The 246,509-nt window shown below is 41.0% G+C and overlaps 1 protein-coding gene across 3 annotated transcripts; it reads left to right on the top strand.

Moving 5' to 3' along the window:
* Positions 1-19,770: 19,770 nt before the first annotated feature.
* On the top strand, positions 19,771-237,588 carry LOC147361933 (ATP-binding cassette sub-family C member 4-like). Of its 3 annotated transcripts, XM_086330250.1 has the most exons (31): positions 19,771-20,652; positions 30,660-30,770; positions 31,318-31,438; positions 44,018-44,242; positions 49,288-49,377; positions 50,393-50,556; positions 62,858-62,983; positions 67,154-67,403; positions 76,221-76,322; positions 80,001-80,090; positions 81,492-81,683; positions 91,580-91,674; positions 91,899-91,985; positions 99,051-99,147; positions 103,590-103,790; positions 105,120-105,260; positions 106,078-106,115; positions 106,493-106,587; positions 128,074-128,220; positions 155,737-155,816; positions 165,329-165,479; positions 187,103-187,222; positions 188,392-188,502; positions 194,706-194,806; positions 197,180-197,371; positions 209,369-209,524; positions 214,716-214,805; positions 221,346-221,518; positions 221,960-222,065; positions 228,247-228,381; positions 237,186-237,588. In XM_086330250.1, exons 2-30 carry the CDS (start codon positions 30,715-30,717, stop codon positions 228,379-228,381), a joined length of 3,732 nt encoding a protein of 1,243 aa, XP_086186376.1. In that variant the 5' UTR covers positions 19,771-20,652; positions 30,660-30,714; the 3' UTR covers positions 237,186-237,588. The 3 variants fall into 3 exon arrangements, with proteins under 3 accessions (XP_086186376.1, XP_086186377.1, XP_086186378.1); XM_086330251.1 differs by lacking the exon at positions 214,716-214,805; XM_086330252.1 differs by lacking the exons at positions 155,737-155,816; positions 165,329-165,479 and having other exon boundaries at positions 19,772-20,652.
* Positions 237,589-246,509: the final 8,921 nt, after the last annotated feature.

Genomic DNA, 246,509 nt, shown 5'->3' with positions numbered 1-246,509 from the left:
TTTCACGCCAGTCAGAATGGCTGCGATCCAAAAGTCTACAAGCAATAAATGCTGGAGAGGGTGTGGAGAAAAGGGATCTCTCTTACACTGTTGGTGGGAATGCAAACTAGTACAGCCACTATGGAGAACAGTGTGGAGATTCCTTAAAAAACTGGAAATAGAACTGCCTTATGACCCAGCAATCCCACTGCTGGGCATACACACTGAGGAAACCAGAAGGGAAAGAGACACGTGTACCCCAATGTTCATCGCAGCACTGTTTATAATAGCCAGGACATGGAAGCAACCTAGATGCCCATCAGCAGATGAATGGATAAGAAAGCAGTGGTACATATACACAATGGAGTATTACTCAGCCATTAAAAAGAATACATTTGAATCAGTTCTAATGAGATGGATAAAACTGGAACCTATTATACAGAGTGAAGTAAGCCAGAAAGAAAAACACCAATACAGTGTACTAACACATATATATGGAATTTAGAAAGATGGTAACAATAACCCTGTGTACGAGACAGCAAAAGAGACACCGATGTATAGATCAGTCTTATGGACTCTGTGGGAGAGGGAGAGGGTGGGGAGATTTGGGAGAATAGCATTGAAACATGTATAATATCATGTATGAAATGAGTCGCCAGTCCAGGTTCGATGCACGGTACTGGATGCTTGGGGCTGGTGCACTGGGACGACCCAGAGGTAGGGTAGGGGAGGGAGGAGGGAGGAGGGTTCAGGATGGGGAACGCGGGTATACCTGTGGCAGATTCATTTCGATATTTGGCAAAACTAATACAATATTGTAAAGTTTAAAAATAAAATAAAAAAATATGTAAAGATAATATTTGATTCTATGTTCTAAAACAGAAGGAAGAGAAAATATGCTTTCTCAAAATAGGAGCCTTTCTAGGTGATCACTGTCTTCTAGATGGAGAATTGTATTGTATTCTATATTTTACACTTTTTAAATTTATAACATAAAATTTTCTATGATAACCATTTTAACATACAATTCACTGCATTAGCCAGAGAAGGCAATGGCACCCCACTCCAGTACTCTTCCCTGGAAAATCCCATGGACGGAGGAGCCTGGTGGGCTGCAGTCCATGGGGGTCACTGGGAGTCGGATAGGACTGAGCGACTTCACTTCCACTTTTCACTTTCATGCACTGGAGAAAGAAATGGCAACCCACTCCAGTGTTCTTGCCTGGAGAATCCCAGGGACGGGGGAGCCTGCTGGGCTGCCGTCTGTCGGGTCGCACAGAGTCGGACACAACTGAAGTGACTTAGCAGCAGCAGTAGCAGCACTGCATTAGCCACATTCACAGTGTCATGAAACCATCACCATCTAGTTTATTTTTAGTGATTATTTTAGACTGCTCAGTATTACACCACTATTATTTTTACAGTCATTTTTGGTAAGTTTCATTCTTTATGAATTAATTATTTCATGTGAGTTTTCAGCTTGATTGACTTAAAATTATTCACAAAATCTTATATGTTTAATATCTAAGTAGCTATAATTGGGTTCTATTTTGCTTTTTAATTTTCTTTGAGCCTTGTTTTTTTTTCTTGAATAATCTTGCTTGATTTTTTCCTATTAATTTTCAAAGAATCAAATTCTGTGCTTGATTGATTCTTTCTGATTTTATGTTTTCTAGCTCATCATATTCTTCCATTCCTTCAACTTTTCTTCATTTGAGTGTTTTTCTCTAAATTATTCAATTGGAAACATATTAATTTTTAAACTTTTTTTTCCCCTATGCAAGTACATAAAACCTACTTTTTTATTTCACCTAAAGGCCCACTTTACCTGTAGCCTACAAGTTTGGTACTGAGCACTGATCAATAATCATAGTGTTATGTATTTTCCAATTATTAATTTGATTCACTATTATATATTTCACTCATGAGTTATTCATCAGTGTAGTGTTCTCTAAACTCCAAATACTAATAGCTATTTTTCTCTTATATTAGCCATGTAAATTGCTAACAGTCAACCTTTATTAGCTCATAAAAATAGCAGTTTCTTATGATTTGATGTAATAGTTTTCTTTTGATATTAATATATAACTTAACTTCATTTTGGTCAGAGAACATTAGAGTGAGGATTTTAAATGAAAGGTTTAAAATATTGACACACAAAGTCCTTGTTTCCACCATTTTTATTTTCTGTTTGTGGGATTTTAAAATGTTATGTGTATAACCAGAAATTTTCAAATAAAAATCCTTCTCAAATTCTGGAATGTTTTTGATGTATGTTACAGATTGGTTCTTTGGGATATAGACTCAGATGGAGTTTAGTGTTGGGATGTTTATTAGGGGTGTTGTTGGAATTAGCACTCATGGAATTAAGAGTGAAGAAACTGGATAGAGGAGAGAGAAAAAACCAAGCTGGATCATGGGCCAGATGACCTTAGCTGACCCTTGAGGGCTCTGGAGTGAAGATGGCCCTTCAGGGTTGTCCTGACATGTCCACTGGCCAGGCCTTTATGCCTCCACCTGGATGGGTCATTGCACACAGGCTGCCCCCCAGAAGCTCTGGAGGCTGAAGATTGCCCATTGGCAGCACTTCCAGCAACTAGGGGAGAGTCCTTGAAGGGAGGTCAGAACAGCACATCTCCAGGTCTTCACGGCCTGTGTCACAGGTTCAGAGGTAGGTGATGAGGATGTACTGTGGGCAAAACTCTTGATGACTGACATGTAAGTCAGAATGATGACTTGGTGATTCTCCTCAGTGCCCTGTAGTGTGAAAAAGAGCAGGAGCCCCATGTAGGGGAGATACTTCATTCTTTAGGATCAAACCAGTTGTTATTTCTCTGGAAAGATCAGTACTCATCCTAGGTAACTCGTATTTCTCTAATACCCTCTCATAGGTGGTCTGTTTTCATAGTAAATCATGAGCTTCTCACGACTTGCAACTTGATCTTATTCACTTTTTAGTTATATCCTCCAGCATGGTGTCTGTCACATAGAGATGCTCAGTAAATGTTTTCTGAATGAATGATGGCAAAGAAGAAACCTTCTTTCTAAACATTATAATTCTGAAATGTTAAGAGGTAGCCTAGGATAACACAAAACCCCGCTTTTGGAGTCAGTCACACTGATCTGCATGCCAGTTCTTTCTGTGCCACGTGCTAGAAATGTGAGTGCCCAAAGAATGTACTGTCCAGAGTGGGATACTTGAGAGTGAAAGGAAAGCAGTAACCAGCAAGATGCCAGAACAAAACACTGGTATCGTCCTTGACAAAATGGGCTACAGTCCCCTTAGTCACTTGCCTTTGTGTCTCAACCTCTGAATCTTAGCTTCTTCATCTGGAAAATGAATATAATTCCTACCCTTGAACCATTGCTTTGGTTGGGGATGATGGATGGATTTTGAGTGTCTTTCCACCCAAAGACCCAGGGTGGAATCATTGATCTTGGTGATTCTTAAAACACCAGGAAAGGAAAGCAGGATAGGCATGGATAAACATAGGTTGGCCACCTGACACGAAGAGCTGACTCATTAGAAAAGACTCTGATGCTGGGAAAAATTGAAGGCAGGAGGAGAAGAGGACAACAGATGAGGAGATGGTTGGATGGCATCACTGACTCAGTGGACATGACTTTGAGCAAACTCCAGGAAATGGTGAAGAACAGGGAAGCCTGTAGTTTTTAAGTCCATGGTGTCACTTTAAGTCCGTGGTGTCACAAAGAGTTGGACACAACTGAGCAACTGAACAACAACAGCAACAACAACAAAGGTAGGTTGGAGACTGTAGAAGGTGTATTTGAGAAGGTCCTCATCCAATGGCCTAAACTGTTCTTCCTTCACATGTAGTAAAAATGACACAAGCACAGAGGGAGGAGTTCAAGCTCTAGAAAACCAAGCTGAAGACTGATACACATAGAATGTTTTACAGAAAGCTTACATAGGACAGTTCTAACTAAAATCACTCTTTCACTCAGCAACAATGCTCATAAACCAACTCAGAATTATCTACCCCAATAGGTAGAAGCTTCGGGTACTCCAAAACACTGCTTGATCCCAAAACTAATTTTGGAAGATGCTACATGAAAAACATTTTTAAAATTAAATTTTGCGAATAGACAAAAAAAAAAGACTTAATGAAACAGATTTTATGTCTTAGCTTCCACCTATTGAGGTAGATAATTATGAGCATGGTTGCTTATCTAAGTTAAATCAGAATCTTGGGGAAGGGGAGGCAAGAGTCAACACTTTTTAAGAACCCTGCAGCCAAGTGAGAACCACTCTTGGAGGCAAAAGATCTCATTTCTTCCTAAGTTTCAGCTTCTTTCATTGCTAGAGGCTTCCTCCAAGAAGCCTTCCTAACTAATTACATATTCTTCTCTTCCATCTGTCCATAGGTGCTGGGGTCAGCACTTTCCATATTTGATCATGCCTACAGGTCACCTGCTGCTGCTAAATTGCTTCAGTCGTGTCCGACTCTGTGCGACCACATAGACGGCAGCCCACCAGGCTCCCCAGACCCTGGGATTCTCCAGGCAAGAACACTGGAGTGGGTTGCCATTTCCTTCTCCAATGTGTCCAAGTGAAAAGTGAAAGTGAAGTCGTTCAGTCGTCTCTGATTCTTAGCGACCCCATGGACTGCAGCCTACCAGGTTCCTCCGTCCAGGGATTTTCTAGGCAAGAGTACTCAGTGGCTTGCCATTGCTTTCTCCTCAGGTCACCTGGGGACACTGTTAACCTGCAGATTCAGACTAAGGAGGTCCATGTGGGCGGAAGTCCCACATCACTAGGACGCTCCCAGGTGCTGCCCCCTGCTGGTGGGGGCCCCACGTGCAGGGTTTACAGGAGAGGCTCATCTGTTTGCGCAGGCGCATTTGTGATCGTTCTGGGGCTGTTGTCTCCTTTCTGCCTTTGCTGCACAAGGCGGGAAGGCGGCTGGTCCTGGCTCTCATCCCACTCGTTCCTCACCACACTGCGCACGGTGTGGACACAGACCTATACACGCAGAAAGCTCCCCAATGAGTAAATGAACAACTGTGGTGAGAACCTCTATGGTGTTGTTAACATACATGAAGGTCTTAGGAAGGTCGGGAGGAGAAACTCAATGTCCAGGGAGCCCTGGGTTCCAAGCACCATGTGCGGTCAGGCTCCACACTGTGGTTGTGGTACCCAAGTCTAAAGATTAAAACATTTTATTGAAAACAAACAAACGAAAAACCTCAGCAAAACCGAATTCATAGATACAAAGAACAGATTGGTGGTTCCAGAGGCAGGGGGTGGGTGGTGGGTGAAATTGAAGAGGGTGGTGGAAAGGTACAAACTTCCTGTTAATAAGGTCTGAGGCCAAGAGAAGCCCTAGGACTTCCCCTCACCTCTATTCAGGACTCCCCAGAGTTCTGTCTCAGAACTGAAATCTTTCTCCAGCTAACTTCTCAGCTGTTTAAAAGCTTATCTCTTGATATTTGAGTGGCTTCACTCAGAAGGACAAAGCGGGAGGGTGAGGGTAGAAAAGGCCAGAGGGTCTGAGGTGTTGATTGGTTTCTTCTCTTGGCTTTTAAACTAGGGTATGGGCATGTAAAAGGCAGCCAAGGCAAACATCACAGCATTTTCACCAAAACCAGGTACCTTAACAACTGTGACAGGGAGGAAAAGTTATCTTTGTCAGCCGTGACCTCTATGTGGCAGTGCCTCCTGCCACTCCAGGCCTTTGGTAAGTTCCTACCTCTCTTCAAAATAAATTTTAATTTCTGACTCCAGTTCTTGGGTGGAAAATTATCTCATTAGGTTAATACACAATAATGATGAAAGAGAAGGAGTGGTATCAAGATAAGATTGAATCTTCTTATCCAAATATTTCAAAGGGAAGAAATGAATCATGCTTCCATGTAAAATTCCAAAGTGCAGTATTAAACTGATGGTTTGTAATGATTTAGAAAAGGAAACAGTGGTCACTGGGACAGCCTCTTGGATTGTTAAGTAAAGAAATGTAATGCCGAATTAAATGCATATACTTATAATGACTGAAGGAACAGAAGAAAACTCTAGTGAAATCCTAATATTAAAATTTTAGCAGGCATCTGACAAAGTTTCTCAAGATGCCCTTGAGACGTAGTACTGAACGTGAGCATATATATATATATACACACACACACACATAAATGTAGACACACACACACATATATATTAATGTTAAGGTGATTATTAAATGGAAATGGACTGTGTTTATCTTTCTTAAGTCTTTATCTCTCAGAGGTGTGTGCTGGAGTATCTATGGGTGAAATTGTATTTATTTAGGAGTTGTGTTAAATGCTGGAAGCACCCCAGCTTAAGCAAGATGTACAACATGTTAATAATTGTGCGGATCACCCCACCAACAAAGAATTATCTAGTCCTAGATGTCAGGCCTAAGGTTGAGAAAGCCTCCTTCCAGTCCCCCTGAAGCTCCTTAAATACATATCCATGCTTAAACTAGTCTCCAAGTCTCAAGTCTAAATCATTCTGTTGAACAAGGACCTATGGTATAGCACAGGGAACTCTGCTCAATGTTATGTGGCAGCCTGGATGGGAGAGGAATTTGGAGGAGAATGGATACCTGTATATGTATGGCTACATCCCTTTGCCATGCACCTCAACTATCACAACATTGTTGATTGGCTATACTCAAATATAGAATAAAAAGATAAATAAATCACTCACTTGATTTATAGGGGTGTTTCTTGGGGCTCTGGTCAGAAGGTTGGGTGTGACTAAAGGAGAAAATGCTCAGTATTGTTGGCTTCTGGCTCTAGTGTGAGCCTGGGTCTCCCAGATAATGGATTTCCTTCAAGAATCCCACTCTGAGAGGTTATGTCTTTGACCTGATAGGACAAGAAGGTCTACAGACCTCACCTGGGTGGGGTGAGGGGTGGGAGGGACAATGAATTTCCTAGGCTAAACATCACTTTTCAAAGTAGTGATGCAGATCACACTAGTATTTAAGAATCAAATAGTTTCCTAGGCTAGTCCAGTGCTTCTCCCTTCTCTAGGTTTCTAGGAGAATCATACTCCATTATTGGGCAGAAGAGTGTTTGATTTCTTCCTGTTCTGTTACCTAGAATCCCGAGTCAGACTCCAGCAAGGGTCCTTCTGCCAGGTATCCCTTGCACCCATAGAAGGAGAAATTTAATTCAGAATGAGCGGAGAGCTTTATTCCCATTAAAACATGAGAAGTAGAAGCTTGTGGTCTAGAGCACATGCTCTCCCCCACACCAGCAGGACTGTTTTATATGATTTATATGATATAAATTTATGTGATTTATATGACAGTAGGGCTGTCGTCTGGGAGGCGGGAGATTCTCATGGGAGGGCTTAGCTGTGCTGCTTGTAGCTCCAGATCACAGTGCTGGGTGCCGTGTCTCTGCACACAGCCCTTTGAACTGAAGTGTGGCCATTTTGCACCAGGGACTCTGGTCTGAAGGGCTGAATGCCAGACCTCTGCACAACAAACACTGAGCAAATGAAACGCAACCCAACACAAAGGATAAAAAAGCTTAGACTTTATGAGAAGACTCGATGTTTCCTCCCCGGGAACTGTTGATGGGCTTTGTGGGTGACACACTCCTCCCCTGTCCCCATCCTGCTCCTCATCTTGAGGGTGCTGAGGGCATAGGCTCAGCTCCTGGAGCTGCTTCCTGCTGAGTGTGGGGTCCTCAGGCCTTGGGGAGGAGCAGGACTTCTCCTGCTGCCTGTGGACGTGTCTGGTGCTCCAGGGCCTCAGCCCTAACTGCTCTGCCTCTGAGCCACCACTGTCTGGAATTTTCCAGATTCTGAAGGTCATGAAGGGGCCCAGGAAAGCAAAAATTCAGGGGTGCTCCAGTGGCCCCATCACCCCGGCCTCAAATTGTTTCCTGGATCAAGTGGCCTGGTGTATGCAGCCCAGAGGCTCTCTCAGTGGTCTGCCTACACCTTCTTCTATGAGGCCACATGCATCCACGTGAAAACATCTCCACATGCCACCAGATGCATAGACCCCTCCTTGGGCCTGAAGGGGTATTCAAGGTTAACTTGGTGCCCCAGGATCGTCCTGGTCTGGGAGGCAGTGGGCTTGCATCACAGTTGGAAGCCCCGGCTATTCTGGTTGGTCACTGTTGCAAGGGTGACTGTTCCCTTTTTTATGGTGACAGGGTTGTATTTGTTCCCCCAACCAAGGTCACTAGCTCTCTGAACACAGTGATTCCCAAAATTAGTCATTTGCTCTTCGGGGGCACACTTTTGTTGTTCTTTGGAAGAGAAACTTCAGGTCAGAGAGAGGTTCACATGAGTACTCAAGGGGATCTGTTGACCTAGGTTGTTTTTCCAAAGGATGGGGCTCAAGGCCCCCTTTACTTGAGTGTGATGTCCCCACGGAGTGAACCCCTGCAACTTCGGGGCAGATGGGTGGTTGGCATCACCAAGTGGGGTCCATTCCTCTCAGGAGTGACTGGGATTGAGGGCTGCTGTTTTCCAGGTTTTCAGAGCCACCTGGGCCTCTGTCTGGAAGGAGTGGCAGGCAAGTCAGTAGGTACAGGCGTCAACTGGCTACCTTGGTTTCTCCTACAGGGAGGGCACACTTGAGTTGTCCCACTTCAAGGAAACTAAAGGGTCCCTTCTCTTGGCTTAGGGAGTGGGTCTACCATGAGCTCAAACACACTTGACTCTAAGGACACACTGTTACCCTTGGGGCTAACAGCATGCAGATCAGGGCAAGTGGGAGTAACGTAACATTTTCTCCTGGCATAGCTTGGCTAAGGTGTCTTTGAAGGTGTGATTGGATCTCTCTTCTTTCCCTCATGATTGGGTCTCCAGGCTTAGTGAAAAGTCCACTTTATGCCCAGGGCGCTTGTTATCCCCTTTGTCACTTGAGATGCTAATGCTATGCCATTATCACTTTATAAGGATCCTGGGAGCCCAAACCTAGGAATTATGTCTCTTTAGCGACTTTGTTTGCCATTTTAGTTTTAATGGGGAGCCTTTCTACCCACCTTTAAAATATGTCCACTAGTACCTAGAAATACTTGAAGTTGCCCTGTGCTGTTGGCATGATAGTAAAGTCTATCTACCAGTCTTCTCCAGGATATATCCCTCTGGTCTGAATGGGTTTTGTCTGGAGGACCTGGGGTTCTGGTGTTGGGGGTGTTCACTGTGTAGATGGTACATGTCTCTACTATTGGACTGGCTATACTTTTCATGCCACAGGTTATTCTGAGCTCAACTAACCAATTATACAGAGCTTCCCTCCTGTAGTGAGTTCCTATGAGTCTGCCGAGTGGCTTGACAAGCTGAAGTTTGGAGAAAAAACTATTGCTCATGTTCATTAACTAGCCTTCCATGGCCTCCTTGGAGTAGGAAATGGCAACCCACTGCAATATTCTTGCCTGTAGAATTCCAAGGACAGAGGAGCCTGATGGATTACTGTCCATGGAGTTGCAAAGAGTTACAACTATTGTCCATGGGGTCACTCAGTTACAACTGGTAACTGAGCATTCATGCACCCACACATGGCCTCCTACGTGTCTGTCTGTTACCAAACTGACTTAGGGTCAGCTTACCCTCTCATGTTGGGCTTCCCTGTTAGCTCAGCTGGTAAAGAATCCACCTGCAATGCAGGAAACCCTGGTTCAATTCCTGGGTCAGGAAGATCCACTGGAGAAGGGACAGGCTACCTACTCCAGTATTCTTGGGCTTCCTTTGTGGCTGAGCTGGTAAAGAATCTGCCTGCAATGCAGGAGACTTGGGTTCAATCCCTAGGTTGGGAAGATCCCCTGGAGAAGGGAAAGGCTACCCACTCCGGTATTCTTGCCTGGAGAATCCCATGGACAGAGGAGCCTGGCAGGCTACAGTCCATGGGGTTACAAAGAGTTGGACATAACTGAGTAATCTTGGCATAAACAGATTGCCAAAGAAACCCAGGACAGCAGCTCCTTACCTGTGTGCCTGCTCTTCCTCTGGGAGGGTATTCTTGCTTAAATAAACTCTGTAGGAATTACAGGTAGGGTGTAGGAATTAGGGACAACTGGATGTGTGTCCTTGGCTTTGTTGACTGCCCTGAGGTCCTGGACCATTTGGGTTTCTCTCTCTCTCTCTAAAATGCTGCATTTACTAAGTCATCAAAAACCTCTGCTTTGCCAGATCCAATCATTGCTGTTTTGTCTTCATCTTACCTGCCTCTCAGAAGCATGGTCTCCAGCTTCTCCTTCTAGAGACACTCTCTTTACTTCTGTGACTGCTCATTCTCTCCCACCTCAGTCTCCTTGGGTGAGTCTTTACCTGTGAATGTTGGAGGGCTTCAGGGCTCAGTCTGACTTCTCTCACTCTTGATGGTACTTCCTCTTTTTCATTTCCATAAGTCTTATTTCTTTAACAAAAATTCTTAAATAAGTAGGCAAATATCAGTATTTTATGTAATCTGCTTGGGATGTATATACTGCTGAAATATAAAAATTTGTATTTTTAGAAATCTTTAAATATTTCATATTAAAGAAAATAGAAATTTACTAACCATTTGGGGACACCATAAAACCATTAGCAAACCAGAGCTTCCGATAACAGTCACTTCTCCAGCTGTCATTCTCTGGACAGTTTCAGTCTCATAGAAGAGAACTGAGACCAAGAGGCATCTTCATTTGTGAATGAAGTTGACAAAATTATATGTCCAATGTCATCTTTATTATTCCTAGTGGAGACCCTTAGATGCTTATTTTAAAGCCTTTTAAATCTTACTTTACAAACAAGTTTAAAAGTAGTAAAAGTAAAATATTATTAGAAACATGAGGAGAAGAAAATATATTTTAAAAACAGACATGAAAATTTAAAAGTTAAATCATAGCTATTAAAAGTGTGTTAGTAAATCCATAAATCCCTATATCCATGTTTTGTTAGCCTCTAAGACTATTGAAAGTGAAAGTCGCTCAGTAGTGTCTGAGTCTTTGCTACCCCATGGACTATGAAGTCCATGGAATTCTCCAGGCCAGAATATGGAGTGGATAGTCTTTCCCTTCTCTGGGATCTTTCCAACCCAGAGATTGAACTCAGGTCTCCTACAATGCAGGCAGATTCTTTACCAGCTGAGCCACAAGGGAAACCTTTTGTACTAAAGGGAAGACTATTGTACTAAATGGCACAACACTGCATGTTGGCAATGATACCAAATAATATTTGTCATTATGTTCTGCAAACTCTTAAGAATGGAGGGACATCAGCAACACTTTTTAGGAAAATGCCCATCAAATGCGTTAACATTTTTTGTTTTAGTATTGAAACATAATGGACTTCATTTCTGTTGTCCACATTATAATAAAAGCCTTCATGAGAAGATGTGACTCTAAGGATGGGAATTGCATATTCAGTATCTGTTGTAAGTTCTGAGAGGGTAGGAAACATGCATTTCATTTAGATTCAGTTTGCAACTTTTATACCTGCAGCTTCCCTGAGAGTGCAATTGAAAGGAGACCATCTAAAAGGAATGAAGGGAAGCCTCTTCTCAGAAAACAAAAAACAAAAAAATGCCTGAAGTTCTTTATGTTCAGGAATAGCACTTCAGTTTTAACCCTGAATATCATATAACATACCTATGAATATTCAAAACAGAGATTAAATGTGAAAAATATGCAATGCAAATTAATTTTATAAATGTATTTCTTAAATTCTGCTTCTCTTAATTAAGTGGAAGCCATTTAATAAACACAAAAATATTTTAATGAAGAAAAACTGGATTCTCTTGATGGTGATTTGCACAGGATGGAAAGAAGGTTATGATGATAACTCTGGTAGTGTTTTATAAATTACTTTAAAAAAAAATGACAACAGAAAGGCCAAGTCTGGCCTTCTAAGTTTCTTGATTGAGTTGAAGAAAGCTGTATCTGTATCAGATAATGAGTAAGCCTGTGAAATCTTCTATGATATCAGCCGGGAGCCGGTGAGAGGCACTCCACTCATGACAAAGGTCATGAGGAAGGAGGCTCGGCATACCCAAAGGCGGGATCGAGCCTCAGGAGTCCCCCTGGATATTCTCGAGCGTCTACCCCCAAAAACCAGAGTCTGCCTACGTTATTGCTTTGTGCTCTCACCTCTGACTTTACTGGGGGCTGTCCCCCACCACCATCTCACTCTGTCTGACAAAGAGTTAACTTACAGCTCCAATTAATAAAGTTCCTGGGCAATTAGGAGTGTTTAAGTCCAAACTCCTTAGATAGCTGTCTAACTCGCCTGACAAGTTTACTGGGACTCCTACAGCTATGCATACGATTGTTTACAGTCTCCCAGCCTCGAGAGGCACCGGAAGCTTAAGATATTCAAATAGCTTAGAGCCTCTCTGAGAGTTAGAAACTGTCAGAATAAAACTAGTAGATTTCATTGATGAGCCAATGCTTGCTGCCAAGTTTCCACATCCCCTGTATTGTATCCTTGAATGTGTATTAATTAATATAGTTGGTATGTAGGAAAAATAAGTAGTGGCCTTGGTGTTAGCAACTTTAGACCCTTAAGGTAATAAATTCTTTCCTTTGTTGTAAACCCACTGCACATCTGCCCTATAGGAATGCAATTTTGTCTAACACCTTTGGAGGATGGCGCCAAACCTTAAAATAATTACTCTTACAGAAAATAAGTCTTACGGTTGACAAACCTTTGTCAAGAGTCATAAAATGTTAATAGGCCTTCTGGCCAGAAGATGATGTAAATCACCTAAACCATTTGTATACGATAAATTTGCAGGAAAGAAACTCTGGTTTTCGATAAGGATCAAAGACTGCTGACTTTGCATGATTTCACATCCCCTATTATCCTCTATGTGTAACTTAGGGTATAAAAGCCCCTGTTGAAAATAAAGCTACGGGCCTTGCTCACCAAAGCTTGGTCTCCCCACGTCATTTTTTCTTTTCACGTTCCAGCTGAAGTCTCCATCTGGAGTGCGGAGGTCCTCTGCGACCATTTATTTGCCTGGGCTTCTAAGACCCACTCGAGAAAGTGCCTAAGGTGGGGCACCTTCCGCTATTCGAGAGGGCGCCTGCAGCCTCTGTGGTCAGAGCTAACCTGGTGTCACAGGTTATATTGATTTTCCACATAAACCAAGCTACTCAGCCTCTTTACTCCACTAAATTTTCCTACTGAGCTATCCTCATTCTATTACTCTTTATATCTCTAATTAATATTTAAATAAGTTGCTGACGCCGTCTCTCCTTCGAATACCCTGGATCAGCTGGGGCTGGACCTCGGCAGATATCAATGGGATATACTAGTACTACTATTAGGTCTATAACTTAGAAGAAAACCTCTATATTTCTTCTATTCTAACATTTCACCATTTGGATATATAAGTAAGTAAAGTCGCTCTGTCACGTCTGACTCTTTGCGACCCCATGGACGGTAGCCTACCAGGGTCCTCTGTCCATGGGATTTTCCAGGTAAGGGTACTAGAGTAGGTTGCCATTTCCTTCTCCAGGGGATCTTCCCAATCCAGGGATCGAACCTGGGTCTCCATCATTTTCATCAATATTTTGTCACTATTTCATTGACTTTTTTCTTTTATGGGGGGTTGCAATGGCAGAGGTGTCTTATATACCCCCTGCCCTCACACTCCAGAGCCTCCCCACGACCAACATCCCTTCCTTTGCTACAACTGACGAATCTAGACTGACACATCATAGTCACCCACAGTCCATGGTTTATATTAGGATTCACTCCTGGTGTGCATTCTATGAGTTTAGACAAATGTATGACATTTTCATTATCATGTATCATACAGAGTATTTCCATTGTCCTAAAAATCATCTATGCTCCACCTATTCATCCCTTACTCCCATCTCCACTCTCTGGCAAACACTGATCATTCTACTGTCTCCATAGTTTGCCTTTTTGTCATACAGTTAGCATTATACATCATGTAACCTTTTCAGACTGACTACTTTCACTTAGTAATGAACATTTATGATTCTTCCATGTTGTTTCATGGGTTGGTAGCACATTTTGTGTGTGTGTGTGTGTGTGTGTGTGTGTGCTGAATAATTCTCCATAGTCTGGATGAACTAGGTTAATTATCCATTCACCTATTGAAGGACATCTTGGTTGCTTCCAAGTTTTGATAATTATGAATAAACCTGCTATATGTATTTTACAGATTTAAAATTTGTGTTTCTGTTCCTTCAAAGTTAAACATATAATGAACCATTGCTAATATGCATGCAAACCAGACTAAATAGGTACCTCCTTTCATTTACTTCATGCTTTCTCTATATTTACATTAGTTACATTATTTTTTAATATTAACATATTCATTTTTTCCATCTTCCATTTACTTTGAACAATTCAGGGAAGTGTAATAAAACACACAAACAGATCTACAAAGAAGTGCCATCACAATACAGAGATGGTTGTTCTATGGAAACTGAACAAGTTGACTGATAGGCAGAGATGGATGGCAATGCTTGATAGTCAGTTGCTGGATGAAAGTCTAAATTTGAAATAAGAATAGTGACTTGATGGTAACCGAGGAAAAGTTGCAGTCCTATAGGACACACAGATGTGTACTAGAAATAGTCTGGCTATTTGTTTAAACAGTAAAGACTTGTCACCTGGACATTGAAAAATGATAACTGACACACACATACTCACCACTTGGTAAAAGGGAGAAAACGTTTGGCCCAGAATTTGGTCTTTGTTTACAGAGGGGCATTTCTCACTGGATACAAGCAAGTTGTACCGTATAGTTTAATTCTGAACTTTGCATGGATACATGACATGGGGTTAAATGTACCCTTGCAGACCAGCTCATTTAAAGAGGAGGAACCTCAGGCTTCCTGACCAAAACTCCCAGCTTTGGGCCAAAGGCCAGCTGCCCTTTCTCATTTGCTTCTTATCCAAAGCTACTGCCTTATCTTGCAGCCACAGAAATATGACATGAACTATAACTTAAAATTTTTGTAATAGTCATGTTAGAAAGTAAAAAGGAACAGGTGAAATGGATATTTTTAAACCAGTATGTTCACAATAATATCGTTTCAACATGTAACCAATGTGACAAATCATTAATGAGAGAAAAATATTTTTACACTGTCTTTGACATCTATTCTGTTTTGTATGCATATAGCACACCTCAGTTTTGACCAGATGCATTTGAAGTCCTCAAATGTGTTGGACAACCCAAGGTTTACAGTATTATTAGTTAGGACTTCTATGGATGCAAGGGAGTGAATACATTTCTCAGTAATTAGAAGGACAGTTTTCGTAGGTGTCTTGGTTTGGGTTCCCCAGTAGCAGACCCTGAGACAAGGATTTGAGTGGAAGTAGTTTATTTTGGAAGTGATCCCAGGAAAACACATTTAGGGAGTGGAAAAGTGATATACAGAAGGAAGGAAGTCAATAAAAAGTGTGTTAGCAAACAAGTTACAGCTTGGGCTACTGGATTCCTTCTTGCTGGGTCACCATGGGAGAGAGAATTGCTTCAACTGATGGGCAATGCACTGGGGCATTTATCTACCAACTCCCCATTGATCGGTGGCTGAGGATTGAATCCAGGGGTTTTGGCTTGTCTTGCATGTGGCCCCAGTGTGCTCTACAAGCATAGAGCTCCCAAAACAGTGAGCTGCCTTAATTCTGGAGGAATGTCAGAGGATAGGAGCGGGAACGTGACAGTTTCTGCTCCAGCAGGTCACACCATCTAAGGAGGGATCCTGCTAGTCTCAGGAGCTCTGGAGGCCTGATGCCAAGCCTCTTCTTTACATCACTCATCTTACTTACGTATCCTATCCCTGGCTTCTGGATCAGTCTTGCCACACAGTAGGTGTTTAATAAATAGCTGTTCACTTTCCTTTGGGTACCAGCTTTATTTTTTTAGGCATGTGTGACCATGCTAAGTCACTTCAGTCATATCCAACTCTTTGCGACCCTATGGACAGTTGCCTGCCAGGCTCCTCTGTCCATGGGATTCTCCAAGCAAGAATACTGAAGTGGGTTGCCATACCCTTCTCCATGGGATCTGTTCAACCCAGGGACAGAACTTGCATCTCTTATGTCTCCTGCATTGGCAGGTGGTTTGTTTAACACCAGCACCATTGGGAAGCTTCTTTATTCTTTCTGGCCTCTCCATGTAAATGGGGCACATAGCTACCAACAATCATGGGTCATGTCCTTATAACTCCCTCACTAGAAAGGAAAGTGAAGTTTTCCCCTTTCTAACTCCAGGAAAAACAAAAACAAAGACAAAAAAGAACAGCAACAAAAATATCCTCAAGGAAGAAAGCCAATTGGCCTAACATGGGCCTTCACTTTATCTCTGGGCCAAACCCTTTGAACAGAGACATAGCATACTATTATTGGCTAGATTTGAATGAGATGTCCATTCCTGAGGTTACGGAGGTGGATATATTATGGGACGGTGGAGTGACAATGAAATTTTAACCATATTCAGACTATGGCTACTCACTGGAGTGTGTTTATATTGTGAATCCCTTTTGTCTTGATAGAAAAATGCTTGAAGACCAGCACTGTCTCAGCTGAACCATTTTAGTACTGCTCTTATATCTGCTGCAGATTTAATGCTTGATGCTTTGACTATTTGACAGAGATACCATAGATCATTTAATAATTTATAGTTCTGTTCAGTTCAGTCGCTCAGTCATGTTCAACTCTTTGCAACCCCATGAATCACAGCACACCAGGCCTGCCTGTCGATCACCAACTCCTGGAGTCTACCCAAACCCATGTCCATTGAGTCAGTGATGCCATCCAGCCATCTCATCCTCTGTTGTCCCCTTCTCCTCCTGCCCCCAATCCTTCCCAGCATTAGGGTCTTTTCCAATTAGTCAACTCTTCGCATGAGGTGGCCAACATATTGGAGTTTCAGCTTCAACATCAGTTTTCACACAGTTATAAATTTGCATCATATATTCCTGAGGTTTGTCTGGGAATGAATCAAGTCCGACAAGATTGAATCCCTTATTAGATGCTGTCTCATCATTTCCACTAGAATCAATGGCTGGCTGCATTAACTCAGCATAATGTATTCAGTGTTCATCCATGTTATAGCATGCATCAGTATTTTATAAAATGCCAAATAATATTCTACAGCCCGTAATACCATGTTTTATTTGTCCATTTATCAGTTTATATACCCTTGGATTGCCCTGCCTCCAATACATTTTTTCTTTTTATGAATAGTGCCACTATGACATTCATATATATGTTTTCATGTGTACATGGGCTTCATTTATCTGCCTAGGAGTAGAACTGCTGGATTATGTGGTAACTTTGTGGCTGTACCCCCTTATATTCCCACTAGCAATGTATGAGAGTTCCAATTTCTCGACATCCTTTACAACACTTGTTATTATTGCCTTTAATTATAGTACTGAACATTTAAGATCAGAAAACACATGCAGATATAGATCTTAATACATCTTCTCTGTTTGTAAGCTCCACGCCTGGCTTTGTGGTCATGTAGCTAAATATGAATGGAATGGATGCAATTTTCATTCCAGTGAATGGAAACCTTTTTGTTTGTATGTTGCTTTAGGTTTTAAAAAGTGCATTTACACATTATGAGATTCACAATAAACCTACAGGGAGTACAAAGAGTGGCAATTTCCCATTTTAGACCTTAGATGGGCTAGGTCAGAAAGGTTAAGTAATAAGTGAAGCATCTAAAGCTCTGGTCCCCTGGCTTCATGTTGAGTCTTCTCTATAAGTTCAATGCTGGATTTTTAACATCTAAGTATCATATTAATGTTCAGAAAAGAATGCTGAGAAGTTTCAAAAGATCTTAGTTAAAAGCAAAAAGGACAGCAGAAGCTGAAGGGACAGAGTGTATTTGAAAGTTTGGAGATGCTAATTATGGTTCTAAGATAGTTGTGGGGACTGGAGAGAATAGTCTGGGGAAGCCTGATAAGGGAACTCACTAGGCTTCCAGCTTCAGCAAGAGATTTAAGAGGACTGTAAATCAGGTGAAGTTGGGTTATGTAAACTGTAGATTGCATTATCTCAGAAAGAGCTAACACCAGAAAGTAGGTAATTGTTATAAATTTCAGCTCTGTTTTCATTTTTTTGCAACAGAAGATTTTAAACATGCATAGAATATCAAAAAATAGTATAATAAATCCTCACAATGCCCATTGATAGAACATAATCAACATTCTGTCATTCTTACAAGTTGACTTATAAAAATATTTGAATACATTAAGGCTTTCCTTAAAATCATTTTCCCTCCAGCTTTATTGAGGTATAAATGACAATTAAAAATGTAAATATTGAAGATTCAACCTAATGACTTGATACACATATATGCTCAGTTGCTAAGTCACGTCCGACTCTTTGCAACCTATGGACTATAGAAAATACTCACCACAGCCAAGGCAATCAACATAGCAGTCAATTCACACCTTAACCATTTTCCTTTTTTGTTTTTAATGTTGACAACTTCCAAGATCTCTTCTCGTAGAAAATTGAAATTTCACAGTACATAATTGTTGACTGGAGCCACATTTCTGTATACCAGTTCTCTAGAATTTACTTGTATTTTGTAATTGAAGCCAAAAGTCATTATTAAAAAGGGAAATTATCAAAGAATAGCAACATGATCTTGTGATAAGCTCCACAAATTTTGATCTTTCTTCATTTAGGGTGGAAGGGAAGAAAACTGCTGAGCTGGTAAGATGGCCACACAAATAGCTACATACTTATGGGTGGGAACCCAACGTTTTGTTCATTCAGTCCTGCAGTCATTCGTTCATTCAAATAACACAGCCTAGGCAGTTTTGATGCACACTGTCCATCCACCAGTGAGACTGTCATGCTGGACTTGGGCTTGAGTCCAAATCAGGAGTCATCATTTAATACATCTTTGAAGACTGTGGATAAGTGCTGTCCTTGAGCCTCATCTTTCTCATCCATAAAATAGGGATAATACGTTGCTGAATAGTATGTTGTTAGAGTTAAAAGTAAGGGAAGTTCCACAGAAATGTGCATGACCTATGTTCTGTAACATATGCCACTGTTACTTGTCTAGGCCCTGAGTTCATGATGAAAGAAATCACGAGACAGCCTCTCTCTCCTCAGATTTCCCTTTCCCAGTCTAAGAGGGCAGCAACAAGCTCACAGAGGTTCCCTGCACAATGCAGCATGTAAGATGCCAGAAGGCTGCCCCCATTAACACCATGCATTCATCTTCCAAAATCATCTGAGTTCTTCTAACTTTGTTACTTTTCATTAGGTCTTGCAGCTCTACAAACATAATCTGTGCTAAACCCTGTTGTTGTCCGAGGTCAAAAAATCTGTTGGAGTTTGGAGCAAAGAAAGGTTTATTGCAAGAGTCAAGCCAGGAGTTCATGCTCAAAAAAATCCAAACTCCCTGATGGATTTCACGGGAGAGTTTTTACAGGGAAGGTGAGGGAGAAAGTGCAGTGTAGGTTTCCCTCATTAGTCTCTGATTGGTTGATGATGAGGTAACAGGGTCGTGTCACGGGGTTTAACATCTTCAGTCCTCAGGCTCCAGCTGGTGTGGGGGGCTTCCTGCTCGTGGTCATCATGCAGTTAACTTCTTCCATCTGGTGAGGGTTTTAGTATCTGCAGAACAACTCAGGAATGTGCATCAGACACTGTCATCTATATGATCTAAATCCTTCAGGGAAGGACTAAAGATTTTGTAATTGCTATATGGCTGAGCTATTATTTAATATTTTGTTGTTGTTGTTACTACACATTCACATTCTTTCAATCATTAATTCTTGAGCCAGCCTCCTGTGGCTCAGAGGAGGCCTGGGAGATTAAAGCTTTTCTCCAAGCAAGAGGGGCTTCCCAGGTGGTTCAGTGGTAAAGAATCCACCTGCCAATGCAAAGAGAGGCAGATTGCAGGCTAGATTCATGGTTCAGGAAGATCCCCTGGAGGAGGAAATGGCAACCCACTCCAGTGTTCTCGGGTAGATAATCCCACGGACAGAGGAGTCTGGTGGGCTACAGTCCATGGGGTCGCAAACAGTTTGACAGGACTGAGTGAGCACTGCATTCACAAACAAGAGGCAGGTAGAGGGCATGGGGTGGGATCTAGCCCAGGAAGGTCCCTGCTCCATTACAGCTGGACACCCTCCTGTAGCACCCTTATTTGGTCTTGATGAGGGCAGAGTGCCCAGAGCGCAGGCTGCTATCTCCTTGTGCCAGCTTTCTCCCGGTCTTCACCACAGCTGAGGGAGCACTTCTGATGCAGCCCGCCCCTCCCTCTCCGTCTTCTGGGTGGGGGCCCGGGCTCAGAGCGCGCCCTTTGGTAGAATTTGCAGCCCGGTGCCCAAACGTAGGCGCCCCTGTCCGGTGCCTTGGGTGCCGCAGTTTCCCTAACTGGCTCCATCAAGCGCGCCTGCAGCCTCGCCTCACACCTGCGCGGCCCCCGGCAGAGCCCGGCTGGCTGCCCCTTGGTCCTGCTGCCCCTACCGCTCCCGACTCCAGGCCCCAGGGGCAGAGGCACTGAGCTGGCGGCCCCCGCTGTGCTCCATTTCCTGAAGCAGGTGGTTCTGTCTCCCTAAGAGAGGACCGCGCTGTGTCTGAGCCTCCAGCCTCCCCGCCGGCGCCTCCAGGAGCAGCTCCATCACCAGAGCAGCGCGACCCCGGCCCGCGGCCGCCTCTACCGGCAAGATGCGGAAGCCCAACCCGCTGCAGGACGCGAACTTCTGCTCGCGCCTGTTCTTCTGGTGAGAGCCCGCCTGGGCTGTGGCACCTCCGCCGTCGTGGGGCGGGTGCTTGACGCCGCCGCTGCTGCGCTTTTGGGGACCGAGGAGGGGGGTGGTCGGGGCGAGGGAGCGCTTTCCGCTGGCGCCCTGGGCACCTGGGAGCTTGTAGCCCCTGGGGCCACGTGGTCCCTGGCATCTGGCGAGCCCGGGAGAGGGAACTCGTGGTGGGGCTCCCTGACTTGTAGTTCGCTGCCCCACCAGCAAACTCTTTAGGCCCTAGTAGGACGGGGAAGCGGGTGAAGTAGGACGGGCGGCGAGTGAAGCAGGAGGCAGGGAAGCTGAGAACCCAGGCTGTCCAAGGGGAGTCTCCCGCCAAGCGGCAGAAGGACTGGACCACCTCCTCTACCACCCCCCAGTGTACCCAATACCACACACCCACACTCCATCCTTAGCCGGCTCCCCCAGTACTGCTCAGGAATTCGCAGTTCTGAACTAAAGCGGCATCCTTATTTTTCCCCTAAGCAAGCAGTTTATGAACAGCTTCCTTTATCCAGTTAGTGCCCTGCACTGTTATCATCGTCCAAGAACGTCCCCATTTCCCCCATATTCCTTGGGTGACAGCTGAGTTCCGCCTGCACCAGGCTCCCTCCTCACTGTGCCTATGACAATGTCTCCCTTCCTCCCTCCCTCTCTCCCTGTACATCTCTCAATGCATTTCCTGGTATCTATTTGTGACAAGTTTCATGTGTGTAAAAACACTTGTTTTTAATGTAATGAATGGGGATACTATTCTTGAACACGTTTTGCTTTTGCCTGGGACACACAGCCAGGACTGGAATATGTATTTGAACAGCCCCTTTCTCTATTGTGAATATCTCCACTTCCACATTTGAGGACTAAACCTTGGGGATGTGGTCCCTGAAACCTGTGGGGTCTTATGCAGATCTTTAGCCTTCAGAGAAGCAGTGCATGGTCTTGATGCAAGTGGTCCTGCCCGGGAGTCATTTGGTCCTGAAACCGCTGAAGGGTCCTTGAACTGTGAGGAAACACCAATGAAAAATGCTGCAGAGAGCTGAAACCCTTACCTGAAGTCTTCATCTAATAGCTGGGACCTTTATTTTTTTGGGCTCCAAAATCACTGAAGATGGTGATTGCAGCCATGAAATTAAAAGACGCTTACTCCTTGGAAGGAAAGTTATGACCAACCTAGATAGCATATTCAAAAGCAGAGACATTACTTTGCCAACAAAGGTCCGTCTAGTCAAGGCTATGGTTTTTCCAGTGGTCATGTATGGATGTGAGAGTTGGACTGTGAAGAAAGCTGAGCGCCAAAGAATTGATGCTTTTGAACTGTGGTGTTGGAGAAGACTCTTGAGAGTCCCTTGGACTGCAAGGAGATCTAACCAGTCCATCCTAAAGGAGATCAGTCCTGGGTGTTCATTGGAAGGACTGATGCTAAAGCTGAAACTCCAGTACTTTACTTTGGCCACCTCATGAGAAGAGTTGACTCATTGGAAAAGACCCTGATGCTGGGAGGGATTGGGGGCAAGAGGAGAAGGGGACGACAGAGGATGAGATGGCTGGATGGCATCACCAACTCGATGGGCATGAGTTTGAGTAAACTATGGGAGTTGGTGATGGACAGGGAGGCCTGGCGTGCTGCGATTCATGGGGTCGCAAAGAGTCGGACACGACTGAGCAACTGAACTAACTAGGCAGGCCTGAACCTCTGGATTTTAATCACTCTTTGGTGATTATTAGGTCTTTTGTTTCTGGAATCTAACCCATTCATCTTTTCCACAAAGTCTGATACTTCTTTTATGGGACAGCCTAAGGGATCCCCAGGGAATGGGAGCTCCTATGCTTGTTCTGATGGTGGTGTATTCAGTGTGTAGTTATGTCTCTTGGTCATTTGGTGGCCCTTAAGGAAAGAGGGGCTTAGAAGAAGGAATGTGGGTGTGGTTACTCTAAATAATACTGAAACCAGTCAAACATCTGCTTAAGGCAGGGCAAGCAACTCTCCAGGCACCTTCTGTCTGTGGATTTTCAAAATGTGTGTGTGGAAATGGGAAGATAAAGACTTCTCATTGATCTTGGTAGACACCCATTTCCAGTTTTCCTGCTGGGAGGAGAGAAGCTATTACCTCTTATTTCACACTTGAAGTTGCTGAAGCAGAGAGGTTGAGTGAGTTGTCTACCAGCACACAGCTAGAAAGTGAAAGAGCTGGACCCCAAATCAGGCAGTCTGGCTCCCTGTGTATGTAACTGCTGTATCGAGTAGGTTCTATTTGTGTACTTGTTTGTAAATGCACAGAGAAGCCAATTCCAAACACACCTTTGGTCTTATTGGCAGGAGTCTCTCAAGGCAAGTTCTTAAAGTTCTTGTTGTTGGAGATGATGCATGTGAAACATCTCTATAATCAAGCTTTAGGGTGGCTCTTCTCAGAGCTTTCAGACCCACTCATCCTCATTACCTGGGAGTTTGTTAGAAATGCAACCCCCGCCCCCCGCCCCCCGCAGTCTTTCTAGACCAGTTGTGTAAAGTTAGAAATTCTGGGGGTGGGGGTTAAATAAGCTCCAGGTGATTCTGATGGAAGCAGAGACTGGCTTCTGCTTTCAGCCACCCCTCCCACTGGCATCACTACTTCAATGTTAACTTTTAAAAGGGGTCCAGACTTTGTGAAGTTAGTTGTTGAACACAATTTCCAGCCTGTACGTAAAGTCTGAGGTACCCTCGTGATTTCCTTGTGTTCCCCACTCGCTGCCCTGGGGAAAGCTGACATGAGCCCAGGCAGGAAGTACTGCCCAGAGACAGAGTCCGCCTTGTAGAGAAAAACTGAGTTTTCATCTTCTCATTGGGTGTTTGCTTTTCTTCTCATATTTCACCTGCTTTCTAAACTTGGAAATGATGCCAGTAACTAGCTTACTGTCTTTATACAAATGACCTCACTGGAGTTTTAGTGTTTTCACAGCACAGGTGGGACTTAGGGTCAAAGAGAAGGCATATGTTATGGCTATAGGTAATTATTGTGGATTTTAGAAATTTCTGCAATAAAATGAAAACTATAGAAGAAGAAGTGAATAAAAGTTTATTTCTATTAGCCACGTACACTCACTGATAATTTGGCTGTTTCTTAGAAGTAGAATAACTGGTGAAAGCCGAATTTTGTTCCATCAGGTTTGCCCTCTTAAAAACTGCTTGTGTATTTATTTCACTGCTGTTTGTGAGTACCTGAATTACATTTCTAATGGGACTGAGGTTAAAAATGTCAAACAGTTACTTATTTATTGTTGTCCATGCTGGGTCATCATTGCTGCTCTCGTGCTTTTCTCTAGTTGTGTGGTGACGGGGGCTACTCCCTTGTTGTGGTGCACGGGCTTCTCTTCTTATGGAGCACAGGCTCCAGGGCGAGTGGGCATCAGTAGTTGTGGCTCATGGGCTTAGTTGCTCCATGCCATGTGGAATCTTCCTGGACCAGGAATCAAACCTGTATTCCCTGCATTAGCAGATGGATTCTTAACTACTGGACCATCAGGGAAATCCAATATCAGTTTTAATAAGAATTTATTTGATTTTTAGAGTTGGAACTTTATTGACTATTTGTCTTTCTTTGAATTGTCTATTTCTTTGAATTGTCTCTTCATAGACATTTTTTCCTATGAGGCATTTTTATACTTGAATAATTTGCAATAGTGCATATAATACTTTTTCAGATTTTCCTTTGTTCTTTAAAGGTTTTAAATTAGATATGATTAATTATATTGAACTTTTCTTTTTAGCTTCTCCTATTGCTTTTGTAATATGTCTTTTTTAAAATCCTAGCATCCTCTATATCTCTGTAAGCATTCTATTTTGGCTCTCTTTTCTTATTTAATTTCTAACAATAAAGACAACTATATATATATATATATATATATATATATATATATATATTAGTATTTGGTATAAGATAGACCTCATTTTCCCAAACAGCCCATATTCCTATCATGGTTTGCTGAATGACTCTTCCTTTTTCCCATTATTGAAAATCAGTGGCACAATTTTTGAACCATGCCCAGTCTGTTGAGACTCTCCCTGGCAATGTCCCCACTGTCCTGCACTGCAGCCTTGGGGTTGTGCTCTGCATTTCTCCCACCACCACCCCCATCCCAGAAGCAGCAGGTTGGGGGTTAGTGCAGGACCTATCCCCAGAGATGAGGGTGGAGCGGGGTCTTGGACCAGATGCATTTGGCCATCAGGGAATGGTTACATCCTTACTCCACTGACACTGGCCACATCTCAGTCAGTAAACGTCCCCTTGCAAAGGGAGTGTGGGTGTGGAAACTGCCACTAGCGTCAAGTCAGACTCTCCAGAGACTCTTGTCAGAGAAGCTGACATGAAGGGGGATATGAACTGGCCTAGTGCTGAGATGGTTTAGGGAGGTTGGTGCTGTTAGGCTGTCAGTAACTAATGATTGTGAATACATAGAAATGTTTAATTTCAAGCTAGGATTCTTTGCACCATTTCCAGAATACCACTTGTTCCTCATTAACAGTGAGAGATCCACATGTTGTAGATGGAGGCTGGGTGAGCTCTGCCAAGTGCTTTTTCTGGTCTTGACCTGTTTCCTGTAAGCATTTAGTTTGTTGAGTTTTGGTAATTTTATACAATAACTACAGTCTCAAGCAAGGTGTAGAACATCCCAGAGGTATGGTGTGTCCTTGTGGAAAACTAATCTGCCTAAAAATTTTATCTCTTGTAGTTTTTTCTTGATTTTTTGGGATCTTGATCGTCCTACCTCATCATCCTACCTCATCATCCTGAGAGGTGTCAATTAGAGTCCATTCAGATGTGTCAAGGGAATAAGTTGCCTGAGTCTTCCAGGGGTCCCCCATACATGTTGACCCCCTTTCTCTCTGTTGACATGAAACAAGGAGGGATCAGATATTTCTCTGCAAAAGATAGGCTTATGGGTTCAGCAGAGAATTATAGTTTGAGGTTTACAACTATGGAGAGCTACATGCAAGTCTTCAAAGGGCCAGGGAAAGAGATCACTATTATAGAGGGGAAAGAAAGTTGGCAGGTCTGTTAAACAAAGATTCCATGGCGTTTCACTGACTGACTGCCAGGAAAGAAGCAGAGTCTTTGTTCTTCCTGTTGGGCTCTGTCATTGTAACTGCATCTGTCAAAGTTATCAGAGATTTTCTACTGGGGCCCAGTGGGATTACTCAGGATCTCTGTCATGGTGACAGCTGCTCTTTTTCTGGTGAGATGTTTTCCTGTTTAGAGCAACACTGTCTTCTCAGGTGATCCCCTCAGCAGCCTTGGGAGGTGTTATCTCCACATGTTCTCCTCAGTTTCCAGAGGCCAATACTGAGATGTTATGTGGCTAGTTTGTGGTCATTCAACCAGAAAGTGACAAAGTCTAGACTCTAACACAGGAAGATTTCTAACTGAGGTACATCATGTACAATTTTTTTCTCATTACATTTTTTTAAATTGTGGAAAAATGCACAAAACATAAAATTTACCATCTTGACCATATTTAAGCATATGGTTTAGCACTGTTAAGGACATTCATGTAATTTTGCAAACAATTTCCAGAACTCTTTTCTTCCTGCACTAGTGTAGGGGGAAGTGTCATCATCTGGGCACATCCCAGTGCTAATTCTGAGTGTTTTCTGTGGGGAATGACTGTAGGGTAAATGGCCTAACATGTTTCAAACCTGTTTAGTGGTAAAGCTCACTGACTTATATACTTTTGTTTTGGAAGGAAATTGAGACATAGTAAGACATAGTAATGGTCACTGAGATGCTGACCTGGAGTGGAGAAGTGGAGGAGGGGGCACAGTTGAGGCCCTGGGTCCTCAGGGCCACTGTTGGGATTAGGATCCAGTCTTCTGTCTCCTGGATTGAGGTTCTTTGGAGGTGCCAACCTACCAGAGTTTGTAAAAGCTGAAGCCCAGTTTCTCTTATTGCTTCTTTAATGATTCATGGACATTCATGCATTCAATAAATAAATCTTGAGAATCAATTCTGTATACATACTGTCCTTGGAATAATGGAATAAAAGAAGTTTGATCTCTGCTTTCACTGGTTATTATTGTCTTACCTTGAAATTTTCCTTACCCTGGCAAGGTCAGGAAAATGGTGTTAATCTTTGGGCTATCTCTACATTTTATTATCATTTAAATAATGCCTAATGGATTTGAACAGGGTTTGAGGGGTATCCTGTGTATAGTTAACTGTTTTTTTCCTGTTTATAATAAGTAATTTGCAGAGAGAGAATTTGAGATTATATGGATACCGTCTTCCACATCAAACTTTCACCCACTGGTTTTAACTTCCATTGATAATTTTCTGACTCCATCACTCCTTTTGTGTTTGTTTGCCTCTGTTTGCAAGAGCATTCCTTTCTTTCCTGTTAATGTAACAACATGGATTCAGAGATCCTTTCTTTATTTAATTTGTTGTTATTCATTGCCACTTATTTGTTTTGATTCTCAATGTATCCTCGATTTGTCTAGCAAAAGTCATTCAAGCTGGCTTATCTGTCCTTTCTATACAATCTCATGACTCTTTCAGGGCTTCCTTATTTTATGGTGCAAGTTGTTCCTTGGACATTCTCTGCCTGTAGGTCTTAGGCTGTAGACAGTGAGGCTTTTGCTGGGATTGCCTGGGGCTCTGCTTACCAGGGCTTGTACTAGTTATGAGCAGCCCCCACAGAAATTCTCCTTTTGGAGCCAGTGTTGTGGCTTGACTGGCTCTTGTGGTTCTTACGATTGTGGGACATGTGTCAGCAACAACCATCAGGGGACTTTGAAATGATGAGGTGTATCACTCATTCACGTGTCGTGGAGGGTACCAGACACACCTGGGGTGACACTGGCAGGTCCTGAATAGAGAGAGGGCATGTGAGTAAGTCTGGACTTGAGATTCTGCCTTTTGGGGGTTGATGGTGGGGTGTCTAGGATTTTGATGGTTCACTCTTTATTGCTAAGTATGCTAAGTCACTTCAGTCGTGTCCAACTCTGTGTGACCCCATAGATGGCAGCCCACCAGGCTTCCTCGTCCCTGGGATTCTCCAGGCAAGAACACTGGGGTGGGTTGCCATTTCCTTCTCCAATGCATGAAAGTGAAAAGTGAAAGTGAAAAGTGAAAGTGAAGTCGCTCAGTCATGTCCGACCCTCAGCGACCCCATGGACTGCAGCCTTCCTGGCTCCTCCATCCATGGGATTTTCCAGGCAAGAGTACTGGAGTGGGGTGCCATTGCCTTCTCTGTCACTCTTTATTGGTGAATTTAAAACACAAGAGCAGGAAATAAAGTGTGAGAAGGGAGAACCAAGCAGTCAGCAAGATAGTCTGTTATCAAGTCAACCAGAGCTTTTTCCAAGCGGGAACTTCATGGGTGGGGTGGCCTGGCTCTTTATCTAGTTGTGTAGGTGGCACATGTTCATTGGAGGTGGCTGTCTTCGACAAGGATGTCTCCAAAGTTTAATGTCTGGCTTTTATATTATAATCAAAAAAGCTAATTATCAGGTGCTTACATAAACTGCCCCAACCTTGGAACCAGCTATTTCTTCAAGGAGCCTTGGCTCCTTTTAGAGAAGAAGGGTATCAGAAAGTTAAGATCTGGGTGAAGGGTCCTAAAAGGCACAGACTTCCAGTTATAAAATAAATAAGCTATGGAGATGTAATGTCTGGTGTGGTGACTATAGTTAGTAATACTCTATGCATATTTGAAAGCTGCTAAGAAATTAGACCTTAAAAATTCTCACCACAAGAAAGGAAATGTAATTGTGTATGTTAAAAAAACAGAACCCCAAGATCTAAGGACTGGAATGCTCTTTGCTACCAATATGTAATTACTCCAGGGCTTCTCATTGTATAGAATTAGGGTGTATACATATGCGTGTGTATGTGTGTGTGTGTAAACACATATGTAATTATTTTTTAAATTTATTTTATGATAATTACTTTACAATATTATAATGGTTTTTTTTGCCATACATCAACATGAATTGGCCACAGGTATACATGTGTCCCCCTGATCCACCCACCTCCCAATTTTTTTCCCCACCCTGTCCCTCTGGGTTGTCCCAGAGCACTGGCTTTGGGTGCCCTGTTTCATACATCGAATTTGCACTGGCCATCTGTTTTACATATGATAGTATACATGTTTCAATGCTATTCTCTCAAGTCATCCCATCCTTGCCTTTTCCCTCTGAGTCCAAAAGTCTGTTCTTTACATCTGTGTTTCCCTTGCTGTCCAACATGTAGGATCATTGGTACCATCTTTCTAAATTCCATATATATGTGTTAATACACAGGATTTGGCTTTCTGTTTCTGACTTACTTCATTCTGTATAATAGGCTCCAGCTTCATCTACCTCATTAGAACTGACTTAAATGTGTTCCTTTTTATAGCTGAGTAATATTTCACTGTATATATGTACCATAACTTCCTTATCCATTCATCTGCTGATGGAGATCTAGGTTGCTTCCATGTCCTAGCTATTGTAAACAGTGTTGCAATGAACATTGGGGTACATGTGTCTCTTTCAATTCTGGTTTCCTTGAGGTGTATGCCCAGCAGTAGGATTTTCTGGGTCGTATGGCAGTTTGCTCGGCTTCCCTGGTGGCTCAGAGTTTAAAGTGTCTGCCTGCAATGCGGGAGACCTGGGTTTGATCCCTGGGTCAGGAAGATCCCCTGGAGAAGGAAATGGCAACCCACTCCAGTATTCTTGCCTGGAGAATCCCATGGATGGAGGAGCCTGGTGGGCTACAGTCCATGGGGTCGCAAAGAGTTGGACATGACTGAGAGACTTCACTCAATTTAACTCACTCAAAATGGCAGTTCTATTTCCAGTTTTTAAAGGAATCTCCACACTGTTCTCCAAAATTATTGGCTGTACCAGTTTGCATTCCCACCAACAGTGTAAGAAGGTTCCCTTTTCTCCACACCCTCTCCAGCATTTATTGTTTGTAGAATTTTTTGATGATGGCCATTCTGACCAGTGTGAGATGATACCTCATTGTGGTTTTGATTTGCCTTTTTCTAACAGTGAGTAATGTTGAACATATTTTCATGTGTTTATTAACCATCTGTATGTCTTCTTTTGAGAAAAGTCTGTTTAGGTCTTTTGCTCACTTTTTGATTGGGTTAGTTTTTCTGATATTGAGCTGCATGAGCTGCTTGTATACGGTGAAGATTAATTCTTTGTCAGTTGTTTTGTTTGCTGTTCTCCTATTGTGAAGGCTGTCATTTCACCTTGCTTATAGTTTACTTTGTTGTGCAAAATTTTTAAAGTTTAATTAGGTCCTTTTTGTTTATTGTTGTTACTCTGGGAGGTGGGTCATAGAGGATATTGCTGTAATTTGTCAAAGAGAGTCTGTCTATGTTTTCCTCTAAGAATTTTATACTTTCTGGTCTTGCATTTAGGTCTTTAATTCATTTTGATTTTATTTTTGTGTATGGTGTTTGATAGTGTTCTGGTTTCATTCTTTTACATGTAGTTTACCAGTTTTGCTAGCACCACTTCTTGAAGAGACTGTCTTTTCTCTATTGTATAATTTTGCCTCATTTATCAAAGATAAAGTGTCCATAGATGCATGGATTTATCTCTGGGCTTTCTATTTTGTTCCATTGATCTATATTTCTGCCTTTGTGCCAGTACCATACTGTCTTGATGACTGTAGCTTTGTAGTGTAATATGAAGTCAGGCAGGTTGTTTCCTCCAGTTGCATTCTTCTTTCTCAAGATTGATTTGGCTATTTGAGGTCTTTTGTGTTTCCATACATATTCTGAAATGATTTGTCCTAGTTCTGTGAAAAATACCATTGGTAGTTTAATAGGGATTGTGCTGAATCTGTGGATTGCTTTGGGTAGTATACTCATTTTCACTATATCGATTCTTCCTTTTCCATTTCTCTCTTTCTTCTTCTCCTTCTTCTTTTCTTTTTTTTACAAAGCTCAAGAGTTAGAACTTAATTAGATATGTGTGATTTGTATATCTGTGACTCTCTATTTCTCTTAATTTTTAACAGTTGGCTAAACCCCTTGTTTAAAATTGGTTACAAATGAAGATTAGAAGAAGATGACATGTACTCCGTACTTCCGGAAGATCACTCCCAGCACCTTGGAGAAGAACTACAAGGGTGAGCACAGGCAGCAGGGAGAAGGGGAGAAAGACTGAGAATTTCCACGTGTGGCTAAAGTTGTGTTGTGGGGAGCTTTGCTTTCCTCTGGGTTCTCCTGAGCCTCCTTCCCCTGACACATCACACTTACCCCCCTCAGGCTGACCCTGGGCTTAACACACTTTGGAAGCTGGGGAGCCTATATTCTCTGTGCATGTGTGGAAGTGGAGAGAACCTGCAGCCAAGACCCTGGAGGCTGAACTCTGTCCCTCGAGGTGGGGTCCCTGGAGGAGGGTGTCTGCTCTCCTGAGCTGCTCACGACCCTGTGAATCCAGCAAAGGCTTGGCAGGAACTTGTTTCCTGAGACTGAGACTTTTCCCTCAAGGCCTGTTTTCCCGGTCCTGCAGGGTCTGCACGCTCATCTTTCAGGCATCCAGTGAGCAATTAGCCAGCATTTATGGGGCATCCACAGAGTGCCCTGTAGTAAAGTCTTTTCCTCCAGTCTGCCACCTCCCTGTTTTGTCTGGTGGACACATTGTTCTTTACTGTACTTTGTTTCTCATCACAGGTACTGGGATCAAGAAGTTTTGAGAGCTGAGAAAGATGCGCGGGAGCCTTCTTTAATGAAAGCAATCTTTAAGCGTCACTGGAAATCCTATTTAGTTTTTGGAATTTTTATACTTCTTGAGGTAAAAGCTTTTATATACTGTGCATTGCTTTTTATTATATGCAGGTCAGTACTGAGATGGATGGGACCTGTGTGGAGAGAGGCCAGTATTTTAAGATTAGAGGATAAAATGTCTAGAAATCATGATGTAGCCCAGCAGTTGTGTTTATCTTTAGAATGGACAGATGCTTAAAGGATTGGACCTCCAGGGATTAACTATTTCCTTTTAACAGGTTAAAACATAGTGTTGTGGAAGGAGAAGACATTTTATACCACATTATGATATTATTGATGGTCAGTAAATAACATAAATGCTGAAAGTGATCCTTGACCAAAAGAATATACTACAAGCTCAAGAAATGTGGTTTGGAGGACGTAAACTTGGACCAGAGCCCAGATAACATAAGACGTTTTACAGGTGCTCAGCAAGTAATTGTTAAGTTGCCCAGTTCACATCTGATAAATGCTTTCCTAAGAAGGGATCGTCATCTCTCCCCTCCTGTGATACCGAACCCATGGCCCTGCATTTGGGCTGGAGCTCCCAGAGCTCCCAAGAGTACACCCTTCCCTGGGCTGCCTCCTTCCCTGTAGGCTGGGTCACCCAGGCCAGAGCTCCCTGTGATGAGGAGCTCCAGCTTCATCATTGAATTGCAGAGACTCCATGCACCATCCATGCTGGTTTCTGTCCCTGGATGTGGGGTGGTTTCCTGCATGAAAGGGGATCCTGGTAGCCTGGCATTAGCAGAAGGTGTAGGAGAGGATGTGGAGTAGACAACCAGAGACAGAAAGCAGTGAGGTCAGTGACCTTCATGACCCTGAAGATCCTGGGTCAAGATCCCTCAGAGAGACAGTTCCAACCTGGGGACACAGTGCCATCAGCCCATCTATTCTGGCTGAGCCTACTCAAGGTCTACTGCAGACCCACTTGGGTGGCTTGTGCTCTCAGTGGTCCCTTAGTTCTGCCATAGGGACATGGGTGGCCTGTGAGTGTGTGACAGCAGAAGGGATGGAAGATGCAGGTGCTGTGAAAGGGGTGGAGAAGGTGGTGAGTTGTCATAAGTCCATTGTGTTGAGGATAAAGTGGGTGGGCCAGGTGGTTTAGAGTTGGGGGGTGTGGCTCTTGTTTAAAAGTTGTGTTGTACCAAAGGACACTGTGGGTAGCAGGCAGCAGAGTAGGTGAAGTCTGCCCCACACAATTGGAGAGACCAGAGAATCTGTCAGCTCACAGGTGACTTAGTGGTCCTGGGAGATGGAGTCTTTGATGACAAATGTGGGTTGACCATTGTGTCAGAGAGTGGGGACAGGTATGTGGGGTGAAGTGCCACCTTTGAGAGGGCATTGATGACTGAGATACTGCAGTGCCTTGTGAGGGCAGGGTGGAGTGTTGATTTCAAAGTTGTCCAGCCCAAGTAATACTGCCTGCTGGGGATCTAGGAGGGTGAGACCTCTTTCAGGAGGTTGGTTGTTGGTCAATCATGGCAGAGAAGTGGGAAGTTGAGGACCTGGTAAATGTGGGGGCTCATTTTCTGTAGTATTAGAAGTACTAGTAGCAGATAACAAGAAGGTGGAGGAGTAGGTGGACCTGGAGTACATCTCTCTCCATGATACATCAGGAATACACTTTCAGGAATACATCAGGAAGACACAGAAGTGCATGCAGAACACCAGCTGAGAGTGGACAGGAGTACCTGGCCAGTGGAAAAGAATATATAGAGCCACACAAAACTTGAGATCAAGCCCCGAGGCTTTGGAGTGGGTGCACTGACTCCACGACCCTAGTCTACCAGAAAACTAACCCTAGGGAGTATCAAATAGTGAGAACTCACAACAAAGGAAATCACTTGAATACAAGGCCCAGCATCACCCAACCACCAGTAGCACTGTGTGGAGGATGCCTCATTTAAACAACAAACAAAACAAACATACAAACCCAATCATCAGCAGACAGGATTACCACCTCACTCATCCTTGCCCATAAGAGGAAAAACAAACAAAAAAACTCAGCACAGATCTCCCCTATATGAAGCTCACACAAACCACTGGACCAACCTTAGGAGGGCAGAAAACAAAAAGAAGAAAGAATTCAACCTTGAAGCCTGGGAAAAGGAAACCTCAAACACAATAAGTTAAAAAAAAAAAATGAAAAGGCAGAGAAATGCTACACAAATGAAGGAACAAACTAGAAAAAACAGAAGTCCAAATAAATGAAGAGGAAATAGGCAAGCTACCTGAAAAAGATTTCAGAATAATGATAGTAAAGATGATCAAAAACCTTGAAAACAAAATGGAGAAACTGCAAGAATAAATTAACAAAGACCCAGAAGAATTGAAGAATAAACATTCAGAGACAAACAACACAAATACTGAAATTAAAAAATACTCTAGAAGGAATCAATATCTGAAGCAGAAGAATGAATCTGTGAGCTGGAAGATAAAATGGTGGAAATAACTTCTGAAGAGCAGAATAAAGTAAAAAGAATGAAAAGAACTGAGGATAGCCTCAGAGACCTCTGGTACAATATCAAACCCACCAACATTCGAATTATAGGGGTCCCAGAAGAAGAAGAGAAAAATAAAGGGTATGAGAATATTTTTGAAGAGATTATAGTTGAAAATTTCCCAAACATGGAAAAGGAAACAGTCAAGTCCAAGAGGCACAAAGAGTCCCATACAGGATAAATCCAAGGAGAAACATGCCAAGGCACATGTTAATCAAACTAACAAAGACTAAACACAAATAAAGACTATTAAAAGCAACAAGGGAGAAGCAGCAAGTAACGTACAAGGGAAACCCCATACACTTAACAGCTGATCTTTCAGCAGAAACCCTGCAGACCAGAAGGGAATGGCAGGATATATTTAAAGTACTGAAAGGGAAAAATCTACAGGCAAGATTACTGTATCTATCAAGAATCTCATTCAAAACTGATGGAGAAGTCAAATGCTTTTCAGAGAAGCAAAAGTTAAGAGAATTCAGTACCACAAAACCAGCTTTACAACAAATGTTAAAGGGACTTATATAGTCAAGAAATACAAGAGAAGAAAGAAGATCTACAAACTCATTCCCAAACAGTTAAGAAAATGGCAATAAGACATACATATCAATAATTATTTTAAATGTAAATGGATTAAATGTTCCAACCAAAAGACACAGACTGGCTGAATGGATACAAAAACAAGACCCATATATATGCTGTCTACAAGAAACCCACTTCAGCCCTAAAGACACATATAGACTGAAAGTGAGAGGATGGAAAAATATGTTCCATGCAAATGAGAAGCAAAATAAAGCTGGAGTAGCAATCCTCATATCAGACAAAATAGACCTTAAAAGGAAGATTACAAGAGATAAGGAAGGTTACTACATAATGATCAAGGGATCAATCCATGAGGAAGACATAACAATTGTGAATATCTGTGTAACCCAACATGGGAGTACCTCAATACATAAGACAAATGCTAACAGACATAACAGGAGAAATTGACAGTAACACAATCATAGTATGAGACTTTAACCCCCTACTCACATCAATGGACAGGTAATCAAAACAAAATTAAGGAAGTACAAGTCTTAAATGATAAATTAGATGAGATGGATGTCATGGATATCTTCAGGACATGCCATCTGAATGCAGAAGAATACACCTTCTTCTTAAGTGCACACAGAATATTCTCCAGGATAGACCACATCTTGTGTCACAAATCAAACAGTAAATTTAAGAAAATTGAAATCATATCAAGCATTTTCTCTGAACACAATGCTATGAGGCTAGATATCAATTACAAGAGAAAAAAAAAAAACTCTCTAAGAAACACAAGCACATGGAGATTAAACAATACGTTTCTAAATAACCAACAGGTTACTGAAGAAATCAAAAGGGAAATCAAAAATTTCTAGAAACAAATAACAATGAAAACAACAACCCAAAACCTATGGGATGCAGCAAAAGCAGTTCTAAGAGGGAAGTTTATAGCAATATAATCCCACCTCGAGAAACATTGAATAGATAACCTAATTTTACACCTAACACAACTGGACAAAGAAGAACAAGAAAATGCCCAAATTAGTAGAAGGAAAGAAATCATAAAGATCCGAGCAGAAATACATGAAAAAGAAATGAAAGAAACAATAGTAAAGATTAATAAAACTAAAAGCTGGTTGTTTGAGAAGATAAACAAAATTGACAAGCCTTTAGCTAGACTCATCAAGAAAAAAAGAATCAAATCAACAAAATTAGAAATGAAAAAGAGGTAACAGCAGAGGATGCAGAGATACAAAGGATTATAAGAGACTATTATGAATAACTATATGGCAATAAGATGGATAACTTAGAAGAAATGGACAGATCCTTAGAAAAGTTCAATCTTCCAAGACTGAACCAGGAAGAAATAGAAATTATGAACAACCCACTTATAAGTACTGAAATTACTGAAATTGAAGCTGTGATCAAAAATCTCTCAGAAAACAAAAGCCCAGGACCAGATGACTCCATGGAAGAATTCTATTAACATTTACAGAAGAGCTAATGCCTATCCTTCTAAAACGCTTTAAAAAAATTACAGAGGAAGGAACACTTCCAAACTCATTCTATGAGGCCACCATCGCCCTGATACCAAAACCAGACAAAAACAACACAGAAAAGAAAACTACAGGCCAATATCACTGATAAACATAGATGCAAAAATCCTCAACAAAATTCCAGCAAACAGAATTCAGCAACACATTAAAAAGCTCATACACCATGATCAAGTTGAGTTTATTTCAGGAATGCAAGGATTCTTCAATTATGCAAATCAGTCAATGTGATACACCATATAAACAAATTGAAAAATAAAAACCATATGATCATCTCAATAGATGCAGAAAAAGCCTTTGACAAAATTCAGCACCTATTTATGATTAAAACTCTTCAAAAAATGGGCATAGAAGGAATCTACCTAAACATAGTAAAGGCCATATATGATAAACCTACAGCAAACATTATTCTCAATGGTGAAAAACTGAAAGTATTCTCCCTAAGATCAGGAACAAGACAAGGGTGTCTTGTTATTATTATTATTCAACATATTATTATTGTCATGCGAATGTATGTTCCTCGGTTCTTTGTCTCATCACAACAAAGATTTGGAGCAACGGACATTAAAGCCCTCAGCGTGTCAAAGCTCTCAGGTCTTGGACAAACCGTGTTATAGCTCTTAGGCAAATCAGTGTTACAGCTCTATTTTATTTAGAAGATAGCAGGAGAATCCATCTGCGAAGTGTGAGGGCATGCTAACCCAAAGACTCAAAGAGAAGAGAGTGGAGGAGCATGCGGGGGAGGGAGAGAGAGAGAAAGCGCTTTGGCTCCTCCTTTTATATGTTTTTTCCTCCACCTGGGCCTGCCCTATGCAAATTGGGCTTAGCCAGGAGTGCTGTTTGTTCTACCTGAAGTCTTCACTCTGGTCCTCGGACCTTCCTTTGACCTTCCTTTGTTCTATTTTAGTGGGCTTTTCCCTTCCTTTTCTTTTAGCCACCGCCATTTTGGACTCCTTTTCCCTATTCTACCTACCTAACATTATTATTCAACATAGTTCTGGAAGTCCTAGCTACAGCAATCAGAGAAGAAAAAGAAATAAAAATAATTCAGATCAGAAAAGAAAAAGTAAAGCTCTCACTGTTTGCAGATGACATGACACTGTATAGAAAACCCTAAAGATAGTATCAGAAAATTACTAGAGCTAGTCAGTGAATTTAGCAAAGTTGCAGGATACAAAATTGATACACAGAAATCACTTGCATTTCTATATAATAACAATGAAAAATCAGAGAAATTACAGAATCAATCCAATTTACCATTGCAAAAAAAAAAAAAGAAGACCTATCTAGAAATAAATTTACCTAAGGAGATGAAAGAACTGTATACAGAAAAATTATAGGACACTAATGAAAGAAATCAAAGATGACTTAAACAGCTGGAGAGATATTCCATGTTTCTGGGTAGGAAGAATCAATATTGTGAAAATGACTATACTACCAAATGCAATCTACAGATTCAATGTGATCCCTATCAAATTACCAATGACATTTTTCACAGAACTAGAACAGAAATTTTCACAATTAATATGGAAACACAAAAGACCCTGAATAGCCAAAGCAGTCTTGAGAAAGAAGAAATGGAGCTGGAGGAATCCACCTTCCTCACTTAATATTATCCTGGTTTTAGAATAGAGGACACTGAGTGCCAAGTACTTCCATAGTGTGCCATGGTCTCACAAAGGACAGAGGGACATTATGTCTCAGGTGCTCTGACTTACCGTCCTGACCATCTCAATGACTTATAGCTTGCCCAGTGTCAGAAATGCTCATTAAAAAAATTATTTAAAAATGCTTTTTGACTATGTGCATTATGGGATCTTAGTTCTGCAACCAGGGATTTAACTTCGGCCATGGAATGAAAGCAAAGCATCTTAACCACTGGACCATCAGGGAATTCCCAGGAAGACACATCTTGAGAGCTTTGTCTACAGGTCTCAAGACACATGCATCCTGAACTTGGCCTGAAGTTAATAAATAGGATGCTAAGAACTTCCTAGAGCAGGAAGTCAGATTGGGGATTGTAATTGAGGGTAGATTCCAGGTGACCATGCACCCTGGGTGCCAGAAGTGACTAGGATGTTGACACTAGCAGTAGCATCATGCTAAGTTCAGATGGACCCAGGAGCCCTTTAACAAACCACCTTTCCCGTCATTACCATCCCTAAGTGGCCTTTTATTTTATATGGCGGAGGATCTAAACTCAGCTCAGGATTCTCTAATTCCTCTGGTGCACAGGATGACTCATGGATTATCTGTGGTTCCCAGACAGTGCTCTGACCAACCACAACGCAGGTATTCCTGGCAGCACCAGTGGGAAGAGGCAGGGCCATGCCAGTCCAGGGTGAGGATTTTGGGGTTAGAATTTCAAGGTATGTGAACCTCTGTCCCATGAGAATTGAGTGACTGTAATGCTTGGGGAACCAAGTACCAGGCTGATATTGAACCTGGGGCATTTACAGGTCACCCCTAATTAGAACAGAACAGGCAGCGAGTTCTCAGCATGTCTGGCCCCTCCGCTTTGTACACCTCCAAGGGGAATGTGGGTGGGGAGGACAGGTTTCTGCCTGTCCAGGGCCCTCAGGGTGGGGAGGAGGAGCCTGAAGTCTCTGCCTGGACCAGAGACACAGAGAACACCTCCCTAGGTCATCGGGGCTTCTCTCTGAGAGGTGAGGTCTCCACCTCTCAGAGGTGTGTAAGTGGGGTGACCTCAGAGAACCAGAGTGGGTTCACCTAGTCCCTTGCCCGGAGAGGGGGGGGAGTGACCAGGGTTTATGTCCTGTTGCCAGGAACATTAGAAAGGGCCTGGCCTTGTCAAGTCACTTGTTTGTCCAAGGCCACTTTTGCTGATGGTCTCTGGTCTAGGTGGAGGCTGTAGGAGGCACATGTTTGTGTAAATATTCACTTTGGAGCTCAGTTTATGGGCAGGAGGTAAACAAAATCCTGAGTCCCACAGTGGGTTTTGTGCCTTGACTCAGGTCTGGTTCCCCAAGAGCTGTACTGGGCTTTTGCCTTTACTTCCCAACCCTTTCTTCCAAGTGTCCCTTGAGTTTGCTCAACACAGGAGGCTGAAAAGTGGTGAAGTGGCAAAGTGGAGGCTTTGGTGGCAAAGTTACTGTGGGCTGAGAGCAACCACCGAAGTCCACACAGCAAGGGAGAGGAGGAGGGGGCACTGAGCCAAGCAGAAGGGGACCTGCAGAGCAGACCTGCTGTGTGCACCCTGCTGGATATTGAGAGCATAGCATTAGCCATTAGTTGTTAGTGATACCCACAGTGATGACCTTGAGTCATAAATGATGGGAATGCTTTTTAATTCATTTTTTAAAAAGCATAAAAAAGGTTTTATTCCCATTAAAAATAAAAAATGAAGTATAATTGACTTATTATATTAGTTTTAGGTATATAGCATACTGATTCAATATTTGTATACATTATAAAATGATCACTGCAAGTCTAGTTGCCCTCTGTCACCATACAAAGTTATTCCAATATTATTGACTGTATTTCCTATGTTGTACATCACATCTCACTATTTATTTTTTTAACTAAAAGATTGTACCTTCTAATCTCCATCACCTATTTCACTCATTCTCCCCACTCCTTCCTTATTCTGTTTTCTTTTAGAAGTCAGGGAAGTAGGTGCCTCTTTTTTAAAGGTTCATAATGGTTAAAAATTAAAAAAAAAATATGCTTAGAAGTGAAACTTTTAATTGCTATCCAGAAATGTTGGCTTTTATAAATGACTTTTCTCAAGAGTTGCTCTGCATGGTGGCCTGTGAGCAGCACTGAGTTTTCCAAACCCTTTGTGAAACCAGCCTCTGCCATTAATAGAGCACGTCTCTTCCCAGGACTTCTGTATCATAAAAATGATCATAGCTTACACTTGTTTTTTAGTGTTGGTTTTAGAGTACTTAGAGCTGTTGTGGCTCTTAGTTGTCCCACAATTCCTCGAGGTAAACAAAGACCTGGAGGGCAGGTGGGCACATGATGGGCTTAGGGTCATGTGACTCGCAGGTGGCCGACCTGGTTTCTGAAGCCCAGTGTTTGGACTCCCAGGCCAGTGTTCTCTGCATTCTCTTCTCTCCTCCCACAGCCTCCATGAGACTCAGAGTCAAGAGATGTTTTTCTGACAACAGCTCTGTCACCTGCTTCCTACAGAGTTTTTTTATTTTTTCCTGTAGGTGTTACAAATATTTCAAAACTACAAACATTGAATATGCTTGAAGGGTAGTAGAAAGTGTCACCTGAGAATGTGCATTTTTAACACAAAGATTATTTTTAGCTGATTTTTTTTTTTTTTTTGAGAAATAGACACAGGAGAAACTGTAAAGACAGAGCAGAAGTTACCCTTCTGTGAGGGACATTTACATTGATGAAGGAAATTTCCATTTGTAAAGGTGTCTTCCTCCCAGTACCAAAAAGAGAAGGATGTCTCTAAATCACAGAAGAATCTTGTCAATGGAGAATACTTAAACCTCTGTGAAAAACCCAGCCATTTTAATTTTAGCTGCTTTTCCTATTAACTTCTCATTGTGTCCCTACCAATCTTTCTTTAGCTGGAGATAGTATTTAAGGTGGTGGCTTGGGCCATCTCAGGGAGTTACTCAGTTTTTCTTGAAGATGGTAGAATTGGGCCAGAAACACTTCAAGTAGTGTGGAAATGTAGCGGAGAAACTGTAAGTTCCCCTAAGAAGCAAGAGGTGAGCCGGAATGTCAAGTGCTTGCAGGAGATTAACTAACAAGGACTCCACCACGAGATGTCTGCCTCAGAGACTCTCATAGAACTTTGAAATGATTGTTGTGGTATTATATTGGACTGTTTTAAATATCTTTTACAGTTTCACAGTTATGCAGAATTCTTGTGAAGCAAGAAGAACTATGTTCCCAGTTGTTTTGTGGGAAGGCTATTCACTGGGTTATAGGTTGGTGTCAAAGATGAAGGCTTTATGGGAACAATTTTTGATCTTGTTCTTGCTATCCAGAAGGTTTTCATTTGGTTAGTTTCAAGTTTGCTAATGAACATTTTCTCAATTGTTTTATTTCTTACTCGTTGAGGATTAGGATCAAGAACAGACAGAGGAGGGACTTCCCTAGTGGTCGGTGGTTAAGAATTTTCTTGCCAGTGCAGTGGACATGGGTTCCTGGTCCAGGAACTCAGATCCCACATGCCTTGGGGCCCATCAACTGCAACTACGGAGCCCACTTGGTGCACCTACCGAAGCCTGTGTGCTCTAGAGCCTCTGCTCTGCAAAAAGAGGAGCCAGCAAAACCAGAAGCATGGCCGCTACAACTAGAGAGTAGCCCTCACTCACGGCAACAAGAGAAGGCCCACACAGCAAGGAAGAGCCCGTGTGTGTCAACGAAGACCCAGCAGAGTCAAAGATAAATAAACAAACAAGATTTTAAAAAAGAGCAGACAGAGGAGCGGAAGCTCTGAGCCAGGACTGGCATTTGTTGTTCAGTCGCTCAGTTGTGTCGGTGTCTGCTACCCCAGGGACTGCAGCATGCCAGGCTTCCCTGTCTTTCACCACTGGCCTTACTGTTTTTTAAAAAAATAAATCAATTTTGATTGCACTGGGTCTTCACTGCTGAGCAAGGACTTTTCTGTAGTTACAGTGTGCGGGCTTCTCACTGCAGTGGCTTCTCTTGTTGCGGAGCACAGGCTCTAGGTGTGATGGCTCCAGTAGTCAGCGTGCATGGGCTCAGTAGTTGTGGTGCACAGGCTTGGTTGCTCCACAGCATGTGGGATCTTCCCTGACCAGAGATGGAACCTGTGTCCCCTGCATTTGCAGGCAGATTCTTAACGACTGGACCACCAGGAAAGTCCATGGCATTACTCCTTAATGAGGCTATCTGCTCAACTCGCTTATTAAATACTATGTCTCAGCAGAAAAAATCCAATCAGATAGTAATGAGGTGCCTTTATTTTATACTAATTTTTGGTGAATTTGTTGCATCTATCAGTATTCTCTTTGGTGGGTGACATTACACTTACTGTAATTAGAACAGTATCAGGGTCAAAAGGAGAGCTGAGTAACAGGCAACAATGATTTCCTAAGCAAATCATAAGTTTTAGGACCGTTTGGGATGGCAGGTGTTAGTGCTGGGCTTCTGATGGAGAGCCCCAGGTTTGCAGGCTGCAGCACTGGACTGCCCTCGGCCTTACCTGGGCTGACGTTCTTGTTTCTCTGTGTGAGCCTACATATTTCTATCTCAGTGCGGTCTATACAAAGTCTGTTTTACAGTGTACAGTCTGAGGGGCTCTTCCATAAGCTCTTAGAACTTCTAGGGGTGAATGATAGGGCTTGCTGGAAATGTAACAGTGAAACTTTGTGTTCTTGAGAACAGATCCTCTTACTCTGATCTGATCATCCTATGCATAATTCTTTAGCTTAACAGTGATTTCTTCTCTGTAATAGATGAAGCTTTCTATTACCTTGTGGAAGGTGAGGCAGTTGGTGTAGCCTGTGAACCTGTGGGTGCAGAACAAGACAGGAGTGTCGGGGTTTAATGTTACATCCATTTGAGGAATGGGGACAACTTTCTCTATATATCCTCATCAGGCACTAGTTTGTTGAGCAGAAAATGCTTGTTAGTTTTGTTTGTGTTGGGGATTCAGCTTCTCTTCCTCTTGCATATCTTTTCCACAACTTCAGACAGACAGAAGAGTGCTATCAAGGAAAGCCTGGCAGTTGCTTATCCTGTCTATATTAATAAGGAAGGATTGCTTAAAAGGAAAAGCTTGCTCCAACGTCAAGTTCCTGAAAGATTTCCAAAGTTTTGACATTTTGACTTTTGAGAAGTCTGTGGAGGAAATGATGCTAGGGTCATGGCGTTTACTTTTGATGACTTGGATTTGTGTTGAGTGTTTGGTTTTCTTTGATGGGAGAGAAGGGGACCTTCAAGGGGTGACTAGAGGGAAGAAGTAGGTTGTGGGGTGGAGTGGCCATTTGGCAGGGTGAGCAAGTGTTGCAGTTTTCTACCTTTAGTTTTGGGAAAGAAAATTGCTTTCCTTAAGGCTTACTCAAGGGAGAAGGCTCAGTGTCCTCCACCTCACTTGTTTAGGATTTTAACTTTTGCCTTAGGGAAGAGATGATTGGTAACATTTCTTCCAAACCAGCAATAAGTGGCTGATGACAAACTGTGGACAAAAATTGTTTTTTAGCTTGATTTCAAGGGACAGCCCAGCTTCCAGAGGGTAGGGACATATTGACACAGTGTCCCTCGGGGCTGAGACCCTGAGAACCTCCCAGCCTGATTTCTCGGTGATGTTCCAACAGAGTCTGGGCTCTGTTTTCTTATTGTACTGATGTGTGAAGTTTGGGGTGGGTACAAGTGAATGCGTTTGTCTCAGTGTCTCAATTCATAAAGATTCTTAAGAAGGTGATAAGAGTGTGTCTCCCATACATGAACCATTTTGACTTTCTGTTAGGCTGAGATGTTGAAAGAACACGGGGACAGGGATAGACTGCCAGCAGAGCTTGTTCGTATGGAAGCAAATTTCTTACCCTTTTTCTGGTGCTAGTGATAAAGAACCCGCCTGCCTATGCAGGAGTCATAAAGAGACACAATTTCGATCCCTGGGTGAGGAAGATTCCCTGAAGAAGGAAATGGCAACCCACTCCAGTATTCTTGCCTGGGAAATCCCATGGACAGAGGAGCCTGGTGGGCTACAGTCCACAGGGTCACAAAGAGTTGGACGTGTCTGAAGCAACTTAGCACCAGCACCCTAAGAATAACTTGGTATTTTGCCAAATGCATTCTAAAGCACTGGTTGTAGTATTTATTGAACTTATAGAGTGTAGTGAGTACGAAGTACTAAGGCTTCATTTTCTTTGAATGTAAAATTTTGGCTTAAGGTTAAAATTATTGTCTGCTTGTCTAACAGGAGATAGATATTTTCAGGTGAATCATAAATGTAGTGTTTTGCCAAAAATGCCCTTTTAATATGCTAATGGTAAAAGTAAAACTTGTGTTAAGAAAACTGGTAGAGCTTGCATTTCTAATTAAGCCTTTTTTTCCTTTTAGGAAGGCACCAGAGTCGTTCAGCCCATATTCTTGGGGAAAATGATTAGTTATGTTGAAAACTATGATCCCACCGATTCTGCCGCTTTGCATGAAGCCTACGGCTACGCTGCAGGGCTGAGCGCCAGCGTGCTGGTGTGGGCCGTTCTGCACCACTTATACTTCTATCACATTCAGCGTTTGGGGATGAGGCTGAGAGTAGCCCTGTGCCATATGATCTACTGCAAGGTGAGTGTCACTCAGTTTCACAGTGTATACCTCCCCTGAAGCATCAGGAACATTTAGGGAAAGTTCTCTGTAAACTAAACTTTTGTAACTGGGATCATTTGTACTTTACTGGAGAAGCTTGGTGTTTGCACCAAGTCAAGTTTTTTTTTGTTGCTTTTCCAATATATAATAAGTTTTCTACTGAGATTGGATCAGGGCTACCTTTTATGACTTTTAGCCACATAATATCCACTGTTGCATAATATCCACTAAATCTGTAATAAAATCTAATTAAAAATTAAAGTATTAAAGGTATCCCATTGATTTTCAATGTTTTTATGCCTAATTCTCATAGTGGTATTTCTGGAAATTTTGTTGTTGTTGTTCATTAAAAGCTTCAAAGCTGTATTTAAAAGTGAACTTCAGGATTGGATCCATAAAATTAAATCTTGGAGAACAGAATGGATTTGAGAAAGGGAATGATTATATTTTTCAATGGCCCATTTAATCACATTCAATACAATTGTGTTAACTAAAGAAAAATAGAGTTTCTGGTCTTATGTTTAGATCTTTAATCCATTTTGAGTTTATTTTTGTGTATGGTGTTAGAAAGTGCTCTAATTTCATTTTTTTACAAGTGGTTGACCAGTTTTCCCAGCACCACTTGTTAAAGAAATTGTCTTTAATCCATTGTATATTCTTGCCTACTTTGTCAAAGATAAGGTGTCCATATGTGCGTGGATTTATCTCAGGGCTTTCTATTTTGTTCTATTGATCTATATTTCTGTCTTCGTGCCAGTACCATACTGTCTTGATGACTGTGGCTTTGTAGTAGAGCCTGAAGTCAGGCACGTTGATTCCTCCAGTTCCATTCTTCTTTCTCAAGATAGCTTTGGCTATTTGAGGTTTTTTGTATTTCCATACAAATTGTGAAATTATTTGTTCTAGCTCTGTGAAGAATACTGTTAGTAGCTTGATAGGGATTGCATTGAATCTATAAATTGCTTTGGTTAGTATACTCATTTTCACTATATTGATGCTTCCAATCCATGAACATGGTATATTTCTCCATCTATTAGTGTCCTCTTTGATTTCTTTCACCAGTGTTTTATAGTTTTCTATATATAGGTCTTTTGGAGAAGGAAATGGCAACCCACTCCAGTGTTCTTGCCTGGAGAATCCCATGGACGGAGAAGCCTGGTAGGCTGCAGTCCATGGGGTCGCACAGAGTCGGACACAACTGAAGTGACTTGGCAGCATATATAGGTCTTTAGTTTCTTTAGGTAGATATATTCCTATGTATTTTATTCTTTTCATTACAATGGTGAATGGAATTGTTTCCTTAAATTCTCTTTCTATTTTCTCATTATTAATGTATAGGAATGCAAGGGATTTCTATCAGCAGATGAATGGATAAGAAAGCTGTGGTACATATACACAATGGAGTATTACTCAGCCATTAAAAAGAATACATTTGAATCAGTTCTAATGAGGTGGATGAAACTGGAGCCTATTATACAGAGTGAAGTAAGCCAGAAAGAAAAACACCAATACAGTATACTAATGCATATATATGGAATTTAGAAAGATGGTAACAATAACCCTGTATACGAGACAGCAAAAGATACACTGATGTATAGAACAGGATTTTGGACTCTGTGGGAGAGGGAGAGGGTGGGATGATTTGGGAGAATGACATTGAAATATGTATAATATCATATATGAAACGAGTCACCAGTCCAGGTTCGATGCAGGATACAGAATGCTTGGGGCTGGTGCACTGGGATGACCCAGAGGGATGGTATGGGGAGGGAGGAGGGAGGAGGGTTCAGGATGGGGAACACATGTATACCTGTGGCAGATTCATTTTGATATATGGCAAAAACCAATACAATATTGTAAAGTTAAATAAAATAAAAGGTATTAAAAAAAGAAAAATATAATTATAACTCAGGCTAAATACAAACTCGCTATATGCTATATGCTATAGTTACAATTGTTTTATTGGCATTAAAGACAATAATTGGATATTTTGGATAAAACTTGAAAATATCCATTGTCTTTAGTAATTTGGGGGAGAATTTGTTGCTGTTCTTTCAAGTTATCTTCATAATACTATATTTCCTTTTTCTTTTTAGTATGCATTATAGAAGTTTTAATAAGACCTGATTTGATGTGTTCAGTGATTTTTATATTGAGAAATGCCACACAACTACTTCATAGCTTACCCTGATCTTAGCTAGTATAAAAGGAATTAGGATTTCAGGTGTCTTTACAAAGAAATTGCCACAGATACACCATGTCAACTGCTGAAAGTCTCTGTGTAAAGTTGTTTCTCAGTATTGTTTTGCCCTGGGTTATTTGCTTTAAAAAATCCTTATTTAATTGTATTATATACTTGAATTTTTATGCGAGAGTAGATCTGAAGTGTTCTCAAGTGAAAGTGTGAAAGTGAAAATCGCTCAGTCATGTCCGACTCTTTCCGACCCCATGGACTATGTAGTTCATGGAATTTTCCAGGCGAGAATACTAGAGTGGGTAGCCTTTCCTTTTCCAGGGGATCTTCCCAACCCAGGGATCGAACCCAGGTGTCTCGCATTGCAGGCATATTCTTTATCAGCTGAGCCAAAAGGGAAGACCTAAGTGTTCTCAGGAGGCACACAAAATGGTAACTACATAAAGTGTGAATATGTTAATTGGTTTTACTACAGAAATCATTCCCCAATGTATATTTTTAACAATAATCATGTTGTCCACCTTAATACATATAATTTTTATTAAAAGATAAAATCCTAATCAAAAGCTAAAACCAAAAAATTTAAATTGAAATTGTCACTTCTTTTACCTAGTTGCTACTTATGCTGCTTATCTAGAGCTTCTGTTTCTTGGGAATGTTTTTCTTGGCAAAATGTAAAGTGTCTTCTCCTCATCTTTCTTTGAGCATACTCTTGTTAATCTCAGCGCTGTATGAACCCAGGGCCCCTGGCATCTTACTGTGTGTGTTTGGCACAAGAGCTGGTTTCCTCCTGGGTGACATGGAAATGGCAGTGGTGACTGTACACTCTAGCCAGGGTTCTTCATTGTCCCTCATCATATATTTGTTATTCTCTTGCACCTTTCACTGTTTAAGAGATGAGTACTCAGATTTCTCCACAAGTTAGCTAGATGTTTGTCTTTCTAGATTGTGCTTAGCTCCCATAAGTATGTGTGAAATTTCACCAGAACTGCACTGTGAAAACCTTGTTAGGTGTGAGGTCATGGTTCAGTCAAAGCTCACTCTTTGCTGCACAGGTGAGTCATTGTCCACCTGTTTTTCCTTCCTCTTCACACTAACACTTTGGAATGTCACCTTTGGGAAATTTTTGGGCTCTTTTTAGCTGAACTTTGGATGATCTTGTGGGATGTGTCATAAATAAAATGATTTGTCATTTCTGCAAATTTGGTAAAGTTACTTTTGGCTTTTGGTCATTGATTTAAAAATTATTATAAAATATGCACAATATAAAATTTACAGTTTTAACTAAATTGGGGAACATTGTTTCCCAACTAGATTAGTGACATTAGTGACATGAAGAGCTGACTCATTGGAAGAGACCCTGATGTTGGGAAAGACTGAAGGCAAAAGAGACAGGGGTGGCAGATGATGAGATGTTTAGATACCTTCACTGACTCAATGGACATGAATTTGAGCAAACTTCAGGAGACAGTGGAGGACTGAGGAGACTGCTGTGCTGCAGTCCATGGCATTGCAAAGAGTTGGGCATGACTTAGTGACTGAACAACAACAATTTAGTGACATTAGGAATATTTACATTGTTGAGGAAACAACACTGCTCTTCATCTCCAGAATTTCATCTTCGCAAAGTGATCCTCTCCATCCAATAAACACTAATTCTCCAGCCGCCCCAGCCCACCCCTACCAGCCATCACCATTATACTTCAATCTTTGAATTTGACTTGGTGTCCCATGTAAGTGGAATCATAAAATATTTGTCATTCTGTGTCTCGTTTATGTCATATAGCATAATGTCTTAAGGGTTCATTGATGGTGGAGCAGGTGTCAAATTTAATTCCATTTTACAACTGAATAATATTCCATTATAGGTATATACAGCATTCTCTGTATCCATTCATCTGTTAGTGAACATTTGGGTTGTTTCTACCTTTTGGCTATTGTGATCATTGCTGCTCTGAACACAAGTGTATCAATATCTGTTCAAGTTCATACACTCAGTTCTTTTGAGTATATTCCCAGAAGTGGAACTGCTGTATTATATGCTAATTTTGTGTTTATTTTTTTGAGGAACAGCCATACTCTCTTCTATGGCAGCTATGTTGTTTTACATCCCCACTTTATCACTGATTTTTCTGTTTAACCTGAGGACTAAATGAAACAGTTTTATGAGCCATGAGACTCTGTTTGGATCTGACTGGCGGTCTTTGAAGCAGCTCATGGTGTCTGTTCAGGTTCCTCAGATCTCTAGGGCATTTTTCTTAACAAATAAAGGAATTGTGCAGCAGAGGCTGTGTTTTTTGTAAAGTCAGCAGACTGGCATTAAGAACAGAGGTTCCTCACAGGAACAGTGTTTTGAACATTATACTCACTCATTTCAGAATGAATAAACTAAGCCCAAAGTGTTTAAATGAGGTCTCGCTCAGAATTAATAATCAATTCCAGATTTATAGTCTGTCCAAGTCCTCTAATTTCTTTCTTTAAGGTAGCCTTTCCACTTTCATGTAGTTTGGCTTAAATTTATTTTGGTTTGTTCTTAAGTCTAAATCAACATCCCTTTTTCCTTCAGGCAGGTTCAAGTTCATTGAGAAGCAGGATGGGGGATTTTGCTTCTACCTCCTGCTCCTCCCTTTGTTGTTCTTATGGGCAGGGCTGCCGCCACATTGAGGAGATGAAGGATGAATGTAGGTCCCTAGAGCCCTGCTGTTCAGGGTCACTCTCTTTATCCTAGCACTGCTCAAGACCCCACAAAAACACACTCCATTTTGCTATGTTGTAAGATTGACTTGGTATCACCTTAGCAATCCAATTCTCTGTATCTTTCTCTCACTAGGTACTTCGTCTGAGTAGCTCGGCCGTGGGGAAGACCACCACAGGCCAGATAGTCAACCTGCTGTCCAACGATGTAAATAGGTTTGATCAGGTAAGCTGCTCCTGAGGGATTCTCTTCCATTTCCCATCCTTCTTACTGAATGTAGCTTATTGGGATGCCAGGTGCCAGGGTTTGGTGTCAGCCAGGGTTCTGTTGAGGACCTAAGACAAGGGTTCTTTTTATCCAACTCTCATTTCTTCTGTGTGCAACTCAGATGTAACAATGTGTGTTGTCCTGTGGATGAGAATTTTGTCTTTCTAATAATAGACAGGCATCAGGATTCTTTCCCAGCTTGGTTAGTGTCCCTAGGGGTCCCCCTGGTGTGGCCCTTCTTGGCACATGGTGTTGGTGTTGCTGGGCTGTCTTCCTCCTCCTCTGAATGATGAAGGCCTGGTGGGCAGGGGTTGTTCTTTCCCTGTTCAGTGCCTGCTGTATAGGGAGCCTGTGAGGAATAATGCTAAGTGGGTGGTCCTCAGCCAGACACAACCTATTCTCTGCCATCCCCTCACACTCTTTTTTCCTGCTTACTTTATGAATAAATCATATTACCCATTGTAGCTGTTGGTCAGATCTGTACTGCACTAGACTGATTCTCCTTCAAGTATTCATTCATCAAACATGAAGTAAGACTTCTACTCAGTTTCAGGGATAAATTAGGCTTAGTTTTTGTCCCCCAAAAGCCACAGCCTGTCAGGGAGGTAAATACTTAAGTAATTACTGGAGACAGTAGTAGGTACCATAATATAGGCTCTCCTGGGGAGATGGTGGCTGAATTTTGGAGCAAAGAGAGTTTGGGGAAACCCTGAGCTCATCTGTATTGTGGATAAAATTCAGATCTTCCTCCCAGTGCTGCTGGTTGGGTTCTCCGTGGCTGGTCCTGTGCTGCCTCAGAACAGTGTCATTTGGGGTGGATGTGTGGATTTCTGCTTTAGCAGGTTTAAAATCCACTGTGATCATTTCTGTTTTGGATCCTGTATCTTCTTCACAAGCATATTATTTCTATACTGTGTCCTTACTTGTGTTGTTTTTTAATAATATCCTAAGAAGGCTTATCTTTGTCTTTAAGGTAACGATGTTCTTGCACTATCTGTGGGTAGGGCCACTGCAGGCAATTGCAGTGACTGCCCTGCTCTGGATGGAAACAGGAATATCGTGTCTTGCTGGGATGGCAGTTCTCATTTTCCTTCTGCTGTTGCAAAGCTGCTTTGGGATGTGGTTTTCATCACTCCGGTAAGTCAAACACTGGTTTTAAAAATAGGTAACATATATTTTGGAGAAGGCAATGGCAACCCACTCCAGTACTCTTGCCTGGCAAATCCCATGGATGGAGGAGCCTGGTAGGCTGCAGTCCATGGGGTCGCTAGGAGTCAGACACGACTGAGCAATTTCATTTTCACTTTTCACTTTCATGCACTGGAGAAGGAAATGGCAACCCACTCCCAAGTTCTTGCCTGGAGAATCCCAGGGCCGGGGGAACCTGGTGGGCTGCTGTCTCTAGGGTCGCACAGAGTCAGACACAACTGAAGCAACTTAGCAGCAGCAGCAGCAGCAGCAACATATTTTTGGTGACAACTACAATCTGTTGGATGCTTTTGTTTAAAAAATAAAATGCCTTCTCTGATCTCTTCTTTGTGTGTGTTGTAGACCCTTCAGGCTTAGTTTAGCCAGTGGTGGCTCCAGCTATAAGCTGAAGGATAATCTTGAAGCAGGAAAAGTTATAGGATTTTCCAGACCCTCCCAGCACTGTATCTGAATATGTAGAGTGTCCTTGAGCCCAATGTACCTATATTGAAGTTATTTAAACATTATTAAATAGTAATAATCCTATAGGCTCAAACTTAGCTGTGTGTATTTTTGTTATGCTTGGGTTAGAGTGATTTTTCTAATATGTATATTCATGTCTTATTTTTAATTCAATGTTTCCATTAATTTATGAGTGTCCAAGGACAAAGTCAGTTTTGATTAATTTTCTAAATCAATCTATTTAATCGGAGGCTAATTACTTTACAATATTGTGGTGATTTTTGCCATACATTGACATGAATCAGCCAAGTGTATATATGTGCCCCCCATCCTGAACACCCCTCTCACCTCCCTCCCCATCCGGTCCCTCTGGGTTGTCCCAGTGCAGCAGCTTTGAGTGCCCTGTTTCATGCATCAAACTTGAACTGGTCAGATATTTCACATATGGCAATATACATGTTTCAATGCTGTTCTCTCAAATTATCCCACCCTCACCTTCTCCCATAGAGTCAAAAAGTCTGTTCTTTACATCTGTGTCTGTTTTGCTGTGTCACATATAGGGTCATTGTACTATCTTTCTAAATTCCATATATATGCATTAATAAACTGTATTGATGTTTTTCTTTCTGACTTACTTCACTCTGTATAATAGGCTCCAGTTTCATCCACATCATTAGAACTGATTCAAATGTGTTCTTTTTAATAGCTAAGTGATATTCCATTGTGTATATGTACCACAGCTTTTTTATCCATTCATCTGCTGATGGATATCTAGGTTGCTTCTATGTCCTAGCTATTGTAAACAGTGCTGTGATAAACACTGGGCTACACATGTCTCTTTCAATTCTGGTTTCCTCAGTGTATATGCCCAGCAGTGGGATTGGAGGGTCATATGGCAGTTCTATTTCCAGTTTTTTAAGGAATCTCCACACTGTTCTCCAGAGTGGTTGTACTAGTTTGCATTCCCACCAACAGTGTAAGAGGGTTCCCTTTTCTCCAGCATTTATTGTTTGTAGACTTTTTGATAGCAGCCATTCTGACCATCATGAGATGGTACCTTGTTGTGGTTTTGATTTGCATTTCTCTGATAATTAGTGATGTTGAGGATCTTTTCATGTGTTAGCCCTCTTTATGTCTTATTTGGAAAAATGTCTGTTTGGTTCTTTGGCCCATTTTTGGATTGGGTCATTTATTTTTTCAGTATTGAGCTGAATGAGCAGGTTGTATATTTTTAAGCTTAATTCTTTGTCAGTTGCTTTGTTTGCTACTATCTCTCCCATTCTGAAGGCTGTCTTTTCACCTTGTTTATAGTTTTCTTCATTGTAAAAGAGCTTTTAAATTTAACTAGTTCCCATTTGTTTATTTTTGCTTTTATTTCCATTACTTTGGGAGGTGGGTCATAGAGGATCTTTCTGTGATTTATGTCAGAGTGTTTTGCCTATGTTTTCCTCTAGGAGTTTTATAGTTTCTGGTCTTACATTTAGATCTTTCCTCCATTTTGAGTTTATTTTTGTGTATGGTATTAGAAAGTGTTCTAATTTCATTCTTTTACAGGCAGTTGACCAGTTTCCCCAGCAAAACTTGTTAAGGAGATTGTCTTTTCTCCATTGCATATTTTTGCCTCCTTTGTCAAAGATAAGGTATCCATAGATAGGTGTGTGGATTTATCTCTGGACTTTCTGTTTTGTTCCATTGATCTATATTTCTGTCTTTGTGCCAGTACCATACTGTCTTGATGACTGTAGCTTTGTAGTAGAGCCTGAAGTCAGGCAGGTTGATTCCTCCAGTTCCATTCTTCTTTCTCAAGATTGCTTTGGGTAGTCAAGGTTTGTTATATTTCCATACAAATTGTGAAATTATTTGTTCTAGTTCTCTGAAAAATACTGATGGTAGCTTGATAGGGATTGCATTGAATCTATAGATTGCTTTGGTTAGTATACTCATTTTCACTATATTGAGTCTTCCAATCCATGAACATGGTATATTTCTCCTTCTATTTATGTCATCTTTGATGTCTTTCATCAGTGTTTTATAGTTTTCTATATACAGGTCCTTTGTTTCTTTATGTAGATTTATTTCTAAGTATTTTATTCTTTTCATTACAGTGGTGAATGAAATTGTTTTCTTAATTTCTGTTTTCTCATTGTTAGTGTATAGGAATGCAAGTGATTTCTGTGTATTAATTTTATATCCTGCAACTTTACTATAATCATTGATTAACTCTTGTAATTTTCTGGTGGTGTCCTTAGGGTTTTCTATGTAGAGGATCATGTCATCTGCAAACAGTGAGAGTTTTACTTCTTTTCCAATCTGGATTCCTTGTATTTCTTTTTCTTTTCTGATTGCTGTGGCCCAAACTTCCAAAACTATATTGAATAGTAGTGGTGAGAGTGGGCACCCTTGTCTTGTTCCTGACTTTAGGGGAAATGCTTTCAATTTTTCACCATTGAGGATAATGTTTGCTGTGGGTTTATCATATATGGCTTTTATTATGTTGAGATATATTCCTTCTATGCCTGCTTTCTGAAGGGTTTTTTTTTTTTTATCATAAATGGATGTTGAATTTTGTCAAAGGCTTTCTGTACATCTATTGAGATAATCATATGGTTTTTATCTTTCAATTTGTTAATGTGGTGTATCACATTGATTGATCTGCAAATATCAATGAATCCTTGCATCCCTGGGATAAAGCCCACTTTGTCATGATGTATGATCTTTTTAATATGCTGTTGGATTCTCTTTGCTAGAATTTTGAGAATTTTTACATCTATGTTCATCAGTGATATTGGCCTGTAGTTTTCTTTTTTTGTGGCATCTTTGTCTGGTTTTGGTATTAGGGTGATGGTGGCCTCATAGAATGAGTTTGGGAGTTTCCCTTCCTTTGCAATTTCCTGGAAGAGTTTGAGTAGGATAGGTGTTAGCTCTTTAAATTTTTGGTAGAATTCACCTGTGAAGCCATCAGGTCCTGGGCTTTTGTTTATTGGAAGATTTTTGATTACAGTTCTGATTTTCATGTTTGTGATTGGTCTGTTAAGATTTTCTATTTCTTCCTTGTTCAGTTTTGGAAGGTTGTACTTTCCTAAGAATTCATCCATTTCTTCCAAGTTGGCCATTTTATTCACATATATTTGCTGATACTAGTCTCTTATGATCTTTTGTATTTATGTGTTGTCTGTTGTGATTTCTCCATTTTCATTTCTAATTTTGTTGACTTGATTCTTCTCCATTTTTTCCCTTGATGAGTCTGGCTAATGATTTGCCTATTTTATTTACCTTCTCAAGGAACCATCTTTTTTAGTTCTGTTGATTTTTGCTATAGTCTCCTTTGTTTCTTTTTCATTAATTTCTGCTCTAATTTTTATGATTTCTTTCCTTCAACTAACCTGAGGTTCTTCATTTGTTTTTTTTTCCTAGTTGGTTTAGGTGTAAAGATAGGTTATTTATTTGATTTTTCTCTTGTTTCTTGATTTTTCTCTTGTATTGCTATGAACATTTGTCTTAGCCCTGCTTTTACTGAATCCCATAGGTTTTGGATTGTTGGGTTTTCATTTTCATTTGTTTCTATGCATATTTTGATTTCCTTTTTGATTTTTTTCCATTATTTGCTGGTTATTCAGAAGTGTGTTGTTTAGCCTCCATATGTTTGTATTTTTAATAGTTTTTTTTTTTCCTCTAGTTGACATCTAATCTTACCACGTTGTGATCCAAAAAGATCTTTGAAATGATTTCTTTTTTTTTTGAATTTACTAAGGCTAGATTTATGGTCCAGGATGTGGTCTATCCTGGTGAATATTCCATGTGCACTTGAGAAAAAGGTGAAATTCATTGTTTTGGGTGAAATGTCCTATAGATATCAATTAGGTTTAACTGGTCCAGTGTATCATTTGAAGTTTGAGTTTACTTGCCAATTTTCTGTTTGGTTGATCTATCCATAGATGTGAGTGGGGTACTAAATTTTCCCACTATTATTGTGTTACTGTTAGTTTCCCCTTTCAAACTTGTTAGCATTTGCCTTGTGTATTGAGGTGCTCCAATGTTGGGTGTATGAAAGTGAAAGTGAAAGTCGCTCAGACGTGTTTGACTCTTTGCAACCCCATAGACTTTATAGTCCATGGAATTCTCCAGGCCAGAATACTGGAGTGGATAACCTTTCCCTTCTCCAGGGGATCTTCCCATCCCAGGGATTGAACCCAGGTCTCCCATGTTGCAGGCAGATTCTTTACCAGCTGAGCCACAAGGGAAGCCCAAGAATACTGGAGTGGGTCTCCTGTCCCTTCTCCAGTGGATCTTCCCAACCCAGGAATCGAACTGGGGTCTCCCATATTGCAGTTGGATTCTTTACCAGCTGAACCACAAGGGAAGGCCAAGAATACTGGAGTGGGTAGCCTATCCCTTCTCTAGAGGATCTTCCTGCTTCAGGAATCAAATCAGGGTCTCCTCCATTGCAGGCAGATTCTTTACAAACTGAGCTATGAGGGAAGCCCTTGTTTGGTGCATATATATTTATAATTGTTATATCTTCTTGGATTGGTCCTTTGACCATTATGTAGTGTCCTTCTTTGTCTCTTTTCACAGCCTTTCTTTCAAAGTCTATTTTATCTGATATGAGTATTGCTACTTCTGCTTTCTTTTGGTCTCCATTTGCATGAAATACCTTTTCCAGCCCTTTACTTTCAGTCTGTATGTGTCCCTTGGTTTGAGGTGGGTCTCTTGCAGACAGCATATATAGGGGTTTGTTTTGAATTCTTTCAGCCAGTCTTTGTCTTTTTATTGGGACGTTCAACCCATTTACATTTAAGGTAATTATTGATAATTGTGATCCTATTGCCATTTATTTTGTTATTTTGGGTTTGAGTTTATAAACCTTTTCTGTGTTTCCTGTCTAGAGAAGATCCTTTAGCGTTTGTTGAAGATCTGGTTTGGTGGTGCTGAATTCTCTCAGCTTTTGCTTGTCTGTAAAGCTTTTGATTTCTCCTTCATATTTGAATAAGATGCTTGCTGGGTATAGTAATCTGGGTTGTAGGTTTTTTCTCTTTCATCACTTTAAGCATGTCCTGCCATTCCTTTCTGGCCTGAAGAGTTTCTATTGAAAGGTCAGCTGTTATCCTTATGGGGATCTCCTTGTGGATTATTTGTTGCTTTTCCCTTGCTGCTTTAAATATTTTCTCTTTGTGTTTGATCTTTGTTAGTTTGATTAATATGTGTCTTGGGGTGTTTCACCTTGGGTTTATCCTGTTTGGCACTCTCTGGGTTTCTTGGACTTTGGTGGCTATTTCCTTCTCCACTTTAGGGAAGTTTTCAACTATTGTCTCCTCAAATTTTCTCATGCCCTTTCTTTTCATCTTCTTCTTCTGGGATTCCTATGATTTGAATGTTGGGACATTTTACATTGTCCCAGAGGTCTCTGAGGTTGTCCTCAGTTCTTTTAATTCTTTTTTCTTTTTTCCTCTCTGCTTCATTTATTTTCACCATTCTATCTTCCATCTCACTTATCCTATCTTCTGCCTCAATTATTCTACTGTTGGTTTCCTCCAGAGGGCTTTTGATCTCAGTTATTGCATTATTCATTATTGATTGACTCTTCTTTGTCTCTTCTAGGTCCTTGTTAAACATTTCTTGCATCTTCTCAATCCTTGTCTCTATCTATTTATCTGTAATTCCATTTTGTTTTCAAGATTTTGGATCATCTTTACTATAATTATTCTGAATTCTTTTTCAGGTAGACTCCCTATCTCCTCCTCTTTTGTTTGATTTTGTGGGCATTTATCACGTTGCTTTACCTGCTGAATATTTCTCTGCCTTTTCATTTTGTTTGGATTGCTGGGTTTGGGGTGCCCTTTTTGTTTACTGGCAGTTCATGGTTCCTCTGTATTGTGGCACCTTCTCCCTGTGGGTGGAGTTGGACTAGTGGTTTATCAAGGTTTCCTGGTTAGGGGAGCTTGTGTCTATGTTCTGGTGGGTGGAAATGGATCTCTTCTCTCTGAAGTACCATGAAGTGTCTGGTAGTGAGTTTTGGGGTATCTATGGGTTTGGCATGGCTTTGAGCAGCCTGTCTTTTAATGCTCAGGGCTGTGTTCCTGCTTTACTGGAGAATTAGCATGGTATAGCTTGCTCTGGAACTTGTTAACTCTTGGGTGGAGCTGGTTTAAGTGTAGGAATGTATCCTTTTGGGTGAGCTCTTGTCTATTAATATTCCATGGATCGGGAGTTCCCTGATGTTCTCAAGTTTTGAAGTTAAACCTTCTCCCTCTGGCTTTCAGTCTTATTCTTACAGTAGCCTCAAGACTTCTCCATCCATATAACACAGATGATAAAACATCTAGGTTAGTGGTGAAACAATTCTCCACAGTGAGGGACACCCAGAGAGGTTCACAGACTTACATAGAGAAGAGGGAGAAGGGAGATAGAGGTGACCAGGGGACTCAAAAAGGGAGAGAGCAATCTAGCCAGTAATAAATTCTCTAAGTGTTCTCCACAGCTCAGAACACCCAGAGGCATTCACAGAGTTAAGTAGAGAAGAGAAAGGGGAGGGAGGAGATATAGGTGATCTGCGGGAGAAAAAGGGAGACAGCAATAAAGCCAGCCAGCAATTTCACACACCTAAGTGAAAATGGGTACTGAAGATTATATTCCTAAAGGTACAAAATTGAAAACAAATACCAAAAAGAAAAGATTAAAAATCTAGAGTGGAGGTTAGATGCTCAGAAATACAATATTAAAATTATAAAACAAAATCAATCACAAAATTATGAAAAATGTATATGTGAAGTTGCTTTAAAAATGGGGTCTTTTTTGCAAGATAATAGGTTATAAAAATGAAAAAGGAGTAATAAGGAACTTAAATTAAAAAATTAAAAAGTGATAATAGTAAAAATATATCTAGGAATTTCTCTGAAGCTGTTGTGGGCAGTGTGGGGTCAGTTCAGTTTCAGATAGTTCCTTGTTCCAGCTTGTACTTCTTCTCAAGGTCTATCAGCTCCCTCCAATGCTTAGTCAATGTTAACTACATGGTTTTAATCTGTTGCACCTGTCACTTCCAGAGCGGTTCCCTCTTTGCTAATTTTGGCTTCCTCTGTTTGCAAGTCTCTTCAGTGTCTAATTTCCATCCTGACACAAGGGGGCAAAGGTGGTCACTTGTTTAGGCTCACTTGTTCAGTTGTGTTGTGGGGAGGGAGGGACAATGCAAACAGATTTCTCTGGCATGTGTGGGGAATGTTCACAGTGTAAGGACCACACTGGGTTTGCCAAAGCTCAAGGTGACATGTGCTTCCTGGGTCTACACGGCTCAGGCTCCAGGGTGCTCTGCAGGGGTACTGTCCAAAGTGGGTCTTCCTTTTCGGGAACTTCCCAGGTCTAAGCTGCTCAGGTTCTTGGGTGCTCCACAAGGGCACAGAGTCGGTTGGGTGTGCATTTTGTGCCCTTCCCAGGTCCAAGCAGCTCAGGTGACCAGGTGCTTGGCGAGTGCACTGTCCCAGGTGGTCTGTGTGTCTTAATCAGCTCCCTGGTTCTGGCCGGTTGGTGCCCCGGTGTGCCGCAGGAGCACCATCTCAGGTGTGCCATGTGGGAGGTGTGTCTCCTCTGGAGAGCTGATCTCAGGCTGTGACACTCCTGGCAGATGTCAACCATCCAGGATACCAGGAGAACGTGGTTAGCAACTGGGAGCCTGCTCGCAGTTTGGTGGAGGATGCCGGTCCCTGGGGCGGAGATTGCAGCAGCCCCTTGCCCTGCAGCTCTGGCTGCACACCTGCCTCTCTGCCTCTGGGGAGTGGGGGAGGGCTGGGGGGTGGCTAGCTCTTCTTTGGTGTTAGCTCAATCCTTTGTTCTGTGTGCAGGCCAGGCTGTGCGTTAGAGCCTTTTGCGGGAAAGTTCTCTCTTTTTTGTTCTCTCTGGCAATCCCACAGTTTGGGTTTCTATCTCATGTTAACTCCCTCAGATTGTCCTCAGGGCATTAAGGCCCAGTCCTTATCCTAAGCACTGATTATGCAGCCTGTGCCTCCCTGTCCAGTCCACACTTGTTGGTAGTGGATGCTAGTGTCTGGGCTACTTCTCCACAGGCAGCTGCGGTTAGGTGCATATTGTGTGTGTGTGTGTGTGTGTGTGTGTTTCCTTCTGGTTATGTTGCCCTCTGAGATTCCAAAACACCCCACAGACCTGCCTGTGAAAGGATTTCCTACTGTGTGGAAACTTCTCCTCCTGCACAACTCCCTCCTCAGGACAGGTCTTTGTCCCTAACTCTTTTTGTCTCTCTTTTTGGCTTTTATATTTCGTCCTCCCCCTTTTCAAAGAGAATAGTATACCTTTATGGGTGCCTGGTTTCCTCCGCCAGCGTTTAGAAGTTGTTTTGTGGAAGTTGCTCGGCATGCAAATGATCTTTTGATGAATTTGTGGGTGGAAAGTGGTCTCCGAATCCTTTTCCTCTGTCATCTTAGGACTGTCGCTGGTCTTGATTAATTATGTCTTTATTTTTCTTTAATTAATATATTTATTTTACTTTACAATATTGTATTGGTTTTTCCATACATTGACTTGAATCCACCATGAGTGTACATATGTTCCTTTGAACCCCTCTCCCACCTCCCTCCCCATCCCGTCCTTCAGGGTCATCCCAGTGCACCAGCCCCAAGTACCCTGTATCATGCGTTGAACCTGGACTGGCGATTTGTTTCACACATGACAATTTACATGTTTCAATGCCATTCTCCCATATCATCCCACCCTTGCCCTCTCCCACAGAATCCAAAAGACTGTTATACACATCTGTGTCTCTCTTGCTGTCTCACATACAGGGTTATCATTACGTTCTTTCTAAATTCCATATATATACGTTAATATACTGTATTGGTGTTTTTCTTTCTGGCTTACTTCACTCTGTATAATGGGCTCCAGTTTCATCCACCTCATTAGAACTGATTCAAGTGTATTCTTTTTAATGGCTGAGTAATATTCCATTGTGTATCTGTGTACACAGCTTTCTTATCCATTCATCTGCTGATGAACATCTAGGTTGGTTCCATGTCCTGGCTATTATAAACAGTGCTGCGATGAACATTGGGGTACACATGTCTCTTTCAATTCTGGTTTCCTCAGTGTGTATGTCCAGCAGTGGGATTGCTGGGTCATATGGCAGTTCTATTTCCAGTTTTTAAAGGAATCTCCACACTGTTCTCCATAGTGGCTGTACTAGTTTGCATTCCCACCAACAGTGCAAGAGGGTTCCCTTTTCTCCACACCCTCTCCAGCATTTATTGCTTGTAGACTTTTGGATCGCAGCCATTCTGACTGGCATGAAATCCTACCTCATTGTGGTTTTGATTTACATTTCTCTGATAATGAGTGATGTTGAGCATCTTTTCATCTGTTAGCCATCTGTATGTCTTCTTTGGAGAAATGTCTATTTAGTTCTTTGGCCCACTTTTTGATTGGGTCTTCTATTTTTCTGGAATTGAGCTGCAGGAGTTACTTGTATATTTTTGAGATTAATTCTTTAATTGCTTCGTTTGCTATTATTTTCTCCCATTCTGAAGGCTGTCTTTTCACCTTGCTTATAGTTTCCTTTGTTGTGCAGAAGTTTTTAAGTTTAATTAGGTCCCATTTGTTTATTTTTGCTTTTATTTCCAATATTCTGGGAGGTGAGTCATAGAGGATCCTGCTGTGGTTTATGTCAGAGAGTGGTTTTTTTATTATTATTACTTTTTTTAAATTTTACAATATTGTATTGGTTTTGCCATATATCAACATGAATCTGCCTATGTTTTTCTCTAGGAGTTTAATAGTTTCTGGTCTTACATTTAGATCTTTCTTCCATTTTGAGTTTATTTTTGTGTATGATTCTAGTTTCATTCTTTTACAAGTAGTTGACCAGTTTTCCAAGCACCACTTGTTAAAGAGATTGTCTTTTCTCCATTGTATATTCTTGCCTCCTTTGTCAAAGATAAGTGTCCATAGGTGCGTGGATTTATCTCTGGGCTTTCTATTTTGTTCCATTGATCTATATTTCTGTCTTTGTGCCAGTACCATACTGTCTTGATGACTGTGGCTTTGTAGTAGAGCCTGAAGTCAGGCGGGTTGATTCCTCCAGTTCTATTCTTCTTTCTCAAGATTGCTTTGCTTATTCGAGGCTTTTTGTATTTCCATACAAATTGTGAAATTATTTGTTCTAGTTCTCTGAAAAATACCATTGGTAGCTTGATAGGGATTGCATTGAATCTAGGTTGTTTTGGGTAGTATACTCAGTTTCAATATATTGATTTTTCTGATCCATGAACACAGTATATTTCTCCATGTATTAGTGTCCTCTTTGATTTCCTTTACCAGTGTTTTATAGTTTTCTATATATAGGTCTTTTGTTTCTTTAAGTAGATATATTCCTAAGTATTTTATTCTTTTCATTGCAATGGTGAATGGAATTGTTTCCTTAATTTCTCTTTCTGTTTTCTCATTGTTAGTATGTAGGAATGTAAGGGATTTCTGTGTGTTAATTTTATATCCTTCAACTTTACTATATTCATTGATTAGCTCTAGTAATTTTCTGTGGAGTCTTTAGGGTTTTCTCTGTAGAGGATCATGTCATCTGCAAACAGAGTTTTACTTCTTCTTTTCCAGTCTGAATTCCTTTTATTTATTTTTCTGCTCTGATTGCTGTGGCTAAAACTTCCAAAACTATGTTGAATAGTAGTGGTGCAAGTGCGCACCCGTGTCTTGTTCCTGACTTTAGGGGAAATGCTTTCAATTTTTCACCATTGAGGGTAATGTTTGCTGCGGGTTTTTCATATATAGTTTTTATTATGTTGAGGTATGTTCCTTCTATTCCTGCTTTCTGGAGGGTTTTTATCTTAAATGGATGCTGAATTTTGCCAAATTATGTCTTTATTAGGACTTCTCTGGTGGCTTAGTTGGTAAAGCATCTGCCTACAATGCGAGAGACCCAGGTTCGATCCCTGGGTCAGGAAGATCCTCTGGAGAAGGAAATGGCAACCGACTCCAGTAGTTTCGCCTCAAAAATCCCATGGACAGAGGAGTGTGATAGGCTACAGTCCATGGGGTGGAAAAGAGTTGGACATGACTGAGCGACTTCACTTTCACTTTCATAAAGTCCCACAGTCTCAGCAGCATATGTGATAGAAAAGTAACTGGTGATGAAGGGCCTAACGGTGATGAGTGAGAGCTGAGGAAGGTTCCAGAGGGTTGGAAGTGGGTCATGTCCAGATTGTCAGGTGGTGAAAGCATGTTGTTTGAAGCTAGGTGAGTTCTTTTGTGTCTGTGTGTACCTTTATGTGAGGTATTTTTCTTTACTTGAAATTCCCTTTCCTCTATTTGCTGTGGATAGATGTTCCTTATCCTTTGAGGCCCTGTTCCAGTACTACAAGGTCTCTGAAGTTTTTCTTGTTCTCCTTTCCTGATGTTATTAGCAGCCTCATCTTTTCTGTTCCCCAGAATTTTACTCCTATTTTATTACAGCACAGACACTGTTTTCCTGTTAGATTCCTTTCTGCCTTTCCTGTTCAACTTCCATCTTCTTGGGCAGATGGTTTGTATCTGACTCACTTCAGGTCTTCCTTGGCTGTTACTGCAAGTTCTCTGAGTTAGTCTTTGAATTAGGCTGAGTTGTTGACTTCCTAGAAGTCTTTTTCTCCATTTGTACTTTGAGTAGTACCTTCTTGTGATGTCAGCACAGAAGAGCTATAGAGAATCATTTGATCTCTGGTCCCTCCCTGTGCCCCCTGCTGCTGCTGCCACAGAAAGTTAGTACATGATCACTATGGCTCATCTCTCATGTCTTTCCCCTTAGGAGTAAGACTGCAGCTCTCACAGATGACAGGATCAGGACCATGAGTGAATTTATAAGTGGCATCAAATCAGTAAAAATGAATGCTTGGGAAAAGTCACTTATAGACCTTATTACCAGATTGAGAAGGTAAGTTTTTGTATATGTCACACCATATTTTTGTACTCCCCTCCACATTTTTAACTGAATTTACTTATTATTTTTGGAGGATAATTACTTTATAATGTTGTGGTGGTCTCTGCTATACGTCAAGGTGAATCAGCCATAATTGTGTGGGTGTATGTGTGTGTGTGTGTGTATGTATATATATATATATATATGTATGTATGTATGTATGTATATGTATGTATGTATGTATGTATATATATATATATATCTCCCCATCTTCCTGAATCTCCGCCTTCCACCCCCCCATTCCACCTCTCTAGGTCATCACAAAGCACCAGGCTAGCCTCCCTGTGTTAAATAGCAGCTTCCTGCTAGTTATCTATTTTACACATGACAGCATATACATGCCAATGCTACTTTCTCAATTTGTCCTACCTTCTCCCTCCCACTTTGTGTCTCTGAAATTCTTCTCTGCATCTGTGTCTCCATTTATTCTCTGTGAATAGGTTCATCAGTGCTATTTTTCTAGATTCCATATATATGCATTAATATTTGCTTTTCTCTTTCTGACTTACCTCACTCTGTATAACAGGTTCTAGGTTCACCCTATGTTACTACAGTTGACTTTTCTGAATTAATTTTGAAGTCTTACCAAGTTTTTCACATTACAATGAACTTAAATACTATGCACTCCACCCCCAACCTGTGGCAGAAAGTTTAAGTAGAATAGGGGAGACATCATTTTAACCTGCTCTTCCACTTACTGTCTTCTTAAAGGAAAATTTTGTATAATGCTTCTTCAGTACAGTTCAGTCACTCAGTTGTGTTCGACTCTTTGCGACCCCATGAATTGCAGCACGCCGGGCCTCTCTGTCCATCACCAAATCCCAGAGTTTACCCAAACTAATGTCCATTGAGCCGGTGATGTCATCCAGCCATCTTATCCTCAGTCATTCCCTTCTTCTCCTGCCCCCAATCCCTCCCAGCATCAGAGTTTTTTTCCAATGAGTCAACTCTTCGCATGAGGTGGCCAAAGTATTGGAGTTTCAGCTTTAGCATCAGTCCTTCCAATGAACACCCAGGACTGATCTCCTTAAGGACAGACTGGTTGGATCTCCTTGCAGTCCAAGGGACTCTCAAGAGTCTTCTCCAACACCACAGTTCAAAAGCATCAATTCTTCGGCGCTCAGCTTTCTTCACAGTCCAACTCACATCCATACATGATCACTGGAAAAAACATAGCCTTGACTAGATGGACCTTTGTTGGCAAAGTAATGTCTCTGCTTTTCAATATGCTATCTAGGTTGGTCATAACTTTCCTTCCAAGAAGTAAGTATCTTTTAATTTCATGGCTGCAATCACCATCTGCAGTGATTTTGGAGCCCCCCAAAATAAAGTCTGACACTGTTTCCACTTTTTCCCCATCTACTTCCCATGAAGTGATGGGACCAGATGCCATGATGTTAATTTTCTGAGTGTTGAGCTTAAAGCCAACCTTTTCACTCTCCTCTTTCACTTTCATCAAGAGGCTCTTTAGCTCCTCTTCACTTTCTGCCATAAGAGTGGTGTCATCTGCATATCCGAGGTTATTGATATTTCTCTCAGCAATCTTGATTCCAGCTTGTGTTTCTTCCAGTCCAGGGTTTCTCATGATGTACTCTGCATAGAAGTTAAATAAGCAGGGTGACAGTATACAGCCTTGAAGTACTCCTTCTCCTATTTGGAACCAGTCTGTTGTTCCATGTCCAGTTCTAACTGTTGCTTCCTGACCTACATATAGGTTTCTCAAGAGGCAGGTCAGGTGGTCTGGTATTCCCATCTTTTTCAGAATTTTCCACAGTTTATTGTGATCCACACAGTCAAAGGCTGTGGCATAGACAATAAGCAGAAATAGATGTTTTTCTGGAACTTTCTTCCTTCTTTGATGATCCAGCTGATGTTGGCAATTTGATCTCTGGTTCCTCTGCCTTTTCTAAAGCCATCTTGAACATCTGGAAGTTCATGGTTCACGTATTGCTGAAGCCTGACTTGGAGAATTTTGAGCATTACTTTACTAGTGTGTGAGATGAGTGCAATTGTGTGGTAATTTGAGCATTCTTTGGCATTGCCCTTCTTTGGGATTGAAATGAAAACTGACCTCTTCCAGTCCTGTGGCCAGTCCTGAGTTTTCCAAATTTGCTGGCATATTGAGTGCAGCACTTTCACAGCATCATCTTTCAGGATTTGAAATAGCTCAACTCGAATTCCATCACCTCCACTAGCCTTGTTTGTAGTCACGCTTCCTAAGGCCCACTTGACTTCATATTCCAGGATGTGTGGCTCTAGGTGAGTGATCACACCATCATGATTATCTTGATTGTGAAGGTCATTTTTGTACAGTTCTTCTGTGTATTCTTGCCACCTCTTCTTAATATCTTCTGCTTCTGTTAGGTCCATACCATTTCTGTCCTTTATCGAGTCCAGCTTTGCATGAAATGTTCCCTTGGTATCTCTAATTTTCTGAAGAGATCTCTAGTCTTTCCCGTTCTATTGTTTTCCTCTTTTTCTTTGCATTGATCACTGAGGAAGGCTTTCTTATCTCTCCTTGCTATTCTTTGGAACTCTGCATTCAGATGCTTATATCTTTCCTTTTCTCCTTTGCTTATGCTTCTTATACAGAAATGAATTTCCAAGTATTTCTTAGTACCACAAACACCCAAAAGCAGTAATTTCAAGGTGTTAGTAGTTTTTCCTGTCTTTTATGTTTATTTTTACCTAATGATACACCTTAGCTTTTTCATTGTCTGTAAAGGTCTTTCACATATGGAAATCAATTACAAAAGAACTCCACAAGGTAAGTTTTGTTTTCATATCCAATATAGAAACATGAACAGAGACATGGTGGTTAAATGTTTCAGATAGAAGAGTATCTAATTGCTGGAAATCAGTCTTTAGCTGAAAAGTCCAAAGCCTTTGCTTCTGATGATGATAGCAAGTGTATTTTCTGTCCGCCCATGACATCTGTCCTATATTGGAGTTTGTGTGTGAGGCAGTTTCCTCTCTCCACCCCAGCTAACGTCCTCTGCTTTGTACAACTTCAGTATCCTGGGCAGAACCTGTTTTTCTGTTTCTTCTCTTGAAGCAGGTGGCTTTTGCCTATTGTCAATGCAGGGTACAGGATGGGCTTGTTGTCGTTATTTAGTCTCTAAATTGTGTTCGTCTCTTTATGACCCCATGTAGTATAGCCTGCTAGGCCCCTCTGTCCATGGGATTTTCCAGGCAAGAGTACTGGAGTGGGCTGCCATTTCCTTCTCTACAGAAGATGCTAGTATTTGAGACAATGACATTCAAACTAAAACTATAGTTTGATGTAGGACAAATGGTGAGATTGTAGAGATTGGATGTAACTATATCAGGCAAAACTTTATGAATCATTATTATTCATTCCAAACAGAGACATGAAAACACTATGTTGTTTTCTTTGTAGAGTACTTTTCTACATTCTCTTGTCTATGGTATTTCTACATCTTTCATTTAAATATCTGATGAGTGTTTTACTCCAGTACAGGGTACTTAGAATTCTCTGGTATCTCCCTGTCACTTCTTACTTTGCACCTTTGTGGGGGCCCTCCCTCTGATGGGAATACACTCTCATCTTCCTTATTCTCTGGCCTCTGCCAACCCTGACTTCAGCTTATCTTCTTAAGATCCACATTCATGCAACTTGCTCTCACTCCACTGCTCCATGTTACACGACTCTGCTCTGGGCTCCTGTGGGGGCTGTATGGCTGCCTCTGTCTAATGTCTTGGTGTGTCACAGTCTTGGGGTGTCTTATTCTGTTCCTCCACAAGTTCATGAGCTCCTGGAGGTGATGGGCTGTGTCTTTCTGTCATCAGTGAGGAGCCTGGCACAGGACTTGTGGTTTTGAATGCATGTTGAATGAATGTTCAAACTCAGTCTCATTGGTCCAAAATGTTTAAAAAAGTGTGACTCTAAGTCCTCTTTTAGTTGTAAGAGTGAAGTGGTGCTGCAGAGTGTGGTCCTGGTTTGGGGGCAGACCTGTGGGTGTGCACTGTGTAGTGTCTCCATGATGTGAGGGATAGTTTATCTGTGCCCACTCCCTTGAAAGGGACCACTCACACAGGGCACTTGAATTCATGCCTTGGATGTTGATGATTGTTTTAAAATCTACTTTCTACTCTCTTTTCCAGGAAGGAAATTTCCAAGATTCTGCAAAGTTCCTATCTTAGAGGAATGAATTTGGCATCATTTTTTGCTGTAACCAAAATCATGATTTTTGTCACCTTCATCACCAATGTGGCTCTCAAAAAGGTGATTACAGCCAGCCAAGTGTTTGTGGTGGTGACGCTGTATGAGGCTCTGCGGTTTACGAGCACCCTCTACTTCCCCATGGCCATCGAGAAGGTGTCAGAGGCCATCATCAGTATCCGAAGAATCAAGGTTTGGGAACAAATAACTTTTTTAAGTTGTAGGTGTATTTTACATAAAATGCCTTCTTTTATTTGGTGTGACTGTGTGCCAGTTAGATGAGGTTTAGCTTTCTGTGCCAAAGCTGGTAGTCATTCCAAACTCTCTTATGTACCCCCCTCTCTTCTTTGATAGAGTATATTATAAATATCATAAGTTCCCTGCTCATTTATTGGCAGCAGTAGCAACAACACAGGACTCTCTACATACAAGTGATGATGTCAGGGTGATTAATATGTCTAAAAACAAGAGAAGTGAACAGGTTGCCTCTCTTGTGCTAACTCAAATGACTAGATAGGGACTGTACACCGTCCTGGTGTGAACAGGATTCCTCTCTGGGCTGGGAAGGAAAAAACTTGCTGAGAGCTCCTTGTTCCTTGGACAGGAAGATTTACTTAGTTCTCTGTTGGAAACGGGTTCTTTCCTGCATAGGTGGTTTGCTTGTTAATTTCTGAGCTTGCCTTTTGGATCTGCCTTTTCCTCTCTGCCTCTTTTCACTGCTTAATTCTGTCTCTAGCTGGACTCTTCCCTTCAAATTTGTGATTCCCACCATACCCACTATGTTTTTTTTTTCCCCTGGCTGTCCCTAAATTGCCTTGGGCAAATAATTTACATCACCAAGACAAGGGTCTGGCACACAGTAGGTGATCAGTTATTCATGTGTTTGTGAATAAATCTAAAATTAAAATAAAATGGTTCTGTGAGTCAGCCTGGGCATGAGCTTGAGTGTGATTTCAAGCATAAGTATGAATTTTAGGCTTTTGAAAAATCTGACTTGTTTCTACTTCTCCACAGTGATGGAAAACTAGTAATAGATCTCTAGTGAAGTTAGCTAGTTCTCCATGTGATTATATTTTATTTTTAGGTCTTGTCATAAAAGCCAGTCTTTTCTGTGATGACGTTTCTATGCTATAAAAAACCATTTCCCATAAAACACATCAGTCATATGGGGTCAGTTCTGGTCCCCTGAGTTTGCCATTCTTTCTGATGGGGGCTTCTAGAAATACTTATAAGGCTTGGTCCATGCAACTTGTTAAAACATTCCTTTTTAATGGCTTTCACATCTTGAAATAAGACATTTAGGAAAATCCCTGGACTGTAGTGATATTCTTAGTGACACATTAACCTATCCAGATGGAAGCTTCATATGTGTGTTGTGCTATTGTGGTTTTGTTATTACTGCTGCCACAGCTGCTGTCTTTGATCGTGGCTACCAGTGATCTACTTGTGGTCTGGGCCCTCTTGAACTCTTTATGCATCACGCCATCTCATTTAATCAGGAAAGCAATTGAGTGGATAAACATTAGTGTTGCTGTTTTACAGATAAGGAAACAGGTTCCTGTATCAGTTGAAATAGCTCACCCATCCTCACACAGCTTGCAGATGACAGAAGTAGGATTCTGACCAAAGCATGATTTCTTAACCACTGTTACATTGCTGTCTATGTACCTTCTGTCATGTGGACTATCTCATTAAGTATGGTTTTTATCATCTTTTCTTACTCTGAAGACCTTTGAAGTCCCTGTTTTTTGAAGACTCAAGTTTTAAACTCTGGGCTCCACTGGCCTCTCTGTCTGTTTCTCAGCACATGGGGACTGGGGTGGGGAGGAGGAAAGGGGCTTGCCTGTGACCTGCCTTATCCATCCCTACTTTGAGGTCTTTACTCACTCTGTTCAGCCTCTTGGATTGATTTCTCTTCTGGCCTTGATTTAAGTAAATGCTTCTGAGCCTCCAGCAGCCCCATGACCCTCTCCCAGCACTTTTGTTGACATTGATCTGGGGTTTCCGTCTATGTGCACAGCAGCCTCTTGTCAGGTGGGGTGATGCTGACTCCCTGGGAGTGTTCTGAGCCCCTTGACAGCAGACTGTCTCTAGTGGTTCTTTAGTGTAGTGCCTGGTCCATGCTGGACACATCATGGGTATCAAATAAGGGCTGGATTGACTGAGACAACAGTTACAGGACATGACTGGGCCCCTACAAAGGCCCAGGGTGGGTCAGTATGCACTAGAAGCTGGAGAAATGCAGAGGAGGGAGCAGATTGGAGATAGGCATCCCTGGAACATTGGGTCTTGATGGGAGTGTCAAATCAGGGGAACAAATCTTATCCAGAGTGGGGATAGGTCTGAATCTTCTGCTTGTTCTGTGCATCCATCTGTGTATCTGAACCCAGCCCAACTGGACTTGGTGGACCTACTCTCTAAAGAGAGGAGCTAGCTGTGCCCTGCACAGCCAGGTGTTCATGTAGCTCCTGCTGGCCTGGCTCCTGGGCTTTTTAGTAAACTAGAAACACTCTTACTTGTTTAACAAAAATAGTCTGTCTTGATGGCCATCATAAAAGAAGATTTATACCATGAGGCTTTATGCTAAAATTCATCTCTAGTCTGAAGGTGCTCTTGAGACAGAATTCCCTCCTCTTTGGAGTTGGTCAGTCTAGTTTCTCTTAAGACCTTTGACTAATTGGATGAGGCCTACCCATGTTATGGAGGATAATCTGATTTACTCAGACTCTACTGATTTAAATGTCGGTCTCATTTAAAAATGCTTTCACTGTAATATATGTTTGAGCGAGTGTCTGGGGGCTAGTCTACCAAGTGTCTGGTTAATAAAATTAACCATCACACCCTCCTGAATCCCCATATCTTCCTTTGAGCTCCTGCATATGACATTGTCCTCACTAAGCCATGTGTTTATGGATTTCTTTCTTTCCTGGAACTCCAGACTTCTTACAGACAGTGCCTTGTTCATTTTCGTAGTGCTCAGAAATAGCAGATGCTCAGAACATGTGCAACTGACGGGACCTTCTAGCTCCATCATGTCTGGGATCCTGCAAATACCTAACCGTTAAGCATGGTTGAAGTGGAGACAGTGATAACTCTGATTCTCTGATGGATGATGTGACACACCAGAGAGTGTAGTGGGAAAGGGGTCCTGTAGAAGGTTTTCAGAGAATTGTGCTCAAATACTTGGGTGGATTTTTTACTTCTTTTCTACTAAAATGAACTCAATGTCTAAGGCCTGAGACTTCTTCCTGTGTAGGTGTGTGCAGTAACATTAAAATTATGATCTGGGGAGAACTTTGAATTTTCCTTGTGCTGACTTTGTCAGGCTGCTTTGTGTCCTGATGAAGGACACACCTTTGATTTGGGAAAAACACCTAAATTTTCTCTTCGTGGCTGGAAGGTGGTCTTGGAATTTAGAGATCTGTTGATGGTAGTTTGCAGTAAAGGCAGGGCAAATAGCTGAGAATAAGAGTGGTGAGATTGTTTGCATTGGAAACTGCTCCATGGTGTGTTGAAGTAATCTTGGAAGTATTTTTTTTTTCTTTTAGATCCTATTAATAGAAACTTCTTCACCCATTTAGTTTTACAACCCTATAAAGAATGTAGGTCTCTAGTTCATGAGAATCACCTGGTGTGCTTATTAAAACTAAATTATCACATCTTGGAGTTTCTGATTCACTATTCCTTTGCTGGGGTCCAACTTACCTATGTCTTTAGTAAGTGTCCCTGTGTCCCTGAAAATAAATCACGTTTGGGAACATTGCCCTAGTTGTATAAAGAAATCTAAAATGTACCTTAGCAAATGCAAAAGATAACAGGACCTTTTTAAAACTAAAATCAGTTGAGAGGAAAAAGCTGTCTTGATTTATGCTTGACTTTTGCGGGTCAAATTTGAATTTACTCATCCAATCATTCCACAAAATAACAAGTCTAGTGCAGCCTTGAGTATGGTACAGATGAGCATATATAGGGACAGGTAAGCAACTGCAGAGAAGTCCTTCCTACTTACAATTTATGTTTCATCAAGTGGGAGGTTAATAAAGTATCAAACAGTGATACCTGATGTGCATCTCTGTGTCAATAGTCCTTGGGAGGAAAAGTCTGAGGGGTCATGAGTTGCTTTGGCAGAGTCACTGGTGTAGTTTTGGAGGTTGTGTTGAGACGTTTGAGCAGGGAAGGCTAAGCAGGTTACCTGGAGAATTCCATGTGTGGGGGTGTGGGAGATGGGAGGCTGATGCTTCACATTTCCCTGGGGATGGTCATGTGACAAAGGCCTTTTGTGGATAAGAAGGGGGATCCGTGCATTTGAGTAACCAGAAATGTCTGAGGCTGCAGAGTAGAGAGCTGGAGGCCTGAGGAGGGGCCCATACAGGATCCTACAGGAAACATTAAGATTTTTATCATCTCAAAACTCAGCCTGGCTGCAGCCTGGAGAACAGGGCAATGAGGTGTGTTAGGGACCCAGAGCAGAGTCAGGGAGATGAGTGTATCAGGAGTGTGTGCAGTACATGGTCCAGGGACGAGATGATGTGGTTTGGTTTAGGGTGAAATAGAGAGACTTGGCCATATTTGAGAGCCACTCAGGGGCACATTTTGAGTTGGGTATTAGGGGCGGGGAGGGGAGAGGTGGATGTCAGGCTGCTTTGGTTTTTCAGGCTGTAAAATGACCTGGATTCACTATGATAAGGAAGGCTAAGAGAGAACCAAATCTGAGGAGATGACTAGCCTGGACTTAGTTTTGGATTCTGAGAGCATTTTAAAATACTCAGTGTTTGCTGTAAGACCTGCCTCACTGAGCAGCCATTGGCTGGATTCAACCTCCTGTCCTGTTATCTAACAGGTAGCAGCAATTATCGGATAATCATTTTCTTCCTTTCTCTGCCTCTCACTTAGATGTGATGATGCCCAACTAGAACGTAAAAAGGGCCTCAGGAGTGGAAGAAAAGGTCAACTGAGTTTACTGACCAGGTGGTCAGAACTGGGCAAGATTTGACCACAGATGGGCTGGAGGTGTAGTGGGCATGCAGAGTTTAAAACACAGTGTGGTATTGAGCCCTGCTGCCCCACAGCCTCCTGAAGCCTGGGGCTCAGTAGACTAGGTGGTTCATCATCCAGTATTTCTGCTCAGGTCATGTCTGGCAGCCCCAGGAAGGAAACCCACTACCCCTGCCCACCTTGGATGTGGTGCGGTGGTCCATCCCCATGGGCAGACCTACACATGGTCTTCATGGTGTTGTGTCTTGTTTTCATGTGCTTTTCAATATCATTTTTCCCATGTACAAAATATGAATGATTTACTGTGACTTTATAGGCCCCAGAAACCCCTCTATTTTATCTTAATAAGGAAAATGAACTGAAGCTCTTGTCTTTGAATCACTCCAATAGGATTGTAAATATTTTGAAAGCACTATAAGTCTTCAGTGACTTTCATATCCAGTAAAATGTGTCTCTGAAGTTATATTATTCACAAAACTGCTTAGGTTTTCCCCCACCAGCCACTGGGAAGTCAATCTTTTTGGCTGAAGTTATGACTTTGATATTTTCCCACATGATCTGTTCTGGGTCTGCACATCATCTGTATTTTATTTTCGGCCTTTTTTTTTTTTTTATCAGCCTGAGTCCTAGAAAAAAATCCAGCCAGCACTTCTTACACCTTTACAAGCTGGTTATGTGTTGGAATCTCATTTAACCCCCGGAAGATTGTGATATCTTTCCTCACTCAAACCTATTATTTGTGGAGAAGTGTTGGGAATTTCTGTCCTACTATGTACACACTGATGGTGTCTGGTATCACTGACTCAATGGACATGAGTTTGAGCATGCTCCAGGAACTGGTGATGGACAGGGAAGCCTGGCGTGCTGTAGTCCATGGGGTCACAAAGAGTCGGACATGACTGGGTGACTGAACTGAACACATGCACCCACTGAATATTGAGTTTTTGTCTTGGTAACATATTTAAGCTGAAATTGGCATTTGATTCTGTCTAGACAAGATGTACAATATATGCATACAACTTTTTGCTTGTTGCTGTGTTAGCTCAGTCTATGTAAAGCTGTAGCAATGCAGGTTGGATGGATTTGAGGAGCCCTGTAATCTATTCCTTCCCTTACCCATGATTTGCTGACTCTGTACAAGGCTTGGTCTCTGTTGGAATTGAAACTAGTGTCTGTAAGTGTGTGAGTGATGTAGTGTCTATATCTTCTGTGTGACATATAGGAGAATCCCTCATGGGATTCAGGGGTAGGGAGGACAGTGCCAGCTGGTGATGTCCTGACAGGTTCCCAGGAGGATTAGCTTTTGAGATGGACTGGAAGGGTGGGTGGGTTAGTACTCAGGGTGTCCAGGCAGAGGCCACCTGGGTAGTGTGGACTTAGGTGCTTATGGATCACTGGGGGATATTAAGTATGGTGGACATTCTCAGAGGTGTTGTAAAGAGATCAGGAAGGAGTGTTGTTGGGGAGGGCCAGGGAAGGAACTAGGGAAAAAACCCAAGAACATTGTATCAGTATTTGAAATGATTAATAGTAAGTTAGACTCTGAAATTATGTTGCTTCAAGAGAAAAGGAAAATTGGGAGATGAATGAGCTGTGGCAGAACAGACAAGAGCTGCTACGTGACTGATGATGGGAGAGGTGATGTGGAGAGAGAACTCAGGCTGTGGTGATTGAGAGCCTGCAGAGGAGTCCTCAGACCACCGTCCATCCATCCTGCCCCTTGCTGGACACGGGCTCGGGGCAGGGAGGAGTAGCTGTGCCCCATGTTAGGTTCTCAGTGAGCCTGGATGAGAGGAGGAGGAAACGAGAGGATCTTATCTCCTGACCGCTGGTCTTTGAGAGAGATGCAAGGGTACTGCTTTCTTTTTCCTGCACAGAAGCAGGTTTTCATGATCAGTTTTTGCCAATTGTTCTTTGGAAGAGGAAGATTGCAGTCACATTTGTAGCTCTGTGGTGTGATAGATGAGAATGTCAAGGACTTGAAGTATGTTTATGATTTTAGGGGAGTAGGTTCCTATTCAAATGTTTTCTTTCTCAAACATCCCCAGAAGCTTTTATCAGTTGCCCCTGTGTTGGTAGGGATTTGGTTTGCCTCTGGGTCCTAGAATTGCCCATATTAAACCTGCTTACAAGGATAGTTTGCTTTTCTCTCATGCAAGAGTCCTTGTAAGGCTCTATATTCTCTCCCTGGGGCTGCCTTTACAAAGTAACACAAACCACAAGACCTAAAATCACAAGTCTGAAATCAAGGTGTCAGCAGGGCCACAATCTCTCGAAATCCTGTAAGGGGGACTCCTTTGTCAGCTCTGTTAACTTAAATGGTTTCAGACAAACCTTGTTTTTCCTAGGCTTGTAATTGCCAGCATTCCAGCCTCTGTCTCCATCATCATCTGCCTGTTTTCTGCCGGTGTGTCTGTCTTTGCATCTCTCTTCTTATAAGGGCACTAATCATGTTGGATTCAGGGCCCACCCTACTCCACTGTGATCTCACCTTAATGGATTACACCTATAACAACCCTATTTCCAAATACAGTCACATTTTGAGCTAACTGGCATTAGGACATATCTTTTTTGTGGTGATACAGCTCTCCCCATAACAAGTCCCATGGCTAGTGTGAACCTCCGTGGTGTTGGGACCCAGACCCTTTCTCTCTTATTATGTTACTCCACTGCATGTGACCTTGACCCTACTGGCAGCCTCCAAGGCCCAGGCCGTGGGGTGGAGGAAGGTCCTGGTTGCTGTCACTCTCCACTGACCTCGATTTAGCCACATGGCTGTGCATATCTGCTTGTGAGGCTGGAGAGAGAGGCCCTTCTTCCAAAAAGCCACTTGCAGCCAAATCCAGGGTTTGTTACCACAGAAGAATGAGAGCAGATTTTGCGGACAGTCAGCAGTCTCTGCCACACATTCATAGTTCTTAGGGGTGTGGGTAATGGAGGTGGTCTCAGCTGTTTACTCAATTTCTCTACCAATGTAGTTTCTTTCATTGAGTTATTAATACACCTAACATTTGCAGGGCAAGAGAGAGTTTTCTGGTATATGTTTATGTTAGCTTTGTGGTGGTTCAAAGGACTTGGTTTTATTCAGCTAAATCACATTGAATGACTGCTAAGTGCTGTGAAAATAGCAAGAAGTGGAAGATGCAGCCATTCCTGTCGAGCTGGAGAGAAGGCACTGACTAAAGAGAAGAGATAAGTGATAGTGAAAAGATGCTTGTGAAGTATTTTTAAGAGGTAGAAATTTAATAAGAACATTTTCTTTTTAGAATGATAACAAGTGGTAGTTAATGAAAAGCAGTGATATTGATTTAACACACATGAGAAAAGCAGAGTGGTCTTAAGTGCTCACATGAGGGTCATGACCCACAATAGAGCCAGAGTTTTAATTCAGCATCTCTGCTGTAGGTCTTGTGTTTCCAGACTGTTTTGTGCCACCTGATTGAAGAAGGCCTGGGAATGGTCTTCCTCTCTATGTTCCTAGCAGTGTCACATGGTGCTTGGTGCATAGTGGGATTCAGTAAATATGTATGGAATAATTTCCTGTCAGCTCCCATGTTTATTGCTGGTAACACAAGACTAAAGCAATATAAATATCCAGGTTCTAAATGTGTTGGATTTTAGAGCTATATTTTCTCCTTAGGGAAAAATTTGTACACTGAGAAACGTTGAGAAAGTTGCAGATAGACTCACGACCAGGCGCTCTATTTATGTCATATATACACATGCATATACACACATTATACACACACACACACACACACACACACTCCCTTATATAAAGAACTCTATGTATACTATATGTACTATTTTATGAATGTACATACTATATGCTGTAATAATAGTGTATATTATCTATATAGTAGTTTGTTCTGATGTGAACCAACACTTCAAACACAAATGGCAAAACAATTTATAGGTTATATAGATTTTTACTGCAAATTCCAGGGAAGCAATTATTTTTGTTTGTGTTTCATCCCACAGACTAAATTGTCTATGTTTTTCCTTTTTCTGTAGAACTTTTTGTTACTTGATGAGATATCACAGCTCACCACTCAACTGTTATCAGATGATAAAACAATCGTGCACATGAAAGATTTTACTGCTTTTTGGGATAAGGTAATAAGTCCTCCATTCCTAGATCATGACTGCTAATAGATAACTGTGACATAGATTTATTGGAGAATTTTGAGATTTTACTCCTGGTGTAAAATGTGACTTGCACATTTACTGAAAGTATGTTATAAAAGTTCTCAAAATCAGAGATAAAATTTGCAACTACAGAGATTATGTGTAAAATCAGCCTAATACATTTGATGCGTTCTCTACGTCATTTTCAAGAGAGCTTTCAACATATTAGCACATCTTGAACTTAAAGTACGTATGTTTGTAATGTTAGAATATACAGGACTGGAGAGACAAAATGGCAGAGCAATGCCAGATTCTGAAGCCTGAACAGGGAGGGAGCTCAGTGTCTGGCCCTGGGAAACTGTGAGGTGTGGGGACAGGAAGCTGAATGTATGTGGCTCATTGTTTTGTTGTCATAACTGAGTGAAAGTAGTAACATAGAACTCTCAGTATCAGACAAGAAAGGAGTTGAGAAGCTTAAAAAATTTCTCATGTTTAAAAATCCAGCTTCTTATCGATAGATTTGTATCCCTATAATATCCAAGACTCCTTTTTAGTGATGAAAAATAATTGTCATTTTTTTAGTATGTTAATGTTTTAGACATATTTTAGAATGTTTTTTAGTATGTTTATGTTCAAGACAACATAAACAGATGAAGAGATATTCCATGTTCCTGGGTAGGAAGAATCAATATTGTGAAAATGACTATACTACCAATAATTCAATGCTATCCCTATCAAGTTACTACTGGCATTTTTCATGGAGCTAGAACAAAAATTTCACAATTCTTATGGAAACACAAAAGAGCCCAAATAGCCAAAGCAGTCCTGAGAAAGAAGAATGGAGCTGAAGGAATCAACTTTCCTGATTTCAGATTATATTGCAAAGCTACAGTCATCAAGACAGTATGGTACTGGAACAAAAACAGAAATATAAAAAAGACAGAAAGCCCAGAAATAAACCCATGCACCTATGGGTACATTATTTTTGACAAAGGAGGCAAGAATATATAATGGGGCAAAGACAGCCTCTTCAATAAGTGGTGCTAGGAAAACTTGACCGCTACATTGTAAAAGAATGAAATTAGAACACTTCTTAACACCATACACAAACTCAAAATGGACTAAAGACCTAAATGTAAGACCAGAAACTATAAAACTCTTAGAGGAAAACATAGGCAGAACACTCAATGAGATAAATCAAAGCAAGATGCTCTATAACCACCTCCTAGAGTAACAGAAATAAAAACAAAAGTAAACAAGTGGGACCTGATTAAGCTTAAAAGCTTTTGTACTTCAAAGGAAACTATAAGCAAGATTTAAAGACAATCTTCAGAATGGGAGAAAATAATAGCAAATGAAACAACTGACAAGGGATTACTTTCAAAAATATTTGAACAGCTCATACAACTCAATGCCAGAAAAACAAACAACCCAATCAAAGAGTGGGAAAAAGACCTAAACAAACATTTCTCCAAAGAGGACATACAGATGGCTCGCAAATACATGAAAACATGCTCAACATCACTCATTTTTAGAGAAATGCAAATCAAAATGACAATGAGATATCACCTCACACTGATCAGAATGGCCATCATCAAAAAGTCTACAAACAATAAATGCTGGAGAGGATGTGTAGAAAAGGGAGCACTCTTGCACTGTTGGTGGGAATGTAAATTGATACAGCCACTATGGAAGACAGTATGGAGATTCCTTAAAAAGCTAGGAATAAAACCACCATGCTGCAGCTGCTGCTGCTAAGTCACTCTAGTCACTCTAGTCTGACTCTGTGTGACCCCATAGACGGCAGCCCACCAGGCTCCCCTGTCCCTGGGATTCTCCAGGAAAGAACACTGGAGTGGCTTGCCATTTCCTTCTCCAATGCATGAAAGTGAAAGTGAAGTTGCTCAGTTGTGTCTGATCGTCGCGACCCCATGGACTGCAGCCTACTAGGCTCCTCCATCCATGGGAGTTTCCAGGCAAGAGTACTGGCCATATGACCCAGCAATCTCACTCTGAGGCATATACCCTGAGGAAACCAAAATTGAAAATGATACATGTATCCCATTGTTCATTGCAGCACTGTTTACAATAGGCAGGACATGGAAGCAACCTAGATATGCATTGACAGATGAAGGGATAAAGAAGTTGTGGTACATATACACAATGGAATATTATTCATCTATTAAAAAGAACACATTTAAATCAGTTCTAATGAGGTAGATGAAACTGGAGCCTATTATACAGAGTGAAGTAAGTCAGAAGGAAAAATACCAATACAGTATATTAAAGCATATACATGGAATTTAGAAAGATGGTAATGACGACCTTATATGCAAGACAGCAAAAGAGACACAGATATAAAGAACAGACTTTTAGACTCTGTGGGAGAAGGTGAGGGTGGGATGATTTGAGAGAATAGTATTGAAACATATATATTACCATATGTGAAATAGATGACCAGTCAAAGTTCGATGCATGAAACAGAGCATTCACAGCAGGTGTACTGGGACAACCCAGAAGGATGGGATGGGGAGGGAGGTTGGAGGGGGTTTCAGGATGGGGGACACATGTACACCCGTGGCAAAAAATTTCTAAAAAAGAAAAAAAAGTTAATGTTTTATAATTCATTTCTTCCCAGAGAAATTTTTTCATTTTGAAGATTATTGCAATAGTTTGTCCACACTTTGTACTTTAAGTTTTTTGGGCATTTTACTGATAAACTGTAACCTCTCTTTAAAAACAAAAATTATCAGTTACTGACAATTTTCTTAACACTAAGAACATGTAAAGACATACACACACCCTTAAGTCTCTCAGGAATATGACCTGTAATTGGCATGACTTCTCCCTCACACTGGATTGTGTGCTGTTGCATGTACCTCCATATTTTTTTGCTTTCTTACAGCAGAAGTACTTTATGGCCCCTGTTTAGCCAGGACAGGTAACGCATTTAACACATATTAAAATTGAGGTCTCAACACTCTGACCCACAAAGTCATAATTAATTTCTTAATTCCCTATTTTTTTTGTTGTCATCGTTGGTGTTAAATTAGAGCTCTTGTGAAGTTAGAGCTTTGATGGGTATTTATAAGAGTTACTTTGCCAAGAAAGACTTCATCATGCAAAGTGACCTGCTCCCTTAGCATTACTGAGATTCATTCTTTATCAAATGAAAATGGAGAGATAGTGGAGGTTTCAATTTATTAGTAGAGGGCCAGGCTAATCATGTACTTAAGCTGCCACATCGTGGAGATTAATGAAATAGTTAAAACCAAGGGTCATAATGAAAACATAAATGATTAAAAACTTCCTATATTGACTATCCTATTAAGTGTATTATTTTAATAAATTAGTATACATCATAAAATTTGCATTTCAAATTTCAGCTTGTCATTTCAACTGCTAAATTCTGTGGCTATCTAATACTGTGTCCATATGGATAGCTAGTAAAAGGAGCCTTCTAAAGGCAACTGAAGTTGTTTCAGACCCTGGAAGAGAAAAGATTGGATGAAAAGTCCTGTAGAACACATTATCTTAAAATAGGAAGGAGAAAAATGTGGGCTATGTTTAGCATATCAATGACTATTTTGTTATTTTCTCCACTTTCTGAAGTAATGTGTGTTAATTTATTGAAAGGGGCACATTTTTATAAACTTTAATTTGCAGGAATCAGAAACCCCAACCCTACAAGGCCTTTCGTTTACTGTCAGACCTGGTGAACTGTTAGTTGTGGTTGGACCTGTGGGAGCAGGAAAGGTAAGCCATGATACCTTGCTTGGCTTGCTGCAACGCCACAGCCCCTGTTAAATTCTCAGAGTTGAGGGACTTCCCTGGTGGTCCAGTGGTTAAGAATCTGCCCTCCAATGCAGGAGACACGGGTTGGATCCCTGGTCGGGGAACTAAGATCCCACATGCCTCGGGGCAACTAAGCCTGTGTGCTGCAATGAAAGATCTTAAGTATTGCAACTATGACCCAACACAGCCAAAAATAAATGAATATTTTAAAAAATTCTTAAGAGTTGAGCCTAAAGCTGTGTATAACACAGTTTGAACTGGGCAAATCTAGAATTGCTTTCCTCTAGGTGTGTTCCATGGGACATTCGTTTTGCAAGAAGGTTTCATGGCCACATGAATCTGGGTAAATGCACACTGTGTTTTCCTTCTTGGTGCTTCATGTTGCACAGTTGGGAACTGCTTGTCGTATGTTTGGACATCTCAGTGAAGGACGTTATTTATGTGACATCTATTCAGGACAGAATGAGACAGTGGGGACTTCTTTTTGTGACGGTGGTCCCTCCGGGAAGTCTGGAGGTTGTGAAGGCTCTTCCAGGAAGCTTTGAGCGTTTTCTCACATGACTTGCCTTGATCCTCTCAGTGCACATGTAGTGAATGTGCAGCCATGTGCTGGAGCTAAAGAAACAGATGTGAGCGAGACCCTGACACCTCTGCCATCCAGAGACTACCAGGTTCTGGGGTGAGACAGATATGCAGGCAGATTATTTTAGCCCAGTGCGCTAGCACTGTGATGTGGGGACACAGACACACCGCATCTGTGTGGTGTACAAGATTTGAAGGACATATGTACATTCACTTAGTCTCTTGTGTTTTGTACAACAAAATACAGAAATCTAAACGTAAGTGTGTACATGAGAGGTTGATGATTTCTTCTGTGACGGACTTTTGCTCTTTGGACACAACTCACTTCAGAGTTCTTTTAATAATGATCTTTGGATATAGTTTTTACATGTAGCTTTTTAAGAACAAGTATTTGCCAAATGAAGGATACTCAGATGTAGGAACAGCTGCATAAACATCAGATGCAAGAAATACACATCCTGCTGGGCTGCTCTGCTAGTTAAGAATGTTAAACATTTTTATTTAGTCTTTGTTGAGTATAGCGCTTCATTTGGGGGAAATTCTTGGGCACAGTATATTGTTGTAGCATTTTATTAGTATTTCTTGTCAACTGTGGGTTTACATTGACAAACAGTGTTATTTTCAACTTTTTGGTTGCAACTATCAGAACTATACATTATCGTGTTCTAAACACAAGCTTTCTATCATGTATCAAGCGCCAGGGTGGGGTCGGCTGTGCTGCGGGGCATGTTCCGTCCTGAGTGCTGCCTGTTCATGTGTGTGTATTGCCGTCTGTTTCAGTCATCACTGTTATGTGCTCTGCTGGGGGAGCTGCCCCCGAGCCAGGGGCAGGCCAGCGTGCACGGGAGGATCGTGTATGTTTCTCAGCAGCCTTGGGTGTTCTCAGGAACTGTGAGGAGTAACATTTTATTTGGGAAGAAATACGAAGAAGAACGATATGAAAAAGTAATAAAGGCTTGTGCTTTGAAAGAGGTGGGTAATGACTCCTAAGTTGGATATACTTGAATTTTAAATAATAATAGTATCGGTTTAACCTACAAGATTTGTTGAGAGTTTTTATTTACTTTTTTAATTTGAAAAATCATTGTTGCTGATTATTTAAAACTGGTCTTCTGGGTAAATATGCAGGTATATACATTGCTGTTTTAATCCTGATGTGATAACACTCACAGAATGCTTTTTTTTTCTTTTTCCCCTTGAGGGGATCAGTCCATTCTATGAAGTTTCATTCACTTTTAACAATTATATAAATTTCTAAAATAGCAAGCACAGTGTAATGAATACTCATATACCACCCCCAGCTTCAGCCAGGATCAGCTGGTGGCCGGTCTTGCTGCATCTCTACCCCTGTGCTCTGCCTGCCCCACCCCCAACCTACATTATTCTGGAGCAGATCCTAGACATCATATTAGTTCATCTGTCTACATTTCATTAGTTTCATCTAAGAGAAAAAAAAATCTTTTCCCTTTGGAAAAAAATCACCACATTATTTCACCTGAAAAATAACCCAAATTGCTGAATGTCATCAACCTTCTAATCTGAGTTTACGTGTTGTTAGACATCCCACTGAGAAAACTTGTTCACTGTTGTTGGAATCAGATTCCACATAAGGTCTGTCTATTGTGCTTGGTTGTTGCCTCCTCGGTCCCTTTCAGTCTGTAGGTTTCCCGCGTTACTTCATTTTTTATTTATAATTTATTATTTAAAGAAAATAGAATGCTTATGTTTCTTCTTAATACTGTATCATTTTGTTGGAGAAGAGATTATTTTCAGAAAGGGCATTGATTTTCACAGAAAATGGCAAAGTGAAATGTTTAACTCTACATTAGGATTTAGATGAAATTAGTGAATGAATGAGGAAAACTAAACTTATCTGATAGAATATAATTTGGCAGAAACAAAGAAAAATGTAAATACCGATAAATAGTTTGTTATTCTCTTGGGTTATAAACATCAGTGAAAAACAGTTTTAAAGGGCTCCCCCTGGTCTCTTCAGGGCAGTTTGGACATCTGAATATTCTTTTATACAGTGAGGAAAAAGCTGGGACAAACTTTCAAAGGTTTGGTGTTAAAGGCTGCAAACTCTCTTTGTGAGGAAATAATAATTCTGCTTGAACAATGGCTTGAACACCATAGACAGTATTATGTGAGCAGCATTTTATGATAATGTGGACAGAACAGAATTATTCATTTAATGGCTGCTATTTCTTTCTCTTGGGCTCATGTTAACAGGAGATTGTGCTTTTGCAGAAATGATGTGAAGTTAGGGGGAATGAGCTAGATTTTTATTAAATGGTACATAGACTGGGTAAGAAGAGGGGAAACAAATGTGAAACAGTGAGACATGGCTCCTATTTATTCAGAGTTCATGTGCAAATCATTTTTGTATCTGTCTCTGACACGTGTGCATGCACACACATAAACAGGAAACAGTTCGGTTCAGTTCAGTCGCACAGCCGTGTCCAACTCTTTGCGACCCCATGAATTGCAGCATGCGAGGCCTCCCTGTCCATCACCAACTCCCGGAGTTCACTGAGACTCATGTCCATCGAGTCAGTGATGCCATCCAGCCATCTCATCCTCTGGCGTCCCCTTCTCCTCCTGCCCCCAATCCCTCCCAGCATCAGAGTCTTTTCCAATGAGTCAACTCTTCGCATGAGATGGCCAAAGTACTGGAGTTTCACCTTCAGCATCATTCCCTCCAAAGAAATCCGAGGGCTGATCTCCTTCAGAATGGACTGGTTGGATCTCCTTGCAGTCCAAGGAACTCTCAAGAATGTTCTTCAACACCACAGTTCAAAAACATCAATTCTTCAGCACTCAGCTTTCTTCACAGTCCAACTCTCACATCCATACATGACTACTGGAAAAACCATAGCCTTGACTAGACGGACCTTTGTTGGCAAAGTAATGTCTCTGCTTTTGAATATGCTATCTAGGTTGGTCATAACTTTCTTTCTAAGGAGTAAGTGTCTTTTAATTTCATGGCTGCAGTCACCATCTGCAGTGATTTTGGAGCCCCTCCAAAAATAAAGTCTGACACTGTTTCCACTGTTTCCCCATCTATTTGCCATGAGTGGTGGGACCAGATGCCATGATCTTAGTTTTCTGAATGTTGAGCTTTAGGCCAACTTTTCCACTCTCCTCTTTAACTTTTATCAAGAGGCTTTTTAATTCCTCTTCACTTCCTGCCATAAGGGTGGTGTTATCTGCATATCTGAGGTTATTGATATTTCTCCCGGCAATCTTGATTCCAGCTTGTGCTTCTTCCAGCCCAGCGTTTCTCATGATGTACTCTGCATATAAGTTAAATAATCAGGGTGACAATATACAACCTTGAGGTACTCCTTTTCCTATTTGGAACCAGTCTGTTGTTCCATGTCCAGTTCTGTTGCTTCCTGACCTGCATATAGGTTTCTCAAGAGGCAGGTCAGGTGGTCTGATATTCCCATCTCTTTCAGAATTTTCCACAGTTTATTGTGATCCATACAGTCAAAGGCTTTGTCAGTAAAGCAGAAATGGATGTTTTTCTGGAACTCTCTTGCTTTTTCAATGATCCAGCGGATGTTGGCAATTTGATCTCTGGTTCCTCTGCCTTTTCTAAAACCAGCTTAAACATCTGAAATTTCACGGTTCATGTATTGCTGAAGCCTGACTTGGAGAATTTTGAGCATTAATTTACTAGTGTGTGAGATGAGTGCAATTGTGTGGTAGTTTGAGCATTCTTTGGCATTGCCTTTCTTTGGAATTGGAATGAAAACTGACCTTTTCCAGTCCTGTGGCCACTGCTGAGTTTTCCAAATTTGCTGGCATATTGAGTGCAGCACTTTCACAGCACCATCTTTCAGGATTTGAAATAGCTCAACTGGAATTCCATCACCTCCACTAGCTTTGTTCATAGTGATGCTTTCTAAGGCCCACTTGACTTCACATTCCAGGATGTCTGGCTCTAGGTGAGTGATCACACCATTGTGATGATCTGGGTTGTGAAGATCTTTTTTTGTATAGTTCTTCTGTGTATTCTTGCCACCTCTTCTTAATTATCTTCTGCTTCTGTTAGGTCCATACCATTTCTGACCTTGATCGAGCCCATGTTTGCATGAAATGTTCCCTTGGTATCTCTAATTTTCTTGAAGAGATCTCTAGTCTTTCCCATTCTGTTGTTTTCCTCTATTTCTTTGCATTGATCACTGAGGAAGGCTTTTTATCTCTCCTTGCTATTCTTTGGAACTCTGCATTCAGATGCTTATATCTTACCTTTTCTCCTTTGCTTTTCACTTCTCTTCTTTTCACAGCTATTTGTAAGGCCTCCCCAGACAGCCATTTTGCTTTTTTGCATTTCTTTTCCATGGGGATGGTCTTGATCCCTGTCTCCTGTACAATGTCACAAACCTCCATCCATAGTTCATCAGGCACTCTTGTCTATCAGATCTAGTCCCTTAAGTCTATTTCTCACTTCCACCGTATAATCATAAGGGATTTGATTTAGGTCATACCTGAATGGTCTAGTGGTTTTCCCTACTTTCTTCAATTTCAGTCTGAATTTGGCAATAAGGAGTTCATGGTCTGAGCCACAGTCAGTTGCCAGTCTTGTTTTTGCTGACTGTGTAGAGCTTGTCCATCTTTGGCTGCAAAGAATATAATCAATCTGATTTCAGTGTTAACCATCTGGTGATGTCCATGTGTAAAGTCTTCTCTTGTGTTGTTGGAAAAGGGTGTTTGCTATGACCAGTGCATGCTCTTGGCAAAACTCTATTACTCCAAGGCCAAATTTGCCTGTTATTCCAGGTGTTTCTTGACTTCTTTCCCCTATAATGAAAAGGACATCTTTTTTGGGTGTTAGTTCTAAAAGGTCTTGGAGGTCTTCATAGAACTGTTCAACTTCAGCTTCTTCCACATTACAGGTTGGGGCATAGGCTTGGATTACCATGATATCAAATGGTTTGCCTTGGAAATGAACAGAGATCATTCTGTCGTTTTTGAGATTGCATCCAAGTATTGCATTTCGGATTCTTTGTTGACCATGATGGCTACTCCATTTTTTCTAAGGGATTCCTGCCCACAGTAGTAGATACAATGGTCATCTGAGTTAAATTCAGCCATTGCAGTCCATTTTAGTTTGCTGATTCCTAAAATGTTAATGTTCATTCTTGCCATCTCCTGTTTGACCACTTCCAATTTGCCTTGATTCATGGACCTAACATTCCAGGTTCCTATGCAATATTGCTCTTTACAGCATCGGACCTTGATTCTATCACCAGTCACATCCACAACAGGGTATTGTTTTTGCTCTGGCTCCATCCCTTCATTCTTTCTGTAGTTATTTCTCAACTGATCTCCTGTAGCATATTGGGCACTTAACAACCTGGGGAGTTCCTCTTTCAGTATCCTATCATTTTGCCTTTTCATACTGTTCATGGGGTTCTCAAGGCAAGAATATTGAAATGGTTTGCCATTCCCTTCTCCAGTGGACCACATTCTGTCAGACGTCTCCACCATGACCCGTCCGTCTTGGGTGGTCCCAGATGGCATGGCTTAGTTTCTTTGAGTTAAACAAGGCTGTGGTCTGTGTGATCAGATTGGCTAGTATTCTGTGATTATGGTTTCAGTGTGTCTGCCCTCTGATGCCCTCTCACAACCCTACTGTCTTACTTGGGTTTCTCTTACCTTTATCATGGGGTATCTCTTCACGGCTGCTCCAGCAAAGTGCAGCCGCTGTTTCTTACCTTGAATGAGGGGTATCTCTTTACGGCCGCCCGTCCTGACCTTGAACGTGGAATAGCTCCTCTCGGCCCTCCTGCGCCCATGCAGCTGCCGTTCCTTGGACGTGGGGTTGCTCGTCTCTGCTGCCGCCCCTGACCTTAGACATGGGGTAGCTCCTCTTGGCCGCTCTTGCGCTGTCGCGGTCTGGCACTCTCGGTTGTCGCCCTTTACCTTGGGCGAGGGGTAGCTCCTCTCGGCCACGCTTCTGCGTGGTCCTTCGCAGCTGGTGTGCTTATGCATGGTCACATGATTTATTAATTCTTTATGAGTATCCTTGATGTTCCTATCTTAATTTTATAGTAGGAGAAACTGATACTTGAGGGATCAAACAGCTCATCTCTGAGTTTACAGCTCAAGTTCAGATCTGTTTCTGCATAACCCTAGATTCCATGGAAGGTAGGGTGTGGAGTAAACAGATTTCAGGCATTTCCTCTTTGCCTTAATCACATCCAGCTCCTGACACCCAGATCAAATTCCAGAGACCCAGCCAGGGTGTGCCCCTTTCTTTGGTGACCTTGCTTTTCTGGTGAAGGAAGAGACACACCCTGGTTAGGGTCTCTGTTTACATGCCCCCTTACACCTTCATCCATTGCTCACTTTTTAAGAAGTTCTTAATTCTAAACTTCCTCAATTGAAAGGCAGCACAACACCATGGATAAGCATGGAAATTAGAGGCACTATGGTGTGAAAGAGCAGAAGTCTCTGAACTGACATGAGCTGGGTCAGATTCTAGTTCTTCTGTTCAATAGCCAAAAAGGAAACATATACCTATTTGAATGCAGAGTTGCGAAGAATAGCAAGGAGAGATAAGAAAGCTTTCCTCAGTGATCAATGCAAAGAAATAGAGGAAAACAACAGAATGGGAAAGACTAGAGATTGCTTCAAGAAAATTAGAGATACCAAAAGAATATTTCATGCAAAGATGGGCACAATAAAGGACAGAAATGGTATGGACCTAACAGAAGCAGAAGATATTAAGAAGAGATGGTAATAATACACAGAAGGACTATACAAAAAAGATCTCCACCACCCAGAAAATCACGATGGTGTGATCACTCACCTAGAGCCAGACATTCTGGAATGGAAAGTCAAGTGGGCCTTAGGAAGTATCACTATGAACAAAGCTAGTGAAGGTGATGGAATTCCAGTTGAACTATTTCAAATCCTGAAAGATGATGCTGTGAAAGTGCTGCACTCAATATGTCAGCAAATTTGGAAAACTCAGCAGTGGCCACAGGACTGGAAAATGTCAGTTTTCATTCCAATCCCAGAGAAAGGCAATGCCAAAGAATGCTCAAAACCACACAATTACACTCATTTCACATACTAGCAAAGTAATGCTCAACATTCTCCAAGCTTGGCTTCAACAGTACATGAACTGTAAACTTCCAGATGCTCAAGATGGATTTAGAAAATTCAGAGGAAGCAGAGATCAAATTGCCAACATATGCTGGATCATCAAAAAAGAAAGAGAGTTCCAGAAAAACATCTATTTCTGTTTTATTGACAATGCAAAACTTTGACCGTGTGGACCACAACAAACTCTGGAAAATTCTTCAAGAGGTGGGAATACCAGACCACCTGATCTGCCTCTTGAGAAATCTGTAAGCAAGTCAGAAAGCAACAGTTAGAACTGGACATGGAACAACAGACTAGTTCCAAATTAGGAAAGGAGTACATCAAGGCTGTATATTGTCACCGTGCTTATTTAACTTATATGAAGAATACATCATGAGAAATGCTGGGCTGGATGAAGCACAAGCTAAAATAAAGATTGCCGTGAGAAATATAAAAAACCTCAGATATGCAGATGACACCACTTTTATGGCAGAAAATGAAGAAGAACTAAAGAGCCTCTTGATGAAAGTGAAAGAGGAGAGTGAAAAAGGTGGCTTAAAGCTCAACATTCAGAAAACTAAGCTCATGGTATCCGGTCCCATCACTTCATGGGAAATAGATGGGGAAACAGTAGAAACAGTGACAGACTTTATTTTTTGGGGCTCCAAAATCACTGCAGTTGGTGATTGCAGCCATGAAATTTAAAGACAGTTACTCCTTGGTAGGAAAGTTATGACCAACCTAGACAGCATATCCAAAAGCAGAGACATTACTTGCCAACAAAGGTCCCCCTAGTGAAATCTATGGTTTTCTCCATAGTCATGTATGGATGTGAGTTGGACTATAAAGAAAGGTGAGCACCGAAGAATTGATGCTTTTGAACTGTGGTGTTGGGAAGACTCTTGAGGGTCCCTTGGACTACAAGGAGATCCAAACAGTCCATCCTAAAGGAAATCAGTCCTGAGTGTTCCTTGGATGGACTGATGCTGAAGCTGAAACTCCAATACTTTGGCTACCTGATACAAAGAACTGACTCATTAGAAAAGACCCTGATGCTGGGAAAGATTGAAGACAGGAGGAAAAGAGGACGACAGAGGATGAGATGGTTGGATGTCATCACCGACTCAATGGACATGAGTTTGATTAAACTCCGGGAATGGGCGATGGACAGGAAGGCCTGACCTGCTGCAGTCAATGGGGTCACAAAGAGTCAGACACGGCTGAGCAACTGAACTGAACTGACCCTCAGAACAGTGATGTGACCTCACTTAGTCTCAGTTTCCTCATCTGGGAAATGGGGTCAGTACTTACCATGTAGCTTGTTGCAAAGATTAGAGATAATCAGTATTAGGGTGCAGCACAGTGCTTGGTTCACAGATCTTACCCACCAGGAGCTGAGAGAAGCTATGTGCACGCATACAAATTATTGAGCAGAATAGGACAGGTCCTTCAGAAGAAATATACGCAAAGCCTTAGGAACCCAGCAGGAAGAGAGTGAGTCCAGGATGGTTTCCTGGGAGAGTGTGTTTGGGCTGAGCCTGGAAGGATGGGCAGGATATTGACAGGCCATGAGAGGAGGGGCAGTTCCAAACGGAAGACAAGCAGTAAATGAAGGTGTGGGGTTCCATTGTTTGACTCCAGAATCCAGCTCTCGTCTGCCAGGGCACTCATCAACTGTTTCAACAGTCTGCTCCATAGCATTTCTACTGTTAAGTCTCCACCATTGCTGAAGGGTCCTTGGTATGTTTTTGGTAGATGGTATCAAACCAGCTTCTTCATTTCCTAGTTCACCTCTAGTTTGTGTATCTGCTGTTCAGTGAAAATTGGTTAAATTTAACTTAGAGGAAAATAACATGAATAAGAACACTTTCCTGTCAGTGGGAAGAATTGTAATATATGCTCAAGTCAGGCTTTTCCCTTTAACCTAATCAGAAAATCCTGGCTGGGAAATTAGCCTGACTTGGATTTTACCTCAAATCCTTTAAAATGTTCTTCCCATCTGGGACTTGTCCATTAATAATTTGCAAAGTCAACAACAGACTCAAAGTCCTACCACCAGAGTTGAAGAGACCCTGTTTCTTATGCTCGAACTGAGCTAAGTGAAAGAGTGAACTTTTCTAGAGCATGTTGCGATTGCTGTACTATAATGCAATGCTATTTGGGGAAGGAAACCAGAAAAATACATTAATAAAATTAAAGGATAAAAAGTAATAACAGTTTGCAAGGACTGTCAACAGTGAAACGGAGGTCCAGAAAACAGTGTGTGTGTATGTATGGCTGGAGCCTATCTTAAAATGGTATGAAAACCAGGAGGGAGAGATGGTATTAACTTCTGAGCTTGATGAAGAAATAAGATGAAATAATGAATTTACATGACAGAACAATTGCTGCTTTTCATTTGATCCTCCCTTGTTAAGCTTTGAGTGAGCAGGGAACCTGTGTCTGTCTATGTGTCTTTGTGGCTGTCAGGGAGGGTTATGATGGAGACACCCTCTCTCTTGTCCTCATGGTCACAAGCTTTGAATGTTGTGATTCACACTGTGAATGGGGTCCCCCTGTTGGATTAATGAGAAAACAGGCATCAATCATCAGTAGCAGAGCTTCCCTGATAGCTCGGTTGATAAAGAATCCGCCTGCAGTGTGGGAGACCTGGGTTTGATTCCTGGGTTGGGAAGATCACCTGGATAAGGGAACGCCTACCCACTCCAGTATTCTGGCCTGGAGAATTCCATGGAGTCACAAAGAGTCAGACATGACTAAGCGACTTTCACTTTGACTTTCATCAGTAACAACTCAGTAAACGGTGACCCTCATGCTCCAAACACCATGGTGCTCTTCTTACAACCCACACCCATCCCATTAGTAGGTCTTGCAGACTCTGCCTTCAGAATGTGTCTGGAGTGTGTTCCATCTCTCCATCCCTGCTGCTCCCACTGTGGTCCTGGCCACCGTCGTCTCTTACTTAGATTATTCCAGTAGCCTCCATACTTGTATCTATCCTCACTCATTCTCCCATATTGCTTGTTTTCTGCAAAGCACAGAAGTGATTCTGTAGAAATCTCAGACCAGGTCAGTCCTCCCTTCTCCCACTCCTCCTGTTACTGGAGTGACCCCAGGCTCCTCCTGCTCTGTCTCTGCCCTCACTTCCCTCATTCTTACTCAGGTCTGCTCTCCTGCCTCCTTGCTTGTCCTGAATACCTTGGACACCTCCCCGTGGCCCCTGCACTCGCCCATCCCTCTGTGTGGAGCAGCCTCTCCAGGTCTGCCTGAGCCCCTCCCCCTCTCCCGGATCTGCTCACCCCCGCTCTGAGCAGAGCCCTCACATCCCAGTGTGGACTCACTTCCCTCCTTTACTCTCTGCCCCCTCTGAGCCCACTTCCTTTTCCTTCTCATCCTCAGTACTTGCACTCAGGTTAATTTTCCTTATTGTTCATCCTCCACTGTGGAGAGAAACTCTAGGGGCTTTGTTTCCTCATGGCTGAATTCATTGTGCCCAGAACAATGTCTGGTGTATATTGATACACAATAAATATCTGTTAGAATGGTCAGATGCATAAATGTTGTGAAAAACTACAGAATGAAAACAAACAAACAAAAAGAAAACCTGAGGATTTTTTAAATTGTTCAGTGTTATGGTTTAGCCACTATGAAATATACTCGTTGTTGTTGATCAAACACTGTGGGGAGAACTGATGCTAAAAAGTTAGGATGGCAGGAGAACATATTTTAGATCTTTTTTTTTCTTCTCCTTTTCTATCTCCATGTAGGATTTACAGCTTTTGAAGGAAAATGATCTAACTGAGATAGGAGACCGGGGAACCCCACTGAGTGAAGGACAGAAAGCCCGGGTCAGCCTTGCCAGGTAAGTGGGGTTTCAGTTGCCATCCTGCCCCTCCTCCTCTGCACCTCCCAGTGGACGTGAGCATGCAGACCCCGCTCACCGGGTTGGCCTGTGTGAAGCAGGGTCTTGGCCCTTTCCCTGGGCTCCTGGAATGAACCTGGAGTTGTTGGACGCCGTCATGAATTCAGAGGTGGGACCCAGGGAGTGTGTAGTATCCTCTCCTGACGTCTCTCTACGTTTTCTAGAGCCGTGTATCAGGATGCAGACATCTACCTCCTGGACGATCCGCTCAGCGCAGTGGATGTAGGAATCAGCAGGCACTTGTTCAAACAGTGAGTTAGCTCCTGTTTTCTATCATCTCTGCTTTCCAGGAACCCTGTAGAGATTGGGGAAGAGAGCTCAGGAAAGCCTTTGTGCTTCAGGAGACTCAGCTCGCTCTGCCCTGGTGTCCCTCTCTCCCCTCCCTTCCCTCCACAGAAGATCCATCTTAGAGAATTTTGCATCATGATGAGGTCAGGACAGGAAAATACAGCAGGTGCTTCCAATGTGTGAAGGACAGTGGGGTCTGTGCTTTAGGGAGTGAGGAATAGATGGGAGATTTCCCCGTGACCTGCAGTTAATAACCAGACACTGTGATGGATCCAGAGCCTTGAAGTAAGAAAGATGGTGAATGGTTTTTAAATCGTAGAGTTGGACCCAGTAATCTAGTACTTAGTGTCAGTCCTTTTCCTCCATCATGTGTTTAAGGCACATCAGAAGCAAAATTTTCAGTACTGACACAGGGCTTCTGTGGAAAGGCCCTGTTGGTTTATGCTTATTATTCTGTAGGTTTGGAAATTCTTAATAAGGCCTAGAATTAAGACTAACTTATTCCACATCTAAGTATGAATTTAATCATTTAGCGTTGCTTCATGGATGCTTATTTGATTTAATACTTAGACCCATGATGTAGGGTTAGCCTGAATGTGGAACTAGAGATCTAGAATCTGGTGGAAATCTTGACTCTCATTTTTGTGTTTCTGGAATACAAATTGCTTTTGCCTGGCCGCAGAATGACTGAAGTAAAACAACTCTTATGCTTTTCTGTGAATAATGTGTCCTAATACACGCTGACTGAAGCCTCTGATGGAGTCTAGACTGGCCTTTTTGAAAGCTGCATGAGCTTGCTTTTGCTACAACAGCATCCACATCTACCCCATGGTTGCTTACCTTGCTGTTGTTCACCTTGTTAAAGCCAACAAGCCTTCCAGCTGCACTTATTAATGCCCTGCTGTGTGCACTGGGATCAATGCCCTTACAGATGTCCCTGCACAAAACCTCTTAGTTTATAAGGAGGACGGAGAGCCAGGAGAGGGGAAGGACCCATACTGGGCAGAATAAGGGAGACTAGGATGCCCAGCTCTCATTTCCGCCTCTGAGGAACCTGTCTCAATGTGGAGCTTGTTAAGACAGATACCTGGGAAAAGGTCAGCTGAGTCAGGGTTTAGAGGTTTCTGCTTCCCTGGTGGCTCAGAGGTTAAAGCGTCTGCCTGGAATGCGAGAGACCTGGGTTGGATCCCTGGGTCGGGAAAATCCCCTGGAGAAAGGAATGGCAACCCACTCCAGTACTCTTGCCTGGAGAATCCCATGGAGGGAGGAGCCTGGTAGGCTACAGACCATGGGGTCGCAAAGAGTCATACATGACTGAGCGACTTCACTGTACTGGATAGTAAGTGCTGAATGGAAGTGGATGTTGGAAAGCTCCCTGTGCCCCTGGCTGGGCGGGAAGTGCCCTGGGGGCGTGCAGGCTGGGTATGTATGTAGAGGCTGAAAATAAGACCCAGTTCCCTTTGCTGGAGGAAGAGTAGAAGCACAGGAAGCGAGGCTGTGAGAACAGAAGGCACGTCCTCACCTGGAGGAGGCAGGTTGTACAGCAGAGAGAAGCTGTTTGGGAATTCTTGCTGTCAGGTCCTGTGTTAGTTTGCTGGGGCTGTGTTTGTCCAGGCTGATCTCACAGAGACCAGAGCTCAGGCAAGTCCAAGGTGAGGGTGTTGGCAGATTTGGTGTCTGGTGAGGACCCAATTCCTGTGTCCTCATGTGGTGGAAGGGGTGAGGGAGCAGTGTGGGTCCCTTTTATAAAGGCACTAGTCCCATTCAGGCAGACTCCACCCTCATGACCTGTCACCTCCCAATGGCAAAATCTCCAGTACTTTCACAGTGTGGTTTAGGTTTCAGTGTATGTATTTTGAGGGCATAAACATTCAGTCACAGCAGGCTGCCAGAGATGGCAGAGCTGGGGGAGCAGTGCGTAAATAATAGAAATTCATTCTCTCACAGTTCTAAAGGCTAGACTCTCATGATCAAGGTGTGGGCAGTTTGGTTTCTCCTTAGACCTTTTCCTTATCTTCTGATGACATCTTCCTCACTGTGTCCTCGGACATGGTCCTCCCTCTGTTCATGCACACCCCTGTGTTTCTGTCCTTATGTCTTAGTCTCCTCTTCTAAGAACACCAGTCATATGGGATTAGGCCCACTATAATTGAGGGTAACAACTACCTCTTTAAAGGTTCTGTCACCAGATTCTAAGGTTCTGGTGGTCAATGTGCCATCATATGAATTTTTGGGGGAACAGAATTCATTCACAGCAAATCTTAAATAGCAAATAAAGAGACTTAAGCAGATTAGTGGAGTGAGTGAGAGAGATATGTGAGGAGCTCTGAACTCTGGATATGAGGAGCTGGGATTCCACATCCATTAAGCAGGGGTCATGAGGCAGGTACCACTGAAGGCTGTATGTGAAAGGTGCTTAGTGTTGGGGCAATGAAAGAGCTCTGGAGATGGATGGCGGTGATGGTTACACAATGATGTGAATGTACTTAATGCCATTGAGCTGTATGCATAAAAAATAGTTAAAATTGTAAATTTCATGTTATGTATATTTTACCACACACAAAAATGACACATTAGCATTGAATCTTTCAGAACAAAAGAGAGCAGGGCAGCTGACGTGGCATGGCCCACACTCCGATCTGACCCCCCCTTTCCCACCCTCCTTTGATTGTGATTTGATAAATTTTCTCTTATTTAAAGCACCTAGTGGCTCAGATGGTAAAGAATCTACCTGCAATGCAGGAGACCTGGGTTCAATCCCTGGGTCAAGAAGATCCCCTGGAAATTTCTTGCCTGGAAAATCCTGGGGTTGCAGAGTCAGACATGACTGAGTGACCAATACTTTCACTGATGACTTTTCCCTTAGGTAGTGCCTTGTGGCTTGTCATGAGTTCAGTGATGGAATACTAGTAGTGAGACATGAGTTTCCATCCCCCACTCTCCTGGCATCATGAGTAGCTCAGCCTCCCTGTTCCCAACACTCCACCCTGAACTTGCAAGTGTCTGCTACCCTGTCTTGTGTGCCTCTGCACAAGTTCCCCATCACTGCAAGAGCAGTTTCTGCTGGCTCTTGTGTCTGTGTCACAGGGAGGGGAAGGGAAAGTTTATGGATTGCCATGTATCAGTGTGCTGAACACAAAAACTCTCTTAGGTGTTTATAAAGGTGAGGTGTTTATAACATGTTTATAAAGTTCTCTCCAACCTTTTGGTTTAATGACCTTGGATGTACACTTAATAGAAGCAAGCTTGTTAAGACTTGTATGCTAATCAGAACCACATTCTCTGGGGAAACTTAGGGCAGGGATCACAAAGGCAATTTAGGAAATCACTCAACAGTGACTGAGAATGTTCTCAATGAGTTAGGCATTTGGACAGAACAATATGCTATGAGAGATGGTGGTCGTGTTGAAGCTTATTTGTGGTGAATATTTTCTATTAAAAGTGAATGAATCACACTTCTACTTGCCATTTTCATCTTCCTTTAGTCATGAGTATATTAATATATACCAGGTTACTAATATTTGTGATTTTTATAACTATATTTTGTGATAATTAAGTGGGTTCTATTACCTATAGAAGGTGAGAGTCCTTAGATGAACTGATGCAGTCTCATTTGTGTCCAGCCATGGACCTTCTCCTGGATCAGCCCCACATCACCAGACCCCTGCCTCCTGCATCATCAGTTTTTCAGGTCTGTCCTGATCAGACTCCCATGCTGCTGTCTACACAGCTCACCCTCCTGGTCCAGCCCTTCATAGACCTCCCCCTGCCCTCCCCTCCCATTCCTCCCATGTTTAGGAAGCAGCTCCAGGTCCTCAGAGAACAGGCTTCTTTGCCATCTGCCCCCATCAGCCTTTCTAGCTCTTCCCCACACCTACTCGGTAATCCACTGTGCTGGCTTTGTGGGGGTCCTTTCTCACCCCTGTCTGTCTATACATAGTGGTCCCTCTGTCCCAGAGCCAGGGAGCAGTGCACCAGGACACAGAAGGAAGATGGAAGACAGGACCTGACATTCCCTCCTCCTCCTCCAGGTGCAGCCCGTGCCCTCTGTCTTCTCACTGCCCTCAGTGGGTGCACTTGACTATTTATGAGTCTCCCCACCCTCTAGAAGCTATGAATGCAGGAAGGTGCCTCAGCCCAGCATGTTCTGTCCCAGACCCCTGCACCTGCTGTGTCTTCTTCCAGGGATGTTTCCTCAGAGAATCTCAGGGCTCCTGTGTCTCCCCAACTACAGCAGCCCCCTTGCTTTTTCTTCAGAGCACACATCATGGCCTGATAGTACATGTCCTGTACTCATTCAGTGTATCCCCCTTTTACATGGTGCAAAGTAATGTCTGCTTTCTTGGCCTGTGTTGTACGTCAAGAGAGTGGCACCTCAGTAAACCTTTGCTGATTGAATGGATGAAGGTGCGGTTTCTGAATTATTTGTATCCCCTCTACCATGGAATGTATCTCCTCTTAACACAGCCCCTATAGAGAATGATACTGGATTGGCCAAAAAGTTCAGTTGGGTTTTCTGTAAGATGTTATAGAAAAACCTGAAGGAATTTTGTGGCCAACCCAATAAATAGAACACAGCCCTTATATAGATTTAATAGCTAACTTGTTTTTGAATCATTTTTATGACATAACTTGGAAATCTTTACTCTGAACCTTGAAAAATAGACTATCTTCTTCAGTTCAGTTCAGTTCAGTTGCTCAGTCATGTGTGACTCTTTGCGACCCCATGAATCACAGCATGCTCGGCCTCCCTGTCCATCGTCAACACCTGGAGTTCACTCAGACTCAATGTCCATCGAGTCAGTGATGCCATCCAGCTATCTCATCCTCTGTCGTCCCCTTCTCCTTCTGCCCCCAATCCCTCCCAGCATCAGAGTCTTTTCCAATGAGTCAACTCTTTGCATGAGGTGGCCAAAGTACTGGAGTTTCAGCTAGAGATGGATAAAAAGCATTATTTAGGAAAATTTCAAAGTCATTAATTGGCCACTTTGTTGTAATTATTTATATTACTTCATCTCTGATGGAATGTTAGGAAGCAAACATTTTACCACTTTTGGGTGGCTCCATCTTGGACACAGAAACCCATCAGATTTGATTAACATCTGCCTTCAGGGACTGTTGGCAAGTAATTATGAATTAAGGAGAAACAGTTCCATTAAAAGCTTTAGTACTAAGTCTGAAGAGGTTTGCTCACTCAGGAATCTTAGATACAAATGCTGAACTAAGATATGTCAAAGGGCAAAATGAATCCTTTTGGACTTAATGAAGCAATGGTGTATGTGTCTACATCCTGGGGTCTTGCTTCTTATCACAGACCCAGTGTTCAGAGTGTCCCCTTAGGACTTTTCTGTCATGAGTCCAAAGCACATGACTGCTCATGGTTAGGGAGGAGTGGAGAATGGGGCTGACATTTACTGAGTGGATTGGTGGTTTCATTTCTCAGCACCCGTGGGTGAGTTGTCCTTGGCCTTGTTTTGAGATGAAGAAACTGAGGTTTCATCACTCATCTGACATCAGGCTCGTGAGAGGGACTGAGCTGCAGTCTTCTGCCTTCACACTCTTCATGTGACTCACTCACAGACTGAGTTCTGGCCCAGGTTCCTGAGATTTGCTCTGTGAGGGACTTGGGCACCCAGAGTACCTGCTTGCAGCCCTGACTGTGGTCACCAGGGCCCCAAATCCAGCCACTTGCTTCCCTGGAGAGGTTGTGGACCTTGTGGGATGAGACTGGGGCTGAGTTCCTAGGGGTTTGCATTAAAAATGTGAAGCAGTTGGAGAAGTTACTGTAAAAACACTTAAGGTTGGATACTGAGAGAGGTTGTTGGCCTTCCAGACCTGCCAGGCCTGTGACTTGCCCAGGTTAGACTTAAGAAAGAGCCCAGAATCAGTGACAAACACACATATGGTTTAATTATTAGGGCCCACTTACATGTGCAAAGGAAATCCTGGAAGGGCATCCTATCATTTGAGGCCCATGTTGGAAGAGGACATGGTGGTAGTCTTTGCTCCAAGGGCAAGGCGGCAGGAGAGGGGGGACATGACCTGTTATAGGGGAAGTTGATGTCAGGGTGGGCCATTGGTCACCATGAAAACCAGCAGAGGGTCATGTCCTTCTTGCCCCTTTGACAAGCATCATGGAGGATTGTGATCTGAAGCTAGAGCCGTCATTAGCTGGGACAAGCATATAGGAAGGTCAGTCATGTAAGTAGGTGTAGGTGAAGCAGACACTGGTCGAGAAGGGGATGTATAGAGAGCAAGAGAACAGCCATTTTGGGTGGCCTGATCACACAAGGGTCTTGGGTAAGAGAACTGGTGTGTCTTTTGGCCGTTGGATGATTCCCATTGTGCTTTGGGCCATCTGAATTCTGTTCTTTAATTTTCATATTTGGAAGGTGTTCAGTCCTTATGAAAGAAGACTGATTTCCTGGATGGGACTGGGACTGTTGTAGAGACTGATGGAGGCCACGTTGGCACTCATTTTCTGTTTAATATTATTTGGGAAGAAGTGTCTAGAAAAGGCACTCTAGCAAAGGTTACCAAGATTCTATTAATTTTTTGTTGTTAATGTATGCATCATAAATCATAAATAATCCCCTAGAAAATTGTCTAAGGAAAATGCACACGTTTTTATATAACATAGATGCCTCTTTTCCCCTTCCCACATAGTGATAAAATATTAAGTTCAGTCAAGTTTTGGAATCTCAGTATTGCTTAATTACTTTTCATTATGAAATGTAAATTATTGTTAAGCTGAGTTTTCAGAAAATATTTAGCAAGTGCCTCCTTCACTGGACTGTTTTTTAGAATTTTTTTTTAGCAGAGCTGGGTTCACATTTGCTGCTGATAAATTTGAGGACCTATTCAGGATCATTGACATATTTGTATTTAATTTGTATTATTTGTTTTTTATTTAAACTATAGACCTTTGTTGTGTTGTTTTTGTCTCATTATGTTTTCATAATATGTGTTTTCAGTTTGGAGCACCCCCATTAATGTGTATTTGCATTCTATACCTTTTACATTTGTAGGTGTATTCGTCAGGCCTTGAAGGAGAAGATCACAATCTTAGTGACTCATCAGCTGCAGTACCTAAAGGATGCAAGTCAGATTCTGATACTGAAAGATGTAAGTAGTTTCTAGAAGCCTGTGAAATTGCTAGCACTCAGGTGTGTTGAAGGCCAGACCTCCCAGCTGGTCACTGTCCTTGGATTCATGGTAAATGTCCTCTTCTCCCTCAATTTAACTCCCTCTTTTTCTCAGAGCTGATGCTATTCATGTTTTTGAGGATCAATCCAAAGACCTGTAAAGTGTCACTATTAAACTTGAAGCCACATAAACACTAAAGCATATAGGAGTGCTACCACAGGACTACTGAAATATTACTGTTCTATTGAAATTTGTTAAGGATAATGATGCTATTTTATTTATAACTTGTGTTTTCCCCTTATATAACTTAAGTCAAAGTTTTTTACTTGGAAATTAGAGCTACTGAGACCTGTTTGTATCCACATGATTGTCAAGCACAATTTGCCTAAAGTGCATCTTCCATTAACACTAGAAGCAAGGTTGGGTAGCTAAGCACCTGGGTCAGAGATGCCCACTCTGCAGGTCTCCCTGCCCAGGTCTCTATGTGCCCAATATGTGTGGGAGCCTGTGCAGCAGGAGGACAAGGCCCTGCCTTCATGGGACTCCTGTTCTTATGGGGATGGATGTGACAAGGAGGGTGACATCCTGGCTGTCTCCTTGAGGAGCTGGTGCCTCATGGGGTCTGGATGACATGAAGGTGGGGGCCATGCAACACCTGGGGGAGGGAGTCTGAGGCAGGGTGTCCTAAGGAAGGAGCTGATCTGGCAGGTTAGAGGAACAGCGGGACAGTGTGTGTGTCTGAGGACAGTGAGCAGGGGGGCGTGGAGGGAGCTGGTCTCTGAGCAGTGGGCAGCGAGCCTGGAAGTGGGATGGAAGCCTTGGATGGTCCAGAGCAGAAGAGCGATGTGGCCTGATGTTGGAGTTAAGAGATTCCTCTGATGGTCACTGGAGGGGCGACAGCAGAAGCAGTTAGAAGTCTTAGTAAAGCTGAGGAGACAGAAGTGTGGGCTCAGGATAGGGTGTCAGTTTCTAGAGCTGCTGTAACAAAGCACTGCAAACTGGGTGACAAAACAACAGAAGTTTATCTTTTTCCTGTTCTGGAGGCTATAGATCCCAGATCCAGGTGCCGGCAGGGCCATGCTGTCTCTGAAGGCTCCAGGGGAGAATCCTTCCTTCCAGCTGGTGGTGTTCATGGATCTTCCTTGTGTTCCTTGGCTTCCAGCTGCAGCACTGTGGTCTCTGCCTCTGATGTCACATGGCCGTTGTCCCCGTGTCCGAGTCTCTTCTCATAAGGATATCAGTCACATAGGATTTAAGGTCACCCTGTTCCAGTGTGACCTCATCTTAACTTCATTACATCTACAAAGACACTGAATGCAAATAAGATCATGTTCACAGGCATCATGTTTAAGGCTTGAACTTACTTTCTAGGGGGCTACCAATCAACCCCAACTCCTAGCATGGCTGGGGATGGGGTGGAGATTAGTGAGAATATTTCAGGCTTACTGGTTGTTTGTTGCTTCAGACCTTGGCTTCTTTGTTTCTGAGCCTCAGCACCTCCGTCATTAATCCTTGCCTGTTCCACAGGCCCTTGGTCAGTCAGTTCAGTTGCTCAGTTGTGTCTGACTCTTTGCGACCCCATGGACTGCAGCATGCCAGACCTCCCTGTCCATTGCCAACTCCCAGAGTCTACTCAAAGTCACTGAGTCGGTGATGCCGTCCAACCTTCTCATCCTCTGTCATTCCCTTCTCATCCTGCCTTCAATCTTTTCCAGCATCAGGGTCTTTTCAAATGAGTCAGCTCTTCACATTAGGTGGCCAAAGTATTGGAGTTTCTGCTTCAGCATCAGTCCTTTCAATAAATATTCAGGACTGATCTCCTCTAGGATTGAGTGGTTTGATTTCCTTACAGTCCAAGAGTGTTCTCCAACACTACAGTTCAAAACCATCAATTTTTTGGTTCTCACATCCATACATGACCACTGGAAAAACCATAGCTTTGACTAGTTGGAACTTTGTTGGCAAAGTAATGTCTCTGCTTTTTAATATGCTGTCTAGTTGGTCAGATCCCTCATTTGTCAAATGAACTTCTGTCCTAAGAAAGATTATTAAATGCAGAACCTCTGCCTCTCTAGAAGCAATATCTCACGTCAACTGTTAACTGCTCTTTCAGGAATGGGGAGTTCAGGTTTCTCAGATTTGATAACAGTTAATTTCATGTTGGAAGAGGGTGATACTAGTGTGTAAAACCTCAATGATGACAATATTATGAGCACAGGATCAGTGGGAGACAGAGTAACCTATTTAGTTTGTCCCTAGATCTTTTAGGGTCCCTTATTGCTTCTTTTGAGGACACTTCCCCCAATTTTAGTGCTATTAGAACAACTATTTGTCCACTCGTGAGCACCCCTGGATGAATTGGGGTCCATCCTTACTCTTTGTCTGGTTCATCTCTAACAGCAGAAAGGGAATGGTTGCCCTCTCAACCTCTCAGAGTTGTCTGTGCTTGGCTGCTCAGTGAAATTCCTATCCTTGGACCAATACTTGTTTCCTTGTGCGTCTTATAGGTACTATGTAGAAAAAGGTAATTTCATTAAATAAAGTCTTTGAATTTTGCTTCCCAAGTGGAACAAGGCACAGTATACCCTGAATAGTTTTCTAATTCTGTAGTATAGACAGTACCCAAATGCTTCGTTGAGTTTCGCACAATGGATCACCTTAGGAGACAGGGTGAGAGAGGTCCCAGCTAGGGTCCTGGGGCACCTTCTTCCATCTGACCTGCCTTAACCAGAGATGCTCTCCTCTGTTTAGTTTTGCATCCTGTGATTTTTCTCTATATTTTGTTTGACATTGAGTGAATGAGCTGAGCCATATTTCGTGGGGTCAGAATATAGTGAAGATATTTGCACATTATTTTATAGGATTTTGTAAGAGAGGGATGAAGATTAGATGGTTGGATGGCATCACCGACTCAATGAACATGAGTTTGAGCAAACTCAGGGAGATATGAAGAACAGGGAAGCCTGGTGTACTGCAGTCCATGGGGTCACAAAGAGTTGGACATGACTGAGAAACGGAACAACAACAAAAGGAGGGAAACCGCAATGATGTGTCACATGTGTTCAAAGAAAATGATTAGATTGACTGTAGCTTAAACAGTTGCCTGAATAGAGGATACCTGGTTGACTGCTTGTGACTGGTTGTTCTTATGTTTTTATTTTTTAATTTTTTTGTTAGATCTGAGTGCATTGGTTCTTAGCTGTTGGTTTGCTGGCATGGGAGGTCAAGGATTTAGAGCCACCTCAGTCTCATGGCCTCTTTGTTTAAATACTATGGCAGGTAGAATATTGAATTTTCAGCTGGGAACTTCCTGCATTTGTGGGGAAGTGGTAAAGACCATGAAGATAAAGCTCATAGGTACTCTGTTTAGGGCTGGTTCCTACATGTCTTTCTCCCAGTGGAGCACATGATACTGTAAAAATGGTCTGTGAAGATTTGATGAGAGAGCATTACCTCTGGAGATGTGCTTGTTGCCACATCTGGGTCAGCCTTTTTTAAGTTTCTTTCCTGGAATATCTTCCCCAATTAACTGTTTACTTGCATTTTAACATGATGCTTCTCTCAATTTCCATGTTGTCCAAAAACACTGTACTGATACTTCTACCCACATCAGTAGTTTTAGCATCCATGAGTTCCCATGGTAGTTATGTCAATGGCCTCCATTTTTAAAACATGAACATACATTTCTTTCATATCCCCCAGCACCTAGCGTAGGGTTTGACAGTGAATACCATGCTCATTTTGCTCTTTGGAAGAAAAGCTATGACCAACCTAGACAGCATATTAAAAAGCAGAGACATTACTTTGCCAACAAAGGTCCAACTAGTCAAAGCTATGATTTTTCCAGTAGTCATGTATGGATATGAGAGTTGGACCATAAGGAAAGCTGAGCATTGAAGAATTGATGCTTTTGAACTGTGGTGTTGGAGAAGAACCTTGAGAGTCCCTTGGACTGCAGTGAGATCAAACCAGTCAATCCTGAAGGAAACCAGTCCTGAATATTCATTGGAAGGACTGATGCTGAAGCTGAAACCCCAATACTTTGGCCACCTGATGCGAAGAACTGACTCATTGGAAAAGACCTTGATGCTGGGAAAGATTGAATGCAGAAGGGGATGACAGAGGATGAGATGGTTGGATGGTATCACTGACTTGATAGACATGAGTTTGAGCAAGCTCCAGGAGTTGGTGATGGACAGGGAGGCCTGGCATGTTGTAGTCCATGAGGTCACAAAGAGTCAGATGTGACTGAGTGACTGAACTGAACTGAATCTAGATTTTTTTTTACCAGAATTCCAAACCTAGAGATAATTTTCTTAGGAAAATAATAATTTGAGACTAGTTAACTTTTCTTAATTAGTATGTAGATTGGATTAATATTATCAAATGTAAATGAATTCCTCTCAAATTCTTTATTTTAGGGCAAAGTTATGCAAAAGGGGACTTTTGCTGAGTTTTCAAAATCTGGGATAGATTTTGAAGATATTATTTTCTGGGAGAAGGTAGAGAAGGCTGAACCATCTCCAGGTCCAGGAACACTCACTCTGATCTCCGAGTCTTCAGTTCAGTCTCAACCGTCTTCCAGACCCTCTTTGAAAGATGCAGCTCCAGAGGACCAAGATGTGAGTTTCTCATCCTGCAACATGCCCTTGTCTGTCTGCTCTTGGTGGCCTCGTGGACCTTCAGTCTGATTCTCTCATGACATCTTCGTTTATCCCAAAGTAGATCCTAAGATTACAAGCCTAATTCCATGGAATTGGTAGAATTAGAAGAGCATGAAGGGAGCAAGCCTGCTTGGTGTTCTCCTTTGGGTGTAGGATGAAGAATCTTATGGAGCTCAGTAGGGGGTGCACTGCTATGAATTTCCAGCTGTTTGTGGCTCATGCTGATATGAAAACCCATCAGTTTACCGTAGTTACATCTACTCACTCTGGTGGCTCCCAGCTTCCCTTATGCATCCAGAGGTTTAATGTGAAGATCTCTTTAGACTGAGTCTTTCTGTGACCACATTAAATCAGCTACTTTTCCTATATGTTGGAATGTTCTGCAGGTGATTGATGGTAATATTTTGCCCCTTTGTTAGATCATTTGTTGTAGGCCAGACACTTTAGAGTTAGTTCTTGTCTTCCTATTTTTTATTACCCTTTGAGACCTAGAGCCACATTGTATTCATCTTGAATGCCCAATGGTCAGCATAGAGTTGAGTACATCTTTGGCTCATGTGACTCTATAATGCATTCTAGGTCCTACAGACAGAAATGAAGAAAAACAGTAGCTCTCTCTTAAAAACATACACAGGTTCTCTCTTGGTATCCAAGCCCACAATATCCAGACCTAGGAACCTGGATGATTCTGATAAATATTCAAATTAGTCCCTCACATTCTACACTCAGGAATCACTCCCTGAAATTCAGGAATTAAATAGATTTGGGTCATATGCCATCCTGTGCTGTCCAGACTCACATTATTTCAACTTCCTGTGTGGACTCATGTTGCTGTATTTGTCTAGGATTTGGAACACCAAGTATGGTTTACATTTCTATCATTGGAAGTGATACAAGTCATTTAGAGGGATATGTTAGTGCCATATCACTTTGTGTATTATTTTGGAAGAAGCTTCTGCATTTGTACTTGAATCAGGTGGTTGTGCTTGTGCTGAGTCATGATTGACTTTAAGCAAAGCCACCAACAGTGAATAATTTCATGCAAATGATGTTCTTTTTCTAATAGATTTCTGAAAGTAGGATGGCTGAGTCCAAGGGTAAATGCATATGTGGTTTGGCTAGACATTTGCCCACCCTTTTCTGTAGGAAATGGACCATCCTGCACTCCTACGAGCATATGAGATGTATCTGTTTCCTCACAGCTTTGCAGTGGAGGGCATTGTAAACTTTTGAAATTTGAGGGTTCCTTACTTAAAATTTTGTTTTCACTGCTGTTCTCCCTCCCAGACTGAGAATATCCAGGTTACATTACCACTGGAGGGCCGTTTGGTTGGAAGAGTTGGTTTTAAGACCTATGAGAATTACTTCACAGCTGGTGTGCACTGGTTTATCATCATTTACCTTATTTTAGTGAACATTGGAGCTCAGGTAAATAAGAACATTTATTTTGGTTTTGTGCCCTCTTCTTGGTATTTACATATTTTTATACTGTATTTATTTAATTTATTAATATTAACATGTTTAATATATACATTAAGAGATTTATTTCAGAGATTTGGCTCATGAGGTTGTGCAGTCTAGCTGGTCAATGTGAAATCAGAAAGGCAGGCCTACAGGCTGGAACCTCAGGCAGGAGCTGACTCTGCAGTCTTGAAGCAAAATTTCTTCCTCCTCCAGGAAGCCTCAGGTTTTGTTCATCAGGCCTTTGACTGACTGGACAAGGCCACCACAGTGTTGAGGGTGATCTCCTCTACTTCAGTTCCGAGGATGATGTGAATCATATCCACTGAATACCTTCATAGCGACATCTAGACGAGGGTTTGGTTGAACCACTAGAGACTGGCCTGGCCAAGCTGACAAAGAAACTTGATCATCACAGTTTCTATCAAATTTTTTTTTCTTTGAAAAGTCCTGACTTTTATACTGTTTTTATTGTGCTTTGCAGTCCATTTTGGTTTGTACTGAATGAAATCTGTGAGGAAAATAAGTGAGGCTTACTTATTGAGGTGAGGTTTTGTTTGTATATAACAGAAAGATTCTAGGAAGAAAAAGAATGTCTTGTAAAGATATTAAAATGTAGCATGCCCTCCCCTGACCTGTGGTCATCTGGGGTGTGGGGCTTGGCACAAACCTGAGCTGGAAGGACCGTCTCCACGTTCTGGAGCCTTTCCATCTCCCAACCTAGTGAGCGGGGTGTGAGGCTCAGTGATGTCAGTGTGTGAGTGACTGTTGTTTCCTGCTCCAGGTTACCTATGTCCTGCAGGATTGGTGGCTTGCATACTGGTGAGTGATTCCTGGTCTGACCCAAAGGGCTGTGAAGTCTACATGAAGCCTCACTTTCCCACAGCAGGGGGGTTAGTTGGGGCTTGTTCAGCCTCTTCTTCTGACTCTCACATAGTTTCTCTGAAAAAGAAGTAAACTTCTGGCTGATGGAGTGAGACTATCCCCGTATTTGACCCTCAGCAGCTTCCTCAAATTCTTAGAGCTGACAGTTGTGATTCAAATGGACTTTTTATAAGGTAGACGGACACAGGGCCCAGTGAGCTGGGAACCATTTTCCACCATAAAACACGTCTTCTAAATCGAGGTTAATTTTTCTGTTATTTACCTAAATTCTATCTAGAGTGTAATACTTTTTCTTTGTCTTCCCTTTTCTCTAGGGCAAATGGACAGAGTACCCTATATGCCATGAAATATGGGAAAGGAAGGGTAATTGAGATACCTGATTCTGGCTGGTACTCAACAGTTCACTCAGGTAAATCATCTGGTCTGTTATACAAGAGTCTGAGGTGTTTACTAGGAGCCTGTGTGAACAACTAGAGCTCCCAGGAGTAATTCAGTAATGTCTTAAAAGATGAAGAGTCTGAGTTGCATTTACTCTGTGAATTAATTAGAATGAGTATTTTAAAAATCTGCTAGAAGAAAGTGGGTGCATGAAGACTCTTAATTTGCTCTGTACTGGATTTTGGTAGTTAAACCAGAATTACATATTGAGAAAATCAGTCACTGGAAATATGTGCTATTGTCTATTCTAATAGGTTGCTTTAGCTAAAGCTTACATCATTACATGAATGGGCAAGGGGATTAGAAATGGATCCCTACCCTGTTGTTTGGATTGTTTCAATTCTTTCTGAATAAACCATGGCTTTTATTGATCCTGAGTGAAATCCTTTGGCAGCAAGTGTCCCACGTAAATGTGTTATTCCCTTGCAGGTATGCAAACTCCCCTTCACCACACTCATCTCTTGGGCTTCACTACTTAAGAAAGAAGTTAATCAGGGAGAAATACAGTGTCTAGAAATTAGAATTCCTTCTCTTTCTTTCCTTGAGATCACAATATTATTGTGTCCTCAACTATGTGATTAATATCTGGCTTGCCAGGCCAATATTAACACAGCTCTCTGTGTTTTCACAGGAGTGCTTAGAATATATGTAGCATTATATACTTTTTAAAGGAAATCCTCACCTAAAATATTATATATTTCCACAGGAAACCTTCATACAAGCTTTCTACCAAGGTAGAGTGTGTTATGTTTGTTAGAACCCACTTATTGAAATTTGGTGTCTATTATGTTGATCACTTGCTGAGAAATGTGAATCTATTAGTTGTTTACCTTCTGAATTGAGGAACTATGGTAACTTAAAGAAAGATGGACTTACATTATATATTCATATAAGATGGTGTGTTAGTCGCTCAGTTGTGTCTGACTTTGTGACCCCATTGCCTGTGGCTCACCAGACTCGTCTGTCCATGGAGTTTCTCAGGCAAGAATACTGAGTGGGTTGTGATTTCCTACTCCAGGGGATCTTCCCGGCCCAGGGATCAAACCAGGGTCTCAATGCACTGCAGGCAAATTCTTTACCATCTGAACTGCCAGGGAAGCCCAGTAGGCTAGGGCAAATGCCCATTGATGGAATTCAGGAATTTGAACAGTTTTCAAAGCTGAAATAACAATGACACATCAGCTAAAGAGGAAAACAAAATATTTGATGGAATGTATATTACAGAGGTTTCTCCACTCTCTTTAGCATTGTGAATTCAAGAGATGTTAGGAGGGCTATTTTCATTTTTGTATGCATAGCAGGTACTAATTTATGTAATTAATAAAGTTAAATTTAGGTTATTGTATTCATTTCCAAATGCTTTGTGTTTCTTTTTTAAATTAATTTAATTGGAGGCTAATTACTTTACAATATTGTAGTGGTTTTTGCAATACATTGACATGAATCAGCCATGGGTGTACATGTGTTCCCCATCCTGAACCCCCCTCCACTCCCTCCCCATCCCATCCCTCAGGGTCATCCCAGTGCACCAGCACTGAGCACCCTGTCTTATGCATTGAACTTGGACTGGTGATATGTTTCACATATGATAATATATATGTTTCAATGCTATTCTCAAATCACCCCACCCTTGCCTTCTCCCATAGAGTGCAAAACACTGTTCTATACATCTGTGTCTCTTTTGCTGTCTCACATATAGGGTCATCATTACCATCTTTCTAAATTCCATATATATGCATTAATATTCTGTATTTGCTTTTCTTTCCAACTCACTTCACTCTGTATAACAGGCTCCAGTTTCATCCACCTTATTAGAACTGATTCAAATGCATTCTTTTTAATAGCTGAGTAATATTCCATTATGTATATATGCCACGGCTTTCTTATCCATTCGTCTGCCAATGGACATCCAGGTTGCTTTCATGTCCTAGCTATTGTAAACATTGCTGCAATGAACATTGGGGTACATGTGTCTCTTTCAATTCTGGTTTCTTCGGTGTGTATGCACAGCAGTGGGATTGCTGGGTTGTATGGCAGTTCTATTTGAAGCTTTTTAAGGAATCTCCATACTATTCTCCATGGTGGCTGTACTAGTTTGCATTCCCACTAACAGTATAAGAGGGTTCCTTTTCCTTCACACCCTCTTCAGCATTTATTGTTTGTAAACTTTTGGATAGCAGCCATTTGACTGGAATGAGATGGTACCTCATTGTGGTTTTGATTTGCATGTCCCTGATAATGAGTGATGTTGAGCATCTTTTCTTTTTTTAAAATTTTATTTTATTTTTAAACTTTACAATATTGTATTGGTTCTGCCATATATCGAAATGAATCCACCACAGGTTTGTTAGCCATCTGTATGTCTTCTTTGGAGAAATGTCTGTTTAGTTCTTTGGCCCATTTTTTGATTGGGCCATTTATTTTTCTTGAATTGAACTGCAGGAACTGTTTCTATATTTTTGAGATTAATTCTTTGTCAGTTGCTTTATTTGCTATTATTTTCACCCATTCTGAAGGCTGTCTTTTCACCTTGCTAATAGTTTCCTTCATTGTGCAAAAGCTTTTAAGTTTAATTAGGTCCCATTTGTTTATTTTTGCTTTTATTTCCATTACTCTGGGAGGTGGGTCATAGAGGATCATGCTGTGATTTATGTCAGAGAGTGTTTTGCCTATGTTTTCCTCTAGGAGTTTTATAGTTTCTCATCTTACATTTAGATCTTTCATCCATTTTGAGTTTATTTTTGTGTATGGTGTTAGAAAGTATTCTAATTCATTCTTTTACAAGTGGTTTACCAGTTTTCTCAGCACAACTTGTTAAAGAGATTGTCTTTTCTCCATTGTATATTCTTGCCTCCTTTGTCAAAGATAAGGTGTCCATAGGTATGTGGATTCGTTTCTGGGTTTCTATTTTGTTCCATTGATCTATATTTCTGTCTTTGTGCCAATACCATACTGTCTTGATGACTGTAGCTTTGTAGTATAGTCTGAAGTCAGGTAGGTTGATTCCTCCAGTTGCATTCTTCTTTGTCAAGATTGTTTTGGCTATTCGAGGTTTTTTGTATTTCCATACAAATTGTAAAATTATTTGTTCTAATTCTCTGAAAAATACCATTGGTAGCTTGATTGGGATTGCATTGAATCCATATATTGCTTTGGGTAGTAAACTCATTTTCACTATATTGATTCTTCTGATCCATTAACATGGTATATTTTCCCCTCTATTTGTGTCATCTTTGATTTCTTTCATCAGAGTTTTTTTTTTAGTTTTCTATATATAGGTCTTTTGTTTCTTTAGGTAGATTTATTCCTAAGTATTTTATTCTTTTCATTGCAACAGTGAATGGAATTGTTTCTTTAATTTCTCTTTCTGTTTTCTCATTGTTAGTGTATAGGAATGCAAGGTATGTTAATTTTATATCCTTCAACTTTACTATGTTCATTGATTAGCTCTTGTAATTTTCTGGTGGTGTCTTTATGGTTTTCTATGTAGAGGAACATGTCATCTGCACACAGTGAGAGTTTTACTTCTTTTCCAATCTGGATTCCTTTCATTTCTTTTTCTTCTCTGAGTGCTGTGGCCAAAACTTCCAAAACTGTGTTTAATAGTAGTGGTGAGAGTGGGAACCCCTGTCTTGTTTTTGCCTTTAGGGGAAATTCTGTCAGGTTTTCACCATTGAAGATAATGTTTGCTGTGAGTTTATCATATATAGCTTTTATTATGTTGAGGTATGTTCCTTCTATGGCTGCTTTCCGTAGAGTTTTTATCATAAATGGATGTTGAATTTTGTCAAAGGCTTTCTCTACATCTATTGAGATAATCATATGGCTTTTATTTTTCAATTTGTTAATGTGGTGTATCACATTGATTGATTTGCGGATATTAAAGAATCCTTGTATCCCTGGGATAAAGCCCACCTGGTCATGATGGTATGATTTTTTTTTTTTTTAATAAGTTGTTGGATTTTGTTTGCTAGAATTTTGTTAAGGATTTTTGCATCTATGTTTATCAGTGATATTGGCCTTTAGTTTTCTCTTTTTGTGGCATCTTTGTCTGGTTTTGGTATTAAGGTGATGGTGACCTCATAGAATGAGTTTGGGAGTTTACCTTCCTCTGCAATTTTCTGGAAGAGTTTGAGTAGGATAGATGTTAACTCTTCTCTAAATTTTGGTAGAATTCAGCTGTGAAGCCATCTCATCCTGGGCTTTTGTTTGCTGGAATATTTCTGATTACAGTTTTGATTTCCATGCTTGTGATGTGTCTGTTAAGATTTTCTATTTCTTTCTGGTTCAGTTTTGGAAAGTTTTACTTTTCTAAGAGTTTGTCCATTTCTTCCAAGTTGTCCATTTTGGGGGCATATAGTTGTGATAGCAGTCTCTTATGATTCTTTTGTCTGTTGTGATTTCCCATTTCTCCATTTTCATTTCTAATTTAGTTGATTTGATTCTTTGCCCTGCTTTTCTTGACTAGTCTGGCTAATGATTTGTCTATTTTATTTATCTTCTCAAAGAACCAGCTTTTAGCTTTGTTGATTTTTGCCATAGTCTCCTTTGTTTCTTTTTGATTAATTTCTCCCCCAATTTTTATGATTTCTTTCCTTCTACTAAACCTAGGGTTCTTTATTTCTTCCTTTTCTAGTTGCTTCAGTTGTAGAGTTAGATTATCTATTTGATTTTTCTCTTGTTTCTTGAGGTAAGCTTGTATTGCTATGAATCTTCCCTTTAGCACTGATTTTACTGAGTTCCAAAGGTTTTGGGGTGTCGTGCTTTCATTGTCATTTGTTTCTATGCATAGTTTGATTTGTTTTGTGATTTCTTCTGATTTGTTGGTTATTCAGAAGCTTGTTGTTTAGCCTCCTTATGTTTGTATTTTTAATAGTCCTTTTTTTCCCCTGTAGTTGATATCTAATCTTACTGCAAATATCTAATCTTGTGATCAGAAGAGATACTTAGAATGATTTCTTTCTTTCTTTCTTTTTTGTTTAATTTACTAAGGCTAGATTTATGGCCCAGGATGTGATCTATCCTGGAGAAGGGTCCATGTGCACTTGAGAAGAAGGTGAAAGTCATTGTTTTCGGATGAAATGTCCTATAGATATCAATTAAGTCTAACTGGTCCATTATATCATTTAAAGTTTGTGATTCCTTGTTAATTTTCTGTTTAGTTGATCTATCCATAGGTGTATTAAAGTCTCCCACTATTACTGTGTTGCTATTAATTTCCCTTTTCATACTTGTTAGGACCTTACATATTGTGGTGCTCCTATGTTGGGTGCATATATATTTATAATTGTTATATCTTCCTCTTGGATTGATCCATTAATCATTATGTAGTGTCCTTCTTTGTCTCTTTTCACAGTCTTTATTTCAAAGTCTATTTTATCTGATGTGAGTATTGCTACTCCTGCTTTCTTGTGGTCTCCATTTGCATTAAATATATTTTTACAGCCCTTCATTTTCAGTCTGTATGTGTCCCTTGTTTTGAGGTGGGTCTCTTGTAGACAGCATATGTAGAGGTCTTGCTTTTGTATCCATTCAGACCATCCCCATGGAAAAGAAATGCAAAAAAGCAAAATGGCTGTCTGGGGAGGCTTTACAAATAGCTGTGAAAAGAAGAGAAGCAAAAAGCAAAGGAGAAAAGGAAAGACATAAACATCTGAATGCAGAGTTCCAAAGAATAGCAAGAAGAGATAAGAAAGCCTTCCTCAGTGATCAATGCAAAGAAATAGTGGAAAACAACAGAATGGAAAAGACTAGAGATCTCTTCAAGAAAATTAGAGATACCAAGGGAACATTTCATGCAAAGAGGGGCTCGATAAAGGACAGAAATGGTATGGACCTACAGAAGCAGAAGATATTAAGAAGAGGTGGCAAGAATACACAGAAGAACTGTACAAAAAAGATCTTCATGACACAGATAATTACGAAGATGTGATCACTCACCTAGAGCCAGACATCCTGGAATGTGAAGTCAAGTAGGCCTTAGAAAGCATCACTATGAACAAAGCTAGTGGAGGTGATGGAATTCCGGTTGAGCTATTTCAAATCCTGAAAGATGATGCTGTGAAAGTGCTGCACTCAATATGCCAGCAATTTGGAAAACTCAGCAGTGGCTACAGGACTGGAAAAGGTCAGTTTTCATTCCAATTCCAAAGAAAGGCAATGCCAAAGAATGCTCAAACTACCACACAATTGCACTCATCTCACACGCTAGCAAAGTAATGCTCAAAATTCTCCAAGCCAGGCTTCAGCAATATGTGAACCGCAAACTTGCTGATGTTCAAGCTGGTTTTAGAAAAGGCAGAGGAACCAGAGATCAAATTGCCAACAACCGCTGGATCATTGAAAAAGCAAGAGAGTTCCAGAAAAACATTGATTTCTGCTTTATTGACTATGGCAAAGCCTTTGACTGTGTGGATCACAATAAACTGTGGAAAATTCTGAAAGAGATGGGAATACCAGACCACCTGACCTGCCTCTTGAGAAATGTGTATGCAGGTCAGGAAGCAACAGTTGGAACTGGACATGGAACAATGCACTGGTTCCAAATAGGAAAAGGAGTACGTCAAGGCTGTATATTGTCACCCTGCTTATTTAACTTATAATCAGAGTACATCAGGAGAAATGCTGGACTGGAAGAAGCACAAGCTTGAATCAAGATTGCCGGGGGAAATATCAATAACCTCAGATATGCAGATGACACCACCCTTATGGCAGAAAGTGAAGAGGAACTCAAAAGCCTCTTGATGAAAGTGAAAGTGGAGAGTGAAAAAGTTGGCTGAAAGCTCAACATTCAGAAAACGAAGATCATGGCATCCGGTCCCATCACTTCATGGGAAATAGATGGGGAAACAGTGGAAACAGTGTCAGACTTTATTTTTGGAGGGCCCCCAAAATCACAGCAGATGGTGACTGCAGCCATGAAATTAAAAGACGCTTACTCCTTGGAAAGAAAGTTATGACCAACCTAGATAGCATATTCAAAAGCTGAGACATTACTTTGCCAACAAAGGTCCGTCTCGTCAAGGCTATGGTTTTTCCTGTGGTCATGTATGGAAGTGAGATTTGGACTGTGAAGAAGGCTGAGTGTCGAAGAATTGATGCTTTTGAACTGCGGTGTTGGAGAAGACTCTTGAGAGTCCCTTGGACTGCAAGGAGATCCAACCAGTCCATTCTGAAGGAGATCAGCCCTGGGATTTCTTTGGAAGGAATGATGCTAAAGCTGAACCTCCAGTACTTTGGCCACCTCATGCGAAGAGTTGACTCATTGGAAAAGACTCTGATGCTGGGAGGGATTGGGGGCAGGAGGAGAAGGGGATGACAGAGGATGAGATGGCTGGATGGCATCACTGACTCGATGGACATGAGTCTGAGTGAACTCCGGGAGTTGGTGATGGACAGGGAGGCCTGGCATGTGGTCACAAAGAGTTGGACACGACTGAGTGACTGAACTGAACTGAACTGAGCTGGGCCCATCTTTGTCTTTTGATTGGGGCATTCAACCCATTTACATTTAAGGTAATTATTGATAAGTATGATCCCATTGCCATTTACTTTGTTGTTTGGGGTTTGAATTTATACACCTTTTCTGTGTTTTCTGTCTAAATAAGATCCTTTAGCATTTGTTGAGGAGAAGGCAATGGCACCCCACTCCAGTACTCTTGCCTGGAAAATCCCATGGACAGAGGAGCCTGGTGGGCTGCAGTCCATGTGGTCGCTAAGAGTCGGACACGACTGTGACTTCACTTTCACTTTTCACTTTCATGCATTGGAGAAGGAAATGGCAATCCATTCCAGTGTTCTTGCCTGGAGAATCCCAGGGATGGGGGAGCCTGGTGGGTTGCCGTCTATGGGGTCGCACAGAGTCAGACACGACTGAAGCGACTTAGCAGCAGCAGCAGCAGCATTTGTTGAATAGCTGGTTTGGTGGTGCTGAATTCTCTCAGGTTTTGCTTATCTGTAAAGCTTTTGATTTCTCTTTCATATATGAATGAGATCCTTGATGGGTATAGTAATCTGGGTTGTAGGTTTTTCTCTTTCATTGCTTTAAGTATGTCCTGCCATTCCCTTCTGGCCTGAAGAGTTTCTATTGAAAGATCAGCTGTTATCCTTATGAGAATCCCCTTGTGTGTTATTTGTTGTTTTCCCCTTGCTGCTTTTAATAATTGTTCTTTTTGTTCGATATTGGTTAATTTGATTAATATGTGTCTGGGATATTTCACCTGAGGTTTACCCTGTTTGGGACTCTCTGGGTTTCTTGGACTTTGGTGACTATTTCCTTCTCCATTTTAGAGAAGTTTTCAACTATTATCTCCTCAAGTAGTTTCTCATGGCCTTTCTTTTTGTCTTCTTCTTCTGGGACTCCTATGATTTGAATGTTGGGGCATGTGACATTGTCCCATGGGTCTCTGAGGTTGTCCTCATTTCTTTTAATTCTTTTTTCTTTTTTTCTCTCTGCTTCATTTATTTCCACCATTCTATCTTCCACCTCACTTATCCTATCTTCTGCCTCAGTTATTCTACTGTTAGCTCCATCCAGAGTGCTTTTGATCTCAGTTATTGCATTATTCATTATTGATTGACTCTCTTTTATTTTTTCTCGGTCCTTGTTAAATATTTTGCACATCTTCTCAATCCTTGTCTCCAGACTATATATATGTAACTCTGTTTTGTTCACAAAATTTTGGATCATTTTTCCTATCATTATTCTGAATTCATTTTCAGGTAGATTCCCTATCTCCTCCTCTTTTGTTTCATTTGTTGTGCATTTATCATGTTCCTTTACTTGCTAAATATTTCTCTGCCTTTTCATCTAGTTTAGATGTCTGTGTTTGGAGTGGCCTTTCTGTATGCTGGAACTTTGTGTTTCCTCTTTATTGTGGAGGTTCCTCCCTGTGGGTGTGGTTGGAGGAGTGGCTTGTCAAGGTTTCCTGGTTAGGGAAGCTTGCGTCAGTGTTCTGGTGGGTGGAGCTGGATCTCTTCTCTCTGGAGTGCAATGAAGTGCCCTGTAGTGAGTTTTGAGTTGTCTATGGGTTTGGTGTGACTTTGGGCAGCCTGTATTTTAATGCTCAGTGCTATGTTCCTGTGTTGCTGGAGAATTAGCTTGGTATGTCTTGCTCTGGAACTTGTTGGCTCTTGGGTGGAGCTTGGTTTCATTGTAGTTATGAAGGCTTTTGGATGAGCTCTTGTTCATTAATGTTCCCTGGAGTCAGGAGTTTTCTGGTGTTCTCAGGTTTTGTATTTAAGCCTCCTGTCTCTGGCTTTCAGTCTTATTCTACATTAGCCTGAAGACTTCTCCATCCATACAGCACCAATGCTAAAACATGTAGGTTAAAAGAGAAAAGATTCTCCACAGTGAGGGACACCCAGAGAGGTTCACAGAGTTACATGGAGAAGAGAAGAGGAAGGAAGGAGATAGAGGTGACCAGGAGGAGAAGAGGATGAATCAAAAGGGGAGACAGAAATCTAGCCAGTAATCAAATTCTTATGTGCTGTCCACAGCCTGGAACATCCAGAGAGTTTCACAGAGTTACACAGAGAAGAGAGAGGGAGGAAGGAGATAGAGGTGACCAAGAAGAGAACATGGGGTGTCAAAAGGCAAGAGACAGATCTAGCCAGTGATCATTTCCCTAAGTGTTCTCCAAAGCTCAGAATACCCAAAGAGATTCACAGAGTTGAGTAGAGAAGAGGTGGGAGGGAGGAAATGGATGTGACCTGGGGGAGAACAAGGAGAGTCAAAAGAGGGAGAGGGCAATCAAGCCAGTAATCACACTCCTAAGTAAAAATGGATACTGAAGATTGGATTCTTAAAGGTACAAAATTGATAACAAATACCCAAAAGAAAAGATTGAAAATCAAGAGTAGAGGATAACCTCTCAAAAATACAATATTAAAAAAAATCACAAAAATTATAAAAAGTATATATGAAATTTGCTTTAAAAATAGGTTCTTTTTTGCTAGATAGTTCAGTTCAGTCCAGTCACTCAGTCGTGTCCGACTCTTTGCGACCCCATGAATCACAGCACGCCAGGCCTCCCTGTCCATCACCAACTCCCGGAGTTCACCCAGACTCATATCCATCGAGTCAGTGATGCCATCCAGCCATCTCATCCTCTGTCGTCCCCTTCTCCTCCTGCCCCCAATCCCCCCCAGCATCAGAGTCTTTTCCAGTGAGTCAACTCTTCACATGAGGTGGCCAAAGTACTGGAGGTTCAGCTTTAGCATCATTCCTTCCAAAGAAATCCCAGGGCTGATCTCCTTCAGAATGGACTGGTTGGATCTCCTTGCAGTCCAAGGGACTCTCAAGAGTCTTCTCCAACACCACAGTTCAAAAGCATCAATTCTTCGGCACTCAGCCTTCTTCACAGTCCAACTCTCACATCCATACATGACCACAGGAAAAACCATAGCCTTGACTAGAAGAACCTTTGTTGGCAAGGTAATGTCTCTGTTTTTGAATATGCTATCTAGGTTGGTCATAACTTTCCTTCCAAGGAGTAAGCATCTTTTAATTTCATGGCTGAAGTCACCATCTGCAGTGATTTTTGAGCCCCCAAAATAAAGTCTGACACTGTTTCCACTGTTTCCCCATCTATTTCCCATGAACTGATGGGACCAGATGCCATGATTTTTGTCTTCTCAACGTTGATCTTTAAGCCAACTTTTTCACTCTCCACTTTCACTTTCATCAAGATAATAGTGGGTTATAAAAATGAAAATTAATGGAGTAATAAAGTAGTTAGAATTAAAAAAATTAAAAAATGATAATAAAATATATCTAGGAATTTCTCTGGAGCTATTGCAGGCAGTGATGGATGGGTCATTTCAGTTTCAGATAATCCCTTGTTCTAGCTTATACTTCCTCTCAAGGTCTATAGGCCCCTTCCAATGTAGTCAGTGCTAACTACACGGTTTTAATCTGTTGCACCTGTCACTTCCAAAGCTGTTCCCTCTGTTTATTTTGGTGGCTTTTGTTTGCGAGTCTCTTCGGTGTCTAATTTCTGCCCTGACACAAGGTGGCGAAGGTGGTCACTTATTTAGGCTCACTTGTTCAGTTGTGCTGTGGGGAGGGAGGAACACTGCAAACAAATATCACTGGTGTGTGTGGGGAGTGCTCGCATTGTCTGGACCACACTGGGTTTGCCCCCACTCATGGAGACTGTGCTTTCCCTGTCTACACTGCTCAGGCTCTGCAGGGGAACTGTCCAAGCGGGTCCTGGGTTGCGTGCACTTCCCAGGTCTAAGCTGCTCAGGTTCAGGTTCTCAGGTACTCCACAAAGGCACATACTTGGTTGGGCCTGTGTTTTGTGCCCTTCCCAGGTCCGAGCAGCTCAGGTGACGAGGCGCTTGGGGAGCACACTCCCCAAGTGTGCAGTGTGTCTCATCGCCTCCCTGGTCCCAGCCACTTGGTTTCTTGGGAGAGTAGTGGGAGCAGCGTCCCACGTGTGCTGTGTGTCTCCTCTGGGGAGCTGATTTCTGGCTGTGACCCTCCTGTTGGATGTCAACCGTCCAGTTTCCCAGGAACATTTGGTTAGCAACTGGGAGCCTGCTTGCAGTTTGGTGGAGGATGCCATCTCTGGGGCCGAGATTGCCCCTTTCCAGCTCTGGCTGTCACCCGCCTGCCTCTCTGCCTCTCATGGGGGATGGGCCGGTCCGCAGCAGGCTAGCTCTCCTCTGGTATTCACTCAGTCCTTTGTTCTGTGAGTAGGCCTGGCAGTGCCTTAGGTTAGAGCTTTTCAAGGGAAAGTTCTCTCTCGCTCTTTCTTTTTTTCTCTCTGGCTATCCCACAGTTTGGGTTGCTGTCTCATGTTAGCTCCCTGAGATTGTCCTTAGGGCATTCAGGCCTGGTCCTTACCCTAAGCAATGCAGCCCGTGCCTTCCTGTTCAGCCCCCGCTTGCTGGTGGCAGATGCGAGCATCTGGGCTACTTCTCTGCTGGGAGTTGTGGTTAGGCACATAATCTGTGGGTTTTATTTACTTATTTATTTCCCTCCCAGTTATGTTGCCCTCTGAGATTCCAAAACTGCCCACCTACCTGCTGGTGAGAGTGTTTTCCTGGTGTTTGGAAACTTCTCCTCTTTTACAACTCCCTCCCCAGGACGGATCTCTGTTCTCTACCTCTTTTGTCTCTCTTTTTGTCTTTTATATTTTGTCCTACCTCCTTTTGAAGACAATGGGCTGCCTTTCTGGGTGGCTGATGTCCTCCGCCAGCATTCAGAAGTTGTTTTGTGAAATTAGCTCAGCATTCAAATGATCTTTTGATGAATTTGTGGGGGAGAAAGTGGTCTCCTTGTCCCAGTCCTCTGCCATTTTAGAACCACCCCCATGCTTTGTGTTAAAAAAAGAAAGTATAGCGTGATGCATCCAGAAGTACAGCGTAAAGATCTGGGCGTCCTCGGAGGCACCTGAATGGTCTCAGAGAAAAAAATAAATAAATAAATAAAACAGTGAGAGATTACTTGCTCATTTTGATTAATTATCTCATGGTAAAATATAGTACATGTTTTCTTTTTAATTTAATTTTATTTTTAAACTTTACATAATTGTATTAGTTTTGCCAAATATCAAAATGAATCTGCCACAGGTATACATGTGTTCCCCATCCTGAACCCTCTTCCCTCCTCCCTCCCCATACCATCCCTCTGGGTCGTCCCAGTGCACTAGCCCCAAGCATCCAGTATCGTGCATCGAACCTGGACTGGCAACTCGTTTCATACATGATATTTTACATGTTTCAATGTCACTCTCCCAAATCTTCCCACCCTCTCCCTCTCCCACAGAGTCCATAAGACTGTTCTATACATCAGTGTCTCTTTTGCTGTCTCGTACACAGGGTTATTGTTACCATCTTTCTAAATTCCATATATATGCGTTAGTATACTGTATTGGTGTTTTTCTTTCTGGCTTACTTCACTCTGTATAATAGGCTCCAGTTTCATCCACCTCATTAGACCTGATTCAAATGTATTCTTTTTAATGGCTGAGTAATACTCCATTGTGTATATGTACCACAGCTTTCTTATCCATTCATCTGCTGATGGACATCTAGGTTGCTTCCATGTCCTGGCTATTATAAACAGTGCTGCGATGAATATTGGGGTACACGTGTGTCTTTCCCTTCTGGTTTCCTCAGTGTGTATGCCCAGCAGTGGGATTGCTGGATCATAAGGCAGCTCTATTTCCAGTTTTTTAAGGAATCTCCACACTGTTCTCCATAGTGGCTGTACTAGTTTGCATTCCCACCAACAGTGTAAGAGGGTTCCCTTTTCTCCACACCCTCTCCAGCATTTATTATTTGTAGACTTTTGGATTGCAGCCATTCTGACTGGTGTGAGATGGTACCTCATTGTGGTTTTGATTTGTATTTCTCTGATACTGAGTGATGTTGAGCATCTTTTCATGTGTTTGTTAGCCATCTGTGTGTCTTCTTTGGAGAAATGTCTATTTAGTTCTTTGGCCCATTTTTTGATTGGGTCATTAATTTTTCTGGAGTTGAGCTGTAGGAGTTGCTTGTATATTTTTGAGATTAGTTGTTTGTCAGTTGCTTCATTTGCTATTATTTTCTCCCATTCTGAAGGCTGTCTTTTCACCTTGCTAATAGTTTCCTTTGATGTGCAGAAGCTTTTAAGGTTAATTAGGTCCCATTTGTTTATTTTTGCTTTAATTTCCAATATTCTGGGAGGTGGGTCATAGAGGATCCTGCTGTGATGTGTGTCAGAGAGTGTTTTGCCTATGTTCTCCTCTAGGAGTTTTATAGTTTCTGGTCTTACATTGAGATCTTTAATCCATTTTGAGTTTATTTTTGTGTATGGTGTTAGAAAGTGTTCTAGATTCATTCTTTTACAAGTGGTTGACCAGATTTCCCGGCACCACTTGTTAAAGAGATTGTCTTTAATCCATTGTATATTCTTGCCTCCTTTGTCAAAGATAAGGTGTCCATATGTGCGTGGATTTATCTCTGGGCTTTCTATTTTGTTCCATTGATCTATATGTGTGTCTTTGTGCCAGTACCATACTGTCTTGATGACTGTGGCTTTGTAGTAGAGCCTGAAGTCAGGTAGGTTGATTCCTCCAGTTCCATTCTTCTTTCTCAAGATCGCTTTGGCTATTCGAGGTTTTCTGTATTTCCATACAAATTGTGAAATTATTTGTTCTAGCTCTGTGAAGAATACTGTTGGTAGCTTGATAGGGATTGCATTGAATCTATAAATTGCTTTGGGTAGTATACTCATTTTCACTATATTGATTCTTCCAATCCATGAACATGTTATATTTCTCCATCTATTAGTGTCCTCTTTGATTTCTTTCACTAGTGTTTTATAGTTTTCTATGTATAGGTCTTTAGTTTCTTTAGGTAGATATATTTCTAAGTATTTTATTCTTTCCGTTGCAATGGTGAATGGAATTGTTTCCTTAATTTCTCTTTCTGTTTTCTCATTATTAGTGTATAGGGATGCAAGGGATTTCTGTGTGTTGATTTTATACCCTGAAACTGTACTATAGTCATTGATTAGTTCTAGTAATTTTCTGGTGGAGTCTTTAGGGTTTTCTATGTAGAGGGTCATGTCATCTGCAAACAGTGAGAGTTTTACTTCTTCTTTTCCAATTTGGATTCCTTTTATTTCTTTTTCTGCTCTGATTGCTGTGGCCAAAACTTCCAGAACTATGTTGAATAGTAATGGTGAAAGTGGGCACCTTTGTCTTGTTCCTGTCTTTAGAGGAAATGCATTCAATTTTTCACCATTGAGGATAATGTTTGCTGTGGGTTTGTCATATATAGCCTTTATTATGTTGAGGTATGTTCCTTCTATTCCTGCTTTCTGGAGAGTTTTTATCATAAATGGATGTTGAATTTTGTCAAAGGCTTTCTCTGCATCTATTGAGATAATCATATGGTTTTTATTTTTCAATTTGTTAATGTGGTGTATTACATTGATTGATTTGCAGATATTGAAGAATCCTTGCATCCCTGGGATAAAGCCCACTTGGTCATGGTGTATGATCTTTTTAATGTGTTGTTGGATTCTGATTGCTAGAATTTTCTTAAGGATTTTTGCATCTATGTTCATCAGTGATATTGGCCTGTAGTTTTCTTTTTTGTGTGGGATCTTTGTCAGGTTTTGGTATTAGGGTGATGGTGGCCTCATAGAATGAGTTTGGAAGTTTCCCTTCCTCTGCAATTTTCTGGAAGAGTTTGAGCAGGATAGGTGTTAGCTCTTCTCTAAATTTTGGTAGAATTCAGCTGTGAAGCCGTCTGGACCTGGGCTTTTGTTTGCTGGAAGATTTTTGATTACAGTTTCAATTTCCGTGCTTGTGATGGGTCTGTTAAGATTTTCTATTTCTTCCTGGTCGAGTTTTGGAAAGTTGTACTTTTCTAAGAATTTGTCCATTTCTTCCACGTTGTCCATTTTATTGGCATAGAATTGTTGATAGTAGTCTCTTATGATCCTTTGTATTTCTGTGTTGTCTGTTGTGATCTCTCCGGTTTCATTTCTAATTTTATTGATTTGATTTTTCTCCCTTTGTTTCTTGATGAGTCTGGCTAATGGTTTGTCAATTTTATTTATCCTTTCAAAGAACCAGCTTTTGGTTTTGTTGATTTTTGCTATGGTCTCTTTTGTTTCTTTTGCATTTATTTCTGCTCTAATTTTTAAGATTTCTTTCCTTCTACTAACCCTGGGGTTCTTCATTTCTTCCTTTTCTAGTTGCTTTAGGTGTAGAGTTAGGTTATTTATTTGACTTTTTTCTTGTTTCTTGAGGTGTGCCTGTATTGCTATGAACTTTCCCCTTAGGACTGCTTTTACTGTGTCCCACAGGTTTTGGGTTGTTGTGTTTTCATTTTCATTCGTTTCTATGCAAATTTTGATTTCTTTCTTGATTTCTTCTGTGATTTGTTGGTTATTTAGCAGCATGTTGTTCAGCCTCCATATGTTGGAATTTTTAATAGTTTTTCTCCTGTAATTGAGGTCTAATCTTACTGCATTGTGGTCAGAAAAGATGCTTGGAACGATTTCTATTTTTTTGAATTTACCAAGGCTAGCTTTATGGCCCAGGATGTGATCTATCCTGGAGAAGGTTCCATGTGTGCTTGAGAAAAAGGTGAAATTCATTGTTTTGGGATGAAATGTCCTATAGATATCAATTAGGCCTAACTGGTCTATTGTATCATTTAAAGTTTGTGTTTCCTGGTTAATTTTCTGTTTAGTTGATATATCCATAGGTGTGAGTGGGGTATTAAAGTCTCCCACTATTATTGTGTTATTGTTAATTTCTCCTTTCATACTTGTTAGCATTTGTCTTACATACTGCGGTGCTCCCGTGTTGGGTGCATATATATTTATAATTGTTATATCTTCTTCTTGGATTGATCCTTTGATCATTATGTAGTGACCTTCTTTGTCTCTTTTCACAGCCTTTGTTTTAAAGTCTATTTTATCTGATATGAGTATTGCTACTCCTGCTTTTTTTTGGTCCCTATTTGCATGGAACATCTTTTTCCAGCCCTTCACTTTCAGTCTGTATGTGTCCCCTGTTTTGAGGTGGGTCTCTTGTAGACAATATATGTAGGGGTCTTGTTTTTGTATCCATTCATCCAGTCTTTGTCTTTTGGTTGGGGCATTCAACCCATTTACGTTTAAGGTAATTACTGATAAGTATGATCCCGTTGCCATTTACTTTATTGTTTTGGGTTCGAATTTATACACCTTTTTTGTGTTTCCTGTCTAGAGAATATCCTTTAGTATTTGTTGGAGAGCTAGTTTGGTGGTGCAGAATTCTCTCAGCTTTTGCTTGTCTGAAAAGCTTTTGATTTCTCCTTCATACTTGAATGAGATCCTTGCTGGGTACAATAATCTGGGCTGTGGTTTATTTTCTTTCATCATTTTAAGTATGTCTTGCCATTCCCTCCTGGCTTGAAGAGTTCCTATTGAAAGATCAACTGTTATCCTTATGGGAATTCCCTTGTGTGTTATTTGTTGTTTTTCCCTTGCTGCTTTTAATATTTGTTCTTTGTGTTTGATCTTTGTTAATTTGATTAATATGTGTCTTGGGGTGTTTAGTCTTGGGTTTATCCTGTTTGGGACTCTCTGGGTTTCTTGGACTTGGGTGATTATTTCCTTCCCCATTTTAGGGAAGTTTTCCACTATTATCTCCTGAAGTATTTTCTCATGGTCTTTCTTTTTGTCTTCTTCTTCTGGGACCCCTATGATTCGAATGTTGTAGCATTTAATATTGTCTTGGAGGTCTCTGAGATTGTCCTCATTTCTTTTAATTCGTTTTTCTTTTATCCTCTCTGATTCATTTATTTCTACCATTCTATCTTCTAGTTCACTAATCCTATCTTCTGCCTCTGTTATTCTACTAATTGTTGCCTCCAGAGTGTTTTTAATTTCATTTATTGCATTATTCATTGTATATTGACTCTTTTTTATTTCTTCTAGGTCCTTGTTAAACCTTTCTTGCATCTTCTCAATCCTTGTCTCCAGGCTATTTATCTGTGATTCCATTTTAATTTCAAGATTTTGGATCAATTTCACTATCATTATTTGGAATTCTTTATCAGATAGATTCCCTATCTCTTCCTCTTTTGTTTGGTTTGGTGGGCATTTATCCTGTTCCTTTATCTGCTGGGTATTCCTCTGTCTCTTCATCTTGTTTAAACTGCTGAGTTTGGGGTGTCCTTTCTGTATTCTGGCAGTTTGTGGAGTTCTCTTTATTGTGGCTTTTCCTCACTGTGTGTGGGTTTGTACAGGTGGCTTGTCAAGGTTTCCTGGTTAGGGAAGCTTGTGTCGTGTTCTGGTGGGTGGAGCTGTATTTCTTCTCTCTGGAGTGTAATGAAATGTCCAGTAATGTGTTATGAGATGTCTATGGTTTTGGGGTGTCTTTGGGCAGCCTGTATCTTGAAGCTCAGGGCTGTGTTCCTTTGTTGCTGGAGAATTTGCTTGGTGTGTCTTGCCCTGGAACTTGTTGGCCCTTGTATGGTGCTTGGTTTCAGTGTCAGTATGGAGGCGTTTGATGAGCTCCTGTCAAATAATGTCCCTTGGAGTCAGGAGTTCCCTGGAGTCAGGGTTTGGACTTAAGCTTCCTGCTTCCAGTTATTGGTCTTATTTTTACAGTAGTTTCAAAACTTCTCCTTCTATACAGCACCATTGATAAAACATCTACATTAAAGATGAAAAGTTTCTCTACTGTGAGGGTCACTCAGAGAGCTTCACAGCGTTACATGGAGAAGAGAAGAGGGAGGAGGGAGTTAGAGGTGACCCAAATGAGATGAGGTGGACTCAATAGTGGAGAGAGTGGGCTAGCCAGTAGTCACTTACTTATGTGCACTCCACAACTGGACCACTCAGAGATGTTCACGGAGTTATACATAGAAGAGAAGAAGGAGGAAGGAGACAGAGGTGGCCTGAAGGATAAAAGGGGGGAATAAAAAGGGGGGAGGCAGATCCAGCCAGTAATCAGTTCCCTAAGTGTTCTCCACCGTCTGGAACACACAGAAATTCACAGAGTTGGGTAGAGTGGAGAGGGGTTAGGGAGGAGACACAGGCGACCTGGTGGAGAAAAAGGAGAGTCCAAAGGGAGATAGAGCAGTCAAGCCAGTAATCTCGCTCCCTAGTGAAAAATGGGTCCTGAAGATTGGGTTCTTAAAGGTACAAAATTGGTAACAAATACATAAAAGCAAAAATTAAAAACCTAAAGTAGATTTTGGAATTTCAAAAATACGATATTAAAGAAAAGAAAAAGGAAAAGAAAGAGAGAAAAAACGAACAAAGAAAAACAAACAAGGTCGTGAAAATTATAAAGAAAATACAGGTACAAAATTGATAACTAATACCAAAAAGCAAAAATTAAAAATCTAGAGTAGAGTTTGGAATTTCAAAAATACAATGTTAAAAAAAAGGAAGAAGAAAAATGAAGAGAGAAAACAAACAAACAAACAAAAACAATGTCGCAAAAATTATAAAGAAAATACAGGTACAAAATTGATATCAAATACCATAAAGCATAAATTAAAAATCTAGAGTAGAGTTTGGAATTTCAGGTATACAATGTTATATAAAAGAAGAAGAGAAAGAAATAGAGGAAAGAAAAAAAAAAGTCACAGAAATTATAAAAAAAAAACTATAGGTACAAAATTGATAACATATACCAAAAAGCTAAAATTAAAAATCTGGAGTAGAGTTTGAAATTTCAAAAATACAATGTTAAAGAAAAGAAGAAAACAAACAAAAAAAACAAAACAAGGTCAAAAAATTATAAAATATATATATATGAAGTTTGCTGAAGAAGAAAAAAATAGGGGTTTTTTTTTTTTTTTGCAAAGTAATAGGTTATAAAAGTGAAAATTGAAGGAACAATAGAGGACTTAAAATTTAAAAAAATTTAAAAAAAGAAAAGAAAGAAAGAATGATCGTAAAAATAGTAAAAATATATCTAGGACTTTCTCTGGTCTTGTTGTGAGTATTGTGGGTTCAGTTCATTTTTGGCTAGTTCCTTGGTCTGACTTATATTTCTCAAGATCTATAGGCCCCTTCCTATGTAGTCCGTAGTAACCATGGGGTTTTAATCTATTGCCTGTAGCTTCCAAGGCGTTTCCCTCTGTTATAGCTTCTTCTGATTGCTGGTCTCTTCAGTGTCTGGTTTCCGCCCTGACACAAAAGGGAAGGTGGAGGACACTTTTTTTTTTTTTTTAAAGCTCACTTATTCAGTCGCGCTGTGGGGAGGGAGGGAGGGATGCTGCAAACAAACAACACTGGCGTGCACTCGCAGTGCCTCAACCACACTGGGTCTGCCCCCACTCACGGCGTGTGTAGCCTCCCTGTCCACACTGCTCGGGCTCTAGGTTGTTCCACCGGGAACAATCCAAGGCTGGCCCTGGGCTGCATGCACCTCTCAGGTCCAAGCCGCTCAGGTTCAGGCACTCGGGTAGTCCTCAGAGGCACAGACTCAGTTGGGCCTGCGTTTTGTGCTCTTCCCAGGTCCGAGCAGCTCAGGTGATGAGGTGTTTGGCGAGCGCCAATGCTGCGACTTATCGCCTCCCCGCCACTCGGTTATCTGGGTGTAAAACCGGCGCACCTTCTCAGGCAGATGTTGACCGTCCAGACCCCCAAGAAGTTTTAGTTAGCAAAGAAGCCTGCTTACAGTTTTACAGATAATGTCTCTCTGGGGCTACAATTGCCCCCTTCCGGCTCTGGCAGCCTGTCACCAGAGGGGGAAGGTCTGCAGCCGGCTATCTCTGTTCAGTCCTTTGTTCCGTGCGCGGGCCTGGCGGTGTCTTAGGTTAGGGCTGGCTTTTCGCGTGGTAGATATCCCACAGTATGGTTTGCTAGCCCAAATTATTTCGCTCAGATAGCGCTCAGGGTATTCAGGCCAGATTCTTACTCTAAGCAATGCAGCCCACGCTGCGCCTCCCTGCTCAGCCCCCACTTGCTACTGGCGTGTGCAGGCGTCTGCGCTGCTTCTCCGCTGGGGGAGTTACCGTAGGGCTCGCAATCTGCGAGTTTTAATTGTTTATTTATCTTTTCTCCCTATTATGTTGCCCTCTGTGCTTCCAAAGCTTGGCACAGTTTCGGCAGTGAGAAGGTTTCCTGGTGTTTGGAAACTTCTCTCTTTTTGAGACTCCCTTCCCGGGATGGAACTCTGTCCCTCCCTCTTTTATCTCTGTTTTTGTCTTTTATATTATTTTCTACCTCCTTCCGAAGAGTTAGGTTGCTTTTCTGGGTGCCTGATGTCCTCTGCTGGCATTCAGAAGTTGTTTTGTGGAATTTACTCGATGTTTAAATGCTCTTTTGATGAATTTGTGGGGGAGAAAGTGTTCTCCCCGTCCTACTCCTCTGCCATTTTGGCTCCTCCTCCCACATGTTTTCTTGTAATTCAATTATTGAAGAGATTGTCTGCTTGCAACTTAATATGGTCTTTGTATACTCTTTAAAGCTGCTTGGGCATGGAAATAGTTACTTTACATGGAAGTAAATTTCCATATACATTTACCATTTATAAGGAAATGGTAAGTCATCTCTCTTATTCCCTTTTAATTCATGGTGGTATCAAAACATTTCTCAGTTTTAGATTATGGGACATGTTGTAAATAATGAGATTTGAAATATGGCAAAAGGAAGATACTAGTTTTTATCATTTTCTTTCTTCTGAGGTTTTATTAGTACTTGTAATTGGATTAGGAAAATCTGAGTTTGTATTTTACACCTGATTTTTTTCTCATGTTGTTTCTATTTAATAAGAGAACCATACTTATTTTTATATTCTTCTTTGTAAATATACCTAGTGAATGTATTAAACTCAAATAGAATCCATTATATATTTATTCTATAGTCTATAGGTGAATTTATATATAAATTATATTTATAGAATAAAGCGCATAACATTTTTGTAAGCTGTCTGCCATGCTTTCACATAATTGAAGGAAAGACAGAGATCTTTTGCTGAGTGATGCTACTTTATTTCAGTTCTAACCATAGGTATCATCCTTTATGGCATCATAAGATCTTTGTTGATATTCTACGTCCTTGTTAATTCTTCACAAACTTTGCACAACAAAATGTTGGAGTCCATTTTCAGAGCGCCAAAGCTGTTCTTCGATAGAAATCCAATAGGTAAGTCAGACACCAAGTTTCTCAGTAAGTATGTCTTATTAATGCATTTAGTTCCTGATTACATTTGATATTTGACAATGGATGAGATACTTAGAAGATAATCACTGTGCATATTGATCTATTTTCTACAAAAAACTTTACTGATCTGAATATGGGGGCATATAAGTTTTTATTCCAATTTTAGTGTGTGTGTAAAGATAAATGTTCACTTTGCAGAATGACTTAGAAACCCGTTTGTTATGTGGCATATAAAATATCCTATGTTAGATGCAAACATGTTTTAATGTTGTTGACTAGTTTCTAAAAGCTGGCTGTGTCATACAGTGTTAAGTTAGGCTGTTGTCTAGATAGGACCTTCTTACAATGAATCTGCAAGAGACAGGCTGTATGTTTCTTTCTTTTCCCATCCATTTCTGGAATCACAGAGCTCTGACATATGCCCATGCATTGAGGTTTACATAAAAATAGTAATAAAAATTCATTAAAATATCAAATTGGTAAAATGTAAGCATCTTTTTCAAAGAAACTAACTTTATAGTTTTACAGTGGACACTTGGTGACATGTAAGACCCTTTGTAGTACATAGCACATGGATCTTCAGTAGTAAGTTTCTCAATATGAGTGTCTCTGGAGGTTTCTCAGTGGTTTTTTCTTCCACCTTGAGGCCTTTGACTTGTTTTGCTTCTAAAGGTAGCCTCCTGACCTGGGTTTCTATGAAGCGTTATTTCATCAGTGTACATGCTCCTTTGTTCAGTTGGTTGGACTTGTGCTGAGGTCCAGGGCAGCTTTATTTTTGTAGGCGATGATTGACAGGACTTGTTGAGGCAGGTATGTGGACTGGAGGGAGGATAGGAGTAGCCTTGGCCTGGCCATCAACTCACCATGTGACCAAGGCCAAAGCAGATGGATCCTATTGGACAGGCAAATCTCAAGGCAGGATGTGGTCTGTCTTGATTTAAAAGTGTGACTCTGCCTGAAGTCAGCTGCCTGGGTTCAGTCCTGGTGCTAGTTACAAATGGTAATAGTAGGTTATAGTTATATTAATATAATTCTTATGTGCTGGTTACTTAATTTCTTTGTGTCTGTTTTCTTATCTCTAAATGGGGATTCTATTAATACACTTTTTGACTGTGTTAGAAATAAGCTTATTGATATACTCACAACACTTAGCTCATGGTCAGTGACTAGTGAACCTTACTGATGACGAGGAAATGCTATCTGGGAACTTCCTTTCTTGTGAAATGGGAGTAATTTCACATGCCCTTCCTGTTTCACAAGACTCTTGTGAGGATTAATGCAAACTATTCAGGGAAGCATCTTGTGTAGATGTATTCAAAACATATTGTTTGGTCCAGGTAGTGAGCCAAGCACAGAATGGTTAACTACAAAGGCCCATACAGATCTCATTTTATTATGAAGCTGTAGTGAGGAAGTATTTGGAGAAGTCCATACTATTATGGCTGTGAAGTTGCTCCACTTTGTCAGTTAACGTAAAAACTATGGGCATCAAGTTGGGAGCCTCTGTTATTTCAGCCTCTGGGTGCTCATGACCACAGTTAACCAGGTTTTTCATGTTTAAGACCTGTAGGCTTCTCCAAATGCTGATTTATTTATTATTCAAGGATTTGGGATCAAGTTTAAATCTTCAAAGTCTCTAATCTTAGAGCAGTCAGCACACTGGTGCTTGTCTTCCTCCCCTTCCTCTATCTCTTAGCAGAATCTCATTCTTTCAGGAAAATAGAAGCCCAAATAAGTATTATACTGCAAAGATTATAGGCCTGCTTTGCACAAAATGCTTCAGGGCCATCAATTATTTACTCCTTCAGTGATATATTCAGTTGAACTCTTTCCTATAGTTTATTGTCAAAGTAAAATTTACAATAGATTATTTATGGTGGACTTGATTGCTGGTTTGTGATCACATGAAGAGAAAACCACATGTATTTATACTTTGGAAGCTCTGGTTCCTAGAACCAGACTATCTAAGCTTCCAAATTCTGTGTCTGTCAATCAAGGAAATGAAACCATCAGACATGTAATACATTTCCCTAGGGTTTAGTTGAGCATTGAAGGCAAATCGTGGTGCTTATGTGGGTGAAATATTTGGTGCCTAATAGTTTTGTCTTTGGAAAAGGCAATGGCACCCCACTCCAGTACTCTTGCCTGGAAAATCCCATGGACAAAGGAGCCTGGAAGGCTGCAGTCCATGAGGTCGCTAAGAGTCGGACATGACTGAGCGACTTCACTTTCACTTTTCACTTTCATGCATTGGAGAAGGAAATAGCAACCTACTCCAGTGTTCTTGCCTGGAGAATCGCAGGGATGGCGGAGCCTGATGGGCTGCTGTCTATGGGGTCACACAGAGTCGGACACGACTGAAGTGACTTAGCAGCAGCAGCAGTTTTGCCTTATAAACTAAAGGAAATTAAGAAATAATGAGGAATTCAGCCATTTTTAAACATAAGTAGACATTTAAAAACTATTGTTGGACAGGCTTCAGCAATATGTGAACTGTGAACTTCCTGATGTTCAAGCTGGTTTTAGAAAAGGCAGAGGAACCAGAGATCAAATTGCCAACATCCGCTGGATCATGGAAAAAGCAAGAGAGTTCCAGAAAAACATCTATTTCTGCTTTATTGACTATGCCAAAACCTTTGACTGTGTGGATCACAATAAACTGTGGAAAATTCTGAAAGAGATGGGAATACCAGACCACCTGATCTTCCTCTTGAGAAATTTGTATGCAGGTTAGGAAGCAACAGTTAGAACTGGACATGGAACAACAGACTGGTTCCAAATAGGAAAAGGAGTACGTCAAGGCTGTATATTGTCACCCTGCTTATTTAACTTATATGCAGAGTGCATCATGAGAAACGCTGGACTGGAAGAAACACAAGCTGGAATCAAGATTGCCAGGAGAAATATCAATAACCTCAGATATGCAGATGACACCACCCTTATGGCAGAAAGTGAAGAGGAACTCAAAAGCCTCTTGATGAAGGTGAAAGTCGAGAGTGAAAAAGTTGGCTTAAAGCTCAACATTCAGAAAACGAAGATCATGGCATCTGGTCCCATCACTTCATGGCAAATAGATGGGGAAACAGTGTCAGACTTTATTTTTCGGGGCTCCAAAATCACTGCAGATTATGATGGCAGCCATGAAATTAAAAGACGCTTACTCCTTGGAAGGCAAGTTATGACCAACCTAGATAGCATATTCAAAAGCAGAGACATTACTTTGCCAACGAAGTTTCATCTAGTCAAGGCTATGGTTTTTCCTCTGGTCAGGTATGGATGTGAGAATTGGACTGTGAAGAAGGCTGAGCGCCAAAGAATTGATGCTTTTGAACTGTGGTGTTGGAGAAGAGTCTTGAGAGTCCCTTGGACTGCAAGGAGATCCAACCAGTCCATTCTGAAGGAGATCAGCCCTGGGATTTCTTCGGAAGAAATGATGCTAAAGCCGAACCTCCCGTACTTTGGCCACCTCATGCGAAGAGTTGACTCATTGGAAAAGACTCTGATGCTGGGAGGAATTGGGGGCAAGAGGAGAAGGGGATGACAGAGGATGAGATGGCTGGATGGCATCACTGTCTCGATGGACGGAGTCTGGGTAAACCCCGGGTGTTGGTGAGGGACAGGGAGGCCTGGTGTGCTGTGATTCATGGGGTCGCAAAGAGTCGGACACGACTGAGTGACTGACCTGATCTGATCTGATCTGATCGGGCAGGGAATTGGAACGTAGGTGGAGATGTTAGATATTCTGGTTCTGCTGGAACAGAGCTTTGGAAGAGCTGTGCTAGCCACTTCTCTTGGCCTCAGGTTCTAACAGGTAAGAAGAGGGGGCCTTTTCACTCATCAAGCATTTACTGATCATCTACTGGTTATTAAGTTGTGGTCCCCAGCATTGAGACAAACAGTCCCTGTCTTTCTTCTTCTTCTTCTTTTTTTTTTTTTTTCTGTAGTTTTCCAAGTTTATCTCAGTTTATAACATAAGATATTTCAAATAAACCCTTAATTATACTGCATGAAAAAAGTGCCCCCAATTAAAGTCATCATGTGCAAAGGTTATTGTGATGTGGCCCATTGTTAAATAGATAGTTAGAAAGTTATTTTTTTTCCCAAATAAAGAAATTGTGTCTAAATGAGAGGGAGAAAGAGAGATTCCATTATTAAACTTGGAAACAAGGAAGTAGTGATATCAACTTGCTGGGCTGAAAAAAATTTGCAAAAGACCATCCAAGAGCATCTGAGAGCAAGTGATTGGGAAAAATCATGTAAGGTAATTTCCCAACACCTGACACCCACACAAGAAGGATGTCATTGTTAGTACTGTGGTGTTAGACTGTTGGACCTCTTTCTTTTTTTGAAGTGTTTATTTTTAACTTTTTAATATATATATATATATTTATTTATTAAAACATTGTTGACTTACAATGTTTCAGGTGCACAGCAAGGTGATTCAGTTATACATATATATTATTTTTGAAATTATTTTCCATTAAAGCTTATTGTAAGATATTAACTATAGTTCCCTGTGCTATACAGTAAACCTCTGTTACTTGTTGCATGTCTATTTTTTTTTTAATTAGACATCTAGCATTCTATTCATACTAAGTCAAACAAGTGGAATCAAAATGTCATAAATTTTTTAGTTAGGCAAGAATTGTTCAGTTTTCTAAAATACATATATTATACATATTATTTATATATATGTATACACAAAATTTTCTACTATGCTTGATAAGGGTTTGAGAAAGAACATCAATAAAAAAAGATGGAGAAATTGGAAAACAAATAAATGGAATGGGAGTACTGAATATGAAATAGAAATAGTGAAACAAGCTAGGTAAAATTAAAAGATCACCATATGGTCCAATTGTTTTTAAACATGGCTGCTTATTAGAAACATCTGGAGTTCTGGAGGAAAAAAAGCAATACCTGGTTATTTATATTTTTCAAAACATTCCAAGATAATTCTGATATGCATCTGGATTTTAAAAAATGATTACGGGTTTTTTAAATAGCAGTTTTGATGATACAGATTTCTATTATTTTTCTGTTGACCAATCATGATACAATGGTATTATGTGAGTAATGGTTACATAATCACAATAATAAAAGATGTTTATCAAATAAATCAATAGCCAGACCCCCCCCCCCCAAAAAAAAGATAATTAAAATTGCAAGTCATAAAGGGAACATGATTAACTTAATAATATACAATAATCACATACAATTTGGGGGGATCAAGCAGAGTAACATGATAAGTGGAAATGCATCCATGCAACATGTTCTCATCTGCTCAGCCAGTCTCTGTCTTTTTTGGTGCATTTAATCCATTTATATTTAATGTAGTTATCCACATATGTGATCCTATTACCATTTTCTTGCTTTGGGTTTATTTTGTGTAAGTCTTTTCTTTCTCTTGAATTTCCTGCCTACAGAAGTTCCTTTAGCATTTATTGTGAAGCTGGTTTGGTGGTGCTGAATTCTCTGAACTTTTGCTTGTCTGGATAGCTTTTGATTTCTCCATCAAATCTTAAACAAGAGTCTTGCTGGGTGGAGTATTCTTGGTTTTGCTTTCTTCCCTTTCATTACTTTAAATATATCAGGCCATTTTCTTGTAGAATTTCTGTTGAGAAATCAGCTGATAGACTAATGGGAGTTCAGATCAGCTCAGTTCAGTCGCTCAATCATGTCCGACCGTTCATGACCCCATGGACTGCAGAACATCAGGCCTCCCTGTCCATCACCAACTCCCAGAGCTTGCCCAAACTCATGTCTACTGAGTTGGTGATGCCATCCAAATATCTCATCCTCTGTTGTCCCCTTCTCCTCCACCTTCAATCTTTTCCTGCATCAGGGTCTTTTCAAATGAGTCAGTTTTTTGCATCAGGTGGCCGAAATACTGGAGTTTCAGCTTCAACATCAGACCTTCCAATGAACACTCAGGACTGATCTCCTTTAGGATGGACTGGTTGGATCTCCTTGCAGTCCAAAGGACTCTCAAGAGTCTTCTCCAACACCACAATTCAAAAGCATCAATTCTTTGGTGCTCAGCTTTCTTTATTATTTTTTAATATAAATTTATTTATTTTAATTGGAGGTTAATTACTTTCAATATTGTATTGGTTTTGCCATACATCAACATGAATCTGCCACAAGTATACAGGTGTTCCCCATCCTGAACCCCCCTCCCTCCTCCCTCCCCATACCATCCCTCTGGGTAATCTCAGTGCACCAGCCCCAAGCATCCAGTATCATGCATAGAACCTGGACTGGCGATTCATTTCATATATGATATTATACATGTTTCAATGCCATTCTCTGCTGGGAGCCGGCATGAGGAGCTCCGCCCGTGGCAAAGGTCATGAGGAAGGAGGCTCGGCACACGCAAAGGCGGGATCAGGCCTCAGGAGTCCCCCTGGATATTCTCGAGCATCTACCCCAAAAACCAGAGTCTGCCTACTTTATTGCTGTGTGCTCTCACCTCTGACTTTACGGGGGCTGTCCTCCACCACCATCTCACTTTCTCTAAAAAGAGTTAACTTACAGCTCCAGTTAGTAAGTTCCTGGGCATTAGGAGTGTTTAAATCCAAACCCCTCAGATAGCTCTCTAACTAGCCTGACAAGTTTACCTGGACTCCTACAGTTATGCATACTATTGTTTACAGTCTCTCAGCCTCGAGAGGCAGAGGAAGCTTAAGATATTCAAATAGCTTAGAGCCTCTCAGAGAGTTAGAAACTGTCAGAATAAAACTAGTAGAAGATTTCATTGATGAGCCAATGCTTGTGGCCAGGTTTCCACATCCCATGTATTGTATCCTTGAATGTGTATTAATTAATATAGTTGGTATGTAGAAAAGATAAGTAGTGGCCTTGGTGTTAGCAACTTTAGACCCTTAAGGTAATAAATTCTTTCCTTTGTTGTAAACCCACTGCACCTCTGCCCTATAGGAATGCAACTTTATTTAACACCTTCGGAGGATGGTGCCAAACCTTAAAATAATTACTTTTAGAGAAAATAAGTCTTATGGATTGACAAACCTTTGTCAAGAGTCATAAAATGTTAATAGGCCTTCTGGCCAGAAGATGATGTAAATCACCTAAATCATTTGTATACGATAAATTTGCAGGAAAGAAACCCTGGTTTCGATAAGGATCAAAGACTGCTGACTTTGCATGATTTCACATCCCCTATTATCCTCTATGTACAACTTATGGTATAAAAGCCCCTGTTGAAAATAAAGCTACGGGCCTTGCTCACTGAAGCTTGGTCTCCCCGTGTCATTCTTTCTTGTTTCCTTGACCTCCTTTTCTCTTCTGTTCTTCCTTCATGCCAAAATAATTTGGAGCGCGGGGGTCCTCTGCGACCACTTATTTGCCTGGGCTTCTAAGACCCACTCGAGAAGGTGCCTAAGGTGGGGCACCTTCCGCTATTCGAGAGGGCGCCTGCAGCCTCCATGGTCAGAGCAAGTTTGGTGTCACGAACTTTATTGATTTCCTGTGTAAACCAGTTATTATTGAGCATCTAATAAATCTCTCAGCCTTTGCTATCTCTTAATCGCCAACACCGTCATCCTGAGGGAATCCCTGGATCCAACCGGGGCAGGACTGGCAATTCTCCCAAATTATCCCACCCTCTCCCTCTCCCACAGAGTCCAAAAGACTGTCCTATACATCTGTATCTCTTTTGCTGGCTCGCATACAGGGTTATCATTACCATCTTTCTAAATTCCATATATATGCGTTAGTATACTGTATTGGTGTTTTTCTTTCTGGCTTACTTCACTGTGTATAATAGGCTCCAGTTTCATCCACCTCATTAGAATTGATTCAAGTGTATTCTTTTGAATGGCTGAGTAATACTCCATTGTGTATATGTATCACAGCTTTCTTATCCATTCATGTGCTGATAGAAATCTAGGTTGCTTCCATGTCCTGGATATTATAAACAGTGCTGTGATGAACATTGGGGGTACACGTGTCTCTTTCAATTCTGGTTTCCTCAGTGTGTATGCCCAGCAGTGGGATTGCTGGGTCATAAGGCAGTCCTATTTCCAGTTTTTTAAGGAATCTCCACACTGTCTCCATAAGTTTCAGGATATAAAATCAACACACAGAAATTCCTATACACTAATAATGAGAAAATAGAAAGAGAAATTAAGGAAACAATTCCATTCACCATTGCAACGAAAAGAATAAAATACTGAGGAATATATCTACCTAAAGAAACTAAAGACCTATATATACTACTACTAAGTTGCTTCAGTCATGTCTGACTCTGTGCGACCCCATCAACTGCAGCCTACCAGGCTTCTCTGTCCATGGGATTCTCCAGGCAAGAACACTGGGTTGCCATTTCCTTCTCCAATGCATGAAAGTGGAAAGTGAAAGTGAAGTCGCTCAGTCATGTCTGACTCTTAGCGACCCCATGGACTGCAGCCTACCAGGCTCCTCCATCCATGGGATTTTCCGGGCAACAGTACTGGAGTGGGGTGCCATTGCCTTCTCCAGACCTATATATAGAAAACTATAAAACACTGGTGAAATAAATCAAAGAGGACAGTAATAGATGGAGAGATATACCATGTTCATGAATCAGAAGAATCAATATAGTGAAAATGAATATACTACCCAAAGCAATTTATAGATTCAATCAAATCCCTATCAAGCTACCAATGGTATTTTTCAGCTTTCTTTATAGTCCAACTCTCACATCCATATATGACTACTGGGAAAAAAAAAAAAAACATAGACTTTGACTAGACAGAACTTTTGTAGGCAAAGTAATGTCTCTGCTTTTTAATATGCTGTCTAGATTGGTCATAGCTTTTCTTCCACGGAGCCGGCATCTTTTAATTTCATGGCTGTGGTCACCATCTGCAGTGATTTTGGAGCCCAAAAAGGTAAAGTCTGACACTGTTTCCACTGTTTCCCCATCTATTTGCCATGAAGTAATGGGACTGGATGCCATGATCTTCGTTTTCTGAATGTTGAGCTTTAAGCCAACCAACCTTTTCACTCTCCTCTTTCACTTTCATCAAGAGGCTCTTTAGTTCTTCACTTTCTGCCATAAGGGTGGGGGTCATCTGCATTTCTGAGGTAATTGATATTTCTCCCGGCAATCTTAATTCCAGCCTGTGCTGCATCCAGCCCAGCGTTTCTCATGTAAATGAGAACTTTGCATATAAATTAAATAAGTAAGGTGACAATATACAGCCTTGACGTACTCCTTTTTCTATTTGGAACCAGTTTGTTGTTCCATCTCCAGTTCTAACTGTTGCTTCCTGACCTGCATACAGATTTCTCAAGAGGCAGGTCAGGTGGTCTGGTATTTCCATTTCTTTCAGAATTTTCCACAGTTTATTGTGATCCACACCGTAAAAAGCTTTGGCATAGTCAATAAAGCAGAAATAGGTGTATTTCTGAAACTCTAATGCTTTGTCAATGATCCAGCAAATGTTGGCAATTTGATCTCTGGTTCCTCTACCTTTTGTAAAACCAGCTTGAACATCTGGAAGTTCACAGTTTACGTATTGTTGAAGCCTGGCTTGGAGAATTTTGAGCATTATTTTACTAGCATGTGAGATGAGTGCAGTTGTGCGATAGTCTGAGAATTCTTTGGCATTGCTTTTCTTTGGGATTGGAATGAAAACTGACCTTTTCCAGTCCTGTGGCCACTGCTGAGTTTTCCAAATTTGCTGGCATATTGAGTGCAGCACTTTCATCGTATCATCTTTTAGTGTTTGAAATAGCTCGACTGGAGTTCCATCTCCTCCACTAGCTTTATTCATATGCTTCCTATCGCCCCCTTGACTTCGCATTCCAGGATGTCTGGCTCTAGGTGAATGATCACACCATTGTGATTACCTGGGTCATAAAGATCTTTTTTTTGTACAGTTCTGTGTATTCTTGCCACCTCTTCTTAATGTCTTCTGATGGGAGTTCACTTATATGTAATTTGTCATTTTTTGCCTTATTGCTTTTAATATTTTATTTTTGTCTTTAATTTTTGTCAGTTTGTTTATTGTGTGTCTCAGTGTGTTCCTCCTTGGGTTTATCCCACCTGGGACTCTGTGTGCTTCCCAAATTTCGTTGACTATTTCATTTTTCATATTAGAGGAGTTTTCAGCTATTATCCCTTCAAATATTATTTTCAGGTCCTTTCTCTCTCTCTTCTCATTCTGGAACCCCTATATTGTGAATGTTGGTGTGCTTAATGTTGTGTCAGAGGTCTCTTAGGCTGGCTTCATTTCTTTTCATTCTTTTTCTATATTCTGTTCTGTGGCAGTGATTTCCACCATTCTGTCCTCTAGGTCATTTATCTGTTCTTCTGTCTCAGTTATTCTGCTATTGATTCCTTCTCTTATATTATTCATCTCTGCTTGTTTCTTCTTTAGTTTTTTAGGTCTTTGGTAAACACTTCTTGCATCTTTTCAATCTTTGCCTCCATTCTTTTCCTGAGATCCTGAATCATCTTCCGTATCATTATTCTGAATTCTTTTTCTGGAAGGTTTCCTATCTCCACTTCATTTAGTTGTTTTTCTGGGGTTTGATCTTGTCCCTTCATCTGGGACATAACTGTCTACTTTTTCATCCTGGTTGACTTTCTATAATGTGGTTCTTGTTTTAGCCACTGTGGAACTGTAATTCTTTTTGCTTCTTCTGTCTGCCCTCTGATGGATGAGGCTAAGAGACTTGTGTAAGCTTCCTGATGGGAGGGATTGGTAGGGGGAAAAACTAGGCCTTGCTCTGGTGGGCAGAACCTTGCTCAGTAAAGCTTTAATCCAGTTATCTGCTGGTGGGTGGGGTTGTGCACCCTCCTTGTTAGTTGTTTGGTCAGAAGCGACCCAATCCTTGGGTCTTTGGTAGGGTTAATGGCCACTTCCAAGAGGGCTTATGCCACGGGAGACCTTCCCGGGCTGCTGATGCCAGTGCCCCTGTCCCTGTGGTAAGCCCCTGCTGACTCATGTCTCCTCAGGAAACGACCCAACAGTAGCAGGTAGTTTTGGTTCAGTCTCCTGTGGGATCACTACTCCTTTCCTCTGGGTCTTTGTGTGCACAAAGGTTAGCTTGTGTCCTCCAAGACTGGAGTCTCTGGTTCTCCTAGTCCTGTGGATATAATGAAGTCCTGCTGGTCTTCAAGGTCAGATTCCCTGGGAATTACCAGTCCCTTTGTTGGATTCCCAGGCTGGGAAGCCTGATGTGGGGTTCAGAACCTTCACACAGTGGGAAAATTCTTTGGTATTATTGTTCTCCAATTTGTGGGTCACCCACCCAACTGGTATGGGATTTGATTTTATTGTGATTGCGCCCCTCCTACCATCTTGGTGCAGCTTCTTCTTTGTCTTTGGACGTGGGGTATATTTTTTTGGTGGTTTCCAGTATCCCCCTGTCAATCAGAGTTCAACAGCTAGTGGTAATTTTGGTGCTCTTGCAGGAGATGAGTGCACACCCTTCTACTCTGCCATCTTGACTGAAATTTTGTCAGTCCCTGTCTATCAAGGCATTTACACATGTAAATAATTTAAAAAAAAATGCTGACAGTGGATTGTTTGTTTAAACTAAATGGTGTCAATATTCTGTGATTCCATATAGAAAAGATACAGATTCACATTTTAATACAGCTGTCAGTTGGAGATCTCAATTCATAGATATGCACCACATACACACTGACAAGCATAGCCCTATGCTGCAGATCTTTTTCATAGTATGTTATGTAAAGGTTGCCCTCGGCTTCAGAAAATTTTACAAAAACTGTTCTCCTGCAACTTTAAGATGAATTGTTTTCAAAATGAAATCACATCAGTGGGAGTCAGAGGAATTTAGGAAATAAAGTAAGTAATTCTTTATTTAAGATCATCATCTCTAAGCTTACAGCAAATGCATCCCAATTTCTAAACAGTCTTAGCGATACTGAAATGTTCTCCTGACCCATCAGAGACTGTCTAGATGCTAGAGGTCATCTCTGAAAATGTGTTAGGAAAAGAAGAGGGAAGCCAGCACTTCTAATGTTGCTTTTTACAAATATCTACACACACTTCTCTTCAGGCTTTATAGAAGTGTGTTATAATGCTTTGACAGTAGGTGAAATGTAAGCAATGATGTTTTCTCCATAAGTAATGAAATCAATTATGATCTGTTGAATGTTCTTTTCATTCTTGGTAACCAGGATTAATTGGTTAGAAATTTCCCTCTTATTTAGGGAAAACTCTAGTACCTAGAATAAAGATGATAATGTCCAAAGTACACTTTGAGTGGAAGTTTATTAAAATAATGTAGTTATGTGGAAAGCTATCATGAAATTAAGTTCTCTGTTCTGGAAATATTTTCTCTTCATTTCTTTTTGGCATTTGCATTTTCATAGATTGTATCATATGGGGAACTAGTTCAACCTCTTGAAAACCTGGAAAGTCTATTTTAGACTCGTTACATGTATAGGAATCTTTATCCAGGCATTATTCCAAATACAGTCATGCTCCTCATGATGGGAAAGTCCTGCCTTTGGGTCTACTTTTGGGAGAAAGTAGTGCTACAGACTGGCATATTGTTACTATATCAGTAGAAGGAGAAGAGGGCAACAGAGGATGAGATGGTTGGATGGCAACACTGATTCAATGGACATGAACTTGGGAAAATCCCGAGAGATGGTAAGGAACAGGGAAGGCTGGCATGCTGCAGTCCATGAGGTCATGAAGAGTCAGATATGACTTGGCAACAGAATAACCAGAGTGTCTGCCCTGGGTGATTTTCAGTTGAAGTCCCTAATTTTGGGCTCAGTCAATAATTATTGATTTCTCTTTGAACTTCAAGTGGATGTTTCTAGAAGTGTTCTTTTGGTTCAGTGACTGATCTTATCTTCACTCTGATTGGGGCATGTAATGAAAATGCATACTTTTTGAGCATGTGGTAAGGAAAACAAGGTATTCATTTCTTTCTTTTCTACACAAAGATGTTTGAACAGATACCAAAGTACATCTGGATTTGTCCTTATATGTGTTTTCTCACAATAAAAAATTCCATAGATTTAGCTTTGAGAAGTTCTTAGGATCATGGATTAATCTTTTTATTACCTTTAAATATTTAGAAAGAAATTAAGGAGGAAGAGACATAGAGACCAGACCTATGGATATGGAGAGAGGGGAGCAGGGAGAAGGGGGGATGTATGGAGAGAGTAACATGGAAATTTACAGTACCATATATAAAATAGATAGCCAATGGAAATTTGCTGTATGACTCGGGGAACTCAAACTGGGGCTCTGCGACAGGCTGAAGGGTGGGATGGGAAGGCAGATGGGATGGAGGTTTGGGAGGGAGGGGACTTGGGTGTACCTATGACTGATTCTGGGTGGCTACGACGGCTCACAGAGCACGGCCGAGAGGAGCTACCCAGCGTCCGAGGTCAGGGGAGGCAGCTGAGAGGAGCTACGAAGCGTCCAAGGTCAGGGGCAGCGGCCAAGAGTGCCAGGCTGCAACAGCGCAGGAGCAGTCCAGAGGAGATACCCCCACCTGAGGCCAGGGGCAGCGGCTGGGAGGAGCAGCTGCATATCAAAGGAGTGGTGGCTGCGCGGGCACAGGAGGGCCTAAAGGAGCTATTCACGTTCAAGGTCAGGAGGGGCGGCGGTGAGGAGATACCCCTCGTCCATGGTAAGGAGCAGTGGCTGCGCTTTGCTGGAGCAGTCTTGATACCCCACGTGCAAGGTGAGAGAAACCCAAGTAAGATGGTTTGTGTTGCAAGAGGGCATCAGAGGGCAGACACACTGAAACCATAGTCACAAAACACTAGTCAATCTAATCACACTAGGACCGCAGCATTGTCTAAATCAATGAAACTAAGCCATGCCCCGTGGCGCCACCCAAGATGGGCGGGCATGGTGGAGAGGTCTGACATAATGTGGTCCACTGGGGAAGGGAATGGCAAACCACTTCAGTATTCTTGCCTTGAGAACTCCATGAACAGTATGAAAAGGCAAAATGATAGGATACTGAAAGAGGAACTCCGCAGGTCAGTAGGTGACCAATATGCTACTGGAGATCAGTGGAGAAATAACTCCAGAAAGAATGAAGGGATGGAGCCAAAGCAAAAAGAATACCCAGTTGTGGATGTGACTGGTGATAGAAACAAGGTCGGATGCTGTGAAGAGCAATATTGCATAGGAACCTGGAATGTTAGGTCCATGAATCAAGGCAAATTGGAAGTGGTCAAACAGGAGATGGCAAGAGTGAACATCGACATTCTAGGAATCAGAGAACTAAAATGGACTAGAATGGGTGAATTTAACTCAGATGACCATTATGTCTACTACTGCGGGCAGAAATCCCCTAGAAGAAATGGAGTAGCCATCATAGTCAACAAAAGAGTCTGAAATGCAGTACTTGGATGCAATCTCAAAAATGACAGAATGATCTCTGTTCGTTTCTGATGCAAACCATTCGATATCACAGCAATCCAAGTCTATGCCCCAACCAGTAATGCTGAAGAAGCTGAAGTTGAATGGTGGTATGAAGACTTCTAAGACCTTTTAAAACTAACACCCCAAAAAGATGTTCTTTTCATTATAGAGGACTAAAATGCAAAAGTAGGAAGTCAAGAAACACTTGGAGTAACAGGCAAATTTGGCCTTGGAATACAGAATGAAGCAGGGCAAAGACTAATAGAGTTTTCTAAGAAAATGCACTGGTCATAGCAAATACCCTCTTCCAACAACACAAGAGAAGACTCTACACATGGACATCACCAGATGGTCAACACTGAAATCAGATTGATTATATTCTTTGCAGCCAAAGATGGACAAGCTCTACACAGTCAGCAAAAACAAGACTGGCAACTGACTGTGGCTCAGACCATGAACTCCTTATTGCCAAATTCAGAATTAAATTGAACAAAGTAGGGAAAACCACTAGACCATTCAGGTATGATCTAAATCAAATCCCTTATGATTATACAGTGGAAGTGAGAAATAGATTTAAGGGACTAGATCTGATAGAGAGAGTGTCTGATGAACTATGGATGGAGGTTTGTGACATTGTACAGGAGACAGGGATCAAGACCATCCCCATGGAAAAGAAATGCAAAAAAGCAAAATGGCTGTCTGGGAAGCCTTACAAATAGCTGTGAAAAGAAGAGAAGCAACAAGCAAAGGAGAAAAGGAAAGATATAAGCATCTGAATGCAGAGTTCCAAAGAATAGCAAGAAGAGAAAAGAAAGCCTTCCTCAGTAATCAATGCAAAGAAATAGAGTAAAACAACAGGATGAGAAAGACTAGAGATTTCTTCAAGAAAATTAGAAATACCAAGGGAACATTTCATGCAAAGATGGTCTCAATAAAGCACAGAAATGATATGCACCTAACAGAAGCAGAAGATATTAAGAAGATGTGGCCAGAATACACAAAACTGTACAAAAAAGATCTTCACGACACAGATAATCACGATAGTGTGATTACTCACCTAGAGCCAGACATCCTGGAATGTGAAGTCAAGTGGGCCTTAGGAAGCATCACTACGAACAAAGCTAGTGGAGGTGATGGAATTCCAGTTGAGCTATTTCAAATCCTGAAAGATGATGCTGTGAAAGTGCTGCACTCAATATGCCAGCAAATTTGGAAAACTCAGGACTGGCCACAGGACTAGAAAGGGTCAGTTTTCATTCCAATCCCAAAGAAAGGCAATGCCAAAGAATGCTCAAACTACCACACATTGCACTCATCTCACAGGCTAGTAAAGTAATGCTCAAAATTCTCCAAGCCAGGCTTCAGCACTATGTGAACCATGAACTTCCAGATGTTCAAGCGGGTTTTAGAAAAGGCAGAGGAACCGGTGATCAAATTGCCAACATCTGCTGGATCATTGAGAAAGCAAGAGAGTTCCAGAAAAACATTGATTTCTGCTTTATTGACTATGGCAAAGCCTTTGACTGTGTGGATCACAATAAACTGTGGAAAATTCTGAAAGAAATGGGAATACTAGAACACCTGACCTGCCTCTTGAGAAACCTGTATGCAGGTCAGGAAGCAACAGTTAGAACTGGACATGGAACAACAGACTGGTTCCCAATAGGAAGAGGAGTATGTCAAGGCTGTATATTGTCACCCTGCTTATTTAACTTATAATCAGAGTACATCATGAGAAACGCTGGGCTCGAAGAAGTACAAGCTTCTTCAAGATTGCCAGGAGAAACATCAATAACCTCAGATATGCAGATGACACCACCCTTATGGCAGAAAGTGAAGAGGAACTCAAAAGCCTCTTGATGAAAGTGAAAGTGTAGAGTGAAAAAGTTGGCTTAAAGCTCAACATTCAGAAAACTAAGATCATGGCATCTGGTCCCATTACTTCATGGGAAATAGATGGGGAAACATTGGAAACAGTGTCAGACTTTATTTCTTTGGGCTCCAAAATCACTGCAGATTGTGATGGCAGCCATGAAATTAAAAGACGCTTACTCCTTGGAAGGCAAGTTATGACCAACCTAGATAGCATATTCAAAAGCAGAGACATTACCTTGCCAACAAAGATCTGTCTAGTCAAGGCTATGGTTTTTCCTCTGGTCATGTATGGATGTGAGAGTTGCACTGTGAAGAAATCTGAGCACCAAAGAATTGATGCTTTTGAACTGTAGTGTTGAAGAAGACTCTTGAGAGTCCCTTGGACTGCAAGGAGATCCAACCAGTCCATTCTGAAGGAGATGAGCCCTGGGATTTTTTTGGAGGGAATGATGCTGAAGCTGAAACTCCAGTATTTTGGCCACCTCATGTGAAGAGTTGACTCATTGGTAAAAATTCTGATGCTGGGAGGGATTGGGGGCAGGAGGAGAAGGGGACGCCAGAGGATGAGATGGCTGGATGGCATCACTGACTCGATGGACATGAGTCTGAGTGAACTCCGGGAGTTGGTTATGGACAGGGAGGCCTGGCGTGCTGTGATTCATGGGGTTGCAAAGAGTCAGACACGACTGAGTGACTGATCTGAACTGAACTGATGACTGATTCTTGTTAATGTATGTCAGAAAACCACAAAATTCTGTAAAGCAATTATCCTTCAATAAAAAATTTAGAAAAAGAAAGAAATTAAGAAGGAAATTTCTTTCTTTCTTATATGTAGCCATTATTTTTAGAATTTTGTTCTTTTTTCTCCTGTTGGTGTCAGCATGCCTGGGCTCATAAAATTTAATTTTCTTTAGAGAACTATAAATTTATTAGTCTTTATTTTTGGAGAATAAAATGATCCTATTAATAACATTTTAAAATTATGCCTCATCCTAGTATAAATCTTCCCTATATTCTCCTTTTTATTTAGCTGAAAAGTGAAAAGATTATCAACTATGGCTTAATCCATTGTACCAATGGGTGATAGAGTAGGCAGAAATATTTATTATTGGTATTAACTTTTAAATGTTAGTCTTGACATAGCTCTATCAATGGAAGAAAAATAAATGCTGATTTTAAGATGATGAATAATTTGTATTATTACAAAATTGTCCTTCCTTGATTCAAAATTAAATAGATATTTGTTGACAGAAATATCCAGGGAAATAAAAGGTAACACCTGTGTAATCCTGCTAATCATAGATTTATCAGATAAGCTACAATCAGATGAGCTCTTGTTTATTAAGCAATTGTTAAATCTTTATACAGGGTGAGTAGATTTCACTCCTACAGTGCTGCTGCTGCTGCTAAGTTGCTTCAGTCGTGTCCGACTCTGTGCGACCCCATAGACGGCAGCCCACCAGACTCCACTGTCCCTGGGATTCTCCAGGCAAGAACACTGGAGTGGGTTGCCATTTCCTTCTCCAATGCATGAAAGTGAAAAATGAAAGTGAAGTCGCTCAATCATGTCCGACTCTTAGCGACCCCATGGACCGCAAGCCCACCAGGCTCCTCTGTCCATGGGATTTTCCAGGCAAGAGTACTGGAGTGGGGTGCCATTGCCTTCTCCACACTCCTACATTAGGAAGTTCTAAAACTCAAATGCAGAAAGTTTAATTTCACTTGGTGCCAAATGCTCTAACCATTCACATCGTTCACAAAGGAGGCACTATAGGAGTTTCATACCTAATTGAGCTAGCCTTCAAGCTAGCCATCATCTCTTGGTTCCTGTTATATCCAAGTTGCTAAATTTTTTAAGGTGAGGTTAAGGTTTGTAATATTAGGTAAAACAGTGAATACCTTATATATTTTAGATAAACATTAAGTATTAAAAATATATATATAGCTTTATTTTCTCTCCCCTTAGTTCTTATATCCATTTTTTATTGTTGTTGTTGTTTGATTTAAGAGAGACAACTTTGGTTGTCACTGGTAAGCGGTTTTAAACTATTAATGGACAGGGAGTTGGGAGGTAGGTGGAGATGTTGTGATGTTTCAGTTCTGCTGGAATAGAGCTTCAGAATAACTTTGCCAGTCACTTCAATGGCACAGTGAAGATCTTGATTGAAGCACAGTTATCTTAAGCAGCACTATGTGGGATAGCTGTGTGTGTGTGTGTAGACCTCTTTTGTGTTAGATCATCACACAAATATAAGCTTCATATTATTAGATTCCATTAAAGAGATGTGAAATTTAAAGTTTGAAAATTGCCCAACAAAAAGATTGGTCATTGACTTTACCCAGAGTAAACTGAATGGGTTTCTTTTATTTTTCAATAGTGGTTTTGAACCACGGTGTAATTTGAGATCTGTGGTGCCCTGTGCTCAGAAAAATAGACTTTGGTGTGAGCTCCTCTGAATGTGAATCCCAGCCCAGATGCTGAGAGACAGCCTTTGTCAAGCAATTTAACCTCTGTCTCCCTCAACTCTCTGTACAGTAGGGATGAAAGTACAATAATAATCTCAACAATTTTTGTGTGTGTGAAAATCAAGAGAATTAATGTATGTAAAGCATTTAAAGCAATGTCTGGCAAATAGCTGACTTAACTTGTTTTTTGGACTAAGTGACCTGATGAAATTTTAGAGATTTTAAAATCTCTCTTTTTCCTACAAAACTGAATGAATATGATAACTTGATAAAAAGGTTGAGAGTGGGGAAGGATATGTGTGTTTTCCCAGACGCAAGAAAAAAACAGATAAGTGAGTAAGACTAACAAGTCACAAAACAAAATCTGCAGATTGCTTTCACTTTGCTTGTTTTTGTTTTTGTCAGGGCTTGACTTCATTCCTGAGCTCGTTTTATTTTTTTTAATTTATTTATTTTAATTAGAGGCTAATTACTTTACAATATTGTATTGGTTTTGCCATACATCAACATGAATCCGCCATAGGTATACACGTTGCACTCTAAAGTTCTTGTTCTCTCCCCTAAAGGTGGCCCTAAACAAGGATGCTTTACAGGTTTCTTGTCATTGCACCTGCCCTCCACCACCATCTTAAAGCCATTTCCCACTAGGGACTCTGATCTGAAGAGTTAGGTGCAAAGCTTCTGCACGTAGTACTCTATGAGCACATGAAATTTGACTAAACTGAAAGGGAAAAAGGAGTTAGACTTTATCTTATTTCCCAGATTCTACCTTTATTTCATGAGAATCATTAATGAGTTTTCTTGGTGACAATATGATGGACCAGATACTTCACTTTGAAACGAATTTCCCCAGGTTAGAAAACAACAGATTAAAGAGAGGGAGAGGGAGAGGGAGAGGGAGAGGGAGGGAGGGAGGGAGGGAGGGAGAGAGGGAGAGAGGGAGGGAGAGAGGGAGGGAGGTAGGGAGGGAGGGAGAGAGGGAGAGGGAGGGAGGGAGGGAGAGAGGGAGAGGGAGGGAGGGAGGGAGAGAGGGAGAGGGAGGGAGGGAGGGAGAGAGGGAGAGAGAGAGAGGGAGGGAGGGAGAGAGGGAGAGAGGGAGGGAGGGAGGGAGAGAGGGAGGGAGATTGTTTAAAATATCAATAGAGACTGGAATTTGAGGACAAACTGCTTATTTAGAGCAGAAGAGCTTGTTTTATTGATTCACTCAGAATATTCAAGTGCCTTCTATTTGAGGTGTTCCAGTGAGGCATTGGTCCAGGCACTGGGGTAACAGCAGTGAATAAAGTAGACAAAATCTCTGTCCTAACAATGTCTGTTATTATTGTTAGTTGCTAATTCATGTCTGACTCTCTGCAACCCCATAACTGCAGGACACCAGGGTTCCCTGTCCTTCACCATCTCCCCAAATTTGCTCAAACTCATGTCCATTGATTTGGTGATGCCATCCAATCATTTCATCATCTGTCATCCCCTTCTCCATATTCTAATTTAATTTGTGTGAATAAAAAGAAGACAAGGGGTTGTTAGCCCCTGAAAGTAAAGAATGGAATTTAAAAGGGCAATAGTTATACATGTAGATAAGACAAGATCAATTTAAATATTCTTGATACAGAAGGTATAGCTAATTCCCATTGGGTCAGTGACTCCTGAATGGGTTCTTTGCCTGGAATCACAAATGCTACTTTTTAAGCCCGGTTGTGTATAGTAGAGCAGAAACTTTATTCATTGATTAAGGATTAAAGGGAGAGCTCATGCTCTAAGCACATCTTCTCCCCAAGGGGAGAGGGGAGTAGAGGAACTTTAAGGGATAGGAGGCAGGCATGCCACTGGGGCCCTAGGAAAGGGGCAGAGATTTCTGGGAACAGCCAGGTTAGCTGGAACATGTGCAGTCTTCCACACTCCTTTGCACATGGCAGGAATTGTGCCTAGTCCAGTACAAATTCCCACCTTGGGTAGAAATCTTAACATGGTAATGAAGCAAAAATAACTTTCAGACAGTTCCAGTCTCATCTGTGCATGGCCATTCCTGTAGTTAAGTCAGAGGTGGTTCAGGGCAGTTGGCCACAGCATATCTCTCAAAACACAGCTGCAAAACTTCTCTGTCAAATACTAGATGCTTTAAAAACAAACACAGAGGTAAATTAAGACAAAGATCCTTTAGCTGCCAGGGGTAGGTATGAGTGACAAAGGAATGTTATCAGAAATGTTCAGTTTCTTGCTTGCTACTCAAAGTGTGGTCCCTGGACCCAGCAACATCAGCATCACCCTAGAGTTGTTAGCAATCCAGAATCTCAGACCTCACACATGCTCTTGAGAATTTGCATTTTAAGCAGATCCCTGGGAGATCTAAGGAAGACACAAGCATTGGTAGACTCCATAGTGATCAGAATTAATCTTTCCAACTTTTCCACATATTGACACGTACCAAGATGGTCACTGAGTGGGTTACATGTCTTACAATCTCACTTCAGTAAGAGCCACTTTTAAAATACTCATTTTACTAATATGTTTTCTATTTTTGTGTAAGAGTCCAGAAGCACAGAAGTCTTCCCATCTTAAACCAAAAACGGTTGGAAAGCCACTGGGTTTATGGTGTATTATTAGTAAATGCCAGTTGACCACTAACACCTGGCAGTTTCCTTTTTGTTATAGATTGTATGTGAAGTGTGGTCCATGTTTACAAAAGGTGTATAATCTAGATGTGAGTTCAAGGCTAGTAGACATAGACAGTAGTTAAACCACTAAATAGATTATACCATAATATGTCCTGAGGATAGACCCAGGTCTCTGGTGGAATCTGAAAGGACACTGAAACAGTTTCTCATCAAATGAAGTGTCAGAAAAACTATGTCTTTAAATATGAGAGTTGCTTATGGCTTTTCTAAAAGCCTGTGAAGTCTTCTTCTGGGCCCCACTTGGTTTCAGGATCTCCTTGATTCTCAGCTACAAACATAAAGATTGAGGGTGGAATCAGATGCTGACAACAGCAAAATGTATCAGCTGAAAGCATAGTGTTATAAATTTTTTAAAGAAAGTAGTGGATAGGTGGGGGTTGGGTGCATTTTAGGCAACCAATATTAACCCCAAAGGACATTGCCATATTTAAAAACAATTAAATCAGACCAAAAGGGGGAAAAAGAAGAGAAAAACCCAATGAGACCATTGATGCTCAAAATTTTAGATCTGAGTTTCAAGAAAAGATGTATTTCTGTTAGCTTTTAAGATGACAAAACTATGCATGAAGAAAGGTTCTCAGTAATAGTTTCTTCCTAAGTAGTAATTTGAAAATTTAACTTTACAAAAACATCTCATTTTCCCAACTAATTTTAGTATGCAGTCTTTTGTTGTACTTGTGGTAACTGTTTTAGTCAAGGCTTTTGGGTTGCTAGTGGCAGAATCTACCCAGGTTAGTTCAAAGGAAGAGGGCTTGATGGAAAGGAAATGGGCGTCTTGCACAGCTGGAGCAATGCTGACTTTCAATGCTGAGCTAGGAACTGGGGTCCTCGTGGGTATTGGAGCCACTGCCACAGGATGCATGCATGTGCCCAAGCTTCCTGGTCTCTCAACTTTGCTGGGTGCGGTGACTCTGCTCTACTTTCCTGCTTTTTCCTGGCCTTATAATTCTCAGGAGGGGAAATCAGAATGACTTGGTGGCTAGTCATGGGTTAGGATCCCCTGGTACTTTGGTCCATTAGCTGTGGTCAAGGCTCTGGCAGTTTCCTGGGAGAGGAGCAGTTATTCCAAGCCCGTCTGATAAAGTTAAAGGAGTTTAAGTGAGTGGCAGATTCCTGGGAGCTATATTTGTCATCAAGAGTCTTAGGAAAAGAAAGGGCTAAGGTTGAGATCTGGACAGAGTGGGTGGGGACTTAAGGACCTTCTTAGTGGGTGAACAGAGGAGAGAAAAGAGTATTTTATCAGAATAAGGGTACACAGTCAAGAGTGATGGGAGGTGAGACGGGCACTATCCCTAGTGAAAATAAGAGGCAGTGAATGATATTGCAGGAAATTGCCCTGAAAAGTGAGGTTCCTTGTCTCCTCTCTCTGCTGGATGGAAATCTCAGGATGGCCTGGCGGTAGCACCCACCCCATGATGAAATACTGTATGCTTAATACTATTGCATCATCCTGAGCAAGGTGGGACCTTGTCTCTTCCATCATCAGAAGCTTGGTCTACAAAGGGATTTGAATATTTCTGTTTGCTGTAGATCCCCCTTCTTGAAATACCATCTCTAAGGTGAACATCCAGATGAATGAAAAGGGCTCTGTTTGCAATGGATGGGCAGTAAGGGAGACAGATGGGGTGTCTTTTTCTCTACTTCTTCTCCTTCATTTTCCAAGGCACCTCTGTTAAATCTCAGATGCTTCCCAGGATAAACTTTGGGAAGACTAGGCATGGTTATCTTTTATGTCCCCTCAAAGCTCTAAAATCCCAAAAGGATAATAAGAATAACACATGAGAGGTGGCAACAAAACTAGAAATAACAGAAAAACTATACAAAAAAGATCTTCATGACCCAGATAACCATGATGGTGTGATCACTCACAAACATCCTGGAATGTGAAGCCAAGTGGGCCTTAGGAAGCATCACTACAAACAAAGCTAGTGGAGGTGATGGAATTCTAGTTGAGCTATTTCAAATTCTAAAAGATGATGTATGGAAAAACCAATACAATATTGTAAAGTAATTAGCCTCCAATTAAAATAAGTAAATTTATATATATATAAATAATAAAAATACAAAAAATAATATATACCTCAATAAAAATATACCTTGATATTTTATGATACATAAATATTTAATTTTTGTAGTTTAACAAAGATAGAGCAAAGACCAGATGTAGGAACTTCAAAATTTTAAGTTACAGTTTGGTTATAACTAAGCTGAGACATTCTAGTTGTGGGTCAGGTGTCAGAATTCTAAAGGTGACTGAATCCAGCTTAGAGTATAGACTTGATTCTTAAAATACAATCATTATGAATTTGTATTTTGACAAGTTCAATGGCATCTTTTGTGATATTCTGTCTTATGGACAAGACAGAAAACTGTGAACCAGAGCAGTTAGGAGGACCTTGATTGGTTCTTGGATGTCATGGTTTTCAAGGGGGGTTATCTCTCTACCCCTGTTTCTCTCTGCCTTTCTCTCTTCCCTTCCCCTGATCCTCCATATCACCCCTTTCTTTCTCCTCCTTCTTGTCCCCCCTCTACTTTACATTTTTACACAAGTAATACAGTGTAGAGAAATAAGAATGGAAAGAAAAAAAATTAAAATTGTGCGTAATACATTAAAGACTTGTTTCAGACTTGTTCAGGTTGTTTTCTACTAGTGACTTTATAAATATGCCACATTTAACAGATTGATGCACTTACTGACTCCTGGGGATGTAATCCCAGACATGAATTTTCTGGGTCAGAAGGGATGCACTCTTAGAATGGTTTACACATATTGTTCAATTGTTCCCAAAAATCGACCTGTGCTTACAGATGGAAGTGATCTGGCCTGTAGAATTTACTGTGTTTGTAGCTTTGTGACTGGCTATGCAGGACGAGGGGAGGTGGTGATACCACTTTACCCTAAAGTAATCAAGACTGGCTCTCTGAGTCTGGTCAAGAGACTGCAGACAATATAGGGCCATGCCTTATGAGGGATCATTGAGGCACCAAGGAATAGTTGCTAGAAAGAATATGATTCATTTCATTCAAGTATTTGAAAGGCTGTCATATCAAGAGAAATTAGATTCACCTTGTGCGGCTATAAAGGCAGAATAAGTAGGGATGTTCCAGGAAGACAAGATTCAGTTTAATGTGAGAAATCCTCGAACACAGAACAGTCCAAAAATGGATTGGGTTCCCACCATTCATCTGAATTCCTCTTCCCCCTACATCCCTGGAGATCTTCCATCAGGGGCCTCATGTTATTTGGATGAAGAGTTATGGCATATAAGAGAAAGGAATTCATGATAAGGATTTAATATTTCATTTGGAGACTTCTGAGAAAACTTTATTACTACAAGGCTGTGGGCTTGAAATCACAGCTGTAGTTAAAATGTGCTCAGTTGCTCAGTTGTGTCCTCCTTTTTGCGACCCCATGGACTGTAGCTCACCAAGTTCCTCTGTCCATGGGATTTTTCAGGCAAGAATACTGGAGTGGGTTGCTATTTACTCCTCCAGGGGATCTTCTCAAACCAGGGATTGAACCCCTGTCTCCTGCTTCTCCCTACATTGGCAGGCAAATTCTTTACTACTGAGCCACTTAGGAAGCCCAGTCTATCCCAAAGCCAGAGGAAATATTCTGCAAACACCATATGTTCTCTTAATGTTTCTTAGAGCAAGGAAGAAACTGTTGAACTTTCTGATCTCACATTACTTTACACTCAGCTCACTGGTGAATAAGTGCTTAGTTTTTTGATGAGCTTTGATATTAGGTTCAGTTTGTGTAGTCATCGTGTGGGGAGATGTTTTTTCTCATTGTTTCTGTTCTTCTTGTATTTTGCACTCTTTGCCAACCCTTGGTCTCTCAGACCTTAAGGTTCACATATCTGGAGAAAGATAAAGTGGTGTGTGTGTGTGTGTGTGTGTGTGTGTGTGTGTGTGTGTGTGTGAAGTCGCTCAGTCGTGTCCGACTCTTTGTGACCCCATGGACTGTAGCCCGCCAGGCTCCTCCATCCATGGAATTCTCTAGGCAAGAATACTGGAGTGGGTTGCCATTTCCTTCTCCAGGGGATCTTCCCAACTCGGGGATCGAACCTGGGTCTCGTGCATTGCAGGCAGACGCTTTATCCTCTGAGCCATGCAAAGCAGCCAATTACATCATTCTCTGCAAACTTGTCTCCATAGTTTTCAAAGCAGCTATTGGTGGACTTCTTCCCAGTGCCTCTGTAGCCATAGGAGAAAGGCTCTTCACCTAGCTGAGTGCTGAGTCTTACACACTGTTCATTTAATCTTAAAAAATTTTCAATACTTCCTTCAACACTTTCTAAGCCAAATCATACTTGTAGTGTTTCTGAATCTTGCCAGTGTTAAAAAGTTGCATTTTTCAAAGAATTACAAGCACTTAAACCACATTTTAAATATTTGACATATATTTTCTTTATTTAAAAATTGCTACTTTGAGAAGTATAAAAATGACCAGAGTGGTCACAACTTTTGTAAGAGTATCTGCAAAACTGCCCATCTGATTTTAATGTTCCTGAAGCACAACTGATTAAATAATAACCCAGTTTCTTGCCACTCAAAACCGCCTGGGCAATAGCAGAAAGGGCGTCACCTGCCAGCTTGGAGGGAATGCAGACTCTCTGGCTCCCCCAGCACTCCTGAGTCAGAATCTGCATTTTACCAGGTTGACCTTCCTGCAGCTCCTGGTGGACTTTCCCAGGAGACGTGATGCTGCAGAACCTGGGGCTCAGAGTCATCATCTCACGTTGGTGGTTGAGCACTTGGTAATTTATGTGGCATCATGACTGGGTTTTTTTTCACCTGCATGAGCCTGTTAAATCCTGAGATTTGCCCTCTAAAGCAGGCATTCCTAGAGGCTCAGAAAAGTTGTCACTGGGCCTGCAAAAGTGTCACTGAGAGACAGTTTCTGGAGTCTGTATTTCCTAAACCTGAGAAAGGAAAATTGAGACACAGGCTGTGATGGCCTGGCCAAGGGTGAAATATTCCAGCAGCTCCAGCTCCTGGCATGGGCACACCCTGTGCTTCTGCCAGCTAGATGCCCTGTGGAGGACAGCAGAGCCACATTCAGGCCACATAAACTCAGCCCTCAGCTGCTGCTCATTCATGGTCTTGCTATGGCTTGCTGTGCAGGCCTCGGGAGGAAGTCATCTCTGACAGAGGTCAGAAAGAGCAGGTCAGGTTCCCACGTCTCACCTGCAGCCTGGCTTCCTGGAGTCTCAGTTATAAAAGAAATTCAGGGGTCTAGGTAACAGGAGTTGCTATACCAAAGTCGTGTGTGTCTGCACGCATGTGTGTAGCTTCAATTTCTTTAAATTTGATCATGAAAGGACTAGATATTCATTAGAAATCAATTCTAATCTTCCAGTCTTGCAGCCTTTAGGATATACTGTTTTAGTGGATTTTGAGAAGGGAAATAAAATCAATAATGATAAGTGATCTGTAGTCATCACATAATATTGCCATTTTCCTGCCTACGTCCCTCTGGTCTTCTTGGATGCTTAAGCATGAGTCTATGTTTGTCACATCGGGTACACCTGTGAAAATAATGACATTACCATGATAGTAAACTCACAACATGAAGACGACAGGAATCTACAATTTCCTGAAATGTGAGTTGTTGGGAACCATTTTGTGGGGGAAAAAAAATTACAGAGAGATTATAATAGTGTTTATTTTAAAAGTATCACATCAAAATTAATTTTGATAACTAAAGCAAAATTAGTATAATGATTGGGATTAATTGAAGTATTTTGCAAGTGTTTATTCACTGACTTAGCACTTGGAATGAGTCTTAGATAGGATGGATCTAAAAGGAGAGAAGATTCTCAAATCCACCAACTCTTCTTGATGCTGCCACAAGATTCCCCCCATTCTTTTAAAAATCAGGGCTCAATTTCAACATCCCACCCACTGCTATTTGGTAGAATTTTATCTCTATTTAGATATCATCCTATTTTCTCTTTCTTTACCACTGACATCAGCTTATTTCATATGACGCTATAATAAATGCATATAGTTTAAAAATATTGTTTTAGTTTGTTCATGAGTTATTTCTCTTAAAGGGCTTATCTGGGGAAGTAATTTCTTGTGTCCTGTTCTTGCAGGAAGAATTTTGAATCGTTTCTCTAAAGACATTGGCCATATGGATGACTTGCTGCCCCTGACATTTCTTGATTTCATCCAGGTAATGTAACAGTCCTGTCAGAGTTCTCACAGGAGGAGCACAGAGTCTGTTTCTCAAGGTCTTTTCACAGGGGCTGAGGGTGATCCTTTCAGCCTGGCAATGTGTCCTATTATCTTAAGTGAAAGGTCATGTTTGTAAGAGAAAGGTGCAGTTGTGATTGGGAGGCTGAGTTAACATGAGGAACACCTGGGGCAGGAGTGTCTACACAGTCACGTCAAGGTTGGTCTGAAGCAGTGACATGCTGGGTAAGTGGTTCTCCCTCTGCCTTCCAGGTGTCTGGCATGGATTCCTTTTACTGTGAGGGCATTTAATAACAGGATCACCTCTCATGGAAAGATAGCCTAGATGAACTAAATTATGTGTCTTATGACCACAGAAAAGAGAAAGTGTTAGTTGCTCTGTCATTTCTGATTCTTTGTGACCCCATGAACTGGAACCACTAGTTTCTTCTGTCCATGGAATTCTTCAGGCAAGAATACTAGAGTGGATTCAGTTCACTTCAGTTCAGTCTTTTAGTCGTGTCTGACTCTTTGCAACCCCATGGACTGCAGCAAGGCAGGCCTCCCTGTCCATCACCAACTCCCAGAGCTTGCTCAAGCTCATGTTTATAGCGTCACTGATGCCATCCAACCATCTCATCTGCTGTCATTCCCTTTTCTTCCTGTCTTCAATCTTTCCCAGCATCAGGGTCTTTTCCAATGAGTTAGTTCTTTGCATCAGTTAGCCAAAGTATTGGAGCTTCAGCTTCAGCATCAGTCCTTCCAATGTATATTTAAGACTGTTTTCCTTCAGGATAGACTGGTTTGATCTCCTTGCAGTCCAAGGGACTCTCAAGAGTCTTCTCCAACACCACAGTTCAAAAGCAGCAGTTCTTCGGTGCTCAGCTTTCTTTTAGCCATGCCCTTCTCCAGGGGTTCTTCTTGTGAGCCCCCAGGGAAACCCATTACCACAGAAGACAAGTATTTGTTGCACCATTTTTTTTTTAAATAAGGCCAGGTGTGGTTACTTACAAAGAAAAGGTTAATAAACGATAAGTTGAAAAATAATAGCTGAACAAGGACAATAAAGAGCAGTTATTGAGGATACAAAATCTTTAAGCCAATAATTTGAGTAAGGGATCAAAGTCATCTCAGAAAATGTCTTTTTTGTTTGTGTAAGCATTTCTTTTCAAGTGGAAATTGCTCTGTTGTAAGGTGTCTTTAAAACAAAAAGTTAGAAATACCACAGACATACCTTCTATCCAGCCTTTGTTTTGTCTGTGAACTTGAGATTCTAAAGAATGGTGTTGGATCCTCTCAGCTCTCATCTCCTCATTTAGAATGCTTATTTGGAATGATTTTTTGTTGTGGTTTAGTTCTGTCTGCTTTTTAGTGATTCAAGCTGTGGCAACTTTCCACAAGTTCATTTTGGAAGTGAAATGCATTTATCAAAAGCTACACACAGAAATGCAGCAATGAATTTCTGTGCAGTCCAATCTACGGGCAAAGGCTTCCACTGTTACCAGTGAGAAGTAAGCTGAGTCTCAGAGGCAGAGTACTTTTACTGCAAAGATATATCTTTTTATTTTTTCTTTGCTGCAAACTTATTTTGTAAAGGTGTCCTGTTGGGTTCAGCTATGTTACTTATCCCCAGAAGCAGTCTTTCAGTAAAGCAGTGTCACATCTTGACAGTGATTGTTAATTTGAAAAGATTTTGTGAAAGTTCTGTTCCTTAGCTACAACAAGCTAGGCCAAGGTTGGTTTTCCAAAGCTGGCTGGCCTGCTGTGTGCTTAGCACATGGTTCATTAGCCCTTATAATCAGAATCGATTGCATGTTTTTGTATGATGTATAGAAGGACAGGGATAGATACTGCCTGATTTCAGGATAAAACATTCTCAGTAATGAGGAGAGAAAACTTCAGTTTCATTGATTTCGAATCCCAGCTCCTTTGTACTTCCATTGATATCAATATACCAGTTCATGGTGCATGAAATAGAAAAGGTCAAATTGATCTTATCTTTGGAATATATTATTGAATAATCTTGTTTCGTTTAGTTAATTCAAAGGTCCACCACTTTTTTTGTTAGTCTCCCATAAATGCTCAAGAGTGTCATAACAGTAAGTCTTTACCAAGAAGAAGCAGAGCTTGAAACAGAGAATATGGAATAAGAAAATAAACATCTCAAAAAATGTTGACTTGCTGTCATATTCCTAAGGTGATCAATCTTTGGAAGGCCTAGAGCTGAGAAGAAAATACAGAGAGGACAAAAACTGTAGTAGGCATGAGGTTTATTGGCCATAGTATTTTTGAAAGTACATCTTCAAACAAAATAGATGTCATTTTCAATTATCTTTGTGGCCAGAGAAAAGCAACAGTCACTTTAGTACATGTGACATCATCACCACATCTAGAAAAAAATAACACGACTATGATACATCCTTGGATATACGAGGCTGTTCCAGTGGTGAGCATGAATGACCTCTAAGGGTCCAAATTCATTGGATTCTTAAGCCTTTTGGGCCTTAAATCTATGAATACACCATCTTCCCTCTCCCAATTGATGGCACCCAGAGTACACTGAAAAGTGGTAACAATGGGCTTAGAGTTTCTATTCTATTTGTCATACATAGAATGGTAAGCACTTTATATACATAATCTCATTTAATTCTCACCACCGTCCTTTTAAAGTGTTGATATATCCCAGATTTTCCTAAAATTAAGAGTGGGTGTATGGTCTTACCATCCCTGTCAATTTTTGAGAGAATGAGCCCTAATCCCTGTTTCAGATACCTCAATATTTGGCTAATGGGGATTTCTGCTCTAGGTGTAGGTTGTCATTCTCTGCAAACTAAAGAATTATTCTGACTGATGAAAATCACCATGTACTCTCAGTGACTTTATCTTAGAATTTTTGCACTTATTCATATGGAATCATAGGCTTTGGCTAGAATTCTCAAATGGTATGCTCCAAATAGGTTATAAACATATTAAATAATGATTCCCCTTATTTCTTGGGGCATCAGGACTAGGGTCACTTGGTTCTGGGTCAACATGTTTCTTGTGTACACATCATTGTCTCTGTGCCGTAGTGAGACAGATGTGCAGAAGCATTGCCCATGGTGAGGTGGGCCATCAGATGGGCCTGAAATCCAATCAGATGGTGAGAATTGTGTGTGTAGCTTGGATTAGGCTCCTTGGAATTCCTAGGAATGTGGAAGGAAGAAATAAAATGGGCTTCAAGGAAGGGACGTTTATTGCACCCAAGAAATCTTCTGTTTCCTTCTTCAAGAGTGTTGACATTTTGCTTAGATACTATTGTTGCCTTCTACCAACTTCTGTAAAGGCTTTGAGAGAGCTGGCAATAAATAAAAGATGCACAAATATGTATACATATATATACACACACAAATATAGATGTAAACCCATATATTATATACATATGTTTGAATAATATAATACTTAATCCTCTGTGAGACTATATATAGTATGATCTGCAAGTAGAAAAAAAAATCTTAGAGAAAGTCTATTTGAATTGCTTTAGAATTTAGGGGCATGAAATCTGAAGGACTTAACTTAAGCTAGGAAGCAGGAGCTTTTGAGAACAAGTTACCAGTCTATAATTGGTATTCAAGGAAAGAGCGTTGGCATAGTTCCCTTCATTTTGATCTTACCTCTGCTTCCCAGGTTATCTGCCAGGCTGGGTTAATCATTAAAGGCTTTAAATTATATAGAAAAACAGATTACTGAAACTGGTGAATATTGTCCAATCAAATAATGTGAATCTGCTAAACTGTAATTGGGGTTTTTCCTAATTGAAATTTCAGCAGATTTTTTTCCCCTGACAACCACTGATAACACCCCCAGTGACTTTACTTAAGATCAGATGTGGAAGGAGCTGGAAGGACCCTTCCCCATGAATATGAAGGTTGTAAAAGGGTGGGATGCACAGTTAAACCAGTGGTTGTTAAGAAATTGTTCATCTGTAGGTCTAATAGAAGAGAGAACAGACAGCCCTGTTTTTCCCCATTTATGATTAGAATTTATTCTTTCAGAATTCTATCCTCTTAACTTTTTTTTATATTGATACCATGACACAGATGCAGTTTTGGTTCACAAGGGTTCTTGGCCACAGAGTCACAATTCTGGACATTTCCTCCTCCTTCCAGACTCCTCTACCTGCAATGGTGGGTCTGGAATTCCACGACTGCAAACTGTTCCTGGCTTTCTCCATGACCTATAATACCTTAGGAAAACTTAGGACACCACGTGGCCTTCCAACTTCATGTCCTATCTGTAAATAGAAACGATAGTACTTACTTTGCTCATTCACAAGGTAGTTGTGAGGATCCTCTGAGAAAGCTGATCAGGAAGAGCTGTTACTGGGGTCCAGCCCCAGTTGGATCCAGGGATTCCCTTGGGAGGACGGCATTGGTGTAAAGGATAGCACAGCAGAGAGATCAGAGGCGTGATATGACTGGTTTACATGGGAAACTAATGAAGTTCATGACACCGAACTTGCTAGGACTATGGAGGCCGCAGGCAGTCTCTTGAATCGCGGAAGGTGCCCCCTCTTAGGCACCTTCTTGAGTGGGTCTTAGAAACCCAGGCAAATAAGTAGTCTCAGAGAGCCCCCACGCTCCAGTCATTCATCCTGAAGGAAGAACAGAGAAGAAAAGGAAAGAAAAGGAAGCAAGAATGACACGGTGAGACCAAGCCTGATGAGCAAGGCCCACACTTTATTTTCCAAAGTAGTTTTTATACCTTAAGTTGTGCATAGAGGATAATGGGGGAGGGGGGGTAGAGTCATGCAAGGTCAGCAGTCCTTGATCCTTATCGAAGCCAGGCTTTCTTTCTGCAAACTTATCTATGCAAAAGCTTTAGGTGATTTGCATCATCTTCTGGCCAGGAGGCCTGTTAGCATTTTATGACCCTTTCTTCAGAAAACTTATTTTTCTCTAAAGGTGATTATTCTAAAGACAGGCGCCACCCTCTGAAAGCATTAGATAAAGTTGCATTCCTATAGGGCAAAAGTGTGGTGGGCTATAACAAGAAAAGAATTAACTCAAGGGTCCAAGGTTATAAACATTAAAGCTATTACTTACATTTCTATATACCAACTATATTAATCAATACACTCCCAGGGACATAGTAGGTAAGGCATATGGAAACTTGGCAGCAAGCATTAGCTCAACAAAGAAATCCTGTACTAATTCTATTCTAACAATTTTAACTCTCTGAGAAGATCTGCGTTGTTAGAATATCTTAAGCTTCCCGTACCTCTCACGGTTGGGAGGCTGTGAACAATCACATGCATAGCCGCAGGAATCTGAACAAACCTGTCAGGCAAGCTAGAAAGTCATCAGAGGGGTTTGAATTGAAACACTCCTATTATGCCCAGGAGACTTATTAACTAGAGCTCTAAGCTAATTTTCTTCAGAGAAAGGTGGTTGGGGATAGCCCCCCGTTAATGTCAGAGGAGTTGGTAAAAGTCATAAAATAGTAAAACAGACAGATTCTGGTTTTGGAGTAGACGCTCAGGCAGATCCAGGGGGGCCCTTGAGCCCTGACTCGCCTTGCCTATCAGGGCTCTCCCGCATGACCTTGTCATGGGTGGGAACTCCCGTGCTGGCACCCGGCAAGCTGTGAAATGATAAAACACAAATCTCTGTGATACAGGCATTACCTACCAACCCATCCCTTAGAGATGCATCAGGGCCAGGGACCCTGGGTGACAAGTTGGCGAGGCCCTGGGCTGGTAAGCACAGGATTCAGGTGCTGGTGCTGAGAGGACTCAGAACAACCAGTGTTAACTCAGACAAGCATCTCAACCTTCTTATCCCAGCTTCTTTTTGGTCAAAATTTCCATCAACTGTGATTCTGACAGAATGTGGTTCACTGGAGAAGGGAATGGCAAACCATTTCAGTATTCTTGCCTTGAGAACCCCATGAACAGTATGAAAGTGCAAAAAGATAGGACACTGAAAGATGAACTCCCTAGATCAGTAGGTGCCCAATATGCTACTGGAGATCAGTGGAGAAATAACTCCAAAAAGAATGAAGGGATGGAGCTAAAGCAAAAACAACACCCAATTGAGGGTGAGACTGGAGATAGAAGCAGGGTTCAATGCTGTAAAGAGCAATATTACAGAGGAACCTGGATTGTTATGTCCATGAATCAAGGCAAATTGGAAGTGGTCAAGCAGGAGATGATAAGAGTGCACATATACATTCTATGAATCAGCGAAATAAGATGGACTGGAATGGGTGAATTTAACTCAGATGACCATTGGATCTACTACTGTGGGCAGGAATCCCTTAAAAGAAATGGAGTAGCCATCGTGGTCAACAAAAGAGTCCAAAATGCAGTACTTGGATGCAATCTCAAAAACGACAGAATGATCTCTTTTCGTTTCCAAGGCAAACCATTCAATATCATGGTAATCCAAGTCTATGCCCCAACCAGTAATGCTGAAGAAGCTGAAGTTGAACAGTTCTATGAAGACCTCTAAGACCTACTAGAACTAACACCCCAAAAAGATGTCCTTTTCATTGTAGGGGACTGGAATGCAAAAGTAGGAAGTCAAGAAATACCTGGAGTAACAGGTAAATTGGCCTTGGAGTACAGAATGAAGCAGGGCAAAGGCTAATAGAGTTCTGCCAAGAGAATGTACTGGTCATAGCATACACCCTCTTCCAACAACACAAGAGAAGATTCTACACATGGACATTACCAGATGGTCAACACCAAAATTAGATTGATTATATTCTTTGCAGCCAAAATGGAGAAGCTCTACACAGTCAGCAAAAACAAGACTGGGAGCTGACTGTGGCTCAGATCTTATTGCCAAATTCAGACTGAAATTGAAGAAAGTGAGGAAAACCACTAGACCATTAAGGTATGACCTAAATCAAATCCTTTATGACTATATAGCAGAAGTGAGAAATAGATTTAAGGGACTAGATCTGATAGAGTGCCTGATGAACTAAGGACGGAGGTTCATGACATTGTACAGGAGACAGGGATCAAGACAATCCCCAGGAAAAAGAAATTCAAAAAAGCAAAATGGCTGTCTGAGGAGACCTTATAAATAGCTGTAAAAAGAAGGGAAGCTAAAAGCAAAGGAGAAAAAGAAAGATATACACATTTGAATGTGGAGTTCCAAAGAATACCAAGGAGAGATAAGAAAACCTTCCCCAGTGATAAGTGTAAAGAAATAGAGAGAAAAAATAGAATGGGAAAGACTAGATATCTCTTCAAGAAAATTAGAGATACCAAGGGAACATTTCATGCAAAGATGGGCTCGATAAAGGACAGAAATGGTATGGACCTAACAGAAGCAGAAGATATTAAGAAGAGGTGGCAAGAATACACAGAAGAACTGTACAAAGAAGATCTTCATGACCCAGATAATCACGATGGTGTGATCACTCACCTAGAGCCAGACGTCCTGGAATGTGAAGTCAAGTGGGCCTTAGGAAGCATGACTACAAACAAAGCTAGTGGAGGTGATGGAATTCCAGTTGAGCTATTTCAAATCGTGAAAGATGATACTGTGAAAGTGCTGCACTCGATATGCCAGCAAATTTGGAAAACTCAGCAGTGGCCACAGGACTGGAAAATGTCAGTTTTCATTTCCATCCCAAAGAAAGGCAATGTCAAAGAATGGTCAAACTACCACACAATTGCACTCATCTCACATGCTAGCAAAGTAATGCTCAAAATTCTCCAAGCCAGGCTTCAACAATACATGAACCATAAACTTTCAGATGTTCAACCTGGATTTAGAAAAGGCAGAGGAACCAGAGATCAAATTGCCAACATCTGTTGGATCATCATAAAAGCAAGAGAGTTCCAGAAAAACATCTACTTCTTCTTTATTGACTATGCCAAAGCCTTTCACTGTGTGGATCACAACAAACTGGAACATTCTTCAAGAGATGGGAATACCAGACCACCTGAACTTCCTCCTGAGAACTGTGTATGCAGGTCAGGAAGCAACAGTTAGGACTGGACATGGAACAACAGACTGGTTCCAAATCGGGAAAGGAGTATGTCAAGGCTGTATATTGTCACCCTGATTATTTAACTTACATGCAGAGTACATAATGTGAAATGCTAGGCTGGATGAAGCACAAGCTGGAATCAAGATTGCCAGGAGCAATATCAAGAACTGGAGATATGCAGATGACCCCACCCTTATGGCAGAAAGCGAAGAAGAACTAAAGAACTTCTTGATGACATTGAAAAAGAAGAGTGAAAAAGTTGGCTTAAAGCTCAACATTCAGAAAACTAAGATCATGGCATCCAGTCCCATCATCACTTCATGGCCAGTAGATGGGGAAACAATGGAAACAGTGACAGGCTTTATTTTCTTGGGCTCCAAAGTCACTGCAGATGGTGACTGTGGCCATGAAATTAAAAGATGTTTGCTCCTTGGAAGAAAAGCTATGCCCCACCTAGACAGCATATTAAAAAGCAGATACATTACTTTGCTGACCAAGGTCCATCTAGTCAAAGCTATTGTTTTTCCAGTAGTCAGGTATGGATGTGAGAATTGGACTCTAAACAAAGCTGAGCTTGGAGAATACTCTTGAGAGTCCTTTGGACTGCAAGGAGACCAAACCAGTCAATCCTAAATGAAATCAGTCCTGAATATGCATTGGAAGGACTGATGCTAAAGCTCCAATACTTTGGCCACCTGATGCAAAGAACTGATTCATTGGAAAAAGACCCTGATGCTGGGAAATATTGAAGGCAGAAGGAGAAGGGGATGATAGGGGATGAGATAGTGGGATGGCATCACCGACTCGATGGGCATGAGTTTGAGCAAGCTCCAAGAGTTGGTGAACGACATGGGAGCCTGGCATGATATAGTCCATGGGGTGACAAAGAGTCAGACATGACTGAGCGACTGAACTGAACTGAACTGAATACTTAGTCTAATGATAGAAGGATGGCTGTATGTTGGGGGTTTAAATGTGTTGTAATGGCACATGACATGGGCTTCCCAGCTCCATGACTTAGTCTCCATCAAGTTGCTTCTTCTCACCCTGTGCCTCACTCCTCCATTTCTAAACTTAGAAAATACTATTACTGAATATTTTACACTGAACTTGTAATTAACCACTTCTTTATCCCTACATGCATAGCTAAGGTGTCTAGATTCCTCATCTGTGATACCTGCTCACTCATCTTTTTAGTAACACCTGATGACTCCTGATAGTTTGGGATTCAACTCCTACTCTCTGAACCTCAAATATTCTAATCTGTTGAAACTAGTCATGCCTGCCTCAAAGGACTACTGAGTGTATCAGGAGAGCTGATACCTAGAAAGTTCTTATCAAAGTGTTGGTGCATGCAACAAATATCATGAGGGCCAACTATAATTTTATTTCTTTGGAAGGGAAAGCATTCCCTGCTGTTCAAACAAGTCTTTCAAGGAAAGGAGTTTAATCTTAAGAGCAAATCATTAAAGTTTATCTTTGGAAAGTATCCTTGACATGAAGGCCTCTGTATTTTCACTATTTCAGACATTTCTACTTGTGATTGGTGTGGTGGGTGTGATGGTGACTGCAATTCCTTGGATTGCTATACCTGTGATTCCCCTTGGCACCCTTTTCTTTGTTCTTTGGCGATATTTCTTAGAGACATCACGAGATGTGAAACGCCTGGAATGTACAAGTGAGTACCTGGGCTCTCAGTTTGGGATGACAGTGCCTGCTGGCTTCCATTTGTACGGCAATTAACCAGACCCCTGAAATTCCTTAGACTGTTCTGTGGAATTTCTTACTGTTAACATTAGGTGATTGAAAGTTATGGCCCCTGAGAGTAGGTTTGGCCCTTAAGGTAAATGGAGCTGATGGTGGGTCAGCTGCACTTTGCATTTTAGCCCAAGGAGGACAGATGTGAGCACCATGAGGACAGGGACCATTTCTGTCTTGTTCACGACACACTTCCTTACACAAGAGTATCCACCCTGTGAATACTGTTCTTGAAAGTATTTCATCATGTTGGAACTAATATAGAGGATTTTTATTCTCCTGAAGTTACCAGACCTGACAAGGAAAGGAAAAGATTAGGAGACCTCAGGAAATACGTGTCAGAAGTGATATATTTGAAAAATACATTGTTTAGCACATTCAAGTAAATTGTAATTGTTAAATGTATTGAAAAGATGTGTGTTAGTCATTAGTTATGTCGACTCTCTTTGTGACCCCATGGACTGTAGCCCACCAGGCTCCTCTGTCCATGAATTCTCCAGGCAAGAATACTGGAGTGGGTAGCCGTTCCATTCTCCAGAGGATCTTCCTGACCCAGGTGTTGAACCCAGGTCTCCTGCATTGCTGGTGGATTCTTTAATGTCTGAGCCACCAGGGAAGCTCTATTGAAAAGATAAGCCCTGTTAGTTTCAGGTTTGTTCTTTATCATTACCAGTATTTGGGTGATACCACACTGTTTGTATACCCCTTTCTCAAAACTATTTATATAAATGATGCTGAAAATAATCCCCTATGAGAACACAGGATGGGGATCTGTTCAGTGTGCATTTAGTTGATTACTCCATACACCTTCCTAGTTTTAGAATAATGGGGAACAGGGACTTCCCTGGAGGTCCTGTGGTTAAGACTCTGTGCTTCCACTGTGGGAGCCACTACTTCAGTCCCTGGTTGTGGAACTAGATCCTGCAAGGTCTTGGTTTTGGCTGCAAGGTGCAGCCAAAAAACAAAATAATGGGGAACACATTTTATGATTAATTATTCTATTCTACAGGTAATCACAGATGATGGAAGAATTGAATTTATGTCATTCTTAATGCATACATTTCATCAATATTAATAAATAATGAAGAAAATACATTGTTACATATTCTTTAAGTTATAAAAACAATAGCTAAAAAGTAAGGAGAGAATATGTTTGTAGCAGAGACCTCAAACATGAATAATTATTGCAAATTAATACCAACTTTACTTTCTAGAAACCAAGCCAAGAACAGAAGCATATTGAATCCTATGATTCTCTATACTTACTAAATGGAAAAAAGTTTCAGTTAATCCAGTCAAAGGAGTTTTGTGTGTGTGTGTGTGTGTGTGTGGCAATTGTGTGTTTTGTTTTTAATGGTAAACACTTGAGGTACTTATCTTTATTTGTGAAAAGGATAGTGATCATCAATTTCATAAAATCTATAAAAGAAATTTTCATTCATCAAGAGAAGCAGGTGACCTCCCATGAGGTCTGGTCTTGTGAGGTGTTTGGATGGAGGGAGAGCAGTAGAGTCCAAGTGTGTGTGACATTCTGCTGATGACTTGGTAGGATGGTAGGACCTGGGGAGGCAGAAGAGGAAGCGATGAGCTCCATCCAATCTTCTGTGTAGTCAAGGCTTCAGATGTTTTATACTTTGAGGCCATCCATGAAAGGAAGTCATTCAACAGTTTTGTTGCAAAGCAGGTCTATGGTACGTTCAAAGAGGGTTTATTCCAGAAAAAATGTTTGACAGAAATTTTTGCCTGGGACAAGGGCCATCACCCATTCATATGAAAGTGGAAAGAAGAATTTCTCCTGAGGCTTTTATCAAGAAGCAGTACAGAATTTTCTCAATATTTGTTCTGGAGAGTCTGAGGACTTTGGCACCATCACTGTGGAATATTTGGATTTTTTGCACCTAGTAGGCTGCAGTAAGTTAGACAATGAATTTAATCCAGGTACTCCTCCTGCACACCCTAGATAACCACATGTGGTGGCCAGTGGATTAGAACTGTTTATGTTTTCTCTCTAGCTGCTGGCGGTGGTAGTGTTAGGTCCCTAATTCAAGTCCAAGACCTCATGGTCTGCAGCACACCAAGCTTCTCCGTCCTTCATTACCTCCCAGAGTTTGCTCAAACCCATGTTGGCTGAGTTGGTGATGCCATCCAACTATCTCATCCTCTGTCATCTACTTCTCCTCCTGCCTTCAATCTTTCCCATCATCACGGTCTTTTCCAATGAGTCAGCTCTTCACATCAGGCAGTCAAAGTAGTGCAGCTTAAGCTTGAGCATCAGTTCTTCCAATGACTATTTAGGGTTGATTTCTTTTAGGATTGACTGGTTTGATCTCCTTGCAGTCCAAGGGACTTTCAAGAGTATTCTCCAACACCACAGTTCAAAAATATCAGTTCTTCTGTGTTAAGCTTTCTTTATGGTCCTACTCTCACATCTATATATGACTACTAGAAAAACCATCAGTTCAATTCAGTTCAGTCCTGTCTGACTCTTTGCAACTCTATGGACAGCAGCACGCCAGGCCTCCCTGTCCATGACCAACTCCTGGAGTTTACTCAAACTCATGTCCACTGAGTTGGTGATGCCATCCAACCATCTCATCCTCTGTTATCCCCTTCTCCTCCCACCTTCAATCTTCCCCAGAATCAGGGTCTTTTCCAATGAGTCAGTTCTTGGCATCAGGTAGCCAAAGTATTGGAGTTTCACCTTCAGCATCAGTCCTTCCAATGAATATTTAGGACTGATTTCCTTTAGGATGGACTGGTTGGATCTCTGTGCAGTCCAAGGGGCTCTCAAGAGTTTCCTCCAACACCACAGTTCAAAAGCATCAATTCTTCTGCACTCAGCTTTCTTTATAGTCCAATACTCACATCCATACATGACTACAGGAAAAAATATAGCTTTGACTAGATGGACCTTTGTTGGCAAAGTAATGTCTCTGCTTTTTAATATGCTGTCTAGTTTGGTCATAGCTTTTCTTCCAAAGAGCAAGCTTCTTTTAATTTCCTGGCTGCAGTCACCATCTGCAGTGATTTTGGAGCCCAAGAAATTAATGTCTCTCACTGTTTCCATTGTTTCCCCAAACCATGAAGTTATGGGACTGGATGCCATGATCTTTGTTTTCTGAATGTTGAGCTTTAAGCCAACTTTTTCACTCTCCTCTTTCACTTTCATCAAGAGAATCTTTAGTTCTTTGCTTTCTGCCATAAGGGTGATGTCATCTGTATGTCTCAGGTTCTTGATATTTCTCCTGGCAATCTTGATTCCAGCTTGTGCTTCCTTTAGCCCAGCATTTCTCATGATGTACTCTGCATGTAAGTTAAATAAGCAGGGTGACAATATACAGCCTTGATGTACTCCTTTCCCGATTTGGAACCAGTCTGTTGTTTCATGTCCAGTTCTAATTGTTGCTTCCGGACCTGCATACAGATTTCTCAGGAGGCAGGTAATGTGGTCTGGTATTCCCATCTCTTGAAGAATTTTCCACAGTTTGTTGTGATCTACACAGTCAAAGGCTTTGGCATAGTCAGTAAAGCAGAAATAGATATTTTTCTGGAACTCTGATGATCCAATCGATGTTGATGATCCAGTGATGATCCAGTGGGCATTGGCAATTTGATCTCTGGTTCCTCTGCCTTTTCTAAATCCAGCTTAAACATCTGGAAGTTCATGGTTCACTTACTATTGAAGCCTGGCTTGGAGAATTTTGAGCATTACTTTGCCAGCATGTGAGATGAGTCCAGTTTTGTGGTAGCATTCTTTGGCATTGCCTTTCTTTGGGATGGGAATGAAAAGTGACCTTTTCGAGTCCTGTGGCCACTGCTGAGTTTTCCAAATTTGCTGGCATATTGAGTGCAGCACTTACACAGCATCCTCTTTTAGGATTTGAAATAGGTCAGCTGGAATTCCATCACCTCCACTAGCTTTATTGGTCGTGATGCTTCCTAAGGCCCACTTGATTTCACATTCCAGGATGTCTGGCTCTAGGTGACTGTGATCACACTATCGTGGTTATCTGGATCATGAAGATCTTTTTTGTATAGCTCTTCTGTGTTTTCTTGCCACCTTGTCTTAGTATCTTCTACTTCTGTTAGGTCCATACCATTTGTGTCCTTTATTGTGTCCATCTTTGCATGAAATATTCCCTTGGTATCTCTAATTTTCTTGAAGAGATCTCTAGTCTTTCCCAGTCTATTGTTTTCATCTATTTCTTTGCATTGATCACTGAGGAAGGTTGTCTTATCTCTCCTTGCTATTCTTTGGTACTCTACATTCAAATGGGTATATCTTTCCGTTTCTCCTTTGCCTTTTGCTTAACTTCTTTTCATAGCTGTTTGAAAGACCTCCTCAGACAACCATTTTGCCTTTTTGAACTTCTTTTTCCTGGGGATGGTCTTAATCCCTGCCTCCTGTACAATGTCAGGAACCTCTGCCCATAGTTCTTCAGGCATTCTGTCTATCTGATCTAATCCCTTGAATCTATTTCTCACTTCCACTGTATAATCATAAGGGATTTGATTTGCATCATACCTGAATGGTCTAGTTTTCCCTATTTTCTTGAATTTAAGTCTGAATTTGGCAATAAGGCATTCATGATCTGAGCCACAGTCTGCTCCTGGTCTTTTTTCTGCTGACTCTATAGAGCTTCTCCAACTTTGGCTGCAAAGCATATAATCAGTATGACTTCAGTGTTGGCCATCTGGTGATGTCAATGTGTAGAGTCTTCTCTTGTGGTGTTTGAAGAGGTTATTTGCTATCACCAGTGTGTTCTCTTGGAAAAACTCTATTAGGCTTTCCCCTGCTTCATTTTGTACTCCAAGGCCAAATTTGGCTGTTACTCCATGTGTTTCTTGACTTCCTACTTCTGCACTCCAGTCCCCTATAATGAAAAGGACATCTTTTTTTGGGTATTAGTTCTAGAAGGTCTTGTAGGTCTTCATAGAACGATTGAACTTCAGCTTCTTCAGCATTACTGGTTGGGGTATAGACTTGGATTACTGTGATATTGAATGGTTTGCCTTGGAAATGAACAGAAATCATTCTGTCATTTTTGAGATTGCATCCAAGTACTGCATTCAGACTCTTGAGTGTGATGGCTACTCCATTTCTTCTAAGGGATTCTTGCCCACAGTAGTAAATATAATGGTCATCTGAGTTAAATTTATCCATTCCAGTCTATTTTTGTTCACTTATTCATTTCAATGTTCACTCATTCATTTCGATGTTCACTCTTGCCGTCTCCTGTTTGACCACTTCCAATTTGCCTTGATTCATGGACATAACATTCCAGATTCCTATGCAATATTGCTCTTTATAGCATCAGATTTACTTGCATCAGCAGTCACATCCACAACTGGGTGTTGTTTTTGCTTTGGCTCTTCATTCTTTCCGGAGTTATATCTCCACTGATCTCTAGTAGCATATTGGGCACCTACTGACCTGGGAAGTTCATCTTGCAGTGTCCTATCTTTTTGCCTTTTCATACTGTTCATGGGGTTCTCAAGGCAAGAATACTCAGTAGTTTTCCATTCCCTTCTCCAGTGGACCACGTTTAGTCAGAATTCTCCACCATGACCTGTTTGTCTTGGGTGGCCCTACACAGCATGGCTCATAGTTTCATTGAGTTAGACAAGGCTGTGGTCCATGTGATCAGGTTTGTTAATTTTCTGTGACTGTGGTTTTCAGTCTGTCTGCCTTCTGATGGAGAAGGATAAGAGGCTTATGGAAGCTTCTTGATGGGAGAAACTGACTGAGAGGGAAACTGGGTCTTGTTCTGAAAAAACCCTAGCTTTGACTAGACAGACGTTTGCCTGCCAAATATTCCACTCTCCTCTTTCACCTTCATCAAGAGGCTCTTTCATTCCTCTTCACTTTCTGCCATAAGGGTGGTGGTATCTGCATATCTGAGTTTGATATTTCTCCCAGCAATCTTGATTCCAGTATGTGCTTCATTCAGTCTGACATTTTGCATGATGTACTCTGCATAGAAGTTAAATTAGTAGGGTGACAATATACAGCCTTGACATACTCTTTTCCCAGTTTGGAAGCAGTCTATTGTTTCATGTCTGGTTCTAACTGTTGCCTCTTGACCTGAGTACAGGTTTCTTAGGAGGTAGGTAAGGTGGTGTGGTATTCCCATCTCTTGAAGAAATTTCAGTTTATTGTGATCCACACAAAGGCTTGAGCATAGTCAATGAAGCAGAAATAGGTGTATTTCTGTAATTCTCTTGCTTTTACTATGATCTGATGAATGTTGGCAATTTTATCTCTGGTTCCTCTGTCATTTCTAAATCAAGCTTGTACATATGAAAGTTCTTGGTTCACATAGTGTTGAAGCCTGCCTTGAAGGGTTTTGAGCATTACCCTGCTAGCATGTGAAATGAGTGCTACTGTGTGGTAGTTAGAACATTCTTTGCCATTGCCCTTCTTTGGGATTGAAATGAAAACTGACATTTTCCAGTCCTGTGGTCACTACTGAGTTTTCCAAATTTGCTGGCATATTGAATGCAGCACTTTAACAGCATCATCTTTTAGGATTTGAAATAGCTCAACTGGAATTCTATTACCTGCACAAGGTTTGTTTGTAGTGATGTTTCCTAAGGCCCACTTGACTTCACATTCCAGGATGTCTGGCTCTAGGTTTTTTATCCCACCATAGTGGTTATCCAAGTCATTAAGATATTTTTGTATAGTTCTTCTTGTATTCTTGCCCCCTCTTCCGATTATCTTCTGCTTCTGTTAGGTTCATTCCATTTCTGTCCTTTATTGCACCCATCTTTACATGAACTGTTCTTTTGTTATACCTAATTTTCTTGAAGAAATCTCTAGTCTTTCTTATCTGTTGTTTTCCTCTATTTCTTTGCATTGATCACTGAGGAAGGCTTTCTTATCTCACCTTGATATTCTTTAGAACTCTGCATTGAAATGAGCATATCTTTCCTTTTCTCCTTTGCCTTTAGAGTCTCTTATTTTCTCAGATATTTGTAAGGCCTCCTCAGACAACGACTTTGCCTTTTCACATCTCTTTTTCTCAGGGATGGTTTTGATCACCGCCTCCTGTACAGTGTCATGAACCTCTGTCCATAGTTCTTCAGGCATTCTGTCTACCAGATCTAATCCCTTGAATCTATTTGTTACTTCTACTGTATAATCATAAGGGATTTGACTTAGGTTGATTTAGGTTATACCTGAATGGTCTAGTGGTTTTCTATACTTTTTTCAATTTAAGTGTGATTTTTGCAATAAGGAGTTCATGATCTGAGCCACAGTCAACTCCCGGTCCTGTTTTTGCTCACTGTATAGAGCTTCTGCATCTTTGGCTGCCAAGAATATAATCAATCTTATTTCAGTATTGACCATCTGGTGATGTCCACGTGTAGAGTCTTCTCTTGTGTTGTTGGAAGAGGTTGTTTTCTATGACCAGTGTGTTCTCTTGGCCAAACTGTTAGCCTTTACTCTGCTTTGTTTTGTAATCCAAGGTCAAACTGTTACTCCAGGTATCTCTTGACTTCCTACTTTTGCATTCTAGTCCCCTATGATGAAAATGACTGTGTGTGTGTATGTGTGTGTGTGTGTGTGTGTGTGTGTGTGTGTGTGTGTATTAATTCTAGAATGTCTTATAGGTCTTCATAGCGCCATTCAACTTCAGCTTCCTTGGCATTAGTGGTTGGGGCTTAGGTTTGGATTATTGTGATATTGTATGCTTTGCTTTGGAAATGTATGGAGATCATTCTCTCATTTTTGAGATTGCATCCAAGCACTGCATTTTGGACTCTTGTTGACTATGAGCGCTACTCCATTTCTTCTAATGGATTCTTTCCCACAGTAGTAGATATAATGGTCATCTGAATTAAATTCTCCTATTCCCATCCATTTTAGTTCATTGATTCCAAAAATGCCAGTGTTCACTCTTGCAATCCAGCACCTATTTGACCACTTCCAATTTACCTTGATTAATGGACCCAACATTCCAGGTTCCTATGAAGTATTGTTCTTTACATCATTGGACTTTTTTTCACCACCAGACACGTCTGCAACTAGGCATTGTCTCTGCTTTTGCTTAGCCTCTTCATTCCTTCTGGAGATATTTCTCTGCTCTTCTCCAGTTGCATATTGGACACCTACGAATCTGGGGAGGTAGGTCTGTGCTGTAAATGATAACATTGCTGCTTCCTCTAAATAGTAACTGATAGTGTATTTTAGGGCTTCCCAGGTGTCTCATTGATAAAGAATCCACCTGTCAATGTAGGAGACACAGGAAACAGGTTCAATCCCTGGGTTGTGAAGATCCCCTGAAGGAGAACATGGCAATCCACTCCAGTATTCTTGCCTGGATAATTCGAGGGACAGAGGAGTGTGGCAGACTACAGTCCATGGGGTCTCAAAGAGTCAGACATGATTGAGCAACTGAGAAAGTGAGAATGATCCTAATCCATGATCCTAATACACCTGTTTTAAGGGGTTCTCATGCCAGATTCCCAGGGGCTTTGTTCAACATAAGGTAATTAATGGGGCTTCCCAGATGGTGCTAGTTGTAAATGCAGGGGATGTCAGAGATGCGGGTTCAATCCCTGGGTTGGGAAGATCTAGGTATTCTTCCATGGAGAATTCCATGGACAGAGGAGCCTGGTGGGCTACACAGTCCATGGGATTGCAAAGAGTTGGACATAACAGAAGCGACTGAGCACAAGGTGATTAATAAGATATGCAATAATGGCTAAGGCTGTTGGATATTAGCTGAGTAAGATTTGGTGGTTTTCTGAACACAAATAACAAAGTCTGGAGAAAAATGCACATCATCACACACAGGCATTCTTAACCCTGATTATTCTCCCTCTGAGACACTGCAGCTGTGATTAAAAGCATAACCTTGGGAATAAGATAGTGTGGGTCTTATGTCCAGTTCTATCACTTAGATGGGTTAATATAGTTAATACTGGGCAGTCAGTGCTCTTAATCCCTTAGTCTCTGGGGGTCTCAAGAGGATTTCTTGAGTAGATTCTTGTAGAGTGCCTTCTGGCCACTACCAAAGGCATTAGAACCTTGAACAAGAGGCAACTGAGAACTTATTCAAAACTAGCAGGTCTCACATAGCTTGAATAATAACCTGCAACAGGGCTATCAGCCAGAGAGATTCCCCTGTCAAGGAAGATCTGCACCCCACACTTGCGGGGTGTGTTCCCAAATGTCCTCAGGGTTATGGGAAACACAGGTGTCAGTCCTGTGAACAGTAGGTTTATACATGTGACTGTGGGCTGAAGCTATGGCTGTGACATAGTCTGCTTCAAGACAGCGAGCTCAGTGCTTGTGGGAAAAAGATGCTACTTTGGGCAACATAACAACAGAGCCTTGACATCCCCTCTCCCCATGTTCTACTTAACTTTTTGGTAGACCTTCAAGTTCACTCATCCTGGCATTCTTCTCAGCCCTAATGGGGTTTGAAAGAAAAAGGATAGATCTTCATGGCTCCAGATTCCCTGGACTATAACTCTAGGGTTTGAGGTGAAGTAGGTGATGGGGTGTTTGGGTTCCCTGGTTTTCAAGGATGAGATGATACCTGGTTTATAAAGTCGACCCCACCTTCCATCCCTGCTGGAGAGAATCAGCTGTACTTTGATCTCCTGACAGGGAAGCAGGTGAGGGAGGCCACGCCAAAGAGTTCACTCCAGGACTTTCCCTGGGGGAACAGCCACGTCTGCTTCCTGTTCAGAAGCCCTGTCTGCGATGAACAGTGTTGATGTCACTCTCTGTGGAGTGGAAATGGGAGCCTTGTTCTTGTGAGTTTTCTCTGCTCTCTGGAGCTGGGTTTTCAGGTCCTCCTGACAGAGTGATGAGCCCCAGAATTCACCTGTATCATCCCTGTGAGCACCCAGTGTCCAGACTGGATGAGTTCTGAGGGTGACTGGGATATCTGGTAGGGATACAGCAAAGACCTGAACACAGCTTCCAGAATTTCTTATTTGGAGCTTGAGCTCAATCTGAGTTTATGTTGCTCTTACAACACAAAGTTATAGGCAGCTAAAAAGTTACTCAATAGAGTGAAGAGAGAGAGCAGTGTGGATGCTGAAATGAGAACACAGTTACATAACTGGATGATCAAAAGCATCACTGAATCACTTTCAGCTCTGTGCCTAAATGAAGTAAAAAGGGGAAAGATTAGAACATATCGCTGGTCAGAGAAGGGTTTTTCTTTAAAGCAATATTACAGCTGAGCATCTAACAGTTAGGTTCCCGGTCAGATGTCCCAGGCAGGAAAGAGTCCCACTCAGAGCTGAGTGGATGGTCACCTGGCCCCTAGCCCAGGCTGTCCTCCCCTAGCCCAGGGCTTTCCACCCTCTCTGAGCCCCAGTGACTTACAAGAGGAAGCCAGCTCCTTCCATCTTTTTTTTTTTTTTTAATTCATTTATTTATTTTAATTGGAGGCTAATTACTTTACAATATTGTAGTGGTTTTTCCCATACATTGACATGAAACAGCCAAAGGTGTACATGTGCTCCCCATCCTGAACCCACCTCCCACCTCCTTCCCATCCCATCCCTCAGGGTCATCCCAGTACACTGGGCCTGAGAACCCTGTCTCATGCATTGAACCTGGACTGGTGATCTGTTTCACATATGGTAACATACATGTTTCATACTACTCTCTCAAATCATCCCACCCTCGCCTTCTCCCACAGAGCCCAAAAGTCTGCTCTTTACATCTGTGTCTGTTTTGTTGTCTCTCATATAGGGTCATTGTTACCATCTTTCTTCAGTTCAGTTCAGTCACTCAGTCGTGTCCAACTCTTTGCAACCCCATGAATCGCAGCATGCCAGGCCTCCCTGTCCATCACCAACTCCCGGAGTTCACTCAGACTCATGTCCATCGAGTCAGTGATGCCATCCAGCCATCTCATCCTCTGTCGTCCCCTTCTCCTCCTGCCCCCAATCCCTCCCAGCATCAGAGTCTTTTCCAATGAGTCAACTCTTCGCATGAGATGGCCAAAGTGCTGGAGTTTCAGCTTCAGCATCATTCCCTCCAAAGATTTCCGAGGGCTGATCTCCTTCAGAATGGACTGGTTGGATCTCCTTGCAGTCCAAGGAACTCTCAAGAGTCTTCTCCAACACCACAGTTCGAAAGCATCAATTCTTCAGCGCTCAACTTTCTTCATCCAACTCTCACATCCATACATGAACACCAGAAAAACCATAGCCTTGATTAGATGAACCTTTGTTGGCAAAGTAATGTCTCTGCTTTTGAATATGCTATCTAGGTTGGTCATAACTTTTCTTCCAAGGAGTAAGCGTCCTTTAATTTCATGGCTGCAGTCACCATCTGCAGTGATTTTCGAGCCCCAAAAATAAAGTCTGACACTGTTTCCACTGTTTCCCCATCTATTTCCCATGAAGTGATGGGACCAGATGCCATGATCTTCGTTTTCTGAATGTTCAACTTTAAGCCAACTTTTTCATGCTCCTCTTTCATCTTCATCAAGAGGCTTTTTAGTTCTTCACTTTCTGCCATAAGGGTGGTGTCATCTGCATATCTGAGGTTATTGATATTTCTCCCAGCAATCTTGATTCCAGCTTGTGCTTCTTCCAGCCCAGCATTTCTCATGATGTACTCTGCATATAAGTTAAATAAGCAGGGTGACAATATACAGCCTTGATGCACTCCTTTGCCTATTTGGAACCAGTCTGTTGTTCCATGTCCAGTTCTAACTGTTGCTTCCTGACCTGCATACAGGTTTCTCAAGAGGCAGATCAGGTGGTCTGGTATTCCCATCTCTTTCAGAATTTTCCACAGTTTATTGTGATACATACAGTCAAAGGCTTTGCCATAGTCAATAAAGCAGAAATTGATGTTTTTCTGGAACTCTGTTGCTTTCTTGATGATCTGGTGGATGTTGGCAATTTGGTCTCTGGTTCCGCTGTCTTTTCTAAAACCAGCTTGAACAACTGGAAGTTCACAGTTCACGTATTGCTGAAGCCTGGCTTGGAGAATTTTGAGCATTACTTTACTAGCGTGTGAGATGAGTGCAATTGTGTGGTAGTTTGAGCATCTTTGGCATTGCCTTTCTTTGGGATTGAAATAAAAACTGACCTTTTCCAGTCCTGTGGCCACTGCTGAGTTTTCCAAATTTGCTGGCATATTGAGTGCAGCACTTTCACAGCATCATCTTTCAGGATTTGGAATATCTCCACTGGAATTTCATCACCTCTACTAGCTTTGTTCGTAGTAATGCTTTCTAAGGCCCACTTGACTTCACATTCCAGGATGTCTGGCTCTAGGTGAGTGATCACACCATCGTGATTATCTGTGTCATGAAGATCTTTTTTGTACATTTCTTCTGTGTATTCTTGCCACCTCTTCTTAATATCTTCTGTTTCTGTTAGGTCCATATCATTTCAGTCCTTTATCAAGCCCATTTTTACATGAAAAAATTCCCTTGGTATCTCTAATTTTCTTGAAGAGATCTCTAGTCTTTCCCATTCTGTTGTTTTCTTCTATTTATTTGTATTGATTACTGAGGAAGGCCTTCTTAACTCTTCTTGCTATTCTTTGGAACTCTGCATTCAGATGCTTATATCTTTCTTTTTCTGCTTTGCTTTTCACTTCTCTTCTTTTCACAGCTATTTGTAAGGCCTCCTCAGACAGCCATTTTGCTTTTTTGCATTTCTTTTCCATGGGGATTGTCTTGATCCCTGTCTTCTGTACAGTGTCACGAACCTCAGTCCACAGATCATCAGGCACTCTATCTATCAGATCTAGTCCCTTAAATCTATTTCTCACTTCCACTGTATAGTCATAAGGGATTTGATGTAGGTCATACCTGAATGGTCTAGTGGTTTTCCCTACTTTCTTCAATTTCAGTCTGAATGTGGCAATAAGGAGTTCATGATCTGAGTCACAGTCAGCTCCTGGTCTTGTTTTTGTTGACTGTATAGAGCTTCTACATCTTTGGCTGCAAAGAATATAATCCATCTGATTTCAGTGTTGACCATATGGTGATGTCCATGTGTGGAGTCTTCTCTTGTGTTGTTGGAAGAGGGTGTTTGCTATGACCAGAACGTTTTCTTGGCAAAGCTCTATTAGTCTTTGCTCTGCTTCATTCTGTATTCCATGGCCAATTTTGGCTGTTACTCCAGGTGTTTCTTGACTTCCTACTTTTGCATTCCAGTCCCCTATAATGAAAAGGACATCTTTTTTGGGTGTTAGTTCTAAAAGGTCTTGTAGGTCTTCATAGAACCTTTCAACTTCAACTTCTTCAGCATTACTGGTTGGGGAATAGACTTGGATTACTGTGATATTGAATGGTTTGACTTGGAAATGAACAGAGATCATTCTGTCGTTTTGAGATTGCATCCAAGTACTGCATTTCGGACTCTTTTGTTGACCATGATGGCTACTCCATTTCTTCTTAGGGATTCCTGCCTGCAGTAGTAGATATAATGGCCATCTGAGTTTAATTCACCCATTCCAGTCCATTTTAGTTCGCTGATTCCTAGAATGTTGACATTCACTCTTGCCATCTCTTGTTTGACCACTTCCAATTTGCCTTGATTCATGGACCTGACATTCCAGGTTCCTATGCAATATTGCTCTTTACAGCATGGGACCTTGCTTCTATCACCAGTCACATCCACAACTGGGTATTGTTTTTGTTTTGGCTCCATCCCTTCATTCTTTCTGGAGTTATTTCTCCACTGATCTCCAGTAGCATATTGGGCACCTACTGGCCTGGGGAGTTCCTCTTTCAGTATCCTATCATTTTGCCTTTTCATACTGTTCATGGGGTTCTCAAGGCAAGAATACTGAAGTGGTTTGCCATTCCCTTCTCCAGTAGACCACATTCTGTCAGACTTCTCCACCATGACCCGCCCATCTTGGGTGGCCCCATGGGCATGGCGTAGTTTCATTGAAGTAGACAAGGCTGTGGTCCTAGTGTAATTATATTGACTAGTTTTCTGTGAGTATGGTTTCAGTATGTCTGCCCTCTGATGCCCTCTTGAAACACCTACCATCTTTCTTGGGTTTCTCTTACCTTGGACGTGGGGTATCTCTTCAGGGCTGCTCCAGCAAAGCACAGCCGCTGCTCCTTACCTTGGACGAGGGGTATCTCCTCACCACCGCCCATTCTGACCTTGAACATGGTATAGCTCCTCTAGGCCCTCCTGTGTCCGCACAGCCACCGCTCCTTGAGGTGGGGTAGGTCCTCCCAGCCGCCACCCCTGGCCTCGGACTAGGGTAGCTCCTCTCGGCCGCCACACCTAACCTCGGATGCGGGGTAGCTCCTCTTTCTAAATTCCACATATATGCATTAATATACTGTATTGGTGTTTTTCTTTCTGACTTACTCCACTCTTTATAACAGGTTCCAGTTTCATCCACCTCATTAGAACTGATTCAAAAGCATTCTTTTTAATAGCTGAGTAATATTCCATTATGTATATGTACCACAACTTTCTTATCCATTCATTCACTGATGGACATATAGGTTTCTTCCATGTCCTAGCTATTGTAAGCAGTGCTGCAATGAACATTGGGGTACATGTGTCTCTTTCAATTCTGGTTTCCTCAGTATGTATTCCCAGCAGTGGGATTGCTGAATCATATGGCAGTTCTATTTGAAGTTTTTAAAGGAATCTCCACCCTATTCTTCATAGTGACTATACTAGTTTGCATTCCCACCAACAGTGTAACAGGGTTCCCTTTTCTCTGCACCCACTCCAGTACTTATTGTTTGTAGACTTCTGGATAACAGCCATTCTGACTGGCATGAGATGGTACCTAATTGTGGTTTTGATTTGCATTTCTCTGATATTGAGTAATGTTGAGTGTCTTTTCACGTGTCTGTTAGCCATCTGTATGTCTTCTTTGGAGAAATGCCTGTTTAGTTTTTTGGCCCATTTTTGATTGGGTCGCTTATTTTTCTGGAATTGAGCTGCAGGTGCTGCTTATATATTTTTGAGATTATTTCTTTGTCAGTTGCTTCATTTGTTATTATTTTCTCCCATTCTGAAGGCTGTTTTTCACCTTGCTAATAGTTTCCTTCATTGTGCAAAAGCTTTTGAGTTTAATTAGGTCCCATTTGTTTATTTTTGCTTTTATTTCCATTACTCTGGGAGATGGGTCATAGAGGATCCTGCTGTGATTTATGTCGGAGAGTGTTTTGCCTATGTTTTCCTCTAGGAGTTTTATAGTTTCTGGTCTTACGTTTAGATCTTTCATCCATTTTGAGTTTATTTTTGTGTATGGTGTTAGTGTTCTAGTTTCATTCTTTCACAAGTGGTTGACCAGTTTTCCCAGCACCACTTGTAAAAGAGATTGTCTTTTCTCCATTGTATATTCTTGCCTCCTTTGTCAAAGATAAGGTGTCCATAGGTGTGTGGGTTTATCTCTGAGCTTTCTATTTTGTTCCATTGATCTATGGTACTTTGTGCCAGTACCATACTGTCTTGATGACTGTAGCTTTGTAGTATAGTCTGAAGTCAGGCAGGTTGATTGCTCCAGTTCCATTCTTCTTTCTTAAGATTGCTTTGGCTATTCGAGGTTTTTTGTATTTCCATATAAATTGTGAAATTATTTGTTGTAGTTCTCTGGAAAACACCATTGGTAGCTTGATAGGTATTGCATTGAATCTATAGATTGCTTTGGATACTATACTCATTTTCACTATATTGATTCTTCTGATCCATGAACATGATATATTTCTCCCTCTATTTGTGTCATCTTTGATTTCTTTTATCAGTGTTTTATAGTTTTCTATATTCAGGTCTTATTCTTTCTTTAGGTAGATTTATTTCTAAGCATTTTATTCTTTTCATTGCAATGGTGAATGAAATTGTTTCCTTAATTTCTCTTTTTGTTTTCTCATTGTTAGTGTATAGGAATGCAAGGGATTTCTGTGTGTTAATTTTATATCCTGCAAATTTACTATATTCATTGATTAGCTCTAGTAATTTTCTGGTGGTGTTTTTAGGGTTTTCTATGTAGAGGATCATGTCATCTGCAAACAGTGAATTTTATTTCTTCTTTTCCAATCTGAATTCCTTTTGTTTCTTTTTCTTCTCTGAGTGCTGTGGCTAAAACTTCCAAAACAATGTTGAATAGTAGTGGTGAGAGTGGGCACCCTTGTCTTATTCCTGATTTTAGGGGAAATGCTTTCAATTTTTCACCATTGAGGATAATGTTTGATGTGGGTTTGTCATATACAGCTTTTATTATGTTGAGGTATGTTCCTTCTATGCCTGCTTTCTGGAGGATTTTTATCATAAATGGATGTTGAATTTTGTCAAAGCTTTCCTCTGCATCTATTGAGATAATCATATGGTTTTTATCTTTCAATTAGTTAATGTGGTGTATCACATTGATTGATTTATGAATATTGAAGAATCCTTGCATCCCTGGGATAAATCCCACTTGGTCATGATGTATGACCTTTTTAATATGTTGTTGGATTCTGTTCGCTAGAATTTTGTTGAGGATTTTTTGCATCTATATTCATGAGTGATATTGGCCTGTAGTTTTCTCTTTTTGTGGCATCTTTGTCTGGTTTTGTTATTAGGGTGATGGTGGCCTCATAAAATGAGTTTGGGAGTTTACCTTCCTCTCCAATTTTCTGGAAGAGTTTGAGTAGAATAGGTGTTAGCTCTTCTCTAAATTTTTGGTAGAATTCACCTGTGAAGTCTGGGCTTTTGTTTGTTGGAAGATTTCTGAATACAGTTTCCATTTCCGTGCTTGTGATGGGTCTGTTAAGATTTTCTATTTCTTCCTGGTTCAGTTTTGGAAAGTTATACTTTTCTAAGAATTTATCCATTTCTTCTAAGTTGTCCATTTTTTGGCATATAGTTGCTGATAGTAGTCTCTTATGATCCTTTGTATTTCTGTGTTGTCTGTTGTGATTTCTCCATTTTCATTTCTAATTTTGTTGATTTGATTCTTTCCCCTGTTTTTCTTGATGAGTCTGGCTAATGGTTTGTCTATTTTATTTATCATCTCAAAGAACCAGCTTTTAGTTTTGTTGACTTTTGCTATAGTCCCCTTTGTTTCTTTTTCATTAATTTCTGCCCTATTTTTTATGATTCCTTTCCTTCTACTAACCCCTGGGTTCTTCATTTCTTCCTTATCTAGTTGCTTTAGGTGTAGAGTTAGGTTATTTATTTGATTTTTCTCTTGTTTCTTGAGGTAAGCTTGTATTGCTATGAACCTTCCCTTAGCACTGCTTTTACTGAATCATATACTGAATCAACAATCATTGGGTTGTTGTGTTTTCATTTTGATTTGTTTCTATGGGTATTTTGATTTCTTTTTTGATTTCTTCTGTGATTTTTTGGTTATTCAGAAGTGTGTTTTTTAGCCTCCATATGTTTGTATTTTTAATAGTTTTTTTTTTTTTCCCCTGTAGTTGACATCTAATCTTACTGCATTGTGATCAGAAAAGATGACTGAAATGATTTCAATTTTTTTGAATTTACCAAGGCTAGATTTATGTCCCAGGATGTAATCTATCCTGGAGAGGGTTCCGTGTGCACTTGAGAAACTCCTTCTTTGTCTCTTTTCACATCCTTTATTTCAAAGTCTATTTTATCTGATATGAGTATGGCTACTCCTGCTTTCTTTTGGTCCCCATTTGCATGAAATATTTTTTTCTAGCCCTTCACTTTCAGTCAGTATGTGTCCCTTGTTTTGAGGTGGGTCTCTTGTAGACAGCATATATAGGGGTCTTGTTTTTGTATCCATTCAGCCAGACTTTGTCTTTTGGTTGGGGCATTCAACCCATTTACATTTAAGGTAATTATTGATAATTATGATCCCATTGCCATTTACTTTATTGTTTTGGGTTTGAGTTTATAAACCTTTTCTGTGTTTTCTGTCTAGAGAATATCCTTTAGCATTTGTTGAAGAGCTGGTTTGGTGGTGCTAAATTCTCTCAGCTTTTGAGTGTCTGAAAAGCTTTTGATTTCTCCTTCATATTTGAATGAGATCCTTTCTGGGTATAGTAATCTGGGTTGTAGGTTTTTCTCTTTCATCACTTTAAGTATGTCTGGCCATTCCCTTCTGGCCTGAGGAGTTTCTATTGAAAGATCAGCTGTTATTCTTATGGAAATCCCCTAGTGTGTTATGTGTTGCTTTTCCCTTGATATTTTTAATATTTGTTCTTTGTGTTTGATGTTTGTTAATTTTATTAATATGTGCCTTGGGGTGTTTTGTCTTGGGTTTATCCTGTTTGGGACTCTCTAGTTTTCTTGAACTTTGGTGGCTATTTCCTTCACCATTTTAGGGAATTTTTCAGCTGTTATCGCCTAAAGTATTTTTTCATGGCCTTCCTTTTTGTCTTCTTCTTTTGGGACTCCTATGATTCGAATGTTGGGGCGTTTAACATTGTTCCAGAGGTCTCTGAGATTGTCCTCATTTCTTTTAATACATTTTCTTTTTTCCTCTCTGCTTCATTTATTTCTACCATTCTATCTTTGACATCACTTATCCTATTTTATGCCTCAGTTATTCTACTGTTGGTTCCCTCCAGAGTGCTTTTGTCTCAGTTATTGCATATTCATTATTGATTGACTCTTTTTTATTTCTTTTAAGTCCTTGTTAAAATTTTCTTGCATCTTCTCAATCCTTGTCTCCAGACTATTTATCTGTAACTCCATTTTGTTTTCAAGATTTTGGATCATTTTTACTGATCATTTTTACTGATCATTCAGATCATTATTCTGAATTCATTTTTAGGTAGATTCCCTATTTCCTCCTCTTTTGTTTGGGTTGGTGGGCATTTATCATGTTGCTTTACCTGCTGAATATTTCTCTGCCTTTTCATTTTGTTTAGATTGCTGTGTTTGGGGTGGCCTTTCTGTATGCTGAAAGTTTGTGGTTCCTCTTTATTATGAGGGTTCCTCCCTATGAGTGTGGTTGGACGAGTGGCTTGTCAAGGTTTCCTGGTTAGGGAAGCTTGCGTCAGTGTTCTGGTGGGTGGAGCTGGATCTCTTCTCTCTCGAGTGCAATGAAGTGTCCAGTAGTGAATTTTGAGATGTCTATGGGTTTGGTGTGACTTTTGGCCACCTGTATTTTAATGCTTGGGGTTATGTTCCTATGTTGTTGGAGAATTAGCTTCGTATGTATGTCTTGCTCTGAAATTTGTTGGCTCTTGGGTGCAGCTTGGTTTCAGTGTAGGAATGGAGGCTTTTGGATGAGCTCTTGTTGATTAGTGTTCCATGAGTTTTCTGGTGTTCTCAAGTTTTGGATTTAAGCCTCTGGCTTTCAGTCTTATTCTTACATCCCATCCATACAGACTTTCCCATCCATACAGCACCAATGATAAAACATCTAGGTTAATGATGAAAAGATTCTCCACAGTGAGTGACACCCAGAGAGGTTCACAGAGTTACATGGAGAAGAGAAGAAGGAGGAAGGAGATAGAGGTGACCAGGAGGAGAAGAGGGGGAGTCAAAAGGAGAGAGACAAATCTAACCAGTAATCAGTTCCCTATGTGTTCTCCACAGCCTAGAACACCCAAAGAGATCCAACAGATTTAGGCAGAGAAGAGAAGAGGTAGGGAGGAGATAGAGGTGACCACCTTTCAAAGAGAATGGGCTGCTTTTCTAGGTGGCTGGCATCCTCTGCCAGCATTCAGAAGTTGTTTTGTGGAATTTGTACAGCATTCAAATGATATTTTGATGAATTTGTGGGGGAGAAAGTGGTCTCCCCATCCTATTCCTCTGCCATCTTAGGACCGCCCCTGCTCCTTCCTTCTTTATAGAACTGGGGACACTAAACACAAGAGGAGGTTCTGTGTCTTTACTTGTTTGTACCTCAGCCCCTCCAAATGTGCAGTGCCCAGGTACACGTCTGTACTGACTGAACTGTCACCAGACCGGCATTCAGATACTGGACTAAGGAGTGAGGACCTGAAAACAGTTTGGAGTTTCCCCCTGGATTCTTTCCCCCATCATTTTATAAAATCTCTGTAGCCTCATGTAAGATGCATTACTAACTTCCCATAAACAACCTAGTTGTACTGACAGGTCTTCTCTAGAACCCACACAGGTAACAAAGTGATGTCAGTATTTCCTGCTGATACAGCTCAAGTTATCACTCATTCCAGACAGAGGTCAGAGGCTCAGCATGTGCCCCTGGCAATAGCAAGTTGCATCCTCATTCATGGTGGGGAATGAGAAATGTAAGGGTCCTCCCTGCCTGGCAGCCTGCAGCCCAGCTGTTCCCTGACAGGCAAGAGCCTGACCCTGGTGCTCATGGTCAGTGTGCTTTTAGAGAAGATGGCAGGAAATGAATGGGAAGTCATGTGACATCAGGCCCCCAACCACATGAAGTCACTCAAAAGATGGACACTGAGGCCACTGTCAGATTCTAAAAGGGTGATGTGAGTATCACAGGCCACAGTGCCCTCCAAACAACAGGACAGGTGTCCAGCAGGCAGATATAAAAACATCCATCATGTTCCTGGAGCAGAAGTCAAGACTATTCAAAGGCTCCTCATCTGCCAGGTCCTGTGGGCACAAGGGCGGTGCAGAACCAGGTGCTCCATGACCTGTACAGAGAATTCTGGCGCAGGGGCAGGGAGAGTCCCAGGATAGGGGAGGTGGCAGACTGTCCACTTTCTTACTCATCTCATTCCTGTCCTATGTCTGGCTCCGGTCCAGGGTGGGGGATGCACTGACTCTATCTCAGCCCTTGGTTACTCATCTAAGGTGGAATCAATGCACAGGTAGCTCATCAAAATTCAGTGTGGTGAGGACTCTAATGAGGAATTAAAGTTTAAAATGCTACTGGTTAAAAAATTAGTGAATAATAATTACTCACCTATGGGTAAAAAAAAGAAATATTGCCATTTGCAGCAACATGGATGGATCTAGAGAGTATTATTCTTAGTAAAGAAAGTCAGAGAAAGACACATATGATATCACTTATACATGAAATCTAAAAATAATACAAATGAATCTATACACAAACTAGAAATAGACTCAGTGGCATAAAAAACAAACTTGTGTTACCAAAGGGCATTGGGAAAGAGTGAGGAGCAAATTAGAAATATGGGATTAATAGACACACTACTATTAATACGTCAAATAGATAACAAGGATTAAGTGTAAAGCACAGAGAATTTTATCCAGTGTCTTGTAATAACCTATAATGGAATATAATCAGAGAAAAGAACTGAATGACTCTACTGCATACCTGAAACTAGCAGATTATTGTAAATCAACTATACTTCACTATACTTCTAATAAATTGTGAGCAATTTCCACCTGGAAAGATACCAGAAGAATATGGAGGGAGAACTATTTGAGAGGACGTTGATGAAAGAACCAGTAAAGAATTTCTTTATCTAAATCTAGCTGGGATTTTGAATTTGATCAAAGATAGTTTCAAAGAGAATCTCTCATTCCCAGGTCATTAAAGTGTAGCGTGGTGTGAGCAGGAATTTGAGGGTCACATGGAGGATTCCCTTTGGTAGGACATGTGACCTCAGAGCCCGGGAGGCAGTGGTTTCCTCGCGTCCAGCCTCCCTGACTTTCTCTGATGTGTGTCTGTCTCTGCTTCCCCAGCTCGGAGCCCGGTGTTTTCCCACTTAGCATCTTCTCTCCGGGGACTCTGGACCATCCGGGCATACAAAGCTGAACAGAAGTTTCAGGAGCTGTTTGATGCATACCAGGATTTGCATTCAGGTCTGTAAGTTTCTGGAGATGATTTCTAAGGATGGAATGTGCTCCCTTCTGAGGCCTGACCTCTGTCTCAGGTAGCCTGGCTGGCCAGCGCCTCTCTGTGTGTCAGCCCATGTTGCCCTCTGCACACATGCCTCCCCCACTCCTTCCTCTCAGCATCCCCTCTGTGCTCCCCTCTTCCCCCTCACAGCCCTGCTTTTCTCCCCTGACTGGCCTGCATTGTCCTTCCATCACTGTGCCCTGTGGATGTCTGTCTCTTTAAGGCAGGATTCAGTAAGCTTTTCTTTTTTCCAAAGGTCCAGATAGAAAATATTGTAGGCTTTGTGTGCTGTCTCTATTGTAACTACTCATCTTTGCCATTGTAGCACAAAGACAGGCAAAGAACATACATTAGTCAATGGCTGTATTCCAATAAAACTTTATTTTCAGAACCAGGTGGTGGCTGTTCTTCCCCCTCAGGGTGTGCTTTGCCAAGTCTTTTGAGAGCATAGATTGAGGGTAGCAGAAGTGTTGAGGAAAATAAGTTCCTGATTTGCTACCCACTTGAGTATGCTTTGTATCAGTGAAGTTTGTTTGTTTGTTTTCCATCTCGGTAGAAAATTCAGAATTTCTTCTAAGTATATAAAATCCTGGCCAAACTTTCCAATCATTAATATATTTTGAAGATAACATGGCATTTGAAAGTCACATACAGACCCTGTTAGCTGATGGTCATGTGGACACTGACTCCTAAGAATAACCACTGCAGGCCCTGTAGTGAGGGCAGAAGGTGCTGGAAATGGTGTGAGCTGTGCTCTCTGCTGTCAGAGCTGGGAACAGCTGACCCTTTGAGAGGAGGATCTTCATGTTGAGGCCCAGCACTGCAGGGAACACACCAATGAGATGTTTTTCCAACTTCTTTCTTATGATGGTATTTCTCTTGATAACCCGTGGGTTGAAGTTTTCAAAGCATGCTTCCTGGACTGATTCCTCCGTGTCTCATATGTTGTTTTGTGTTGAACCTAGTTTTCTGGAATCTTTAGGTTCCTTTGAAGTTACAGGTGTGTAACTTTGCTGTCCTACCTTGTGTAAAATCTTCTGTAGCTTAACTAGGAAAATGCTCTCCCTCATGAGAAGCAGCTAACATGTTTTTTCTGTTTATGTATTACACTTATTATGGTTTACAAATGCAGAGGCTTGGTTCCTGCTTTTGACGACGTCCCGATGGCTCGCTGTGTATCTGGATGTCATCTGTGCCATCTTTGTCACTGTTGTTGCCTTTGGGGCCCTGATTCTGGTAGAAAGTAAGTACACATGTGAATATTTGTGGTATGTTTGCATTTGATAGCTTTGTTTGTAGTTATTAAACTGTTGTCATCTTGTCTAATATATACTCTTTGGTTCTAATGAGTTGTATTAAAATGTCTGCAGCAGGAGACTCCACAGTGTGTCCATGTAAAGTAATTTGTGTCTTGATGAGAACTTCTATCATTTTTTTTACTTTTAATTATTTATTTACAGTAAGTCCTTGTTGAGATAATTTAAAATATTTTTTTGATTGGCAAATGTTTGATTTATGATGTGTTGGCTTCAGGTGTATAGCCAAGTGAATCTGTTATACATATATTCACTTTTTTAAAGATTTTTTTCCATACCCCATGAACATTGGGGTGCCTGTATTCTTTTTAGTAATTTGCATTTTGATTAATACTTCAAATGAATAGTCCTTTAGAAAAGGATTTCTGGTTTTGACTTTTGGAATCTTCAGGAGCAAAGACCAGGTATGACATGCCTGCTGCAACAGACCTGTGCTGCCTTGGGCCCCTGCTTTGGCTCACTCAGGCCATTCTTTCATTTTTATTTTAAGTTTTATTGGGGTATAGTTCATTTACACTGTTGTCTTAGTTTCCGATGTACAGCAAAGTCAATCTGCTATACACATACATATATCCACTCTTTTTTAGATTCTTTTCCCATATAGATCATTACAGAGTTCTCTGTACTTTACAGTAGTTTCTTATTAATTATCTAGTTTAATATTTTATATATAGTAGTATGTATGTGTCAGTCCCAGTCTTCCAATTTATCCCTCCCCTCCCATATCCCCTGGTAAACATAAGTTTATTTTCTACACCTGTTACTCTACTTCTGTTTTTTAGATATGTTCATTTGTAGCCTTTTGTTATATTCCACTTGCAAGCAATATCATATTCTATTTTTCTCAGACTTATTTCACTCAGTATGCAAATCTCTAGGTCCAGCCATGTTGCTGCAAATGACATTATTTTGCCATTTTTTATGGCTGAGTAACATTCCATTGTATATATGATACCGCATCTTCCTTGTCCATTGCTCTGTTGACAGGCATTTAGGTTGTTTCCATGTCCCGGCTGTTGTAAATAGACCTGCAGTGAAGACTAGGGTGCATGTATCCTTATAAATTACGGTTTTCTCTGGATATAGGCCCTGGAGTGAGATTGCTGGATCTTAGTAGTGAGAGAGTCAATTCCTAGGCAGATTGATAAGTCCAGGGGTCCCCAAGGAGAGAGGGGTCTGGAATTCTTAAGGAGGAAAAAAGGACAAACATTTTTGTCCCTCTACATTCCTTAGGATTATATTATAATGTATCCTGCTTGAGGACAGTCTCTGGAAAAAATCCTTCTGGCTAATCCTGTTATCTTAAGGTGCAAATTATGGGAGTAGAACTATTGAGGTCTTTACAACCTCCAGACATTCTTTTGATTAACTGTAATAACTAATTAGAGAGTATATAACTCCATGGATAACACTAGCAAGGGGGTACTCTTTCTGACCCCTTCTGATGCCTATCTGAAAAGCTTTCTCTATCTCCTTTATACTTTAATAAAACTTTATTACACACAAGCTCTGAGCGATCAAGCCTCGTCTCTGACCCTGGACTGAATTCTTCTCCTCCAGAGGCCAAGAATCCTGGCATCTTTTTGTGTGTCTATTTTTAGTTTTTAAAATAACCTCCATATTGTTCTCCATAGTGGCTGTACTAATTTACATGGACTAATTTACATGTACTAATTTAATTTTCTCCACATCCTCTTCAGTACTTATTGTTTGTAGACTTTTTGATGATGGTCATTCTGACTGGTGTGAAACCTCACTGTAGTTTTTTGCTTAAAAAATGTTTTTTTTTTTTTTTTTTTTTTTTTTTACTGTAGTTTTGATATTCATTTCTTTAATAATGAGATGTTGACCATCTTTTCATGTGCTTTTTGGCCATCTGTATGTCTTCTTTGGAGAATGTCTGTTTTAATCTTCTGCCCATTTTTTGATTGGGCTGTTTACTTATTTATTTTTGATATTGAACTGCATGAACTGTTTATATATTTTTGAGAGTAATCCCTTATCAGTCACTTCATTTGCAAATATTTCCCCCCATTCTGCAGGTTGTCTTTGTTTGTTTGTTTTTTGCTGTGTGAAAGTTTTTAAGCTTAATTGGGTCCCGTTTGTTTGTGTTTTATTTATTTTCATTGCTCTAGGAGGTGGGTTAAAATGTTTGCTGCAATTTATGTCAGAGGGTTCTCCCTATGTTTTCATCTAAGAGTTTTCTAGTGTCTGGTCTTACATTTAGGTCTGTAATCTATTTGAGTTTACTTTTGTTTATGGTCTTAGGGAGTGTTCTGATTTTATTCTTTTAGATGTAGCTGTCCAGTTTTCCCAGCACCAATTATTAGAGAAACTGTCTTTCTCCATTGTATATCCTTGCTTCCTTTCTCATAGGTGACACAGGTGCATGGGTTTATCTCTGGACTTTTGTCCTGTTCCATTGATCTATATTTCTGTTTTTGGTGCCAGTAGCATATTGTTTCAATTACTGTAGCTTTGTGGTATAGTCTGAAGACAGGGGACATGATTCCTCCTAGCTTCATTTTTCTTCTTTGTTTTTCTCAAGATTACATTGGCTATTCATGGTATTTTGTATTTCCATACAAAATGTAGATATTTTTGTTCTAATTCTGTGAAAAATGCCGTTGGTAATTTGATAGAGATTGCACTGAATCTGTAGATTGCTTTTGAGTAGTTTGCTTGTTTGTTTACAGTAGGTCTTCATTGAGATCTTTTATCTTTTTATCTTTCTTTGAATGGGTTGAGATCTACATAACTGTAGCAAGATGACCTCTGAACATCCTAGGTAGTGTCCTATAGCTGGATGGAAAGAACCAGGTTTACTATTAAGCTTTTTGTACAGATTAGGTTTTAGGTTTTAGCTTTTGGGTTACTTGGAATCCTTGGTTGTAGGGGTCTGAGAAAGATTCTCTATAGCAAAAACAGTATGCTCACTGCTGTGTGGGTCCCAGATAAGAAGTTGTTGGATTGTGTGGCATGAATTCACCACCCCTCACTATACCATAGGAATAGCCCTGAATTACAGTCTTTAATAATGGAAAAATGAAAGTAATATTTTAGATTTAAAAGCACTGGCTCTTAGAATCCATTGCCTTGTGTTTGTGATTTCAACTGCAGCTACATTGGATGTAGAAAGTGAAATTACATAATGATAATTGTAGTATAAGGACAAAAATCTGAACAATGACATCCTCAACTATATTATACTGTCAAGTGTATCTCACTCCAGGTGGGATTCAATGATAAAGGACAAAAATGTTAAGGACCTAAGAGAAGCAGAAGAGATTAGGAAGAGGTAGCAAGAACACACAGAAAAATTGTACCAGAAAGATCTTAATGCCCTGGATAACCATGATGGTGTGGTCTCTAATCTTGAGCCAGACACCCTGGATTGTGAAGTCAAGTGGAACTTAGGAAGCATCACTATGAACTAAGTTAGTGGAGGTAATGGAATTCCAGCTTAGCTATTTCAAATCCTAAAAGATGATGCTGTTCATATAATATGCCAGAAAATTTGAAAAACTCAGCAGTTGCCACAGGACTGAGAGTTGTTTTCATTCCAATCCCAAAGAAAGACAATGCCAAAGAATGTTCAAACTATCATACAATTGCACTCATTTTACATGCTAATAAAGTTATACTCAAAATCCTTCAAAGATTTCAACAGTATGTGAACTGGGAACTTCCAACTATACAAGCTTGTTTTAGAAAAGGCAGAGGAATCAGAGATCAAATTGCCAATGTTCATTGAATCATAGAGAAAGCAAGGGGGTTCCAGAAAAAACATCTCCTTAATTGACTATGTTGAAAGGCTTTGACTCTGTGGATCACAATAAACTGTGGAAAATTCTGAAAGAGATAGGAATACCAGACCATCTTACCTGTCTCCTGAGAACCTGAAAGCATTTAAAGAAGAATCAGAACTGGACATAGAACAATGAACTGATTCAAAATTGGGAAAGGAGTATGACAAAGCTATATGTTGTCACTATGTTTATTTAACTTATGTGCAAAATACATCATGCAAAATGCCAGGCTGGATGAAGCATAAGCTGGAATCAAGATTGCTGGGAGAAATATCAATAACCTCAGATATACAGATGATACCATTCTAATGGCAGAAAGTGAAGAGAAACTGAAGAGCCTCTTGATGAAAGTGAAAGAGCAGAGTGAAAAAGCTGGCTTAAACCTCAGCATTCAAAGATCTAAGATCATGGCATCCAGTCCCATCGCTTCATGGCAAATAGATGGGAAAAAATTTAAAGCAGTGACAGATTTTATTTTCTTGGGTTCCAAAAATCACTGCAAACTGTGACTGCAACCATGAATAAAAAGACGTTTACTAACACATATATATGGAATTTAGAAAGATGGTAATAATAACCCTGTATACGAGACAGCAAAAGAGACACTGATGTATAGAACAGTCTTTTGGACTCTGTGGGAGAGGGAGAGGGTGAGATGATTTGGGAGAATGGCATTGAAATATGTATAATATATATGAAACGAGTCACCAGTCCAGGTTCGATGCATGATACTGGATGCTTGGGGCTGGTGCACTGGGACGACCCAGAGGGATGGTATGGGGAGGGAGGAGGGAGGAGGGTTCAGGATGGGGAACACGTGTATGCCTGTGGCAGATTCATTTCGATATATGGCAGAACCAATACAATATTGTAAAGTTTAAAAATAAAATAAAATTTAAAAAAAAAAGAAAAAAAAAAAAGGACGTTTGCTTCTTGGAAGGAAAGCTATGACAAATCTATACAGAATATTAAAAAGCAGCAACATCACTTTGCCAACAAATGTCCATATTGTGAAAGTTATGTTTTTTCCAGTAGTCATGTAAGAGTTGTCAATGGATGTAAAATTTGGGCCATTAAGAAGGCTGAGGGCTGAAGAATTGATGCTTTCAAGTTGTAGTGTTGGAGAAGACTCTTGAGAGTCCATTGGACAGCAAGGAGATCAAATCATTCAATCTTAAAGGAAATCAACCCTGAATATTCACTGGAAAGACTGATGCTGAAGCTGAAGCTCCAATACTTTTGCCACCTGACTCAAAGAGCTGATTCATTAGAAAAGACCTTGGGTACTGGGAAAGATTGAAGGCAGGAGAAGGAGGTGACAGAGGATGAGATGGTTAGATAGCATCACGAACTCAATGGACATGAATTTGAGCAAACTCTGGGAGACAACAAAGGACAGGGAAGCCTGTAGTGCTACAGTCTATGGTGTCACCAGAGTCAGACATGACTTAGTGACTTAACAACAACCACAGCTTTGTTAGGTCTTTCTAAATTCATATTAAAAAAATTTACTTAATTATTTAGCTGTATTGGGTCTTAGCTGGGCATGTGGGACCTTCAGTCTTAGTTATAGTAGGCAGGACTTTAGTTGCAGCACGTGAACTCTTAGTTGTGGCATGTGGAGTCTAGTTGCCTGACCAGGGATTGAACCCGAGCCCCCTGCATTAAGAGTTCGGAGTCTTAGCTATTGGACCACCAGGGAAGTCCCTCATAGCGTTTTTTCTTTTTTCTTTTTTTCCTACTGTACTATTGTCTCATGCAACAGAAGTAATATTATGAATGATACTATCATTACATGCAAATGATTTAAATATTATAAAGAAGTCTTCTCACTACTATATAATAAAATAGATAACTAAAAAGGACCTACTGTATAGCACAGGGGATTCTATATGTTACTCTGTAATGACATATATTGACTTCCCTGGTGGCTCAGATGGTAAAGCATCTGTCTACAATGCGGGAGACCTGGGTTCAATCCCTGGGTTGGGAAGATCCCCTGGAGAAGGAAATGGTAATCCACTCCAGTACTATTGCCTGGAAAGTCCCATGGACAGAGAAGCCTGGTAGGCTACAGTCCATGGGGATGTGGACTGTATGTAATGACATATCTGGTAAAATAATTTAAAAAGAACAGATTATATGTATATATCTGGCTAATTCACTTTATTGTACACCTGAAACTAACACAACTTTGTAAATCAACTATATACTCCAATAAAAATCATAAAAATAAATGAGTCATCTTTCTAAAGTGACAGAAGGACCTGTGTGAGGGGTTGAGAAGTAGACTAATTTTATTCCTCTTCTTCCTCATTTAGCCTTGGATCTCGGGCAGGTTGGCCTGGTCCTGTCTCTCTCTCTAGTACTCACGAGGATGTTCCAGTGGTGCGTCAGGCAAAGTGCTGAAGTTGAGAACATGGTGATGTTTATTTTTCTGTTCTTAGCCTTTTCAGGCCTCCTTGCTGTTATATGGCATAAAAGCAATTCTTACATAAAATAATAAAACTTTTTTTTTTTTACATTATCTTACAAAGTTTTTTTATGTTCTCCTCCATTTGCTTAAGGGCTTCCCTGGTGGCTCAGATGGTAAAAAATCCGGCTGCAATGCAGGAGCCACAAAAGAGAAAGATTTTATCCCTGGGTTGGAAAGATCCCCTGGAGAAGGGAATGGCTACCCACTCCAATATTCTTGCCTGGAGAATCCCCATGGACAGAGAAGTCTGGCAGGCTACAATCCATAGCGTTGCAAAGAGCAGAACATGACTGACTGACTTTCACTTTCCATCTGCTTAAAGTTAATAAAAATATATACATATTTTCCCACATATGTATGTCATGTCAGAGGGTTTTATATTCATCACAAACTGTCTTCAAATACAATAAATGTCTCTGTAGGAGAGAGGTTCTGAAATTCTGGAGACAACATAAGCTCGTTTCTTAGCAGCTAGTTTATCTTTGCTTCTTAATGGGTAATTTCCTATTTTTGGCAAAAGAAAAGAATCCAGTATTTTAAAGTTTATTTAATTAATATGTTCCTGCATCCCTCCCCTCCATTTTGTCACTTATTCATGTGTGTATTGAGCACCTGAATTTGCTGAGAGCCCTTCTCTCTGGTAGGATAGGCTCTCTCCCAAAATGTGCTCTTAAAGGTGTGGAGTTATAATTGTTTAAGCCTTTGACTGTGTTGATCACAATAAACTGTGGAAAATTTTGAAAGAGATGGGGATACCAGACCACCTGACCTGCCTCTTGAGAAACCTGTATGCAGGTCAGGAAGCAACAGTTAGAACTGGACATGGAACAACAGACTGGCTCCAAACAGGAAAAGGAGTACATCAAGGCTGTATATTGTCACCCTGCTTGTTTAAATTATAGGCAGAGTACATCATGAGAAATGCTGGGCTGGAAGAAGCACAAGCTGGGATCAAGATTGCCGGGAGAAATATCAATAACCTCAGATATGCAGATGACACCACCCTTATGGCAGAAAGTGAAGAGAAACTAAAAAGCCTTTTGATGAAAGTGAAAGAGGAGAGTGAAAATGTTGGCTTAAAGCTCAACATTCAGAAAACGAAGATCATGGCATCTGGTCCCATCACTTCATGGAAAATAGATGGGAAAACAGTGGAAAGAGTGTCAGACTTTATTTTTTGGGGCTCCAAAATCACTGCAGATGGTAACTGCAGCCATGAAGTTAAAAGACGCTTTCTCCTTGGAAGGAAAGTTATGACCAACCTAGATAGCATATTCAAAAGCAGAGACATTACTTTGCCAACAGAGGTTCGTCTAGTCAAGGCTATGGTTTCTCCAGTGGTCATGTATGGATGTGAGAGTTAGACTGTGAAGAAAGCTGAGCGCTGATGTATTTATGCTTTTGAACTGTGGCATTGGAGAAGACTCTTGAGAGTTCCTTGGACTGCAAGGAGATCCAACCAGTCCATTCTGAAGGAGATCAGTCCTGGGTGTTCTTTGGAAGAACTGATGCTAAAGCTGAAACTCCAATAGTTTGGCCACCTCATGCGAAGAGTTGACTAATTGGAAAAGACTCTGATGCTGGGAGGGGCTGGGGACAGGAGGAGAAGGGGACGACAGAGGATGAGATGGCTGGATGGCATCACTGACTCAATGGACGTGAGTTTGAGTGAACTCTGGGAGTTGGTGATGGACAGGGAGGCCTGGCGTGCTGCGATTCATGGGGTCGCAAAGAGTCGGACATGACTGAGCGACTGAACTGAACTGAACTGAAGAGGCCTTAGTCATTAAGTAAATTATACACTTTTGAATATTTGTACCTTCTCCTAAAGGGAGAAAAACAATAAAAATGAAGTTTCTCCATTTATTTCTTCTAACAGAGTAGAAAGTGACTAATTATTAAAATGATGTTTGATGACTGTCCAGTTCTGGACATCTGTAACACGTGGCCCTTCTGTAGCCACACACACTGATTGATGTCCATAAGTGTTCTTCTCTTTCAAAAAAATTCTTGTGTGTGTGTTTTTTTTTTATTTAGATGTGAAAGGTGGATCAATAAAATCTTACCATTCATTTCTCTATTTTTTTTTTAGCTTTTATATAAAGTTGAAGGAAGTAGTCATGTGTAAAAGTGTTGAAGATGATGAGCAAGTTTGCAAATCATCCAAGGCCTCATCAGACTCCTACTTTTGTCCTTTGTGGATGTTGAGACCTGAGATATTCTGAACCATAAAAAAGCAGGAGGTTTCATTTATAATCTCTGAACACCTATAAACTAGATCCTCTGATACTAACTCATGTGATGTCATATGTCTTTCAGATGATTTCAGTAGAAAGGGTAATTGAATATACAGACCTTGAGAAAGAAGAGCCCTGGGAACTTGAGTATCGTCCACCACCATTCTGGCCCCCAGACGGAAGGATTTCCTTTTTCAGTGTGAACTTCAGATATAACTCGGACAGTCCTCTGGTATTGAGGAACCTGGAAACATCCATTTACTCAAGAGAAAAGGTTAGTTTAAGCCATTCGCCTCTTTGAATCCAGCTAAAGATTTAGCACCACATCTGTTCTTGGCTTCCTTACCACTATGTCAGGGGGACTGTTTGCTCCTAATGGATGCAGATTATATCAGTGACATTGTAGGTGGATCTTTCTTGGAAACTGACCATGGCATGGGTATACCAGCAATTTTTCCCCTGTGTTGTGAGCTCCCTTATGGTGGTTGATGGGCTCTGGGGTTCCATCTTAACCTGACTCAGGACACTACATGTGACACCTGATTATTCATACAAAGTCTGGGACGTCAGCCTTGTCTTCCTGGCCCTAACTCTCCAATATCTCATTCCTTTCCATCTTTTCTTGTTTGTATTTCTGAGATCTCCTCCTCCTCCCATGGTGCCCTCTGGTGGCAGCCTCCTTCCCTATCCCTTAGCCCTTCCTGTAGCCTTGTCCTCCACTCACCCACACTGAGCTGCTGCCCCCCTGCCCTCCCCCAGTAGACTGCTTCTTTCTTAGCCCAGATCTGATCCTTACTGGGCTGTGTGAGCTGCTGCTGGAACCATAGCATAGCCTCAAGTCCACTCCTGCAGGGGCCGTGAGGTGACCTTGTGTCCACCAGAGAAGAGCCTCAATAATGACCCAGTCAGGAGTGAGGAACCAGGGCCTCAGATAGAGGTAGGGTCTAGAGACTGGCTCAAAGTCAAAAGCAAATTGAAGGGAGCAGAGAAGATCCTTGTGAAAGATGGCAGAGAGGCTTGTGACCTGGACCTGTCAGCATCCATGTCTGCTGGTGATGTTCTTTCTGCACTCAGCTTGAGGCCCTCAGCTGGGACCAGGACAGAGTCTTGAAGAAGACACTAAACCAGAAGGTGTTAGGAGCTCTTCCCCACCTTACTCTGCAGCCAGTTTGTCTGACACACACCCCCCTGCAATGGGACTGCATGCAGGTTCTCCCAAAGCACCATGTCCTCCCTGTTCCCTGTGCACATACTGGTCCTCTGCCTCAGAGACCCAGGCCCTCCATCATCTGGATGGTGAAAATCTCATTTTTGGAGTCAACTTGAATGCATCTTCGAGACCCTCAGTTTAATGTACCCTTAATATACCCTTATATATACTAATATATATTATATATATTTAATATACATACTTAACATATACTTAATGTACTAACATATACTTAATATACTAATATACATATTAGTGTATATATATAATACTTTTAGTATTAGTGTATATATATACTTTTATACACACACACACTAATATACCCTTAGTGTCTTTTATATTAAGGTAGCATTTATGGTACACCTATGTTCATAGCAGCCAAAAGTTGGAAGGAACTAAATCCTTACAATGAAGTATTATTCAGCCTTAAAAAGGAAGAAAATTCTGACCTATGGATAAACCTTGATGACAGACACAAAAGAAATGAATACTCTCATTCCATTTATGTGAGATTCCTAGAGTAATCAAATCCAAGAAGACAGGAAGTAGGATGGTGGTTTCCAGGGACTGGGGAAGGGGAAATGGGGAGTTGTTTTTAATGGGTAAGAATTTCAATTTTACGAGGCAAAAAAAAAATCTCAAGCTTGGTTGCACAACAATGTGAATGTACTGAACACCAAATGGTGTCCACTTAAAAATGGTTAAATTTTATGTTATGTGAATTTCATCATAATTAAAAGATAGCACCTGTGGCATGCTTTGTAATTTGGGATCTGCATCTCACAGTACTTTGAGGCTTTTTATAATCAGGGAGCCTCTTGTTTTCATTTTTGTTCCCAGAAAGTAGCATTTTGCAAGGCACAGAGAGGGTGCTGAGGGACTGCTGGTTGTGAGGGTGAGTGACTTACACAGGTGTGAGCAAGCAGGAACCAGCACACACACATGACAACTCCGTAAATAACTGAAAGAACTGCTCTTTAAAACTCTTAACCACCCCAGACCCATCTAATGGCTGTAGCTGTGATTTAATGAATGAAACCCTTGTAATATGAAAGAATATTCAATGTAATGCCCGAATGCTACCCAGGGAGCAGCTTCAGTTAGTCACAGGGCAAAAGCTCCCTCCTAATTATTTCCAGTTTCAGTGTAGGTCAGGAAAAATGTGAACTGCTGTGTCAGGAAAACATTAACCACAGCTCTTAATATAATCTTTTCCCTGAGAGCACTGTAGGTGGTGTTTACTTACTCTCAGACAATGTGTGTGTCAGATTTTCTGTTGTAAATGTAATTCTGTTAACCTGCACTTGTCTTAAATTCTCCCCAAAGCCATAAAATATGACTTATACGTAGTATAACTTTGGAATATAACAGATTCTTATTCTTCCTTCTAAAACCTGAAAATCATGGGATTGAGATTCTGAAATGTTTGAGGGAAAATTGAATTTGGAGACTGAATTAATAACTGCAGTAACTTGATTTTTGATCTGTACCTTGGTCCACTCAGTATCACTTTTAGTTTCATTTCTGTGTTTGGAGATGATACCTGGGCAGTGTGTTCATGAATTGATTTCACTCTACCTGTCTACCTTCTAGGTTCCCTCTCAAGCTCACCTGTCCCAGCCCTCATCACTCCAGGACAACCCTTTGGTGTTGGATTTGATTGAGAGAGGCTGTTGTGGAGGGGGCGGGGGGGGGGGGGAGGGAAGGGTGTGGTGGGCAGGGGACATGAGAGTGAGCCAGCCCAGCAGAAGTGGGGCTTTATTCTCTTTCTCTTATTTCCTCTTCTGTCCTGATTTCTGGAAGTTAGTCAATAGGAAAGTATAGTAGGCACTATTCAAGATTGCCGGGAGAAATATCAATAACCTCAGATATGCAGATGACACCACCCTTATGGCAGAAAGTGAAGAGGAACTAAAAAGCCTCTTGATGAAAGTGAAAGAGGAGAGTGAAAAAGTTGGCTTAAAGCTCAATGTTCAGAAAACTAAGATCATGGCATCTGGTCCCTTCACTTCACGGGAAATAGATGGGGAAACAGTGGAAACACTGTCAGACTTCATTTTTGGGGGCTCCAAAATCACTGCAGATGGTGATTGCAGTCATGAAATTAAGACACTTACTCCTTGGAAGAAAGTTATGACATCCTAGATAGCATATTCAAAAGCAGAGATATTACTTTGCCTACAAAGGTCTGTCTTGTCAAGGCTATAGTTTTTCCAGTGGTCATGTGTGGATGTGAGAATTGGACTGTGAAGAAAGCTGAATGCTGAAGAATTGATGCTTTTGAACTGTGGTGTTGGAGAAGACTCTTGAGAGTCCCTTGGACTGAAAGGAGATCAGTCTTGGGTGTTCATTGGAAGGATTGATGCTTAAGCTGAAACTCCAGTACTTCGGCCACCTCATGCGAAGAGTTGACTCATTGGAAAAGACCCTAATGCTGGGAGGGATTGAGGGAAGGAGGAGAAGGGCACGACAGAGGATGATATGGCTGGATGGCATCACCGACTCGATGGACATGAGTTTGAGTGAACTCCGGGAATTGGTGATGGACAGGGAAGCCTGACATGCTGTGATTCATGGGGTCACAAAGAGTCGGACACGACTGAGTGGCTGAACTGAACTGATGAGGGATTTTAATTTACAGAAGAAATAGCAAGTAAAAATAAGGAACTAGGACTCCCCTGGTGGTACAGTGGATAAGAATTTGCCTGCCAATGCTGGGGACACTGGTTCAATCCCTGCTGAGAAGATTCCACATGCTGCAAAGCACCTAAGCCCTGCACCACAACTACTGAGCCATGTGCCACAACTACTGAAGTCTTTGCTCAGCATCAGTAGAAGCCCCCTCAGTGAGAATCCCATGCACTGCAACAGGGAGTAGCCCCTACTCACCACAGCCAGAGACAGCTCTTCAAAGGCAATCAGGACTCAGAACAGCCAAACATAAAAGCCAACGTGAGATAAATAGGACCCTAGACTTCTTTGTTAGAGTCTGAAAACAGGCTAAATTTTTCATTTAGATGATTTTGTGGTTGATTTGATCATTTTAGAGAATCCTGGGCAATAAAGTATTTTCCAGCTCTCAAGGTAGATTGATTTTGCTTTGTTTTTGCTCACAGCTATTATTTGGATGATACATTTTTACAGATGCTTAGTAGAACATGCTATAATGTGCAAAATATTAGTTTCTTACATTTTCTCCTTTTTTACATAATATTTTCTTAAAAGCCACTCTCCTTACTCCCAGATTGTCCCCCTTCCCCTGCTGGTTCGTAATTCCTTGTGACTCAAACTGTGGTGCCAGAGCCAGCAGCACCTACATCTCCTAGAACTTCTTAGAAATGCAGAGTCTCAGGATCACCCAGACCTCTTGACTCAGCATTACAGCTGAACATAACCTCCTCCTTTCCCTCCCATGGGCAGTTTTTTATGAGTGATAACCTGTGATTCCCAAGAAATGTGCTTTGACAGTTTGAAATTGAACTTAAGAATTCTCAAATCTCTGTTGTGACTGAGCAGGAGGCTCTAGAATATTCTGTGCCACTAGATTTCCTTACCTTTATGCTCTATAAATTTCACTTTTACATTATAATCTAATTCTGTGTGATTCTACTGCATTATTTGTGTCTTTCCAGTGGAGTCTGTCTTCCATCACAGGCATTTTTCATTCCACTGTACCACCTTCCCCACACCAGCCTCCTGCAGGGACCAGGGGGATTTCCCACAGGCTCAGCCCTGTCTGGACCTGGAGTCAGAGACAGCCCAGCGCAGCAGCGTATGTGTGGCTGTTTCACCATCTGATGGGATAAAAAATGAGTCTTGCTGCCCCTAGCAGGGCATGAGGTCTCTTTGACCTGTTCCCCAGGCATCATGTGTCCCACTTAACTGCAGGTTTCTTTCAATCTGGCTGTGGATGCCAGTTCTTTCTGCTGACAGCTGGTCAACCTGACTTCAGGTACCCTCTTTGCTCCTGTTCACCATATATACACTTGTGTCCACGTCATGCTTTAAGTTTCTGACTGTAAGTTCTCTATGGTAGGCCTGTTTTGGTTTTTTTTTTTTTTTTTTTTTACTGAAACTACACCTATCCCCACTCTCTGTGTTCTAGCTACACAGAGGGACATGATAAAATGTGAGGCCATCCAAATAATAAAGAGTCCCATCAGCAGATGGAAAAGAGGCCAAAAGATGTGGATTTGAGTCCCATACTGCTATTTATGGACTCTGATAGTTCAGACAGACTAAGTTATCTAAGCCTCAATCTTTTCTTGTGCAAAATGGAAGTGATAGGATGTAACCTGTAGGGTTGATGTACAACTTAAAGAACATAAGACATGTAAAGCACCCAGAGTAAATGCTTGGACAAAATGGTCATTATTTTCATAGGGTGTAAAATGACCACAACCACTTGCATTGCAGAAAGTGTTGTCTGTCCCATGAAAATGAGCTGTTGGCCATTTGAATTCTATTTATGGCTATAGGATCCATCTGCTGTATATGTCTCTGATTTATCTTATACCTAAATAAAATGGTAATAGATTTTTTCCATAAATTTCTCTGGCCTGAGTTAAAAATATCATCTTCCAGTGGAAGTTTCTTTGTCTCAGGACACCACAGGTAATACAAATAAGAAAAAGTCAAATCCAATACAGATTCTGATGTCAATGTATACAGTCTAGTTGAAGAAACAAGAAAATGACTATATTAACTTTGTAAGCTAGAAGGAGGTCATGATTTTTATAGACATTTATATAAAATGACATAACATCAGCTAGAGTTGGAACAAGCCCACATCAGGAGACAGGGAGAGCATTTTCAAGGAATTAGACATGTGAGACAGACTTAGTGATGTGTGGTTAGGGTTTCAGCAGGTGGAAATGCATGTGAAAGGCATTCTGGGAGGTAAGACCAAGATAAGCAAAAGCATGATGCTCTGATCCAGTGAGTGAAGACCTAGACATCTGCAAAGCATTCAGGAAAATGAACTACCAAGTGCGTAACACACGTTTTTGCATTCAACCCTCACAATTACCTAGTGATGCCAAGGAAGCTGACTCATGTACATGAAGTATGAGAGGACAGTTTTGTAGAAGAGACATCCTAGGGTGTAGTGTTGAATGCTGAGCTGGCATTTGGGAGTTTAATTTGAGAAGTGAGAGCACATGGACCAGAGGGGGCAGGTGCAGGGGGCGGGGAGGCGGGAGCTGTTTTCCCTCCAGTAAGACATCGCGGGAAAGTGATGCCACTTTTTGGAATCAAATTGATGTCAATTAAAACAAAGCTCTAACACCTGGATTTGTGAATGTGCAGGGCAATGGGTGGGAGTAAAAAATGGTATACTTCTGGAGGGTAGGTTAGCAGCTTAACAGCTTCCTCTGAAAATGTTTATACTTTGTTGTTGCTGTTCAGTCACCTAGTTGTGTCCGACTCTTCACAACCCCAAGGACTGACACACACCAGGTTTCTCTGTCTCTCACCATCTCCGGGAGTTTGCCCAAGTTCATGCTCATTGTATCAGTGATGCCATCCAGCCATCTCATCCTCTGTTGTCCCCTTCCCCTTCTGTCTTAAGTCTTTCCCAGCATCAGGGTCTTTTCTAATGAGTTGGTTCTTTGTGTCAGGTAGCCAAAGTATTGGAGCTTTAGCATCAGTTCTTCCAATGACTATTCAGGACTGATTTCCTTTAGGATTGACTTGTTTGATCTCCTTGCTATCCAAGGGATTCATACTTGCTGTCCAAGGGGTTCATACTTGACTCTCAGCAGTTCCAAATCTGAGAATTTATGTGAAGGAAATGCTTAAAGTTGTTTGCAAAGATTTAGCTTCAGGGATATTTAACACAGAGTTATTTCCAGTAGCTAACTATTTGACACTGCCTAAATATCCAGCAATAGAGGATTTGTTAAATAAATGATCACATGTACTACAATATTATGAAAGCATTACAAAATACTAAATGAAAACACATATAACAGTATGTTCACATTAATCCCATTTTGCTTAAATATGTGAACTGTGTCTTTAAGAACACATACAAAAAAATACAGAAACAACAAAAAGAACACATGCAGCAGCCTAGAAAGTAAAAATATAATTTTAAGAATTTTTTTCAGAGTGCTGGGCTATAGCTAGTATTTATTTACTTTTTAAATTTATTTGCACTGATTATGATTAAGGAATTTAATTTGTTTTTTAAACACTGTGAGCCTGGGAAAGAAGTAATGAGAATAAAGTAGGGAAGACAGATGAAGGGATTGTTTTGTGTGGGGCATTGGGTGTTGAATATGTTGAGTTTGGTGTGTGAAGAGAGATCCAAAAGCAAGTGTGTAATAAGTTCTGTCATCATCAGAGACCAACCTGGTTGGAAAAACAGAAAGGGGCCATTGCAAAACCAATAACAGAAGATTTTCTTTAAGAGTCTTTATAATTGTATTTATTTATTTATTTTTGGCTGTGCTGGGTCTTTGTTGCTGCTTGGGCTTTTCTCTAGTTGCCACATGTGAGCCTCTCATGGTGGTGTCTTCTCTTGTTAAGAGCATGGGCTATAGGGTGCAAGGTCTTCAATAGTTGTGGCATGTCGGCTCAACAGTTGTGGTTCCCGGGTTCTAGAGCGCAGGCTCAATAGTTGTGGTGCACGGGCTTAGTTGTTTCACAGCATGTGTAATTCTACTAGACTAGGGATTGAACCCACGTCTACTGCATTGGCAGGCAGATTCTTTATCACTGAGCCACCAGGGAAGTCCCCCAACTGTCTTTAGATTGAAGAATGTAAGGTTACTGATACTGGTGACACTCTTCATGGGCAGTTGGTAGAACCCTTTGGTTACTCAGAAAAGACATTCAGACTATAGCTTTGAAGACTGAACTCTGGAATAATCAGCGTCAGGTTTTCTGTGAGTTGCTTTTTTCTTTTTGGGGTGTTTGGGGCCATGCAGCATGTGCGATCTTAGTTCCCTGACCAGGGATCAAATCCATGCCTCCTGCAGTGGAAGCACAGAATCTTAACCACTGGAATGAATGCCAGGGAAGTCCCCTGGTTTTTAGTTCTCTTCACTGGAGTTTGGAACTCACAGTCCTGTGGTCATGAGCAGTCCTTGGTGCCCCAACATATCTCAGTCCATTTACCTAAAGTGACAGATGTTCCTATTTGCACAGATGGGTCAGTTACAGTAGAGCTGGTAACATGGGAACATACACACATTCTCACAGATCAGTTCTCACCTGTGTCCTGATGTGTGTTGATTTATGTATGAGAACACACAGAAATATAGGCACATCTGTTTAACTGTGCTTCACAGATAAATGCTTAAAAAAAAAAATTGGACATTTATGGCAATGCTGTGTCAGGCAAGTAAAATGGCACCATTTTTCCTATAGCATTTGCTCACTTCATGTCTCTGTCTCATTTTGATAATTTTTGCAATATTTCAAACCATTTCATTATTATTATATTTATTATTCTGATCCGTGATCAGTGGTTTTTAATGTTACCCTATAAATGCTCAGATGGTTAGCATTCTTTTAGCAATAAAGTATTGGAAATTAAGGTATGTACTATTACCTTATATAATGCTATTGTACCTCATTAGACTACAATAGAGTATAAACATAACTTTTATTTGCATAGAGAAACAAAAAATTCATATATCTTGCTTTATTTTGATATTCACATTGTTGAGGTAGTCTGGAGCCAAATACAAAATATCTTTGAGGCCTGCTTGTACACAGAACAGATGAGCCATATATATATACACACTACAACCTGCCTGCATGCAGAGAATGGCACATCTATATTATATGAATTAGGGATTAATGTAAGGTACAAAATGTCCTGATAAGCCTGTATGCAGATCAAGAAGCAACAGTTAGAACTGGACATGGAACAATGTACTGGTTCAAAAAGTGGGAAAGAAGTACTTCAAGGCTGTATATTGTTACCCTGCTTATTCAACTTACATGCAGAGTACAGCATGCAAAATGCTGGGCTGGATGAAGCTCAAGGTGGAATCAAGATTGCCAGGAGAAATATCAGTAACCTCAGATATGCAGATGATATCACCCGAATGGCAGAAAGCAAAGAGGAACTAAAGAACCTCTTGATGAAGGTGAAAGAGGAGAGTGCAAAAAGCTGGCTTAAAACTCAACATGCAGAAAGCTAAGATCATTGCCTCTGGTTTCATCGCTTCATGGCAAATAGATGGGAAAACAATGGAAACAGTGATAGACTTTATTTTCTTATGCTCCAAATCACTGTGGGCGATGACTGCAACTGTGAAATTAGAAGATGCTTGTTCCTTGGAAGGAAAGCTATGACAAACGTAGACAACAAATTAAAAAGCAGAGACATTATTTTGCCAACAGAGGTCCATCTAGTCAAAGCTATGCTTTTTCCAGGAGTCATGTATGGATGTAAGAGTTGGGCCATAAACAGTGTGGGCACTGAAGAACTGATGCTTTTGAACTGTTGTGCTGGAGAAGGCTCTTGAGAGTCCCTCAGACAGCAAGGCAATCAAACCAGTCAATCCTAAAGGAAATCAACCCTGAATAATCATTGGAAGAACTGATGCTGAAGCTGAATCTCCAATACTTTGGCCACCTGATGTGAAGAGCCATTTCATTGGAAAAGACCCTGATGCTGGGAAAGATTGAAGGCAGGAAGAGAAGGAGATGGCAGAGGATGAAATGATTGGGTGACATCACCAATTCAATGGACATGAATTTGAGCAAGCTCCAGGAGATAGTGAAGGACAGGGAAACCTGGCATGCTGCAGTCCATGGCGTCGCAAATAGTCAGACATGACTGAATGATTGAACAACAATAAAATGTCTTATAGTCATTATATTACCTTTATAAGATAATAAAATTAGGTAAACCCACTTTTCTTATGTTTAATCTCTATAAAGATAAATTCATTTTTGAAATGCCATGATTGATTTGACAGACTAAGATTTGAAACTTTAGAAGTATTCAAATCAGAAAACATGAAACATTCCAAGCATTCTGATTATATTGCTCAGAAAGATTTAGTAGTTCTTTTTTAAAGTCATGAGTTTTAAAACTTAAAGCATATCTTACACTATCAATTCCAGATTTTAAATATAGATGAAATAATCTCTTGGAAAGCTTCCTTCAGAGAATTTGCAATTGGGCTTCCCCAGTGGCTCAGAAGGTAAAGAATCTGCCTGCAATGTAGGAGACCTGGGATCCATCCATGGGTCAGGAAGATCCCCTTGAGTAGGAAACGGCAACCCACTCCAGTACTCTTGCCTGGAGAATTCCATGGACAGAGGAGCCTGGCAGTCTACAGTCCAGGGGGTCGCAAAGAGTTGGACACAAGTGATTAATACTTTCTTTCACTTAAAAATTCATTGGTAAAAAAGGCCAGTTTCTGCATATATATTTGAATGCAGTTTTATTCCTCACCAGCATTTTACATGGGAGAAGGAAATGGCAACTCACTCCAGTATTCTTGCCTGGAGAATCCCATGGACAGAGGAGCCTGGCAGGCGACAGTCCATGGGGTCGGCAAGAGTTGGACACGACTCAGTGACTAAACCACCAGCCACCAGCATTTTACCTACTCTGTACTGATTCTTGAATCTTACTGTTAGTGCGTTTAATTTCTCTCTGCTCTGGTTTTAGTAAATAGACTGACACCTGACATGTGTTTTTCCAAGGTTCAGTTGTTAAGTATTAATTTATTAATAAAATGCCTTTTGACCTACTCCGATGAAAGGTCCCATGTAAATAGCAAACATTATTTATATCATTGTTGATCTCATTATGGAAATTTTGTCTACTGGCCTCTTTCAAGACTGAGACCTGCATTTTATATTTGAAGATGTTTCCTTTCAAGATAGAATATTATTAAGATATTTAATATCAGGAAGTGATTTCATTTTTCTACCGAAGAATAATTCCTCTTAAATAAATAACACAGAAAGTGAGCACTTGTTTGTGTTAACACTCTGTCTTGACTTGTCGACATCTCTGTAAAATTACCCATGGTCAATACTCAAGGTCAAATTATCCAGGGAGTAGGAATCAAACTAATTTAAAAGCTGACTTCTTATGGACCACTTAGGAGACTGCTAGTTTTTCACTGCAGGCAGATTATTTTTCAGGTCTTCTTCCTTTACTTGTGAATGTTAGTTACACACACACACACACACACACAAAAACACACACACACACACACACACACACTGCATACACATATATGTCTCCCCCTTTAACATACCACATAATGATCAGTTCAGTTCAGGCACTCAGTCGTGTGTGACTCTTTGCGACCCCATGGACTGCAGCACGCCAGGCCTCCCTGTCCATCACCAACTCCCAGAGTTTACTCAGACTCATGTCCATTGAGTCAGTGATGCCATCCAACCATCTCATCCTCTGTTATCCCCTTCTGCTCCTTATATGATAATTATAGAAAACAATTTTCAGCATATTAAACATTTATTCAGGGAAATCTGAATAAAATTGCCTGACATTTTTAGAAGGCATGAAAATCACTATAGTTTATGTTGTGTATTCTTAGGATGATGGTGATCTTAAACAGGGACATTTGTGAATTTCTGTCATTTTTGGTTGCCACAATTTGGGGGTTGCATCTGGTGTCTAGTGGGTTCATGGCTACTGTCAATCATCATACAATATACAGGACAGGCCCCTGAGCCTCAACAATGAATTATCTGGTCCAAAATGCCAGCAGGGCCATGCTTGAGAAACTTATGAAGTTGCTTGGTCATCTCTGACTCTTTGTTACCCCATGGACTGTAGCCCACCAGGCTCCTCGGACCATGGGATTCACCAGGCAAGAATACTGAAGTGGGTTGCCATGGCCTTCTCCAGGGGATCTTCCTGACCCAGGGATTGAACCTGGGTCTTCTGCACTGCAGCCAGACACTTTACCGTCTGAGCCACCAGGGAAGCCCTGGGAAACTTATAGACTACTCTTTATATATAATAGAACCTTAAAAATTCGTCTTCAACAATCAGGGTTCTCCTATGTTTTGTGCATCCTGTTAATTCTTCATCCCCCCTGGGTCTCTTTACAGTATGGCATCGTGGGAAGAACAGGAGCTGGAAAAAGTTCCCTCGTTGCTGCCCTTTTTCGATTGTCAGAACCTGAAGGTGGCATTTATATTGATGGAATCTTGACAGCACATATTGGACTGCACGATTTAAGGAAGAAATTGTCAGTTGCACTTCAGGTACGCACAGCAGAGCACTCTCACATGTTCTTTGTGTAAGGCGTCTAAGTTTAAGTGCTTTTAATTTGATTGTTTTTTTCAAATTAAGTGAATGAGTTGATCCTTTTTTTCCCCCGGTAGAGCATGTTTTTAGCAGCAGGTATTTTCAATAGACACTTTCATCAGATACCAGGTGTTTTTTTTTGTTGTTGTTGTTCATTTGTTAGTTTTGTGTGCATGTGATTTAATAACTTACTGAGATAGATTTCTTGACTCAGACTTCCTTAGTTTCCACAATTTTATTCACTGATAATCACATAATTCTGAGAACAGAAGGATAAATTGTTTAGTGCTGGAGAAGTTCCTATAGGGAAACATGAATTTTGTTAATAAGTGTCTTACAGATGTAATTTTGTTGTGGGAAACCAGGACATCTTTTAAAAAGTGATTATCTCCTTGGAGAACTTTCTATGGAATTGTGGGGCTTTGAGAATTATAGGACATATAGATGCTTTGGGGAGACTTTGACAATTTAGCCATTAATGAATAATTTTCACCAGGGAGGCAGTGCAGAATAGTGAGGAAGAGCAGGGGACTCAGAATTCTGTCTCTATGTACCTTGGTTTTCTCTGTCTTACAAGGCAGATAACAGTATCACCCCCTCAATCTGTTGTGAGGATAAAATAGGTCAATGAGTGTGAAGTGTTTCATGTAGACCCATATGTGCCTGCTGTGATGGTGGGGTGTTGAGTTGGCCATCTCTTCCTGGGCTCTGATTCTGTTCTCTTTTCTTCTTCTTTGTAAAGTAGTGTAACTTTCAGGGAGAGTTTGGAGACTGGATTATATGCATGGTAAACACTGCTGTCATTCCTGTGGTTCATTCATTCAACATAATTCTGTGATATTTACTGAGAGATTACTATCCTCCAGGTATATAGCCAAGCGCAACCTTGATCCTGTGTCCTCATCTATCATCCTGCCCTCTGCTTTGACAGACTTGCTGATTAAAAAAAAAATGAGTTTTTATTTATATACTTAGCAATCATCTGCCTATCAAAGGAAGCTCAGAAAAATACCCTCTTGAGATGAGAAACAGAGAGGAGATGAGACAGAATGAGCCAGGCAAATGTGCTTCCTGGAATGTGGGTGTAATGTGTCCTGAAATACCTGTTATCAGGAAGCATGTACAACATGGCACCCAAAGGACGGTGAATGTGGACTTGGGGACAGCTGTTGCTACCTGCCTGTGACCTTGAAAATACCTGGGATTACTCTAAGTAATTTTTAAATCAAGATAGTTTTTTCAGACTCTAGTGAAATGCCACCTCACACCCCTTAAGATGTCTGCTATCAAAGAAAAGAGAGAGAAAAAAATAAAGTTACTAGTGTTGGCAAGGATGTAGAGAAATTAGAACCCATGTTTATTGCTGATAGGAATGTAAAATAGTGCAACCACTACGGAAATCAACTTGTTGGTTGCTCAGAAAAGTTAATGATGGAAATATCATATGACCTAGCAATTCTACATTAGAATATAAACCCAAAAGAATTGGAAGAAAGGTCTTGAAGAGATACTGGGACATGCATGTTATAGCAGAATTCTCAACAGCAAAAAGGTGGAGGCACCCAAGGGCCCATTGACAGATGAATCAACAATCAAAACGTGGTGTGCATACATACAGTAGAATATTACTCAGCCTTAATAAAGAAGAAAATTCTGACACATGCTACAGCACAGATGAACCTTGAAAACATTAAGTGAAATAAGTAATTTACAAAGGACAAATACTGTATGATTCTACTAATAGGAGTTACCTAGAGTAGTAAATTCATGGATACAGGATATAGAATGGTGGGTACCAGGAGTGGCCAGGAGAGGGGAGTTGTTTAATGGGTACAGAGTTTCAGTTCTTCAAGATGAAAGGAGATCTACAGCTGGATGGTGGTGATGGCTGTACAACAATGTGAATGTATTTAACACCACTGAAGTGTGCACTTAAAGTGGCTAATCTAGCAAATTTATGTGTGCTGCTGCTGCTGCTGCTAAGTCGCTTCAGTCGTGTCCAACTCTGTGCAACCCCATAGATGGCCTCCTACCAGGCTCCTCTGTCCCTGGGATTCTCCAGGCAAGAACACTGGAGTGGGTTGCCATTTCCTTCTGCAATGCATGAAAGTGAACAGTGAAAGTGAAGCCGCTCAGTCATGTCCGATTCTTAGCGACCTCATGAACTGCAGCCTACCAGGCTCCTCTGTCCATGGGATTTTCCAGGCAAGAGTACTGGAGTGGGGTGCCATTGCCTTCTCTGAAATTTATGTATATTTTATCACAATTGAAAAATATTTTTCTAAAGGTATCCCTTTCAGAAAAACTGGATAGTCCCCATATTCAAAGATTTCCTCTGGCTATTAGATTTATGATTTATGGTTACAGTAGAAAATAAATGAGCTTAAATTCCCAAGTTTTATGCTTTGATGGTACTCATCTCTGAAATGGCCATGTGAGATTAGTTAGTAGAAATAAAGGGCATGTCTGTAAAGTCCTTTCATATCCTTGGATATAAAGCTTTTCCCCCATTTTTCCTACCATCCCACTTGAAAGGACTCCCCAAACCATAGCAAGAGTGAATAAGCATAGAACAAAGCCAGAAGATACTACTCCTATTGCTCTGTCCCTCATTTGGAAATATCAGTTTAGAAATGGGTTTATGCACTTGTATGTCATGGGTTGATATGTGTCAGGAGAAGATACTCAAAATCTTATCCCTCCCCAACCAAGAGCCCTTTGTCTTTACAGTGTCTTGCTAGCTGCAGAGGTGGAGAAAGCCTGTTAGTTTGGTTACTGGAATTTACTTGTCTAAGTGCAAAAACTTACATTCCTCTCCCCCCCAAATGAGTAGGAAGCATTGATGCTTGTGTCCCAACACCCCAATTTAGGGAATTTAGGAAGCTGAGAGCAGACTCTGTGGAGGGGGAGCCCAGTGCTGTTTCTTTGAGTTGCCTCTCTTAGGTGAGCCAGGCCCACACCATCTTCCTTGGATCCCTGGTCCCTGTGATCCTGGAAGCAGCAGAGAGCTTCCATGGTGGTCTCTCTTCCTCCCAGGCTCATCCCCGTCACTGCTGACCCTGCATGAACAGGTCAGAACTGGGGAAGATGTGATGATAACAAGGACCTGGGTAGGAGCAGAGACAGGGGAGTGGGGACATAGACCATCAGTCATGGGGGGAACTTTCAAAGATGAATACTGTGTTATTAAGAAGGTACTCCTCAACTTCTGTTCAAAATTTCAGGAATAAGCAAAAATGAAAGTTCTTCTTAAATAATTTTCTTAAACACAACAGGTAGCTGAAGTATGTGTGTTCTTTATGCTTAGGATCTGAAGTAGTTAAATATGTCCCCCAGAAAGACCACCGGTTGAGATTATATGCAGGGAGTAGCCTGCTTACTTGAAAGAACCTAGAAAATGAAGGGAAGGAAGAAGAATATTGGGGACCAGCCTCCCCTCGCCTGGCTATGTCGCTTGTGTAAACCCCATGGAGACATGCAGAAGATACCTGCATGTGGGAATCTTAAGGTTGATAACTACAAGAAGTAACAAGTTTTTATAAAAATCTGAAGTAGAATGATGGTTAGTCCCCTGACAAGGAATGCTTACCATTGTTTAGATGGTTGTTTAGTCTTTGATCCTAAATTCAAGTTTTAAGGGAGACCTTAAATTTGTGTTTTGAGTTTTTTCAGTTCAGTTCAGTATTCATTCTGAAATATTGTATGACTAGTGATTTTCAGTGCTTTGGAGGCATATTGGCTACTTAATCAACTTTGTGCGAATCAATCTCCCTTTATAATGTCTTTTTAATTGTGGATTTGCTCAGATATCTCTTTTTTGGTGGCACATCCTGAGTTTTCTGTATTCTTTCCTCTCTCACCAGGCTTAAAACTTAGACCATATTGAAAGAAGGTTTGGAAGGCTTCCTGAGTATCATTCTTCCTTATGATTAGGGGAAAGAAATGTCTGTCTATCTTCATCTTTCCTCTCAGGCTTTTGTGAAGTGAGGAGGAAAGTCCAGCCCCAAGGCTGATTTGAACGTGTGATTCAGAGCAGTTCCGGGCACTTGTGGAAGAGTCAGTTCTCCTCTTGTTCCCACACGAGTGCATTCCCTTGTTCTGCCCCCTTCACTGAAAGGAGCTTATTGGGCTCTTCACTGCTATCCATATTCTTATGACCTAGGTTACTAGAGCCTTCCAGAAGAAAATGTAAATGGCCTACATGAGCTTATGTACAGGATTCTCTCTCTCTCTTTTTTTTTTAATTTTATTTTTAAACTTTACATAATTGTATTAGTTTTGCCAAATATCAAAATGAATCTTGAAGCCAAGAGGACACATATATTTCCAGAGTAATTTACTTATGGCTCCTCCTGAAGCAGATGGATAGGAAGAACTATTTAAATTAAAGTATCATGACACAGGTCAAGGTGGGTTTCAGGTCCTCCTGGCCTTGCAGTTAGTAACTGCAAGTTCTAGGTTCTGTGAGGTTCTGTGAGGCAGGTTATCCTGACACACAGGTGAGAGAACGTGGGGACCAGCTGATGCCAACATCAGAGGTGATCTCTCCATGGACAGAGGTGCTGCAGACCCCAGGAGCTTACGTTCCCCTTGCACATGTGGGGATGTTCGTTTCACACATGTGGAGAGATTCCAGACCCTAGAAGACAGTCTGACCAATGGAGAAAATAGCCTAGTTTATTCTTCAGTGCTAATGTGTAAATGTTTAGTGGTTTGCTTTGAGACACAAACCTCTACTAATCATGCTGTTGGTATTTCCCAGTCATACCAGCATTGACAGTTAATTTATGTAGATCTTAATGTTAAGTTTCTCATGTTTGTGTGAGTGTTTAAGCAGATATTTATTAGCAGGGTGGTATTAAAAAAAAATCAAATCTTCCTTTGTCTTCAATTTTTTCCTTACAATGAAAAAACTTCTTCAACACTTTCTTCTGTTAGTGTTCAGTAGTCCAAATGATATTTTGTAGCACACTTTGTACAATGGAAAATTATTTTAGAGATGCTTTTTTGTAATCATACATTTGCAACTATGTTATTAATAATTAATGAATTTAGATGTTTCTGCATTTTAATTTTGACATTCTGTACACATTAGAATAAAATGAAAACAGGTTAAGGTAATAACATTCACTATTTTGGGGTATTTAGGAACCTGTTTTATTCACTGGAACAATGAGGGAAAATCTGGATCCCTTTAATGAGCATACGGATAATGAACTGTGGAATGCCTTAGAAGAGGTAATTTATTAATAGTAACTGTAATTAACTTGTTAGCATCTGTATATGTGTGTTTACATTTAGAGCTTTGCAGATAATTAAGGGGAGCGTGTCAGTTTCAGTAACTTGGTAATAGGAAAACACTGATGACATGGGTGCACTTAAAATGTGTGTATTGATGATGATGAAAATCAACAATATAATGTGACATGTTTTCATTTTAGCTATTTTCCTAGAACCCTGAACAAATAGACACATTATCTTGTCCTTAGCAGAGTACTTATATCAGATCAGATCAGATCAGTCGCTCAGTCGTGTCTGACTCTTTGGGACCCCATGAATCACAGCACACCAGGCCTCCCTGTCCATCACCAACTCCAGGAGTTCACTGAGACTCATGTCCATCGAGTCAGTGATGCCATCCAGTCATCTCATCCTCTGTCGTCCCCTTCTCCTTTGCCCCCAATCCCTCCCAGCATCAGAGTCTTTTCCAATGAGTCAACACTTCGCATGAGGGATCAAATTCTACTAGTGACCTAGTGAATTAATTACTCCATTACACTCCAATATTCATTTTATTCCTCTGGTCTTGGGAAACATCTCCTAAGTGGAGACAATAGTAGTTTTTTTCTTATTAACTAAAAGATATAAACAAGATCATACTAATAAAATGTAGAAGTTTCATAGGAAAGTGTTTATAAAGGTCAATTATATAGTCGGAATTAATGATGATTATTTATTGGCAATTATGTCATTTTAATGCTGTAGCATGAATGCAGATAACAGAACCCTGGAACATCTGCTCAGTTTTTACATGGGAGGTTCATTTCTAGAGAATTTTCTGTTATTTGTGTCATGTTTTTGCTTGCTCCACTTCTTTGAATTTCCTCACCCTTGCATGAAAAAAATTTTGACTATTAAGTTGCTGTCAGTTTATATTTTAATACAAATCATTTTGTGTATTTGCACTAGTTTTATAAATCAATTCTACTGTTGGAAGAAACCCTAGACTTCTAAGCCATAGACAGATTTCTAATTTCTCCTAGGACCTAGCTCAGTCTTTTGATTTTAAAAAGTAAGAATGAGTATTCCTATGCATTAACGATGAAAGATTAGAAACAGAAATTGAGAAAGCAGTCTCTTTACCATTGCAACAAAAACAATAAAATACCTAGGAATAAACCTACCTAAGGAGGCAAAAGACCTGTACCCATAAAACTATAAGATACTGACAAAAGATATCAAAGATGATGCAAAACAGATGGAGGGATATACCATGTTCTTGGATTGGAAGAAACAATATTGTGAAAATGACTATACTACCTAAAGAATCTTCAGATTAAATACAATCCCTGTCAAATTATCAATGGCATTTTTCATAGAATTAGAGCCAAAAAATTTACAGTTTTAATGGAAACACAAAAGACCCCAAGTTGCCAAAGCAGTTTTAAGAAAGAAAAATGAAGCTGGAGAAATTAGGTTCCCTGACTTCAGAATATATCACTGAGTTGGCCAAAAATTTGTTACATAAGATTTTATGGAAAAACTTAAACGAACTTTTTGGCTAGTTCAATACAGATCTAGAGTAATCACGATGGTGTGGCACTGGCACAAAAACAGAAATATAGATCAATGGAACAGGCTAGAGAGTCCAGAGATGAACTCACACACCTGTGGTCAGCTAATCTGTGACAAACAAGGCAGGAATATACGATGGAGAAGAGGTGGTCTCTTCAGTAAGTGATGCTGGGAAAACTGGACAGCTATGTGTAAAAGAAGAAAATTAGAACACTCCTTAATACTGTATGCAAAAATAAACTCAAAGTGGATTGAAAACCTAAATGTAAGACCAGATACTATAAGACTCTTAGAGGAAAACACAGGGAAAACATTCTACATAAATAACTACTAAATGTTTGATTGATTTTTTCATTTCAGAGAAGTGTGGCATATTTTAAAAAATCTTTTCTGTTTGTTTGTTTGTTGTTTCACAAATCTGAGAGATTGATTGTTCATGTTGGTTTGAATTGGTATGTTTGTCATTTAGTGTCACCCTTCCATGGAAGCTCTGAAATCTGTAATATACAGATGAGCCTTGACTGTGAGCAGGCAGATTTGGAGGTATGACCGTTTCTAGTCAGTAATTCTGGTTTCTGAAGGATATTACCACTGAGTCTTTAAACACCCACCCTGCTTTTCAGCAACATGTGGATTTTGTTTTCTTAAATTAGGTTGATTGCTTCACCTTCTCCTGCCTGAAAAGCAGTGCACCTCTGATTTCATTTAAATTTGTGAGTCTTTGCTTCAGCTTCAACATCAGTCCTTCCAGAGAATATTCAGGGTTGATTTCCTTTAAGATTGACCAGTTTGATCCCTTGTTTCCAAGGGACTCTCAATAGTGTTCTCCAGTACCACAGTTCAGAAGCATCAATTCTTCAGCGCTCTCTTGTTGTCCAGCTTTCACATCTGTACATGACTACTGGAAAGACCATAGGTTTGATTATATGGACCTTTGTCAGCAAAGTGATATCTTTGCTTTTTAACACACTGTCTAGTTTTGTCATAGCTTTCCTGCCCAGAAGCAATCACCTTCTAATTTCAAGGCTATAGTCACCATCTGCACTGACTTAAGAGTCCAAGAAGAGGAAATCTATCACTGCTTCTAAATTTTCCCCTTTATTTGCCATGAAATGGTGGGACTAGATGCCATGATCTTAGTTTTCTTAATGTTGAGTTTTAAGCCAGCTTTTTCACTCTCCTCCTTCACCCTCATCAAGAGGTATCACTAACTCAATGAAGTCAGTTTTTAAGTGAACCAAAAACCCTAGTTATTAATTTGTCAATGATGCCTAACTGGATATGTGAACCCAAACTCACAGAGTTAAACTGAGAATTAGTAGGAGGAAACCACTGTTTTCCTCTTTATGAGGAAAGGAAAAGATGGCATAAAAACATTTAAGGTCCTCTAGTTCTGTTTCTTCTTCCTCTGCAGAGATGGACACTCAGGAGGAAGACATTCCTATGGATGCTGCCTGTCTCATTTTGTTATTTTTCTAAATATGCCTAAAGTACATTTTTCACGTACTGAAAACTTTCCAACTTACTGTAAACTGATAAAAGTTCATCAGAAATTAGTGCTATTGGGGAGCTAAAAAGCAAAGGCAGCTCCAAAAATATAACATGAGTAGTGCCTGAAGATGAAGCACTGTATCATTCAGAGGTTAAAAGGTCATAGTAGATAAATCTCTGGAAGTGAATCGTTGATGTGTTGCTTCCATTAAAAAGCAAAAATGAAACACCTTAGATACTGGGATTTGGAATTAAGAGTAGAGTATGGGGGCTTCCACAGTTGCTAAGTGATGAAGAGTCTGTGTGCAATGGAGGAGAAGTGGGATTGATCCCTGAGTTGGGAAGATTCCCTGGAGGAGGAAATGGTAACCGACTCCAATATTCTTGCATGGGAAATCCCATGGACAGAGGAACCTGGCAGGCTACAGTCCATAAGGCCCACGACTTAGCAACTAAACAATAACAAAAATGTCCTGTCAAAACTGGGAAGAAATAGTACAGGTAAATGTCTGACATTGATAGTGTCTCTGTTAGGACACAAGCGTGTCTCATCACACAGGAAACAAAGATACAGAAACCTGGGCATCAGCAGCCTGTGCATAAGGAACCACGTGGTTCAGTCCTTGCTGTGGAGACAGGTCACATGTCCATTTCCTGGGGCCTTGTGTTAGGTAAACTTCCTTTACTGCTGGCCCTGCTCTGGTAAAAGCTCTTCCCCATCTGTTGATTGCATTTCAGTGTCTCCTTCTGAGCCACACCAGATTTTCTTCTTGAAAAGTAAGAAAGTTCCACAAAATGTGGAAACCACCTGACCTCTGTGTTCCCCTCCTGTGAGGGGTGACAGCACCTACTACACAGAGTACACACAGCGATGATGGAGACAGGATGCCTTAAAGTCCAGTTTATTATTCTTCAGTTTTGCTATATTCTATTATTTTCCCAAGCTCAAAAACAATCTGAAGTATTCTATATTGAGATGTATAGTTTTGAATAGTAGTTATTTGTTCTATTTTCCTTAAATTATAACTTTTTCAGTGCTTTCCTTTATTTAAAGTGTGATACGATATCTTGGAGCCAGTTAATTGTTATAAGAATATATCCTTTTTACAATTACACTTAATAAGAAAACAGTGATATATATAAATTAATTATCCATATGAATTTAGTTTCTATGGTATATTTTATTTTTTTAATATAAATTTATTTATTTTAATTGGAGGTTAATTACTTTCTAATTTACAGAAACAGATAAGTCACACAATTACAGTCACTTATGCCTTCATTCATGTTGTTGCTGTTTGTCGCGTCTGACTCTTCTGCAACCTCATGAAGCCTGCCATGCTCCTCTGTCCATAGGATTTCTCAGTCAAGTATACTGGAGTGGGTTGCGATTTCCTTAGCCAGGGAATCTCACCCAGGATCAAACCCAAGTCTCCTGTTTGGCAGGTGGATTCTTTACCACTGAGTCACCGGGGAAGCCCACCTTCATCTAGCCAACAAATATCTACTGAGAGCTTGTTAGGCAATGTTGCAGGTTCTGGGGCTGTCACAGTCATCAAGAGACAAAATGTCTGTCCTTCTGGAGCTTAAATTCTCCTGAAGAAGTTGAAAAGCAGGCCGATGCATATGTAACGAAATCTCAGTGCTGATACATGCAAAGTAGAAAAGTGAAGCAGAACTTGAGGAGGGGCTAGCCGATAGCATTATTAATAATGGACAATATATATATTGATCTGTTACAAATTCTGCATGTACTGACTCATTTAATATTCTTAACAATGTTAGGAGGCGCACACCTTTATAATTATGGTATCATAGTCTTAGAGTTTAGGAAGCTAAGATAGAAGGTTCAGGAACTTGCCCAGTTGGTACAGCCAGGCAAGACTTAATCCCCAGACTGCCTGGCTTCAAGTCTCGAATTTATTTTTGTTTGGCTGCAAAAAAAAAAAAAAAAGTCAACAAAAGAACCTAAAATGCCGTACTTTGGTGCAATCTCCAAAATGACAGAATGATCTCAGTTCATTTCTAAGGGAAACCATTCAGTATCACAGTAATCCAGGTCTATGCACCACCCTAATCGTAGAAAGTGAAGAGGAACTAAAGAACCTGTTGATAAAAGTGAAAGAGGGGTGTGAAAAAGCTGGCTTAAAACTCAACATTCAAGAAGCTGAGATCATGGCATCCTATCTCATCACTTCATTGCAATAGATGGGGAAATAGTGGAAACAGTGACAGACTTTATTTCCAAAATCATTGCAGATGGTGACTGCAGCCATGAAATTAAAAGATGCTTGCTCCTGGGAAGAGGAGCTATAACAAACCTAGACAGAATATTAAAAAGCTGAGACATGACTTTGCCTACAAAGTCCATGTAGTCAAACTTATGGTTTTCCCAGTAGTCATGTACCAATGTGAGAGTTGGACCACAAAGAAGGCTGAGCGCTGAAGAACTGATGCTTTAGAACTGTGGTTCTGGAGAAGATTGTTGAGAGTCCTTTGGACAGCAAGGAGATCAAACCAGTCAATCCTAAAGGAAATCAACCCAAATTTTCCTTGGAAGGACTGATGATGGAGCTGAAGCTCCAGTACTTTGGCTACCTGGTGTGAAGAGACTCATTAGAAAAGACCCTGATGCTGGGAAAGATGGAAGGCAGGTGGAGAAGGGTATGAAAGAGGACAAGATGGTTGGATGGCATCATCAACTTAATGGACATGAGTTTGAGCAAACTCCAAGCAATAGTGAATGACTAGGAACACTGGTTTGCTGCTGTCCATGGGGTTGCAAAGTGTTGGGCATGACTCAGCAACTGGACGACAATAACCTGTATCCATATACTGGGGGAAATAAGATGTTGTGTTTTCTTTTTCATGTGTTTTCATTCACAAACAATCCATTTAAGACACTGAAGAAAATGCACTTGACTGGTCCACTATTTGTAGGATTAAACTTGGGAAAGAACCATCATCAGAATGGGCTCCAGGATTACTAATGTATAAGTGGCAGTTTGCTATTGCTGGAACTTGCATATATTAAACTTTAGAAAATAGTAAAGGGCCAATAAGCTTATATCTTCAGAGAACCAGATTTTCTGTAAAATTTTTGAAAACTTTTCTCTAGTGTACAAATTCTTATGCAAAATGTACTTTAGGAAGCTTGACTCAACCATAAAGATCCTTTTAACTTTTCTGTTTCAATCATATTGGGAGAAATAGCTTCACTTTTTGAGAAACTTCCTTAACTAACCCCTGGGGGGGTGGGTGGTTTGGTGGATGTCCTGTGGTGGGAAAGGGGGACACTGAGATCTTTTTGTCCTGAGTTGACTCCACAATCTTTCTCAGTGAACACTCATTGGAAGGAGCTCTCCCCATCACCTGGCTGTACATGTAAGATACGTAAGAAGTCCTGAGGATGTCAAAGCTCTAATGTCTAAAAGGCATGTCTACTTCAGTAGCAGTTTGCTTAGAAAAATGTCATTCTTTCTGTATGCACAGGTACAACTCAAAGAATCCGTCGAAGGTCTTCCTGCTAAAATGAATACTGAATTAGCAGAATCTGGATTGAACTTGAGTGCTGGTCAGAAACAACTGGTGTGCCTTGCCAGGGCTCTTCTCAGGAAGAATCAGATATTGATTCTTGACAAAGCCACATCATACGTGGATCCAAGGTGTGGAGCTGAGCCACAGGAAATCTTAAACTGACTTGTAAATGTGGTAAATGGAAAACATTTAGTGAATCTTAGAAATGTTTCTAAGTGCTCGCTTGGCCTCATGGATATCTGTTGATAATATTAATTCCAGAAAATAAACATAAAAACCAACACATGTTATATGGTGTTAATATTGTTATGAAGCACCCTAAGAAAGCTGAATTCTTAAATCCAGCTCCTGATAGTTTCAAGCAATTTTGAGGGAAGACTAATTTTCCATCATTTTATGAAAAATAGTAAATTTCTAAGTAGACTTTTTATACTTAGTTTTTTAGGAACAAGACTATATGTTAAAGTATTGATTAAAAAAAAACATTGTAAAAATATCATAGGATATTTTTAAGTCTTAAGTCTGCTTTTCCTGTCTTTACTGAATTAAATCAACTTCTTTGTTTCTAGAACTGATGAGTTCATACAAAAAAGAATTCGTGAGAGATTTGCCCAGTGCACTGTGCTGACCATTGCACACAGGTTGAGCAACATTATTGATTGTGAATGGATAATGGTAAGACCCTCTCCATTTTAGTTGCTTCCATTTATGTTCAATTTTCAGTGTATCCTTCTGTGTAAAATTTGATAGAAACCTCCATTAATTTTTCTCTTAGTTTCTTCTCTCATTCCTGAAAATTACTCAAGTACTTAACTATACTTTTAGAATGCACTATTAAGTAATATATCCAATAATCTTATATTTTCATATTAAAAGTTTATTTGAATTGTCATTTTTTTATGATGGCCAACCATTAAAATATTCCAAACCCAAGTTATAGCTCCATATTTTAGTGGGGTAGAACTCAGTCATTTTCACTGTGTCAGTTGTTTCAGCATTTTTTGATTCCCTTATAAAAAAAATTAGCCTCTAGTTTAGACTGCCAGGAGGTTTATGACTAAAGTTGTAGATTTTCTCAGGAGTCCATGAGAAGAAAAGGCCTAGTGAGAAAAACAGCATTTATTACATAGGGATTAGAGGGCTAGAAAAGTGAAACACTGGGGTAATGATTTTAGAAAGCAGCTACCATATCCTAGGACAGATCTCCAGACCTGAGAACTCAGAAAAGAGGCCCTAAGGAATTGATACTCAGACCTCCAAGAAGTCACTGCCTGGTTGCTGGTCATATTTGTGAGGGGGCAAGATGGGACTGGTTCTCCAGGTGCTAATAGCTGGGGGCTGAGTCAGGTCCCAGTGCTGAGGTGACGCTATCAAGTAGAACATTAGCGGTGTTTCCCACCTTCAGTCTCCCTCTAGTGCCCCCTACTGGCAACCTAACAAAGGCCACCTGGCAAAATAGTCTGAACTGCTGCAGTGACTTGCAGAGACCCAGCTTCTGCATCACAGATGAGAGTTTGGAAAGAAAGGCAAATCAGGGATGAGAGACTAATTAAACAACCAGCGAGTTTCTTACACAATAGCTCTGTTCTGCACACATGGCAAGCTCCAGGCTTTGGTCTCTGGATATCTGTCTAGTATATTCCTTCCAGGTTTGGTTGGCTCTTTCTATCCTTAGTAATTTAATATTTCCTTCCTTAGCTTCATTTCCTTCCTCCATCTATTCCTTTTCTCTCTCTTTTTCATTTTCTATCTTTCTTTGTCCTTTTCCTCTGTTGCTTGCTCAGTTTCAATACATGTTAGGATGTGCCTTTATAAAACAAGAAAAGCATTCTTCAAAGGATAAACTTTGGCAGCAAATAATCTCAAGGAATGCAAGATACTTTGAGGTATTTTGATGGTCCATACTGTCATGTGAGTGTATGTTCCTTGGTTCTTTGTCTCATCACAACAAAGATTTGGAGCAACGGACATTAAAGCCCTTGGCACATCACAGCTCTCGGGTCTTGGACAAACCGTGTTACAGCTCTTAGGCAAATCAGTGTTACAGCTCCATTTTATTTAGAAGATAGCAGGAGAATCCAAGACTCGAAGAGAAGACAGTGGAGGAGTGCGTAGGGAGGGAGAGAGAGACAGTGCACACACGAGAGAGCTAGAGCGTGTGCGTAGGGAGGGAGAGAGAGAGAGAGTGCCCGCGAGTGCGCACGCGTGCGCGAAAGAGAGCTAGAGCGTGTGTGCACGTGGGAGAGAGAGTACGTGAGAAAGCGCTTTGGCTCTTCTTTTTATATGTTTTTTCCTCCACTTGGGCCTGCCCTATGCAAATTGGGTTTAGCCAGGAGTGTTGTTTGTTCTGTTTGTTCTGCCTGAAGTCTTCACTCTGGTCCTCGGACCTTCCTTGTCTTTTAGCCACCGCCATTTTGGACTCCTTTTCCCTATTCTACCTACCTAACAATACAAAACAGGCAATAATCACTAATGAGTGGCCAGTAATACCCACAGTTCTTTATGTCTCATGATAATAGAACTGTCTTTTTTGACTTGGACAGTTCCTGGAATATCACTTCCCACCCTACCTCACATGCATTGTCAGATGGGACATCAGTGGGGACACTGAGTAGATACAAGGTTGTCAGAACTGAGGCAGTGCCTGTAGCCTCACTCCCTGAGCTGGATGTGCCCAGGAGTGAGGTCTGGGGAGACAGACGACAGGAGTGGGGCATCCCCAACCAAAGGGATGCCCTAGGCGCCAAACCATGCATCTGGTTACCTGGACTAGACATCACAGTAGGAAGTGGGCTCTACCTGCAGACTTTCATGAGGCATGGGGTGACATTCAAGACTACCCAACAGTGACTCTTAATTTCCAGAAATGTTTTGTGTCAGGCATCCTTAATTGTTCATTTTGTGTTCTTGATGCTAATTGGAAAAGTAACCTTTTATTGCTAGATTTTACCTGTCACTTTGTTCTTACCTCTCAACATTGCATTTCAAAGATTGTCCCCTAAAGCACCATTCTTCCATTATAAATAAATGATGCTGTGAAATTTACCTATTTCAAGCCCTTTTCCAGGCTTTAGACATAGTAGCAGAAACATGGCTTGATCTCCAGCTCGATTAAGGGTCTGTTCAATTAAATTCTTTGCTCCTAAATGTACCCTAAAGATTTATTTTTGGGTTTTGGTATTATAGCATTAATGGTAGCGGATTCTTTTTATTTTCTAATTCTTAGAAATACTGTCATCTTGGAGTGTGTGGTTGGTTAGGGAAACTGAGGAAGGACAGAATTTGGACATGTCATCTGGTCTCTAGTCTTTCCCATTCTATTGTTTTCCTCTATTTCTTGGCATTGATCACTGAGGAAGGCTTTCTTATCTCTCCTTGCTTTTCTTTGGGACTCTGCATTTAGATGAGTATATCTTTACTTTTCTCCTTTAGCTTCTCTTCATTTATCAGCTATTTAAATAACCTCAGATATGCAGATGACACCACCCTTGTTTCAGAAAGCGAAGAGGAACTGAAGAACTAACTTCTTCATGAATGTGAAAGAAAAGAGTGAAAAAGCTGACTTAAAACTCAGCATTCAAAAAACTAAGATGAGTCCCATCACTCCGTGGCAATAGATGGGGATACAATGGAAACAGTGACAGACTTTATTTTCTTGGACTCCAAAATCACTGCCGATAGTGACTGCAGCCATGAAATGAAAAGACACTTGCTCCTTGAAAGAAAAACTATGACCAACCTAGACAGCATATTAAAAAGCAGAGACGTTACTTTGCTGACAAAGGTCTGTCTAGTTAAAAGCTATGTTTTTCCAGTAGTCATGTATGGATGTGAAAGTTGCACCATAAAGAAAGCTGAGTGTCAAAGAATTGATGCTTTTAAACTGTGGTGTTGGAGAAGACTTTTGAGAGTCCCTTGGACTGCAAGGAGATCAAACCAGTCCATCCTAAAGGAAATCAGTCCTGAATGTTCATTGGAAGGACTGATGCTGAAGCTGAAACTCCAATACTGTGGCCACCTGATGCAAAGACCTGACTCATTTGAAAAGGCCCTGATGCTGGGAAAGGTTGAAGGCAGGAGGAGAAGGGGACGACAGAGGATGAGATGATTGGATGGCATCACTGACTCGATGGACATGAGTTTGAGCGAGCTCTGGGAGTTGGTGATGAACAGGGAGGCCTGGAATGCTGCAGTCCGTGGGGTTGAAAAGAGTCAGACATGACTGAGTGACTGAACTAAGCTGAACTGTCACCTGGTCAGTCCTAAAGTGTTATCACTCAGCACCTGATCTGCAGATGTGAACATATGTATCCTCTGAACAAAGCAGCTTTGTTGCTATTATCAAAATATGTTCATTTATTTAATGCTTTACTTACCGATTTGTTGTTTAGTCACTCAGTCATTTCCACCTCTTTGTGACCCCATGGACTGCAGCACACCAGGCTTCCATGTCCTTCACTATCTCCTAGAGCTTGCTCAAGGAGTCAGTGCTTGCACTGAGTCAGTGATGCCATCCAACCAGCTCATCCTCTGTTGTCCCCTTCTCCTCCTGCTTTCTATCTTTCCCAGAATCAGGGTCTTTTCTAATGAGTTCGCTCTTCACATCAGGTGGCCAAAGTACTGGACTTCAGCTTCAGCATCAGTCTGTTCAATGAATATTCAGCGTTCCTTTAGGATTGACTTGTTTGGTCTTCTTGCAGCCCAGGAACTCTCAAGAGTCTTCTCCAGCACCACAGTTCAAAAGTATCAATTCTTCAGTGCTCAGCCTTCTTTATGGTCCAACTCTCACATCTATACATGACTTCTGGAAAAATCATAGCTTTGACTAGATGGACCTTTGTCAGCAAAGCAATGTCTCTGCTTTTTAATACACTGTCTAGGTTTGTCATAGTTTTTCTTCCAAAGAGTAAGTGTCTTTTACTTACCAATATCTCCTGGTAAATTTCCATAATCTCAAATTTTTCTCTCTTGATGAATGCCTATGAACAAATTAAAGAACTTTTATGAAACAATGTCTGGCCAGTCCCTCCCCAACTTTCTAGTTTTGTCCCACTCTGCTCACCCTCCTTCCTTTACAGCTAAAATCACACTGATGGTCTTTCAGTTCTACAAATTCAGTATTCGCTATCTTACAGTGTGCCCTCTCTAGACTTTTGGATTAGTCTAAGATGACTGTGGTGGCAATGGTGAGATGGTGGGGCTTGGGGTAGATAAGGAAGTGAAGCCAAGTGGACTGCATGATGGATTGAACATGGGATCTGAGGAGAGAGAAAGAAATTGATGTTGGTTTCTGGGTACAGAGACTGAGCATCTAGGTGAGTAGGGAAGACAGAGGGAGAAGGGAGATGCTAGGGTTCTCTTTGGAGCCTGTCACCTTTGTGATGAATGACCTTATTTCTAGGAAAGGATCTTACCCTTCACTGTGGAGCTTCCCTTCTCACTCCTGTGTTGGGAGACCTTCAGTGTAGGACTCCCTGGTTGCGTTCATCATTGATGTCACAGGGAGGTCCCACCAGGAGATGTTAACTTGGCTACTTGTTTATATTTTGTTCTGAACTGCTTGTGGTTGCTGACTCCTCTGGTAGGAATGGCAGGATTAGACCTCAGGGGACCTCTGCACCCACCAGTTACAGAGTTGGGGATTGTCCTCTGTGCTCCATTTACCCCAGGTATAAAGCTTGTATATTTTTCTAGAGCTTCTGATTACCAGTTGGCTTTCAATTCAGCAAAAACATCACCAGTAATGTTCTTTCTCAAAACTTTAATTTTTGAGGCAATCTTATTTTTATTGCTTGCTTTAGAAATATAGACATACCTTGTTTTATTGTGTTTCCCAGATACTGCATTTTTTTTTTTTTTTTACAAATTGAGAGTTTGTCAAAAAACCTACATTAAGCATGTCTGTGGGTGGCATTTTTCCAACAGCATTTGCTCATTTTGTGTCTCTATGTCACCTTTTGGTAATTTCTTACAATATATCAAACATTTTCACTATCATTGAAGTTGCTCTGGTGATCTGTAACATCAATGATCTTTGATATTGCTACTATGACTTACTGAAGTCTCTGATGATAGTTAATATTTTTTAGAAATACTTTATTTTTAAGTTAAGTTATGTACATTGTTTTTTTCATTGTTTCTTCTTTATTGTGCAATAATGCTATTGCACACATGCTTGGATACACAATAATGTAAACAAAGCTTCTATGTGCCCTGGGAAACCAGAAAATTCATGTGACTCACTTTACTGTGATGTTCATTATATTCTGGAATTCTGAAACTGAACCCACAATAGCTCTGAGGGATGACTGTACCTGTTTCCTTTCTGGAAAGCAAGTGATTGTCTGTTCTGAAAGCTTTAAGGACATAAAGACAAGTCAATCTACTACAAAGTCTAATGTTCCAGAGGGCAGGTGGCCAGCCTGGAGGAGTGGCTGTGGAAGTGACAGATGTTTGATTTTCTTGAATCAAGACATTTCCCAACATTGTGTATCTTATAAATAGCCCTCAAAGCTCAGAGTGTGAGAGCTAAAAGCACTAATGATAACAACCCCAAAGGCCCTGGGCAGAATATAAAACGCTACAGAGTGTTCAGTTCCAGTAATCATAGTCATGATTAAAGCTTTCATTTTTATGAAAATGAAAGAACTTTCATTTTCTTCCTTTCCTATAACCATATAATAATGAAAGGCTTGGCTGGGCCCTTGTCTCCCAGTGAAACATGGAAATCAAACCATGTAAATACCACCAATCCTACCGCCCAAATTCTCCCTGTCCTGCCCCTTTTTGAGATATTGCCTGAGTTATGTTACTGGGGGATATTGTATGCTAATGGGTTTCTTTCTGCTGTTAACAGGTTTTGGATTCAGGGACACGAAAAGAACATAATCAGCCAAATAATTTGCTGCAAAATAAAAACAGCCTATTTTACAAGATGGTGCAACAACTGGGTGAGGCGAAGGCTGCTGTCCTCAGTAAAATGGCAAAATAGGTGAGGCTGTTGCGGGAAGCTGTAATTAAAATTCGCCTCCAGGATTCACTATTCTCAGGATCTCCACCAAGGGTCTGGGAACAAGTACTCTGTGTTCTTTTCAATAGAAGCCTCCAGAGAGGAAGCTTCATGACTGGGTCTTTGACAACACATGGCAGGTGGAAGGCAGGTCTGCTGGGAATCTGCAGCAGTGCTGGGGGTGGGGTCGGGATGTGTGAACCCTTCTGTCTGCGTGCACCTGTGCCTGAGAGAGAGATTTTGGATTTGACTTTCCACATGTTTGGACTCTAGGTTCAGATTCTCATGGAACATAAGAAGATTTGTTTTTTTCAGACCCTTTACATTCATTCTGATTGGTACTCAACATATTTGTGATACAAGTTCCATCAAATAATATCCAGGAAATTTGAGAGTTTAAGGGGAAAAAAATGGAATATTTCGATTCTAGGAAGATCTTCCAGAGAAAGGTGTAGGTCTCTTCTGTTTCCTAGTCTGTAAAGAAAATTCTTACCTAAAATTATCACTTTCTACCTAATTCTTTGTTGTTTAGAGTTAGGTCCATTTACGCCCCCCTCCACGTTTCCTCTACCTTCTGGACGATGAAATTGTCATCAGGACAAATCAAGAACTCACAATAGCTTCACACTGTAGTCTGAATGGTGCCTGAAGGTTTACAGAGCACTTTCTCATAGATGAGGTATGTGAGGCACTAAGCACTGTGTGTGGTGTGAGGAAGGGGCTCAGTGAGTAACATTCAGGTCACGTGGTATCTTCCTAACAGGGGTGTAGTGGTAACCAAGGTCTGGCTTAAGAGACTTAGCCACTGTCATGCAGCCATCTGCAAGTCTTTCTGGGACCAGGTGGGAGTGGGATTGGGGTTGATGGGAAGATGGAAGGAAGGAAGGTCTGGTGTTCTTGTCCCTTAACATGTGTGACTCAGGGTGGGATGTGGCTTCCTCATTGAAAATTTATCTCTGGGTGTTAAATTATAGATGTATATTCCATTCTTCATACTTTTCTGTCTTCCCAAGATTTTCACTTTTAAACAGAATAAGATTATTTGTATAATATTTAAAATGCCTTAAAGAAAACATGTTCCAGTATCTTAAGTACTTGTATATGAAAGATTTATCTAAAATGTGGCCTGAGTTCATCACTGTCTCCTCTCAATCCTCTGTAGAAATGAGGAAATGCAGAGCAGGACCTTCCGATGCTCATCAGGTAGGAGACTTCCTGGGTCCCAGAGCTGGCTGAAGAGTTGACAGAACTGGAGTTCATGCTTAGGTTTAGGGAAAAGGAAGTCTGTGTTTTGAACTTTTCATGAGTACTTACATTGTGTGCAAATGTTGAGAAGATGAACAAGGAACTCTGTATTTTTTTATGCCTGAAATTCACAGAGTACTTTTATCCACTAGAGTGTCTCCCAGTCAGTCCATCCCTCCTGACACCTCGAGAGCCAGGAATCTCCCAAACCCTTTTGGTCTTTTGACCTTAGGCATTTCACATCAAAAAGTGGTGTTCCCACCTGTATGTCAAAGTCTTCATTTTAAAACTATATCATCATAACATTGAGTAATGAGAAAAGGAACACAGAATTTTAGATTGGTCCAGATAATAAGATAATAGGATTCAACCCTCTCTTTGTACAGGTGAGGAAACTAAGGTGCTTTAGAAGGAAGGTGGTCCTATATACATAACTGGTGTTAAGCTAGTTTGCAGCAGACACAGAATTAGAAATTTGATCTTTTAGTAAATATTTTAAATCAAGTGTAACATACATAATGAAGCAGACATAGGTCATAGAATTAGAAATCTTGTGATTTCAGGTCTAGTAATCCTGCACCTACTCTAACAATATTAATGGTAAGTTACATTTGTGTAGTTCTTTATAATTTATATAGTTCTCACATGTATGATTTCATTTACTCTCCTGATGGTCCATTTTTATTCCATGTCATGAATGAGGAGAGTGTGTTCTGAGTGCACCCAAGGTCACAGAGCTGGTCCAGGGAGCACAGAGGGGGAATTGCTGAGGGAGGCTGAGTGCTGTCCTCTGTACTACCTTCTGTGTCGAGCCTGAGAACACTGCTCCTGTCACCTGGTAGCCAAGGTAGGGCCAGTCACCGAAGTTCATGGTGACAGAACCTCTCTCTTGGATTTCATTCCTGCCACTGGCTCAGGTCCCTCTACAGAAAAAAATACATTTCTGAATTCTCATGCCATCTTGACATTATTTCTGCATACTCTGCATCCTCTTAGGAGGAGAAGCTGTCAGATTATCAGTTTTTTTAATGTGCAAGCATCAGATATCAATGCATTGTTCAGAGCTATAACACGGGTCACGTTAGCCTAAGTCACGAGGTTTCACTCTATTAGAACAGAATTCATTCATATGAAAAGAAAACCCAACATCTGGAAGAAGGTGCTTCCACATCATATTTTGAATGTGATTGAACTTGTAGCTCAGGAGAGCTGATCACTGTCTGATTGACTTTTTTGGATGATCCATGAAATAGTAGAGAAAGTACCTTTTAGATACAAAAAGCTATAGGGGGCAGGAGTTCACTAGGGCTGCCATACAAAAACCAAAGAGTAGGTGACTTATAAAGCAGAAACTTATATCCTCACAGCCCTGGGGGTTGGAAGTCTGAGGTAAAGGTGTCAGTGGGGTTGGTTTCCTCTGGGGTCTCGCTCCTTGCCTTGTAGACACCATCTTCCCTCTGTGTCTTACATGCTCTTCCCTGTGTGAACCTGTGTCCTGGTCTCTTCTTGTGAAAACTCCAGTCTGTTAGATTATAACCCACCTGTATGATTTCATTTTAACTTTATTTAATTTATTAATTTATTGCCTCTTTAAAGATGTCATCTCCAAATACAGTCACATTCTGAGGTTCTGTGGAGTTTAGGATTTCAACATGTAAAATTGGAGGTGAGAGGGTAACAGGCAAGAAGGCCAGGGGTCTCCAAAAGGAGGAAATAGTCTGCAAGTTTCAGACATTTTTAAATTTCTCTCTTAAGCTGCATGAGGAAACAAACTACTAGTGCTACATTTTTTCCCCTTCTCTGTACAAACTTATATCCGCTGAAAAACAAATGCAAAAAGGCAAAATCATTGTCTGAGGAGGACTTACAAATAGCTGAGAAAAGAAGAGAAACTAATGGCAAAGGAGAAAAGGAAAGATATACCCATTTGAATGCAGAGATCCAAAGAATAGCAAGGAGACATAAGAAAGCCTTCCTCAGCGATCAGTGCAAAGAAATAGAGGAAAGAAGTAGAATGGGAAAGAATAGAGATCTCTTCAAGAAAACTAGAGCTATCAAGGGAACATTTCATGTAAAAATGGGTACAATAAAGGACAGAAATAGTATGGATCTAGCAGAAGCAGAAGATATTAAGAAGAGGTGGCAAGAATACACAGAAGAAATGTACAAAAAAGATCTTCATGACCCAGATAATCATGATGGTGTGATCACTCACCTAGAGCCAGACCTTCTGGAATGTGAAGTCGAGTGGGCCTTAGGAAGCATCACTATGAACAAAGCTAGTGGAGGTGATGGATTTCCAGTGGAGCTATTTCAAATCCTGAAAGATGATGCTGTGAAAGTGCTGCACTCAATATACCAGCAAATTTGGAAAACTCAACAGTGGCCACAGAACAGGAAAACGTCAGTTTCATTCTAATCCCAAAGAAAGGCAATGACAAAGAATGTTCAAACTACTGCACAGTTGCACTCATCTCACACACTAGCAAAGTAATGCTCAAAATTCTCCAAGCCAAGTTTCAACAGTATGCGAACTCTGAAATTCCAAATGTTCAAACTGGATTTACAGAAAGCAGAGGAACCAGAGATCAAATTGCCAACATCCGTTGGATCATCAAAAAAGCGAGAGAGTTCCAGAAAAATGTCTGCTTTATTGACTATGCCAAAACTTTCGACTCTGTGGATCACAACAAACTGTGGAAAATTCTTCAAGTGATGGGAATACCAGACCACCTTATCTTTCTCCTGGGAAATCTGTATGTAGGTCAGAAAGCAACAGTTAAAACTTAACATGGAACAACAGAGTGGTTTCAAATCTGGAAAGAAGTACATCAAGGCTGTATATTGTCACCCTGCTTATTTAACTTATATGCAGAGCATATCAAGAGAAATGTTGGGCTAGATGAAGCACAAGCTGAAATCAAGATTGCCGGGAGAAATTTCAATAACCTCAGATATGCAGATGACACCACCCTTATGGCAGAGAGCAAAGAACTAAAGAGCTTCTTGATGAAAGAGGAGTGAAAAAGTTCGCTTAAAACTCAACGCTCAAAAAACGAGAATCATAGCATCTGGTCCCATCACCTCATGGCAAATAGATGGGGAAACAATGGAAACAGTGACAGACTTTATTTTATTGGGCTCCAAAATCACTGCAGATGGTGACTGCAGCCATGAAATTAAAAGACACTTGCTCCTTGGAAGAAAAGTTATGACCCACATGCTGCTAAGTCACTTCAGTCGTGTCTGACTCTGTGAGACCCCATAGACAGCAGCCCACCAGGCTCCCCCGTCTCTGGGATTCTCCAGGCAAGAACACTGGAGTGGGTTGCCATTTCCTTCTCCAATGCATGAAAGTGAAAAGTGAAAGTGAAGTCTCTCAGTCGTGTCTGACTCTGTGCGACCCCACGGACTGTCGCCTACCAGGCTCCTCCGTCCATGGGATTTTCCAGGCAAGAGTACTGGAGTGGGGTGCCATTGGCATATTAAAAAGCAGAGTTGACATTACTTTGTCAACAAAGGTCCGTCTAGTCAAAGCTATGGTTTTTCCAGCAGTAATGTATGGATATGAGATCAGATGAGATCAGATTAGTCGCTCAGTCGTGTCCGACTCTTTGCGACCCCATGAATCACAGCACGCCAGGCCTCCCTGTCCATCAACAACTCCCGGAGTTCGCTCAGACTCACGTCCATCGAGTCAGTGATGCAATCCAGCCATCTCATCCTCTGTCGTCCCCTTCTCCTCTTGCCCCCAATCCCTCCCAGCATCAGAGTCTTTTCCAATGAGTCAACTCTTCGCATGAGGTGGCCAAAGTACGGGAGTTTCAGCTTTAGCATCATTCCTTCCAAAGAAATCCCAGGGCTGATCTCCTTCAGAATGGATATGAGAGTTGGACTATAAAGAAAGCTGAGCACTGAAGAATTGATGCTTTTGAACTGTGGTATTGTAGAAGACTCTTGAGAGTCCCTTGGAGAGCTAGGAAATCCAACCAGTCCATTCTAAAGGAAATCAGTTCTGAATATTCATTGGAAGTACTGATGCTGAAGCTGAAACTCCAATACTTTGGCCACCTGATGTGAAGAACTGACTCATTTGAAAAGGCCCTGATGCTGGGAATGATTGAAGATGGGAGGAGAAGGGGATGACAGAGGATGAGATGATTGGATGACATCACCAACTCAATGGACATGAGTTTGAGTAAGCTCTGGGAGTTGGTGACAAGGAAATTTGGTGTGCTGCAGTCCATGGGGTCACAAAGAGTAGGACAGGAGGACAGGACTGAGGGACTGAACTGAACTGATGCAAATTTAAAAAGAGGTTTCTTTTAAAATTCTGTTTGCCATGAAGATACCTCGTTCCACCTGAAGTTAACTTTTCTCAAACTTTGAGCTAACCAATGTGTTTTTCCTATTGAAATGTTTATCTTAAGCTATGTTAAGGAACTATGCATTTACCCTAGACTCTGTCTTCAAGTGGGCTCCCCCTAAGACTCAGAACAGACTTGACAAACCAGTGTGGTTTACTCATGCAAATGTTCTCTTAAGCTATGTCAGTGAGACTATATTTGCTTGGAAACCTGAGTTTCCTCAAGATTCATGTCAATCATCTTATGGCCAGGGACAATTCACTTTGTGCCAATGTTATCTCAAAATGCATGTTGTGTGTGAGGGGCCTGGTGCCAGTCTCTGAGTTTTGACACATTTCCTTTCTCTAATTAGCAGACTGCTAGCAGCTATATGGCTCTTCCCTGTAGCTCAGATGGTAAAGAATCTGCCTGAAATGCAGGAGACCCAGGTTAGATCCCTGGGTCAGAAAGATCCTCTGGAGAAGGGAATGGCAATCCACTCCAGTATTCTTGCCTGGAGAATCCCATGGACAGAGGAGCCTGGTGGGCCACAGTCCATGTGGTCACAAAACACCACTACTACTAGTAGCTATATACCATTCGCCTAAAGACTATCAGGGGACACTCTTTCTGCCCCCTTCTGATGTCTATCTCAGAAGCTTTCTCTATCTCTTTTATACTTTAATAAAACTTTATTACACAAAAGCTCTGAGTGATCAAGCCTCGTCACTGGCCCCAAATTGAATTCTTCTCCTCTGAAGGCCAAGAATCATGGCGTCTTTCGTGGTTCAGCAACAGCCTTTCAGAAGGGACATGATTCAGCTCCAAGAATAAATGTCTGCCATCCATTCTGTGGAGAAAGCAATGGCATCCCACTCCAGTACTCTTGCCTGGAAAATCCCATGGGAAGAGGAGCCTGGTAGGCTGCAGTCCATGAGGTTGCTAGGAGTTGGACACGACTGAGCAACTTCACTTTCACTTTTCTCTTTCATGCATTGGAGAAGGAAATGGCAACCCACTCCAGTATTCTTGCCTGGAGAATCCTAGGGATGGGGGAGCCTGGTGGGCTGCCGTCTATGGGGTCGCACAGAGTTGGACATGACTGAAGCGACTTAGCAGCATCCATTCTGTTCTGTGACGAAACAGATGTGGTTGAGGATTTTTAAAGTTTCTTTGTTCCCAGTGTGTAACAGAGGTGTCATTTTGTCTATATGAAATCACCTAATACAGCCCAGAAGTTATAAAATTCTCACATCCTAGCTCTAGGCACCTGGCCCAGTTGGATAGATGGAGCAGGCACTTAGCATCCATGTGGCCTTGTGTCCCCCAGGGCCTCTGAGCCTCAGGTCCTCACCTGTGTGTAGGGCAGGATTACAGCCCTGCTGGCTTCTTCACACTTATCACAGGGATCAGATGAGAGAGAAGATGCTTAAGGGCTTTGAGAATATAGAGGGGTTTATAGAGAATATACAGAATATAGAGAATAGTGGGATCAGTTTATAAAAGGCTGTAAATAGAAACCTTGCCTCCCAATAATAAAACAAATATACCCATAGTTCTTCTAGGTCGCTTTTAAGACTCTAAATCAGGGGTGCCCAACTGCTGAAGATCCTTTGCCATATTCAGTTCAGGTATTTCAGACCATGAAGCAATGTCCTTTTCAGTTAAAAGTTGCTAAAAACAATATTTTCTTTATAAAAATTGTATGGAGAAGAGTTATAGAGAAAGGAACCAGATGATTTTGGAAAGAATGTTAAGCAGGAGAAAGTGAATTTTCTTTTGTTCCTTTAACTCTTTTTAGTTTCACCAAAAGAGTACATACATATATAATCACAAAATACATCTAGCTTAAGAAAATGGAGGGTTATGATATGCAATTAACCACCCTCCCCACTCCCACCAAAGGTTTTATTACTAAATGCTTCCATTACAATGGAAATAGCCTCAGATTTCAGCCAGTGCAGCCAGTGGCCCCAAGCATTCTTGGAGGGTTTATTTTTCTCCTTAAGTGACATTTAAATATATAGCATTTCATGTGCAGAGCAGGATATGTTAGCAACAAGAGAGTAAGAAAGTGCACTTACTATGAAGGTAGGTGTCCTAGTGCTTTTCTGTTTCGTGTGTGAAGTTCATTCTGTCTCATAATACCTTTGTTTACAGCACCCACAATGCACTTGCGGTCAGGTTCTATAAAAGAGACCTGTAATCATATGTCTAAGCAACTCAGTTTGTGACATGAGTTAGCCTCTGATAGACGATACATTTTTTGTTTTAAAGACTCAAATGAAATTTTTCACATTCTTCTTTGAGGAAAGAGTTTCACTTGAAGTTGTTTTTTGCCCAAACATGTTCAGAGAAGGTTTCACAAGCCCTGACATTATTTTATTTTGTTATGTGCATCTGTAAGGAACTGAGATACAATACAGCTACTAAAACCTGATGATTGTGGAACTTGACAGCACTTCCTTTCCTTTGTGTTCTGATTATACACTGAGAAACCAGTATCTCTTCCAGTTCAGCTAGAATCTGGTAGAATTCAAGAGCTCAAAGGTCTGGCAGAGATCTGTCCTATTGTTGGGTATCATCTTATATTTTAGAGAAGTCTCTTGGTTGAGTCATTGTTAAAGCATTTGCTTTTCTTTTCATTCTTGGAACCCACTATCCACAGGTCACATTTCTATAGGACTATAACTGCTTTGCCACACAAATTAAACACGAGGATATTTCATACATATATGCCAGTGTTTCAGTGCTTGTCAATCAGAGTTTATAAAATATAAAGATAATAACCCAATATTAATATCCAAATCTGTTATGCTCCTTTTATGTGTGAAAATAACAAACCCTGTTCAGATGTTAGATTTCCTATCCTCTTTGTTACCCTGTTTTTAATTTATTTCAGGGAATAAAATGATTTTGCATGTCAATTTACTGTAGTGATAAAGCATATCTGTGAATCAGAATGATCAGAAATCTAGTAGATCTACAGGTTATTTGGCATTACATCCAGCCCCACTGAGGGTTTTAATGGGGCTACTTCCTCCATAGAATAAATACAGCCCTGGTTTTTTAAAACTGTGCCTCCAACAGTAATATGATTGCTGCACATGAAGAAGGAAACCTGGAAATGTGTTGCCTTAGGAGCAGGACTTTAAAACTTTTAAACATGTTGTTTTTGTCTTTTTTTTCCCTCAGACGTACTTCAAAAGGAGACAGCCAGATATCACTCACAGTGACCATGTGGTTATGAATGTTTCCAGTGGACAGCCCTCAGCCTTCACAATTTTTGAGTCAACACTGTGATTCTCCCATGAGGTCATGTCTATTCCAAAGGCCTTTTTCCAATAGGTTTTGCACTGCATAAACTATATTCTACTTTTTTTTTTTTTTTTTACACCAGCAACAAATATTTACACATTACAAAATGGGAGATCTCCAACCTCAGTGATTTCAATCTCTTGAAAAAGGAATTATGATGTTTATTTAAATGTTATATTACTTGCTTTCTTATCCAAATCAGAGGTGCAGGCCACCAATAAAAGCTGTCTCCCAGGTTTTGTGTCTTGAGAGACTCCAGAGCCAAACTCATTTTCTAAGATTTGAGACAAAGTTGTCACAGATGTTTTTTTACTGTTCCCCGAATTACATATTACTTTCCAATTATATCAGGGATTCTGTTTATTTGAAGACTGTGTGAAGTTACTGTTTTGTGTCCACTTCCTTTAACATGACTAGGATCCATTTTCCCACCAAAAGACCTCTGATTAAAATACTATAAAGAAAACTGATAGGATAAACATACAATATACTATAGTTTAAGTAACCAAAAAAAAAAGGGGGGGTATATGGTTAAATACAGAAGGACAATATCATATGTTCTGAAAGAGAAGAAAGAGAAAATATGCTTTCTTAAAATAGGAGCCCTTCTAGGGGATTTGCTAATGAAGGACAGACATGTGCTAGACTGTCTTCTAGATAGAGGATTTTATTTTTTTTACGTTAAAAATTGTGGTAAAGTATATATAAGATAAGGCTTCCCTGGTGGTGCAGAGGTTAAATAAATTTTGCCATATAACCATTTTCAGTCACATAATCCAGTGGCATTAATCACATTGACAGTATTGTGAAGCCACATTGTCTGGGTAACTTTTGGTAATTATGTGCTTCCTCTTCAGTGTGTTATTTCTGCAGAGTCATTTTGATAAGTTTCATTTTTCTAGGAGGAATCTGTTTCCTGTGAGTTTTGAGCTTGATTGGCATACATTTATTCACAATGTCTTATATGTTTAATCTCTGCAGCATCTCTAACTGTGTTCTTTTGGCTCTTTAATTTTATTTTAGCCTTCTTTTTTATGAATTATCTTGTATAACTTTTTCATGTTTTCAAAGAATCACCTTTCTGCTTGATTGATGCTCTCTTTTTCCCCTAGTTCATCATATGATTCTTTCCTTCAACTTTTCCTTAACTTTGAGGTTTTTCCTCTAAATTCTTAAATTGAAAAGAGATTAACATCATTATTTTTCTAACATAAATATATAAAGCTGACTTTTCCCCCATAAAATCCACTTTAGCTACAATCTGCAAGTTTTGGTACTCACCACCATCAATAGCCATAGTATTATGTATTTTCTAATTCCTAATTTAATTAACTAACTATATCTTTTACCCATGAGTTATTCATGAGTATAATGTTCTCTAAATTTCAAATGCTAATGGATTTTTTTATTAGATTCAGCCATGTGGAACTGCTAACATTCAATCTTTTTATAAGCTATAAAGTAGCAGTTTCATATGGTTCAACATATAGTTTTCTTTTGTTATTAATATATAACTTAATTTCATTTGGTCAGACAACATTAGATTGTGAATTTTAAACCAAAGGTAACCACATTCACACTAAAGGTCCTTGTTTCTACCATTTTGTATTTTATTGGGGTTTTTAAAAATGTTATATGTACATGTGTAACCAGTAATTTTCAATAAAAGTCCTCCCTGAATACTGGAATGTTTTCTGATACGTGTTGCAGGCTGGCTTTCTGGGATGCAGACTCGGATGGAGTTTAGTGCTGGGATGTGTATTGGGGGTGCCCTTGGGGTCAACACTGTGGAATCAAGAGGGAAGAAACAGGGTAAAGCAGAGGGAAGGATCAGGCTGGATCACTGGCCAGACGACCTGAGCTCACCCCATGAGAGTTTGGAGTGATGCTGACCTTTCAGGGTTGTCCTGACACATTCAATGACCAGGCCTTTATACCTCCATCTGGATGGATCATTGCACTTAGGCTGCCCCCACAGGGGCTAGTGGTTTAAGGTTACCCACTGGCAGCACTAACAGCTGCTGGATAACAAGTCCTTGAAGGGAGATCAGGACAGTATGTCTTCATGTTCTCCCTGGGCATGTATCACAGCTCCAGAGGTAGGTGATGAGGGTGTACTGTGGGGGAAACTCTTGGTGACTGATGTTTAAGGCAAAATGATGACTCAGCGATTCTCCTCAATACCCTCTGGTCTGAGAAGGTCCATGTAGTAGAGAAATCCTCATTCTCCAGGGTCAGCCCAGTTGTCGCCTCTTCTAGGAAGTCACATTAAGATCAGTCATCATCCTAGGTAACTCAGATTTGTGTATTACTCTGAGCGCCTCTCATGTTAAACTGAACCGTACTTGGTTAGTGTCCTGTTGTCACCATCTTGAGATACTTTATTTTTAAACAAGGGGCCTGTTCTTTCTGTTATGCATGTAGCCTGCCCTGAGTGTGACTGGTTACACGTGGTCTTTTTCTCATCTAGTATAGGGCACTTGAAACTGTGCCCTGTTCACTTTTTAATTATGTCTTCCAGCAGAGTATCTGTACATAGAGGGTGCTCAGCAAATGTTTGTTGAATGAATAAATGATAACCTAGAGCAAGCCTTCCTTCTCAATTTTATAATTTTGAGCTTTTAAGAGGTAGCCTGGGATAACAGAAAGCCCTGGTTTTGGAGTCAGTCACACTGATCTGTGGGTTCTTTCTCTACTACTCACTAGCACTGTGGGTGTGGGAAAGCAGTTACCACCCAAGGTGCCAGGACATTAGAATGGCACCATCCTTGACAAAATAGGCTCTGGACACTTACAGTCATGTAGTCTTAGTTACATGCTCGGGTAAGCATCTCAACCTCTGAATCTCAGCTTCTTTGTCTGAAAATTGAATATAGTTTCTGCTCTTGAACCATCGCTTTGGTTGGGATGATGGACGGACTAAGAGCATCCAAAGACCCAGGGTGGAATCACTGACCTTGGTTATTCTTATCACCAGAAGAGCATAACAGGATGGGTGTGGATGAAGGAGATTTGTAGATTGAAGAAAGTGTACTTGAGGAGGTCCACATCTGATGGCCTAAACCAAACTGTTCTTCCTGCACATGTGGTTAAAATGACACAAGCACACGGGGAGAAGCACAAACTCTGGAGTCGGGGACGAATACTGGCTCCTCTGGGCACTGATTTGCTATGGATTCAAGTTCTGCTACCTGGTAAATATGGGCTCTTAAGGTTGGGAACTACACAAGAGAAGACTCTATACATGGACATCACCAGATGGTCAACACCGAAATCAGATTGATTATATTCTTTGCAGCCAAAGATGGACAAGCTCTATACAGTCAGCAAAAAACAAGAGCAGGAGATGACTGTGGCTCAGATCATGAACTCCTTATTGCCAAATTCAGACTTAACCTGAAGACAGTAGGGAAAAATACTAGACCATTCAGGTATGACCTAAATCAAATCCCTTATGATTAAACAGTGGAAGTGAGAAATAGATTTAAGGGACGAGATCTGATAGAGAGAGTGCCTGATGAACTATGGAATGAGGTTCGTGACATTGTACAGGAAACGGGGATCAAGACCATCCCCATGGAAAAGAAATGCAAAAAAGCAAAATGGTTGTCTGGGGAGGCCTTACAAATAGCTGTGAAAAGAAGAGAAGCGAAAAGCAAAGGAGAAAAGGAAAGATATAAGCATCTGAATGCAGAGTTCCAAAGAATAGCAAGAAGAGATAAGAAAGCCTTCTTCAGCGATCAATGCAAAGAAATAGAGGAAAACAACAGAATGGGAAAGACTAGGGATCTCTTCAAGAAAATTAGAGATACCAAAGGAACATTTCATGCAAAGATGGGCTTGATAAAGGACAGAAATGGTATGGACCTAACAGAAGCAGAAGATATTAAGAAGAGATGGCAAGAACACACAGAAGAACTGTACAAAAAAATCTTCATGACCCAGATAATCACGATGGTGTGATCACTCACCTAGAGCCAGACATCCTGGAATGTGAAGTCAAGTGGGCCTTAGAAAGCATCACTATAAACAAAGCTAGTGGAGGTGATGGAATTCCAGTTGAGCTATTCCAAATCCTGAAAGATGATGCTGTGAAAGTGCTGCACTCAATATGCCAGCAAATTTGGAAAACTCAGCAGTGGCCACAGGACTGGAAAAGGTCAGTTTTCATTCCAATCCCAAAGAAAGGCAATGCCAGAGAATGCTCACACTACCACACAGTTGCACTCATCTCACAAGCTAGTAAAATAATGCTCAAAATTCTCCAAGCCAGGCTTCAGCAATATGTGAACCGTGAACTTCCTGATGTTCAAGCTGGTTTTAGAAAAGGCAGAGGAACCAGAGATCAAATTGCCAATATCTGCTGGATCATGGACAAAGCAAGAGAGTTCCAGAAAAGCATCTATTTCTGCTTTATTGACTATGCCAAAGCCTTTGACTGTGTGGATCACAATAAACTGTGGAAAATTCTGAAAGAGATGGGAATACCAGACCACCTGATCTGCCTCTTGAGAAATTTGTATGCAGGTCAGGAAGCAGCAGTTAGAACTGGACATGGAACAACAGACTGGTTCCAAATAGGAAAAGGAGTTCATCAAGGCTGTATATTGTCACCTTGTTTATTTAACTTATATGCAGGGTACATCATAAGAAATGCTGGGATGGATGAAGCACAAGCTGGAATCAAGATTGCCTGGAGAAATATCAAGAACCTCAGATATGCAGATGACACCACCCTTATGGCAGAAAGTGAAGAGAAACTCAAAAGCCTCTTGATGAAAGTGAAAGTGGAGAGTGAAAAAGTTGGCTTAAAGCTCAACGTTCAGAAAACGAAGATCATGGCATCTGGGCCCATCACTTCATGGGAAATAGATGGGGAAACAGTGGAAACAGTGTCAGACTTTATTTTTCTGGGCTCCAAAATCACTGCAGATGGTGACTGCAGCCGTGAAATTAAAAGACGCTTACTCCTTGGAAGGAAAGTTATGGCCAAGCTAGATAGCATATTCAAAAGCAGAGACATTACTTTGCTAACAAAGGTTCGTCTAGTCAAGGCTATGGTTTTTCCTGTGGTCATGTATGGATGTGAGCGTTGGACTGTGAAGAAGGCTGAGCGCCGAAGAATTGATGCTTTTGAACTGTGGTGTTGGAGAAGACTCTTGAGAGTCCCTTGGACTGCAAGGAGATCCAACCAGTCCATTCTGAAGGAGATCAGCCCTGGGATTTCTTTGGAAGGAATGATGCTAAAGCTGAAACTCCAGTACTTTGGCCACCTCATGCGAAGAGTTGACTCATTGGAAAAGACTCTGATGCTGGGAGGGATTGGGGGCAGGAGGAGAAGGGGACGACAGAGGATGAGATGGCTGGTTTGCATCACTGACTCAATGGACGTGAGTCTGAGTGAACTCTGGGAGCTGGTGATGGACAGGGAGGCCTGGAGTGCTGCGATTCATGGGGTTGCAAAGAGTCAAACACGACTGAGCGACTGATCTGATCTGATCTGATCTGAAGGTTGGGAAGCCCACTGTGGTTCAGTGTCTTTGAAAGTTGAGGTGGGGATAGTATGATTCACAGAGGGCTTCTGCAAAGATTAACTGTGACAGTGATCCTCACAGTGTGGACTGTGCACTAGTGCCAGTTCATGACCTGTTTGTAACCCAGTTAGAAGTAAGTACAGGAAATTCAAAAAAGCTAGAAACTCACGAACATCTGTGTTGCTGTGACATCCACCCTCAGGATAGGTGGGATCCTGAACACCCTGGGGACCAATGTGAGGGTTGCACAATGGGGGTAAGGGCCCATGGCTGAGCTGCACATTAGCCGTGCATAGTGGATCATTGATTAGGTAGCAATGGGCTGAAAATGTAAAGTTAGATAATCCCAGACATATAAGAAACAATGTGGGATATGTTCAGTGCTTTTGAACAATGCTGTATATGGCATTAGCTGTCAATCAGTACTACCCTTTATAGCACTATCCACTTTATTAATTGTTACCATCATATTGAACTTAAAATTAGAGCACACAGGCTTTCAAAAGGCCCTATTGTACATTATCAATATTTTCACTTCAGTTAAGTTCACTCAGTCATGTCCGATTCTTTGTGACCCCATGATCCACAGCACACCAGGCCTCCTTGTCCATCACCAGCTCCTGGAATTTACCCAAACCCATGTCCATTGAGTTGCTGATGCCATCCAACCATCTCATCCTCTGTCTTCCCCTTCTCCTCCTGTCCTCAATCTTTCCCAGCATCAGGGTCTTTTCCAATGAGTCAGCTCTTTGCATCAGGTGGCCAAAGTATTGGAGTTTCAGCTTCTACATCAGTCCTTCCAATGAACAACCAGGACTGATCTTTAGGATGGACTGGTTGGACTTCTTTGCAGTCCAAGGGACTCTCAAGAGTCTTCTCCAAGACCACACTTCAAAATCATCAATTCTTTGGCACTCAGCTTTCCTTATAGTCCAACTCTCACATCCATACATGACTATAGGAAAAACTATGCATAGCCTTGACTAGATGGACCTTTGTTTGCAAAGTGATGTCTCTGCTTTTGAATATGCTATCTAGGTTGGTCATAACTTGCCTTCCAAGGAGTAAGCATCTTTTAATTCCATGGCTGCAATCACCATCTGTAGTGATTTTGGAGCCCAGAAAAATAAAGTCTGACACTGTTTCCACTGTTTTCCCATCTATTTCCCATGAAGTGGTGGGACCAGATACCATGATCTTCGTTTTCTGAATGTTGAGCTTTAAGCCAACTTTTTCACTCTCCTCTTTCACTTTCATCAAGAGGCTCTTTAGTTCTTCTTCACTTTCTGCCATAAGGGTGGTGTCATCTGCCTACATGAGGTTCTTGATATTTCTCCAGGCAATCTTGATTCCAGCTTGAGCTTCCTCCAGCCCAGTGTTTCTCATGATGTACTCTGCATATAAGTTAAATAAGCGGGGTGACAATATACAGCCTTGACGTACTTTTTTTTTTTTTTTCCTATTTGGAACCAGTCTGTTGTTCCATGTCCAGTCCTAACTGTTGCTTCCTGACCTGCATACACGTTTCTCAAAAGGCAGGTCAGGTGGTCTGGTATTCCCATCTCTTTCAGAATTTTCCACAGTTTATTGTGATCCACACAGTCAAAGGCTTTGGCATAGTCAATAAAGCCGAAATAGATGATTTTCTGGAACTCTCTTGCTTTTTCAATGATCCAGAGGGTGTAGGCAATTTGATCTCTGGTTCCTCTACCTTTTCTAAAACCAGCTTGAACATCTGAAAGTTCATGGTTCATGTATTGTTGAAACCTAGCTTGGAGAATTTTGAGCATTACTTTACTAGTGTGTGAGATGAGTGCAATTGTGCAGTAGTTTGAGCATTCTTTGATATTGCCTTTCTTTTGGGTTGGAATGAAAACTGAACTTTTCCAGTCCTGTGGCCACTACTGAGTTTTCCAAATTTGGTGACATATTGAGTGCAGCACTTTCACAGCATCATCTTTTAGGATTTGATATAGCTTAGGTGGAATTCCATCACCTCAACTAGCTTTGTTCATAGTGATGCTTCCTAAGGTCCACTTGACTTCACATTCTAGGATATCTGGCTCTAGGTGAGTGTGAGTGATCACACCATTGTGATTATAAGGGTCATGAATATCTTTTTTGTACAGTTCTTCTGTGTATTCTTGCCACCTCTTCTTAATATCTTCTGTTTCTGTTAGGTCCATACCATTTCTGTCCTTTATTGAGCCCATCTTTGCATGAAGTGTTCCCTTGGGTTCTGTAATTTCCTTGTAATATCACTAGTCTTTCCCATTCTATTGTTTTCCTCTATTTCTTTGCATTGATCGCTGAGGAAGGCTTTCTTATCTCTCCTTGCTCTTCTTTGGAATTCTGCATTTAAATGTGTATATCTTTCCTTTTCTCCTTTCATTTTCACTTCTCTTCTTTTCACAACTATTTGCAAGGCCTCCTCAGACAGCCATTTGCTTTTTTGCATTTCTTTTTCTTGGGGATGGTCTTGATCCCTGTCTCCCGTACAATGTCATGAACCTCCGTCCATAATTCATCAGGCACTCTGTCTATCAAATCTAGTCCCTTAAATCTACTTCTCACTTCCACTCTATAGTCATAAGTGATTTGATTTAGGTCCTATCTGAGTGGTCTCGTGGTTTTCCCCACTTTCTTCAACTTAAGTCTGAATTTAGCAATAAGGAGTTCATGATGTGAGCCATAGTCAGCTCCCAGTCTTGTTTTTGCTGACTGTATAGAGCTTCTCCATCTTTGGCTGCAAAGAATACAATCAATCTGATTTTGGTGTTCACCATCTGGTGATGTGCATGTGTTGCGTCTTCTCTTGTGTTGTTGGAAGAGGGTGTTTGTTATGACCAGTGTGTTCTCTTGGCAAAATTCTATTAGCCTTTTCCTGCTTCATTCTGTACTCCAAGGCCAAATCTGCCTGTTACTCTAGGTGTTTCTTGACTTCCTACTTTTGCATTTCAGTCCCCTATAATAAACGGACATCTTTTTTGGGTGTTAATTCTAAAAGGTCTTGTAGGCCTTCATAAAACCATTCAACTTCAACTTCTTCAGTATTACTGGTTGGGGCATAGACTTGGACTACCGTGATATTGAATGGTTTGCCTTGGAAATGAACAGAGATCATTCTGTCGTTTTTGAGATTGCATCCAAGTACTGCATTTTGGACTCTTTGGCTGACTATGATGACTACTCCATTTCTTCTAAGGGATTCCTGCCCACAGTAGTAGATATAATGGTCATTTGAGTTAAATTCACCCATTCCCATCCATCTTAGTTTTTTGATTCCTAGAATGTCGATGTTCACTCTTGCCGTCTCCTGTTTGACCACTTCCAATTTGCCTTGATTCATGGACTTAACATTCCAGATTCCTCTGCAATATTGCTCTTTATAGCATTGAACCTTGTTTCTATCACAAGTCTCATCCTCAACTGGATGTTGTTTTTGCTTTGGCTCCATCCCTTCATTCTTTCTGGAGTTAATTCCCCACTAATCTCCAGTAGCATATTGGGCACCTACCGACCTGGGGAGTTCATCTTCCAGCTCCTATCTTTTTGCCTTTTTATACTGTTAATGGGGTTCTCAAGGCAAGAATACTGAAGTGGCTTGCCACTCCCTTCTCCAGTGGACCACATTCTGTCAGACCTCTCCACCATGACCCACCTGTCT

The sequence above is a fragment of the Bos grunniens genome, chromosome 12 (assembly GCF_055505025.1).
Source record: "Bos grunniens cultivar Pamir isolate PY7600 chromosome 12, Bosgru_T2T1.0, whole genome shotgun sequence".
NCBI classification, from domain to species: domain Eukaryota; kingdom Metazoa; phylum Chordata; class Mammalia; order Artiodactyla; family Bovidae; genus Bos; species Bos grunniens.
Note: the sequence above shows the minus strand (reverse complement) of the source record. Positions and strands in the feature narration are given on the sequence as shown.

Coding starts and splice junctions, on each gene's coding strand:
- LOC147361933 (XM_086330250.1), top strand. CDS start 30,715: ATGTACTCCGTACTTCCGGAAGATCACTCCCAGCACCTTGGAGAAGAA. Junction 44,243..49,287: donor GCCATATGATCTACTGCAAG/GTGAGTGTCACT, acceptor TTCTCTCACTAG/GTACTTCGTCTGAGTAGCTC. Junction 214,806..221,345: donor TGTGGAATGCCTTAGAAGAG/GTAATTTATTAA, acceptor CTGTATGCACAG/GTACAACTCAAAGAATCCGT.